We start from the raw sequence: 288,358 nt of genomic DNA, 5'->3' as shown, positions 1-288,358 counted from the left end.
TCCCATTCTTCCAGAACCAGCTCCAGGATTGCTGGTCCGAGGTGCCCAAGGTGGCCAAGAGAACTACCTTGCCATTTGAGGAATCTTCTCAGTTAAAGGATCCTCTAGAGCGCAAAATGGAGGGCCTCCTCAGAAAAACCTGGGAAACATTAACGGAATTACTGAATACAAATGCAGTCTCTACATGGGTTGCCAGATCAATGTCTCGCTGGTTGGGGCAGCTGGAGGAAGGACCCCCAGAGAAGAGATCCTCAACTCACTACCCCTTCTCCAAAATGCTGCAGTCTTCTTGGCAGATGCCTCGGCGCAATCCCTCAGAGTAGTAGCTAGATCAGCAGCCCTATCCAACTCAGTGAGATGAGCCTTGTGGTTAAAATCATGGAGTGAGGACGTAGAATCTAAGGACTAGATCATGTTCCATTCCCTTTAATGGGAAATATATGTTCGGAGCAGCCCTGGATGACTTATTGGAGAAGGTTTTGGACAAGAAAAAGTCGCTGCCCAATCCAAAGAGTGCCAACAAAAGGTCCTTTCGGCCCACTCAGGAACAGTCTTCCCAGTACAGAGATAAGGGAAAGATAAGAAGGTGGGGAGATACCCCTAAGGAGGCCGGGGTAGAAATGTATTTCCCTCCCAAGGCCAGCATCAGAGTAAACCATGATGCTCAAAGAAGAGTTGGAGCTCGCATTTCTTATTTCCTTCCACAATGGCAGGAGAGATATCAGCGCTTCCATGGGTCCTAAAGGGCCCGTTACACACAGCGATCTCGCTGGCGAGATCGCTGATTTTGTGACACATCAGCGATCTCTCCAGCGAGACCGCGGTGTGTGACATCCAGCAGCGATCGCTCCCCCCGCGGGGTATCGCTGATCGTGCTGGATCGTGCTGGCCCGTTTTTTCATCGCTGGTCTCCCGCTGGTCAGTGCACATCGCTGTGTGTGGCAGCGGGAGCCAGCGATGAGTGACGCTGCACGCTGGTTACCAACGTAATCATCGGGTTTCTAAGGGCCATGGGGACCTTAGGCCTGTTTCACACTTCAGTTTTTGTCCATCAGTCAAGATCCGCCGTTTTGCAAAAAAAATGGATCCGCCATTTTGTTTGGCGGATCCGTTTTTCCCATTGAGTTGCATTACCGGCAGATCTTGTCGGATGGCCATCTGTTGGATCCGTTTTTTTGTGGATCCGCCAAAATTTTGCGGTCCGCCGACATGCCCGAACGGAGCATGTAACATTTTTTCGGGCGGCAGGATCCGCACTTCACACTGCGCATGCTTCACTCAGCCTGAAATTTAACCCTAAAGTCTGATCTGGCGGCTGGAAAAATCTCTCTCTCTCTCTCTCTCTCTCTCTCTCTCTGTCCTCCCCGGGCTGCGGTTCCTTTAAAATGCTGGAAGGGGCTGTCTATGTGACAGCTCACCAGCGATCAGCTAACAATGTCCCAGCGATCCCTTCCACGTCGGATCGTTGGTGGGATCGCTAGGACATCGTTATGTTTAACGGTACCCTTAGATCCATCCAGGAAGGGGTGAAGATAGAATTTACCTCCTACCCTCCACAGAGAGTAAGAATTACACAACTCTCTGCACAAACACTCCAAGACGCCCTGGAGTCAGGCCTCAGAAACTTATTGGCCTCGGGCAATTTCACCCGAAGATGGAAAAAATAGGGGTCACTACTAGAGTTGAGCGAACCTGTTCGGATTTGGTTCTGAATATGATAGGCAGCGAATGCAGTATATTGTTTTTGCAATATTCGTTGAACACAGCCGAACATCATTAGAGTCAATGGGAGTAGAAATTTCCGAATATGTTCAGAATTGATCATACATTCGCTGACTCTTGGCATGTCTGTGGTTTTTGACTAACGTCGCGTCCCACTAATGCCGCAAAGTAAAAATTGAACATGAGGTTCTTAGTTTAACATTCTGATCAAGCTGTATGAAGACTACCATATCACAGTAAACCTTTCTGTTGGGCCCTAGCCTAAAAGATGCAGCTCCATTTGCCAAAGTAAAAGAGTACAAGTACTAGCAGAGGGAAATACCCAGTGCCTCACAGCATCCACTTTGCAAGGAAAATCCCCCATGGGTCCAGGTCACACCACCCCACAGGCACACCATCACAGAAGCAATGGCCGCCACATTGCACCAACACCAAGTGAATAGATCTAAAAATCTAACCTTCCACATGTTCTCAGACTGTGAGCAAAAATATGCGAAACCCCTCTGGCAGTCAGGGCCGACGTTAGGGGCAGGCAGACCAGGCAACTGCCTAGGGCCCCCCGCTCCCCCAGTGGCCCCCAGCTAGCGGCACATCACGCAGCCGCTATGGGTCCCCTGTGAGGCAGGGGGGCCTGCCTGCCCCCAGCACCGACTCCCCCCCGCCATCGCATTGAAGGAGGCAATGATGGAGGAGATAGCATCAGCTGACGCTCCCTCTCCCATCATTCCCCGCGCTGCCTCTGACACAGCTGGTGCGCGATGACGTCATCGCGCACTCACTGTGTGCCAGGCAGTGCATGAGACAGGAGCCGGGAGCAGTGCGGGCACGAGGAGAAGGTGAGGAGTGTATGTTTTTTTTATATATATCAGTGTGAGTACTGGACTGTGGGGCCATTCTGGAGGGGCTGTATACCATGCTGGGCTGTATACCATGGTGGGCTGTGCTATATACCATGGTGGGCTGGGCTATAATACATGTGGTGCTGTGCTATATACCATGTGGGGCTGTGCTATATACCATGCGGTGCTGGGCTATATACCATGTGATGCTGGGCTATATACTATGCAGCTGTGTTATATACCATGGGGGTACATTTTACATTATATTCTATGGGGGAGTGTTATGAATGAGTCACCGTAGGAAGCAAAAACAGAAATACTAGTTAAGTCCAGAAAACCAGAGAAGTTGGCAGCTATCGGATTGCAGACCCCTGAACCTATCAACAACAACTAGCAGTAGCCATGGGGGGTTCCTACGGTGCCCTAGACCCCTCGATCACAGCCGGAGAACTAAATAGCCTAAAGACAGAAAGGGAAATCTAAACTGCCCCAGAGCAGACCCCAAAGCAATAGGCAGCCCCCAACATATAATGACAGTGAAGCAAGATGAAAAAACACTCACACAGATAGAAAGATAGGCTGAGCAAATGATGGGGCCCAAGCAACTAAATATGACAGGATAGAAAAGCTGCTGTCTGCAATCCGCCAAAAACCCTATCAAAACAAGAGCCAACAGACTGATAGGGAAAAAAGCCCTGAAGATGCTAGGCTTCAAAAAGACTATATCAGTACTCAGGTATTTTCTGAAGACAGAGCAAAAAGGAATTCAGCTCACCCCAGCAGGGAATGGCAGAAATCCAGAAAAACAAGGCAAAACAAAACCAAAACACAAATGCAAAAAGCAGAGCAGAAAACTTAGCTTTTGAGGAATCAGACTGGTCTCCTAGAATCCCTCAGAGAAATCACCAGCAAGGCAGAAGGGCGTCGGCTGCCTTATATCCAGTCAGCAATTCCCGTCACCCAGTCGTCATCATCATCCAGCTCAGGTGCTTTGTAATCAGCCTCACTACCTTCCTTCACCAGAAGAGGGAGTTCATCAGACCTCAATGGTGAAGGGGAAAATGAACTCACAACAGGGGAGGTTGTGTTATATAATATGGGGGGGCTACATTATATTCTATTTGGAGGTGGGCTCTATTATATTCTATTTGGGGCTACATTATATTCTATGGGGGCTGTATTATATTTATTATATTCTATTGGGGGGTGATTGCATCATACTTTATGAGGGGGCTACATTATACTATATGAGGAGGCTACATTGTATTCTATGGGGGCTAGACTATATTGTATGGGGGCTTCATTATACTATGAGGGGGCTACATTATATTCTATGGGGGGCTGCATTATACTATATGAGGAGGGCTACATTGTATTCTATGGAGGGGCTACATTATACTATATAAGGGGCTGCATTGTATCCTATGAGGGGGTTGCCATATATTCTATGGACGGGCTGCTTTATACTATATTGGGGGCTGCATTATATTCTATGGGAGGTTACATTATATTCAGTGGAGTGGCTGCATTATACTCTGGGTTAGCTGCATTATTCTCTAAGGGGTGGCTGCATTATACTATAAGAGAAGGGCTGCATTATATTCTATGGGGGTTACATATTGTATGGCGAGGTTGCATTATACTCTGTGGGGTAGCTGCATTATACTATATGTGGGCTGCATTATACTGTATCGAGGACTATGGGGAATACATTATATGAAGAACTATGGGGTGCATTATACTATGGGAAGTGAATTGTACTACATGGATGACTGTAGCGGTGCATTATACTATACGGAGAACTATGAGGAGTGTATTATACTATACGCAGGACTGAGGAGTGCATTATACTATATAGAGGACTATGGGGCAGATTATATTATATGGAGGACTATGGGGTGTAAACTGTAGATGTGCTGCTGATAATATGATACTGTATGGTGATCTGTTAGTGATCCATTAGTGATCGTTCTGTCCCCATCATTCTTTCTCAGACGGTGGTAATTGGTAGACTTTCATCGTGCAATACTGTTTTCATTGCCGAGGCAAGGTTTGGATTCTCAATAAAGCTCCCCTGTTCTTTGTTAGGCCGGGGTCACATTGTGTTATGGCAGTCCGTTAGACTACGTTATACCGTGGCATAATGCTATGTAACGCAGTCCGTTAACGCTGCCATTGACCCCCATTGTTGGGCGCATCACGACGCATGCCGTAAAGCGGCATGCGTTCGCGATGTGCCGTCATTCAGTGACGGAGCCTCAGACGCGGGCTGCAGCGTCTGAGGCTCGGTCACCGCTAGCACAGATGAATCATCTGCGCTAGCGGGTATAGCATAATGTGATCGTGTTATGCTATACAGTTAACACAGCCCGTCAATGCTATGCGTTGAACGGTCTGGGTTAACGCAATGTGAACCTGGCCTTATGTCTGCATGACAAATACTTCAGGCTTTTCTTCCTTCACTTATATGATGTTGCTGCTCCCTCCAGATTATTGGGATGGGAAATGGCATAAATGGTCACACATGCTTTAGCCCAAATCATAAACTGACTAGCACAAGATATGCAACATAAAGTATATTAGTAATTCATGCTATATGCTGGTCAGTGGTCACTAAGTTTGACCCTAAAGTATAACTGGTATGCCTTCTTCACAGCTCCAGACATGTTCCTTTTCTAGGTTTTAGGGGTATAGTTATCACATATGTAACAAAATGTGTCACTATTATTGCGACATTGGTGCTACATTCTACAGCTTGTTAATTCATTCTATTTATTAGATGGTTTTCCACCATATGAAATAGTCATTAAAATGGACATCACCAAGAAGGAATGATACATCATTATTGCAGCTATATATTGGGCTACATTACCATGGAAACAGGCAAACCCTTGTCATGCATAATCAGTATGTTGCATGGTTAGATAAGACATCAGTGCAGTACATTCTAACAAGCCAAGTCTATTATGCGTCATTATTACTAATTACAATTATTGCTGTCAAAAGAAAGATGTGTACATTTTTTTTGCATTTCATATAATCCCTATTAGTAATGCTAAATGAAAATTTAATGTAAATCCTAGAGAAAATCTGATACAGGAAAGATATATATCTTTGTACCATGTTAGCCAGTAGATAGAAGAATATTTAGAATTGAGAGTCCTCATAGGTTGACACCTTTTAATGGCTAACTGAAAAGGTGGTAACAAATTGCAAGCTTTCGAGACTACGCAGGGCTTTCTAGCCTGATAAAGAGACCTGAGTAGTCTCGAAAGCGTGCAGTTTCTTACCATCTTTTCAGTTAGCCATTAAAAGGTATCAACCACTGAGGCTGTGTGCGCATGTAGCGTTTTTTTAAGCGTTTCCGCAGCTCTTTTAGACAAGCGTTTCCGCTGCGGAAACGTTTAAGAAAAGCATCCAATTAATTATAATGGAAAACACATGTTGTGCTAATGGTGCGTTTTTTTTCCGCTGCGGAAATGCTAAGCGGGAAAAAACGCAGCATGTTTATTAATTTTGCGAAAACGCATGCGTTTCCGCATACATTCAATTGTATTGCGAAAATGCATAGGAAAACGCATGCAAAAACGCTTAACAAAAGCGTCAAAAGCGCTTCATAAAACGCGTGTGTTTTCCCAGGAAGAGGGTGTGCTTTTCCTCTCAGGAATATTCTGCATCAAAAACGCTACGTGGGCACATAGCCTAAATATTCAGAGAAAATCTGATAACCTATTTGAAATCAGCAGCTCAAACTGCATAAATAAAATGTTTGTAAACAGGAAACATTTGTTGATCTGAATACTGTTATCTGCAATCAGCCTCCAGGCCTTTACTAGCTACTCTAATAGCATGGGGATGATGAATTTATATCGATTACTAAATTTTATTTGTACTATATCAGCTGTTTAACTCCTTCATGACCAAGCCTATTTTGACCTTAAAGGGAATCTGTCAACCTTTCTTTCCCCTATTAGCTGCCGGCAAAGACATCGGGGGCTTATCTACGGCATTCTGTAATGCTGTAGATAAGCCTCCGATGTTACCTGAAAGAGAAGAAAAACACGTTATATTATACTCACGGAGGTGGGCGGTCCGGTCCGATGGGTGTTGCGGTCTGGTCCGGCGCCTCCCTTCTTCATGCGATGACATCCTCTTCTCCCATCCTGAAATGGCGCAGGCGCATTGCTCTGCCCTGTTGAGGGTAGAGCAGAATTCTGCAGTGCGCAGGTGCCAGACCTCTCCTGACGACTGCGCACTGCAGGACTCTGCTCTGCCCTCAACAGGGCAGAGCAGTGCGCCTGCGCCGGAGCCATTACAGGACGGGAGAAGAGGACGTCATCGCATGAAGTAGGGAGGCGCCGGACGGGACGGCGACACCCATCGGACTGGACCTCCCACCTCCGTAAGTATAATATAACGTGTTTTTCTTCTTTCAGATTACATCGGAGGCTTATCTACAGCATTACAGAATGCTGTAGATAAGCCCCCTATGTCTATGCCGGCAGGTGAAAGGCCAAAAAAAGGGTGACAGATTCTCTTTAATGACCAGGCCATTTTTTGCAATTCTAACCAGTGTCCCTTTATGAGGTAATAACTCAGGAACGCTTCAACGCATCCTAGCGATTCTGAGATTGTTTTTTCGTAACATATTGGGCATCATGTTCGTGGTAAATTTAGGTCTTTAATTTTGGATTTTATTTGTGAAAAAATCAGAAATTTGGGGAAAATTTTGCAATTTTCAAATTTTGAATTTTTATTCTGTTAAACCAGAAATCTATGTGACACAAAATAGTTACTAAATAACATTTACCACATGTCTACTTTACATCAGCACAATTTTGGAAACAAAATTTTTTTTTTGTTAGGAAGTTATAGGGGTTAAAAGCTGACCAGTGATTTCTCATTTTTACAACAAAATGTACAAAACCACTTTTTTTAGGGACCACATCACATTTGAAGTCACTTTGAGGGGTCTATGTGGCAGAAAATACTCAAAAGTGACACCATTCTAAAAATTGCACCCGTCAAGCTACTGAAAACTACATTCAAGAAGATTATTAACCCTTCAGGTGCTTCACAGGAACTAAAGCAACGTGGAAGGAAAAAATGGACATTTTAATTTTTCCAACAAAAATTTTCTTTTATCATCAATTTTTTCATTTTCACATGGGCAACAGGATAAAATAGATCCTAAAATTTGTTGGGCAATTTCTCTTGAGTACACCAATACCTCATATGTGGTTATAAACCACTGTTTGGGCGCACGACAGGGCTCAGAAGGGAAGGAGCGCTATTTGACTTTTTGAATGGAAAATATGCTGGAATATTTAGCAGTTGCTATGTCGCGTTTGGAGAGTCCCTGTGTGCCTAAACATTGGAGCTCCCCCACAATTGACCCCATTTTGGAAACTAGACCCTAAGGAACTTATCTAGATGCATAATGATCACTTTGAACTCCCAGGTGCTTCACAAATTGATCCGTAGTAAAAAAAAGTATGGTTTTTTTTCCCAAAAATTTTCTTTTAGCCTCAGTTTTTTCATTTTCACATGGGCAACAGGATAAAATGGATCCTAAAATTTCTGGGGCAATTTCTCCTGAGTACACCGATACCTCATATGTGGTCATAAACCACTGTTTGGGCGCACGGCAGGGACCGGAAGGGAAGGAGCGCCAATTGACTTTTTGAATGGAGAATTAGCTCCAATCGTTATCGGACACCATGTCGCGTTTGGAGAGCCCCGTGTGCCTAACCCCCCACAAGTGACACCATTTTGGAAACTAGACCCCTTAAGGAACTTATCTAGATGTGTAGTGAGCACTTTGAACCTCCAAGTGCTTCACAAAAGTTTATAACGCAGAGCATTGAAAATAAAAAATCATTTTTTTCCCTCAAAAATGATTTTTTAGCACACTATTTTTTATTTTCACATGGCTAACATGAGAAATTGGACCACAAAAGTTGTCTAGTTTGCACTGAGTATGCTGGTACCCCATATGTGGGGGGAACCACTGTTTGGGCGCACGGCAAGGCTCAGAAGGGAAGGAGCGCCATTTGACTTTTTGAAATTAAAATTCGCTCCAATCGTAAGCGGACACCATGTCGTGTTTGGAGAGCCACTGTGTGCCTAAACTTTGGATCTCCCCAAAAAATGACCCCATTTTGGAAACTAGACCCCCTAAGGAACTTATCTAGATGCATAGTGAGCACTTTGAACCCCCAGGTGTTTCACAGAAGTTTATAACGCAGAGCCGTGAAAATAAAAAACTTTTTTTCCTCAAAAAATTATTTTTTAGCCCGCACTTTTTTTTTTCACAAGGGTAACAGGATAAATTGGACCCCAAAAGTTGTTGTCCAGTTTGTCCTGAGTACACTGGTACCCCATACTGTGTTGGGGGGACCACTGTTTGGGCACACGTCGAGGCTTGGAAGGGAAGTAGTGACGTTTTGAAATGCCGACTTTGATGGAATGGTCTGCGGTCGTCGTCACGTTTGCAGAGCCCCTGATGTGCCTAAACAGTAGAAACCCCCCACAAGTGACCTCATTTTGGAAACTAGACCTTCCAAGGAACTTATCTAGATGTCTGGTGAGCACTTTGAACCCCCAAGTGCTTCACAGATGTTTATAACGCAGAGACGTGAAAATAAAAAAATCATTTTTTTTCTGCAAAAATAATTTTTAGCCCCCAATTTTTTATTTTCCCAAGGGTAACAGGAGAAATTAGACCCCCAAAGTTGTTGTGCAATTGTGCAATTTGTCCTGAGTACGCGGATACCCCATTTGTTGGGGTAAACCACTGTTTGGGCACACGTCGGGGCTTGAAAGTGAGGGAGCACCGCTTTACTTTTTGAACGCAAAATTGGCTGGAATCAATGGTGGCACCATGTCACGCTTGGAGACCCCCTAATGTGCCTAAACAGTGGAAACCCCTCAATTCTAACTCCAACCTTAACCCGAACACACCCCTAACCACAACCCTAACTCCAACACACCCCTAACCCTAACCCCAACCCTAACCCCAACACACCCCTAACCCTAATCTTAACCCTAATTCCTACCCTAACCTTAATTCCAACCCTAATTCTAACCCTAACTCCACCCTAACCCTAATTCCAACCCTAACCCTAATTCCACCCTAACACTAACCCTAATTGCACCCTAGCCCTAACCCTAATGGAGAAATAAAAATACTTTCTTTATTTTAGTATTTGTTCCCACCTATGTGGGTGATAAAGGGGGGTTTATTTACATTTTATTTCATTTTGATCACTGTGAGAGCTTATCACAGTGATCAAAATGAATGAATTGAATCTGCAGCCGGCAGATTCGAGCGGGCACACTGCGCATGCGCCCACCATTTTCCAAGATGGCGGCGCCCACCGGGAGCGACAGCGGGCACTCGGAAGGTACCGGGGGGTGATCGGAAGCTGGGGGGGAGTGGAGGGAAGGCGTGGGGAGCAGATGATGACAGCGGCGGCACATCGCCGCAGTCATTCAGTGGCGGGGGGGCAGATCGCCGGTGGGGGGGTCCGATAACGGTCTCCAGCCATGTCCGATGCTACTGCAGCATCGGCCATGGCTGGTTTGTAATATTTCATCAAATTTCATTGATGAAATATTACTATCGCTTTGATTGGCTGTTTCACTTTTAACAGCCAATCAGAGCGATCGTAGCCACGTGGGGGCGATGCCACACCCCCTGTGGTGAAGTACAAAGCCCCCTGTATCTGCGGGTCGGGTGACCTTTCATTGACCCCGATCACCCGACCCGCAGGGGGGCTTTAAAGTCATGACACAGCATATGCGTCATTCGTCTGATTGGCACCGACTTTCATGACACATACGCTGTGTCACTGGTCGGGAAGGGGTTAATGGACAAATAACAATTCACAATAGATAGAAAACAAAGGCCGACACCAAATGTAAAAGGTGAGGGTTCAGTTGCAAAAGTTTCTAGTCTTCTTCATTTCCTTATTGTTTAGACATGCAGGTTTTTTTTAGTCTCTGATATAGCTCCAGAATTGTCCAGGTAATGACTCATATCTCTGAAAATATGATGTTCAATAAAAACAACTAAACTGGAATGTTACTTTAAATACATAGTTTGACTGATACACTTGTCTCATTTTTATCTTGTAACTTTGTCCCACATGTTAGGAGAATAGTTGTGTGGGTTGGACTTTTCTAAAAGTTCAGTTTCTCTTAAAATCTTCATAGTCTGCCAACAAGCATAATCTGTTACTTTCTAAAAGCTTTAATTTAACTTCAAGTCATTTGCATCACAGCATTTTGTCCAGATAACTGTTTTTTGTCTCACTGTTTCTTTTTATTTGCTATGACTGATATTACAAAATATTTTTTTCTGGCTAAGTAATACAACTTCAATGCTACACTTGGCTGTTTCATGCAGTAAAGAAAATAATTTCCAATAAAAATCTGATATTGTAGCTTTGCATCAAAGTAACAGCGAATGTATTTGTCCTGGTTGCTATGGCTATGTCCTTAGTTGCTGCAAGTATGTAATAATGTTGTTCTGCCCTCTGATATAGGGCAGTCTGTTTGTGTTATGTGCTCTGAACAAAGCAATATGTTTGTATTATTGCTGGGTTAATTATAGCACCATCTAGTGGTGGCTGAAATATAGCTACGGCCTAAGTAGCATTTAAAGCCTGTGACTTTAACAGAAGCAATGCACTGTAGGATTGAAGCAATGCTTTGTGGGAACGAAGCAGTGTATTCTGGGAGGAGGGGACTCCATTTTCCTTTTGTGGATCTCATAGGATGCACATGTTATTTTGTCCTCCTGTGTAACCTTTGTTTTTCCTGCAACTTCTCTACTTGAGTCACTACCCGGCTAAAGCATATCTGGTAAGAGTCAGTGTTTTCTTGCAATGCAGTGATTCAGAGAGGTGTTATTTACTGTCTAGCAGCCAAGAGATGTAATTAACCCTTTAGTTGCCAGTTCTCAGTAAATGTAATCATAAACTAATGTATTCCTATGTAATGTTTGCATCACAATGTACACTTCCTGTGATTGTGTTAGCTGTGATCATCTGCCCAATACTTATGCGTGTTATTTGCATTCCTTGTAGTTTTACCGCGCATGTTCTATACTCTTCACAAATAAACAAGTTAGATTACAGAGAACAGTCTGCTTATTTTGGAAGACATATCTGTGGTTTATACTGTATGCTGGATTGCACATCGTGTCAGCGTGCCTGAAGGCAGAATAGTAAAACAGATCGCCATATGCCTGCGACAGTGAATTCAAGCTGTAAGGGACCACTATCACTCAGACTGCTCCGCATACGGGTACTACAGCAGCCGCCATACAGCCGCAGGAGGCAAGCCCTGGGCTCAGTAAATGACCGCCGGTCGCACGTGGTGATTGCATAGACTGTACGGGACCGCTAACACCCACACTGCTCTGCATACGGGTATCACAGCAGCCGCCATACAGCCGCAGAACGCCACTGCAGCCCACCAAGAAGTGCTACATCTTTCCCGCCACGCGGAAGCCCGGCATACACAGAAGGTTTCCCTCCAATATACTCAGCAGTACTCAGCCAAGCGCCCAATGTCTCGGAAAAGCACATCCTCACTCAAAACGAGGTCACAAGCAAGCTCCAGCAGATTGTCATTAGCAGAGCTAGCTGCTGTCGCTCGCGCCGAGGCTGAGGCAGCCAAAGCAAGATCTTCCTTTGCCGAACAAGAGATGCATCTAAAGCTCAGACAAGCAGAGCATGAGGCAGAGAGAGAGGCTGAAACCGTACGTTTGCGGGCAGAGAGAGAATCGGAAACCGCACGTTTGCAGGCAAAGAGAGAAGTGGAAACTGCACGTTTGCAAGCAGAGCTAGAGAAACTTGTGGCAGACAAAGAGACAGCCGCTGCAATAGCTAAAGCAGAGTATTTGGAAGCTATGAAAGATCCTGATTCTGAGAGACACAGCAGCATTCTCGGACCAGATCTTGAGCAGCAAGATCCAGCGCAACGTTTCGCAGAGTACGTCCGTCAACATTCCAGCGTACATGACAGCCCTGGCGCATCATATCGATCAGCCCATGCCGATTACCAACGATCCAACCCCGAGCTTCACTACCATAGGCGAGGAGACATCCAGCACAGAGATGTCGACTACAGCTACCGTTCCACTGAAAGGAAGGTACAGCTTCCATCCCGCTTTAAAGAGACACCTTCACCAACAAGGTACCGCACAGGCTATCCGGAGTCACAAGCGTCTTACAGGTATGGTGATGCACCACACACTAGACATGACTATTACACACCGGCTCGTGCCAGCACTGACAGAGCCATCAAAGACCTTGCAAAGTTCCTTGCCCACCAAGAACTGGTTACAAAGGGACTTGAAAAGTTCACTGACTAACCCGAGAACTATCGTCATGGTGAGCCTCGTTCCGGAATACCATTCGTGGTCTAGACCTTTCTTGTGGTGAGGAGTTAGATCTCCTGGTAAAGTGGCTCCGAAGTGAGTCAGTCGAGCATGCCAAAAGACTGAGAGACATTATTGTAAAACATCCTCGCACAGCCCTACATAAAGTGTGGGAAAGACTTGATGAATGCTATGGGTCAGTAGAAGTCATAGAGAATGCTTTATATAAAAGAATTGAAGATTTTCCTAAGATAGGACCTAACGGTTATCTAAAGCATAGAGAGCTGAGAGATTTATTGAATGAGTTGCAGGTTGCTCAGCAGGAAAGAGACTTGCCCGGATTGGCATTCTTGGGTACCGCTAGGGCTGTCAATCTGATAGTACAGAAACTTCCTTACAACCTACAAGAAAAGTGGATTACATGTGGTTCAGAGTATAAACACAATCATAATGTATCATTTCCTTCTTTCACTGTATTTGTTGATTTTGTCACCAAACAATCTAGGATTAGAAATGATTAGTTTTGATTTTACTCTGTCGTGTTCCACTGCCACTGGTGTCAAATCTGGTAAGACACCCGTGGCAGTCCACAAAACTAACATTGATTCCACAGGCCCTCCTCACAAGGTGAATAAAACCCCTCCAGACGAGAGCAAACCTCAGGATGTCAGTAAATATTATCCTCTACACAAGAAACCACATCCTCTACTAAAATGCAGAGCCTTCAGGGAGAAGTCTTTAGAGGACCGTAAAGGTTTCCTCAAGGAAAACAACATCTGCTTCAAATGTTGTGCCGCAACCTCTCACTTCGCCAGGAACTGTGAAGCTTGCGTGAAATGTGCAGAATGCAGCAGCACGGATCACAATACAGCCTTGCATCCTGGATCACCTCCACGAGTGTTGTCACAAGCAGAGGAGCACGATGGAAAGCAGAAGGAAACTGACGAAGACACCCCAGGTGTCAGCTCTAAATGTACTGAGATCTGTAGAGGACTCACAAGAGGAAGGTCCTGATCAAAAATCTGCCTTGTCCGAGTTTATCCCGCGGGCCGCAAGGACAAAGCCTTCAAGATTTATGCAATCCTGGATGACCAAAGTAACAGGTCTCTAGCCAGGTCCATCTTCTTTGACAACTTCAGCATTGTAGGCCCTGGTTCTCCCTACACCCTGAGAACATGTTCAGGTACCGTTGAGACGGCGGGGAGAAAAGCAACTGGATACAAAGTGTAGTCCATAGATGGCCAAACCTGCCTATCACTACCGACCATCCTGGAGTGCAACCAGATTCCTGATAACAGGTCAGAAATACCTTCATGGGAGGTGGCGACATATCATCCCCATCTAAAGCGTATAGCCCACCTGATACCTGAACTAGATCCAGGAACCCCAATAGCTCTACTTCTGGGAAGAGATATACTACAAGTCCACAAGGCTAGAGAATGTATAAACGGCTCCAGGAATGCGCCGTACGCACAGAGGCACGACCATAGATGGGTCATCATAGGGGACGTCTGCCTAGGAGGAGCACACAAGCTTGCCTTAGTTGACAGCATGCTTACCAATACTCTTGAAAATGGATGTCCGTCCCTCTTCCAGCCATGTAAGAGTAGCTTCCTGGTAAGAGTTGCCACACAATGCTCCTCTACTTTCTCCATTAGCTGATCCTTCCTGTGAAGACCACTCATGTGACGGCGACCAAGATCACATAGGGTGCACAGTTTTCCACAGAACAAAAGAGGACAAGGTAGCAATGTCCATAGAAGACAGACTGTTTTTGGACATCATGGATCGAGAGATGGTAAGAGATGAGTCAAAGAGTTGGATGGCCCCTCTACCATTTAAACCCCAGAGGCAACGTTTACCCACCAGTCAGAAGTCTTGTAAGGGTTGGCACCATTGCAAACACGCATTTACCGCTCCGAACCTGGAAAATGCCAAAAACACGATAATTTGTACCATACAACGCGAGTGTTATGCCAAAGAAATAGACAACCTCAACAAAGGTCAACCCATTTCTAGAGACAGCGTCTTGAAAAAGCTTGATCCAATAATTGACCAAAACGAGCTGATACGAATTGGAGGTCGTCTTCAGGAAGCCAAGGTGGAATTTGTGGAAAAACACCCTGTAATAATTCCTGGCCATCATCATGTGACTACTCTGCTCTCGTACAACACCATCATGTTTTGGTGAAACATCAGGGCCGATTGTTTACCGAAGGGAAACTATGAACTGCTGGACTATGGATGGTCGGAGCAAAGAGATGTGTGAGTAAACTCATCTTCAACTGTGTGACTTGACGCAAACTCCGCGGCGCGACTCAAAGCCCAAAGATGGCCAATCTCCCATCAGACAGACTTAGTATGGATCCTCCCTTTACCAACGTTGGACTGGATGTATTTGGGCCGCGGTCTGTGGTTGCACGGCATACTAGAAGAGTCCAAGCCAACGCAAAATGCTGGACAGTTATGTTTACCTGCATGTCCATCAGAGCGGTCCACATCGAAGTGATTGAATCCATGGACACATCAAGTTTCGTAAATGCACTCCGACGCTTCATTGCCATCAGAGGCACATTCACTCTGACAGAGGCACAAATTTCATAGGAGCAGTGAAAGAACTCCAAATTCCTTCCAACCTAGACATTACCAGTGTGGAAAGATACCTGAGTGAACAGGGATGTACCTGGACCTTCAATTTACCACACTTTTCTCACATGGGAAGTGCTTGGGAGAGGATGATAGGAATAGCACACAGAATCTTAGACTCTATCTTCTTGCAAGAAGGTAGCACAAGACTCACACACGAAGGTTTGACTACATTCTTGGCAGAAGTTTCAGCCATCATAAATGCCAGACCATTGACTGCACTCTCCAGTGATGCTGAAGATCCAGCCATTCTCACTCCCGCCATGTTACTCACTCAGAAAACCGACACTCCTAGCGCTCCACTGGGAGAATTCAGCAACAAGGACCTCTACAGACGTCAATGGAGACAAGTTCAATGCCTCTCCAATACTTTCTGGGACAGATGGAGGAAGCAATATCTCTCCACCTTACAGCCTAGAAAGAAGTGGCAGATCGATAGGACTAACATCAAACCCGGTGATATCGTGCTCATGAAAGACAGCCAGTCACACCGAAATGAGTGGCCACTAGGCCTCATCACCAAGGTGTTCTCAAGCAAAGATGAGAAGGTGCGCAAGGTTGAGGTCAAAGTGTGGAAGGCTGGGGAGAGTAAACTATTCCTCAGACCAGTTGCAGAGCTAATTCTATTGCTTTCGCCTAAAGAGCCTGTAAGTGGCATCAGTTGATGCCAAGCGGGGAGTGTTTTGCCCTCTGATATAGGGCAGTCTGTTTGTGTTATGTGCTCTGAATAAAGCAATATGTTTGTAGTATGGCTGGGTTAATTATAGCACCATCTAGTGGTGGCTGAATTTATAGCTACGTCCTAAGTAGCATGTAAAGCCTGTGAATTTAATAGAAGCAATGCGCTGTGGGATTGAAGCAATGCTTTGTGGGAATGAAGCAGTGTATTCTGGGAGGGGACTCCATTTTCCTTTTGTGGATCTCATAGGATGCACATGTTATTTTGTCCTCCTGTATAACCTTTGTTTTTCCTGCAACCTCTCTACTTGAGTCACTACCCAAAAGCAAAACACAAAACAAATATCCTGGAATAAAAAAGTAAAAAAACATATTGCAAAAATTGCATGAAGGTAGTAATAATAGTAATAATAAGGGTATTTAGTTAAACAATCCTGTCTGGCCTATACTATTACTGGTGGTTCAGTCCCTCTGTCCTTGTTCACATTTACGTCACTTGACAAGTGGAAAGGTTTTAAATACAAGAGTTAGGACTGTCCCACAAGGGTTGCCGTGACGTGGCGGGATGGCTTCTACATTATTTTGATCAAAATTATGTTAACTAAATACCCTTATTATTACTATCATTACTACCTTCATGCAATTTTTGCAATATGTTTTTTTACTTTTTTATTCCAGGATATTTGTTTTGTGTTTTGCTTTTGGTTTTCTCTGTGTAAAGGTCATGTGTTCATATGCAATTACATTTTGCATGCACATTAATTTACTTTTTCTGTTCAGACCCAGTTTCTCAATTGTTTCATTGTGCATTCTGTGCATATAAGGGTGTGACCACCCTGTTTCTGAGTTGGAAAATCAATCCTGTCTGGCCTATACTATTACTGGTGGTTCAGTCCCTCTGTCCTTGTTCACATTTACGTCACTTGACAAGTGGAAAGCTTTTAAATACAAGAGTTAGGACTGTCCCACAAGGGTTGCCGTGACGTGGCGGGATGGCTTCTACATTATTTTGATCAAAATTATTTAACTAAATACCCTTATTATTACTATTATTACTACCTTCATGCAATTTTTGCAATATGTTTTTTTACTTTTTTATTCCAGGATATTTGTTTTGTGTTTTGCTTTTGGTTTTCTCTGTGTAAAGGTCATGTGTTCATATGCAATTACATTTTGCATGCACATTAATTTACTTTTTCTGTTCAGACCCAGTTTCTCAATTGAGTCACTACCCGGCTAAAGCATAATCTGGTAACAGTGTTTTCTTGCAATGCAGTGATTCAGAGAGGTGTTATTTACTGTCTAGCAGCCAAGAGATGTAATTAACCCTTTAGTTGCCAGTTCTCAGTAAATGTAATCATAAACTAATGTATTCCTATGTAATGTTTGTATCACAATGTACACTTCGTTAAAACTTAATGGAATAAAAATTCATGGACTTAAGTGCGCTGCTGATCAAATAATGAATCCAAATTAAATGAAGGGATTAACCATTTATTTCCCTACGCGTTTCGAAGTAAACCATTTATGTATCCCCTGAGGAAGAAGTATTATCTACTTCGAAACGCGTTGGGAAATAAATGGTTAATCCCTTCATTTAATCTGGATTCATTATTTGATCAGCAGCGCACTTAAGTCCATGAATTTTTATTCCATTAAGTTTTAATGTATGACGGTCACGGAGCGGACCTTTGGACGTGCAGCAAGCTGATAACTGATCCTATGTGTCTAAATCTCTCCTGGAAAAGGTGAGTGTATTCCTTTATTTCTTTCAAAAAGTAACTCGGATAAGACCCTATTGCGCTCTCTTTTTCCTATAGTTTTTATATAATGTACACTTCGTGTGATTGCGTTAGCTGTGATCATCTGCCCAATACTTATGCATGTTATTTGTATTCCTTGTAGTTTTACTGCGCATGTTCTATACTCTTCACAAATAAACAAGTTAGACTACAGAGAACAGTCTGCTTATTTTGGAAGACAGAGCTGTGGTTTATACTGTATGCTGGATTGCACATCGTGTCAGCATGCCTGAAGGCAGAATAAATGTAATTACTACTTCTCAAAAGGGCTATACTAAACAATAAATAACATCACCTCACAACAATGATTTTGCTATTGAGAGAAAAACATGTGAGTTATACTAAACTAGCTGAAGAGCCCGGCGTTGCCTGGGCATAGTAACCAATTGTGGTTAGTTATAACAAATTATAATGATTATATTGCACATAAAAACATTTCACATCATATATTCAACACTACAGATTTGCAACACAAATTAACTAAACGATTACCCAAGTATTGATAGTATTTTATTTTCAACTCATTCAAGATTTTTGATTTTTCCTTTCAGTGCAAAGATGAACAGATTTTTGTCAGTTCCAACTCTTGAACAGACCACATAAAGTTGACCATGAGAAAAGCATGGAGATTGCAAATCGATCCCTACTACTTTCAATGACTGTCCCTGAGCATTGTTAATGGACATTGCAAATAGCAGTTTAACTGGAAACTGGAGGGGTTTAAAATAAAAAAAAATCAGATGGAATGAGTGGAATTCTTGGAATGAAAATGTTCTTTCCTTTGGCACATCCTGTTTCTGAGCTGTGTATCTAACCCTATCCTGTGTGATAATGTCTGCTGAGCTGTGCACCTAATCCTCTCCTGTGTGATACTTTCTGCTGAGCTGTATATCTAATCCTATCGTGTGTTATTGACTGCTCATCCGTGTATCTAATCCTATCCTGTGTGATACTGCCTGCTGAGCAGTGTATCTAATCCTATCCTGTGTGATACCGTCTGCTGAGCCGTGTATCTAACCCTATCCTGTGTGATACTGACTTCTGAGCCGTGTACCTAATCCTATCATTTGTGTTACTGACTGCTCAGCCGTGTATCTAATCCTATCCTGTGTGATACTGACTGCTGAGCCGTGTATCTAATCCTATCCTGTGTGATACTGACTGCAGAGCCGTGTATCTAATCCTATTCTGTGTGATACTGTCTGCTGAGCTGTGTATCTAATACTAGTCTGTGTGATACTTTGTGGTGAGCTGTGTATCTAATCCTATCCTGTGTGATACTGACTGCTGAGCCGTGTAGCTATTCCTCTCCTGTGTGATACTGACTGCTGAGCTGTGTATCTAATCCTATCCTGTGTGATACTGAAACTGAGCAGTGTATCTAATCCTATCCTGTGTGATACCGTCTGCTGACCCGTGTATCTAACCCTATCGTGTGATACTGACTGCTTAGCCGTGTACGTAATCCTATCATGTGTGTTACTGACTGCTCAGCCGTGTATCTAATCCTATCCTGTGTGATACTGACTGCTGAGCCGTGTATCTAATCCTATTCTGTATGATACTGTCTGCTGAGCCGTGTATCTAATACTATTCTATGTGATACTGTGTGGTAAGCTGTGTATGTAATCCTATCCTGTGCAATACTGTCTGCTGAGCCGTGTATCTATTCCTATCTTGTGTGATACTGACTGCTGAGCTGTGTATCTAATCCTATCCTGTGTGATACTGACTGCTGAGCCGTGTATCTAATCCTATCCTGTGTGATACTGGGCTCCCCCTGCAGTCTGTGTCAGAGGGTGGTCTGTGTTGGCACGGTAATAAATTGTGTTATTTCCAGCTTTACAGAAGGACGATAACACCATAGAAATGATAAGAATAATAGGCCAAATTGTTTGGTGAATTGGAACGTGCGGGGTTAAAATTTCGCCTCACAACATAGCCTATGACGCTCTTGGGGTCCAGATGTGTGACTTTGCAAAATTTTGTGGCTGTAGCTGTGATGGTGCAGATGCCAATCCCAGACATACACACATACAGTTGTGGCCAAAAGTATTGACACCCCTGCAATTCTGTCAGATAATACTCAGTTTCTTCCTGAAAATGATTGCATACACAAATTCTTTGGTTTTATTATCTTCATTTAATTTGTCTTAAATGAAAAAACACAAAAGAGAATGAAGCAAAAAGCAAAACATTGATCATTTCACATAAAACTCCCACAATGGGCCAGGCAAAAGTATTGGCACCCTCAGCCTAATACTTGGTTGCACAACCTTTAGCCAAAATAACTGCGACCAACCGCTTCCGGTAACCATCAATGAGTTTCTTACAATGCTCTGCTGGAATTTTAGACCATTCTTCTTTGGCAAACTGCTCCAGGTCCCTAATATTTGAAGGGTGCCTTCTCAAAACTGCCATTTTTAGATCTCTCCACAGGTGTTCCATGGGATTCAAGTCTGGACTCATTGCTGGCCACCTTAGAAGTCTCCAGTGCTTTCTCTCAATACATTTTCTAGTGCTTTTTGAAGTGTGTTTTGGGTCATTGTCCTGCTGGAAGACCCATGACCTCTGAGGGAGACCCAGCTTTCTCACACTGGGCCCTACATTATGCTGCAAAATTTGTTGGTAGTCTTCAGACTTCATATGCCATGCACACGGTCAAGCAGTCCAGTGCCAGAGGCAGCAAAGCAACCCCAAAACATCAGGGAACCTACGCCATGTTTGACTGTAGAGACCGTGTTCTTTTCTTTGAATGCCTCTTTTTTTTTCTCCTGTAAACTCTATGTTGATGCCTTTGCCCAAAAAGCTCTACTTTTGTCTCATCTGACCAGAGAACATTCTTCCAAAACGTTTTAGGCTTTTTCAGGTAAGTTTTGGCAAACTCCAGCCTGGCTTTTTTATGTCTCTGGGTAAGAAGTGGGGTCTTCCTGGGTCTCCTACAATACAGTCCCTTTTATTCAGACGCCGACGGATAGTACAGGTTGACACTCTTGTACCCTCGGACTGCAGGGCAGCTTGAACTTGTTTGGATGTTAGTCGAGGTTCATTATCCAACATCCGCACAATCTTGCGTTGAAATCTCTTGTCAATTTTTCTTTTCCGTCCACATCTAGGGAGGTTAGCCACAGTGCCATGGGCTTTAAACTTCTTGATGACACTGCGCACGGTAGACACAGGAGCATTCAGGTCTTTGGAGATGGACTTGTAGCCTTGAGATTGCTCATGCTTCCTCACAATTTGGTTTCTCAAGTCCTCAGACAGTTCTTTGGTCTTCTTTCTTTTCTCCATGCTCAATGTGGTACACACAAGGACACAGGACAGAGGTTGAGTCAACTTTAATCCATGTCAACTGGCTGCAAGTGTGATTTAGTTATTGCCAACACCTGTTAGGTGCCACAGGTAAGTTACAGGTGCTGTTACTTACACAAATTAGAGAAGCATCACATGGTTTTTCGAACAGTGCCAATACTTTTGTCCACCCTCTTTTTTATGTTTGGTGTGGAATTATATCCAATTTGGCTTTAGGACATTTCTTTTTGTGTTTTTTCATTTAAGACAAATTAAATGAAGATAATAATAACAAAGAATTTGTGTTTGCAATCATTTTCAGGAAGAAACTGAGTATTATCTGACAGAATTGCAGGGGTGACAATACTTTTGGCCACAACTCTACATATATACATACACTTTTTCCCCATTATGTACCTAGGGGCAAAATTGTCTGGTGAATTGGAACGCGCGGGGTTAAAATTTCACATCACAACTTAGCCTATGACGCTCTTGGGGTCCAGACGTGTGAGCGTGCAAAATTTTGTGGCTGTAGCTGCGACGGTGCAGATGCCAATCCCGGACATACACACACACATACATGCAAACATACACACACACATTGAGCTTTATATATTAGATTGAAAGTGCCGATTCCAAATATGAACTCTGACTTTGGTTGATACGTCTAGATTTTAAGTCATACATGCAAAGCTTATTCACTTATAATACAATATGTTATATATTGAAAATATTTTAACGGATATGCCTGGACCTGTCCACATGCTCTCAGACAGGTATATTGGCTGATGTCAGCAGTAAGTATATAATGCAAGCTTGACAAAGTTCAGTAAAGTGATCTGTTATTGTGCTATCAATTTTTAAACTTAGGATGGTTAGCTGCAAATGTGTTAACAATCCGGATAATTTCTGCCATATGTGTGGCAAATACACTACTTATGATAAGCGCAAGAATCTGACAAAGTGATTGCGTCTTGCTTACAAGTATTACTTTAACTGTTAAATTGGAGATCAAGAGAGAAACTAGGCTCCTCATGTTTGTTGCACTGTGTGTTACTCTGGGCTAACGCAGTGGTTCAAATGTGAAAGGAAAGGAATGGCTTTTGCAGAGCCCATGGTTTGGCACGAGCAGAAAAATCACCATTCAGACTGTTATTTTTACATCAATAAGATCGCTGGATGTTCAAAGAGAAGCAAGTCACAAATTGTGCATCCTGACTGTGAGTCTGCTCTTAAATCAGTACCACACCATGTAGAGGTAGAGGAGCTAGGCCCTGCCCCTCCCACAGCAGGAATAGCCGTTGAAACTGACAGTTCTGATCCTGATGAAGAAAAAGATGTTGATTGGCATGTTTTCCTGATCCAATCCAATTTAGATGATCTGGTAAGAGATTTGTCATTATCTAAACAAAAGTCAGAACTTCTAGCTTCTAGATTTTGGGACTGGAATTTGACATAACAAGGTAGGTACCACAACTTCAAACTTTTGTTATTGACACACCAAGTTAGCTGCATACTATGCAATGGAAAGTGATGTCTGTTTCTGTACCGATGCCAGAAAGATGTATATCTTTGTACCGTGTTAGCCAGTAGAGAGAAAAATCATTGAAATTGAGAGTCCTCAGTGGTTGATTGCTTTTTATGGCTAAATGAAAAGGTGGTAACAAATTGCAAGCTTTCGAGACTACTCAGATCTCTTCATCAGGCATATAGACTAACACAAAATCTGTCTATATGATGAAGAGACCTGAGTAGTCTCGAAAGCTTTCAATTTGTTACCATCTTTTCAGTTAGCCATTAAAAGGTATCAACCACTGAGGACTCTCAATTCCAAATATTTTTCTGTACCGATGTAAATGGTCCTATGATGGAGTTAGATGATACAAATGTTCCCAATGAAAGGAGGCTATTCATAGACTCTAGCAAAACGAGTTTGAAAGCTATTTAGTTGCACAAAGGTTACAGAAAACTACCTGTTCCATTGGCTCATGCAGAAAATTTGTACTGAAGTGAAAGTGGTAGCACTGCTGCTGAGCCTACAGTTAAGAGTACACAAAGCATATGTGTTTCTCGTGCCTATGGAACAGTCGTGATGACGGCAATCATTGCAAAATGAGACAGTGGCCTCTCATTCAAGCACACAGTTCGTCGGTACAATGTACAACACAAATCACTGGTCAATCCACTTCAAGTTCATCTTCCAACACTTCACATTAAACTTAGTTTAATAAAAAAAGTTGTAGTTGCAATTGATCATGATGGAAATAGTTTACAGCATTTGAAGGAGAAGTTTAGCATACTGAAAACTGAGGTTAAAATAAAGGCCGGAAATTTTATTGTACCAAAAATCAACAAACCAATGCATGATGACACAATTAGAACAAAACTCAACCCTCTGGAACTTGTAGCTTGGGATGCATTGGTGCTAGTAGCGCAGAACTTTCTTTTGAACAGACAATCTGAAAATTATGCTGAACTAGTAGATAACATGCTTAAAACATATGAACAACTTGGCTGCCAAATGTCATTGAAAATGTATCCATGAAGATATTTCTACAATGGAGAAAAATATCAAGGCCACTGGAATCCCAACATGATGGGGGATTACTACTGGGTTTTTTTTTTTGCAGCGGGCAGATATGATCCCTCACAAGTGCAAAAGCAGATACCTGAAGCACTTATAGGGTATGTTTCCATGGTGCGTAGTAGCAGCGCTTTGGACGCAGCGGAAACCACGCTCCGCCCAAAGCGCTGCCCCCTTTTTTACGCGTGGTGATAATGCATGTGTTTATTGAACACATGCAGAATCACCACATCCTATCCATAGACTGGGCTATTTATCTTGCGGAGACGGAGCTTACTGTAGCGCTTTTTCCCTGGCGGCCGTCCGTGTGGTACTGATGCAACATACGGGTGGCACACGGTTGCCACACGTGTGCCGGACATATTACACACACAGACACACGACACGGATATCTTCGGTACCGTTTTTTTCTGGTACCGGAAATAAACGGACGTGGAAAAGAGGCCTAACAGAACGGTACCTGATCTCCATTCCCTTGAATGTGGGTCTGAACATCCAGTGTTTGCCACTCTGTCAAGTGCATGACAGCGCGGCAAACACTACTTCTGAGCGGCAGTAAAATCATTACTGCCATTCAGACAACTGCGGTTCCCACGCTGTCAAATGACAGCGTGAACCTGGAGCTGTGATTGGAAGTATAAAGTTTACCTCCGGTCACTGGTGTCGGCTGATGGGACAACTGCTGCCAATGCCTGCTGTCACTAATAACAGTGAGAGCAGGAGGTGGCTCATGTGAGTATTCATCAGCTGGTGCATGCGCTCTGAAATAATAATATAATAATTTAAAAAAATGGCATTGGTTCCCCTATATTTTTGATAACCAGCCAGGTAAAACTGATAGCTTGGGACTGTAACCCTCAGTTTTAAGCTTCAGCAAGGCTGAAGAATAGAGGGGAAATAAATAATTTAAAAAACAGCGTTGGATATCCCCATTTTTTTTACAACCAGCCTTGCTAAAGCAGACAGCTGGAGGCTGGTATTCTCAGGCTGGTAAGGGGCCATGTATATTGCCCCCAAGCCTAAAAATAGGAGCTTGCAGCCGCCCAGAAAAAGCACATCTATTAGATGCCTCAATTCTGGCGCTTTGCTCTTCCCACTTGCCCTGTAGTGGTGCCGTGTGGTTCATATTTGTGAGGTTGATGTCATTTTTGTATTGCCCTGTGACATAAAGCCTATGGCTTAGTAATGGAGAGGTGTCTATAAGACTTATATCCATTACTAATCCTATAGTTATATTGTAAATAAACACACAGTCATACAGTCTTTTGTTTGAAATTAAAACAAACCACACTTTTCCTTTTTTATTTAAAAATAACAAACACAGTTGTACTCACCTAATGTACATTTCATTGAATCCCTTGTCTCCTGTAATAAAACAAAAATAAAAAACAATATCCCTCAGCTGTCCGTCGTTCTGTCCCACGCCTTAATCCATGTCTGTAGATAAATAGTTTTCAACCTGGATGGTGCCAAGATGCGATCGTCCAGGCTGAGAACCACTGAGAAATGAGCTGCTGCGAACGCAGCATCAGTGACCAGCAGTGACCTCATTTAGGTTACTGCAGGTCACTGAGACTGCGTTCCCAGCCAAGCTGAACTGCGGTGACCTCCCGCCTGGGAGATCACCGCTAGCACAGAGAGAAAGTCTCACGGTGGAAAAGATGAATTCACTGCAGTTCAAATTCACCGCAGAGACCTCACCTCTGCACCGTGAGTCTTTTTTTCACTGTGCTAGTGGTGATCTCACCGGAGGGAGGTCACCGCAGTTCATTGGCCCTACTTACACAGGGAGCCCCACAGACAACCCACCAGATGGAGTCCCAACTTGGAGTCTTCACATCTAAAAAAAAAAAAATTGTCATACACTATTAAAGCGGCATCAAATTCCATAGAGTAGAAACAGTATAATAGGCCTCGGACACACCTTCCACCAAAGGCGACGCACCGAATGGAGACCCAACATGGAGTCTCCACATTTCAAAAAATTTATTGTTACCACGAAAGTGGCATCATTGGCTACCGGGGGCAGAGGGGGCGGTCGCCCAGGCCCCACACTCTAAGAGGTCCACCCGGAGCTACGCCACTGTATCTATATCGGCAAGAACAGAGCGCCCATACAGTTGCACTCTTCAGAAGAGCAGGGAGAAGAGATCTCCCTGCACTGCCACCTGGCCGCGATGAGGCCCCTGAGCAGGAGGTGGGACCAGGTGTTAGAGCCCCGTCACACATAGCGACGCACCAGCGATCCCGACAACGATATTACCTTGTCAGGATTGCTGGTGTGTCGCTACATGATCGCTGGTGAGCTGCCAAACAGGCAGCTTCACCAGCAATCAGCACCAGCGACACGTGGGTAACAAGCGACGCATGTCGCTTAGTTACCCACTGTGTACCTTAGTTACCAGCGCACTGGTGCATGGAGCTGGTAACCAAGGTACACATCGGGTTTCTAAGTGGCGCGCGGCACTTAGAAACCCGATGTGTAACTTGGTTACCAGCTCCCTGCACCAGCGCACTGGTAACTAAGGCACACATCGGGTTTCTAAGCGCTGCGCGCCGCTATGAAACCCGATGTTTACCTTAGTTACCAGCGGCAGCTCGCTGATCGCTGGTCTCCCGCCTGTCACACGCAGCGATGCGTGCTGGCCAGCGGGAGACCAGCGATCAAAAAAATGTCCTGGCCATTCCAGGACAATCAGCGATACCCGGCAGGGGGGCCGGTCGCTGAGAAGTGTCACACACAGCGATCTCGCTGGTGAGATCGCTGTTGCGTCACAAAACTTGTGACTCAGCAGCGATCTTGCTAGTGAGATCGCTTTGTGTGACGGGGGCTTTATCAGTGGGCTCCCCCCGACCATCATCGCAAGTTCAACTGTATCGGCTAGATGCCGATACAGTTGACCGCATTGATGAGAGTGGATGAGTCATGCTCCCTCTCTCATTATTCCCCCTCTCAGCATCTGACATCACTGATGCAGACACTGACAGCGGGTGCGATGACATCATTACCCGGTGCTCGCTGTCCGAAGTTGTGCGTGTTCTCAGAGCAGTGGGGGGAACGAGGAGCAGAGGTTTTATTTGTTATGGGGGTTCATTATACAATATAGAGTCTGCCTATGGGGGGGTATTATACTATACTGTAATGCACCCCCATAGGGAGATTTTAAAGTATGATGCACCCCCATAGGCAGACTCTATAGTATAGAGTCTGCCTATGGGGGGTGCATTATTCTATAGAATCTGCCTATGATGAGTACATTATACTACAGTGTCTGCTTATGGGGGGTGCATTATACTACAGAGTCTGCCTATGGGGAGTGCATTATACTACAGAGTCTGCCTATGAGGAGTGCATTATACTACAGAGTCTGCCTATGGGGAGTGCATTATACTATAGAGTCTGCCTATGCGGAGTGCATTATACAACAGAGTCTGCCTATGGAGAGTGCATTATACTATAATAATAATCTTTATTTATAAAGCGCCAACATATTCCGCAGCGCTTTACAGTTTAACAGTATCAAAACACAAGTCATAAGTAACAACGTTAAAAATACAATAATTAAAGCACAATAAGATGACCCTGCTCGTGAGAGCTTACAATCTACAATGTGGTGGAGGAGATACAAAGTACAGGTGTGTATTTACAAGGATGTATTTACAATGATAGTCCAGCCATCTTGAGGGAGTGGGGGATAGATATAGTGAATGGGCTACACACGCACATTTACACATAAAATGACATTGATTAGTGAAAGTGATAGGCCGCTCTGAACAGATGCATTTTGAGGGAGCGCCTAAAACTGTGAAAATTGTGGATAGTCCTAATTTCTTGGGGTAGAGCATTTCAGAGGATTGGTGCAGCACGGGAGAAGTCTTGGAGTCGGGAGTGGGAGGTGCGGATTAGTGCAGAGGTTAGTCGAAAGTCGTTTGTATAGCGCAGCGGTCGATTAGGCCGATAGACAGAAATGAGGGAGGAGATGTATATTGAGGACTATCTGGTGCATTATACTATATGGAGGCTCTGTAGGGGGCCATCATACAGTGTTGGAGCCATCATACAGTTTAGGGGCTACTAATGGGTCACTATACTGTGTGGGTGGTACTATACAGTGAGGGGGCATTATACTGTGTATAGGAGAGCTATAAGGGGGAACTCGGGACATTATTAGATGTAAAGTGGGCACTTATTGTTATAGAAGAATGCAGGTTACTGTGACTGTCAAAGGGGCACACAGGGCATTATTACTTTCTAGGTTTCTAAGGGGCAAAATGTGGGCAGTGGGCAGTATTTCTAGGCGACTTGCACATGGCATTACTATATTCCAGAGGTTTTTTTTTTACCAGCTAGATGCACACTGTTCTACATGAAACAGACAGGAAAAGTTAACAATTCCATCAGAAAGAACTTCAGCTGTAAGTTACTATATATAACTGTGCTGTAATCAATTATATGTTCTGTAGGTATGGTATCTACCACTGTCCATATAACGGTAATATCAATTTTGATCTTTGTAAAGAGATTATTTTCAGCAACAGCACTGTTATCTGCTGAGGTTCTCCTACATCATCTATTAAGGTACATCACCCAGTTGTAATCAAGGATACCTGGTTAGGGGCCCACTTAGAAGTTTTGCCCCCCCAAAACCAAAACCCTAGCTACGCCTCTGATTTAAACAGAGTAGGAACAGTATAATAGACCTCTGACAAACCTTCTAGAATAGGCAATCCATCAGAGTGAGACCCAACTTGGAGTCTCCACATTTCATAAAATTGTCTGTAATATCAGCTGCAGTAGCAACAGCAGCAGGCACAGAAGACACCACAAAGATGTCAGACTACAATAACTCGAGATCAATGCATAACAATAAAAATGACTCCATCGCCTAGTCTGCCCAGTCTGTAACTGGGGTTCAAAAGTTATTGGAGATCCATGACTTGTTCATTTTGATGCAAGTTAGGCGATCTACACATTCAGGGGACAGCCAAGTGTGCTTGTCCATCAGGACACCACCAGCAGCGCTGAAGACACGTTCTGAGAGAACGGTGGCTGCCAGGCATGACAAAATCTCCAAGGCATGACAAACGACCTCAGGCCACTCTTCCATTTTTAACCCCTTTCTGCCATTAGACGTACTATCCCGTACATGTGCCCTGGGACTTAATTCCCAAGGACGGGATAGTACGTCTAATGCGATCAGCGGCGCCCACGTGGTGAGCGCCGCTGATCGCGGCTGGGTGTCAGCTGATTATCACAGCTGACACCGGCACAATGTGTCAGGGGCGGTCACGGACTGCCCGCGACACGTTAACCCCTTGTACACCGCGATCAAACACGATCGCGGTGTACCGGGGGTTAAAGGGAAGCATCGGCAGGGAGGGGGCTCCCTCCGTGCTTCCCTGAGCCCCCCACGGCAGCGCAATGTGCAGCGCTGCTGCGGGGGACTCCTTCCCTACAGGCCCCCAGATCCAAGACGGCGACGAGGGCCTTCGGGGGCCTGTAGGGAGCTGACTTCCTCACTGCCTGCAAAGCGCAGGCATGAGGAAATCTGCAGAACTGCCTGTGACAGATTGCTGATATGTCACAGTGATCTGTGATGTGACAGATCAGCGATCTGTCACAGGACAGTGATGTCCCACCTGGGACTATGTAATAAAGTTTAAAAAAAAAAAAAAAAAAGTGTAAAAATAATTTTTAAAAAATCGCTAAATAAATTAGAAAAAAAATATTCCCCAATAAATTCATTTTTTGAAAATAAAAAACCCCAAAACAATAAAAGTACACATATTTGGTATCGCCGCGTCCGTAGCGACCCGCCCTATAAAACTGTCCCAATAGTTAACCCCTTTAGCGAACCCCTTAAAAAATAAAAATAAAAAACGAAGCAAAAAATAATGATTTATTATCATACCACCGAACAAAAAGTGCAATAACGCGCGATCAAAAAGACGCATATAAATATCCATGGTACCGATGAAAACGTCATCTTGTCCCGCAAAAAATGAGCCACCATACAGCATCATCTGCAAAAAAATTAAAAAGTTATAGCTCGCAGAATAAAGCAATGCAAAAATAATTATTTTTTATATAAAATTGTTTTCATTGCAAAAAACCGACAAAACATAAAAAAAGACCTAAATGAGGTATCGCTGTAACCGTACCAACACGAAGAATAAAACCGCTTTATCAATTTTACCGCACGTGGAACGGTGTAAACGCACCCCCCCAAAAGAAATTCATGAAACACTGGTTTTTGCTCATTCTGCGTCCCAAAAATCTGAATAAAAAGCGATGAAAAAATGTCACATGCCCGAAAATGGTATCAATAAAAACGTCAACTTGTCCCGCAAAGAATAAGACCTCACATGACTCGGTGGGTCAAAATAGGGAAAAATTATAGCTCTCAATATGTGGTGATGCAAAAACTATTTTTACAATAAAAAGCGTCTTTTAGCATGCGACAGCCGCCAAACATAAAAACCGCCATAAATAGTAAATCAAACCCCCCATTATCAACCCCTTAGTTAGGGAAAAATAATAAAATTAAAAAAAAGGATTTATTTCCATTTTCCCATTAGGGTTAGGGCTAGGGTTAGGGCTAGGGCTAGGGTTAGGACTAGGGTTAGGGCTAGGGTTAGGGCTCAGATTAGGGTTAGGGGTGTGTTGGGGTTAGGGTTGGAGTTATAATTGGGGGTTTCCACTGTTTGGGCACATCAGGTGCTCTCCAAATGCAACATGGCATCTGATCTCAATTCCAGCCAATTCTGCGTTGAAAAAGTCAAATGGTGCTCCTTCCCTTCCAAGCTCTGCCATGCGCCCAAACAGTGTTTTACCCCCACATATAGGGTATCAGCATACTCAGGACAAATTGCAAAACAACTTTTGGGGTCCAATTTCTTCTGTTACCCTTTGGAAAATAAAAAATTGGGGGCAAAAATATCATTTTTGTGGAAAAAAATGATTTTTTTATTTTCACGCCCAGGCGTTATAAACTTCTGTGAAGCACTTGGGGGTTCAAAGTGCTCACCACACATCTAGATACGTTCCGTGGGGGGTCTAGTTTCCAAAATGGGGTCACTTGTGGGGAGTTTCAATAGTTTAGGTACATCAGGGGCTCTCCAAACGCACATGACACCCGCAGACCAATCCATCAAAGTCTGCATTCCAAAACATCACTACTTCCCTTCCGAGCCCCGACGTGTGCCCATACAGTAGTTTTCTCCCACATATGAGGTATCAGCATACTCAGGACAAATTGGACAACAACTTTTGGGGTCCAATTTCTCCTGTTACCCTTTGGAAAATAAAAAAATTGGAGACTAATTGATCATGTTTGTGAAAAAAATACGATTTTTTTATTTTCATGCCTGGGCATTATAAACTTCTGTGAAGCCCTTGGGGGTTCAAAGTGCTCACCTCACATCTAGATAAGTTCCTTAGGGGGTCTAGTTTCCAAAATGGGGTCATTTGTGGGGGGTTTCCACTGTTTAGGTACATTAGGGGCTCTCCAAAGGCAACATGACACCCGCAGACCATTCCATCAAAGTCTGCATTCCAAAACGTCACTACTTCCCTTCCGAGCCCCGACGTGTGCCCATACAGTAGTTTTCTCCAACATATGGGGTGTCAGTGTACTCAGGACAAATTGGACAACAACTTTTGGGGTCCAATTTCTCCTGTTACCCTTTGGAAAATAAAAAAAATGGGGACTAAAAGATGATGTTTGTTGAAAAAATATGATAATTTTTATTTTCACGCCGGGTCGTTATAAACTTCTGTGAAGCACTGGGGGGTTCAAAGTGCTCACCACACATCTAGATAAGTTCCTTAGGGGGTCTAGTTTCCAAAATGGGGTCACTTGTGGGGGGTTTCCACTGTTTAGGTACATCAGGGGCTCTCCAAAAGCAACATGACACCCGCAGACCATTCCATCAAAGTCTGCATTCCAAAACGTCACTACTTCCCTTCCGAGCCCCGACGTGTGCCCATACAGTAGTTTTCTCTCACAAATGAGGTATCAGCGTACTCAGGACAAATTGGACAACAACTTTTGGGGTCCAATTTCTCCTTGTACCCTTGGGAAAATGAAAAAATTGGTGACTAAAAGATCATGTGGAAAAAATACGATTTTTTAATCTTCACGCCCAGGCGTTATAAACTTCTGTGAAGCACTGGGGGGTTCAAAGTGCTCACCACACATCTAGATAAGTTCCTTGGGGGGGTCTAGATTCCAAAATGGTGTCATTTGTGGGGAGTTTCTACTGTTTTGGTACATCAGGGGCTTTCCAAACGCGACATGGTGTCCGATCTCAATTCCAGCCAAAAACGTCAAATGGCGCTGCTTCCCTTCCGAGCTCTGCCATGCGCCCAAATAGTCATTTACACCCACATATGGGGTATCAGCATACTCAGGACAAATTGCACAATAACTTTTAGGGACCTGTTACCCTTGGAAAAATAAAAATTGGGGGTGAAAAGATCATTTTTGTGGAAAAAATATGATTTTTTAATTGTACCGCTGTACGTTATAAACTTCTGTGAAGCTCTTGTGAGTTCAAAGTTCTCACCACATATCTAGATAAGTTCCTTGGGGGGTCTAGTTTCCAAAATGGGGTCACTTGGGGGGTTTCCACTGTTTAGGTACATCAGGGGCTCTCCAAGCGCGACATGGCGTCCGATCTGAATTCCAGCCAATTTTGCATTGAAAAAGTCAAACGGCGCTCCTTCCCTGCTGAGGTCTGCCATGTGCCGAAACAGTTGTTCCCCCCCCACATATCAGGTATCAGCGTACTCAGGAGAAATTGCACAATAACTTTTGCAGTCCAGTTTCTCCTGTTACCCTTGTTAAATTTAAAAAAATTGAACCTGAATTATTTTTTTAGTGAAAAAAAGTTAAATGTTCATTTTTTTTTAAATATTCAAAAAATTCCTGTGACGCACCTAAAGGGTTAATAAACTTCTTGAATGTGGTTTTGAGCACCTTAAGGGGTGCAGTTTTTAGAATGGTGTCACTTTTGGGTATTTTCTATCATATAGACCCCTCAAAGTGGCTTCAAATGTGATGTGGTCCGTAAAAATAAAATGGTGTTGCAAAAATGAGAAATCGCTGGTCAATTTTTAACCCTTATAACTTCCTAGCAAAAAAAAATTTTGGTTTCAAAATTGTGCTGATGTAAAGTAAACGTGCGAAATGTTACTTATGAAGTTTTTTGTGTGCCGTATCTCTGTGATTTAAGGGCATAAAAATTCAAAGTTGGAAAATTGCGAAATTTTCGCCTAATGTCCATTTTTTTCACAAATAAACACAAGTTATTTGAATGAAATTTTACCACTAACATGAAGTACAATATGTCACGAGAAAACAGTGCCAGAATCACCGGGATCCATGGAAGCGTTTCAGAGTTATTACCTCATAAAGGGACAGTGGTCAGAATTGTAAAAATTGGCCTGGTCATTAACGTGCAAACCACCCTTGGGGCGTAAGGGGTTAAAGACCAAAATGCAAATGGGTACAACCCCTCCGATGGCATTAATATTAAGCTCTAGATACTCCAGCAGCATCCTCTCCAGTCATTCACAACATGTCAGACTTTTTACTCTAAAAAATGTGTGAAACGATTCACAGAAATTGCTTTAGCCACTTACACTGCTGCTGCTAATGTTTTTGCTATGATGCTTTGACGTTCCTGGGGTTGGACGTCTAGAACTGGGATGCATACGGTGTGCCTCACTGGGGTCTTGGGCAAAACCACTCTTAACATTGTCTACAAGCATGTTTTGATACTACAGCATGTGTGCATCCCTTTCCGGGGTGGGGGGGGAGCATCTAGCTAAATTTACTCTTATACCGTGGATCTAACAGAGTGGCAGCCCTGTAGTTACCACTATTTCTAACTCTAAGAATACGGGCATCATATTGAAGATAGTGTAGCAAGAAGGTGCTCTTGTGTCATCATTATCGCCTTCATGTCCTGACTGTTGCCCGTCCATCACCTCGTCCTCTTCTATTTGTTCCACCGCGGCTACTACACCTTCACTAACAGTTTGTCTGGCACCATGAGTGCCCCCTCAATTGCTGCAAGACACCCTCCCATGGCACCAGCCTTTGCAATGACAGTCAGAAAATTTGAGATATTGTTATCCCTTCTGCATCCTCCTCTGCTTCCACTTCTTCCTCTGGCACTACCACTTCCTCACGCAGACTATTCAAAGTGTGCTCCAGGATGTAGATGACCGGAATAGTGATGCTGATGACTGCATCGTTAGCGCTAACCATCTTAGTAACCATTTCAAAACTGTGTAGAGGTCCTTCATCTGTGCCCACACTGCAAGTGTGATTTGCACCACGTCCATACTGCGTTGACCCTGGCTATGCAAACTGACATACTGCACCAAGGCTGCAACAGGTTGATGACCTGTGGGGTGCGATCATCGGAAGTAAGCACACAGCGATCATACTTTCTGCAGCAGTGCATCCAGACTGGGATAGTGGCAGAGAAATTGACGTACCAACAGGTTGAGGACATAAGCCATGCAAGGCACGTGTATGATGTTGACCCGGTGTAGGGCCGCCACCAGGTTTGTGCTGTTATTGCACACAGCCTTCCCTGGCTCTAGGTTCAGTGGAGACAACCATTCTCTAACATGACCGGGATAGACGTCCACAACTCTTGTGCTGTGTAACTGCGATTCCCAAGGCATATTAGTTTGAACACTGCCTGATTGCGGTGAGCCATGGCTGTGCAGTATGGAGGTGGGAGGATTCTATCAGCACTGTTGGAATGCATGTCGGATTGAGGGAAAGGTTGAGGGCACAGCTGGAGTCCCTACAGGACGTGGAGGAGCCAGAAGAAGTGGAGGAAGTGTTATGTACAGATGTTTGTCCCACAAGCCTTGGGAATTCAGACTTGTGGAGCAGACCCTTGACCACTTGCTCCCACATCCACCAGAGTCACCCAGTGCTCAGTCAGTGAGATGTAACATCCCTGCCCATGTTTCCTCGTCCAGGTGTCAGTGGTGAAATGCACACTGGCAGACATAGATTTTTCAGGGAACGGGTGATGTTGTCGGTGACATGCACAGCTTTCTTAGAAAAGTAATGACAACTGGGCAACTGATACTGGGGGACTGCAACAACCATCAACTCTCTGAAACCGTCTGTATCCACCAGTCGGAAAGGCAGCATTTCCGTGGCCAATAGATTGGAGATGGTAGAGTTCAAGCTCTTAGCTTTGGCATGTGTAGGAGGAAACATTCTTTTACATGACCACAACTGCAGGACCGAAGAGCTGGGCTGAGAGGGTGGAGTACACAGAACAGGACAAACTGCTGGACTGTGACTGAGTTGCAGTTGGAGATGTTATGGTGGATTGAGAACGATATGTTGTGCTAGGTGGCACAAAAGCAACAGTCATGTCTACTTCTGTAACAGCTGACGGGCTCTCACTCACCTCGATTGTAGGGGGTAAACAAGTGTAGTTTCTGCGGCCAGAGAACTCTGTGAGAAGACTTGATATGATTATGGAGGAGGAATAAGCAGCAGAAAGGGGTCATGGGACGACCGGTGTTGACAAGGCCCGCTAGTCCGCATTTTAGCACAGTGAGATTCCCACACTAAGGCATGTTGATCGTGCATGTACCCGTTCATGCATGTAGTTGTCAAATTAATGCCTCCACTGAGTTTTTTTTGGGGAAATTTGACAGATAACGTGTCTTGGGTCATCCTTTGCGATCTCAAAAAAGGCCCAGGCTAGGCAACCCTTGCCGCTCTGCAAACTGCACACTCGCGACCAGTGCTGGTCACAGCCAGAGTTGAGGCTGAGGATGCAGTGCTTGTCGTGATTGCATCACTCCTTGTCTGTGTGGGAAGCCACAACGTAACTCACTCTTCTTCCTCCTTCTCCATCTCCTCTGCTGACATGTGCGTACCTCTGGGTTCACACCAAGTGGGATCTATAATCTCATTGTCATCTTCTCTGATCTCACACACCTCACCCTGAGAGGCAACCTCCTTCTCTTCCTACTCTGACACCACAGTACAGTCCGTGTGTGCCTCTGGTATCTGAGTCTCATAAGGATCACCTCCACCCTTGGTGGTTAATGTCTGGTGAAGAGGGTCTGGATTCTGCTTGGACCCTACTTCATCTGACCCTGTATCCATCCAGAAAAAATTATGGGCATTGGTGCAGATGCTTTCCTACTTTGGATTCTGTGATTCTTTGTAGCAGACCTCTGATGCCTATGGAATAGAATGTGTGAACAGATCTGCATAATGGCCCATCTGTGGTTCCCTAGAATCCCCACAGTCAGATGGGCATTTGTAAAAAAAAAGAGTAAAAAAAAAAAGTTATTGGGCTGCCACCTCTGAGGATTGTACTGTGTGTGATGGAGGAGTAGCCACTTGATGCAGCACTTGCCATCCACTGGAACACAGGCTCTTTATGAGCCTCATCTACAATGCGTACCGCTGTGCGGCTGCCAAAAAGAGGGAGTCAAGTAGCCAGTCCAGTAACAGATGTTGTCAGTAGTCTTTGGACCACTTTTTCCCACTCATGTTGTAGGTAGCCTTCCCCTCTTGTAACGTGCTGTTTCACAAGCTTAGACCCACAACTGTCAGTCACCTGTCACTAAATGAACAATCATTATTTATTTCCTTACATAGTATGCCTGAACAACACTGTTATACCTAATGATTTTTAAGTGTAAATGTGCCTTCTGATTTACCACTGACACACAGTTTTATAAAAAACGATTTGGAGTATCTAATTGGGCCTCTAGGCTGCACCCCAATATTAGCCCTAATGATTTTTTGTTTTCCAATAATCTTTATTGGTATTTTGAAAATTCTTAAATGGTATGGGTAAAATACGAGAAAAAAAGGTAGGAAAGAGGGGGAGGGAAGGGCAATAAACAAGGGAAAAAGGGGGATAGAGAAAGAAATAAAAAAATAAACCTATAAAGATAGGGGAGAGACAGGCATACATAAATGTATCATTATGAGTTACATAGAATACGACACGTTTGATACTATACATAATCTGATGAAAGTAGCTTATTACTGACGCTAACACCTGTAATAAAAAAGACAATACATAAAATATGTCGCCATCATTACGCAGTAAATATAGCTTATTACTGACGCCAACACCTATAAAAAAGAAATACTTCGCAAAATATGTTGCCAACATTAAGCAGTAAATATAAAAATTTTACTGAGATTAAAGCGATCAAACGCGTGAAGCATAACATAAAATCTAAAAAAAAGAAGAATCTATAAACGTACTTGCTTAACAAAAATATGTAGACCTGTCGCGTCCAGGTACACTTACTGTATATGTGACCCTAAGACCTTGTGGAGGCAGAGTCAGGTTCAAAGGGTTGCACTGATTCGGGGATTCAGTTATTTTTCCGCTTATAATCCTCAAAATTAGCCAAGGAATCTTTAAAAGTCGCAATGTCCTTTTGAATTTTATCCATGGAGTCTGGGGTTATGGGGAAATTCTGTGGTTGTTTTATACACAACACAAAACCTTGTGATTATTAGTAGGGACAGATATTTTTAATTTTTCCATAACGCTGTCAGAGTCTTTAATAGAAATCGGGTAGGATTCGTCGGATAATCGCATCAGAGTATCTTTAAAACATTTTTTGACAAAGACTTCAGATGCTTTGGATTCTTTATGTAGCTTAATTGAGTTTCCCTGAAGGATAGGATGCCCCGTAGATATGTTTATCGATTCCAAAAGAGCTTTAAACATCTTGGCTATAAAGCCCTCGGTTGGATAGTCCTCTGAGGCAGGTGTGGCGTCTATTAGTGAAGTGGTTGTTTCACGCCTGGCTTCCCCCTCAGAAGAAGGGTATGAAGAAAGAGTGTCATCAGAGGCCCCGGCAGTAGGAGAATCTCTGCCATGTTCTGCATATGAATCATCATCCATAATAAATTTATCTGAGCATAGGCTATTAAGATCATCCAGTGAGTTAGCGCTCACTGAATGACTCACTGCATCCTCACTGTCGAATGTACAGTCATGGCCAAAAGTATTGACACCCCTGCAATTTTGTCAGATAATACTCAGTTTCTTCCTGAAAATTATTGCAAACACAAATTCTTTGGTATTATTATCTTCATTTAATTTGTCTTAAATGAAAAAACACAACAAGAATTGTCCTAAAGCCAAATTGGATATAATTCCACACCAAACATAACAAAGAGGGTGGACAAAAGTATTGGCACTGTTCGAAAAATCATGTGATGCATCTCTAATTTGTGTAACTAACAGCACCTATAACTTACTTGTGGCACCTAACAGGTGTTGGCAATAACTAAATCACACTTGCAGCCAGTTGACATGGATTAAAGTTGACTCAACCTCTGTCCTGTGTCTTTGTGTGTACCACATTGAGCATGGAGAAAAGAAAGAAGACCAAAGAACTGTCTGAGGACTTGAGAAACCAAATTGTGAGGAAGCATGAGCAATCTCAAGGCTACAAGTCCATCTCCAAAGACCTGAATGTTCCTGTGTCTACCGTGCGCAGTGTCATCAAGAAGTTTAAAGCCCATGGCACTGTGGCTAACCTCCCTAGATGTGGCCGGAAAAGAAAAATTGACAAGAGATTTCAACGCAAGATTGTGCGGATGTTGGATAAAGAACCTCCACTAACATCCAAACAAGTTCAAGCTGCCCTGCAGTCCGAGGGTACAACGGTGTCAACCCGTACTATCCGTCGGCATCTGAATGAAAAGGGACTGTATGGTAGGAGACCCAGGAAGACTCCATTTCTTACCCCGAGACATAAAAAAGCCAGGCTGGAGTTTGCCAAAACTTACCTGAAAAAGCCTAAAACATTTTGGAAGAATGTTCTTTGGTCAGATGAGACAAAAGTAAAGCTTTTAGGGCAAAAGCATCAACATAGAGTTTACTGGAGAAAAAAGAGGCATTCAAAGAAAAGTACATGGTCCCTACAGTCAAACATGGCGGAGGTTCCCTGATGCTTTGGGGTTGCTTTGCTGCCTCTGGCACTGGACTGCTTGACCGTGTGCATGGCATTATGAAGTCAGAAGACTACCAACAAATTTTGCAGCATAATTTAGGGCCCAGTGTGAGAAAGCTGGGTCTACCTCAGAGGTCATGGGTCTTCCAGCAGGACAATAACCCAAAACACACTTCAAAAAGCACTAGAAAATGGTTTGAGAGAAAGCACTGGAGACTTCTAAGGTGGCCAGCAATGAGTCCAGACCTGAATCCCATAGAACACCTGTGGAGAGATCTAAAAATGGCAGTTTGGAGAAGGCACCCTTCAAATATCAGGGACCTGGAGTAGTTTGCCAAAGAAGAATGGTCTAAAATTCCAGCAGAGCATTGTAAGAAACTCATTGATGGTTACCGGAAGCGGTTGGTCGCAGTTATTTTGGCTAAAGGTTGTGCAACCAAGTATTAGGCTGAGGGTGCCAATACATTTGTCCGGCCCATTTTTGGAGTTTTGTGTGAAATGATCAATGTTTTGCTTTTTGCTTCATTCTCTTTTGCGTTTTTTCATTTAGGACAAATTAAATGAAGATAATAATACCAAAGAATTTGTGTTTGCAATCATTTTCAGGAAGAAACTGAATATTATCTGACAGAATTGCAGGGGTGTCAATACTTTTGGCCACGACTGTATGATGCTGTGTGGATTCCAGCATGCGTCTAAACCTTTCATCCACTCCCAGAAACAAGACTATATGGGTGCTTAAGTCTATTATTTATTGGGATGATATGGACAACAATGGGAGATGATAACAGATGGTATAGTAGAACACAGTAGTAGATGAGATCAGGGGTTGTTTTACAAATTTGTAGATGGTATCAGAGATTGTTGAACACAGTTATGGATGATTCAGGTAAAAACTATAAGAAACAGATAATGCAGCATGCCAGTACTGGTAGATAATATGCAATACACAAATAATGGCAGGTAATCACAGCAATACAAGGTACTATCACAACAGTAGTGTCGGGATCCCTCAGATATCTCTTTCATCTGAAGGACCGATGTTCTTGGGTGTAAGGCACCATATGTCTCTAATTGATTGCTCCGTCGAGAAGAATAACACAGACACAAGCTGTATAATACAACTCGGGATGCCTGCTGCGCGCCTCTGGCTTATCAGTTAGGCTTCCATCTTTTATAGCAAAGAATTTAGACATTTACAGACATGCGCAATAAAGAAAAGAAAAATAGTTACTTCTACAACAGCTTTGCTATGTAAGCAGGAAATATTTGACCTTGGTTCACAAGGGAGATGTCTGAGACATCTCCTCGAAGAAAAGATAAAGTTCAGCATAAATGAATTTAACTCATTCAGTTCTTATCATTCCCCCCTTTGACATCTTCATTTTCCACAATCTGGAACACTGGATCCTGCAACAACAGCGGATAGTGGCTCGTTCACCAGGTACTATCCCAGGCTGACGGGTTGCCCGAGGGAGACAGGTCTTCTACCTTCTCCATCCCCCAGATACTGAAGCCACGTCCATCATTGCAAGAGTACGCTCCTTCATGCCAGAAATGAGATGTCAACCTGCATCAGGGTTTCCACAAGGGGAGGTTCCCTTCTTATATTCCGAGGACTCGTTACAAGGCATATTACCAGGAATATTAATACAAGTTTCGTTAGTGTCCTGGGGAAATAAATTGGAGTACTCCCATGACATATTATGTAACTTTCTTTCTAGCAACATTGGTTTGAAGGCATCAGTAGAATGAGAAGTTACATCAAAGCTAACTTGTAAACCATACGTTGGAACTTGCCCCAAGTAGGTTAACCGAGTCCTTTTCCTGGGTACCCAAGCCCCCCCTTTATATGCCAGATATTGAAGGTGTGTATTACTTCCTGAAAGGTTACCCTGCCACCAAGGGTATCCTACCCATCCCACAATAGGTATTCCAACAGTTGTGTTCCATAACTTCACATTATTTGTGGCATTATTAGCAAGTGTATCAGAACAACTGGTCCAGGCAAATAATTCCTCGGGTGGCACAGGAATAACAAGGAACGGAATACTAGTGGCTGATACTGGTGAATGTGTGCAGATCCAGCAATCTGCTGGAGACTGAGTGTCATTTGACCAATCATTCAGTAATTTTTCATGATGTTGTATAAACTTATTATTCAAGGACATTGGAGAATTTAGACTGTCCCACGCAGCTACCATTATTACAGATAATGCAACAAAACCAAACCAAAACATTATGCACTCTTATGCTTTGTTAATTCCTGTGGCTAGTTTGCAATGCGATGCGTGGATCCAGGTTGGTCGTCCTTCCAACTTAACAGAAGTAGGCGTTGTTAGGAGTACTTGGTAAGGTCCTTGATATCGGGGTTCAAGGATCTTTCTGGAGTGTTTCTTGACATATACGTAATCACCAGGTTGTAGACAGTGAGTTCCTTCCACACTATCTGGATCTGGAATGGAAGAGAAAACTAGAGAATGCATTTGAGTTAAATGCTTTTGCAACTGGATTACATAACTTGTCAAATTATCCACATTAAGTGTTAAGACCTGTGGGTAGTACAACCCTGTGTTTGGTGGTCTTCCAAACAATATCTCGAAGGGTGACAGTTTAGTTTTCCCCGTGGGTGTGTACCTTACTGAGAATAATGCTAATGGGAGACACTCTGGCCATGGTGTATGGGTCTGCTCCATGGTTTTCTGTATTTTTAATTTTAGTGTCCCGTTCATTCTTTCTACCTTCCCTGAACTCTGTGGGTGGTAGGGTGTATGAAATGCTTGTTCTACACCTATCATTTGCATTACATTTTGCATTACCTCAGCAGTAAAGTGTGTACCTCTGTCTGATTCAATTGTTTCAGGGACACCGAATCGTGGTACTAGTTCCATCACTAGTTTCTTTGCAGTGGCTCGAGCTGTAGCCGTTTTCACCGGGTAGGCCTCTGGCCATCCAGAGAACATGTCAACACACACCAGAACATATTCATATGGTCCACTTCTGGGGAGTTGAATGTAGTCGATCTGTAGTCTCTGGAAGGGATATAACGGCCTAGGACTGTGTTTCCGTGGAGTTTTCACTACCTGTCCGGGGTTGTGTGCTAGGCATATGGGACAGGAGGTACAGTGTAGCTGCGCCACCTTCCCAAACCCAGGAGCAATCCAAACCTTCGTGACTAGGCGCGTCATTCCATTGGCGGACATGTGAGTTGGAAGGTGAACTGCTTCTGCCATCCTTGGGTACAAAACCCTAGGCAAGCAGTACTTCTGATCTTTCTTCCATATTCCGTTCGTCTTCTCAGCTCCCATCTTTTCCCAAGTTTCCTTGTCCGTCTGAGCGGAGTCTTCTTGGAACTTTTGTAAGTCTGTAAACAATTCTGATGCATCCTTGTGCACTATGTTTACTTTTTCTGGAGTCCCCAAGGCAGCTTGCTTCGCCGCCTGGTCTGCTTTTTCCTTGCCTTTTGCTTCCATGTTGTCTTTTCTGGTGTGTGCTGGCACCCTCATAACGGCCACCCCCTGTGTCTGGGCCACATTCTCGAGGATTTCTCTGATCAGTGTGGCATGTTTTATGGGTGTTCCTGCTGCTGTCATGAAACCCCTTGTGCGCCACAAAACCCCAAAATCATGTACTATCCCAAAGGCATATCTTGAGTCAGTGTAGATATTTGCTGTTTTTCCTTTGGAAAGTTTTAATGCCTCATTCAGAGCTGTCAGCTCAGCCTCTTGTGCGGACATGTGGGGTGGAAGTGCCTTTGCTACAATAGTCTCATGTGGTGACACTACCGCATATCCTGTGTGGAATTTTCCACTTTCATCGGCATATCTGCTGCCATCCACAAAAAGTACAAAGTCTGGATTTGACAATGGTGTGTCTGTGACATTGGGCAAGCCAACAACTTCTTGCTGCATCAGTTCTATGCAATCATGTTCAACCTCGTGTGGGGACTCAAAAGAAAGCGATAATGTGTTCTCATCTATATCCCCCCCTTCAGAATTTGCAATTGGCAACAATGTAGCCAGATTCAGATTCTGAGTTTTGGTAAACGTAACATTAGGAGGCATAAGCAAGGCACATTGCAATCTGAGTTGTCTTGCCATAGAAATATGTTTAGAAGAAACCTGATTCAGGATACCGTATATATCATGTGTGGTACAGACAGTTAGTGGGTTATCCAGTACAATATCAGAAACTTTGTCAAGTAGCAATGCGATTGCAGAGACTGCTCTAACACAGGATGGTGTTCCCTGTGCTACAGAGTCTAATTTGGCAGAATAGTATGCAAGGGGTCTATTCTTTTTGTCATGTTTCTGTGTCAAAATGCCAGTAGCATGCCCTCTAATTTCAGCGGCCATCAGTTGAAAGGGTATATCATAGTTAGGTATACCTAATGCTGGGGCTGACACTATGGCCTTCTTCAGATACTGAAATGAGTCTCGTGCAATGTCAGTCAGTTGGACAGGTATTGTGTTGATGCAATCATACAGTGGCTGCATGTGTTCACTAGCATGTATGACCCATTGGCGGCAAGACGAAACTAAACCCAAAAATGCTCTCAACTGCTTGTGGGTTGTCGGTTCCTTCATTTGTTGTACAATTGTGATTCTGTCATTGGTTAAGTGTCGGGTACCATGTGATAGACAATGTCCTAAGAATATGACTTTTGGTTGGCAAAACTGTAATTTTTCTCTGTTGACCTTACATCCATTGTCTGATAAAAACATCAGTAGTAAAAGTGTATGGATTCTACAGTTAGCCTCATCAGGTGCACAAAGCAACAGGTCATCCACATATTGTAAGAGCACAATATCAGGTGGGTGTGGCCAGCCGGCCAACACAGACTGCAATGCTTGCGTGTACAATGTGGGTGAATGCTGCATGCCCTGTGGCAGTCTGGTCCAGGCATATTGTTTGCCCTTAAATGTAAAAGCGAACAGATGCCAACAGCTTTTGTGGAGGGGCACTGAGAAAAATGCGTTTGACAAATCAATCACTGAAAAACATTTCGATTGACTAGGAATTTTTGCCAATAGCGTGTGTGGGTTAGGTACTACTGGTGTCAAAGGAACAAGGACCTTATTTATCTCTCTCAGATCATGTACCATGCGATATTTCGGGACATCACCTGGTCCTCCTTTCTTTTTGACAGGAAACAATGGCGTATTAGCTTGTGATTTAATTGACACCAATGCTCCATTGTTTACAAGATCAGTGACTTGTGCCTCAATAGCAGCCTCTTGTTGGGCACTGATAGGGTACTGCCGCAGCTGTGGCAACCTTGTGTCTGCGGGCACCTCCACCACAACTGGGGATACGGGAAGTAAGCCAATATCCGCATTCCCTTTTGCCCATAAGGTATCAGGTAATTTGTCTAGGGCTGGGTCCCATGGTTGTGATGTGGTGTCATCAGGATTTTGTGACTCGAGAGCTTGAATTATCATGCAAGCCTCAAGAGCATCCTCATCCTCATCTGGGATAGTAAGATGTACTGTACCATCTTCAGCAAATTTGATATCTGCCTGCAGTTTCTTTAGTACATCTACTCCCAATAGGCAAATTGGTGCTCTTTTGACAAACAAAAATTTATTCAGGAACATTTTAGGTCCTATCTTAACTGGTAAAGGTTTGCTAAAAGGAATTAGGCTAGATTGTCCACTGAATCCTGAGACAAAAGTCGAATACTCTGAAAGGAGGTCTGGAGTTATTACTTTGTCATTGACCACCGAAGAGGTTGCTCCGGTATCTAATAGAAAGGGTACCTTTTTACCATTCACCTGAATTTTAATTACTGGCTCCCTAGAATCAAGTGTCATTCTAGTGGCATTTAGTCAGTCGGTTGTGTCCTCCTTTCTAGATTGATGTTCCCTATCTGCTTTTCTCTTTCGGCAATCTCTTTGAAAGTGACCAGGTTTCTTACAGTAATGGCAAGTAAAAGTCTTTCTCCTTGGTCTCCCTACCGGGTCTTCCAAATCTAGAGTAAGAAACACTTTCCCTTTTTCTCTTTTGTTTTCCCTTAAGTCCATCTCAATTCCCATGGCTCTCTGCTTTAGACCATGGGCATTGTCTGCTGACCTCCAATCGGGAGTACAATTTTTCAACTTCAATTTCATTTCTGGCGTTAACCCATCTATGAAGGACTTAGCAAGCAGTCTCTGTACCCCCGGGTTGGTAAGGTCTAGTCCCTCATCGCTAAATCCCATCTCTAATGTCTGGTAAAAATCAGCTACTGTTTGTCCAGGTTGTTGTGAAACAGCTGTCTGTGAACCTCGCTGTCTCTGTTTGTCTCCCATGAACGTGTCAAGGACTTCTAGGAATATTCCTGCTGATGCCTGTGTGCGAGGGTTGTCTGCTGCATCCTCCGCTGGCTTTCTAATTGTCAAAGCCTGCCAGAGCTCGTGTTGGAGTGGCAGAGGTAGTTTTAATCTGAGCATATCTTCCCCGTCATTCCAGGTACCTCTGTGTACCATCAACACCTGTCTTAAGTAAGCAGCAAATCGGGCTGGATTGATAATCGGGTCAGGGGCGTTAGACAACAAAGCCATACATTCAGTTGCAGTCCAAGGCTGGTAATGATTAGTAATTATATGTCTAGTGACGTAATCCCCCTGTGCTGTAATCTCCCTGAAGGGTCTGCTTTGTGATCTGACAGGGGCTAATAGGTTGGGCGCATGGTATCGGGGTGCACCACAGGCAAGACAATTCTCCCTCCAATTGGGGTTTTGTTGACCACAATTACTGCAGACCCATCCAGGTTCATCACTGCCACTAGGTGGCTTAACAGCTATTTGCGTCTCTGGGTACAGCTTAGCCGGTGGTGGAGGTGAACTGGGAGTTGTGGCAGGAGCCATAGGTACTGGTGGTGGCACTGACAAAGGGGTTGGATAGGGTGGAGGCTCATGCATTTTCTCCACTGGGTCATCTGTCATTCTGACCTTCTTTGGACGTATCCATTTCCCTGTCTTCTCGTTATATGCCCACTTTTCCCTCTGAGCAACTTGTGAACATTTTAAACATGCTTCAACCTGTTCTCCCCATCCCGCATCTGCAATTTTTCCTGACTTCGTGTCTTTTATTTCTTTCCATTTATCCTCATTCAAAGCCTCTTTCCCTTCTACCTTGAATTTTTTTAATACCTTTTCTAGGTCTCTTGCTGCACTTTTTCCATATCTATCTTCAATTATATCACATAACCAATTTCCCTCCTCAGGTGTCTTTCCCTGACTGTTCCCCATTTCTTTATCCTGTTTCTCTTGTTCCTTCCTGTTAATCCTCCCTTCCTTAGGTGGTGTATTGGGTAAGCTCAAGACTAGGCTCTACTATACCTCGTTACCTTCTTCCTAAGGTGCTAACAGGCTAAATGGGGTGTCTGTTCCTCGTTGTACTACGTGTTTCGTGTACTTATATGCTATGTAACATCCGAACAGAAGCACTCCCACAACACACAGGATTGTAAACAAAGTATCCATCTATCGGGGTTCTTCAGTCATATCTTGTCACAGGCTCATTTCACGGTCCTGTGCTCATTCGATCACACTCTTATCTGTCACAAGGTTTATTCGTAAAGGGTGTTGATTTAAGCTTAGGCGGTGACCTCCCCGAAAGGACGCTGTCACATAACCCAGTTAGGCAATATCACCACTCTTTGAACGAATACCTACTGTGCAGCTTATTTTTCTACTTTCCACAACCCTTTCAAATCAAAGTAGCCATTCAACAACCTCCCTGATTCCTAACACGGAATCTTCTATTGTGGAGAACTTGTCCGTCGGGGCTTTGCAGCATAAACTGTTCACCCAGCCTTATATTCCGTAATGTCAGACCTCTCCCATTTCGATTTGCATCAGCTCTTTTTCTAAAAATAGCTGTGCACAGACAGAACCTACAGTAACCTCTCATTCGAGCAGAAATTACATATGTGTGTCACACCCGATTTCCTCAGAGTTCTTATATGGACCTGATCTTACGGCCCCCTCCTCTACTAGATTCCCCTTTATACGGACCTTAGTTATAATGATACATTATGAAGAGCAGAGAAGAGAAAAATTGATCTCTTACCTGGCCAGGTGTTTAGGTCTGCTGTTCACAATTTCATCAGTAACTGGAGTGGTCTGTAGATCGGGTAGTCTTGGAGAGGTGCCTATATCAGGTCCCTGTTTCGGGCGCCAGGAAACTGTCGGGATCCCTCAGATATCTCTTTCATCTGAAGGACCGATGTTCTTGGGTGTAAGGCACCATATGTCTCTAATTGATTGCTCCGTCGAGAAGAATAACACAGACACAAGCTGTATAATACAACTCGGGATGCCTGCTGCGCGCCTCTGGCTTATCAGTTAGGCTTCCATCTTTTATAGCAAAGAATTTAGACATTTACAGACATGCGCAATAAAGAAAAGAAAAATAGTTACTTCTACAAAAGCTTTGCCATGTAAGCAGGAAATATTTGACCTTGGTTCACAAGGGAGATGTCTGAGACATCTCCTCGAAGAAAAGATAAAGTTCAGCATAAATGAATTTAACTCATTCAGTTCTTATCAGTAGCAATGATACAGGATGCTGTTATATCATTATATAGAAGCTGAGCAATACAACATACACAGCAGTAAAAGAGAAAGATATCTAAAACAACTAATGGCTGCCAGCTTTGCACTCACTGAACAGAGGATGCATATAGCTATCATGCAGTGTACTAGCATTACAGGAGCTGAACATGCATTGCAAACATCATGAGGCATGCATTATGGCCAGGTAACACAGATGCATAGCATAGTTTACATCAATGCATTGAACCTTACTGGAATCCAATTGTTATAAGTGGTTTTGCATGGAGCTGAGCACATGTGGGCTACTCAGGAGTTCAGCAGGAATGGTTACATGCTGCAAAACCCGGGCAGGAAGAAGGGGCTGTTCTGAACAGTTAACCATTTGGGGAAACTGAAGATTCCAAACACATGAATAAGAAAGAGAAAGGCACTATGACACCCAATGGCCATAGCTGGAACAGCACTTAAATATCTTGCTGCACAGAATGGGGAGAACATGGGGCCTCAGGAGACTGCCACACATTTTTTGCTGGAAAATTGATTTCAAACAGGACAGGATCATATCTAGTTAACTGACAAGTTCACTTTCAGCAGCAGTACTATTACAGGAGTGATCTCTCTGCACTGTGACACTGAGACAATGGCGCCAGCAAAACAAGATGTCCGCATTTTATATGGCAAGGGACATGTGACGTCTGCAGTCAATCACAGAAGACCATGTGTCATGACGCTGTGTGGATGGTTTCTGAGCCTTGATTGGCTGCAGGAATCAACACACATAAAGTAAAAAGAAAAAAAAGAGCGCCGCTCCTCTAACTTCTCCATACTCCCCTCCTCCCATCAACACGTTGACCATCCCCACACTCATCATACAGCACCACTATCAGCCAAAGTAATAACAAAAACATTAGTGGAAATGCGATGATTTACCCAACTGTGACCGAATTTTGCCTACTTTGAGTAAAAATGCTCGTAATAGTGAACACTAGAGATGAGCGACTTTGCCTTTTTTAGGGTCGAGTCGGGTTTCATTACGCTTTTTTAAAGTGCGCGAAATCTCTCTTTCTCTCCCCGGGCGCTGCACATGTCATCTTGTTGACCACAGTGTACGTCCTTGCTCAGTGGTTGAAAAAAGTCACGTACAAGCATTCTGGGAAATCCGACTTTGGCGCTCGTTTTGCTGACCGCATGGCCGACTTCACGCTGTGGTCGTGTTTCGGTCGGCGAAACGAGACTTTGCCATAAGTCGGCGACTTATGAATCTGGCCGACCTGTTTCGCTCAACTCTAGTGAACACGAATCCGAATGTGCTATGTTTGTGCTGAATTTGAGATTGGAGAACGTTTTCCGAACAAGTTCGCTCATCTCTACTCATTATCTGTATTAATTGTACCTGTTTGAACTCGTTACTTGTATCAAAGATCCTTGTCCACATACGCAATCAATCACCTCTCCACCATGGCCATGACCAAAAAGCTGTCTAAGGACACCAGGGACAAAATTGTAGACCTGCACAAGGCTGGCATGGGCTACAGGACAATAGGCAAGTAGCTTAGTGAGAAACAATTATTAGAAAATGTAAGAAACACTAGATGACTGTCAATCTTCCTCGCTTTGGGGCTCCATGCAAGATCTCACCTCGTGAGGTAAGTATGATTCTGAGAAAGGTCAAGAATCCACCCAGAACTACATTGTCACGTGCCCCGTCCTGTGTAACGCGGCCAACAGGCCTGTAACTAATACAAAAGGACACGGCACGTGTAATTGTCCAGGGTGACACGGCCCGCAGGCCAGTAACTAATACAACAAGACAAAGGGGAATGGGGAAACATTTACAATGGTGGGCCCTGCAATAGGGAACAGGGAACGTGGAGACCTCCTGCACTCCCCTGAGTCAGTGTCCCTAACGCTCCTAACGTTCCCTATGCCGGTTCCACACCGGGCGCCGCTCAGGAACCTGTAGCCCTGGCACACCCTACACCTATCCCTTGCTAGGGAGCTGGGTGGTGCAGGCACTGGCCCCACTGCTGCATTAACACCAACATGAGGAAAAGTGACAAACAGGGAAACACTTAGCTTTGCTCTGATGCACTTGCTCCTGGCAACAGAGACCAACACCTGAGCGCATCTTCCTCCACCGTGTCCAACACCTGGGTGCAGCTTTACAGCAACAGCGTCCAGCACTGAGTGCAGCTGTCCAGCAACTGAGTCCAGCAACCTGAGTGCAGCTCTCAGTAATAGAGTCCAGCAAACTGAGTGCAGCTCTACACCATAGCTGCCACTCCACCAAGCTTTGCAGGAATTCTTCACTGACACCATAGCTGCCACTCCACCATGCTTTACACGAACTCCTCGCTGACACCATGGCTGCCACTCCAGAACTCTGAATGAGCCGCCCTGGACTCTCCTCCAGCTCCCCATCCAGCTCCTTCCTTCACCAAGGATGGTTGGAAAGCCCAACAATAATAATATCACCCACCGTGAGTGAGCACTACTGACACACCTTTATAGAGCAAACACACCTGTTAGTGATTCCTGTGCAATTACTCTAACCACCACCGGGGGCAAACTATCTCTAAAAACACCAGTGCAGTGACCTTACTGGCCACCGGGGACAAAACCAACCCTGAGCAAAACATGGTAGAACTATCTCTAAGCACAAGTGCAATGACCATACTGGCCACCGGGGACAAAACCAACCCTGAGCAAAACAGCTCACAGGAAAAAAAAAAGGTTACTTGTGCATTTAATCTGTCAGATCCACCCTGGATCATGACAGTACCCTCCCCTTAATGAGGGGCCTCTGGACCCTCAAGATCACTCCTCATCAGGAAACCACCTACAGCAGGGACGCCCAGATCCAGAGTTCACCTCAACCACTACCTGACACTTCAGATGAATGACAAATGCACTGCTGGTATAGGCAATGTATGTTCTGGAGGCACCACACATCTCCAAAGCACCAACCTGGGGGATGAGTTATGTATGTGTATGTTCGGTATGAGCTGGTAAGACTCCGCAACACACTTCCACTAGATGTTTTTTGGTGGGACCTATACACACTCGTTCACACACAGGTCCGGACCTGAACGTTTATTGCCACACATTGTCATAATTCGGTGAACTCATTCTGGGATCGACAACAGAGGTGTCCCCCTGTGTCACCACACTCACACCCCCGCTATTCACCAAGGGAACACCACCCTCCAACCCTTTACACCACGAGGTCTGCGCCTCCCAGGGTTGGCTAATAGAGAGGGTTGAGATTTGCCCCTACTCCCCCGCAGCGCACCTGCTGCTCACACTCGAGAGGAAGGGGCCTGGGATATGGAGGAAAAATACACTCCCTGGTCGCCTTCCTCCACACGACCAGGAGGAGGCAGCTTCTTCGGTGGCATGGAAGATTTGGCGTGAGCCCCACGGACTATAACACCAGTCTGCTCACTACCGGGACGTACCCCTTCACCTCGGGGAACCCCAGACAGCACCATGGGGACACCAACTCCACCCACCTGTCTGGGTGCGTCTGCCAGTATGAGCAAGTCCCACTCCCCAGCAGCGACTCTAGGGGGCTTCATTGCCAGCCGCTATTTGATTTTCCGGTTGAGTCAGAGGGAAGGCCCCAGACCCTGATTACTGCTGCTGGAACTGCTTACACACCATGCAGCTCCTCACTCATCTCAGTGAGGCCCAGCAGCAAATGCTCACAGGTATGAACATGGCCCAAGGCTCACCAGAAAAAAAAAAAAGTAAGGTTGGTGATAATGTCACGTGCCCCGTCCTGTGTGACTCAGCCAGCAGGCCGGTAACTAATACAACAGGACACGGCACGTGTAATTGTCCAGTGTGACGCGGCCCGCAGGCCGGTAACTAATACAACAAGACAAAGGGGAATAGGGAAACATTTACAACGGTGGGCCCTGCAATAGGGTACGGGGAACTTGGAGACCTCCTGCACTCCCCTGAGTCAGTGTCCCTAACGCTCCTAACGTTCCCTATGCTGGTTCCGCACAGGGCACCGCTCAGGAACCAGTAGCCCTGGCACACCCTACACCTATCCCTTGCTAGGGAGCTGGGTGGCGCAGGCACTGGCCCCACCGCTGCACTAACACCAACATGAGGAAAAGTGACAAACAGGGAAACACATAGCTTTGCTCTGATGCACTTGCTCCTGGCAACAGAGACCAACACCTGAGTGCATCTTCCTCCACCGTGTCCAACACCTGGGTGCAGCTTTACAGCAACAGCGTCCATCACCTGAGTGCAGCTGTCCAGCAACCGAGTCCAGCAACCTGAGTGCAGCTCTCAGTAACAGAGTCCAGCAAACTGAGTGCAGCTCTACACCATAGCTGCCACTCCACCAAGCTTTGCAGGAATTCTTCACTGACACCATAGCTGCCACTCCACCATGCTTTACACGAACTCCTCGCTGACACCATGGCTGCCACTCCAGGACTCTGAATGAGCCACCCTGGACTCTCCTCCAGCTCCCCATCCAGCTCCTTCCTTCACCCAGGATGGTTGGAAAGCCCAACAATAATAATATCACCCACCGTGAGTGAGCACTACTGACACACCTTTATAGAGCAAACACACCTGTTAGTGATTCCTGTGCAATTACTCTAACCACCACCGGGGGCAAACTATCTCTAAAAACACCAGTGCAATGACCATACTGGCCACCGGGGTAAAACTATCTCTAAGCACAAGTGCAATGACCATACTGGCCACCGGTGCCAAAACCAACCCTGTGCAAAACAGCTCACAGGAAAAAAAAAGGTTACTTGTGCATTTAATCTGTCAGATCAACCCTGGATCATGACATACATGGGAAGACCTGGTCAATGACCTGAAGAGAGGTCCACAGTGTCAAACATTACCAACACACTATGCCATCATGTAATAAAATCCTGAAGGGCACGCAATGTCCCCCTGTTTACGCCAGCACATATCCAGGTCTATTATTTAAAGTTCAACAATGACCGTCTGGATTATCCAGAGTAGGCATGGGAGAGGGTTATGTGGTCAGATGAGACCAAAATAGTATTGTAGGTAGGATAGGTGGGGTAATGTATCATGACATTTTGGTCAACAACCTCCTACCCTTAGTAAGAGAATTGAAGATAGGTCATAGCTGAGTCTTTCTGCATTACAATGACCCGAAACACACAGCCAGGGCAACTAAATGGCTCCATCAGAAGCATTTCAAGGTTCTGGGGTGGCCTAGTCATTTAGTGCTTGAAGCATTCCGTTACCGCCCAGACTATGGCGAGGAACTCCAGCTTAAAGGAACTGTAGTTGTCGGGGTTCCTTTCAGTGGGACGAAGCTTCCTGCTGGCGTAGGCAATCACTCTCTCTCTCTGCCTTTCTGCACCTGTGACAACACTGCTCCCAGTCTCACGTTGCAGTGTCAGTGTAAAGTACAAATGGTTGGTCATAGTCAGGATAGGCCAGGACTTCGTCTCCCATGAGAGCCAGTTTCAATCGTGTGAAGGATTCTTCTAGCTTGTTGTTCCACTCGGACTGAAGATTCTTGTTCTTGGCCTTCTTGGATTGGCCCACTAGAAGGTCTTGCAGGGGTGCAGCTATTTTCGTGAAGCCGTTGATGAATCTCCGGTAGTAGCCTGCCAACCCGAGGAACTGCCATACTTCATGAATGTTGCTGTTTTTTTAGCCAGTCCCGGATAACGGTGACTTTGTCGGGGTCTGGTGCCATGCCTTTAGCACTTACCATATGGCCTAGGTACTGCACCTTGGGTTTCAAAAGGTGTCATTTGGACGGATTTTCTTTCAAGACAAAGTTGAACAGGGCTTTGAACACCTCGACTAGGTGCTTCAAGTGGTCTTCATAGGTTTTGGAGAAGACGATAATGTCATCCAGGTACAGCAGAACGGTTTCAAAGTTTTTATGTTCTAGGCAGCATTCCGTTAACCATTGAAACGTCCCCGGTGCACTGCTGAGCCCGAATGGCATGTAGTTAAACTCGCAGAAGCCCATTGGTGTCGTAAACGCTGTCTTCTCTCTGTCTGTTCTGCCACGGGAACCTGCCAATACCCACTGGTGAGATCTAAAGTCAAGAAATAGTTAGCGGTTTTCAATGCAGCTAATGATTCCTCAATTCTAGGTAGCGGGTAGGCATCCTTATGTGTAATTTTGTTAATCCACCTGTAGTCAACACACATTCTCATGGTACCATCTTTCTTTTTAACAAGGACTAATTGAGCTGTCCAGGGGCTACAACTATCTCTGATTACCCCAGCCTCCTTCATCTCCCATAACATTTCCATGGCATGTTGATAGTGAGTTGGGGGTACAGGCCGGTACCTCTCCTTAATGGGTGGATGATCTCCGGTGGGGACATGGTGTTGGAACCCTTTTGCCTGCCCAAAGTCTAGAGGATGTTTGCTGAAGACCCGCTCATACTCTCGAGCCACCCGGTAAGCCCCATGCTTTTGGTGCGAAGGGGTGATCGGTGCCTACATGTAACTGCTGACACCAATCCTCCAGCTGCCCCTCAGAGCCATTGTTCTCCACCTGGTTGGATGGAAGCAAGGGGTCTGCTGCCATTGTTACTGACAGTGAACAGTTTAGCAAGGGTGGCATACTAGGGTAAATTAACCTCCTTCTCACCACAGTTATACCCCTCTGGCTGTCAGGATGGTGGGTCCACTATCAGAGTACACTGGTTCTACCAGGGCTTGGTAATCTTGACCCCTGAGGCCTATTGCTGCCGGACATGAAATTAACATTTCACTCCTTGGGGGTACTGCAATGGGGAATGGATCACTTACTCTGACACTGCTGACTTCTCCACCAGACAGCTTTACCTTTTGTCTCTGCATCAGTGCTCCGATCTCCTCTTGCAGGACCCGCTGCTGACTGGAACTGGTGGTCTCGGCTACCTGTTGCAACAAAACAATAACTTCTCCAAGACAATTTTCTATTACATTAGTGCCTAGAGTAATCATTAGATTGCATTCTCATTTGTCAATATCAACGATAAACCTTGTGACTGCAATTCAACTCAGCCAATCTTAATGGTCACCTCTTTATACCCCATCTGAGGCAAGGGCTGACCATTACTGGCCAAGATGGCAAGGTGTTCATCTGGGCTGCGAGTAATGTCTGAATCAGCCAAATACCACTTAAAGAGGACATATGGCATCGTTGTCACCTGGGAGCCGTTGTCCAGTAAGGCGTTCATCGGGAAGTCATTGATCACGACGAGCAGGACCGGCCGTCCTCCCACGTACTTGTCTCGCCAACTTTGTGGGCTTCGAGGAAATGCCAGCGGAGCCGCCGCCCCTGCACAGGAGCACAGCCCACCGCCACCCTCACCCCACAGAGCCCACCTGCTCCAGCTGCCCCAGCCCAGCTGCCCCAGCCCAGCCCACCTGCCCCAGCACAGCCGCCCCAGCCCAGCACAGCCCTCCTGCCCCAGCACAGCCTACCTAGCCCAGCACAGCTGCCCCAGCCTAGCACAGCTGCCCCAGCACAGCCCACCTGCCCCAGCACAGCCCACCTGCCCCAGCCCAGCACAGCTGCCCCAGCACAGCCCAGCTGCCCAAGCACAGCCCAGCTGCCCCAGCACAGCCCAGCCAAGCTGCCCCAGCACAGCCCAGCCAAGCTGCCCCAGCACAGCCCAGCTGCCCCAGCACAGCCCAGCTGCCCCAGCACAACCAACCTGCCCCAGCACAGCCCACCTGCCCCAGCACAGAGCCGCCGCCACCGCACCAGCCTGGACCACTGAATGACCCCTGTGACCACTCCTCCACCTGTGCCGAATCCCTTCCCAGGTAAGCTGAATTCAGACTTTAAGACGGACCCCCATTTGACACATTATTATTTTTTTCCCTATTTTCCTTCTGAAAATTGGGGTGCGTCTTATAGTCCGAAAAATACGGTAGGTCTGCAGAAGAGTCATTATCTTTGGTTGGCGTGTCGGCCTCAACAGGGGCCCTGGAAAAGGATGCTGCCTCCTGCTGATAAGTGATGGCTGGGCACCTAGGGGGCACTGTTCCGCTAGGATTTGGTTCACGCAGCACCCGGATGGCCCTATCCTTAAAGTGTGCAATGTCCAGGTCAGGATTTTGTAGGACCATTATGCGCAGCTGTGTCCCTTGATTGTTAGACAGGAGTCCCTCTATAAACTGCTCCGTTAGCAACTTATCCTCATCTTCCACGCTGTCTGGGTCAACCTGCTTTACATCCCATAGTGCCTCCTGTAGGTTAAGGGCATAGTCCCGTATACTGTCCTGCACCCTTTGTTTACACCCAAAGATTTTCTGACAGTTCTCTTATCAGTGTCCATCCAGAACTTTACTTCCATCTGGGCTGCACCAGTTAACTGGCCAGGGAGGATGCTGACTTTTTGACTCTCAGACAGGGGGTACAAACTACATAGTCTCTCCTTGAAATCGCTCAGAATGTGTGACTCCCCTGAGTACTGCGGTAACCATGCCGCTCCCGGTATGTATGGCATTGGTAGTGGCATTATAGAGGCTGAAGCTGTGGCCGCCGCTGGATCTGGCAGTCTTATGGGGGCTGAATCTGGTTGCATCACGGGAGCTGTGGCTGCGGCCGCTGCTGAATCTCCACTCGAATTGGAAATTTCCTCCTCCCCCCAGTGAACCTCAGACAGGCCCTGTGTTTGATTACTGGAGTGAGCGGCTGCTCCGTAGGCAGTCCGGATGGTGCTCCTTCCGGTTTTCCCAGATGGGGCTTCCTGCTTCTTGCCGCTGATGACAGAGCGTAGCCCGCGCTTTACTTCGCGCCTCTTCTTTTGGTTCCGCCCACAACGACACGCCCCTTTCTTCCCGCACGCTGTGCGATACAGTAATGAAGGCAATTTCACAGTTCTCTTAAGTCACTGGCACACAGTACCCAGCTATGCCGGGCTTGGAAATCCTGTTCGTGACACCAAAATGGAGTGCCCGCCAGGGCCGTGGGGATACTTGGAACCAGGCCGGTTCTTAGGAGAATGTGTCACGGCAGCAGTGACCCGGTCCGTGGTCCTGGGTGTCCAATGAAAATGAATATAAAAGGGGAAATAAAGTTTATAAGGGGTTAATTTGTGGCACCACATGTGGTACTCGGCAATAAGGTGTTGGCCGACGCTGCTTGAAGAGACAGCTGGGGCTGATGGTGATGCAGCAGAGTTGGTACAGCTCTCCACAGGTAGAACTAAGTCCCAGGGCAATTATATTATAAAAGATGGTGATGATGGATGTAATGCAGGGCAGGTGACAACAGTTTCCTTTACATTTACTGGATGTTCTGAGGTGCAGACCGGAGCACTGGTACAGGTGGAAATGGAGATCCGGGCAGCCTGGAAGCAATTTAGGATCCTCTAAGCCAAATGGTGTTGGAGGTCTCCTTCCTGTGCTTTTCTCTGAGGTCCTTGCTGCCTGAAGCTACACTCAGTCCTCTGTTCCTTACTGTTCTTTAGTCCTTGCCTGTATGGCAGGCAGCTTGAGCCTTTTAGAGGTGTCACTCCTTCATAGTGGCTCCGGCTCTGGTATGCTGCTGTGCATTTAGGTGTGTGATGGGGCCTGGAGGCCTGCAGTCTCCTGCCCTTAGGATTTGGCTGCTGGGACTGTTGCATCCGTGCAGCCATAGACTCCGGCGTACAATGTCAAGCGCTCTTCCCTGGGGTGAGCTTGGTCACAGCTCCAATCCCCAGGTTTTCCTAAACTTTCACTTTCCTCTTTCTTCACTCTGCTCTTCAGACACGCTTCTCACAGCTCCTGTCCCCGTACAGACTCTCCCAGACTGCAACTAACTAACTCCACCTCCAGCCCAGAACTTATAGGAACGCTCCCCTGAAACTGGGTTTAGAGCTCCCCCTTCTGGTCTGGAGTAGGAAAAGTGCTGGATGTTGGTATTACCTGGCTAAGTAAACCCTCCTTACTTCCAGGCATGACATCACCCCCTGTGAGGGAGGCAACGCCACTGTGGCAACCGGACTCCTGGAGTGCCACACTCTCTTACATAGTGTATTCTTGTTAATTTTGTTATTCACAGCATCCACTTTTATTACATAGTCCCCTCTCGTTTTAGATATAAAATGACTGCTGATAGAGGAGCCGGTGACCAGACGACCAGTCCATCAGCTCCTCCATTAGAAAAGAAGCTTTCCCATGCTCCATCAGCCATCATTGCGATATACAGCTAACAAGACAGGACGGTATGTAATAAAAAACAGGGCTCTATATAATCCAAGTAAGGAATGGTGCTGTACATAACAAGAGAGGGCACTGTATAATAGGAGACTATGTAATATATATACATGTATGTGTGTGTGGCTATATATATATATGCAGATTTGTTGTCATAAAAAGAAGGGGGCCCAGACACATTTCTTGCACAGGGGCCCCAAGCTGTCAGTGTCCGCCCCTGGGTTAAATAACCATTTAATTTCTCTGGACAAGAGACACATGGATGAAGACCAGTGTCGGGCCCACCAGTAACATTGACTTTGGGGGGCCCACTTTTCACCTGCATACAAATATTACACTACCCTCAGTCACAAATTTACCTATATCTATCTAATATGTGTGTATGTATGTGTGTATGTATGTGTGTATGTCTGGGATAGGCATCCGCACCGTCGCAGCTACAGCCATAACATTTGGCACAGTCACATGTCTGGACCCCAGGAGCGTCCTAAGCTATGTTGTGAGGCAAAATTTTAACCCCGCGCGTTCCAATTCACCAAACAATTTTGCCCCTATCTACATACTAGGGAAAAAGTGTGTGTGCGTCAAGCCCCGCCCCTCATTATGATGTCATAATGCCCCTATTTGCATACTGGGGAAGCAGTGTGTGCGTATCAAGCCCCGCCCCTCAGTATGATGTCACAATGGTTGCCATGGCGACGCTGATGTCATCATAGGTTGCAAGCCCTGCCGCCGCTCATTATGATGTCATAATGGTTGACTATGGGATGGAGGATGTGTGATGGGTATATGGGCACTGGACTATGGGATGGAGGATATGTATGACGGGTATATGGACACTGGACTATGGGATGGCGGATATGAATATGGGCACGGGACTATGGGATGGAGGATGAGTGATGGGTATATGGGCACTTGACTATGGGATGGAGGATATGTATGATGGGTATATGGGCACGGGACTATGAGATGTCGGATATGTATGATGGGTATATGGGCACGGGACTATGGGATGGAGGATATGTATGATGGGTATATGGGCATGGGACTATGAGATGAAGGATGTGTGATGGGTATATGGGCACTCGACTATGGGATGGCGAATATGTATGATGGGTATATGGGCATGGGACTATGGGATGGAGGATGTGTGATGGGTATATGGGCATGGGACTATGGGATGGAGGATGTGTGATGGGTATATGGGCACTCGACTATGGGATGGAGGATATGTATGATGGGTATATGGGCACGGGCCTATGGGATGGAGGATGTGTGATGGGTATATGGGCACGGGACTATGGGATGGAGGATAATTATAAGTTGTTATAACTAACCACAGTTAGTTACTATGCCCGGGCAGCTAGTATAATAATAAACTAGGTGTTAGGAGTCGGATTTCTGTGTTTACTCATCAGGGATCCAGATCCTCGCATTCTGCACTCTCCTCCTATTTTTCCACTGCAGAGGAGATTGCCTTGCAGCAAATCTCTCCTGAGGCTAAGTCCTTCTGTCCTCTTACTGGGCATGCTCATGGGACGGTCTCCTATTGGAGATCGGGAGTCATGTGCTCAGGTCCCACTCCAGTTCTCATTGGTCCATCTCAGAGATCTGGAAGCGTGCAGAAGGTCCCGGCTGCTATTAAAGGCGCGCATGGCTGTTCCGCCATGCGCTAGTATAGACTATACGTGCTATGTGTGAATGGTGACGGATGTATGTCTCTGGTGACTGACTCATTTGAAACCCCTTCCCTCTGATATTACGCATGGTGATAGGGTATTAGGGTAGTCAGCGCCAGTCAGTGGCAAGCCTTAAGCCACTGTGCTCACCTCACCGCTACGCTAGCGTCCGACATCGCGCTTGCTATCTGGCTTTGTCGTCGAGCGGCAGAGTCCTACGCCGCGCTGCAGTTGCAGCCCTTCTAGGCGTTCGCAGCAGCGACGTTGCACACACAGTAGGTCTAGAGGGACGCAGCTCCTCTGTCTTGGGTCCTACTCCTGTGACCAGATACCGTGTGTGCATCTACCTGAATCCTGTGTCACTAACAGGTTCAGCGTTTTGTGTGTTTTTTGTTGCGGCACCTCTGTGTGTGAACAGAGGCCGCTCTGCGCACTCCGGGTGAAGTTTAACCCATGTGCATCATACCGCCATATTGCTTGTCTGCCACCACTTAGCAGCAGTTATACCACCTACTGCACGGTGGACCCCGAGCGGTGAACGCACTTTATTATTATTTTATTTAGTGCGTTCCGCCGTTCCTAACACTAGGTAGTTTGGTTAATGACTGATGAGATGCTGCTTTTTTCTGTACAGAGTAAATCATGTGAATTATGCCAAGTACTATCCATATAGTGGGGCTGGGGGCCTAGATCTGCACAGTGGCCCACCGAAGGATTCCCCTGTTCCCCTCTGGGGCAGTCCGAGTGTGGCGCCCCTGAGGCTTCAGTCGCCACAGAGGTACTGCACCTTCTCCTATGGTGTGGTACCCCACCATCCAGGTAGGCTGGGAACTTCCTTTCGCATTCCAACATCTGCACCCCACACACAGGATAGTTCAGCAGGGACCCATCCATGCTTTATGCTGGAAAGGTCATAGGGTGCCTTTTGTGGTCCCTGGCCTCGTAACACGAGAGGTGCTGGGGAGGAGGGTGGAGTTAGCTATAAAAGAGAGGGAAGGTGTAGGATTTCAGGTCAGTATGACAGAAGGTCAGTGGAGAGAGGAAGCCACTCGGTGAGGAGTGGGGATCCCTGGAAGAAGAGATGGAGGAAGGAGTGACCTGAGCCAGCTGGCACGGGAAGGAAGAGAAGGAAGGAGACGTAGACTGGAGACTACAGATTCCATAAGAGAGATAGAACAGATCGGAACGAAGGAGAATAGAAGGACTGCGGGAAGCAGGTTGAGAAAGAGAGAGAATCCTTCCAGTCCAGAGCGCAAAGGCCGGGGCCCGGTCCCCGAGGTTGATTGGATCTTTATGTCCGGCAACAGACACCGGAGGAGTAGTGAGCCACTAACGCCTTACTCCCATTATAGACTTGGGACACAACAGCAACTGAATAGAGAGCCGGGATGCAGAGAGGAGTCCCCGAAGCAGGCTACAGCTGTCTGTCATACAAGTAGAGACTAGGAACACCTAGAGAGAGGCATTCCATTGTCACTAAGTACTGGAGTGCTTCGCACTTAAAGGCGCATTGGCGGAGTGTGGAGGGGAGAATCCTATCCTGCCTGGAGGTTGACTGGGGCCCTGACCTGAAGAACACAGTGCGGAGGCAGGCAGTTGTGTGAACTGAAAACAGTGAGTAAAGCTTTTGAACAACTTACTCTGTTGTCTTCCAGTTATTCCAGCACCGCTACACCTGGGAACCAGCATCTATACCATTCTGCGCCTCTCCTCATCCATTGCACCTACACTGCCCTGGGACTACAGCTCCAACTGTGGGGAGCTACACCATCTTTGCTGCACCACACCATCAGTCCCAGTGGATCTGCATGCAGCGTTGGCTCAACATCTTACTTGCCAAACACCACGGGTGGCGTCACGAACTATCCAAATAAACTATTACACCATTAACATCACCGCCATTGATATTGGGCGCCCAGGGCCACGGACCGGGTCGCCGCTGCTGTGACACACATTCCCCCTTTGACACCGGCCCGGTACCGAGTACCCCGCTGCCCTGGGTGTGAGGGGCGACCCACGAGCCTGATGAAGACCCAGCACACCCTGGTCGTGATTGGACGGCTGAACTGTCATTACGGACACTGACAGCTCAGCACATCACAGCGTTCGATTGGACGTCTGAACTGTCCATCACCATACAGACAGCTAAGCATGCTGCATTCCTACATTGCACCGCAGAACTGTCATTCACTGTATCCAGACACTTGAGAAGAATCCTGACAGGTAACTTGTTTAGAGTGTTCTATAGACTTCTAGATGCACATTTTTATATCTTGCCACTTGTATATTCATTTTATGTAGTTGCTCATACTATTGTACATAATACTCACCTTTTAATGGATTTGTTTGCTATCACTTAGGTTACCCGTCATTTTGTTGTTGGCATCACTGCAGTATCCACTAGGTGTCACTTTCTAGCAGCAGTTACTACATTTACCTTTTAGTAAAAGTTTTGCTAAAACTTTGTTTTGAACTTCTACTTCTTAGGATAGTTTAATATGTGATAAATTTGTAATATGAACACAATTACTGTACAATTATTTGTGTACATTAAAGCATTAAAGACATGCATTTGTGTATAAATATAATTATAGTATTTTTTGTAAATACAATTAATTGCAAGATCGATTTTCTGCATCCTCTGCTAATGACAAGCAGATGCCTGTTTACACAAGAGGATATAATGCTGATAAACAAATTTTTAGCCCATCATGAAAAAGTTATCTTAACAAATGAGCAAATTCTCACTGACTTTCTCTTCCCTGCAATATTTTATGCTTGTCATATTAGGCTATGTGCACACGTGTGGAATTCCATTCCGTGGGAAATATGCAAGAAATTCGCATTTTAAATTCCCGTGTATTTCCCGCGGAAAAACTAGCGATTTGCAAGCCTAATTAGCTTGCAGAATGCTAGCGTTTTCCAAGCGATCTGTAGCATCGCTTGGAAAACTGATTGACAGGTTGGTCACACTCGTCAAACATAGTGTTTGACGAGAGTGACCAACTTTTTAATATTGAGGCTGCCTATGAAGCATCAGTAGTAAAAAGATATAAAGTTTAAAATAATTAAAAAAATTAAAAATCGTGTTTTTCTCACCTTCCGGTGTCCCGCGCAGCGTTCCGATCATCGCGATGCTCCCGGCAACTCCCGTTCCCAGGGATGCCTTGCGACAATGACCTTTGATGATGTCGCGGTCTCGCGAGACCGCTACGGTGTCGCGAGACCGTGACGTCATCAAAGGTCATTGTCGCAAGGCATCCCTGGAAAAGGGAGTTGCCGGGTGCATCGCTGAGGCCTGCTGACGCTTCGAGGACCGCCGGAAGGTGAGAATAACATGATTTTTTATTTTAATTCTTTTTTAAACAGGATATGGTACCCAGAGCCTTTTTTTTGCGTTTTCGCGGCAAAATCGCGCATTTAAAAATGCCGCGAAAAACGCAAAAAAGAAAACGCTACGTGTGAACTCAGCCTTACTCTATTGGCTCACTGAAAGACATTAAAAAAAAAACAAAAAAAAAACAGCATAACAGAAAAAAAAACAGCCTTACCAACACACCAGGTCAGATTACCAATTCACCAGCATGATGCAGCAGACCCCATGATAAAGGCGGGGGCAGCACAAGTGTAAATACTAGAGTTGAGCGACTTTTGGTTTTTTAGGGTCGCGTTTCGTTTCGTGAAACCCGACTTTTCCAAAAGTCGGGTCGAGCAAGATCGTCCGATTATAGGGAAAAGTCGGGGTCGTCCCGAAACACGAAACCCAATGTAAGTCAATGGGGAATAAAAGTCGGCAGTGAGAGGAGGACAGGAAACACACCTACAGTGCCCATTTGAATGCCAAAAGCATCAATTCTTCTTACTTAAGCTTGTCAACCTTAATTAACTTCATAATACAAGTTACACACTGAAAAATGGGGGTTATTTGGCTAAATTTGTGGGGGGGGGAGGGCTGGCTGCAGGTTTTCATGTGCCGTGGGCGAAAGAGCGCCCCTTTAACACATACCACAACTCATCATGCTCCGATATGGCAGAGAAATAGCGGTATAGTACAATGAAAAATACCTCACTTTTTACATCTCATGACGAGGCCCATCTATTTCTCCATACAAAATCATTGGTCCCATATAATGTTTGAAACAGTATATGATGAGCTCCACATAATGCTACAGTATATGTTGGTCCCCATGGATGAAGCTCCACTGTCTTATGGGCCCAAATAATGCTCCAAACATAATGGGCCCCATTTCTAATGCTCTAGTGTATAATGAGCCCTGTAAATGCTGCTCCAGTGTCTGATGTCCACCTTTGGAATGTTCCAGTGTATGGTGGGCCCCATCTATCATTCTCCAGAGTATAGTGCTCCCCAAAAATTGCTGTCCCAACATAGAAAACAATCAAATAAGTCTCCTCGCTAGGGAATCCCTGTACTTGTCTGGACAGGTGCTGTAGCTTGCTTAACAGCTCGCCAGCCATTCTCACGCCCAGTATGGATTGCACGTGATTGCACAAAGGTTAGAAAGGGTACCGTATCCCTGGATAACATGTATGGATAGCGTACACATTCAAAATATATGTCTATACAGCATGAGGCAGGCTCAGACGGTGTTAGGCCCAGTATGGATTGCACGTCATTGCACAAAGGTTAGAAGGGGTACCGTATCCCCGGATAACATGTATGGATAGCGTACACATTCAAAATATATGTCTATACAGCATGAGGCAGGCTCAGACGGTGTTAGGCCCAGTATGGATTGCACGTCATTGCACAAAGGTTAGAAAGGGTACCGTATCCCCGGATAACATGTATGGATAGCGTACACATTCAAAATATATGTCTATACAGCATGAGGCAGGCTCAGACGGTGTTAGGCCCAGTATGGATTGCACGTCATTGCACAAAGGTTAGAAGGGGTACCGTATCCCCGGATAACATGTATGGATAGCGTACACATTCAAAATATATGTCTATACAGCATGAGGCAGGCTCAGACGGTGTTAGGCCCAGTATGGATTGCACGTGATTGCACAAAGGTTAGAAGGGGTACCGTATCCCCGGATAACATGTATGGATAGCGTACACATTCAAAATATATGTCTATACAGCATGAGGCAGGCTCAGACGGTGTTAGGCCCAGTATGGATTGCACGTCATTGCACAAAGGTTAGAAGGGGTACCGTATCCCCGGATAACATGTATGGATAGTGTACACATTCAAAATATATGTCTATACAGCATGAGGCAGGCTCAGACGGTGTTAGGCCCAGTATGGATTGCACGTCATTGCACAAAGGTTAGAAGGGGTACCGTATCCCCGGATAACATGTATGGATAGCGTACACATTCAAAATATATGTCTATACAGCATGAGGCAGGCTCAGACGGTGTTAGGCCCAGTATGGATTGCACGTCATTGCACAAAGGTTAGAAGGGGTACCGTATCCCCGGATAACATGTATGGATAGCATACACATTCAAAATATATGTCTATACAGCATGAGGCAGGCTCAGACGGTGTTAGGCCCAGTATGGATTGCACGTGATTGCACAAAGGTTAGAAAGGGTACCGTATCCCTGGATAACATGTATGGATAGCGTACACATTCAAAATATATGTCTATACAGCATGAGGCAGGCTCAGACGGTGTTAGGCCCAGTATGGATTGCACGTCATTGCACAAAGGTTAGAAGGGGTACCGTATCCCCGGATAACATGTATGGATAGCGTACACATTCAAAATATATGTCTATACAGCATGAGGCAGGCTCAGACGGTGTTAGGCCCAGTATGGATTGCACGTCATTGCACAAAGGTTAGAAGGGGTACCGTATCCACAGATAACATGTATGGATAGCGTACACATTCAAAATATATGTCTATACAGCATGAGGCAGGCTCAGACGGTGTTAGGCCCAGTATGGATTGCACATCATTGCACAAAGGTTAGAAGGTGTACCGTATCCCCGGATAACATGTATGGATAGCGTACACATTCAAAATATATGTCTATACAGCATGAGGCAGGCTCAGACGGTGTTAGGCCCAGTATGGATTGCACGTCATTGCACAAAGGTTAGAAAGGGTACCGTATCCCCGGATAACATGTATGGATAGCGTACACATTCAAAATATATGTCTATACAGCATGAGGCAGGCTCAGACGGTGTTAGGCCCAGTATGGATTGCACGTCATTGCACAAAGGTTAGAAGGGGTACCGTATCCCCGGATAACATGTATGGATAGCGTACACATTCAAAATATATGTCTATACAGCATGAGGCAGGCTCAGACGGTGTTAGGCCCAGTATGGATTGCACGTCATTGCACAAAGGTTAGAAGGGGTACCGTATCCCCGGATAACATGTATGGATAGCGTACACATTCAAAATATATGTCTATACAGCATGAGGCAGGCTCAGACGGTGTTAGGCCCAGTATGGATTGCACGTCATTGCACAAAGATTAGAAGGGGTACCGTATCCCCGGATAACATGTATGGATAGCGTACACATTCAAAATATATGTCTATACAGCATGAGGCAGGCTCAGACGGTGTTAGGCCCAGTATGGATTGCACGTCATTGCACAAAGGTTAGAAGGGGTACCGTATCCCCGGATAACATGTATGGATAGCGTACACATTCAAAATATATGTCTATACAGCATGAGGCAGGCTCAGACGGTGTTAGGCCCAGTATGGATTGCACGTCATTGCACAAAGGTTAGAAGGGGTACCGTATCCCCGGATAACATGTATGGATAGCGTACACATTCAAAATATATGTCTATACAGCATGAGGCAGGCTCAGACGGTGTTAGGCCCAGTATGGATTGCACGTCATTGCACAAAGGTTAGAAGGGGTACCGTATCCCCGGATAACATGTATGGATAGCGTACACATTCAAAATATATGTCTATACAGCATGAGGCAGGCTCAGACGGTGTTAGGCCCAGTATGGATTGCACGTCATTGCACAAAGGTTAGAAGGGGTACCGTATCCCCGGATAACATGTATGGATAGCGTACACATTCAAAATATATGTCTATACAGCATGAGGCAGGCTCAGACGGTGTTAGGCCCAGTATGGATTGCACGTCATTGCACAAAGATTAGAAGGGGTACCGTATCCCCGGATAACATGTATGGATAGCGTACACATTCAAAATATATGTCTATACAGCATGAGGCAGGCTCAGACGGTGTTAGGCCCAGTATGGATTGCACGTCATTGCACAAAGGTTAGAAGGGGTACCGTATCCCCGGATAACATGTATGGATAGCGTACACATTCAAAATATATGTCTATACAGCATGAGGCAGGCTCAGACGGTGTTAGGCCCAGTATGGATTGCACGTCATTGCACAAAGGTTAGAAGGGGTACCGTATCCCCGGATAACATGTATGGATAGCGTACACATTCAAAATATATGTCTATACAGCATGAGGCAGGCTCAGACGGTGTTAGGCCCAGTATGGATTGCACGTCATTGCACAAAGGTTAGAAGGGGTACCGTATCCCCGGATAACATGTATGGATAGCGTACACATTCAAAATATATGTCTATACAGCATGAGGCAGGCTCAGACGGTGTTAGGCCCAGTATGGATTGCACGTCATTGCACAAAGGTTAGAAGGGGTACCGTATCCCCGGATAACATGTATGGATAGCGTACACATTCAAAATATATGTCTATACAGCATGAGGCAGGCTCAGACGGTGTTAGGCCCAGTATGGATTGCACGTCATTGCACAAAGGTTAGAAGGGGTACCGTATCCCCGGATAACATGTATGGATAGCGTACACATTCAAAATATATGTCTATACAGCATGAGGCAGGCTCAGACGGTGTTAGGCCCAGTATGGATTGCACGTCATTGCACAAAGGTTAGAAGGGGTACCGTATCCCCGGATAACATGTATGGATAGCGTACACATTCAAAATATATGTCTATACAGCATGAGGCAGGCTCAGACGGTGTTAGGCCCAGTATGGATTGCACGTCATTGCACAAAGGTTAGAAAGGGTACCGTATCCCTGGATAACATATATGGATAGCGTACACATTCAAAATATATGTCTATACAGCATGAGGCAGGCTCAGACGGTGTTAGGCCCAGTATGGATTGCACGTCATTGCACAAAGGTTAGAAGGGGTACCGTATCCCCGGATAACATGTATGGATAGCGTACACATTCAAAATATATGTCTATACAGCATGAGGCAGGCTCAGACGGTGTTAGGCCCAGTATGGATTGCACGTCATTGCACAAAGGTTAGAAGGGGTACCGTATCCCCGGATAACATGTATGGATAGCGTACACATTCAAAATATATGTCTATACAGCATGAGGCAGGCTCAGACGGTGTTAGGCCCAGTATGGATTGCACGTCATTGCACAAAGGTTAGAAGGGGTACCGTATCCCCGGATAACATGTATGGATAGCGTACACATTCAAAATATATGTCTATACAGCATGAGGCAGGCTCAGACGGTGTTAGGCCCAGTATGGATTGCACGTCATTGCACAAACGTTAGAAGGGGTACCGTATCCCCGGATAACATGTATGGATAGCGTACACATTCAAAATATATGTCTATACAGCATGAGGCAGGCTCAGACGGTGTTAGGCCCAGTATGGACTGCACGTCATTGCACAAAGGTTAGAAAGGGTACCGTATCCCTGGATAACATGTATGGATAGCGTACACATTCAAAATATATGTCTATACAGCATGAGGCAGGCTCAGACGGTGTTAGGCCCAGTATGGATTGCACGTCATTGCACAAAGGTTAGAAGGGGTACCGTATCCCCGGATAACATGTATGGATAGCGTACACATTCAAAATATATGTCTATACAGCATGAGGCAGGCTCAGACGGTGTTAGGCCCAGTATGGATTGCACGTCATTGCACAAAGGTTAGAAGGGGTACCGTATCCACAGATAACATGTATGGATAGCGTACACATTCAAAATATATGTCTATACAGCATGAGGCAGGCTCAGACGGTGTTAGGCCCAGTATGGATTGCACATCATTGCACAAAGGTTAGAAGGTGTACCGTATCCCCGGATAACATGTATGGATAGCGTACACATTCAAAATATATGTCTATACAGCATGAGGCAGGCTCAGACGGTGTTAGGCCCAGTATGGATTGCACGTCATTGCACAAAGGTTAGAAAGGGTACCGTATCCCCGGATAACATGTATGGATAGCGTACACATTCAAAATATATGTCTATACAGCATGAGGCAGGCTCAGACGGTGTTAGGCCCAGTATGGATTGCACGTCATTGCACAAAGGTTAGAAGGGGTACCGTATCCCCGGATAACATGTATGGATAGCGTACACATTCAAAATATATGTCTATACAGCATGAGGCAGGCTCAGACGGTGTTAGGCCCAGTATGGATTGCACGTCATTGCACAAAGGTTAGAAGGGGTACCGTATCCCCGGATAACATGTATGGATAGCGTACACATTCAAAATATATGTCTATACAGCATGAGGCAGGCTCAGACGGTGTTAGGCCCAGTATGGATTGCACGTCATTGCACAAAGATTAGAAGGGGTACCGTATCCCCGGATAACATGTATGGATAGCGTACACATTCAAAATATATGTCTATACAGCATGAGGCAGGCTCAGACGGTGTTAGGCCCAGTATGGATTGCACGTCATTGCACAAAGGTTAGAAGGGGTACCGTATCCCCGGATAACATGTATGGATAGCGTACACATTCAAAATATATGTCTATACAGCATGAGGCAGGCTCAGACGGTGTTAGGCCCAGTATGGATTGCACGTCATTGCACAAAGGTTAGAAGGGGTACCGTATCCCCGGATAACATGTATGGATAGCGTACACATTCAAAATATATGTCTATACAGCATGAGGCAGGCTCAGACGGTGTTAGGCCCAGTATGGATTGCACGTCATTGCACAAAGGTTAGAAGGGGTACCGTATCCCCGGATAACATGTATGGATAGCGTACACATTCAAAATATATGTCTATACAGCATGAGGCAGGCTCAGACGGTGTTAGGCCCAGTATGGATTGCACGTCATTGCACAAAGGTTAGAAGGGGTACCGTATCCCCGGATAACATGTATGGATAGCGTACACATTCAAAATATATGTCTATACAGCATGAGGCAGGCTCAGACGGTGTTAGGCCCAGTATGGATTGCACGTCATTGCACAAAGGTTAGAAGGGGTACCGTATCCCCGGATAACATGTATGGATAGCGTACACATTCAAAATATATGTCTATACAGCATGAGGCAGGCTCAGACGGTGTTAGGCCCAGTATGGATTGCACGTCATTGCACAAAGGTTAGAAGGGGTACCGTATCCCCGGATAACATGTATGGATAGCGTACACATTCAAAATATATGTCTATACAGCATGAGGCAGGCTCAGACGGTGTTAGGCCCAGTATGGATTGCACGTCATTGCACAAAGGTTAGAAAGGGTACCGTATCCCTGGATAACATATATGGATAGCGTACACATTCAAAATATATGTCTATACAGCATGAGGCAGGCTCAGACGGTGTTAGGCCCAGTATGGATTGCACGTCATTGCACAAAGGTTAGAAGGGGTACCGTATCCCCGGATAACATGTATGGATAGCGTACACATTCAAAATATATGTCTATACAGCATGAGGCAGGCTCAGACGGTGTTAGGCCCAGTATGGATTGCACGTCATTGCACAAAGGTTAGAAGGGGTACCGTATCCCCGGATAACATGTATGGATAGCGTACACATTCAAAATATATGTCTATACAGCATGAGGCAGGCTCAGACGGTGTTAGGCCCAGTATGGATTGCACGTCATTGCACAAAGGTTAGAAGGGGTACCGTATCCCCGGATAACATGTATGGATAGCGTACACATTCAAAATATATGTCTATACAGCATGAGGCAGGCTCAGACGGTGTTAGGCCCAGTATGGATTGCACGTCATTGCACAAACGTTAGAAGGGGTACCGTATCCCCGGATAACATGTATGGATAGCGTACACATTCAAAATATATGTCTATACAGCATGAGGCAGGCTCAGACGGTGTTAGGCCCAGTATGGACTGCACGTCATTGCACAAAGGTTAGAAAGGGTACCGTATCCCTGGATAACATGTATGGATAGCGTACACATTCAAAATATATGTCTCAGGAGGCAGGCTCAGACGGTGTCAGGCACAGTATGGATTTGACGGCCCAGATTACACAGCGGAGGAGCAGGGAGAGGTAAAGATTGCAAATGCTGGGGCCCTGGCCAAGCAAGGGGGGCCCACTCGTGGGCGTCGGTACTGGCACTGGGCCCCTCATAGTACAGCGGTGTGTCTGACGGCGGGTGTGCACCACCACCGTCAGAGACACTTGATTGCACTATGAGGGACCCTGTGCCAGTGCCCGCGCCCAAGAGTCGGCCTACCCACCTGTCCAGGGCAACGGCACTCGCACGGTGTCGTGCGCTAGGTGGTGACCCCGGCCATGGGGGGGGAGGCAGCACAGTTAGGGAGTTTTAGAAAGTGGCATATGTTGATGTTGGACATTCAACTGATGCAAAAGGCGAAATAGGTGAAGTACCAGGAAGAGGTGGACCAAAGCAAGCCATTTTTCTGTCACCCTATGTGTCATCAGGGGAAGGTGGGACAAAATCCTTGGAAACCCATGCGTGGTTCATTTTAATGAAGGTTAGATCATCCACATTTTGGGTTGACAGACGGGTCCTTTTTTCTGTCAGGATTGATCCAGCTGCACTGAAGACTCTTTCCGATAGCACACTTGCAGCTGGGCAAGCAAGCTCCTGTAAGGCATATTGTGCCAATTCAGGCCAGGTGTCCAGTTTAGCGGCCCAATAGTCAAAGGGGAATGACCTGTGTGGGAGAACATCGATATGGGAGGAAAAGTAGTTTGTAACCATAGTTGACAACTGCTGTCTCCTGTCACTTTCCATCGATGCAGTATTACCAGTTGTGTGAGCGGTATTTGAAAAATCAGTCCACAACATTGTCATGAAACCCCTGTCTCCAACGCCAATTCTGCTGTGTGCACCACGAACACCTCTGCCAAGCTGCCCCCGGCCCGCACCGCTGCTGTGTGCTGGGAATGCCTCAAGCAACCGATTTACCAGAGTTGCTTGTTTATTAGCCAATATTAGGTCAAGGTTCTCCTGTGGCATGATGTTTTGTAATTTGCCTTTATAGCGTGGATCCAGGATGCTGGCCAACCAGTAGTCGTCATCGTTCATCATTTTGGCAATGCGGGGGTCCCTTTTTAGGATCCGCAAGGCATAATCTGACATGTGGGCCAATGTTCCCGGTGTCAATGATGCACTGCGAGTGCTGGGTGGAGGAGCACTTTCTGGCAAATCCACATCCCTCCAGTCACGCACAAACCCTGTATCAGACCTTGCCACGCCAACATTTTCACTTGCCCCACGAGATGCATCCTCCTCCCTGTGACACCGGCGGCTATGCCCGCCGATACCCCTTCTGCAGCAGCGCGCACCGCAGCGTTTCCTTACCTGCGCGCTCCCGTCCGGGCGTGCGCCCGTCGTCCACTCGCCCTCACCGCGGCTCCTGGCCCCCGCCCCCTGTCTCGCGCACGCCTCCTCCCGCTCTCTCTCTCCAGCGGTGGGCGGCACTGAGGGGCTGGACTGGGGGACGCACTTCCGGGGGTTGGTGTATTTCAGGCGTCCTCGCTGTTAGGAGGACGCCTGATGATTGTGTAGTTTTCTGCACCCTCTGGCCTCTACAGTTCTCCTGTAGCTTTACTTTTCTCTGCCTTATACTCCCTGCCGTCCTCAGTCTCGTTCCCCTCGTCCTCCCCAGTCTGCCCAGGCGCTGCTTCCTTTCCATCCCCTGTGCCCGTCCTCTGTCTCCAGTTCGCCCTGGTTCTTCCTCTTGCCATTTCCCGTATTGTGTCTTTCCCTGTGCTACCTGTCCCTGCTCGTATCTCGGTCCGCTGCCTCCCCAGCCCTTTTGTCCGTGGAGCCGTCCCTCTTGGTTCTGGCTGTCGCGCCTCCGTCCTCTGTGGTCCTGCCCCAAACGATCCCTGTATAGGGGTCGGTCTTCACCTGGCGTGCTCGGCCCAGGGGCTCCGGATCCGCGATCCAGAGGGTCCACTCTCTGACGTAGTTTCTCCTCAGCGTTACAGTATCATCAGGCCATGGACCCTGCCGGTGTCGCGGCTGCCACTCAAAAGGAACTGCTTTTCCTAAGAGAGAATCAGACCCGTATCATGTCATTCATGAAGTCCATGGACACCCGGCTCTCCGCCTTGCAAACCGCTGACCCAGCGCATGCACCTCTCTTAGTCAGTCTCCAGCAGGAGCTCGCACAGCAGCGCGATGCGCAATCTCACATTATGGGGTATATGGCGTCCGTGGATGATCGGCTGCTTTCTTTGCAGTCCTCTGCGGCCGCTTCTACCCAAGCCCGGGACGCTGTCTCTTTCCCTCCTCCCCGTCTTGGTAAGCCGCCTAGGTACTGTGGGGACCCAAAATTGTGTAGGGGATTTTTAAACCAGTGCAGATTGCACTTTGATCTTCTGCCCCAACAATACCCCACGGACCGTGCTAAGGTGGCCTTTATAATCTCCCATCTAGAGGGGGAGGCGTTGGCTTGGGTGAATCCGTTGTGGGAGAGGGATGACCCGGTGGTGACTAACATCCAGAGTTTTTTGGAAACATTCCGTAAGGTGTTTGATGAACTCGGACGCCTTGCTTCCTCTACAGAGGCCCTTTTTAACCTCTGCCAGGGGTCCCTTACGGTAGGGCAATACGCCATCCGTTTCCGGACCTTGTCCTCGGAGCTGGGGTGGAATAACAAAGCCCTGGTTGGTGCCTTTTGGAGAGGCCTTTCTAGTAAAATCAAAGACGAGTTGGCCGGGCGTGACCTTCCTACCACCCTGGAAGATCTCATCTCCCTGGCTACTCGTATTGACCTGCGTTTTCAGGAACGCGCTAGAGAGTCAGCCAGGGAGAAGAGGCCCTTTAGATTATACCAAGCTCCCATTCCGCGCACCGTTGCTCTCCCTAGTAACACTGCCCCCGAGCCTATGCAGGTGGATCGCATCAAGCTGTCCGAACAACGGCGTAAGGAGAGGATGACTAAGGGACTCTGTCTATATTGTGGAGGGGCCAATCACTTCGTACGCACTTGTCCTGAGAGACCGGGAAACGCATCCGCCTAGGCCAGGTAGGAGAGGGCCCCCTAGGTGATCAGACCCCCTCTCTCCCACTTACTCTTTCAGCTCTGCTTATTACAGGTCGGGGGCGTGGCTCTGTGGAGGCGTATGTGGACTCGGGCGCAGCAGGCAACTTCATCCGCCAGGAGGAGGTTGACAAACTCCAGATTCCCATGGTCGTCTTAAGTAACCCTCGAGCAATCACCTCCGTCGATGGCAAACCTCTTCCTGGGCTCATCACCACGGTTACCACTGAAGTAAAACTACAAATTGGCGCACTTCATTCTGAGAAGATTGCCTTTTATGTCCTGCCTCAATTATCCCACGCCATTCTCTTGGGACTACCTTGGCTTAGGCGGCATGAGCCAGTTGTCGACTGGCGCTCCGGAGAGATCCTGCGCTGGGGGCACACCTGCCATGCAAGCTGTTTACGTACCCTGGTTCGTTCCCATTCTCAGCTTAGGCCAACGGACCTCCCCGGCCTTCCTGTTCCATACCACGCCTACGCTGATGTTTTCTGCAAGAAGGAGGCGGACTCCCTGCCCCCGCACCGGTCCTATGACTGCCCCATCGACCTGATTCCTGGAGCGGTTCCTCCCAGAGGTAGAACATACCCTCTTTCTCCGGCCGAGACCTCTGCCATGACGGAATATATCCATGAAAATCTGTCCAAGGGGTTTATCCGGAAGTCCTCCTCTCCTGCGGGCGCGGGTTTCTTCTTCGTCCGGAAGAAAGACGGATCACTGCGGCCTTGCATTGATTACCGGGGTCTAAACAATATCACCGTTAAAAATCGTTACCCCCTTCCGTTGATTCCGGAGCTCTTTGACCGGCTGAGAGGAGCCCGGATCTTCACGAAGTTAGATCTGCGGGGAGCCTACAATTTGGTCCGGATCCGTGCTGGGGATGAGTGGAAAACGGCCTTCAATACCCGTGACGGGCATTATGAATACCTAGTCATGCCATTCGGCCTTTGCAATGCCCCCGCTGTGTTTCAAGAATTTATCAACGAGGTATTCCGGGATCTACTCTATTCCTGTGTGGTCATCTATCTGGACGACATTCTCGTTTTCTCGCCCGATCTGTCCTCCCATCGCAAAAGCGTACGCTTGGTCTTGCACCGCCTTCGAGAGAACCAACTCTACGCCAAGATTGAGAAATGCCTTTTTGAGCAGTCGTCACTGCCCTTCTTGGGATATGTCGTCACCGATTCCGGTCTAAAGATGGATCCCGAAAAACTCAGTGCAGTACTCAAGTGGCCCCGTCCAGTGGGGATTAAGGCCATCCAGCGGTTTCTTGGGTTCGCAAATTATTACCGTCAGTTTGTGCCTCATTTTTCCACGGTTACCAAACCCATCACGGTCTTGACCCGTAAGGGAACGAAGCCCAACAGCTGGTCCCCTGAAGCTGAAAACGCTTTCCAAGCTCTGAAACGTTCTTTTGCGTCAGCACCCATTTTGCATCGGCCTGTGACCAGCAGGCCCTTCGTCCTGGAAGTGGATGCCTCCTCCACTGGAGCGGGGGCGGTCCTGTCCCAGCAGGCTTCATCCGGACGGCTGGTTCCTTGCGGCTTCTTTTCTAAAGTCTTTTCACCTGCGGAGTGCAACTACTCCATTGGAGACCGAGAATTACTGGCCATTAAGATGGCCTTGGCTGAATGGCGGTATTTACTCGAGGGGGCTGTACATCCCTTTACCATCCTCACGGACCACAAGAACCTGGCTTACCTGCAGTCTGCCCAAAGACTCAATGCCCGGCAAGCCAGGTGGGCCCTGTATTTCTCCCGCTTTGACTTCCAACTTCACTTTCGACCTGGTAATAGGAACATCAAGGCCGATGCCCTTTCCAGGTCGTTACAGTCATCGGAGAGCGATGAAGTCCCATCCTATATTATCGAGCCTACTAAGATGATCACCGTGGCCCCTGTGAATTTTGCTATTCCTCCGCCCGGTAAGACTTTCGTCCCTCAAAGCAGACGTACAGAGGTGTTGGGCTGGGGGCATTCCTCCAAAATTGCTGGACACGTTGGGACTAAAAAGACTCTCTTGCTGCTGTCCTGGTATTACTGGTGGCCCACGCTTCGCCAGGATGTGATGGACTATGTTGCCTCGTGCACAATCTGTGCCCAGAACAAGGTGGCTAGGACTTTGCCCGCCGGTCTTCTTCACCCATTGCCAGTTCCTGAGGTCCCCTGGCAGCAGATCGCCATGGATTTTGTGACTGATTTACCCCGCTAAGCCGGATGTACCACCATCTATCGTGGCAGATCGTTTTTCCAAAATGGTCCACTTCATTCCCTTACCGGGACTACCGTCCGCCCCGAAGTTGGCCGAGATCTTCATCCACCAGGTCTTCAGGCTGCATGGTCTTCCTCAGCGGATTCTGTCGGATCGGGGGGTCCAATTCACCTCCTGCTTCTGGAGGGCTCTCTGCCGGCTTATGGGTACATCTCTCGACTTCTCCTCCGCACACCATCCTCAGACCAACGGGCAAGTGGAGCGAATTAATCAGGTGTTAACCACCTTCCTACGTCACTTCACCAACGCCCATCAGGACAATTGGGTCGCGCTCTTACCTTGGGCTGAATTCTCGCACAATAATCATCCCAGTGAATCTACCACCAAGTCACTTTTTTTTGTGGTAACCGGTCAAAACCCAGGTATTCCGTTGCCTTTCTCCACGTCTACAGGAGTACCCGCAGCCGATTCTCTTGCTAAAGAATTCTCGCAGATTTGGAGAGAGACCAGGGACGCGCTCAAGGGTGCCAACAACCGAATCAAGAAACATGCAGACAAAAGACGGAAGGACGTGCCTCCGTACCATCCAGGTGACAAAGTCTGGCTTTCAACTCGACATATCCGTCTGAGAGTTCCCTCTTATAAGCTGAGTCCTCGGTACATTGGGCCGTTTGAAGTGATTGGACGTATTAATGAAGTGGCTTACAAACTGAGGTTGCCTGCTTCGCTCCGGGTTCCCAACGCTTTCCATGTCTCGCTCTTGAAACCCGTAGTCCTGAATCGGTTCCAACCAGTTTCCATCGTCCCTCCTTCACCTGTTATCTCGGACAACGTCTTCGAGGTCAAGGACATCTTGGCTATGAAAAGAGTCCGGGGCAAGACCCTTTTTCTTATCGATTGGGTGGGTTTTGGTCCCGAGGAAAGGTCCTGGGAGCCTCGGGAAAATATCAACGCTCCCCGGATTCTGAAAAAGTTTTTGGCCAATCTCAGTAAGGGAGGATGTAAGGAGAGGGGTACTGTGACACCGGCGGCTATGCCCGCCGATGCCCCTTCTGCAGCAGCGCGCACCGCAGCGTTTCCTTACCTGCGCGCTCCCGTCCGGGCGCGCGCCCGTCGTCCACTCGCCCTCACGGCGGCTCCTGGCCCCCGCCCCCTGTCTCGCGCACGCCTCCTCCCGCTCTCTCTCTCCAGCGGTGGGCGGCGCTGAGGGGCTGGACTGGGGGACGCACTTCCGGGGGTTGGTGTATTTCAGGCGTCCTCTCTGTTAGGAGGACGCCTGATGATTGTGTAGTTTTCTGCACCCTCTGGCCTCTACAGTTCTCCTGTAGCTTTACTTTTCTCTGCCTTATACTCCCTGCCGTCCTCAGTCTCGTTACCCTCGTCCTCCCCAGTCTGCCCAGGCGCTGCTTCCTTTCCATCCCCTGTGCCCGTCCTCTGTCTCCAGTTCGCCCTGGTTCTTCCTCTTGCCATTTCCCGTATTGTGTCTTTCCCTGTGCTACCTGTCCCTGCTCGTATCTCGGTCCGCTGCCTCCCCAGCCCTTTTGTCCGTGGAGCCGTCCCTCTTGGTTCTGGCTGTCGCGCCTCCGTCCTCTGTGGTCCTGCCCCAAACGATCCCTGTATAGGGGTCGGTCTTCACCTGGCGTGCTCGGCCCAGGGGCTCCGGATCCGCGATCCAGAGGGTCCACTCTCTGACGTAGTTTCTCCTCAGCGTTACACTCCCCTAAGTAATCATCCCCATCATCCTCCTCCTCTTCTTCCTCCACCTCGTCCAGGAGAGGTCCCTGAGCAGACAATGGCTGAATGTCATCAAGGATTCCCTCCTCCTCTTCCTCCTCATCAACATTGGCTGCAGACGCCTGCTCCTTAAGGTGCGTCAAAGTTTGCATGAGCAGACGCATAAGTGGGATGCTCATGCTTAGGATGGCGTCGTCTGCGCTTACCAGCCATGTGCATTCCTCAAAACACTGAAGGACTTTACAAAGGTCTTTCAGCTTCGACCACTGCACGCCTGTCAACTCCATGTCTGCTCTCAAAGTGCCTGGCCGTGTATCCTCCCACAAATGCATTATGGCCTGCCTCTGCTCGCACAGCCGCTCCACCATGTGCAGGGTGGAGTTCCACCTTGTTGCAATGTCGATAATGAGGCGGTGGTTGGGAAGGTGGAGCAATCGCTGCAGCTTCTGCATACGAACGGAGTGTACAGGCGACCGGCGGATGTGCGCGCACAGCCTTCGCACCTTCTGGAGCAGGGCTGTTAACTCCGGATAATTTTTGAGGAAGCACTGCACCACCAGGTTCAAGGTGTGAGCCAAGCAAGGTATGTGGCTGAGTTTTGAAAGGGCTATGGCTGCCACAAAATTACGGCCGTTATCACTAACTACCTTGCCTGCCTCAAGATGTACACTGCCCAGCCATGACTCAGTTTGTTGCTTCAAGTACTCGGCCAGCACCTCGGCGGTGTGTCTGTCGCCCAAACACATCATCTGCAACACAGCCTGCTGACGCTTTCCACTAGCTGCTCGATAGGGGGACACATCGTGTGCAACAGTGGCAGCTGCAGATGGAGTGCTCGTACGACTGCGCTCTGTGGACGAGCTGTCGCTTCTGGAGGAGGAGGAGGAGGAGGAGGGTCGAACGCCTACAGCCAACTGTTTCCTATACCGTGGGCTAGGCAGCACTGTCCCACCACCGCTGTCCCCTGTGGACCCTGCATCCACCACATTAACCCAGTGCGCAGTGATGGACACGTAACGGCCCTGGCCATGCCGACTGGACCATGCATCAGTTGTGAGGTGCACCTTTCCGCTCACTGACTGCTTGAGTGCATGGACAATGCGGTCTTTCACATGATGGTGGAGGGCTGGGATGGCATTGCGAGAGAAGAAGTGGCGACTGGGTAGGTCATAGCGTGGTACTGCATAGGCCATGAGTTCGCAGAAAGCTGTGCTTTCCACCAACCGAAAGGGCATCATCTCAAACGAGATTAGTTTGGCAATGTGGGCGTTCAAACCCAGTGTACGCGGATGAGAGACTGAGTACTTTCTTGACCTACTCATTGTGTCTGGGAGGGTGAGCTGGACTTGAGAGCTGCATATGGTGGAAGTAGCGGTGGACAGGGCGGACTGAGAGAGGGTTGATGATGATGATGGAGTTGTTGTTCTTTCTGATGGCCTAGAATCAGTCTTTCGTTGATATAACAGTGGGATTCCCTGACTGCTGTGGCCTTGCAACGACACCTCAACATTTGCTGCTGTGCTAACCGGTGGGCTTACAGTGGGGGAAACAATGTAGCGTTGCTGACTACCTTCGTTGTGATCAGTTGCACATGTGGCACTTGAGGTTTGGTGTTGTGTCCACGCTTGCAAGTGCATGCTGGTTAAATGTCTAAGCATGCAACTGGTATTCAAATTTTTCAGATTTTTCCCTCGGCTAAAGGTCTTTGCGCACTTCTTACAGATAACCTTGGCCTGATCATGAGGATTTTGTTCAAAAAACTGCCACACTGCACTTTTCCTACTTTGGCAGACATTTTGCGGCCTAGCACGCTGTGATCTTTTGACCCTCTGGACAAGCTGTCGAGCAACTCTTTTGATGTTTGGAACCTGTCTTTGGAGTGCTCCGGGCCTGCCAGATAACAGCTGTTGCGATGTCGATGTCTGCTGTGGATGCTCCTCATCTGAGCTATTGGAAGCAGCACCCTCTTCCCCCAATGGATGCCAATCTGGGTCATCCATCACCTCCTCTTCTATGTCATGTGCACCTTTCTCTGTGTCACCGTGTATGGTGGTATAGTGTGCGGGAAGGGGCACCTGAGTCTCATCAGGGTCAAAATCTGGCTCTGTACACTGCGAGGACAATGTAGTGCTCTGAGTGAATGTACCAGCAGAATCATCCATCAGCGGCTGTGCATCAGTGCACTCCATGTCAGATTCATCTTGGCCTGGGTAATTCACCATTTGACTTGATAATCCAGGCATGGTATGTGAAAACAGCTCCATGGAGTAATCAGTACTATGGCCTGCGTCATCCTTCAATCTTGGTTGGGGTGAAGGACACAAGAAAAGGTGTGGTTCATGAACATGAGCCTCCAATGACGACTCAGTGCTTTTACTTTTTACAACTGAAGAAGAGGAGGCGATAGAGCTGGAGGCTGAGTCAGCAATGTAAGACAAAACTTTTTCCTGATGCTCTGCCTTTAAAAGCGGTTTGCCAACTCCTAGAAAACTAAGCGTTCGACTCCTTATGTAGCCAGACGATGACGCAGGGTCAGCACCTCCTGCATTCAGTCCTATTTTGCTCTTGCCACTACCATCAGATCCACCACCAACACCATCATTACCAGCTGCCAACCCCCGCCCAATTCCACGGCCTCTTCCACCAGCCTTCCTCATTTTTGGTAGAAATGTAGACAAAATCCAACAAACTATATAGTAATGTAAAACAAGGTACAAGGTGTCTATAGGACAGGGGAGTTTTAGAATTTCTGCACACACTTGTGGACAGTGGACACTTGTGGATTGTGTGCGGCCCACTGATATCTGAGCGCTATGTGACACGCTCGATGGCACAGCTGCCTGTGACCAAAGTGACGAGAGGATAATGGAGATTTTGAATCTCTGCGTACACTTGTGGACAGTGGACACTTGTGGATTGTGTGCGGCCCACTGATATCTGAGCGCTATGTGACACGCTAGATGGCACAGCTGCCTGTGACCAAAGTGACGAGAGGATAATGGAGATTTTGAATCTCTGCGTACACTTTTGGACACTGGACACTTGTGGATTGTGTGCGGCCCACTGATATCTGAGCGCTATGTGACACGCTCGATGGCACAGCTGCCTGTGACCAAAGTGACGAGAGGATAATGGAGATTTTGAATCTCTGCGTACACTTGTGGACAGTGGACACTTGTGGATTGTGTGCGGCCCACTGATATCTGAGCGCTATGTGACACGCTCGATGGCACAGCTGCCTGTGACCAAAGTGACGAGAGGATAATGGAGATTTTGAATCTCTGCGTACACTTGTGGACAGTGGACACTTGTGGATTGTGTGCGGCTCACTGATATCTGAGCGCTATGTGACACGCTCGATGGCACAGCTGCCTGTGACCAAAGTGACGAGAGGATAATGGAGATTTTGAATCTCTGCGTACACTTTTGGACACTGGACACTTGTGGATTGTGTGCGGCCCACTGATATCTGAGCGCTATGTGACACGCTCGATGGCACAGCTGCCTGTGACCAAAGTGACGAGAGGATAATGGAGATTTTGAATCTCTGCGTACACTTTTTGACACTGGACACTTGTGGATTGTGTGCGGCCCACTGATATCTGAGCGCTATGTGACACGCTCGATGGCACAGCTGCCTGTGACCAAAGTGACGAGAGGATAATGGAGATTTTGAATCTCTGCGTACACTTTTGGACACTGGACACTTGTGGATTGTGTGCGGCCCACTGATATCTGAGCGCTATGTGACACGCTCGATGGCACAGCTGCCTGTGACCAAAGTGACGAGAGGATAATGGAGATTTTGAATCTCTGCGTACACTTTTTGACACTGGACACTTGTGGATTGTGTGCGGCCCACTGATATCTGAGCGCTATGTGACACGCTCGATGGCACAGCTGCCTGTGACCAAAGTGACGAGAGGATAATGGAGATTTTGAATCTCTGCGTACACTTGTGGACAGTGGACACTTGTGGATTGTGTGCGGCCCACTGATATCTGAGCGCTATGTGACACGCTCGATGGCACAGCTGCCTGTGACCAAAGTGACGAGAGGATAATGGAGATTTTGAATCTCTGCGTACACTTGTGGACAGTGGACACTTGTGGATTGTGTGCGGCCCACTGATATCTGAGCGCTATGTGACACGCTCGATGGCACAGCTGCCTGTGACCAAAGTGACGAGAGGATAATGGAGATTTTGAATCTCTGCGTACACTTTTGGACACTGGACACTTGTGGATTGTGTGCGGCCCACTGATATCTGAGCGCTATGTGACACGCTTGATGGCACAGCTGCCTGTGACCAAAGTGACGAGAGGATAATGGAGATTTTGAATCTCTGCGTACACTTGTGGACAGTGGACACTTGTGGATTGTGTGCGGCCCACTGATATCTGAGCGCTATGTGACACGCTCGATGGCACAGCTGCCTGTGACCAAAATGACGAGAGGATAATGGAGATTTTGAATCTCTGCGTACACTTTTGGACACTGGACACTTGTGGATTGTGTGCGGCCCACTGATATCTGAGCGCTATGTGACACGCTCGATGGCACAGCTGCCTGTGACCAAAGTGACGAGAGGATAATGGAGATTTTGAATCTCTGCGTACACTTGTGGACAGTGGACACTTGTGGATTGTGTGCGGCCCACTGATATCTGAGCGCTATGTGACACGCTCGATGGCACAGCTGCCTGTGACCAAAGTGACGAGAGGATAATGGAGATTTTGAATCTCTGCGTACACTTTTGGACACTGGACACTTGTGGATTGTGTGCGGCCCACTGATATCTGAGCGCTATGTGACACGCTCGATGGCACAGCTGCCTGTGACCAAAGTGACGAGAGGATAATGGAGATTTTGAATCTCTGCGTACACTTGTGGACAGTGGACACTTGTGGATTGTGTGCGGCCCACTGATATCTGAGCGCTATGTGACACACTCGATGGCACAGCTGCCTGTGACCAAAGTGACGAGAGGATAATGGAGATTTTGAATCTCTGCGTACACTTGTGGACAGTGGACACTTGTGGATTGTGTGCGGCCCACTGATATCTGAGCGCTATGTGACACGCTCGATGGCACAGCTGCCTGTGACCAAAGTGACGAGAGGATAATGGAGATTTTGAATCTCTGCGTACACTTTTGGACAGTGGACACTTGTGGATTGTGTGCGGCCCACTGATATCTGAGCGCTATGTGACACGCTCGATGGCACAGCTGCCTGTGACCAAAGTGACGAGAGGATAATGGAGATTTTGAATCTCTGCGTACACTTTTGGACACTGGACACTTGTGGATTGTGTGCGGCCCACTGATATCTGAGCGCTATGTGACACGCTTGATGGCACAGCTGCCTGTGACCAAAGTGACGAGAGGATAATGGAGATTTTGAATCTCTGCGTACACTTGTGGACAGTGGACACTTGTGGATTGTGTGCGGCCCACTGATATCTGAGCGCTATGTGACACGCTCGATGGCACAGCTGCCTGTGACCAAAGTGACGAGAGGATAATGGAGATTTTGAATCTCTGCGTACACTTTTGGACACTGGACACTTGTGGATTGTGTGCGGCCCACTGATATCTGAGCGCTATGTGACACGCTCGATGGCACAGCTGCCTGTGACCAAAGTGACGAGAGGATAATGGAGATTTTGAATCTCTGCGTACACTTTTGGACACTGGACACTTGTGGATTGTGTGCGGCCCACTGATATCTGAGCGCTATGTGACACGCTCGATGGCACAGCTGCCTGTGACCAAAGTGACGAGAGGATAATGGAGATTTTGAATCTCTGCGTACACTTGTGGACAGTGGACACTTGTGGATTGTGTGCGGCCCACTGATATCTGAGCGCTATGTGACACGCACGATGGCACAGCTGCCTGTGACCAAAGTGATGAGAGGATAATGGAGATTTTGAATCTCTGCGTACACTTGTGGACAGTGGACACTTGTGGATTGTGTGCGGCCCACTGATATCTGAGCGCTATGTGACACGCTCGATGGCACAGCTGCCTGTGACCAAAGTGACGAGAGGATAATGGAGATTTTGAATCTCTGCGTACACTTTTGGACACTGGACACTTGTGGATTGTGTGCGGCCCACTGATATCTGAGCGCTATGTGACACGCTCGATGGCACAGCTGCCTGTGACCAAAGTGACGAGAGGATAATGGAGATTTTGAATCTCTGCGTACACTTGTGGACAGTGGACACTTGTGGATTGTGTGCGGCCCACTGATATCTGAGCGCTATGTGACACGCTCGATGGCACAGCTGCCTGTGACCAAAGTGACGAGAGGATAATGGAGATTTTGAATCTCTGCGTACACTTGTGGACAGTGGACACTTGTGGATTGTGTGCGGCCCACTGATATCTGAGCGCTATGTGACACGCTCGATGGCACAGCTGCCTGTGACCAAAGTGACGAGAGGATAATGGAGATTTTGAATCTCTGCGTACACTTTTGGACACTGGACACTTGTGGATTGTGTGCGGCCCACTGATATCTGAGCGCTATGTGACACGCTCGATGGCACAGCTGCCTGTGACCAAAGTGACGAGAGGATAAGGGAGATTGGATTGCTTTTAAAAAAGCAGTTTGCGGAGCAGTGGGTAAACAGCAATGCCAGCGTGTCAGGAAGCCTTAAAAGGCAGCCCAACAACCAACACCACTGATACACCACAATATAGCCTCCCCTTGCACTGCACACACAGTGACTTGTGTGTTGTGCAGGCCAAATCGCTAGCAGCAGAAGCAGTTTTTTTGTCTTCTTCCCTGCCTAACGCTCTCCCTACAGAATCAGCAGCAACCTCTCCTTATACTAAGATCGGCAGAAGTAAGATGGCGGTCGGCGTGCACGCCCTTTTATACCCCCTGTGACGCCCACCAAAGCAAGCCAATCACTTGCATGCCCTTCTGAAAGATGGTGGTGACCCGTGCCTATGTCATCACGTTGCCCGCAGTGTCCGTGGATCCTGATTGGCTGAAAAAGAGCGCAAAACAAACTTTTGAAACGCGACTTTGGCGCGTAAGTCGCCGACCTCGTGGCCGACCTCATCCTAGGGTCGGGTTTCGTTTCATGAAACCCGACTTTGCCAAAAGTCGGCGACTTTTGAATTTTTTCGACCCGTTTCGCTCAACTCTAGTAAATACTGATGGAGCAACCATTCACAAACCTACTAATTCATGGAGGGGGTGGTTGCTTAGCATTAAAAATGCACACAGATTAGGCTTGGAGAGGGCACAAGTCACACAGGTATGTGTGACACACAGTGTCTGGAAAATTAAAATCCATAAGACATCTCCAGGGAGGGGGCATTCACCTCCTTCCCCTTCTCACACAGAACATCAGGGACAAAAAGCTGACACTTTGGACATATGGGAAGAGAGAGAATGACATATAGCTAGGAAGTGAGAAATCTATTTAAAGGGGTACTCTGACAAGATAAAAAAAGTTGCATTTTCCCTGCCTTCACTGGTCTCCCCTCTTGTCTTGGACCTTCCGTCACACACCAGGGTTCGGACCCCGCTGGGAGTAACAGGCAACTTGAGAAACAGCGATTAACAGAAAACTAGCTGATAACAGCATGGAGCTACACACTGCTGTAATGTTAACATTAGCAACATCCTGGGTTGAAAGGGTTTTTTATGAGAAGGGTCAATCTGTGGAAATCATAGTTCTATTTTGGGTACTGTCCATGTTTCCAATCGAAGTGCTTCCCTGAATTAAGCTCTGTGCCATTTCTGTGACTAGATTTAGTAAGTTTATTTTATTATTGCTTTTATTTTTTTGCGTAATTGTATATATCATATTGTTTTATTAATAATAATAATAAAAATAATAATAATAATAATAATAATAATCTTTATTTATATAGCCCCAACATATTCTACAGTGCTTTACAATTCAACAGTTCATATACAAGTCATAAGTAGCAACGTTAAAGATGATACAATAATTAAAACAAAACAATGATGACCCTGCTCGTAAGTGCTTATAAGCTACAACCTACAATTCCCATTTGATATCATATTGTATAATTATTATAAACAATGGCTATGTTTCTGAATTAAATATAAAATGTAATAGTTATCTTCCTTTTGCTCAGTAAACCGCACTCCTGAAAGCCACACATTTCTTGTAACGGGTGTGCAATCAACCGCCAAAATGATTGCCGGTGGCAGCTGATAATCCTTCTTTGGTTATTGTGGAATTGGCAGTGATCGTACCGAGGTGTGTATATATATATGTATATATATTCCATGCATTGGAATTGGAGGCATATATATCATACGCTCACTGTTAGCTCTCCAATAACTGACCTAGTAGTGGAAACAGCTGTGTACTCCTCCGATAACCATTGGTCAATTGCATAATTATCCTGACGATAGGGGGCAGCTGAGGGCTGTTTGTGACAAAAAAACAGCAGGTGGCTCTGCACATCTCCATCCTCTGTGGTGGTGTATATGGCTACATGTTCTTGTCTAAAGAACTATATAAGGAAGACCAAGAGAGAACTATGAAAATGGATCAGTGAATACCTGGGTGAGTTTAGAAATGAGAGGGACACCACTGTGGCGCGCTGTGTGTGGATGTTCTTCAGGGAAACGTGGAAATCCTTTCTTTCTGCATTTTAGAGGTAACTAGGCAAAGAGATTGGGACAGGCTGATCTTGCAGAAAGAGAGTCAGGGGATTTTCAGGATGGTATCAGTGGCCCTCAAGGACTAAATGATCGTCTAATGTATGGTTATTTCCTTTGAGAATATCTATTTTCTCATATCAAAAATATCCTTTTCTCTACCCATGGATAATTTAGAAACGGTCTCATGTTAAAGCACAGACCTGCGAGATGGTTTGTGCCAGTTACATATAGGCCCTGTTCGGTGAGGGTTTGTGTATGGCATCAATGTAAGCATCATAACCATAAAACATTTTTTGTTGTACTCCATGCGTCAGGTGTAAGTGTTGCTGTGTACAAAAAGCTATATAGTGTAAAATCAATGGGTCTGTATAGGTCTAATAGCAGCCCTGAATGAGGTGGACAATTTATCCACATCTGCGCAGGCGCCACAAGCTCCGGATGAGATATACATTAAGATGGAGTGCACAGGCGCTGCTGGCCGCTATTCATCATGGGGCAAACATTCCTGATGCATCTGTGAGCAGGTTGTGGGATGCAGTGACAGACGAAAGGCAGAGCAAGAGTTAATAACTTTACTTAAACAGGGAATACTCCACGCAGGGAGGTAAATGGTTAACAGTGGTATAAGCAGTTCAAAGGATAAACAATATGCAGGGTTAAAGAACAGCAGAAAGGGTTTCACAGTTTTTGTTGGGTCACTTATCCTGTCAGACATTCCCCAGGATGGGATGAATCACAGAGCAGGAGATGATGTCCACAACGGCAGGCGTGGTGCTTGTCCAGTGGGGGTCTGGGAGATAACGCGGATCCGTCTTCTGGCAACAGCGGTTGGTCTCCGAGACCTCCCGCTGCCCCTAGTCCATTTACTGATGTAGCCAGAAAGGTGTGGGCCACCACACTGTCTGCACGGATATACACTGGGGATATATCTCTCTTAGGCGGCACGCACACGGTACTCACAGGCCCGGATCGTTTGGCACCTCGTTTCGTGGCCACCAGCGGGCACACTGCATGTCTTTCTTCACAGTCTCTGCCAGTGGTGGCGGTGGTGCTCGAGCGTGGACCTGCGTTGTACAGATGCTCCAGGGCCGAAGCACTCACTGGTCCCTGCTGCGCGCTGTCTGTTCCCGCCAAATCTGCTTGTTTCTGCATGTGCTGAAGCTGTACCCCCATTACCACGCCCCCTGCTTCTTCATGCAAGGATTGGATTGGTCCAGTCCCTTCAGCTTTCCCTCGGATAACAGAGGAGACAGCCCCGACAGTTCTGGAACCGGCACAGAACAGTAACAGCAGTACGGTCCTTCTTCTTACACATCCACGCAGGCGTAGCCATTTCTGTGGAGACTCGTGTGCAGTCAGACTCACATTGAGATGCCTTGGACACATCGGCGGGCACTGCGCAGGCACCGTTGTCTTTCGATGGCGCGTGCGCCGTTCGGCACACACCATGTCCGGAAGATACACTAGATATCATGGACACGGGTGTGCTGTTGTGCATGCCCTGCCGGTGTTTACCCTGAAAGGCCTCTAGTGTCTTAATTACGACATGTGCAGTATCCGACACACAAACTTGTAACAAAGGGTATGTGACCAACCCCTGTAATTGTCCTCCTAGATCTCTAATGGCTGGTATTCAGAGCTGTTTAAAGGCAACACTGCCCCCTATTCACTCACACTGCAACCAGGTGCTATATACATTTCTGATGTCTTGAAAGAACACAGAAATTACCATCTGCCTCCTGACGAACTCTTATCATGGGAGGGAAATGTGTCAGACTCAAGGCTGAATACATATGTTTATGAATTTCAGACAAGTTTATCATTATCTTTTGTTTTTAAGTTTATTTGCTGATCCACTTTGGGTATGGTGCAATAGTTGAGTATTCTGGGTACATTACCTCTTGTAGGATTTCTGTTATGGCATACTCTGTGGGGTACGGTTAGTGACATGGTAATTGTTCTGCCTTCTTCCAAGTATGACGCTGTGTGGATTCCAGCATATGGCTAAACCCTTCATCCACTCCCAGTAACAAGAGTGTATGGATGCTTAAGTCTATATTTATTGGGATGATATGGACAACAATGGGAGATGATAGTATAGTAGATGAGATTGGTGAACACAGTAGTAGATGAAATAGGAGGTCGTTGAACACAATTGTGGATGAATCAGAGATTGTTGTACACAGTTGTGGATGATTTCGGAGATTGTTATACACAATGTGGATGACATCAGGTAAAAACTATAAGAAACAGACAATACAGTATGTCAGTGCTAGCAGATAATATCACAGCAATACACAAGGTGCTATCATGACAGTAAAACAATGATACAGAGTGCTGTTTCAGTAACATGCATTGTACAGAGCAATACAACATACAATGCAGTGAAACAAACTTAGGCTGAGTGCAGACGGAGTTTTGAGCCCTGCGGATTTTTCCGTGCAGAATGGAAGAAAACCGCAGGTCAAATGACCTGCATTTTTCCTGCGGATTTCTTCCATTTTTCACGCGGTTTTCATGCGGTTTTTGTGCGGTTTTCCATTGCGGTCTTCCCCATGCGGATTTGGTAACAGGGGAGATAGAAAACCGCACAAAAGAAGTAACATGCTGCGGATTTTGTACTGCAGGAAAACCGCGCGGAAAAATCCGCAGCGTCTGCACAGCGTTTTTTTTTTTTTCATTCATTTTAAAGGTACTGTACATCACAATGCGGATATGCAACGTTTCTGCGTGGTAAAATCCGCTGCGGAAACGCTGCAAATCTGCATCGTGTGCACATGGCCTTAGGCTGCTACCATTATGCCATCTGAACAGAAATTGCATATAACTATATGCAGAGCAAGAGCATTACAGGGAACTGAGAATGCATTGCAAATATCATGGGGCATGCACTATGGCCAGCTAAGGCTACTTTCACACATCAGTTTTTGTGCATCAGGCGCGATGCGGCAAAAAGTGTAAAAACCGTATCCGGCGCCTGTTGCCACCGGAGCCGTTTTTTTCCCCATAGAGTTTCATTATCGCCGCATCGCGCCTGATGCTTATGCGGCGTATCCGGTTTTTGCCAGATCCGGCAAAAACAGCCGGTCCGGCGTCTGGAAAAAACGTTCTCTGCAACGTTTTTTCTCAGCGCCGGACCGGCTTTTTCCACAGCGCATGCCCGGACTCTGTGAATGTTAACCCCACAAGTGCCCGGTGAGAGAGATCTCTCTCTGTCACCCAGACACTTGTGAGAGATCTCTCTCGCCGGGCACTTGTGGGGTTAACACTCACAGTGTCTGGGTGAGAGAGAGAGATCTCTCTGTGGGGTTAACCCCACAAGTGCCCGGCAAGAGAGAGAGATTCTCTCGCCCGGACACTGAGTGTTAACCCCACATGTCTCTCTCTCTCTCCAACCCCCTCTCCTCTCCCCTCCCCTCTCCTCTCCTACCCTCCCCTCACCTCCCTTTCAGCAGCTGTCTCTCTCAGCGACTGTCTCTGTCCACCTCCTGCTGCGGCTCCTTTAAATCACGTCCGAGCCGTATCAGACGCCGCACACACATCCGGTGTCACGGCTGCAGGCCGGATCCGGCGGCCCGGCTTTTCGCCGCACACCGCCGGACCCCACACACCGGATGTGTGAAAGTAGCCTTACAGAGATGCATAACATATATTACATAAATGCATTAAAAACCGTACCGGAATACGCTTGATATAAGCAGCAGTCTTGCAGGGAGCTGAGCACATGTGAGCTACTCAGAGAGCACATGTGAGCTACTCAGGCATCCTCAGAAATGCTTACAATTTGTTGTCCAGGGAAGGAAGAAGGGGCGGTTCTGAACCGATTAACCATTAGGCTGTGTGCACATGCTGCGGATTCATCCGCGCGGATTTTGCAAAATCCGCAGATAAATCCGCTGGTCAAAAGACCTGTGGTTTATCTGCGGATTAGCCTGCGGTTTTGCCCTGCGGTTTCACCATCTCCACAACGGTGGAGATAGGAAACCGCTGCGAATTCCGCAGAAAGAATTGACATGTCAATTCTTTCTGCGGTTTCAAAACCGCAGGAAAACCGCGTGGAAAAATCCGCACCGTCTACACAGCATTTTTTTTTCCATTCATTTGAATGGTACTGTACACCGCAGCTAAAACTGCTGCGGGTCCGCAGCAGCCAAATCCGCTGCGGAACCGCAGCAGAATCCGCAGCGTGTGCACACAGCCTTAAGGAGAAAGGATTCTAAATCCATGAACAGGAAAGAGAAGGGCAACTATGACATCTAATGGTCATAGCTGGAACAGCACTTAAGAAATTTCTTGCTGCACATGAATGGGCAGATCAGTAATGTGTTAGAATGGTACCTTAAAGATATATACAAATTAATTCAAAAGCAAGGGCTGCTATACTCATGTATGATTTTCTGCTGAAAAGTAATTACAGTGTGAACATATGTTGAGCCTCTTAGGGCATGCATTTAGTTTAATTAATTTGCATCTTGCACCTTGAAGCTGACTAAATGAGGCTGTTTATATAGGTATGAGAATAATGCAATAGATGATTAGTTTATACTGCCTTTATGTAGGAATTTTTGCCAAGGCACATCCCTTGGGCTACGAATGAATGATCTGATAATGTATATTGGAACCGAGCCTTAAAGATCTATACACACTGGTATATCATTATATCATTGTCTTTTGAAAAATCATGGTTGCTGTACCTTTTGTTTGCTTTTTTGTTCAATTGCGGTTATAGTGTTTAACCACTTTCTGACATGAGACGTACTATCCCGTCCATGGGACCTGGGCCCCTATGCCCATGGACGGGATAGTATGTCTACCGCGATCAGCGGCGCCCACTTGGTGAGCGCCGCTGATCGCTGCCGGGTGTTAGCTAATTATCATAGCTGACACCCGGCACAATGTGTCAGGGGTGGTCACGGACCACCCCCGACACGTTAACCCCTTGCACACTGCGATCAAACATGATCGCGGTGTACCGGGGGTTAAAGGGAAGCATCGGCAGGGAGGAGGCTCCCTCCGTGCTTCCCTGAGCCCCCCACGGCAGCGCAATGTGCAGCGCTGCTGCGGGGGTCTCTTTCCCTACAGGCCCCCGAATCCAAGATGGCGACGGGGGCCTTCGGGGGCCTGTAGGGAGCTGACTTCCTCAGTGCCTGCAAAGCGCAGGCATGAGGAATTCTGCAGCACTGCCTGTGACAGATTGCTGATCTGTCACAGTGATCTGTGATGTGACAGATCAGCGATCTGTCACAGGACAGTGATGTCCCACCTGGGACTATGTAATAAAGTAAAAAAAAAAAAAAAAAGTGTTAAAATAATTTTTAAAAAATCGCCAAATAAATTAGAAAAAAAAAAAAAATTCCGCCAATAAATTCATTTTTTGGAAATAAAAAAACCCCAAAAGTACACATATTAGGTATCGCCGCATCCGTAACGACCTGCCCTATAAAACTGTCCCATTAGTTAACACCTTTAGCGAACCCCTTAAAAAATAAAAATAAAAAACGAAGCAAAAAATAATGATTTATTATCATACTGCCAAACAAAAAGTGCAATAACGCGCGATCAAAAAGGCGCATATAAATATCCATGGTACCGCTGAAAACGTAATCTTATCCCGCAAAAAAAGAGCTGCCATACAGCATCATCAGCAAAAAAATAAAAAAGTTATAACTCGCAGAATAAAGCGATACAAAAATAATTATTTTTTATATAAAATAGTTTTCATTGCATAAAACCGACAAAACATAAAAAAAGACCTAAGTGAGGTATCGCTGTAACCGTACCGACCCAAAAAATTTTACCGCACGCAGAACGGTGTAAACGCACCCCCCCAAAAGAAATTCATGAAACGCTGGTTTTTGTTCATTCAGCGTCCCAAAAATCAGAATAAAAGCGATCAAAAAATGTCACGTGCCCGAAAATGGTACCAATAAAAACGTCAACTCGTCCCGCAAAAAATAAGACCTCACATGACTCGTTGGGTCAAAATCCGGAAAAATTATAGCTCTCAATATGTGGTGATGCAAAAACTATTTTTACAATAAAAAGCATCTTTTAGCGTGCAACAGCCGCCAAACATAAAAACCGCCATAAATAGTAAATCAACCCCCCCTTAATCACCCCCTTAGTTAGGGAAAAATAATAAAATTAAAAGAAAACGTATTTATTTCCATTTTCCCACTAGGGTTAGGGCTAGCATTAGGGCCAGGGCTAGGGTTAGGGCTAGGGTTACGGTTAGGGCTAGGGCTAGGGTTAGGGCTAGGGTTAGGGCTGAGATTAGGGTTAGGGGTGTGTTGGGGTTAGGGTTGGAGTTAGAATTGGGGGGTTTCCACTGTTTGGGCACATCAGGTGCTCTCCAAATGCAACATGGCGTCTGATCTCAATTCCAGCCAATTCTGAGTTGAAAAAGTCAAATGGTGCTCCTTCCCTTTCAAGCTCTGCCATGTGCCCAAACAGTGTTTTACCCCCACATATAGGGTATCAGCCTACTCAGGACAAATTGCAAAACAACTTTTGGGGTCCAATTTCTCCTGTTACCCTTAGGAAAATAAAAAATTGGGGGCAAAAATTTCATTTTTGTGGAAAAAAATTATTTTTTTATTTTCACGCCCGGGTGTTATAAACTTCTGTGAAGCACTTGGGGGTTTAAAGTGCTCACCACATATCTAGATAAGTTCCGTGGGGGGTCTAGTGTCCAAAATGGGGACACTTGTGGGGAGTTTCAATAGTTTAGGTACATCAGGGGCTCTCCAAACGCACATGACACCCACAGACCATTCCTTCAAAGTCTGCATTCCAAAACGTCACTACTTCCCTTCCGAGCCCCGACGTGTGTCTATGCAGTAGTTTTCTCCCACATATGGGGTGTCAGCATACTCAGGACAAATTGCACAACATCTTTTGGGGTCCAATTTCTCCTGTTACCCTTGGGAAAATAAAAAAAATTGGGGACTAATTGATCATGTTTGTGGAAAAAATACGATTTTTTTATTTTCATGCCCGGGCATTATAAACTTCTGTGAAGCCCTTGGGGGTTGAAAGTGCTGACCACACATCTAGATAAGTTCCTTAGGAGGTCTAGTTTCCAAAATGGGGTCATTTGTGGGGGGTTTCCATTGTTTAGGTACATTAGGGGCTCTCCAAAAGCAACATGACAACCGCAGACCATTCCATCAAAGTCTGCATTCCAAAACGTCACTACTTCCCTTCCGAGCCCCGACATGTGCCCATACAGTAGTTTTCTCCCACATATGGGGTATCAGCGTACTCAGAACAAATTGGACAACAACTTTTGGGGTCCGATTTCTCCTGGTACCCTTGGGAAAATAAAAAAATTGGTGACTAAAAGATCATGTTTGTGAAAAAAATACGAATTTTTTATTTTCACGCCCGGGCGTTATAAACTTCTGTGAAGCATTGGGGCGTTCAAAGTGCTCACCACACATCTAGATAAGTTCCTTGGGGGTCTAGTTTCCAAAATGGTGTCATTTGTGGGGGGTTTCCACTGTTTTGGTATATCAGGTGTTTTCCAATCGCTACATGGTGTCCGATCTCAAATCCAGCCAAAAACGTCAAATGGCGCTGCTTCCCTTCCGAGCTCTGCCATGCGCCCAAATAATGGTTTACCCCCACATGTGGGGTATCAGCATACTCAGGACAAATTGCACAATAACTTTTAGGGTCCTGTTACCCTTGGGAAAATAAAAATTGGGGGTGAAAAGATCATTTTTGTGGAAAAAATATGATTTTTTAATTGTACCGCTGTACGTTATAAACTTCTGTGAAGCCCTTGTGGGTTCAAAGTTCTCACCACATATATAGGTAAGTTCCTTGGGGGGGTCTAGTTTCCAAAATGGGGTCACTTGTCGGGGGTTTCCACTGTTTTGGTACATCAGGGGCTCTCCAAACGTGACATGACGTCCGATCTGAATTCCAGCCAATTTTGCATTGAAAAAGTCAAACGGCGCTCCTTCCCTTCTGAGCTCTGCCATGCGCCGAAACAGTGGTTCCCCCCCACATATCAGGTATCAGCGTACTCAGGACAAATTGCACAATAACTTTTGCAGTCCAATTTCTCCTGTTACCCTTGGTAAAATAAAAAAATTGAACCTGAAGTATTTTTTTTGTGAAAAAAAGTTAGATGTTCATTTTTTTTAAATATTCAAAAAATTCCTGTGACGCACCTAAAGGGTTAATAAACTTCTTGAATGTGGTTTTGAGCACCTTAAGGGGTGCAGTTTTTGAATTGTGTCACTTTTGGGTATTTTCTATCATATAGACCCCTCAAAGTGGCTTCAAATGTGATGTGGTCCGTAAAAATAAAATGGTGTTGCAAAAATGAGAAATCGCTTGTCAATTTTTAACCCTTATAACTTCCTAACAAAAAAAAATTTGGTTCCAAAATTGTGCGGATGTAAAGTAAACATGTGGGAAATGTTACTTATCAAGTTTTTTGTGTACCGTATCTCTGTGATTTAAGGGCATAAAAATTCAAAGTTGGAAAATTGCGAAATTTTCAAAATTTTTGCCAAATTTCCTTTTTTTTCACAAATAAACGCAAGTTATTTGAATGAAATTTTACCACTGTCATGAAGTACAATATGTCACGAGAAAACAATGTCAGAATCACCAGGATCCATAGAAGCGTTCCAGAGTTATGACCTCATAAATGGACAGTGGTCAGAATTGTAAAAATTGGCCGGTCATTAACGTGCAAACCACCCTTGGGGGTGAAGGGGTTAACGGCATGGAGCCTCTTAGGACTGCTAACTTCTCATGTATGTCTATATAGCCCACATTTGTTAAGCCTCTTAGGGCAGCTATTTCCTTATACATACAGTATATACACAGCCCAATCACTTTTGCACCTTGTACCTTTAAGATGTTTAAACTCTGGAGTTTATTTACAATCTTACTCCAAATTCCCTGTTTGTTTTTTGAGGTATTTATTTTTTTGAGCAGTTCCAACAAGGTACAGCCTAGTATTACCGCTCAATACACCCCTTCCTCCACCTCCCAATTTTTTGTTAGCACTTTTTTGTATAGGCACTTTGTGGAGGGAAAGTTTGAGGGGTCAGTCAGGGACAGACTGTGTTGAGCAGGGGTGCCATTTGCATCTTAATCGAGGGTGCCAACCTCCGCAGGTAGGGACTTCTCTAATAGGGATTTCAAAGGGTGAGTTGTAGTTAACACATCTTTAACATCTCCCCCTCTCTTCCCTGACTTATATCTAAAGACAATTTAATTGGTTACTGACTGTCTATCCTTTTTACATACAGGTGCATCTCACAGAATTAGAATATCATCAAAAAGTTAATTTATTTCAGTTCTTCAATATAAAAAGTGAAACTCATATTCTATAGAGTCATTACAAACAGAGTGATCTATTTCAAGTGTTTATTTCTGTTAATGTTGATGATTATGGCTTATAGCAAATGAAAACCCAAAAGTCATTATCTCAGTAAATTAGAAAACTTTATATCACCAGCTTGAATAATAATGATTTTAAAATCTGAAATGTTGGCCTACTAAAATGTATGTTCAGTAAATGCACTCACTACCTGGTCGGGGCTCCTTTTTCATCAATTACTGCATCAATGTGGCATGGCATGGAGGTGATCAGCCTGTGGCACTGCTGAGGTGCTATGGAAGCCCAGGTTGCTTTGATAGCAGCCTTCAGCTTGTCTGCATTGTTTGGTCTAGTGTCTCTCATCTTCCTCTTGACAATACTCCATAGATTCTCTATGGGGTTAAGGTCAGGTGAATTTGCTGGCCAATCAAGCATAGTGATACTGTTGTTTTTAAACCAGGTATTGGTAATTTTGGCAGTGTAGACAGGTGCCAATTCCTGCTGGAGAATGAAATTGCCATCTCCAAAAAGCTTGTCGGCAGAGGGAAGCATGAAGTGCTCTAAAATTTCCTGGTAGACGGCTGCGCTGACTTTGGTCATTATAAAATACAGTGGATTTACACCAACAGATGACATGGCTCCCCAAACCATCACTGATTGTGGACAGTTCACACTATACTTTAGAAATCAAGGTCCCAGAGTCTGAAGGAAGAGTGGAGAGGCCACAATCCAAGCTGCTTGAAGTCTAGTGTGAAGTATATACTGCAAATGTCAGGAAGGAGTTAAAATAAATGTTTCTATGCTGAGATAGTCGTATAAGGGTATGTTTCCACGTTCCGTTTAGGTAGCGCTTTGGACTCAGCTCCTTCCAAAGTGCTGCTGGATTTTGTATGCGCGGTGATTCCGCATGTGTTCATTGAACCATGCAGAATCACCTCATCCTATCCATAGACTGAGCGTCTCCGCAAGATAAGTAGACATGCTGCGGTCTATAAAAACGCGCCGCATGTGCGTATACGCAGGTCTGTCACCTGCGTCTTTGAATGCATAGTGGGGATGGGATTTCATAAAATCCCCTCCACCATGCTGTAATATCTGGCCGCTGCGGATTGGATACTGTGGCTATATGTAGCGTCCAATCCGCAGCAAATACTGAACGTGGAAACATACCCTAAATGTGTCTGTGCTATGTACTGTGTAATGGCGGTGTCTGACAGTGCAGGAACACGGTCTGAACATTCCACATCTTCTGGTCAGGAGAGAAAGCAAAAGAGTATACAAATAGTACAGCACTGGATTACAGATGATTTTTTTCTGGGAAGCAAAACATTTCTCTGCTTGTTTTTAAACATGTTTTGCCTAAAAAAACATAATATGCAATTCCATTCTTCATTATCTGTATACTTTCTTTTGCTTCCTCCCCTGCCCAGGAGCTGTGGTATGATCAGACCATGTCCCTGCACGGTCAGACACAGCCATTACACAGTACACAGCAGGGGCACAGTTATATGATTATCTCAGCACAGGAGCATTTTATTTAAACACATCCAGTTGTGGAACTTATTATTATTCCAAGATCTACTGATTAAAATGTACTATGTTCGTGGGTGAACCTCTTTAATCTGTGTGTGAATAGTGTGAATCTAAATGAAAATCTTCTGTTACAATCGCAACTAAATACAGTAATGAGAAACAGCCTGTAGCCATTTTCAGATATACTGTAATTCTGCTGCACTATATTGTATGAATGACACTCACTGCTCTAAAAATAAATGAGTGCCCCAGCCAATAAAAGGATTATATTGCACCAAACCTAAAACAGATTCTAACAAGGAAAATGGCTCTTTCATGCTTACTGGCCCAGTTATTGGAATGTGATTATGGAGTCTGAAAATGAACAGTAAATCATGCATTTTGGAGCAACTCAATTACCTAAACAAGATAAAATTGTTTCCTTAAGGTGAGAAAATAAGAAAAGCAATTAATTATTTTGGTTCAATTTAAGTGTTCTTGTACATGGCAGAGGCTTCTGGGGATGTAATAATTTTAGAGATATTATCGAAAAGCAGTGTTGCTAAGGGAATACATCTCGATCCATACAAAACTGATGCTGCAGACCACTTTTTATCTGAAGCACTTGTAGTAATAATAATAATAATAATCTCTTTACCTCTGTAACATCTTGATGTGTCTTAAAGAGGTTGTCAATTACTTTATCATTGATGACCTATCCTTAGGATAGGTTATCAAAGTCTGATCAGTCAGAATCCAACACCCCCCGGCAATCAGCTGATCCTGGTGTCGGAGGCTGTCGCTGACCTGAAGTGATCAGTCTTCTGATAGTGGCTGTGGCAGGGTACTGTACATCTGCCTCCTATTGATTTGAATTGATTTGCCCACTATGCGTGCACAGATGCCCTTGGCTCACCTGCGGAGACAGATATGCGGACGTGTCTTTCCAGACCACAGCATATCTGGTCATGGGAGAGTGGCACTACAGGTCCGGTGAGATGGGCAAGAGACATATGTGATATAACGGTTAGCGACATTTTGGTAGCCACTAACATTCAGAGACGGGTTCTCTCACCTAGTTGTTATACGGACATGGCCCTATTACTCCTCCATAGATGTCACGTCCGCCATGTCTGCCATGTCTGTTTGTCTCAAGAACTCCTGGAGCGATGTGCATGCGCATGTTTTGTCTGGTGTCCTGCATGTTCCCTAGAGCAGTGTGCAGACTCACCTCATGTCTGAGCTGCAGGATGCCTGCGTTTCTGCTCTGCCTTCTGTGATCTTCTCGTCATGTCTGGAGTCCTTGATCATGTGACGTTTCTTAAGATCCTGCACTGTCTGGTTCTGCAATCATCTCGTCATGTCTAGAGTCCCGGATCATGTGTTCTTCCTAGGATCCTGCACTGGTTGGTTCGGTGATCATCTCATCATGTCTGAAACCCTGATCATGTGACGTTTCCTAAGATCCTGCACTGTCTGGTTCTGCTATCATCTCGTCATGTCTAGAATCCTGGAAGTGCTCCCCTGGTCCTGACCTGGAGGAGGAGGTGCTATGCCCTATATCAGGCCGCCTCTTCCTATGCTCAGGGCCTGATTATTGTGTTGCTTCCCTGCAAGGCTCTGGGTCTGTGGGGTTGCTCCCTCTATTCTGTGCCCTTGCACTTTGCTCTGTAGTGCGTCTCTGCACACGCTCCGTGCTCGTATTCCGCCTCTTGTCTTGTGCCATGTCTTGTGTTGTCTCTCATGCCATGTTTGTCTTTGCCTTGCTTTGCCTTGTAGTCCTTCTGCTGTTCTTTGTCTTAGTCTGTTTTGCTATGTCTCGCCTTAGCTATGCTTTGACTTGTAGTCCTTCTGCTGTTCTCTGCCTCGCCTGTTTTGCTATGTCTCGCCTTAGCTATGCTTTGACTTGTAGTCCTTCTGCTGTTCTCTGCCTCGCCTGTTTTGCTATGTCTCGCCTTAGCTATACTTTGACTTGTAGTCCTTCCTGTGTTCTCTGCCTCGCCTGTTTTGCCATGTCTTGCTTTTGCTATGCTTTGACTTGTAGTCCTCCCTGTGTTCTCTGCCTTGCTATTCCTCACTTTGTGTTCCTCCCTATGGTCTCAGACTTTGCTTGCTCTGCCTCGCTCTCTCCTGTAGTGCTCCCTGGCACACGCACCATTTCTCCTCTCCTTAGTGCTCGTTTCTATGTCTAGTCCCAAGGTCTTCCCTTGGCCCGGCTCTGGGCTTCAGCCTACGCTCCGCTGCTAGACTCTGTCCTCGCTCTGACTTGGCTCTGTTTCTGCTTGTTCCTTGCCTTGTTCCCTGCCTTGTCCTTGCATTGAACCCCGGCGTGGGTTCCCCTTGGCCGTCTCCTGTGCCGTGGTAAGTGCCACGTGTTTATGTACAGACGTGTGCACTGGCCAGTGTGGCGTGCCCCCTGCGTGGCTCCTAGCACGCAGCCCTTCCTTGAACCCTGGCGTCGCTCCTAGCACGCACCCTGCCTTGAACCCTGGCGTCGCTCCTAGCACGCACCCTGCCCTGAACCTGGCGTGGCTCCTAGCACGAAGGTTCCTTTGCCCCCTCCTGTGCCTTAGTCGTGCCTCGTGCTGGCGTTACAGCCGTGTGCATTGGCCAGTGAGGTGTGCGTCCCTGCGTGGCTCCTAGCACGCAGCCCTGCTCTGAACCCTGGCGTGTCTCTACACGCACCCTGTCTTGTGCCTTGGCGTGTCTCTACACGCACTCTGTCTTGTACCTTGTACCTTGGCGTGTCTCTACACGCACTCTGTCTTACCTTGTGCCTTGGCGTGTCTCTACACGCACTCTGTCTTATCCTATGCTTTGGTGTGGCTCTACACACGCACCCTGTCTCATTTGTGAACCTTGGCGTGTCCCCTACACACGCACCTCGCTTTGAACCCTGGCGTGTCCCCTACACACGCACCTTGCCTTGAACCCTGGCGTGTCCCATACACACGCACTTAGCCTTGAACCCTGGCGTGTCCCCTACACACGCACCTAGCCTTGGAGCTTGGCGTATTCCCTAAACACGCACCCTGCTTGGATATCTGTCGTGCCTCCTTGCCTGAACCCTGGTTTGCCTGCCGGATGCCCGGAACCTGCTGACCGTTGCCAGAGGTCCGGAACCAGATGACTACGGCCTGATGTCCGGAGCTGACGTCCGCAGCCTGATCCCTGGACCCTGTCGGTTTGCCAGCAGTCCGGAGTCCGATGCCATCATGCCATTACCTGTGCCTAGGCGTGCCACCTGGCACGTACCATGTTATGGACCTTGGCGTGCCCACGCGCGCACCTTGCACGTTTTGCTTGTTTACACTGTATGTGATCCTGAGTTATTCTAATGAAGATACCTTGCACCTACGTCTTGTCTCGTCTTGCTTCCTGCTCGTCCTTGTCGTCAGACACTCGTCTAGTGTCCCCTGAGCCGGCCGTCTGGTCCCAGCAGTCGTGGTGACTCACCCCCTTGGTCTTGCCCCTGACACTCCCTGTATAGGGGGTGGATTCTCACAAGGTTAGCTCGCCCTCCGTGGGTGGGTGCCACGACCCAGAGGGTCCACTCAAAAAATGGGCTCAGCAGGAGCTGAGTCCGTCACAATAGAGCCTATATTACATCCTGCACCATATGTGGGGTTGCACAAAAATCCGCAAACTCTGGGAAGGTATTCATGCAGAAATCCAACATAAATGCGGAATAACATTCGAGCTCACTCCCCAATGGGCACTCTTTTACTTGATCAGGCTTCAAATAAGTTCCCAAAACATATAAGAGCCACATTAACATTATGGGCTTCTGCAACTAAGAAAAGCATATTACAACATTGGCTGAGCTCAATACCGCCACCTAAGACGCTCATACAATCTAAGATAATGTTTCTTTTCATCATGGCTTGGCGAATATAGGGAAGCGATATGCTGCAGTATTGAACGTGAGTATAGAGAACTTGTTTAGTAAGTCAAGTGCCATCGTGCACCCCTGTTCGGCCAAAGCAGCATAAAGTGAGGACGGTTTGCCATGCATGAATTTAGGATTACCCAAAATGGCATGCAGGGTGAAGAGTCAGAGTGCATATGGCAAATTTTTCTGCATTTTCGCCATACCCGTATGGTTTGCCATAGAGTAGGGTGTTGTTCTACATCAATGGGAAGGTTGTTGTTACTTAAGTGTAGCAACGCAGGGAGCGCGATGTGGGGGTAATATTGCTGGTCTAAGTCCACGTTGGCAAAATGGGAAGTTCCCCGCAACCAATCAATAGCATATCGTAAATTTGCAGCCAAATTATATCGCCCAATATCTGGAAAGTTAATACCTCCTGCCTCTTTTGGGGCTTGTAATTTTGGCAGACCAATTCTAGTCCTCTTCCCTGTTCCCCAGATAAATTAACGGAATGCTTTGTTTAGTAGATGTACGTCCGTTTTAGATAATAGTAGGGGAAGAGTCTGAAATAAATGCATGAGTTTTGGAAAATGACCATTTTGATCAGATGGCATCGTCCGGAGAAGGACAGGGTATAATGTTTCCAAGAGTTTAAATGCCTCGATACTTCGCCTATCAGTGGCTTTATGTTTATTTGATATAGGTTGGTTAGATCTGCCTGAATGTGAATGCCGAGGTATTTTATAGAAGAATTGCACCATCTAAAGGGAAATGATGGGATCCCTCTTCCCTGTTTGAATAAAGCTAATGCTTCGGATTTAGTAAAGTTTATTTTAAAACCAGAACAGTGACCAAAGTTATTTAGTGCATCCATTATTATGGGGAGTGCCTTGGTTGCGTTGGAAATGAATAATAGGATGTCAACGGCAAACGCCGCAATTTTGAGTGTAGTGCTCCCCACGGTTATTCCTTTATACTCTGACATATTTTGTAAAGTCCTGATTAGTGGGTCTAGGGCTATGTTGAACAATAGGTGTGATAAGGGGCAGCCCTGACGGGTGCCTCTCTGAATTTTGAAAGCTGATGATAGAGCCCCATTTATGGCCAGCCTGGACACTGGTTCATGATATATCATAGTAATGGCTTTACAGAACCACAATCCAAAGCCTCTGAGTGTTAGGACATCATGAAGATAGTCCTAAGCGACCCTATCAAATGCTTTGTCGGTGTCCAGGTTGACCACAATAGCCCCCAGATCTCCACTCGCCCTCCCATGGGAAATAGCTCCCAGAGCTGTGCGGATGTTATACGTTATTGATTTCCCATGAATAAAGCCAATCTGTTGAGGTGAGATTAATTGAGGAATTAGTTTTTGGACTCTGCTAATAATTTTGTAAAAATTTTGAAATCTGAGTTCAGCAACGAGATCGTTTTGTATCCATCTACTCGTAGTGGGTCTTTGCCCGATTTGGGGAGTACAATTTTGTCTGCATCAGTAAACCCATCAGGCAAGCGTCCCATCTGGATAATTTGGTTGAAGACCGCACACAGATGAGGGCCCAGTGCACCTCCCAAAATTCTGTAGTACTCATTACTATATCCGTCAGGTCTGGGGGGTTTAGATATTTTTAAGGTGCTGATGGTTTGAACAACTTCTGCTACAGATATCGGGGAATCAAGGGCCTATCTGTGCTCCTCAGTCAATTTAGGTAGCACTTCTGGTTTCAGGAAATCAGGGTTAACAGTCCCTGTTTTTGGCGCTGCGCTATAAAGAGACTCAAAAAATTCTTCCACGATTTCCTTGTTACTAGTCCGGATAATGCCATGATAATTTTTAATTTTATGAATTCTTGTGGCTTTGCGATATAGTCTAGTTAGTGATGCAAGCAATTTGCCCGGTTTATTGCCCCACTTGTTTTTGGTAGTCTAGATTAAAGACAGCTCTCTCATGGGCCAAAATGTCCTCTACTCTCTTCGCTTCTAGATACTGACTCTTCGTATTATTAGCTTTAAATCTTTTGTATGCCAGGGTCAATGCTGTTTGTGATTCTAAAGTTAGACGTGATAGATTTTTTTTTTTTTGTTGCTCACAAAGGATATTATTTGCCCACGCATAACTGCTTTAGAGGTATCCCAAAACAGATGTGGCGTTTCAATGTGTTCTGAATTATCTGATTTAAATGTGCTCCATGCAAAATTTAGGTGCTTCTTAAAGTCATCAGACTGGTATAAGTATGAGGGGAATCTCCATCTCCTATTACAGTGAGTAGTCTGCTTTAATTTGAGATGAAAAGTGACTGGTGCATGGTCTGAGATGTAGATATCTAATATTTTCGTCTGTTGAGCAAGAGGTAAAAGTGCAGTACTCAGCAGCCAATAGTCAATTCTAGTGTGTGAGTCCTGTGCGGGCGAGTAATGAGAAAAATCATTTTCCAGCGGGTGCTGTATTCTCCACACATCCACCAAATCTAGGTGGTCAGAGAGGGATTGCAGAAATCTCCCTGAAGCCCGTGTGTGTGGCGATTGGTAATTAAATTTATCTAATTCTACATCATATACCTTGTTAAAATCCCCGCTCACTATTAGAGAATTCGTGTCCCAGCCTGCAATATGTTCTAGCATGGAGGCCTGGAAATGAGGGTCGGACGTATTTGGTGCATAAATGTTAGCTACATTATAAATCGTCCCCTCAATATTGAGTTTAGCACAGATAAACCTGCCCGCAGGGTCCTCTATCGTGTCTATTACCTCATATTTAACGTGGTTATTAATCAAAATGGCTACCCCTCGTTGCTTTTTGGAGTATGAGGCCTCCGCACAGAGAGAGAGAATTTTTTGCTTCTAAGCATTGGGTGTTTACCTTTTTTCCAATGGGTCTCCTGGAGAAGAACCACATGGAAGTTTTTCTGATGTAAATAGTTCAGCATTTTTTTCCTTTTTACCGGAGAGTTTAATCCGTTAATATTCCATGAACACCAGTGAAGAGACACCAGGTCCAATCTTTCAATATTAGATTTTGCTGCCATTTAACCTATTCCCTTACAAGGTATCCAGATGAAAAAGATAAGTGAAAATGAATGGGACCCCCACCCATCCCAGTGAGTAGGTCCCGGAGTCCCGACAGAGTGAAATTCTTCAAAATGAATGCAGAGATTTTCCCCAACCAACCCCCCCCACAAACCCCCTGTTGTCAACGGGAAGAGATATCCTAACTCCACGATTCCCTCCCGTGGCAATAAACCTTGTACGGCACGTGCGCCGTAAGACCACATAAACAAAAAGAACAGTTGCAACATATACATGTTAATGCAGAACCTTATTCAACATCACCTCAATCGGTATACTAAAGTGTCATCAACTAAGCTATATGCAATTGCCATCATGGCTGCTTGATGGCTTTCTGAACGCATTTCAGAGCCTTCACTGGGTCGTCGAAGATGTAATTTTTCCCCAACAATGTAAAACGAAGTAATGCAGGGTACTGCAAGCCAAATCTCACGTTGTTATCTATCAACATTCGGCATGTCGGCTGAAATGCTCTGCGTTTGGCTGCCACCACCGCCGAGTAATCCTGGAACATCAAGATTTTGTGGTTTTCATAAAGAAGTTGAGGTTTTTTCCTGTATGCACACAATAGACGGATTTTATCCTGGTAGTCCAGAACCTTAAACAAAACAGGTCTCGGACCGTCTTTCTTCCCCCCCTTGGCGGGCCCACTCTATGCGCTCTCTCAATAGCAATCTGTCCGGACTCCAGGGGAATTCCCAGAGACTGCGGTAGCCACTGGGATGTCAGCTTCAGTATCTCTGCAGGGTGGATTGACTCTGGCAGTCCCACCAATTTCAGGTTGTTGCATCTGGATCTGTTCTCCAGGTCGTCCATTTTATTTTGCAAATCGGTGATGATCCTCTCTTTACCCTCCAAGCGCACCTCCATTGCTTTAGCGGCATCTTCCAGGTCTGAAATGCGCTGCTCCGCTTCCGCTATTCTGGTACCCTGAGCCGCCACTTGTGAGAGTGCGGTGTCAATTGAGGCTTGGAAGTTGGTAAGTCTGGAGTCAAATTCAGGCATCAGGCATTCTATTATTATGTCTGCTATAGCGTGTGGATTGTCACCACTCGTATACTGAATCAAATTAGGTGATGTGGGGCCTGGCTGATTTCGGGAGGATATGCGCCCCCCTTTATTTTGTTTGCCCATGAATTTATCCATTATGATGAACACTAATGATGCTGCTGGAGAGTTTGGTGATGTTTACATTAACAGGCGACTACATCAATGATTGTCGCCTATCCGTATTCAGCACAAGATAGTTATATGTTCGTTGTACCCCAAAAGGCTGCTCCCCAAGGGCCATTCCAGATATATTGGCTCGTTATAATATCAGTAAGGGGCCCTTAGTGCACTGAAAGTAGAAATCAGTCACTTAATGACAGTTCTGTGGGGTTTACTTAGCTCTTCGACGCCTATGTGGAAAGTCTGACAGGCTCTGCTGGCAATGTGTGGAGTATAAGTAGTGGCGCTTACACAGCGTAGAGGGGGTTGCTATGTTGCCTTGCTCCTTGGCCCAAGATGGTGCTGAAGCCAGTGAGCCCGCCCCCTTCACACTCCCCGCCACCCGACCGCTGTAATCACGGCCCGGTTCTCCGGTAGCTGTCCTCTTTCACACACCAATTGTGTGCCGTCTTCAGGTCTCCCGTGTCTCTCACCGCCGGCGCCCGTCAGGGCTGCTCAGAGGCTGCCGCGTTTCTCCTCCACCGCTGGACATGCGGCGCCTGCTATAAACGGCTCCGACTGCACACCGGGACCTCCGGGGGTACTGGGGCGGCCAGATCACACCCGCTGGTCGTGCCCTGTTGGCCTCTTCATTTTGTTTAGGCGACAGTGGCCCGCCGCCGTCATGATGGCCCTGGATGGAGCTAGGCTGCTGAGGAGCTCAGAAAGAAGAGGCCATTCCCGAGGTCCGCCTCCCGGAAGTCCTCCAGCATGTCTATTTATCTTGCAGAGACGCAAGCCTCCGCAAGGTAAATTTCACCCGTACAATCTATTGGACGCAGTGAATCCACATGGTTCAATGAACTCACGTGAATTCACCTGCGTTCAATAGCCCGCAGCACTTTGGACGCATTGGACATGTTCTGCGTCCAAAGCGCTGCCAATTCCTGAACGTGTGCTCATACCCTCAGACATTGATGATCTATCCTTAGAATAGGTCATCAATGATAAAATAGTGAACAACATCTTTAATGAGAAACATACAGAGATTAGAGGAAACCTTGGGGACCTCAATGACAAAACAAAGTAATAATATTCATGTGTGTATAAGCACGAAAGAAAAAAACCCTTTGATTTACTGGTAACCTGGTAATTTTATTATTGAACAACTACAGTGCTGTTGGTTAATCTAACATGTTCATAAACCTGAAACATTAATATTTAAGAAAGTAAAAGGGAGGTTTTCTCTTTCTTAGGAGAATACAGTATATGTGCTGTATTAGTGTGCTGAATTGTTATGCAACTAAATGAAAAACTTAGATTTTTCCTTCTTAGGCTAGTTTCACACTAGCGTTCAGGAGGGCAGCGTATGGCAGCCTACTTCCTCCTTTCTTCCTATGTGAAGTTCCGCCCACGCACCACCTACTGCCGAATGCGTCCAGCGTTTCCCTGCGTACCTATCTTTAACATTGGAAACGTAGGGACATGCGTTGTGTGCTGTGGTGCTAATAAAAATATGGATATCTTATAGCCTACATACTGTAATATATTGTTTATATGCTTTGATATAGTGTGGTCACTAGACCAAGGGTGGAATGTATTGCAAATATGAAATATGGTTGTTTGAATCTAAACACTATATATTGCAATATACTATGGTGTAATATCATTCATGTTGAACTTTGATACTGAGCCACAAAGCGTTTGCTCTGTGTTAATACCGTAAGACAAGGTTAATTGTTCTATGGTCTTTGAAGCTGTGTGTTTCAAAGATTCATTATCCTGATTTGCACACAAGTGACCACTGTGATATTTGCTTTGACAAACAGTGGTACTGAATTGAATACTTTCACTTGGGGGGGTTGTTGATGGGAATTCTACAAGGAGCTTTCCAACTAATTCTGTGTGGTATTTTAATATATATAGGGTTAAGAGTTGTGTGGTGTATTCTTACACATGTGCTGAGAAAAATTACAAAGACAATAGGAAAAATAACAACTGTACAGATAATGAATATTTATGCTGCTTGAACAAGGAAGTCTTGTGTTCAATAACAGTATGATGCTCGGAGACAAGGGAGACCAAAATGTTTTGATGGTCTCATGTAGCAATGGTCATGCATGACATCAATAATCGAGGACCGATTGTGATACAAATGAGATGAGTATGAGTGTGTGACTGGGTTACGATAGGTATCCAGTTTTCAGAATAGGTGATTATGGAAGTCATGCTGCCCATATGCTACCATCTTAGTGCGTTATGCTATGATCATGAAGAGTTAACTTTGTGACAAGCAACATATGTTGAACTTTGAACAGTGACAGACAACCTTAATTGTTAGAGGACATGCCAGTGGCAAACAGATCTTGGGTTTCTAATCAGTAGTAAACAACCTTCAAGCATTGTGCTATTGTTAAGAGACATGCCAATGGCAAATAAATCTTGGGTTGGTGCAAACAAACTTTAAGATTGTAGTAGTCTATAACAAACAGACCTTGAAATCTTGTGCTGTTATCAAGACAACTAACCTGTGTATTTTCATGTTTACACGATATCATATCGTGTAAACCTTTGTTTAAAGCGTATAAAAGCTGGTGAAGCAGTCACTGAAAACAGAAGCTTTTGTGGACCTGTGTAAGGGGACGCTCTTCGCAGTGTAGATCCTAGGAAGCATTCTCTGTCTTCGCTGACCGCTTCTCCAGCTGAAGTATTTCCGGACAGATGACGTAAATGCCCCTAGTGAAGACTCTTTCTCTTCTTCTTTCTGATGTGAGTATATGTACCAAAACCTTTGTAGTTTGAATATATAAGTATAGCAATATCATACTATTTTCTATTTCCCGTAATTGCTATATCATTGTCATATATTCCATTAATTTGGTGTTTTATCATTTAAATTAATCATTGTATAATAAAATTGTGTCATATCCAAGTGGTGCCTTCTTTAAAGCCGTATCCGAACCTTATTGCTAAACAGTTGGCAATACATATGCGCATGCATCCGCATGCGGCGATTTGACGTGTGCGGCGACCACACGGAAATGCAAATATTGTGATCAAACAAGATCGCAGCATTCCAGAAGCTGGCGCAGGGCTAACAGCCCCTCTGCCTTTGGATTGAAGACCTGTGGCATGACGCAGGGTCCCGTTCGTTGCTATGGTGAGCATGACGACATCTGGCTCTCCAGAGCGAGGAAACTTGCTGATCATGTGCAATGCATGATCAGCAAGTCTCCTTGTGTCAGTGCATTCAGATGCTGCTTCATCTGCATACTATAGAGGCGATCAGCCTGCAAAAAATGATTGTGGACAAAGTTAAAAAGTTAGAAAAAGATTACATTTTTTTTTAAATAATAGTAAAAATATTTAAGATATCAAAAATAATAATCAAAAAATCAATATATATATATCTCTAAATAAATATTTGAGTGAAAAAAAATCTAGACAGTGAAAGTACACGTATTTGGTATCGCCACATCCGCAACTAGTTAACCCCTTTAGTGCCTCATTAATAGAGCAGTTTTATTCTTCGGGTCAGTACGATTACAGCGATACCTCATTTATATTTTTTTATGTTTTGGCACTTTTATGTAATAAAAACTATTTTGTAGAAAAAATAATTCTTTTTGCATCACTTTATTGTGAGAGCTATAACTTTTTTATTTTTCCACTGATGGAGCTGGATGGTGGCTCGCTTTTTGCTGGACAAGATGATATTTTCAGCGGTACCATGTTTATATCTGTCTTTTTGATCAGGTGTTATTCAACTTTTTGTTCGGCGGTATGATAATAAAGCATTGTTTTTTGCCTTGCTTTTTTATGGTGTTCACTAACACCATATCAGCGTACTCAGGACAAATTGCACAATAACTTTTGGGGTCCAATTTCTCCTGTGACCTTTGGTAAAATAAAAAAAATTGGATCTGAAGTAAATTTTTTGTGAAAAAAAGTTAAATGTTAATTTTTTTTAAACATTCCAAAAATTCATATAGACCCCTCAAATTGACTTCAAATGTGATGTGGTTCCTAAAAAAATGGTGTTGTAAAAATGGGAAATCGCTGTTTAAATTTTAACCCTTATAATTTCCTAACAAAAAAAAATTTGGTTCCAAAATTGTGCTGATGTAAAGGAGACAAGTGGTAAATGTTACTTATTAAGTATTTTTTGTTGCAAATGTCTGTGATTTAAGGGCATGAAAATTCAAAGTTGGAAATTTGCAAAATTTTCACCAAATTTCCATTTTGTTTCACAAATAAACGCAAGTCATATCAAAGAAATTTTACCAGTATCATGAAGTACAATATGTGACGAGAAAACACTGTCGGAATCACCGGGATCCATGGAAGCGTTCCAGAGATATTGCCTCATAAAGAGACAGTCGTCTGAATTGTAAAAATTGGCCCGGTCATTAACATACAAACCACCCTTGGGGGTAAAGGGGTTAAGTGGGTAGAAAGGCAAAATGAGCAATTGTAAGGAAAAAATGCTAAATAATTTGATGAATACACTATATTAACCCCTTTACAACCTTAGATGTATAGGTACGTCCAAGGTCACCTCCATCTGTTTTCTGCGGGCTCCGGCAATGAGCTTGCAACTTTTCTGGAACATACCAGCTGTGGGCGATTTCACCAGCTGATATGTGCCTCTAACAGCCACAGGTGGATTCGCCATCCACCAGCGGCTGTTAACATGTGAAATGCCGCTGTCAATCTCTGACAGCGACATTTAACATGATCGTTCAGGAAGTGTGTCACAAATCCAGCCCATCGACGCCTATGTCACATGACTGCAGGTCGCATTACAACCCGAGGTCTGCAAGTGTCATTGCTGTATAGCTATGAATGCCGCCTAGTGGCCGGTGGTCATAACAGATGAGCATTTTAGCTACACAGTAGGGTTGAAGCCTTACTATGTGTAGCACACGTGATCAGATGATAGCAGCTTCTACTCTATCATAGGGACTATTGAAGCTAGTGAAAAGTAAAAAAATGTTTTTAAAAATCTAAAAATAAAATATGTATAAAAGTTTAAATCACCCTCCATTTGCCCTATTGAAAATAAAACAATTAAAAAAATTAAATGAAAATACACATATTTAGTATCGCCATGTTCACAATCGCCTGATCTATCAATATATAAAAAGAATTAATCGATCATAATCGGCGTAATGATAAATAAAAACGCCAGCATTTCAGTTTTTTGCTCGACGCAAACATTGCTTTAAAATGCAGCAACAGGCGATCAAAAGATTGTATCTACACCAAAATAGTATCAATAAACATGTCAGATTGGTACGCAAAGAAATAAGCTCTCACCCAGCCCCAGATTACAAAAAATGGAGACGATAGAGGTCTCAGAAACTGTTGACTTTTTTACAAACTTTGGATTTTTTTTCATCACCTAACCTTTTAACCCCCAAGTGTGGTTTGCACGTTAATGACCGGGCCAATTTTTACAATTCTGACCACTGTCCCTTTATGAGGTAATAACTCTGGAAAGCTTCGATGGATCCTTGTGATTTTGACAATGTTTTCTCGTGACATATTGTACTGCATGGTAGTGGTAAAATTTCTTTGATATAACTTGAGTTTATTTGTGGATAAAAATGAAAATATGGTGAAAATTTAGCAATTTTCCAACTTTGAATTTTCATGCCCTTAAATCACAGAGACATGGCACACTAAATACTTAATAAGTAACATTTCCCACATATTTACTTTACATCAGCACAATTTTGGAAACAAAATTTTCTCTTTCCCCCAAAACGGCACCACGGAGAGAGAGGGATCCGCCCTCAGGGACAGGAAACCTATAGAAGAAAAAGGCGCTACCTCTCTCCCACATCAGTTGGTTTCCTGTCCCTGACGGGGAAACTACAGCACGTACCTGCAGATCGATGCGGGATGCCGGGGACCGATCCAGTGTGGTAACAGGCAGTGGGGCTCCCTGCCTCGGCTGGGTCGGGGCCATGTGTTGACTTTCCCCGAAGCACCACCACCGGGGTCGGTGGGCCTTGAGGGTGAGTGGGGCGAGGCAGTGAAGATGGGAGAAGTCTGCCGATCCCCCCACAAAAAAGGGGGTGCTGCCTCCTCCAAGAATAGTGGCGGCGGTCACTAATGGAGAGCCTCCCGCTGAGCACCGGGCCTCAGAGCGGCCAGTGGAGGGTGGTGGCGGCCACCAGGAGCCGCGGGATTCAGGGCCTCTGGCAAGCATCAAGCGCCGTGCCTTGGAGCGGCCAGTGGAGGATGGCGGCAGCCGCCGGAGGCCGCGGTATACAGGACCTCTGCAGCAGGATGCCGACATCGGGCGCGCGTAGGACGCCGGCATTGGGCACGTGCACGAGCACAGCTCCCTTAAGAAAGGGAGGCACAGTGCACTGCTGGGAAATTTGCAGTGCGCATGCACGGGCGGCCACTTCCGGCGGAGGCGCAAAGCACCACTGGGAAGGGGAAACACGTGGCGCCGTGATCCAAAGAGAAAAAAAGGGGGCCCATATTTAAAACCCCACTAAAGGGGAGAGGAGCGATCACCATGGGTGAAAAGCCAGAGAAAGAGAAGGAGACGCGGCGGCAATCCCCGAAGCAGGGGCAGCGGCAAATGCAAGAGCAGCGCCAGCATTCACAGCGCCAGTGCACCTCTTCCCAGCAACGCAGCAGCAGCGGTCATGCAGGATCGTGGCGCAGCCAAAGCTCCACCATGGCGGCACAGCCAGAAGTGGATTCAGCGGTGGAAATAATCCCTACGCCCGACGCGGTATCTCTCGTTCCACAAGGAGGGTGAGTGATCTCCATGAAAGCCCACTCGCTAATGTGCGATTATTAATTTCTTTCAGGGGCATAAATGCACAGCCAAATCCAAACACACTATATACACGGAGGAGCTACCCCCTACATGGGAGAAAAGCTCTGTGCGGCATGCATAGAACAGACAATCCAGCAGGAATCCCTGAGGTTTGCTTCAGACCTCAAAACACTGATAAGGACCCTGGTTGAAGATGCCCTTAAGGGCGTGAGAACCTCAAAGAAAAAACGTAGATCCAGGCATAGATCTCCAGAGTCCAGTGTTAGTGAGTCAGGAAGTGAACTATCTGACTCAAGTAATTCATCATCCTCCCAGTCCTCTTCATCATCCTAAGAAGTGGGACGCAGCTGCTTCCCTATTGAAGAAACGGACGCCCTGGTAAAAGCCGTGAGGACAACTATGGGGCTGGTAGATGAACACCCTAAGATAACGGCCCAAGATTTAATGTTCAGTGGGCTAGAGCAAAAAAAAACGGAGGGCTTTTCCGGTCAATGAGAAAATCCACTCCCTAACTAAACGAGAATGGAAAAAGCCAGACAAGAAAGTCCTCCTAACACCCAAGAGAAAATACCCCTTTGACGACCCAGCCCGCTCCCTATGGAGTAAAGCACCTAAATTAGACGTAGCTGTGGCAAAAGCTTCTCAAAAATTTGCCCTGCCTTTCGAAGACATGGGTACCCTGAAGGACCCAATGGATTAAAAAGCAGAAACTTTTTAAAAAAATGCTTGGGAGGCGGCAGGAGGTGGACTAAAGCCAGCCATAGCAGCCACGTGCACGGCACGCGCCCTAATGGTCTGGCTGGATCATTTAGATTCCCAAATAAAGGAAATAGTCCCTAGAGAAACAATGCAAAGATCAGTTTCTGTAATGAATGGAGGAGCAGCAGCTTTCCTGGCGGATGCGTCAGTAGGCTCGACTAGGTTGGCAGCCAGAGCAGTCTCCTCAAATGCAGTGAGACGCGCCTTATGGCTGAAATGCTGGCCGGGACACTTTCAGACTAAAACCAAATTGTGTGAGGGGGAATTTTTATTTGAGCCAACGCTAGATGACATCTTGGACAAGGCAGGGGACAAGAAAAAATCCTTTCCCAGGTTCCCTAGTCAGTCATACAAACGGCCTTTTCGAAACAGAAGATTTATGCGACGAAGACCCCCAAAAGGGAACAAAGAAGGATGGGAGGATAAAAGAAATAAAAACAAAGGCTTTATGTTTAACAATCCCCCCCGACAACAAAAAGCCACAGTGAAGGTGCTCCCCGGGTCGGGGGAAGATTGTCCTATTTTCTCCAGGCCTGGGAAAAAATATCTGTGAGTTCGTGGATACTGAGTATAATAAAGGAAGGTCTGAGGCTAAAATTCAATATCCTCCCAAACAATTCTTTTGTGATAACGCCCCAAAAGACATCGCACGAGCAGCTGGCTCTGCAACAAGAAATCACGAATCTAAGGGAGAAGGACGTATTACAAGAAGTCGCCTACCAGGACAGAGGCAAAGGCTTCTACTCCCCTCTCTTCCTTCGCAGAAAGCCAGACAGGACGTACAGGGCCATCATAAATCTAAAAAGACTGAACAAGTTCCTGGAAGTTCAGCATTTCAAAATGGAGACAATAAAATCTTGTGTAAAAATGCTTCCCCCATCGTGCTTCATGGCCGAATTAGACTTGAGAAATGCATATTACCATGTACCTATTCACAGAGACCACAGGAAATACCTTAGGGTGGCGGTAACGATCCAGGGGGAAATAAAATATTATCAGTTCAGAGCTCTACCTTTCGGGCTAGCTATTGCTCCAAGAGTATTTACAAAGATAATGTCAGAAATAATGGCCCACATAAGAGAGCAAAACATCCTGATAGTCCCATACCTGGACGATCTCTTAGTAGTAGGCGTCACCTTTCACCACTGCAGACAACAATTGGACATAGTCATGAGATCTCTACTGTCTAGGATGGATGTTGAATTTGCCCAAATCCAGATTTGTACCAAGTCAGGTACAGGAGTACTTGGGGATAATACTGGACTCAACCGAACAGAAATGTTATCTTCCGCAGACGAAGATTCAAAAGATGACACTAATGGTGTCACAAATGATAACTTCCCCAGTCACTACCATGAGAAAGCAATGTCTCTATTGGGGTCAATGACAGCCTGCATGCCAGCAGTATATTGGGCACAAAGCCATACTCGAGACTTACAGTGGGAAATATTAGACGCAGACGTTTCCCTACACAGGAATTTAGACAGGCAATTAGACTTCTCACCAAACACAATACACTCCTTAAAATGGTGGACAGATCCAGCCAATCTAACCAAGGGGGTTCCTTGGGTGCTACCAGCGACAAAGATCCTAACTACGGAGCAAGTCCCAGGGGGTGGGGTGCACATCTAGGCAGCCAGGTGGCGCAAGGACCCTGGACTCAGGGAAGAGAGTCAGCTTCCTCAAACATGAAGGAGTTGCTGGCAGTAAAGCTAGCACTCATTCATTTTCTGGATTCACTTTGCTCACAACACACAAGGGTCTTTTCAGACAACCGGGTAGTGGTAGCATATCTAAACCACCAGGGGGCACCAGATCTCGAGCGCTGATGGAGGTAACAAAATCCATCTTTTACCTAGCAGAACACAATCTAGAATCCCTGACAGCCCTCCACATAAAAGGTTCAGAAAACCGAATAGCGGACTTCCTAAGCCGAACACGTCTAAAGCAGGGGGAGTGGGAATTAAGTCAGTTAGTCTTCGACCGGATTGTGAAACTCTGGGGCCGGCCAGAAATAGACTTATTTGTGAACAGTCAGAACTGGAAATTGGAAACTTTCTGCTCGATCAATCCCCGGGGGGGGCACAGTAGCTCTAGACGCCTTCACGATACTCTGGGATTATCATCTGGCTTACGCTTTCCCACCAATATCTCTCATCCCCTTAGTACTGAGGAAAATACGGGGGGACAAAGCGATGGTAGTGGTAATAGCGCCCTTCTGGCCCCGGCTGAGAAGAATGTCCGTTACAGACCCCTGGGTTCTACCAGAAACTCCAGACCGTCTATCCCAGGGACCAGTGTATCACCCCATATAAAAAACTTACACATGACAGCTTGGCTTTTGAGAGGGAACTCCTAAGCAATAGGGGCTTCTCGTCAAACTTGGTAACCACGCTACTACAAAGTAGAAAGCCAGTAACCACTAAGGCATATGGGAAAGTATGGAAAAAATTCATGTCAGTATCAGGTTCTGACCCAACGGGAGAAATCCCAATAAACAAAAATCTGGAATTCCTACAGGGGGGGCTGGAAAAGGGGTTAGCTACCAGCACCTTGAAAGTACAGGTGGCGGCCTTAGGAGCTTTGTATAACCATGACTTAGCCAGAAATCGGTGGGTTAGGAGATTCATGAGAGCCTCAAGTAGATCCAGGCCAATCCCTCTATGCACCGCCCCCCGGGATCTAAACCTAGTGTTAAACGCACTGACCAACTCTCCCTTTGAACCCCTAGAGGAAGCTCCCCTAAAAATATTGTCCCTTAAGACCTCGCTCCTCGTAGCCTTAACTTCTGCCCGTCGCATTAGTGATATGCAAGCTTTATCTGCCCATTCACCCTTCACTCAAGTACTGGATGATAGGGTAATTCTCAAAACCGACCCGGCCTATCTCCCCAAAGTTCCATCTCAATTTCATAAGACCCAGGAGATCTCCTTACCCTCCTTCTGTCCCAATCCCAAGAACAAAACAGAAGAGGTACTGCACACTTTAGATGTAAAGAGGTGACTGGTCCAATACTTGTTAACCACAAGGGAGTTTAGGAAGGATAGGGCTGTGTTTGTCTGTGTTCAGGGTCCACGGAAGGGTCAAAAAGCATCGAAGGCCACACTGGCGAGATGGATAAGAGAGGCCATCACCCTATCCTACTCCTCTTGTGGGGCGGCCATCCCGGAGGACGTAAGAGCCCATTCAACCAGGGCAGTGGCGTCATCCTGGGCGGAGAAAGCTGGCGCTTCAATAGACCAGATATGTAGAGCTGCCACTTGGTCTTCCCCCTCTACATTTTTCAAAACATTACCATCTAGACTTGACCTCCTCTTCAGATCTCACCTTTAGGAAAAGGGTTCTGGAGGCAGTGGTCCCTCCCTAGATGTACAATCTTTGCAATTCTCTCCGTGGTGCTGTCATGGGGGAAAGAGAAAATCGTAGTTACTTACCGATAACGGTATTTCTCTGATCCCATGACGGCACCCGTACATCCCCTCCCTTTCACACACAGGTGTGCACATTGGAGTGAGTTAATTAGCCTTAGTATTTAGCCACGTAGTGCCTCTATTAAGCTTAATTTGATTAATTTTGGATTTTTATAACCATTTGAGTTGCAGCTGGAAGTTCTGTGTAATGCTCTGTAAACCAACTGATGTGGGAGAGAGGTACCGCCTTTTTCATCTGTAGGTTTCCTGTCCCTGAGGGCAGATCCCTCTCTCTCCGTGGTGCCGTCATGGGATCAGAGAAATACCGTTATCGGTATGATTTTTTTTGTTAGGAAGTTATAAGGGTTAAAAGCTGACCAGCGATTTCTCATTTTTACAATACCACTTTTTTTTAGGGACCACATCACATTTGAAGTCACTTTGAGGGATCTATATGATAGAAAATACACAAAAATGACACCATTATAACGACTGCATCCCTCAAGGTGCTCAAAACCACATTCAAGAAGTTTATTGACCCTTCAGGTGCTTCACGGGAATTTTTTGATTGTTTAAAAAAAATTAACATTCAACTTTTTTTCACAAAAAAATTACTTCAGGTCCAATTTTTTTTATTTTACCAAGGGGAGAAATTGGACCCCAAAAGTTTTTGTGCAATTTGTCCTGAATACGCTGACACCCCATATGTGTGGGGGGGGGAAACCACTGTTTCAGCGCATGGCAGAGCTCGGAAGAGAAGGAGCGCCGTTTGACTTTTTCAACGCAAAACTGACTGGAATTGAGATCGGACGCCATGTTGCATTTGAAGAGCCCCTGAACAGTGGTAACGCCTCACAAGTGACCCCCTTTTGGAAACTAGACCCCCCACTGAACTTATCTAGATGTGTGGTGAGAATTTTGAACACCCAAGTGCTTCACAGAAGTTTATAATATACAGCTGTAAAATTAACAAATCATATTTTTTCCACAAAAATGATCTTTTCACCTCCAATTTTTATTTTCCCAAGGGAAACAGGACCCCAAAAGTTATTGTGCAATTTGTTCTGCGTATGCTGATACCCCATATGTGGGGGTAAACCACTGTTTGGGTGCATGGCAGAGCTCGGAAGGGAATGAGTCCCGTTTGACTTTTTCAACGCAGAATTGGCTGGACGCCATGTCGCGTTTGGAGAGCCCCTGATGTGCCTGAACAGTGGAAACCCCCCACTAGTGACCCCATTTTGGAAACGAGACCCCCCATGGAACTAATCTAGATGTGTGGTGAGTACTTTGAACCCCCAAGTGCTTCACAGAAGTTTATAACGCCCGGGCATGAAAATAAAAAAATCATATTTTTTTCACAAACATGATCTTTTAGTCCCCAATTTTTTATTTTCTCAAGGGTAACAGGAGAAAATGGACCCCAAAAGTTGTGCAATTTGTCCTGAGTAGGCTGATACCCCTTATGTGGGGGTAAACCACTGTTTGGGCACATGGCAGAGCTTGGAAGGGAAGGAGCACTGTTTGAATTTTTCAATGCAGAATTGGCTGGAATTGAGATCAGACGCCATGTTGCATTTGGAGAGCCCCTGATGTGCCTGAAAAGTGGAAACACCCCAATTCTAACTCCACCCATAACTCCAACACACCCCTAACCCTAATCCCAACTCTAACCCTATCCTTAACCCTAGCCCTAATCCTATCCCTAACCCTAACCCTAGCACTAACCCTAACTCTATCCTTAACCCTAACCCTAGCCCTAATCCTAACCCTAACCCTAACCCTATTTGTAAAATGGAAATAAGTACATTTTTTTAATTTTATTATTTTTCCCTAACTAAGGACATGGTGATAAAGGTGGGTTTGATTTACTATTTATAGTGGGTTTTTATGTTTGGCAGCTGTCACATGCTAAAAGACGCTTTTTATTGAAAAAAATAGTTTTTGCATCGCCACATTTTGAGAGCTATAATTTTTCCATATTTTGGCCCACAGAGTCATATGAGGTCTTATTTTTTACGACACGAGTTGACATTTTTATGGGTACCTTTTTCGGGCACATGACATTTTTTGATTGTTTTTTATTCCAATTTTTGGAACGCAGAATGAACAAAAACCAGCAATTCATGAATTTCTTTTGGGGAGCGTTTACACCATTCCATGTGTGGAAAAACTGATAAAGCAGTTTTATTCTTCGGGTCAGTACGATGACAGCGATACCTCATTTATATAATTTTTTATGTTTTGGCCCTTTTATACAATAAAAACAAGTTTATATAAAAAATAATTATTTTTGCAGCGCTTTATTCTGTGAGCTATAACTTTTTTAATTTTTTAATTGATGATGCTGTATGGCAGCTCATTTTTTGCGGGACAAGATGACGTTTTCAGTGGTACCATGTTTATTTATATCCGTCTTTTTGATCGAGTGTTATTGCACTTTTTGTTGGCGGTATGATGATAAAGCATTGTTTTTTGCCTTGTTTTTCTTTTAAAGGGGTTCATTAAAGGGGTTAACTAGTGGGACAGTTTTATAGGTCAGGTTGTTAAGGACGTGACAATACTAAATATGTGAACTTTTATTGTTTTTGTTTATTCACATAAAGAAATGAATTTATTGGGGAATATTTTTTTTTTTATTTAGGAAACTTTTTAAAATTATTTCTACACATTTTTTTTTATACTTTTCTATATTGTCCAAGGGAGGGACATCACTGTGTAAAGTCAGATTGCTCATCTGACACTTTGCACTGCACTATGTCAGATCAGCGATCTGACAGGCAGTGAAGGAGGCTTCTCAGTGCCTGCTCTGCACCTGCGGCCTTGCGAGACCGCTACATCATCAGAGGTCATTTGCACAATGCATCCCTGGGAACGGAAGATGCTGGCAGCGTGGCTGAGAGGTGGGAGGATTCCGGGGGCCGACAGAAGGTAAGTATATCTGTATTTTTTATTGTAATTTATTTTTTACAGGAATATGGTACCCAGGGCATGTAGGACAGCCTCCTCTCCTCCAGGCCCTGGGTACCATCCGCACATGAAGCGCTCACTTTACGCATGGTGGGCATAACAATCCTATCGCGGTGGAATTGCCGCGATTCCGCAGAAATAATGAACATGCTGCGTATTTTACAGCTATGCAATTACGCAGTGGGAAAATCCGCAGCATGGGCACAGCAACTGCAAAATCCCATAGCATTGCATGGGGATGCGTTTTTTTAAGCGTTTCCGCAGCCGCAAAAACGCAGCGGAAGCGCTAAAAAAGGTAATGTGGGCACATAGCCTAAGGCTTTTACTGTCTAGCCAAGCAATTGAGTATTTTAATGCATGCAATGGAGCTTTATACTGGATACAAATTCATGGTTTTGTTGACAGATGTTTATTTTTTCCTGTACCACTGCTTGAAGAAAGACTCCTATTAACCCCTTAATGACCACCAACCAATTCATCTTTTTAATGACCTGAGATATAAGAAAATAGCATCACCAGACAGATAACAATCCAGTCGCTGTAAGCTGTACACTATAGCTGGCCACGTGCTGCATCAGCCATGATCAGTGTTGACACCGACCATGCCATTTAACCCATTAGATCATATATGTCAAACTCTGGCCTGCAGGCCAAATCTGGCTCACTGGGTGAGTATATTTGGCGCACGATGCTGGGAGGGCACTTTCAACTATATTAGCATCCTGGATGGCGAGTTGAAAGCAATGATGCTGTGCTGCTTTGGAGGACTACAAATTCAGGTGAGTAAGTGAGACAGCAGAGCGGATCAGAGGCTGCAATAAAGTTTGGAGGTGGTAGATAAGTTCATAGTTAAACACAATATCATAGATTAACACAAGAGCATAGTTTGGTGTTTTCCTTAGTAGCTGTCCATTGTTTTTTTCTGCTTTTATCTGTACTGTTTAACCCCATTTAATAAATGCTCCATGGATAATGCTACCAGGTATGTGTCTTGTGTGATGTATGCATGCCTTGAACAGCCGCTTGAGGGTGAATATGTCTGCTCTCGATGTCAGTGAGTTACCTGTTTAGAATGCTAGGTACTAGATCTAAATCTGCAGCTAGCAACACTCTTGAGTATTGCAGACCTGGGAGGAGTTTAAAGTTCACTGAGCATGCGTTGACTGGGGCCAGTGATATGAAGAAGAGTGGAGGTGAGGAATATCAGGACCCAGAGGTAGGTAGCCAGGTGACAGATAGAAGAGGGGAGAGGGGTAAAAGTGCCAGGGAGCACAGTGATGATCTGGCAGAGCATAGTAAATATAACTGTTTGGCTGATATTAGGAATGCAAGCCCAGGACTAGGATCACTACAGCAGGATGTTGACTCAGCAACCATGGAAATGACTGCTGTAGGAAGGAGTGCAGCAAAGGCCAGACATATGGTGGTAGGGGACTCTATAATTAGGAGAACAGAAATGGTCATCTGCCACCGAGACCATGAATGCCAAACAGTGTGTTGTCTGCCGGGTGCTCAGGTTTGGCATATTGCGGATGGGATAAACAGATTGCTGGGTGGGAATGGGGGAAACCCAGCAGTCATGATACACATGGCCACCAATTACAAAGTTAGAAAATGATTACAGGGAACTAAAAGTGAAGCTGAAGGCCAGGACCTCCAAGGTGGTATTTTCAGAAATATTGCCAGTGCCACGAACATCACTAGAAAGGCAGAGGGAGCTGAGGGAGATAAATAAGTAGCTTAGAAATGGGTGCAAGAAGGAAGGGTTTGGGTTCATGGAGAACTGGGCTGACTTCTCTGTAGGTTACAGGCTCTAAGGTAGAGATAGGCTGCACCTGAATGGGGAGGGTGCAGCTGTGCTTGGGGAAAAAATGGTCACACAGATGGAGGAGCTTTTAAACTAGGGTCTAGTGGAGGGAGGGTAGTTGTGCTTATAGATAGAGTAGACAGAGTGAGACTGTAGGGGTTAATGAAGATTCTGGATGTGCTGGAATATTCAAGGAAAGTAGGGAGCTGATTAGGAGTAACAAATTTGCTAATAGTATTAAATGTTTACTGGCAAATGCAAGAAGTCTTGCAAATAAAATGAATGAGCTGGAGACTCTTATTTTGGTCACAGAATACGATGTGGTGGCTGTTACGGAAACCTGGCTGGATGAAAGCCATGACGGTAACAAACATAGAGGGTTATACTACATTTAGAAAGGACAGGAAACAGAATCCATAGACCTCCTTCTCTCCCATCGGATATAGCCAGGGACGTCATAGTCTCATTTTATCCCTATTGGATTAAAAATGTGCTTTTGGGAATCTCAAAAGAGCCATAATTTCTTTCATCTCCCTATGGTCACCTATCTTTTTACAAAGTCTTGTCTAAGGAAACTTGGATAAAGAGGAAATCATTCCGCAGTACAACAAAAGAGCTCCTTTGTGCTGGGATCCCCTACAACTGGACTCTAATCTGCAGGTCAAGTTCGCATCAAAAATAATTGTTATTTCTCTACCTGAAGAAGGAGTGGAATTCTTGAAAGGAGCTGGAATACTACCCTTCACAACCTCTCCTAGAAAGTACTGAAAATTGAAAGACTGGGACTATAATAATAACCTTTTCTTCTAGGGGTTAAATATTGGAGTATATAATAATTGATTCACTGGTTAAGTGCTAGTAGTGCTGCTTATAACTGTGTGGGCTTGAGGAATCTTATTCCATTTTCGAGCTGTAGAAGGAACCAAACTTTTTCCCCCAATTGATCTTAGGGCCACCTATAGTGTCCCGGACGGGACAGGTCTTCATACATTTTAAAGATATTGGTAATACTTTCTAACATTTGAGATATAAGATGTTAATTTTATGTATAGGGGTAGGCAATAAGATATATTCGTTTTCCGTAAAAGTTACTGCTAGATAATATGTGCATTGTTTTTATATAATGTAAAGCTTATGTATACTATGCAATATCGGAGATTTTCCTGTGTACCGATTCTTTATTATGGGTATTGTTGCGGATATTAAGCAACTTTTGTTTCTTTTGAAAAATTCTTGACCTATCCGATACATTTTATTTGTATAGATTTTCTTTTCTCTGAATATTGTATGACGCTACACTTGTTTTACTGTGGGTAACTATGTTTGTATGTATGCCTGTCTAAATCCCCTATTTTTATAGGGGTTCTTATCTCCCTTATCCCTTTTCCCTTGTTTTGTATGTTTTTCCTTATCCCTTTTCCATTTTTTTTCCATTCTGTACCCTTTCCCTTCCCTTAAAATTTTTTTTTTAAATTAATAAAAAAATACTGGAAAAGAAAGGGCAGGAAAGACAAAAAAGGTGGATGAGTGTTTATTTTAGTAAAATCCAACATAATTCGTGTGCTCAATGACGATATAGGTAGGAGCTGCAACAATGTACAGTCAGTATGGGTGCTGAGTAGGAGTACATGGGGATGGCAATAATAGAAAGCTGATAATTGGAGTTTGCTAAATCCTCCTAATATAGCTGAACAGGTAGAGGATAAAATGCTTATTATGGAGGATTTTACCTATCCAGACATTCAATGGGACATAGAAACTTCTGGTTGTGCTAAAAGGTGCCAGTTCTTATCTGCAATTCAAGACAATTACTTCTCTCAGCTGGTAGATGAACCAACCTGCTTGATCTGGTTCTGTGCAAATAAAGTCCGTGGAGCCTCATTTAAGAGTCTCAAATACGGGACTAGCCAGATCTTCCTCCTGGGAAGGACCCAGCCAAGGGGTGGCTCCTTTCGGAAACCACCATTACCACCATATTAAGTGGCCCTTTAACCCCTTTCTGACATCAGACGTACTATCCCGTCCATGGGACCCGGGCCCCTATGCCCATGGACGGGATAGTACATCTAGCGCGATCAGCGGCGCCCACGTGGTGAGCGCCGCTGATCGCTGATTATCACAGCTGACACCCGGCACAATGTGTCAGGGGCGGTCACAGACCGCCCCCGACACGTTAACCCCTTGCACACCGCGATCAAACATGATCGCGGTGTACCGGGGGTTAAAGGGAAGCATCGGCAGGGAGGGGGCTCTGCTGGGGGCTCCTTCCCTGCAGGCCCCCGAATCCAAGATGACGACGGGGGCCTTCGGGGGCCTGCAGTGAGCTGACTTCCTCAGTGCCTGCAAAGCGCAGGTATGAGGAAGTCTGCAGCAGTGCCTGTGACAGATCGCTGATCTGTCACAGTGATTTGTGATGTGACAGATCAGCGATCTGTCACAGGACAGTGATGTCCCACCTGGGACTATGTAATAAAGTAAAAAAAAAAAAAGTGTTAAAATAATTTTTAAAAAATCGTCAAATTAGAAAAAAAAAAAAAATTCCCCCAATAAATCCATTCTTTGGAAATAAAAAAACAAACAAACAATAAAAGTACACATATTTGGTATCACCGCGTCCGTAATGACCCGCCCTATAAAACTGTCCCATTAGTTAACCACTTTAGAGAACCCCTTAAAAAATAAAAATAAAAAACGAAGCAAAAAATAATGATTTATTATCATACCACCGAACAAAAAGTGCAATAACGCGCAATCAAAAAGACGCATATAAATATCCATGGTACCGCTGAAAACGTCAGCTTGTCCCGCAAAAAACAAACCAACAAACAGCATCATCCGCAAAAAACTAAAAAAGTTATAGATCGCAGAATAAAGTGATGCAAAAATAATTATTTTTTATATAAAATAGTTTTCATTGCATAAAACCGACAAAACATAAAAAAAGACCTAAATGAGGTATCGCTGTAACCGTACTGACCCGAAGAATAAAACCGCTTTATCAATTTTACCGCACGTGGAACGGTGTAAACGCACCCCCCCAAAAGAAATTCATGAAACGCTGGTTTTTGTTCATTCTGCGTCCCAAAAATCGGAATAAAAAGTGATAAAAAAAGTCACGTGACCGAAAATGGTACCAATAAAAACGTCAACTCGTCCCGCAAAAAATAAGACCTCACATGACTCGGTGGGTCAAAATCCGGAAAAATTATAGCTCTCAATATGTGGTGATGCAAAAATTATTTTTACAATAAAAAGCGTCTTTTAGCCTATGACAACTGCCAAACATAAAAACCCGGCATAAATAGTAAATCAAACCCCCCGTTATCACCCCCTTAGTAAGGGAAAAATAATAAAAGTAAAAGACAATGTATTTATTTCCATTTTCCCATTAGGGTTAGGGCCAGGGCTAGGGTTAGGGTTAGGGCTAGGGTTAGGGCTAGGGCTAGGGTTAGGGCTAGGGTTAGGGCTGAGATTAGGGTTAGGGGTGTGTTGGGGTTAGCGTTGGAGTTAGAATTGGGGGTTTCCACTGTTTGGGCACATCAGGTGCTCTCCAAATGCAACATGGTGTCTGATCTCAATTCCAGCCAAAAAGTCAAATGGTGCTCCTTCCCTTCCAAGCTCTACCATGCGCCCAAACAGTGTTTTACCCCCACATGTAGGGTATCAGCCTACTCAGGACAAATTGCAAAACAACTTTTGGGGTCCAATTTCTCCTGTTACCCTTAGGAAAATAAAAAATTGGGGGCAAAAATATCATTTTTGTGTAAAAAAATGATTTTTTTATTTTCACGCCCGGGCGTTATAAACTTCTGTGAAGCACTTGGGGGTTCAAAGTGCTCACCACACATCTAGATAAGTTCCGTGGGGGGTCTAGTGTCCAAAATGGGGTCACTTGTGGGGAGTTTCAATAGTTTAGGTACATCAGGGGCTCTCCAAACGCACATGACACCCGCAGACCATTCCATCAAAGTCTGCATTCCAAAACGTCACTACTCCCCTTCCGAGCCCCGACGTGTGCCCATACAATAGTTTTCTCCCACATATCGGGTGTCAGCGTACTCAGGACAAATTGCACAATAACTTTTAGGGTCCTTTTACCCTTGGGAAAATAAAAATTGGGGGTGAAAAGATCATTTTTGTGGAAAAAATATGATTTTTTAATTGTACCGCTGTACGTTATAAACTTCTGTGAAGCCCTTGTGGGTTCAAAGTTCTCACCACATATCTAGATAAGTTCCTTATGGGGTCTAGTTTCCAAAATGGTGACATTTGTGGGGGGTTTCCACTGTTTTGGTACATCAGGGGTTTTCCAATCGCGACATGGTGTCCGATCTCAATTCCAGCCAAAAACGTCAAATGGCGCTGCTTCCCTTCCGAGCTCTCCCATGCGCCCAAATAGTGGTTTACCCCCACATGTGGATTATCAGCGTACTCAGGACAAATTGCACAATAACTTTTAGGGTCCTATTACCCTTGGGAAAATAAAAATTGGGGGTGAAAAGATCATTTTTGTGGAAAAAATATGATTTTTTAATTGTACCGCATAAACTTCTGTGAAGCCCTTGTGCGTTCAAAGTTCTCACCACATATCTAGATAAGTTCCTTGGGGGTCTAGTTTCCAAAATGGGGTCACTTGTGGGGGGTTTCCACTGTTAAGGTACATCAGGGGCTCTCCAAACGTGACATGGCGTCCGATCTGAATTCCAACCAATTTTGCATTGAAATGTCAAACGGCACTCCTTCCCTTCTGAGCTCTGCCATGCGCCGAAACAGTGGTTCCCCCCCACATATCAGGTATCAGCATACTCAGGACAAATTGCACAATAACTTTTGCACTCCAATTTCTCCTGTTACCCTTAGTAAAATAAAAAAAATTGAACCTGAAGTATTTTTTTGTGAAAAAAATTTAGATGTTCATTTTTTTAAATATTCAAAAAATTCCTGTGACGCACCTAAAGGGTTAATAAACTTCTTGAATGTGGTATTGAGTACCTTAAGGGGTGCAGTTTTTAGAATGGTGTCACTTTTGGGTATTTTATGTCATATAGACCTCTCAAAGTGGCTTCAAATGTGATGTGGTCCGTAAAAATAAAATGGTGTTGCAAAAATGAGAAATCGCTGGTCAATTTTTAACCCTTATAACTTCCTAACAAAAAAATTTTGGTTCCAAAATTGTGCTGATGTAAAGTAAACATGTGGGAAATGTTACTTATCAAGTTTTTTGTGTGCCGTATCTCTGTGATTTAAGGGCATAAAAATTCAAAGTTGGAAAATTGCGAAATTTTCAAAATTTTCGGCAAATTTCCATTTTTTCACAAATAAACGCAAGTCATTTGAATGAAATTTTACCACTATCATGAAGTACAATATGTCACGAGAAAACATTGTCAGAATCACCGGAATCCATAGAAGCGTTTCAGAGTTATGACCTCATAAAGGGACAGTGGTCAGAATTGTAAAAATTGGCTCGGTCATGAACGTGCAAACCACCCTTGGGGGTGAAGGGGTTAAGTCAATATCCAGCTCTTTATGAGTTTACAGATATGACAAGGGAAATACCAAGGCCAGGTATCCATCCACAGACAGCTGTTTTGGGGTGTTTTCCCTCATCAGTGTGGAGTAGGATTCTGGCTAGGTGGGAGCAATGCCTAGTAGACCAACGTCACGAAACAATCACTGACCTCAGGGAGACCAGTCAAAGAAACCACTGCGGCAGCCGGCAAAGGCACTCAATCAGTGAAATCCTAGGTGCAATGCTCCCTGGGAAATACTAATATGCAAATAAAGTCCGTGGAGCCTCATTTAAGAGTCTCAAACACGGGACTAGCCAGATCTTCCTCCTGGTCTCACTGAGGTCAGTGATTGTTTCGTGATCTGGTTCTGTCAAATAGACCAGATACAATTACAGATCTACAGGTCGGGAAGCATTTGGAATGCAGTGACCATAATATACTAAGTTACAATGTAATTTTTAATCAAAAATTCAAAAGAAGAAATTCAAAAACATGGAACTTTAGGAAAGCTAATTTCAACAAATTAAAGGAAGAGCTTAATTGGGTTGACTGGGACTATGTCATGGTAACTGGGGATGCCGAACATAAATGGGACATGTTTAAGTAAATACTAAAAGACTCATGTAGAAAGCTTATACTCTCTACTAATAAAATGTGAAGGAATAAAAAGAAACCATTATGGATAAATAAGACAGAACAAAGTTTAATAAAACAAAAACAAAGTGCTAAGGCCATAAATACATAAGTAAAATTTCCAGGAGTATAAAGTATAAAGATCTAAATAAGAAATGTAAAATAGAAATCAAGCTAGCAAAGTTATCTACAGAGAAACAAATCGCCAGCGACATTAAAATAAACACCTAGGATGGAGTAATCCTATTGCTGCAAATACAGTGGGGAAAAAAAGTATTTAGTCAGTCAGCAATAGTGCAAGTTCCACCACTTAAAAAGATGAGAGGCGTCTGTAATTTACATCATAGGTAGATCTCAACTATGGGAGACAAACTGAGGAAAAAAAAATCCAGAAAATCACATTGTCTGTTTTTTTTTTCATTTTATTTGCATATTATGGTGGAAAATAAGTATTTGGTCAGAAACAAAATTTCATCTCAATACTTTGTGATATATCTTTTGTTGGCAATGACAGAGGTCAAACGTTTTCTGTAAGTCTTCACAAGGTTGCCACACACTGTTGTTGGTATGTTGGCCCATTCCTCCATGCAGATCTCCTCTAGAGCAGTGATGTTTTTGGCTTTTCGCTTGGCAACACGGACTTTCAACTCCCTCCAAAGGTTTTCTATAGGGTTCAGATCTGGAGACTGGCTAGGCCACTCCAGGACCTTGAAATGCTTCTTACGAAGCCACTCCTTCGTTGCCCTGGTGGTGTGCTTTGGATCATTGTCATGTTGAAAGACCCAGCCACGTTTCATCTTCAATGCCCTTGCTGATGGAAGGAGGTTTGCACTCAAAATCTCACGATACATGGCCCCATTCATTCTTTCATGTACCCGGATCAGTCGTCCTGGCCCCTTTGCAGAGAAACAGCCCCAAAGCATGATGTTTCCACCACCATGCTTTACAGTAGGTATGGTGTTTGATGGATGCAACTCAGTATTCTTTTTCCTCCAAACACGACAAGTTGTGTTTCTACCAAACAGTTCCAGTTTGGTTTCATCAGACCATAGGACATTCTCCCAAAACTCCTCTGGATCATCCAAATGCTCTCTAGCAAACTTCAGACGGGCCCGGACATGTACAGGCTTAAGCAGTGGGACACGTCTGGCACTGCAGGATCTGAGTCCATGGTGGCGTAGTGTGTTACTTATGGTAGGCCTTGTTACATTGGTCCCAGCTCTCTGCAGTTCATTCACTAGGTCCCCCCGCGTGGTTCTGGGATTTTTGCTCACCGTTCTTGTGATCATTCTGACCCCACGGGGTGGGATTTTGCGTGGAGCACCAGATCGAGGGAGATTATCAGTGGTCTTGTATGTCTTCCATTTTCTAATTATTGCTCCCACAGTTGATTTCTTCACTCCAAGCTGGTTGGCTATTGCAGATTCAGTCTTCCCAGCCTGGTGCAGGGCTACAATTTTGTTTCTGGTGTCCTTTGACAGCTCTTTGGTCTTCACCATAGTGGAGTTTGGAGTCAGACTGTTTGAGGGTGTGCACAGGTGTCTTTTTATACTGATAACAAGTTTAAACAGGTGCCATTACTACAGGTAATGAGTGGAGGAAAGAGGAGACTCTTAAAGAAGAAGTTACAGGTCTGTGAGAGCCAGAAATCTTGATTGCTTGTTTCTGACCAAATACTTATTTTCCACCATAATATGCAAATAAAATGAAAAAAAAACAGACAATGTGATGTTCTGGATTTTTTTTTTCTCAGTTTGTCTCCCATAGTTGAGGTCTACCTATGATGTAAATTACAGACGCCTCTCATCTTTTTAAGTGGTGGAACTTGCACTATTGCTGACTGACTAAATACTTAAATACTAAAGGTCAAGTTCGCATCAAAAATAATTGTTATTTCTCTACCTGAAGAAGGAGTGGAATTCTTGAAAGGAGCTGGAATACTACCCTTCACAACCTCTCCTAGAAAGTACTGAAAATTGAAAGACTGGGACTATAATAATAACCTTTTCTTCTAGGGGTTAAATATTGGAGTATATAATAATTGATTCACTGGTTAAGTGCTAGTAGTGCTGCTTATAACTGTGTGGGCTTGAGGAATCTTATTCCATTTTCGAGCTGTAGAAGGAACCAAACTTTTTCCCCCAATTGATCTTAGGGCCACCTATAGTGTCCCGGACGGGACAGGTCTTCATACATTTTAAAGATATTGGTAATACTTTCTAACATTTGAGATATAAGATGTTAATTTTATGTATAGGGGTAGGCAATAAGATATATTCGTTTTCCGTAAAAGTTACTGCTAGATAATATGTGCATTGTTTTTATATAATGTAAAGCTTATGTATACTATGCAATATCGGAGATTTTCCTGTGTACCGATTCTTTATTATGGGTATTGTTGCGGATATTAAGCAACTTTTGTTTCTTTTGAAAAATTCTTGACCTATCCGATACATTTTATTTGTATAGATTTTCTTTTCTCTGAATATTGCATGACGCTACACTTGTTTTACTGTGGGTAACTATGTTTGTATGTATGCCTGTCTAAATCCCCTATTTTTATAGGGGTTCTTATCTCCCTTATCCCTTTTCCCTTGTTTTGTATGTTTTTCCTTATCCCTTTTCCATTTTTTTTCCATTCTGTACCCTTTCCCTTCCCTTAAAATTTTTTTTTTAAATTAATAAAAAAATACTGGAAAAGAAAGGGCAGGAAAGACAAAAAAGGTGGATGAGTGTTTATTTTAGTAAAATCCAACATAATTCGTGTGCTCAAAGACGATATAGGTAGGAGCTGCAACAATGTACAGTCAGTATGGGTGCTGAGTAGGAGTACATGGGGATGGCAATAATAGAAAGCTGATAATTGGAGTTTGCTAAATCCTCCTAATATAGCTGAACAGGTAGAGGATAAAATGCTTCAACAAATTAATAAGGCAGTAAATAATAATAGTGTCCTTATTATGGAGGATTTTACCTATCCAGACATTCAATGGGACATAGAATCTTCTGGTTGTGCTAAAAGGTGCCAGTTCTTATCTGCAATTCAAGACAATTACTTCTCTCAGCTGGTAGATGAACCAACCTGCTTGATCTGGTTCTGTGCAAATAAAGTCCGTGGAGCCTCATTTAAGAGTCTCAAATACGGGACTAGCCAGATCTTCCTCCTGGGAAGGACCCAGCCAAGGGGTGGCTCCTTTCGGAAACCACCATTACCACCATATTAAGTGGCCCTTTAACCCCTTTCTGACATCAGACGTACTATCCCGTCCATGGGACCCGGGCCCCTATGCCCATGGACGGGATAGTACATCTAGCGCGATCAGCGGCGCCCACGTGGTGAGCGCCGCTGATCGCTGATTATCACAGCTGACACCCAGCACAATGTGTCAGGGGCGGTCACAGACCGCCCCCGACACGTTAACCCCTTGCACACCGCGATCAAACATGATCGCGGTGTACCGGGGGTTAAAGGGAAGCATCGGCATGGAGGGGGCTCTGCTGGGGGCTCCTTCCCTGCAGGCCCCCGAATCCAAGATGATGACGGGGGCCTTCGGGGGCCTGCAGTGAGCTGACTTCCTCAGTGCCTGCAAAGCGCAGGTATGAGGAAGTCTGCAGCAGTGCCTGTGACAGATCGCTGATCTGTCACAGTGATTTGTGATGTGACAGATCAGCGATCTGTCACAGGACAGTGATGTCCCACCTGGGACTATGTAATAAAGTAAAAAAAAAAAAAGTGTTAAAATAATTTTTAAAAAATCGTCAAATTAGAAAAAAAAAAAAAATTCCCCCAATAAATCCATTCTTTGGAAATAAAAAACAAACAAACAATAAAAGTACACATATTTGGTATCACCGCGTCCGTAATGACCCGCCCTATAAAACTGTCCCATTAGTTAACCACTTTAGAGAACCCCTTAAAAAATAAAAATAAAAAACGAAGCAAAAAATAATGATTTATTATCATACCACCGAACAAAAAGTGCAATAACGCGCAATCAAAAAGACGCATATAAATATCCATGGTACCGCTGAAAACGTCAGCTTGTCCCGCAAAAAACAAACCAACAAACAGCGTCATCCGCAAAAAACTAAAAAAGTTATAGATCGCAGAATAAAGTGATGCAAAAATAATTATTTTTTATATAAAATAGTTTTCATTGCATAAAACCGACAAAACATAAAAAAAGACCTAAATGAGGTATCGCTGTAACCGTACTGACCCGAAGAATAAAACCGCTTTATCAATTTTACCGCACGTGGAACGGTGTAAACGCACCCCCCCAAAAGAAATTCATGAAACGCTGGTTTTTGTTCATTCTGCGTCCCAAAAATCGGAATAAAAAGTGATAAAAAAAGTCACGTGACCGAAAATGGTACCAATAAAAACGTCAACTCGTCCCGCAAAAAATAAGACCTCACATGACTCGGTGGGTCAAAATCCGGAAAAATTATAGCTCTCAATATGTGGTGATGCAAAAATTATTTTTACAATAAAAAGCGTCTTTTAGCCTATGACAACTGCCAAACATAAAAACCCGGCATAAATAGTAAATCAAACCCCCCGTTATCACCCCCTTAGTAAGGGAAAAATAATAAAAGTAAAAGACAATGTATTTATTTCCATTTTCCCATTAGGGTTAGGGCCAGGGCTAGGGTTAGGGTTAGGGCTAGGGTTAGGGCTAGGGCTAGGGTTAGGGCTAGGGTTAGGGCTGAGATTAGGGTTAGGGGTGTGTTGGGGTTAGCGTTGGAGTTAGAATTGGGGGTTTCCACTGTTTGGGCACATCAGGTGCTCTCCAAATGCAACATGGTGTCTGATCTCAATTCCAGCCAAAAAGTCAAATGGTGCTCCTTCCCTTCCAAGCTCTGCCATGCGCCCAAACAGTGTTTTACCCCCACATGTAGGGTATCAGCCTACTCAGGACAAATTGCAAAACAACTTTTGGGGTCCAATTTCTCCTGTTACCCTTAGGAAAATAAAAAATTGGGGGCAAAAATATCATTTTTGTGTAAAAAAATAATTTTTTTATTTTCACGCCCGGGCGTTATAAACTTCTGTGAAGCACTTGGGGGTTCAAAGTGCTCACCACACATCTAGATAAGTTCCGTGGGGGGTCTAGTGTCCAAAATGGGGTCACTTGTGGGGAGTTTCAATAGTTTAGGTACATCAGGGGCTCTCCAAACGCACATGACACCCGCAGACCATTCCATCAAAGTCTGCATTCCAAAACGTCACTACTCCCCTTCCGAGCCCCGACGTGTGCCCATACAATAGTTTTCTCCCACATATCGGGTGTCAGCGTACTCAGGACAAATTGTACAACAACTTTTGGGGTCCAATTTCTCCTGTTACCCTTGGGAAAATAAAATAATTGGTGACTAAAAGATCATGTTTGTGGAAAAAATACAAATTTTTTATTTTCTTGCCCGGGCGTTATAAACTTCTGTGAAGCACTGGAGGGGTCAAAGTGCTCACCACACATCTAGATAAGTTCCTTGGGGGGTCTAGTTTCCAAAATGGTGTCATTTGTGGGGGGTTTCCACTGTTTTGGTACATCAGGGGTTTTCCAATCGCGACATGGTGTCCGATCTCAATTCCAGCCAAAAACGTCAAATGGTGCTGCTTCCCTTTCGAGCTCTGCCATGCGCCCAAATAGTGGTTTAACCCCACATGTGGGGTATCAGCGTACTCAGGACAAATTGCACAATAACTTTTAGGGTCCTTTTACCCTTGGGAAAATAAAAATTGGGGGTGAAAAGATCATTTTTGTGGAAAAAATATGATTTTTTAATTGTACCGCTGTACGTTATAAACTTCTGTGAAGCCCTTGTGGGTTCAAAGTTCTCACCACATGTCTAGATAAGTTCCTTATGGGGTCTAGTTTCCAAAATGGTGACATTTGTGGGGGGTTTCCACTGTTTTGGTACATCAGGGGTTTTCCAATCGCGACATGGTGTCCGATCTCAATTCCAGCCAAAAACGTCAAATGGCGCTGCTTCCCTTCCGAGCTCTCCCATGCGCCCAAATAGTGGTTTACCCCCACATGTGGATTATCAGCGTACTCAGGACAAATTGCACAATAACTTTTAGGGTCCTATTACCCTTGGGAAAATAAAAATTGGGGGTGAAAAGATCATTTTTGTGGAAAAAATATGATTTTTTAATTGTACCGCATAAACTTCTGTGAAGCCCTTGTGCGTTCAAAGTTCTCACCACATATCTAGATAAGTTCCTTGGGGGTCTAGTTTCCAAAATGGGGTCACTTGTGGGGGGTTTCCACTGTTAAGGTACATCAGGGGCTCTCCAAACGTGACATGGCGTCCGATCTGAATTCCAACCAATTTTGCATTGAAATGTCAAACGGCACTCCTTCCCTTCTGAGCTCTGCCATGCGCCGAAACAGTGGTTCCCCCCCACATATCAGGTATCAGCATACTCAGGACAAATTGCACAATAACTTTTGCAGTCCAATTTCTCCTGTTACCCTTAGTAAAATAAAAAAATTGAACCTGAAGTATTTTTTTGTGAAAAAAATTTAGATGTTCATTTTTTTAAATATTCAAAAAATTCCTGTGACGCACCTAAAGGGTTAATAAACTTCTTGAATGTGGTATTGAGTACCTTAAGGGGTGCAGTTTTTAGAATGGTGTCACTTTTGGGTATTTTATGTCATATAGACCTCTCAAAGTGGCTTCAAATGTGATGTGGTCCGTAAAAATAAAATGGTGTTGCAAAAATGAGAAATCGCTGGTCAATTTTTAACCCTTATAACTTCCTAACAAAAAAATTTTGGTTCCAAAATTGTGCTGATGTAAAGTAAACATGTGGGAAATGTTACTTATCAAGTTTTTTGTGTGCCGTATCTCTGTGATTTAAGGGCATAAAAATTCAAAGTTGGAAAATTGCGAAATTTTCAAAATTTTCGGCAAATTTCCATTTTTTCACAAATAAACGCAAGTCATTTGAATGAAATTTTACCACTATCATGAAGTACAATATGTCACGAGAAAACATTGTCAGAATCACCGGAATCCATAGAAGCGTTTCAGAGTTATGACCTCATAAAGGGACAGTGGTCAGAATTGTAAAAATTGGCTCGGTCATGAACGTGCAAACCACCCTTGGGGGTGAAGGGGTTAAGTCAATATCCAGCTCTTTATGAGTTTACAGATATGACAAGGGAAATACCAAGGCCAGGTATCCATCCACAGACAGCTGTTTTGGGGTGTTTTCCCTCATCAGTGTGGAGTAGGATTCTGGCTAGGTGGGAGCAATGCCTAGTAGACCAACGTCACGAAACAATCACTGACCTCAGGGAGACCAGTCAAAGAAACCACTGCGGCAGCCGGCAAAGGCACTCAATCAGTGAAATCCTAGGTGCAATGCTCCCTGGGAAATACTAATATGCAAATAAAGTCCGTGGAGCCTCATTTAAGAGTCTCAAACACGGGACTAGCCAGATCTTCCTCCTGGTCTCACTGAGGTCAGTGATTGTTTCGTGATCTGGTTCTGTCAAATAGACCAGATACAATTACAGATCTACAGGTCAGGAAGCATTTGGAATGCAGTGACCATAATATACTAAGTTACAATGTAATTTTTAATCAAAAATTCAAAAGAAGAAATTCAAAAACATGGAACTTTAGGAAAGCTAATTTCAACAAATTAAAGGAAGAGCTTAATTGGGTTGACTGGGACTATGTCATGGTAACTGGGGATGCCGAACATAAATGGGACATGTTTAAGTAAATACTAAAAGACTCATGTAGAAAGCTTATACTCTCTACTAATAAAATGTGAAGGAATAAAAAGAAACCATTATGGATAAATAAGACAGAACAAAGTTTAATAAAACAAAAACAAAGTGCTAAGGCCATAAATACATAAGTAAAATTTCCAGGAGTATAAAGTATAAAGATCTAAATAAGAAATGTAAAATAGAAATCAAGCTAGCAAAGTTATCTACAGAGAAACAAATCGCCAGCGACATTAAAATAAACACCTAGGATGGAGTAATCCTATTGCTGCAAATACAGTGGGGAAAAAAAGTATTTAGTCAGTCAGCAATAGTGCAAGTTCCACCACTTAAAAAGATGAGAGGCGTCTGTAATTTACATCATAGGTAGATCTCAACTATGGGAGACAAACTGAGGAAAAAAAAATCCAGAAAATCACATTGTCTGTTTTTTTTTTCATTTTATTTGCATATTATGGTGGAAAATAAGTATTTGGTCAGAAACAAAATTTCATCTCAATACTTTGTGATATATCTTTTGTTGGCAATGACAGAGGTCAAACGTTTTCTGTAAGTCTTCACAAGGTTGCCACACACTGTTGTTGGTATGTTGGCCCATTCCTCCATGCAGATCTCCTCTAGAGCAGTGATGTTTTTGGCTTTTCGCTTGGCAACACGGACTTTCAACTCCCTCCAAAGGTTTTCTATAGGGTTGAGATCTGGAGACTGGCTAGGCCACTCCAGGACCTTGAAATGCTTCTTACGAAGCCACTCCTTCGTTGCCCTGGTGGTGTGCTTTGGATCATTGTCATGTTGAAAGACCCAGCCACGTTTCATCTTCAATGCCCTTGCTGATGGAAGGAGGTTTGCACTCAAAATCTCACGATACATGGCCCCATTCATTCTTTCATGTACCCGGATCAGTCGTCCTGGCCCCTTTGCAGAGAAACAGCCCCAAAGCATGATGCTTCCACCACCATGCTTTACAGTAGGTATGGTGTTTGATGGATGCAACTCAGTATTCTTTTTCCTCCAAACACGACAAGTTGTGTTTCTACCAAACAGTTCCAGTTTGGTTTCATCAGACCATAGGACATTCTCCCAAAACTCCTCTGGATCATCCAAATGCTCTCTAGCAAACTTCAGACGGGCCCGGACATGTACAGGCTTAAGCAGTGGGACACGTCTGGCACTGCAGGATCTGAGTCCATGGTGGCGTAGTGTGTTACTTATGGTAGGCCTTGTTACATTGGTCCCAGCTCTCTGCAGTTCATTCACTAGGTCCCCCCGTGTGGTTCTGGGATTTTTGCTCACCGTTCTTGTGATCATTCTGACCCCACGGGGTGGGATTTTGCATGGAGCACCAGATCGAGGGAGATTATCAGTGGTCTTGTATGTCTTCCATTTTCTAATTATTGCTCCCACAGTTGATTTCTTCACTCCAAGCTGGTTGGCTATTGCAGATTCAGTCTTCCCAGCCTGGTGCAGGGCTACAATTTTGTTTCTGGTGTCCTTTGACAGCTCTTTGGTCTTCACCATAGTGGAGTTTGGAGTCAGACTGTTTGAGGGTGTGCACAGGTGTCTTTTTATACTGATAACAAGTTTAAACAGGTGCCATTACTACAGGTAATGAGTGGAGGAAAGAGGAGACTCTTAAAGAAGAAGTTACAGGTCTGTGAGAGCCAGAAATCTTGATTGCTTGTTTCTGACCAAATACTTATTTTCCACCATAATATGCAAATAAAATGAAAAAAAAACAGACAATGTGATTTTCTGGATTTTTTTTTTCTCAGTTTGTCTCCCATAGTTGAGGTCTACCTATGATGTAAATTACAGACGCCTCTCATCTTTTTAAGTGGTGGAACTTGCACTATTGCTGACTGACTAAATACTTAAATACTAAAGGTCAAGTTCGCATCAAAAATAATTGTTATTTCTCTACCTGAAGAAGGAGTGGAATTCTTGAAAGGAGCTGGAATACTACCCTTCACAACCTCTCCTAGAAAGTACTGAAAATTGAAAGACTGGGACTATAATAATAACCTTTTCTTCTAGGGGTTAAATATTGGAGTATATAATAATTGATTCACTGGTTAAGTGCTAGTAGTGCTGCTTATAACTGTGTGGGCTTGAGGAATCTTATTCCATTTTCGAGCTGTAGAAGGAACCAAACTTTTTCCCCCAATTGATCTTAGGGCCACCTATAGTGTCCCGGACGGGACAGGTCTTCATACATTTTAAAGATATTGGTAATACTTTCTAACATTTGAGATATAAGATGTTAATTTTATGTATAGGGGTAGGCAATAAGATATATTCGTTTTCCGTAAAAGTTACTGCTAGATAATATGTGCATTGTTTTTATATAATGTAAAGCTTATGTATACTATGCAATATCGGAGATTTTCCTGTGTACCGATTCTTTATTATGGGTATTGTTGCGGATATTAAGCAACTTTTGTTTCTTTTGAAAAATTCTTGACCTATCCGATACATTTTATTTGTATAGATTTTCTTTTCTCTGAATATTGTATGACGCTACACTTGTTTTACTGTGGGTAACTATGTTTGTATGTATGCCTGTCTAAATCCCCTATTTTTATAGGGGTTCTTATCTCCCTTATCCCTTTTCCCTTGTTTTGTATGTTTTTCCTTATCCCTTTTCCATTTTTTTTCCATTCTGTACCCTTTCCCTTCCCTTAAAATTTTTTTTTTAAATTAATAAAAAAATACTGGAAAAGAAAGGGCAGGAAAGACAAAAAAGGTGGATGAGTGTTTATTTTAGTAAAATCCAACATAATTCGTGTGCTCAAAGACGATATAGGTAGGAGCTGCAACAATGTACAGTCAGTATGGGTGCTGAGTAGGAGTACATGGGGATGGCAATAATAGAAAGCTGATAATTGGAGTTTGCTAAATCCTCCTAATATAGCTGAACAGGTAGAGGATAAAATGCTTCAACAAATTAATAAGGCAGTAAATAATAATAGTGTCCTTATTATGGAGGATTTTACCTATCCAGACATTCAATGGGACATAGAATCTTCTGGTTGTGCTAAAAGGTGCCAGTTCTTATCTGCAATTCAAGACAATTACTTCTCTCAGCTGGTAGATGAACCAACCTGCTTGATCTGGTTCTGTGCAAATAAAGTCCGTGGAGCCTCATTTAAGAGTCTCAAATACGGGACTAGCCAGATCTTCCTCCTGGGAAGGACCCAGCCAAGGGGTGGCTCCTTTCGGAAACCACCATTACCACCATATTAAGTGGCCCTTTAACCCCTTTCTGACATCAGACGTACTATCCCGTCCATGGGACCCGGGCCCCTATGCCCATGGACGGGATAGTACATCTAGCGCGATCAGCGGCGCCCACGTGGTGAGCGCCGCTGATCGCTGATTATCACAGCTGACACCCGGCACAATGTGTCAGGGGCGGTCACAGACCGCCCCCGACACGTTAACCCCTTGCACACCGCGATCAAACATGATCGCGGTGTACCGGGGGTTAAAGGGAAGCATCGGCAGGGAGGGGGCTCTGCTGGGGGCTCCTTCCCTGCAGGCCCCCGAATCCAAGATGACGACGGGGGCCTTCGGGGGCCTGCAGTGAGCTGACTTCCTCAGTGCCTGCAAAGCGCAGGTATGAGGAAGTCTGCAGCAGTGCCTGTGACAGATCGCTGATCTGTCACAGTGATTTGTGATGTGACAGATCAGCGATCTGTCACAGGACAGTGATGTCCCACCTGGGACTATGTAATAAAGTAAAAAAAAAAAAAGTGTTAAAATAATTTTTAAAAAATCGTCAAATTAGAAAAAAAAAAATTCCCCCAATAAATCCATTCTTTGGAAATAAAAAAACAAACAAACAATAAAAGTACACATATTTGGTATCACCGCGTCCGTAATGACCCGCCCTATAAAACTGTCCCATTAGTTAACCACTTTAGAGAACCCCTTAAAAAATAAAAATAAAAAACGAAGCAAAAAATAATGATTTATTATCATACCACCGAACAAAAAGTGCAATAACGCGCAATCAAAAAGACGCATATAAATATCCATGGTACCGCTGAAAACGTCAGCTTGTCCCGCAAAAAACAAACCAACAAACAGCATCATCCGCAAAAAACTAAAAAAGTTATAGATCGCAGAATAAAGTGATGCAAAAATAATTATTTTTTATATAAAATAGTTTTCATTGCATAAAACCGACAAAACATAAAAAAAGACCTAAATGAGGTATCGCTGTAACCGTACTGACCCGAAGAATAAAACCGCTTTATCAATTTTACCGCACGTGGAACGGTGTAAACGCACCCCCCCAAAAGAAATTCATGAAACGCTGGTTTTTGTTCATTCTGCGTCCCAAAAATCGGAATAAAAAGTGATAAAAAAAGTCACGTGACCGAAAATGGTACCAATAAAAACGTCAACTCGTCCCGCAAAAAATAAGACCTCACATGACTCGGTGGGTCAAAATCCGGAAAAATTATAGCTCTCAATATGTGGTGATGCAAAAATTATTTTTACAATAAAAAGCGTCTTTTAGCCTATGACAACTGCCAAACATAAAAACCCGGCATAAATAGTAAATCAAACCCCCCGTTATCACCCCCTTAGTAAGGGAAAAATAATAAAAGTAAAAGACAATGTATTTATTTCCATTTTCCCATTAGGGTTAGGGCCAGGGCTAGGGTTAGGGTTAGGGCTAGGGCTAGGGTTAGGGCTAGGGTTAGGGCTGAGATTAGGGTTAGGGGTGTGTTGGGGTTAGCGTTGGAGTTAGAATTGGGGGTTTCCACTGTTTGGGCACATCAGGTGCTCTCCAAATGCAACATGGTGTCTGATCTCAATTCCAGCCAAAAAGTCAAATGGTGCTCCTTCCCTTCCAAGCTCTGCCATGCGCCCAAACAGTGTTTTACCCCCACATGTAGGGTATCAGCCTACTCAGGACAAATTGCAAAACAACTTTTGGGGTCCAATTTCTCCTGTTACCCTTAGGAAAATAAAAAATTGGGGGCAAAAATATCATTTTTGTGTAAAAAAATGATTTTTTTATTTTCACGCCCGGGCGTTATAAACTTCTGTGAAGCACTTGGGGGTTCAAAGTGCTCACCACACATCTAGATAAGTTCCGTGGGGGGTCTAGTGTCCAAAATGGGGTCACTTGTGGGGAGTTTCAATAGTTTAGGTACATCAGGGGCTCTCCAAACGCACATGACACCCGCAGACCATTCCATCAAAGTCTGCATTCCAAAACGTCACTACTCCCCTTCCGAGCCCCGACGTGTGCCCATACAATAGTTTTCTCCCACATATCGGGTGTCAGCGTACTCAGGACAAATTGTACAACAACTTTTGGGGTCCAATTTCTCCTGTTACCCTTGGGAAAATAAAATAATTGGTGACTAAAAGATCATGTTTGTGGAAAAAATACAAATTTTTTATTTTCTTGCCCGGGCGTTATAAACTTCTGTGAAGCACTGGAGGGGTCAAAGTGCTCACCACACATCTAGATAAGTTCCTTGGGGGGTCTAGTTTCCAAAATGGTGTCATTTGTGGGGGGTTTCCACTGTTTTGGTACATCAGGGGTTTCCAATCGCGACATGGTGTCCGATCTCAATTCCAGCCAAAAACGTCAAATGGTGCTGCTTCCCTTTCGAGCTCTGCCATGCGCCCAAATAGTGGTTTACCCCCACATGTGGGGTATCAGCGTACTCAGGACAAATTGCACAATAACTTTTAGGGTCCTTTTACCCTTGGGAAAATAAAAATTGGGGGTGAAAAGATCATTTTTGTGGAAAAAATATGATTTTTTAATTGTACCGCTGTACGTTATAAACTTCTGTGAAGCCCTTGTGGGTTCAAAGTTCTCACCACATATCTAGATAAGTTCCTTATGGGGTCTAGTTTCCAAAATGGTGACATTTGTGGGGGGTTTCCACTGTTTTGGTACATCAGGGGTTTTCCAATCGTGACATGGTGTCCGATCTCAATTCCAGCCAAAAACGTCAAATGGCGCTGCTTCCCTTCCGAGCTCTCCCATGCGCCCAAATAGTGGTTTACCCCCACATGTGGATTATCAGCGTACTCAGGACAAATTGCACAATAACTTTTAGGGTCCTATTACCCTTGGGAAAATAAAAATTGGGAGTGAAAAGATCATTTTTGTGGAAAAAATATGATTTTTTAATTGTACCGCATAAACTTCTGTGAAGCCCTTGTGCGTTCAAAGTTCTCACCACATATCTAGATAAGTTCCTTGGGGGTCTAGTTTCCAAAATGGGGTCACTTGTGGGGAGTTTCCACTGTTAAGGTACATCAGGGGCTCTCCAAACGTGACATGGCGTCCGATCTGAATTCCAACCAATTTTGCATTGAAATGTCAAACGGCACTCCTTCCCTTCTGAGCTCTGCCATGCGCCGAAACAGTGGTTCCCCCCCACATATCAGGTATCAGCATTCTCAGGACAAATTGCACAATAACTCTTGCAGTCCAATTTCTCCTGTTACCCTTAGTAAAATAAAAAAAATTGAACCTGAAGTATTTTTTTTGTGAAAAAAATTTAGATGTTCATTTTTTTAAATATTCAAAAAATTCCTGTGACGCACCTAAAGGGTTAATAAACTTCTTGAATGTGGTATTGAGTACCTTAAGGGGTGCAGTTTTTAGAATGGTGTCACTTTTGGGTATTTTATGTCATATAGACCTCTCAAAGTGGCTTCAAATGTGATGTGGTCCGTAAAAATAAAATGGTGTTGCAAAAATGAGAAATCGCTGGTCAATTTTTAACCCTTATAACTTCCTAACAAAAAAATTTTGGTTCCAAAATTGTGCTGATGTAAAGTAAACATGTGGGAAATGTTACTTATCAAGTTTTTTGTGTGCCGTATCTCTGTGATTTAAGGGCATAAAAATTCAAAGTTGGAAAATTGCGAAATTTTCAAAATTTTCGGCAAATTTCCATTTTTTCACAAATAAACGCAAGTCATTTGAATGAAATTTTACCACTATCATGAAGTACAATATGTCACGAGAAAACATTGTCAGAATCACCAGAATCCATAGAAGCGTTTCAGAGTTATGACCTCATAAAGGGACAGTGGTCAGAATTGTAAAAATTGGCTCGGTCATGAACGTGCAAACCACCCTTGGGGGTGAAGGGGTTAAGTCAATATCCAGCTCTTTATGAGTTTACAGATATGACAAGGGAAATACCAAGGCCAGGTATCCATCCACAGACAGCTGTTTTGGGGTGTTTTCCCTCATCAGTGTGGAGTAGGATTCTGGCTAGGTGGGAGCAATGCCTAGTAGACCAACGTCACGAAACAATCACTGACCTCAGGGAGACCAGTCAAAGAAACCACTGCGGCAGCCGGCAAAGGCACTCAATCAGTGAAATCCTAGGTGCAATGCTCCCTGGGAAATACTAATATGCAAATAAAGTCCGTGGAGCCTCATTTAAGAGTCTCAAACACGGGACTAGCCAGATCTTCCTCCTGGTCTCACTGAGGTCAGTGATTGTTTCGTGATCTGGTTCTGTCAAATAGACCAGATACAATTACAGATCTACAGGTCAGGAAGCATTTGGAATGCAGTGACCATAATATACTAAGTTACAATGTAATTTTTAATCAAAAATTCAAAAGAAGAAATTCAAAAACATGGAACTTTAGGAAAGCTAATTTCAACAAATTAAAGGAAGAGCTTAATTGGGTTGACTGGGACTATGTCATGGTAACTGGGGATGCCGAACATAAATGGGACATGTTTAAGTAAATACTAAAAGACTCATGTAGAAAGCTTATACTCTCTACTAATAAAATGTGAAGGAATAAAAAGAAACCATTATGGATAAATAAGACAGAACAAAGTTTAATAAAACAAAAACAAAGTGCTAAGGCCATAAATACATAAGTAAAATTTCCAGGAGTATAAAGTATAAAGATCTAAATAAGAAATGTAAAATAGAAATCAAGCTAGCAAAGTTATCTACAGAGAAACAAATCGCCAGCGACATTAAAATAAACACCTAGGATGGAGTAATCCTATTGCTGCAAATACAGTGGGGAAAAAAAGTATTTAGTCAGTCAGCAATAGTGCAAGTTCCACCACTTAAAAAGATGAGAGGCGTCTGTAATTTACATCATAGGTAGATCTCAACTATGGGAGACAAACTGAGGAAAAAAAAATCCAGAAAATCACATTGTCTGTTTTTTTTTTTTCATTTTATTTGCATATTATGGTGGAAAATAAGTATTTGGTCAGAAACAAAATTTCATCTCAATACTTTGTGATATATCTTTTGTTGGCAATGACAGAGGTCAAACGTTTTCTGTAAGTCTTCACAAGGTTGCCACACACTGTTGTTGGTATGTTGGCCCATTCCTCTATGCAGATCTCCTCTAGAGCAGTGATGTTTTTGGCTTTTCGCTTGGCAACACGGACTTTCAACTCCCTCCAAAGGTTTTCTATAGGGTTGAGATCTGGAGACTGGCTAGGCCACTCCAGGACCTTGAAATGCTTCTTACGAAGCCACTCCTTCGTTGCCCTGGTGGTGTGCTTTGGATCATTGTCATGTTGAAAGACCCAGCCACGTTTCATCTTCAATGCTCTTGCTGATGGAAGGAGGTTTGCACTCAAAATCTCACGATACATGGCCCCATTCATTCTTTCATGTACCCGGATCAGTCGTCCTGGCCCCTTTGCAGAGAAACAGCCCCAAAGCATGATGTTTCCACCACCATGCTTTACAGTAGGTATGGTGTTTGATGGATGCAACTCAGTATTCTTTTTCCTCCAAACACGACAAGTTGTGTTTCTACCAAACAGTTCCAGTTTGGTTTAATCAGACCATAGGACATTCTCCCAAAACTCCTCTGGATCATCCAAATGCTCTCTAGCAAACTTCAGACGGGCCCGGACATGTACAGGCTTAAGCAGTGGGACACGTCTGGCACTGCAGGATCTGAGTCCATGGTGGCGTAGTGTGTTACTTATGGTAGGCCTTGTTACATTGGTCCCAGCTCTCTGCAGTTCATTCACTAGGTCCCCCCGCGTGGTTCTGGGATTTTTGCTCACCGTTCTTGTGATCATTCTGACCCCACGGGGTGGGATTTTGCGTGGAGCACCAGATCGAGGGAGATTATCAATGGTCTTGTATGTCTTCCATTTTCTAATTATTGCTCCCACAGTTGATTTCTTCACTCCAAGCTGGTTGGCTATTGCAGATTCAGTCTTCCCAGCCTGGTGCAGGGCTACAATTTTGTTTCTGGTGTCCTTTGACAGCTCTTTGGTCTTCACCATAGTGGAGTTTGGAGTCAGACTGTTTGAGGGTGTGCACAGGTGTCTTTTTATACTGATAACAAGTTTAAACAGGTGCCATTACTACAGGTAATGAGTGGAGGAAAGAGGAGACTCTTAAAGAAGAAGTTACAGGTCTGTGAGAGCCAGAAATCTTGATTGCTTGTTTCTGACCAAATACTTATTTTCCACCATAATATGCAAATAAAATGAAAAAAAAACAGACAATGTGATTTTCTGGATTTTTTTTTTCTCAGTTTGTCTCCCATAGTTGAGGTCTACCTATGATGTAAATTACAGACGCCTCTCATCTTTTTAAGTGGTGGAACTTGCACTATTGCTGACTGACTAAATACTTTTTTTCCCCACTGTACATTATATAGGAATGTACTCAGGACTACAGAACAGGAGAAGGACTTGGGTATTCTGGCTACAAGTAAGCTGAGCAGCAGTACTCAATGTCAAGCAGCAGCCGCAAACACAAACAAGATTTTAGGATGCATAAAAAGAGAGATAAAATCCTGCGATACCAATATATTGCTGCCCTTTTTTCAGTTGTGAAGCCGCATTTAGATTATGGGATCCAGTTTTGGGCTTCACATTTTAAAAAGGATATTTGGAAGTTAGAGTCAGTTCAAAGGTGGGAAACTACGTTATTATAAGGGATGGAAGGCCTCTCATATGATGAGAGGTTGGGAAAGTTGGACTTGTTTAGCTTAGAAAAAGACACCTCACAGAAGATCTCATTTATATGTATAAATATATATGTGTGGTCAGTACAAAGGACTGGCACATGACTTATTCCTTTCAAAGACCATACTAAGGACCAGGGGGCACTTACTAAGGGTGGAAGATAGACGATTCCAGCAGCTAAATCGGAAAGGGTTCTTTACAGTTAGAGCAGTCAGTCTGTGGAATGCCCTACCACAAGAGGTAGTAATGGAAGATAATGTAACAGCTTTTAAAAAAGGACTGGATGATTTTCTCAATACACATAAAACTGTGGGTTATAGTTAAATTAGTGACAAAATGTACAAATAGTGGAGGAAGGTTGAATTTGAGGGACCTAGGTCTTTTTTCAAGGTTAAACTATGTATTGAGGGAGCGTCAGCTGATACTCCCTCTCCTATCAGTCCCGCTCTGTGTCTGACATCTCAGTGCAGCGGAAGTGATTACATCATTGCTGTACCGAGATATGCAAAGGATCAATATGTTCAAATGTGTTTGACTATTCTGTCTGATAGATCCACCTACCAGGTGCTCAAAGGGGATCCAACTAATGACTATAATCTCAAATTGTCTGTGTTATTAAAGAGTGCACTGGAGTCTAAATTGATTTAAAAAAATGAATACAACTATCTGTTACCGAAATGGCCGGTGACGGCGACATTCTACTCCCTGCCCAAAATACATAAGGGCATTGACCCTTTAAAAGGGTGACCAATCATATCAGGGATTGATGCCCTTTGTCAGAACTCGAGCGTATACTTGGATAAATTGTTAAGACCTTTTGTGCTATCCCTCCCCTCCTATCTTAGGGACACAATGGACCTTCTTAACAAACTTGAAGGAATAACTGTGGACCCAGGCACTATACTGACTTCCATTGATGTTGAAGCATTGTATAGCAGCATTAGACATGCTGAAGGCCTGAAAGCGGTCAAATACTTCCTTAAAGGGAGGGGAGTACATTTTGGAGCACACAATACTTTTATACTAGAACTTCTCAAGTTCGTTTTATGCCATAATTACTTTCTGTTTAATGGCAAGTGCTACCACCAACTCAGGGGCATAGCGATGGGGAGCCCTTGTGCCCCCATTTATGCTAACTTGATCCTGGGTTGGTGGGAGGATACAATGGTCTTCGGGGACGAGAATGTCATCTGGTCCCCAAGTATTTTATTCTGGGGACGCTACATTGACGACATCCTTGTCCTGTGGGCAGGCAGTGGGGAATCGTTTGGATCTTTTGTGGATGCTCTTAATAAGAATGAGATGGGTCTTTTTTTCACACATGAGGTGGGGAGAGACCAGATTAATTTTCTTGATAGGAGCATCTCTATCTCTACAGATGGCTCTTTGAAAACCTGGTTATATCGGAAACCGACTTCGTCTAATAGCCTTTTAAAATGGGAGAGTCACCACCCCCCTCTTAAACGTGGAATCCCAAGGGGGCAGTTCCTAAGAGTACAAAGGAACTGCTCAGATTGGGGAGATTTTGAATCACAATCTAGAGACTTGTAGGGAAGATTCAGAGATAGGGGGTATCCCGCAAGAATCATGGAACCTGCTTATAAGCATGCTAAACAAGTTAATAGGACATCCCTTTTGATTCCTAAAGAGAAGGAGGACCCAAACAATCTGACCAGGCTGATAGGCACTTTTGATGACCAGTCCGATAAAGTTTTGGATATACTCAAAAGACACTGGGCGATTTTAAAAACTGATCGAGACATATGCAATCATATTTCCCCAAAACCTTCAGTGATGTTTAGGAAGGGTAAATCGATCAAGGACCGGGTGGTAAGGAGCCACCTGGAACCTTGTAAGAAAGAGGGCACATGGCTACAAAATAGAGCCATTGGTACATTCAGATGTGGACACTACAGTTTTTGTAAATATATATGTCCATCACAGACATTTTGCAGTGTGTATACTAAAAGAACATATAATATGAAATCGTTTGCTAATTGCAAAACTGCAGGAGTCATATACCTGTGCACCAGCTCTTGTCCCCTTGACTATGTAGGGAAAACTAAACGTGAGCTGAGAGTCCGAATAGGTGAACATTTGGGGGATATCAGACATTGTAGAGACACGCCCCTTGCACGCCATGTTAATCTTGTACATAGTGGTGATATTAAGCAGATCTCTTTTCGTGTGATTGAGAGAGTTCAGCCCGCAGGGAGACAGGGAGACTGGGATAGGAAAATCCTACAGCGAGAAACACGCTAGATTTTCTGGATTGAATCACAGAGCCCTAAAGGTTTAAATGAACAGTTAAATTTTACTAGCTTCTTGTGATCAATGTTGCCTAGTATGGTTTCAGTATATCTCTTTAGGCTCTTTTGAGAGCTTTATGATGATTGTGTCAGTTTAACATTATGCATTATTACTATTTCTATATTTTGTTGGATACAAATATTTTGCTCTGTCTCTTTATGGGAAATGCAATCTGATTTGGGGCGTGATAACCTAAATGATATAGCGCTAAAATACACTAAAGGTGGGCTAAATTGCTAACCACAGTCTGCATTTGGGGCATGGTAACTGAAATGATATAGTGCTTTCATAGATTTTTCAAAATACACTAAATGTGGGTTAAAATTGTTATCCACAGTGTGCTGGATTTAAGTGTGGGATAGAATGACGCTTCTTAGCAACCTGGATATACTCCTGGAAGTGGGCGGTCTATTTCGGCGCTGAACCTTTAAATAATGGCGCCGGACGCGGCCGGAGCAGGCCGCACATTGCATTTGCCTCTCGGCCAGGGGGTGATTGGACCCCGATCTCTTGACCCCTGATGAACCCTCGCTGCCTGAGAGGGGGAAATGCGTCGGGTTTTGCCATCATCAATGGCTTTTAAGTATTTTTCTTTTTCACATTGCACTTGACAGACCACATGATTGAGCCTGATTTGAGAAACTTGGGCAGCCTTATAAGATGGCACTCTATTGAGAATTAATTGTGGTGTATGGGGTAGTGTACATTGTAACCTCTGTGAGCAGCTTTTCTGTGCCAGGCATTTTCTGATGAGGCGAATTTAGCCCTTTGCTACATGAGGACTGCTCCTTCACCTGTATTGTATGTCATATACTGCATACTACATGTGGAATTTTCTGTCCATCAATTTATGTGCAGTGTGTCTTTTTAGGGTGTCCTGATTTATTGGACACTGTCTATAGGTGCTGTGTATTATATTTAATTCTGTGTGGGATACTGTCTTACCGATTAGCAGCTTTCATCATTTGTTTTGACTACGAGATAGGTGTCATTAAGCTGCATTTGTTATATACCCTTATTTTGATTTCGAGATAAGATTCTATTATGGGGGTGTTTATATTATGTGATAATTGTTGTTCATCTATTTTTTGGTAAGACGCTTTTTGAAAGGGATACTTACCCCTCATCTCTATTCTAACAGCTGTCAGCATCATTTTTTTGACTACGAGATAAGTCCTAATAAGCTGCATTTTTTATTCTTACCTGACTTCGAGATAAAATTTACTCTACGAGATAAGTTTACAGCACTATAGCACTTTTTAATTATTGTTTTCGGTATCATAGGTGTGAGTGTGGTTTTTTTTTGTGTCCTTTTTTGTATACGCTGGGTGGTCTAGGGCGGTACTAGGGACGCCGACGTTGAGCGGGGGCGCCATGTCGTCTACAACTAGGGTGCCAACCTCCGCAGTCAGGAAGGGCTGTGCTAGGGTATATTAGGGAATTTTAGCCTATTGCCCTCTGATATATATTGATTTTGAAAATGGACGCTGTTTGATTGATATTGGACCCCCTGGTATTTTGTGACTTCACATATATGTCTTTTTTAATCATTGAATTAAAAGTTATATTTTAGGGGTTCTTCCCTTGGTGCTTTCCGGTACACTACTTGATTTTTTGAACCCTAAATTATTCTTTTTGAGGTTTATAATGAGACACCGTAAAGAGACCAGAGCAGCAGGGGAATGGGCAGAGGTAAATATATATTTTTTTAAGTGGGGCCTATTATGCTGTATGGAGCACTATGTGGGGCCCATTTTACTGTATGGAGCACTAAGCACTATGCGGGGCCATTATTCTGTATGAAGCACTATGTGGATGAAGCACTATGTGGACCCATTATACTGTATGGAGCACTATGTAGGTTGCATTATACTGTATGGGAGATGACATGGGCAAGTCAGGTGCTCTTCTTTTACAGAATATGAAATGGGCCTCACCTCTGTATTTTCTGGAGTCTGGGTGTCATGATCCCAGTGCAGATTTTGACCTGCACGTCAGGGGTTAATGTCTTGGGCTCAGTGCAGTCTTGACCTGCACGCCGTTGGTTAATTATTGTAGCCTCTCTTTGGCTCAAGGAGGGCTTCTTATAACCCTGGGAGACTCCAATCCCTGTTAGTTATACTTTTGCCTTTGGCCGAGTGTGGTGACCCCTGTGTGCCTGTGCCTTCTGATTGTCTTCTAGCTTGCTTATATGGTTCTGACCAGGTTCTGTCCCCTGTTGTGAGTTTGTCTCTTGATTCTGTATTGTTTATCTGCTTCTCTGGTTTCTGACTCATTGCCTATGTCCTGATTGCCCCTCTTGTACTTTGTTGCTATCGCCATGTATGACTCATTGCTTACGTTCTGACTACTCTTTGCTTGTCCCTCTGGTACCGCACTGCCCTCTCTGTGTATGACCCCCATTTGTCTGATTTGAGGATCCCTGTAGTAGAATGCTGCACTTATCTCCAGCAGCAGGACGCTAAGCCCCGCCCCTGCAGTCACATGATCGTAGGTCCTTCACTGCTTTCTACCACGATGCGTGGTCCTGTGAGCCTGGAGTACGCATCATCACCACTGCTGCCCCGCTCCACAGGTATCTTTGGGCACAGGTTTGTACTCAGGACATGCGCACTGGCTCAGTGAGCAAGTGCAGCGCGGTGTTCCTGACACTGGTATTTCTTCAACAGGGAATCCTCTTAGGGCCGGCGTTATGGGCAAGCAGACCAGGCAGCTGCCTAGGGCCCCCGCTCCTCCAGGCAGGGGGGCCCGCCTGACCCCAGCGCTGACTCCCGCCGCCGCCGCACTGGAGGAGGCAGTGATGGAGGAGAGAGCGTCAGCTGACGCTCCCTCTCCCATCATTCCCCGCTCTGCCTCTGACACAGCGGGGGCGCGATGGCGTCATCGCGCTGTCACTGTGTGCCAGACAGTGCAGGAGGAGACAGGAGCAGCCAGCAGTGCGGGCACGAGGAGAAGGTGAGGAGTGTTTTTTTTTTTAAATCAGTGTGAGTACTGGACTGTGGGGCCACTCTGAGGGGGACTATATACCATGCTCGGCTGTATCATACCATGCTGGGGGGGCTATATACCATGCTGGAGTGTATTACACCATTCTGGGGGGGCTGTTATGAATGAGTCACCGGAAGAGGAAAAAACAAAAATGCAAGCTAAGTCCAGAAAACCGGAGAGGTTGGTAGCTAGCGGATTGCAGACCCCTGATCCTATTCACAACAACAGTAGCCGTGGAGCATGCCTACGGTGGTCCTAGACGCCTCGTAACAGCCGGAGAGCTAAATAAGCCTAAAGAAAGAAAGGGGAAATCTAAACTGCCCCAGAGCAGGCCCCAAAGCAATAGACAGCCCCCAACATGTATTGTCGGTGAAAAAAGATGAAAGATGAAAACACAAACACAGACAGAAAGACAGGCTGAGCAAACGATGGGGCCCTCACTAACTAGATAGGACAGGAAAGAAAAGCAACTGTCTGCAATCACGCAAAAACCCTGCCAAAAATAATGTCCAACACGTCTGATAGAAAAGGCCCTAAAGTAGCTAGACTTCAAAATCACTATATCAGCACTCAGGTATATTCTGAAAACAGAGCAAAGCGATCAACTGATCAGAGACAAAAATGGAATTCAGCCAGTCCCAGCCAGGGCTGGCTGAACACAAAAACTAAGTAATCCAGACAAAATCACATGGAACAATAGCAGAGCAAAAACTTAGCTTTGGAAGACAGGCACTGAACTGGAGGCCAGAACTCAGAGCAGGAGAAATCACCAGCAACCCTACAGGGCGTCAGCTGCCTTATATCCACTCAGAGATTCCTGATGTCCAATCGCAATCCACCAGTTCAGGTGACAGGTCTCTCCCATCCAAATCAGTTTCACCACCTCCTTTCACCAGCAGAGGGAGATCATCGGACACCAAAGGTGAACGAGAAAATGAGCTCACAACAGGGGGCTATATACCGTGCTGGGCTGGATTATACCATGCTGGGGGGCTATATACCATGCTGGGCCGTATTATACCATTCTGGGGGGCTATATACCATGCTGGGCTGTAATATACCATGCTGGGCTGTATTATTCCATTATTATTCCACTCTGGGGTGCTATATACCATACTGGACTGTATTATACCATTCTGGGGGGATATATACCATGCTGGGCTGTATTATACCGTGCTGGGCTGTATTATACCATTCTGGGGGGGCTATATACCATGCTGGGCTGTATTATACCATGCTGGGTTGTATTATACCATTCTGGGGGGCTATATACCATGCTGGGCTGTATTATACCATTCTGGGGGGCTATATACCATGCTGGGCTGTATTATACCATTCTGGGGGGGCTATATACCATGCTGGGCTGTATTATACCATGCTGGGCTGTATTATACCATGCTGGGGGGGCTATATACCATGCTGGGCTGTATTATACCATGCTGGGGGGCTATATACCATGCTGGGCTGTATTATACCATGCTGGGGGGGCTATATACCATGCTGGGGGGCTATATACCATGCTGGGGGGCTATATACCATGCTGGGCTGTATTATACCGTGCTGGGCTGTATTATACCATTCTGGGGGGCTATATAACTTGCTGGGATATATTATACCATGCTGGGCTGTATTATGCCATTCTGGGGGCTATATACCATGCTGGGCTGTATTATACAATTCTGGGGGGCTATATACCATGCTGGGCTGTATTATACTGTGCTGGGCTGTATTATTCCATTCTGGGGGGGCTATATACCATGCTGGGTTGTATTATACCATGCTGGGCTGTATTATACCATTCTGGGGGGCTATATACCATGCTGGGCTGTATTATACCATGCTGGGCTGTATTATACCATTCTGGGGGGGCTATATACCATGCTGGGCTGTATTATACCATTCTGGGGGGCTATATACCATGCTGGGCTGTATTATACCATGCTGGGCTGCATTATACCTTACTGGGGGGCTATATACCATGCTGGGCTGTATTATACAATACTGGGCTGTATTATACCATTCTGGGGGGCTATATACCATGCTGGGCTGTATTACACCATTCTAGGGGGCTATATACCATGCTGGGCTGTATTATTCCATTCTGGGGTGCTATATACCATGCTGGGCTGTATTATACCATGCTGGGCTGTATTATACCATGGTGGGCTATATACTATGCTGTGCTGTATACCATGGTGGGCTGTGCTGTATACCATGGTGGGCTGTGCTGTATACCATGGTGGGCTGGGCTGTATACCATGTGGTGCTGGGCTATATACTATGCGGCTGTGTTATATACTATGGGGGGTACATTTTACATTATATTCTATAGGGGGAGGCTGTGTTATATAATATGGGGGGCTACATTATTTTCTATGGGGAGGTGCGCTGTATTATATTCTATTTGGGGCTACATTATATTCTATGGGGGGCTGTATTATATTTATTATATTTGATGGGGGCTGTATTATACTATATGAGGAGGGCTACATTGTATTCTATGGAGGGGCTACATTATACTATATAAGGGGCCGCATTATATCTTATGAGGGGGTTGCAATATATTCTATGGAGGGGCTGCATTATACTATATGGGGGGTGGGGCTGCACTATATTCTATGGGGGTTACATTATATTCTGTGGAGTGGCTGCATTAAACTCTGGGGTAGCTGCATTATTCTCTAAGGGGTGGCTGCATTATACTATAAGAGGGGGGCTGCATTATATTCTATGAGGGTTACATTATATTGTATGGCGGGGCTGCATTATACTCTGTGGGGTGGCTGCATTATGCTCTATTGGGTGTCTGCATTATACTATATGGGGGCTGCATTATACTGTATCGAGGACTATGGGGAATACATTATATGAAGAACTATGGGGTGCATTATGCTATGGGCAGTGAATTGTACTACATGGGTGACTATGGCAGTGCATTATACTATATGGAGAACTATGAGGAGTGTATTATACTATATGGAGGACTGAGCAGTGTATTTTAATATATGGAGGGCTATGAGGAGTGTATTATACTACATGGAGGACTGAGGAGTGTATTATACTATATGGAGCACTATGGGGAGTGTATTATACTATATGGAGGACTGAGCAGTGTATTTTAATATATGGAGGGCTATAAGGAGTGTATTATACTATATGGAGAACTTAGGCGTGTATTATACTATATGAAGGACTATGGGGCAGATTATATTATATGGAGGACTATGGGGTGTAAACTGTAGATGTGCTGCTGATAACATGATACTGTATGGTGATCTGTTAGGGTGTGTGCACGTGTTGCGGATTAATCTGCGGCTTTTTCTGCAGAGAATCCATATCTCTTGGCAGAAACCGCAGGGTAAAACACATGCATTTTTCCTGCAGATTCCTAGCATGTGTACAGCAGATTTGATGTAGGTTCTAGTGAGGTTTGGCAGTGCGGATGAGAGAGATATTGATTGATTTGTATGTCCCGGAACGTACACTGCAGCTGTGGTTCCGCAAAAAAAGAAGTAACATGCTGCAGAAAATAAACCGCAGCAAATCTGCGCGGAATTTTCCGCAGCATGTGCACGGTGGATTTGGTTTTCCATAGGATTACATAGTACTGTAAACCGCATGGAAACTGCTGCGGATCCGCAGCAAAAACCGCAATGTGTGCACACACCCTTAGTGATCCATTAGTGATCGTTCTGTCCCCATCATTCTTTCTCAGGCGGTGGAAAGAGGCCGGGAAACAAGTATTGAATGACTTCTTCAATTTTGTCGATCATTTAGCGGCCTGAACTCAGCGCATGTAAATACAATCGAAATGCTTCTGTGTGATGTGCAATATGTTAGCTTTTGGGGCCCCATTTTAAACTTTGCCAAGGGCCCCATTTTGCGTAAAACCGGCCCTGCTCTTTCTCCCATATTGGCACTACTGTATAAAATGTAGGACAGAGGAAATAAACTTTTGGGTTTTAAGGGATTCACCATATACACACCCATATGCCGTCCTTGTGTCTACGTTTGCTGTCTGTGTGTCAGTGTGTCTGTGTGTCCGTTTGTTACATCTGTGTGTGTCCGTGTGACACGTACCGGCGCTTGGGAAAAGCAGTAAAGTTTGCGCTGATCCCAGGTGCCTGTTGCTGAAGGCAGCTGTCATCATTGTTGCCTGGTCGCGCTGAGATGGGAGTACAGTTCGCACTGTTCCCAGGTACCGGCTGGCTGCTGAATTCAGCTCTAATCATTCTCTCCTGGTAGCGCTGATCTCAGCGTAACCAGGAGACACTGATGGGAGTTGTATTCAGCAGCAGCTGGGTAACTCCAGTGTAAAATAAATAATTATTAAAACGGCGTGATCTCCTGCACAATTTTCATAACCAGGAGAGGGAAAGCCCACAGCTGTAGGCTGATTTTAACAACCTGGGACAAGGGACAATACTTCATAAGTTTCCCAGGCTACTAAGAACAGCTCACAACTGTTTGCTTAGCCTTTCCTGATGAATTTATGGGGGACCCCAGAAAAAAAGTGATGTAGGGTCTCCCTATTACTGTAATTCAAAACAGCAAAGGCTAAACAGACAGCTGTGGGTTGATATTAATAGCCTGGGAAGGGGTCAGAGATATTGCCCACCCCTTACTTGACTGTAAGCCAGAACGATGAACTGCAGTGACTTCACTGATATCACCACGATGGGGTCTCACGGTGACCTCATTAAGGTCAAGGCAGTTCATCGTCCCAGCTCACAGTGAAGTGCCGTTGGGAATTCAGCCTCAGTGACCTGCGTTAACCTCGATGACATCACTGAAACTGCACTCGCAGCATCTCAGTCTGCCATGGTTTTCAGTCTGGAATGTTGCATCATGCCACCGGTCAATTTATAAACCACAAATTGCAGACATAGATTACGGCATGATACAATAATGCTAATCATCACTTCAAACAGGTAAGGGATATGCTTAAAATAGTAATTACACCGCGCTATACTGGGAAAGACAAGGGTTAATATTAGACTACTCACTTGATAATGTATAGAAAAAACAAGATGTCCTGGAGGCTGGTTGCCTGGTCTTGGAAATAAGGATAGCTGGCACAAAAAGTGGGATGAATAGATGAATGAATAAATAAATCCTATTTTTTATTTTTTTTAATTTTTTTTAGAAAATAAGCTACTCACTTGTTAGTGTATAGAATAAAAAACGCAATGTCCTTAAGGCTGATCGCTTTGTCTTGAAAATGTAAGTAGCTGCCAATAAAGTGAATGAATAAATAAACAAGTAGAATACGCTTATCTTACAAAAAGGGGGGGGGGGCGGGGGGGCAACCCCTTAAGGGTTAAAAGAGATTCTGCTAGACTTACTTATTAATGAATCCGACCATAAGTGCATCCAACCTTGGAACTGTTACTGGGATATTGCCTGGCACATGTCCCCTAATCCTGGTTTAAATATAATTACTAATAAAAAAAAAATTTGAATATCAGAAAAAAAAGCCAAAAGGTACCAAGGAATAATGATAGATGGTTCGGGTGGAGGCTGAGGCTAACCTTGCCGAATGCTTGTGGCTGAATATCCTTAGATAAATCAAGAGCACCTGGTACTAGACTGTTATATGCAGAGGCAGACCTGTGACATAGATGAGGGTTAGAGGAGGCTTGTGCTCGCTGGTATAGTGCAGGGAGGGGTGGCACTTACTTGGAAGCTGGTGGTCGGTGGTGCAGTCAAGCGTGCTAGATGGGGTGGGTGATGACCGCTGCTGCTGGGCAGTGAAGCAGTGCGGATCGCCGTTACCTCGCGTGCTCCGGTCGTGAGCGACGCTGAGGAGGTCGGCGTGTGGTGAGGGCAGGGTGTAGCGTGACGTCACACTGGGAAAGGACGGTGGCTGGCTAGTGGCACAAAACCAACGCGTTTCGAGAGAACGTCTCTCTTCATCAGGGTCATCACCCACCCCAGCAGCAGCGGTCATCACCCACCCCATCTAGCACGCTTGAGTGCACCACCGACCACCAGCTTCCAAGTAAGTGCCACCCCTCCCAGCACTATACCAGCGAGCACAAGCCTCCTCTAACCCTCATCTATGTCACAGGTCTGCCTCTGCATTTAACAGTCTAGTACCAGGTGCTCTTGATTTATCTAAGGATATTCAGCCACAAGCATTCGGCAAGGTTAGCCTCAGCCTCCACCCGAACCATCTATCATTATTCCTTGGTACCTTTTGGCTTTTCTTTCTGATATTCAAATTTTTTTTTTATTAGTAATTATATTTAAACCAGGATTAGGGGACATGTGCCAGCCAATATCCCAGTAACAGTTCCAAGGTTGGATGCACTTATGGTTGGATTCATTAATAAGTAAGTCTAGCAGAATCTCTTTTAATCCTTAAGGGGTTGCCCCCCGCCCCCCCTTTTTGTAAGATAAGCGTACTCTACTTGTTTATTTATTCATTCACTTTATTGGCAGCTACTTACATTTTCAAGACAAAGCGATCAGCCTTAAGGACATTGCATTTTTTCTATACACTAACAAGTGAGTAGCTTACTTTCTAAAAAAAAAAAAAATAGGATTTATTTATTCATTCATTCATCTATTCATCCCACTTTTTGTGCCAGCTATCCTTATTTCCAAGACCAGGCAACCAGCCTCCAGGACATCTTGTTTTTTCTATACATTATCAAGTGAGTAGTCTAATATTAACCCTTGTCTTTCCCAGTATAGCGCGGTGTAATTACTATTTTAAGCTTGTCTCTTTTTAGCAGGTATTAGCACAGAACCTGTCAATCACCAGCAGCATCTGGGAACACCCAATTTTTTCTTCTGGGCCAAGTGGACTAGCGCCAGTGTGTCACTCTATTAGGTAAGGGATATGGTTGTTTTTTATCTTATTTTTTTCAGGAGAAAAGGGCTACGATGGACTGGGCATAAGGTGAGTATATCTTTGTTTCTAATTTTTAAATACATTCGTAAAACAGGACGTGGATTTTTGTTTAAAAAAATGACTTTTTTTCTGAGTGTTTATTTACAATATGACTATGGGGTTATTAATGGGGTGTCTTCTAGACGCCTTTCTATTACTAAACCCTCGGTGTGTCATCAGAGTGCGGTACGCATTTTGTTCATGCTGCACACAAAAAACTGACATCTCTGCTGGTTTTTCACATGGACCGTGTGCAAGATTAGAGACCAAATGTAGTCCAGGACCAGGGTTTTGTCTGAATACTATTTTTCAGTGACTTAGATAAAAACCCTTACATAGGTACTTAAGAGCACAGGATAAATGTTAATCTAGCCTTATTGCAATTTTTTGGAGGCAGAATGAATAAATCAATATCAATTCAAAAATTGTTGTTTTTTACGCGGCTTACCATTATAAGTGATAATACAGACAGCTTCATTCTTAGTGTCGGTCCAATTGCAGAAATCATCGATTTATATCAGTTTGTTATGTTTTGCTACAGTTACACACTAAAAGACACTTTTTCTAAACAATTTTTTTTTGCATTGCCATACTTTGAGGACTATATCGTTTCTATTTTTCAGCTGAATGAGCTGCATGAGGACTTGCTTTTATTTTCTTTTGTTCACCGTGGAGTAAAAGTGATAGCAGTGATTTCAGCTTTATATTATTTTTATGTTTTTTCTACTTTTGCACACAAAAGAACAATTTTGTAGATTGTAAAGATGATTTATGCAATGCCATATTTTGAGAGCTATAATTTCTTTATTTCTCTGCCAAAAGAGCTGTGAGAGTGTGCGCTCATTGCCGGCTGAGATTAAGTTTTTTGTAGAGATGAGCGACTTTGCCTTTTTTTAGGGTCGAGTCGGGTTTCTTGAAACCCGACTATCTCAAAAGTCGAGTCGATCGAAATCGGATGACTATCGGGAAAAGTCGGAGGTCCGACTGAAACACGAAACCCAATGCAAGTCAATGGGGAAGCAAAGTCAGCAGGGAGTGGAGGACATAAACACACCTACATGCCAGACCGCTTTTTTAAGGTGCGTGAAATCTCTCTCTCTCCCACCGGACGCTGCACATGTCATCTCGTTGAACAAAGTGTATGTCCTTGCTCAGTGGCTGAAAAAAGTCACATGCAAGCATTCTGGGAAATCCGACTTTGGCGCTCTTTTTGCCGACCGCATGGCCGACTTCACGCTGTAGTCGTGTTTCGGTCGGCGAAACACGACTTTGCCATAAGTCGGCGACTTATGAATCTGGCCGACCTGTTTCGCTCAACTCTAGTTTTTAGTAATACTAATATCTTTCTTTACACATGATTTTTGTTTAATATTACGATGAAAAAAGAATGTTTTTGATGTGTTTTTTTTTTTTTTTTACAATGCTCACTTTAGGGGTTAATTAATGTGACCGTTTTATAGCTCACGCCATTCATACCAAATATATACTATTTTGTTTTTCCATGAAAAATGCTATATTTTTATCAAAGGATTTTTCTGTTATTTTTTTTTTCATTTTGAATTTGTATATCTATCTATCTATCTATCTATCTATCTTTACATTTTTTTTCCTATTCTTAGTTCCTTTTTGAGACTGCTTGACTACTTGTTTAACACCCTGCAACACCTACGAATTGCAGGGTATGATGAATGAAACTGGAGATTGTTACACTGGCAGGAGGCCTGTTAGTTTTTTAATAGGAAACAATTACACATATATGCAAATATATAGAGCACTTTGTCTCAAAGAAATATAATCAGTCCGTAGTGTCCGATAAATGCTGTGATCTGTCAGTTCACATTCTAATCTAATAGCTTGGGTTGATGAATCAGTTCACAGTCGAGTTTAAAGTTAGTCATCCCTAGGTTGCGGTCTGTCATTCCGCAGCCTAATGTATACATTGCGGTCAGTCAGTCTAAAGTTCAGTGTAAACACTATGGTCTATCAGTTTTGAGTCTAGTATAAATGTTGAAAACAGTCACTCAGTCCTATGTCTTGTATACTTGTTGCAGGCTTCCAATACACAGTCCAATGTAAACTTTGACATCAATCATTCCATTACCGAGTGCAGCAGTCTTTCTGTCCACTGTAAAATGTGAGTTTTTTTGTCAGTACGCAATGCAGCGTAAATGTTGTGGTTAGTTCACACACAATTATGTTATCAGTCCACAGTGTAAATGCTAAAGTCGGACAGTGTAAATGCTTTGGCCAGTTAGTCCACGATCTAATGTAAATGCTATGGCCAGTTAATCCACGATCTAATGTAAATGCTTTGGCCAGTTAGTCCTCAATCTAATGTAAATGCTATGGCCAGTTAGTCCACGATCTAATGTAAATGCTTTGTCCAGTTAATCCACGATCTAATGTAAATGCTATGGCCAGTTAATCCACGATCTAATGTAAATGCTTTGGCCAGTTAGTCCACGATCTAATGTAAATGCTATGGCCAGTTAGTCCACGATCTAATGTAAATGCTTTGGCCAGTTATTCCACGATCTAATGTAAATGCTTTGGCCAGTTAGTCCACGATCTAATGTAAATGCTTTGGCCAGTTAGTTCACGATCTAATGTAAATGCTATGGCCAGTTAGTCCACGATCTAATGTAAATGCTATGGCCAGTTAGTCCACAATCTAATGTAAATACTTTGGCTAGTTAGTCCTCAATCTAATGTAAATGCTTTGGCCAGTTAGTCCACGATCTAATGTAAATGCTATAGGCAGTTAGTCCACGATCTAATGTAAATGCTATGGCCAGTTAGTCCACAATCTAATGTAAATGCTTTGGCCAGTTAGTCCTCAATCTAATGTAAATGCTTTGGCCAGTTAGTCCTCAATCTAATGTAAATGCTTTGGCCAGTTAGCCCACGATCTAATGTACCGTATATACTCGAATATAAGCCGAGATTTTCAGCCCAATTTTTTGGGCTGAAAGTCTCCCTCTCGGCTTATATTCGAGTCATATACAAAGGAGGGTCGGAGGGGGAGGGGGAGCGGGGGTGTCAGGTCAGGTCATACTTACCCGTCCTGACGCTGTCTCTTGAGCCCCCAGCTTCTCCCCGCGCTCTCTCTTCCTGCCTTCAGGGGTCACGTGGTGCCACTCATTAAAACTCATGAATATGCGCATATTCATGAGTTTTAATGAGCGGTATCACGTGACCGCTGAACGCAGGAAGAGAGAGCGCGGAGAAGCTGGGGGCTCAAGAGACAGCGTCAGGACGGGTAAGTATAGCGATACTCACCTGTCCTGCGTCCATGGCTGCTTGCTGCTGTCTGCCATCGGTCAGTGACTTCAGACAGCAGAGGGTGCGGTGACGTGGTTAGTGTGCGCCGCGCCCCCTGCAGTCTGAACGTCACTGACTGATGACGTGGCAGATAGCGGTGAGCAGCCATGGACGCAGGAGAGGTGAGAATCTGACACCCAGCGACGGAGAGGTGAGTATGTCTTTTTTTTATTTTTACATGCAGCAGCAGCGGCAGCACATGGGGGAATCATCTATGGAGCTTCTTATGGGGGCAGCATATGGGGGCATAATCTAAGGAGCTTCTTATGGGGGAATAATCTAAGGAGCTTCTTATGGGGGCAGCATAAAGGGGAATAATCTAAGGAGCTTCTTATGGGGGCAGCATATGGGGGAACAATCTATGGAGCTTCTTATGGTGTCAGCATATGGGGAAACAATCTATGGAGCTTCTTATGGGGGCAGCATATGGGGGAATAATCTATGGAGCATTTCCCACCCTAGGCTTATACTCGAGTCAATAAGTTTTCCCAGTTTTTTGTGGCAAAATTAGGGGGGTCGGCTTATACTCGGGTCGGCTTATACTCGAGTATATACGGTAAATGCATTTACTATTTAACATGTTCAAATGGTGATTTTTAATTTTGGTGATTTAAGTTTTATAGGCATGGTCCCGGATTTACAGATTGTAAGGGTGCAAGAAAAGATTTTCTAAATAAGTAAAATTAGAAAACAACTGAATAGTTTCTGTGCGTTTTTGGGAATTGTTGATTCTCTAATATTAGTTTCCCTGAGATGAAACAAATTCTACAGACTAAAGAAATGAAAGTACAATTTCAGTAGAAAAGGTGGTGTAAAATTTTGTCCTGTGTAATATATAATAGGGAAACTAAGTTTCGTTCGTCATAGTGGTGTGATAAAAGACAATGTGGTGTGATGATAGGAAGATGACACCTAAAGCTCCTTTTCACAGTACTAGGGAATCTCCCAGCATTGGCCTTCTCCTAGCCCACACACTCTCCTCCCAAGTTTACTATTTCATAAACTACAGTGGAATGTGAACACATTAACTCTTGCTATAATATAGAATAAGAAACTAAGAAACTAGGAAAAGACATTATACAATGAACATTTTAAAATAATCATGCTATTATACAAGTAGAGGGTTTCTTAAACATGTGACATGTATCACAGATGCAAGTAAGGATGAAAAAAAAATCATTGCATTAATATTAGTACTAATATTATAAGTGAAAAAGCTACAGTATTTTAAATATCAGGCTAAATACAGGGTGGACCGTTTATATGGATACATCTAAATAAAATGGGAATGGTTGGTGATATCAACTTCCTGCTTGTGGCACATTAGTATATGGGAGGGGGAAACTTTTCAAGATGGGTGGTGACCATGGTGGCCATTTTGAAGTTGGTCATTTTGGATCCAACTTTATTTTTTTCAATGGGAAGAGTGTCATGTGACACATCAAACTCATTGAGAATTTCACAAGAAAAACAATGGTGTGCTTGCTTTTAGCGTAACTTTATTCTTTCATGAGTTATTTACAAGTTTATGACCACTTATAATAAGTGTTCAAAGTCCTGCCCATTGTGTTAGATTGTCAATGCAACCCTCTTCTCCCACACTTTACACACTGATAGCAACACCATTTCCTTATCATCCAATATGGAAACAAACGTCAAAGGGCTTGTCCTACAAGCAAAGTACATTTCTTGAGACAGCTCACATGAGGGTATTTCCTCACGGGCGGGGCATACAAAGAAATCATGGCATCGTATAGCAGAAGTTCTAATTGGACCCCGGCTCCTCCAACAATCAAGTTAACATTCGGTGGGGTCACAGAAGAGCATATCTTACAACTTTGCAGCCCTTACAAAGTACTTGTCCTCTTAGAAGCCCCTGCACTGCCCCCATAAAGTATTATGCCAACTAAAGTGTCCCCAAACACAGTATGATCCACCCAGAGTGAATTCCTCCACAGTACACTCCAAACGTACGGTATGATGACCCTACTGTACCCCTCCAACTCCCCTGGCAAAGTATGGTGATCCCAACACGTACAGTATGATGACCCTACTGTACCCCTCCAACTCCCCTGGCAAAGTATGGTGATCCCAACACAGTGTGATGCCCCAACTGTGATCCCCATACAGCCCTACACACTGTATAATGGGCCCCACATAGTCCTCCATACAGTATAATGAGCTCCACAGTCCTTCATTCAGAATAATAGCCCTACATAGTCCTTCACATGGTGTGGCCAAATATAATAACCCTGAGAGCCAGATTTGAATTTTGGGATTGGACAATATTTAGATTTGGACAATATTTTTGGATTGTAATTTTGTTCTTTGACAATGAGTTGCTCTGTCTCAATCTCTGCTGCCTTAACCTTAATTTTTTTCACACAATTTATTTTTTCCTTTATAATTTTTTTACTACTCTTTTGCTTTGGTTCTGTAAATGGTTTATTTTTGTAATTTATTGTGCCCCTTACAGTTCTATTTATCCATAGTAGTTTCCTTCTTTTTTTATCTTTCTTATTCCCATAGGGCATATATTGTACACAGCACCTATTCAGAATGCTAATAATAGTTTTCCATTTCCTTTGTGTACTTTTATTTTTAAGGCTATTGTCCCATTTTAAGGCAATAAGATCATCTCTTAGCTAATGGAAATAAAAGTTTCCTGAAGTTTAGTGTCCTTGTAGCCCGCTGCTAAACATCCTATTAAAGGATAAGATATCAAAATGTATTATTTTGTGATCATTATTACCCAATTGACACATTTAATAATTTGGCCTATTGGTTAAAATTAGCTCTAGAAGAGTTCCCCAACACCCCATCTATTGTTGGATATTGCACCATTGTAAAAGATAATTGTCTTTTCTTTTCCTTTCCTGGGTCTGTGCAAGTTTCTGGTACCCAGTTTATATCAGGGTAGTTGAAGTCTCCTATAATAAAAACTTCTCACTAATTGGCTGCCTCATTTGTTTAGTTTATGAGAATATGTTCTGCTGCATCTATTATACTTGGAGACTTATAACAAATGGTAGCTCAATGGTTAACACTGTAGCCATGCAGCTCTGGGGTCCTGGGTTCAAATCCCACCAAGGACAACATCTGCAAGGAGTTTGTATGTTCTCCCCGTGTTTGCGTTGGTTTCCTCCGGCTTCCCCGGTTTCCTCGCACATTCCAAAGACATACTAATAGGAATTCTAGATTGTGAGCCCCATCAGGGACAGTGATTATAATGTATGTAAAGCACTGTGGAATTAATGGTGCTATATAAATGAGTAAAATAAAAATAAACTGCTGTAAGTATTTCATTATCTTCCCCTTCGATTTCCACCTATAGAGTGTCACGTGGAGAGCCTGGAGGGCGTGACTAAGCGAACACCTGACTGTTCACTAGAGCCTTTGATGGTGAGGCTAGACTTTTCTCCCGATGAATGCCAGGACAGACCAATGGGCGCATAGCAGCTGGACCCAGAGGACAGACTGGAGAGAGCAGCTGGCAGGGTTTGTATTAGAATGCAGCAGACAGTTTGCATCCGAGTGCAGTAGACAGAGTTCACATCAGAGTGCAGCAGATGGCGTTCGCACCTGAGTGCAGCAGAAAGGGTTTGTATCAGAGTGCAGGAGGCAGGATCTGCATTAGAGTGCAGCAGGCAGGGTCTGCATTTGAGTGCAGCAGGCAGGGTCTGCAGTAGAGTGCAACGGGGACTGGTATGCAACCTTACACAACTTAATAAACATAATATCCCACAGCCATTGGCTGGGGAGGAAATAGCAAGTGCACGCTCTGACCCTTTAAGAGGTTGGGAGTGGCCCTAAGGACATGGCCAGAGGACTGGCTGGAAGCATGCAGAGCATGGGGAAGGGAAGAACTGACCACAGCACAGGTGAGCAAAGAGACACGCTGGGGACCCTGCCTGTCAGAACAGGGCTTTGGCGTGGTGCTAATATAGGGGTACCTACATTTTCATGCAAGATGGGTTTTGGTGACGATCTTTCATATAAACCAACTCCTCCACCTCACTTATTCACTAGTCATCCCTGAACAGACTATTGCTCTGTAAATTTTCAGCCTAGTCATAATTTTCATCCAGTTATGTCTCTGTTATGCATATATAGGGGCAAGCACAACCAAAATAATTTAGAGCTCAGAAGGAAAATCGTATATGTAGTATTGTAACACCTTCAGCACAAGTCAAGAGCAATAGACGAGTTCTTTTAAAGACCTCTATTTATTAGAGTGACAAATGAAAACAATTATAATGCAAACGTTTTGGCCAATTCAGCATTTATCAAGGTGATCTGTAAAGACAGAATATAAAATACGAAACATATATAAAAATCAAAAGGAATAACAGAACAATAATCTGTATAGAGATTTCACTAGGTAAGCATAAAGTAAATCCATGACAAAATAATGATAATAGATAGTTCATTCTATCAGCGCTGTTCAATAGAGATGCAACTTAGTAAGGTTGTCAAGTGGCTGCTGCTTCAGTCAATTGAATGAAATTTTGTAATGTAAAAGGAATAACTGATAAAACGGCCTATTTAATTCTGGGCAATCAGATAGAGGTGAATACTGATATTCAAGGAGTAAGATTGAGAGGATTGAGAGGAAGTGAGGAGTGCAATCACAATCATATATGTGGAAGTGGTATTGTGATAGAAGAAACCTTTCATAGACAGAAAACGGAGAGATAGTATCATATTACATTGTTATCTGTCCAGGTATCCATATCCATTGGACTCTGCTGGGAAATGCTTTCTAGGTGAAAATGACGTGTGCAAGCACGCTAGTTATGTGTGCCTCTGGAGTGGAGATGACGTCTATATGTGGAAGAAGTGGATGTGGAATGTGATGCAGCCTCCCGGTGTCAGGTGGGAGTTGGTGATGTTCGCGCTCCTTAGTTCGCTTGAGTGAGTGGTTATACGAGCAGCAGGAGAATTCTGAAGACAGCCTAAAGCAGAAGTGAATAAGGTGATGAAGGGATGGTATATGACCGTAAATTTTACTCTAGGGTGTTTTTTTTTTATTACAGCCTAAAGGTTGGTTGTGAGAAAACAGTTTAATAGGATATCCCTTGTTTCTGAACTTACTGTGAATCTCCAATCTAAAATTTGGTAGGTTTGTCTGTTACTATGCTGCTCACTTGGTAAAATTGAGATTTAGGAAATGCTCTTTTAATATGCTTGGGATGATAACTCAAGTTGGTTTAATGTATAGATCAGCTGACAAAGAACCACCATTGTCCAAGAAGGCATTAGGTTCTAAAAAAATTAATCTATTAATAATTAAGTATCATGGTACATGGTAAAAGTCAAATTAGGGACATTCCCATTTATGTGATTGACGAAGGTTTTAAGTGTACTGATGTGACCTTGCCAAATTATGATGATATCGTCTATGTATCTCTTCCAGAACATAGAATATTTCTGGAATAGTTCATTGTGTGGTAGAGCAGCTCACTTGGCTGCACATGGAGGTAGACATGGATACACTGCAGCTTTAAGAACATCCTTGGGTTTATTGTAGGAGCATAAACCCAGGTGTGGTAAAGGAAATACAACCCTCTGGACAAAACAGGAAAACAAAACAAAATGGTGGCACAACAAACACAGTCCTTTTGTGAGCGGGTTCCTCATGCTCACGGCTGCCAGAACATACACAGTTCACGTTTACAAGTCCATGCAGCACTCTCCTGCAGTGCTCCTTCTCCAGGCTGATCACACTGAACACTGAAAGTTCATTCCTTCAACCATTGAAGCACAGACCAGGTGACTCCGCAACCACATGACTGATCACATGACTATGACCTCACCCAGGTCCTGTCAGCACACAGTGGTGCTAGTTCTGTAGGGGGAGATATGGGGGGACACTTTCCCACCCGTTCTATTAATGCCCCCCTAAAAACCAGCCCATAACATAACTTAACCCTCGCAACACTTACTGTGCTGGAGGAAATACAACTCTGGATTTTATAACACTGATGCCGGTAGGCGTAATGAAAGATATCTCCCCTCTATTACATTACTAGTGACTCTGTCTCATGCAGGAAATGTACAGTGGCAGGGACAGAGCAAAGCATGCACTGGGAAGTGCACAGTGACAGGGACAGAGCAAAGCACGCACTGGGAAGTGCACTGTAACAGGGACAGAGCAAAGCACTCACTGGGACCTGAGGGAACGCCTGCACAGGGCAAGTGCAGGAAATAATCAGGCGCTGAGGAACGGCCAAAGCCTCCTGATATACCTGACATGGACGCCGGTAAGATCATTTCCGGGTCAGGACACAGACTTTAGCCTAAAGCACCCGGCAAGCGTGTGGCAGAGGCCTAAGAGTGTGCACTGCGCATACGCGAACAGCGGGAGACCCGGGGAGGCCGCAAGGCTGGGAGCACAGTGACAGCGCAGTGCGCCCCAATCTCACCAGCCCGTTGGGATACCAGAGCAAGGGGAGAGCGGGCGGACATGGCGGTAATACTCAAGCCACATGCATCTTCATGGCACCACAGATCCCAGCAAGGCTCTGAGATGTTGAATCTCGAATATGACCTATAGTAACCGAATGCAATATCTCTGAACCTAGCAGAGCACATAATCAGAAATCGGCATTCCTTTCCCCACACGCCAATACCATGCAGCCACCTCCAGAACCTTGGGTTATGGAGTTATGGACAAGAATGATGGCTGCGGAGCTATCCTGTAATGTAGAGAATAACTGCACTGGTTCCGTCGAAGGAGGGAACAGGGGGGGTCCCACCCGGGGGGTCCCACCCGGGCTCCCCAAATGTCTCGCCGCCAGTGCACTACTCTGCCACAGGAGAACGCCCTCCTACTGCCCTTCTGCCCAGACAGCTCAGGTTGGAGGCCCTCTTTCAAGCTGGCCTGGCCAGTCTCGGGGTGGGGCATGAGAAAGTCTCCGCAGCCCTCCTGAAAGCGGCAGATCGCCAGGCAGAGTGAGAGGCAGCACAGGCAGATTGGGAGGCGGCAGAACACCAGGCAGAGCAAGAGGCAGCATGGGCAGAGTGGGAGCGCGAGGCGGTGGAACGCCGTGAAGCTGCAGAGCGACATCAGCTGAAGTTGGCTCGACAGGGTCTCCTACCGCCACCACTACCGCCCACCACAGCACCTCCAGAGCCCAACTCAGCCAAGGTCCGAGCCGAGGACTTACCCTTGTTGGAGAAGGATGGAGACCTGGACTCCTTTCTTTGGGCCTTTGAGCGGACCTGCTGACAACACCATCTGGCCTCGGATCAGTGGGACAAGTACATGACCCTCTGAGAGGTAAGTCCCTGGACATCCCGTGGAACTTACCTCCTGGGGTGGAGCAGGACTATCAGAGCATCAAACAGGCTCTGATCCAGCAGTTCAACCTCACCCCGGAGTCTTACCGCAGGAAGTTCCAAAGCCTGCAAAAAGGCCCCAAGGACACCAGGGCCGACCACATTCGGGCCCTCCTGCAAGCTGCAGAGCATTGGACCAAGGGTCTGGAGCTTACCACCGGCCAGGAGATCCAGGAGGTGTTTGTCAAGGAGAAATTCTTGTGGAACTGCCTCATGGACCTCCATCAGTATCTCAGTGACCGGAAACCAAATGGGGCCGCTGCTACAGCCGCCCTGGCAGATGACTATACCAATAACCAGGCCCCTGAAGCCAAGCAGGCCAGCCACCCACAGCACCTAGAGAGGGGGTAAGACTCCTCTTGCCCCTGTTTCTCCAGCCCCTAGAATGCAAGGGGCGCCCCACCTCTGCTCCCCTCTCTAAGCCAGGGGTAGAACCCAGGAGGTGTCACCTCTGAAACCAACCCTAAGACTTCAGTGCCATGTGTTCCCAGTGCCACAAGGCCCTGTCCTCATCCCCAAAACTATCCCCTGTCATGTGTGTGGGTGGGTGTGGTGGGAGGTCCAGTGACAATTTCCAGCCCGTCACCATAAATCACACCACATCTATGGGACTGCAGGACACCGGCGCCGAGATGACCCTCATGCGGCCTGAGATGGTGTCCCCCCTGGACTTGATACCCATACAAACCCTCGCTGTCTCCAGGATTGGAGACGTCGAACTGGCGCTGCCTGTCGCCAGGGTCTTTTTGAACTGGGGCTCCGGGAGGGGAATGAGGGAGGTGGGAATGTTGGGGATTGTAGGGCCCCTTCATAAGTCTAGACTGCTGGGTAATGTGCAGCTACAGGAAGGGGAATGCGCCAATGGGGTTGGGGCTGTCATAGGAGAGGTGGAGCTTCCAGGTAAGGCCACAGGGCAGGAGGTTCCCACACCCGGGATGCCATGGGACCAGGTTGTCCACCTGACTCAGCGACTTGTGTGGAAGCCGAGGGGAGGCAGGCACTACCCGGGGTTACAGCGGTTGTGGCTGTTGACACCAGGAGTGGGAGTGCTGGAGCCCAAGGAGCCTCATGGAGGTCCGATGGCCTTCCCCCTTCTGACCAAGTGGTGGCTGAGCCAGAGGGAGGCCTAGAGATGGATCCCGGGGAACTGACAGAAGACATGGCAGTTTCGTCCATTCTGGCCACATCTAGTCAGGGTTTTCAGGCAGCGTGGGAAGCCAACGACAGCCTGAAGACACTTAAGAATCTGGTGGCACAGCCTTTCACGGACTCAGACCTCAAGTGGGTGGCCTGGGACCAGTGATGGCTGTACTGGGTGTCTGTTCAACAAGAGTCACCAGAGACATGGCCTAGGGACCGACAGTTAGTGGTACTCTATCCGTTCTGGGCGAAGTTATTGCGGATCTCACATGAGGTTTCGATGGTCAGACACTTAGGGATCGCTAAGACCAAGGCCAGGCTAGCCCAGAATTTCTACTGGCCTAAAATGGGGACCAATGTGGCTGTCTTCTGCTGTTCATGTGACACCTGTAAGAGAGTGGGGAAAGCGGAGTGGCACCACAGAGCCCCACTGGTGCCATTGCCCATCATTGAAGAGCCTTTTCAGAGGATGGCTGTGGATCTCATCGGACCACTGTCCGTTCCCAGGTGCTCTGGGAAACGCTACATACTAACGGTAGTGGATTATGCCACCCGGTACCCGGAAGCGGTAGACCTGTCGTCCACTCGGGCCGACAAGGTAGCCACAGCTTTACTGGAGATTTTTTCCCAAGTGGGATTTCCCCAGGAAATGCTCACTGACCGAGGGACCCATGTTGTAGCTTCAAATACAAGTGCAACATCTGGTGGCCAGCATGTACCATCCGAATACTAATGGTCTGTGCGAGCGGTTCAATGGCATCCTCAAGCAGATGCTTAAGATGTTGGTTGACTCCCACGGGAGCGACTGGGAGCTGTACCTCTCACACATACTATTTGCCTACTGGGAGGCTCCGCAGGCCTCAGCGGAGTTCGCCCCCTTCAAACACCTGTATGGGCGGCGTGTACGAGGGCCTCTTGCTCTGGTAAAAGAAGCATGGGAAGGAGACTTGGCCACCCCTGGAGTGTCGGTCGTTGAGTACGTTGTGCGCTTCTGGGACAAAATCACGTCCTTGTCTCGGCTGGTCCAGAACAAAATGGCCCAGGGCCAGGCTGACCAGAAGCGCTGATATGACCAGAAAGATTGTGAAAGGACCTACCAGGTGGGTCAGAAAGTGTGGGTACTGGTCCCCATACCACAGGACAAGCTTCAGGCAGCCTGGTAGGGCCCAAACCTCGTGCACTAGCAGCTCAATGACGTCATGTACCTGTTCACCCTAGACCACACCAGTGGAAGGAGGAAGGCCTTCCACGTGAACATGATGAAGGCCCATCATGAGCGGGAGGCCTGCGCCCTCCCTGTGTGCAACCTTCCCGAGGAAGGAGAGGCAGAAACCTTCCTGGATCTGCTCACCCAAGCCAAGGTGGGTGAATCCATTGATGACATAAAGGTTGGCCACCAGCTCTCCGAAGACCAACAGTCCCAGCTGGTGGTTAGTCTACACCCCTTCCAGGAGCTGTTCAGCAGCCTTCCTGGAAGGACCAAGTTAGCTGTCCATCACGTGGACACTGGGGATCACCACCCGATCCGGCGGTCAGCATATCGAGTCTCTTTCGAGGTGCAGCAGATGCGCCAGGAGATTGACAAGATGCTAAAGATAGGGGTGATCCAGGCATCCACAGGCATCCACAATTGTCCTCCTCAATCTTCAATCCCTGGTTTGGTGATGCATTCCAAGCAGCTGGTCCCGGCTGTACCCAACAATCGCTTCACGTACGCTTGCATTTTATACAGTCTTGCTTTTAATACATTTAGGAGGCTGTAATGGAACAGCAAATATAAAAAACAAAGTGTAGGACTGCCCCATGTGAGAATGCCTTGGCGTGGCGGGGTGGCTCAAAGAATTGATCAATTGTTTGTTAAATGTCTCATTTTAAAGTTCAGTTAGAAACTAATATGTGCATGTGCACTTTATCCATTGTGTGCTGACCATTGGCAGTGCTGGCTTCTTGGCTTTTTTGTTTGTTACTGGTTTGTAGCTGACCCCCACTTTTTGCCGTGCGCACCTGGTTATGCACGCCATTCTGTCTGTCTTTATTGTGATTGATCTAGGCTGCTGTACACACATACAGCAGCCCTACCCTGCTCCAGGCTCTATTTGATTATGCACCTGTGTCTGGGCCTGTTTCACCCTTCATCTATAGTTGCTGGTCTGGCAGTGTGGAGGTCAGACCTGTCCGGACCTGGTCGGCCTTTATCTGCGCTCGCCCTCCTGGCGCCATGGGAGTGTCTCAGAAACGCTTCAGGTACGCTTGCATTTTACACAGCCTTGCTTTTAATACATTTAGGAGGCCGTAATGGCACAGCAAATATAAAAAAATGAAAAGTAGGACTGCCCCATGTGAGAATGCCTTGGCGTGGCGGGGTGGCTCAAATAATTGATCAATTGTTTGCTAAATGTCTCATTTTAAAGTTCAGTTAGAAACTAATATGTGCGTGTGCACTTTATCCATTGTGTGCTGACCATTGGCAGTACTGGCTTCTTGGCTTTTTTGTTTGTTACTGGTTTGTGGCTATAATAACAGAATGCAATATCTCTGAACCTAGCCGAGCACATAATCGGAATTGGCATTCCATTCCCCACACGCCCATACCATGTAGCTACCGCCAGAACCTTGCTTTATGGTGTTATAAAACATAGCTACCAGGAATTACATACATTAGCCGTATTTGGTCTCCCAGCACAGATACAATCCAGTGGAAACCAGTGGCACCGTCTTATTTGCACCTTTGGGTGAAAAGTTATGGGCTAAACACAGTTCTGCCTGGAAATCATACTCTCAGACATGGGAGGAGGGAGGTGGCACAGCCCAGGGGTGGGCGCAGCATGTGGAAGGGAGCAGCCTAGGAGATAATAGGCAGCTTCTCATTTTAAACTCAGTTTTTTTACTGGCAGGAGGCCCATTACCAGGGAAACACGTAACAAAGATTTGGACCTGTGGTCCTTCAGCGCCTCCCTGTGGTTATATGCAACATAACACGGTATTTGCAATCTATCTCTGCCCAACCCTTGCACTGCACTCTTGACTGTATACTTGTATATTGTTCTGTATATATACCTGTACTTATTTAGTGCGCCTTTTCGGCGATTAAATATAAAATTAATCTTGGGCTGCTCTTTTATCTTGAGTCACGAATCCCCACGTCCGCACGCTCAGTTGGTTATAGTATATGCTACCCCAGGGTTGGTTTCTGATGCGATATAAGCCTGTTGTCGGACGGGGCTCATATATCGAACGAGGAACTGGTGGCAGCATACCATACTGTGTTAGTGAGGAACTCTGACAGTGACGGTCTGGAGGTTTGTATATATCACCACCCTGGACTGGCGATATATATCCCCCCTTACTGGGAGCGCCTCGTACCCACAAGGGAAGCCTTTCCGGCGACTATTTGCCCTCGGTGCAGTTCCCTGACTGAAGTGGTGGTGCCAGTGAGCCGATCCCTGCTAGGTCCTTCTCTCCCCTCCCCAGGAATGAGTGAAGTCGGCACACCCCTTCCCCTATGTGATCCATCACATAGTCCATTTCTACAATAGGTAAAATATTAGATCCCACAATTTATTATGTGATTTCTACCAAACGTGGCAATACCTCATGTTTGGTTGGAAGCTACTGCTTGGCAAAAGGTCTGGTTAAAAAGGAAAAGATCGCTATATGATTCTTGGAAATCAAATTTGTCTGTAATAGATTCAACCAGCTATAGAAGAAAACCCCAGGTGTGAAAATTGCTGAAACCCCCCACAAGTGACATCATTTTGGGAAATACACCACTCAAAGAATTCATCTAGGAGTGTGGTGAGTATTTTGAATCTATACGTGCTTCACAGAATTTGATAACATTGTGCTGTGAAAATAAAAACTTAGGTTTTTTTCCAATAAAATGGTGCTATAGTCCCAAGTTTTATATTTTCACTAGAGATAAGAGGAGAAAGTTTACTCCACAATTTGCTATATAATTTGTACCAAACCATGTATGGTCAGAAACTACTGTTTGGGCACTAGAGATAAGTAAACCTTTCAAGGTGTGGTTTGGTTTAATTTGCCAAACGTTTAGACCTTGGTCTAACATGTTCATCGAACAGTTAGAAGAACGTATCTGAACCCCATTAAATTCAATGGGAGGCCAAACCAAATGTATGCACAATACCTTAAGGGGAGACAAAAAGTTTCCCAAACAGCTAAAATTAGGGGCAGACACCATAAAATTTGGCATCAATTGACCCACAGTAGAAATTTGAAAATAGCTCAGCAGCAGTCAGCCATGGGCCATGCATGAGGTATTAGGGTCTGTGCCAGCATTTGCAGCTTTGAATTAAAGTTTCAATGGGACTTGGTGGTTACGGAGTGGTGTAAGCCTTCTTAGCTGGGATCCCTGATACCTCATGCAACACCTCCAATTTTTTTTTCCAATCACACTCAGATGGTATAAACATCAGTTTCATACAGTACTATTGGAACAAAAATGTAAGGAACGTAACACAGGTAATTGACTAATCAATTGACCCACAGTAGAACCTTTTATAATGGCACAGAAGCAGTCAGTCGGTTAGAAAAACGTACCTGAAACCCATTAAATTCAATGGGAGGCCAAACCAAACGTATGCCCCTTAAGCGGTCGCAAAAAGTTTCCCAAACAGCTAAAATTAGGGGCAGACACCATAAAATTTGGCATCAATTGACCCACAGTAGAAATTTGCAAATGGCACAGCAGCAGTCAGCAATGGGTCATGCATGAGTTATCAGAGTGTGTGCCAGCATTTACAGCTTTGAATTGAAGCTTCAATGACAACCTGGTGGTAAAGGGAGCCGTGTAAGCCTTCTTAGCTGGGAGCCCTCCTCATGCAACACCTCCAAATATTTTTTTTCCAGCCACGCTGAGATGGCACAAAAGTCAGTTTCATACAGTACTATTAAAGAAAAATGTAAGGAAAGTAACACAGGTAATTGAGTGAAAGTAAGTGCAGGCCTGTCTTTCTTACTTCTCCAGGCAACATACATGAAGGAGACACAACTTGAATTCTCCACATTTCAAAAAATTATTGTCACACACCGCTAAAGTGGCATCAATTGCCACAGTGTAGAAACAGTATAATAGGCCTCTGACACACCTTCCCCTACAAGCAAGCCACCAGATGGAGACCCAACTTGGAGTCTCTACATTTCAAAAAATTGTTTATAACATCATCAGCAGCAACAGCACAGAGGCCATGACAAAAATGTCACAGACTGCAGTAAGGCGAGATCAATGTTTGACACTAAAAACAACACCATTGGAGATCAACGACATGTTCATCTTAATGAAAGATAGGTGGTCTACACTTTCAGGGGACATCTAGATGCACTAATCCATCAGGACACCACCAACAGCGCTGAAGGCACGTTCTGAGAGAACTACCAGACATGACAAAACCTCAAAGGCGTGACAGGCAAGCTCAGGCAACTCTTTCATTTTTGAAGACCAAAATGCAAAAGGTCCTAACCTCCCACCAATGGCATTGAAATTGACCTCCTGATACACCTGCACCATCCTCACCAGTGATTCACAACGTGTCAGACTAGTACTCTGTTCTGTTGGTGCATGGGCTGGTCTAAAAAAAGTGTGAAACGACTCACAGAAATAACTTATGCCACTTACACTTCTAACTATCTTACTAGCCATTTGAAAACTGTGCAGAAGGGTGCAGAGGTCCTTCATCTATGCTCACTTCGCAAGCATGATTTGCACCATGACCGTACTATGTTGAAAAAGGACAGTCACTGCATGTGCAGAGCGGAATTCCACCGTGTCAAAACATCGCAAATTATGTATTTTGAGATAGGGGCGCACTACTATCAATAAATAATGAACTAGAATAATTTGGAAAAGGTGTGCAAAACCTAGTCTGTAAAACGATACATGAACAAAGATGAGAAAAAAGACTAGAATAAATATGGTATGCACAACCACAAGTAAAAGATGAAAAAACCTTTATTACACCTCAAAACAAACAACCATAAAAACAAATCCTGGCTTCCCCTGACGAAGCTGCCAAGTGCAGCGATACGCGTGGTGCCTTGCCTCTCCACACCCCCTCTTTTTCTCTGTAGCAGCGCAACAACATGGCTTTATTTTAAGCCATTATAGCTGGCATTCTGACTGGGTTTGTCTGCATTCCTCCTGGGCGTCCATGCCCCTTTTGGTTCATTTGGTTCAGATCGCCATTCATCAGGTTGTATGGTCATTTTCTCCTTGTGATTATCAGGAACTTCTCCAGTTTCTTATAGTTTCTAGTGACCTAATTTATGCTCACTATATAACTTATAGGGACTAGATCTCTTTTCACGTTTAGCTGATTTCTGTTATGGAGTTTGAGACCTACTGTACCTGGACCCGTAGAAGCGAGTAATCGTGAAACGGCCGTTGTCCGGCACCTCCCTCCCCTAGCATTCCTCTACCATCCTACATGTCCACATAACTATTGATGGAATTCATGTGAAATAAAGACGCATAGTTTTTCAGCTATATTGGTGAGTGCTGCATATTTCTCCTTTTTTCGCTTCACATTGCAATATTCATGTTTTTCATGCAAGCACCTCCATTTTTTGACTGAAATATATACCGCAATACTTCAGATAAATAGCTCCGTCTGTTAATGTGGTGATTTGTGTGCCCTAGTATGCCGTTCATCTGTTTGCTCTTTGCTGGGAGTTTTCATGTTTATGTGTTTCTTATTAGCCCGCATAAACTGCTACTTAGGGTGGATTTCCACACATTGATTGTCTACATATGGGTGTTGGTTTACCATCACGCATTGTTTTTAATTGTTTTTATGGTTGTTTGTTTTGAGGTGTAATAAAGGTTTTTTCAACTTTTACTTGTGGTTGTGCATACCATATTTAGTCTAGTCTTTTTTCTCCTCTTTGTTCACAAAACATCACAAACTAAGCAGTTAACCGGTAGGCTGAAAGACCTCTGCAGTGATGCAAGCCAATGACCTGACCTGCGGGGTGCGATCATTGGAAGTGAGTACACAGCGACCATGCTTTCTGCAGCAGTGCATCAAGGCCAGGATAATGGTGGAGAAAATTGCTGTACCACCAGATTGAGGATATGAGCTATGCACGTTGCCCCAGAGTAGGGACGCCACCAGGTTTGCACCGTTATCACACACGGCCTTCCCTGCCTCCAGGTTCAGTGGAGACAGCCATTGTTATAAGTTGACTTGGATAGTTGCCCACAACTCTTGAGCTGTGTGACTGTGATCTCCAAGGCACATTAATTTGAACAATGCCTAATTGCGGTTAACCATGGCTGCACAGTACAGAGGTGGGGGGAATTCTATCTGCACTTTTGGAACTCGTGTCTGATTAAGGGAGAGGTTGAGGGCACAGGTGGAGGCCCTAGAGAAGGTGGAGGAGCCAGAAGCAGTGGAGGAAGTGTTAGCTATAGAGGTTTATCCCCCAAGCCTTGGGGATTCAAAGTCTTGTGGAGCAGCCCCTTGACTGTCTACTCCCACGGCCACCAGAGTCACCCAGTGCCCAGTCAGTGATATATGATGCCCCTGCCCATGTTTGCTCCCCTTGCCCATGTTTGCTCGTCCAAGTGTCAGTGGTGAAATGCACCCTGGCAGACATAGATTTTTTTCAGGAATCATAGAATCATAGCATCATAGAATCGTAGAGTTGGAAGGGACCTCCTGGGCCATCTGGTCCAACCCCCTGCTCAAAGCAGGATTCGCTAAATCATCCCAGTCAGATGTCTGTCCAGCCTCTGTTTGAAGACTTCCATTGAAGGAGAACTCACCACTTCTCGTGGCAGCTTGTTCCACTCATTGATCAATCTAACTGTCAAAAAGTTTTTTCTAATATCTAATCTGTGTCTCCTCTCATTCAGTTTCATCCCATTGCTTCTAGTCTTTCCTTGTGCAAATGAGAATAAAGTTGATCCTTCTACAATGTGACAGCCCTTTAGATATTTGTAGACAGCTATTAAGTCTCCTCTCAGTCTTCTCTTTTGCAAACTAAACAATCCCAAATCATGCAACCTTTCCTCATAAGACAGGGTTTGCAGACCGGTCACCATTCTGGTTGCTCTTTTCTGAACTTGCTCCAGTTTGTTGATGTCTTTTTTAAAATGTGGTGCCCAAAACTGGACACAATATTCCAGATGAGGTCTGACCAAAGAGGAGTAGAGGGAAATAATGACTTCACGTGATCTAGACTGTATGCTTCTGTTAATACATCCTAGAATTGCATTTGCCTTTTTTGCTGCTGCATCACACTGTTGACTCATATTCAGTCTGTGATCTATTAGTATACCCAAGTCTTTTTCACATGTGCTGTTGCTTAGGCCTATTCCTCCCATTCTGTATATGCTTTTTTCATTTTTATTGCCCAGATGTAGTACTTTGCATTTGTCCCTGTTAAAAACCATTCTGTTAGTTGTTGCCCACTTCTCCAGTTTATTTATATCTTTTTGAATCCTCTCTCTCTCTTCTCTAGTATTAGCTATCCCTCCTAGCTTTGTGTCATCAGCAAATTTAATCAGTTTACCCTCAATTCCTTCATCTAAATCATTGATAAAGATGTTGAACAATACAGGGCCCAGGACAGAGCCCTGTGGTACCCCACTTGAGACATTCTTCCAACTGGATGTGCAGTCATTTACGACCACTCTCTGGGTCCGATCACTAAGCCAGTTATGAATCCACCTAACAGTTGCCTTGTCCATTCCATACTTAGTCATTTTTTCAATAAGGATTGTATGAGATACTTTGTCAAATGCTTTGCTGAAGTCAAGATATACTATATCTACAGCATTTCCTTGATCCACCCAATCAGTGATTCCGTCATAGAAGGAAATTAAGTTAGTCTGACATGACTTATTAGTTACAAACCCATGCTGACTCTGTTTAATCACTTCATTCTTATCCAGGTACTGACATACATGTTGTTTAATAATTTGTTCAAAGATCTTTCCTGGTATAGAAGTCAGACTCACCGGCCTATTGTTGCCTGGGTCCACCTTCTTCCCCTTTTTGAAGATAGGAACAACATTTGCTCTTCTCCAGTCTTCTGGGACTTCTCCTGTTCTCCAAGAATTTTCAAAGATTATGGAGAGGGGTTCAAAAATTTCTTCTGCTATCTCCTTCAGTACTCTGAAACGGTGATGTTGTCTGTGACATGCTGGTATAGTGCAGACACAGCTTTCTTAGAGAAGTAATGGCTAATAAGCAACTGGTACTGGGGGACTGCAACAGCCTTAAACTTTCAGAAACCATCTGTATCCAACAGGCAGAAAGGCAGCATTTCCGTGGCCAACAGATTAGAGATGGTGGAGTTCAAGCTCTTAGCTTTGACATCTGTAGTAAGAAACATTATTTTACGTGACCACAACTGCAGTACTGAGGGCTGGCTGTTGTGCTGAGAGAGAGTGAAGTATGGAGAACAGGACAAACTGCTGAACTGTTAGAGAGGTGCAGGCGGAGATGTTATGGTGGAATGAGAAAGATGTGTTGTGTTAGGTGTCACAAAAACAGCAGGCATCTCCACTTTTGTAACATCTGACAGGTTGTGACTCACCCTGACTGTAGGGGAAAAACCTGTGTGAGAACACTTGGCACAGTGACGGAGGAGGAAGAAGCAACTGATGTGGCTGATGGGACGGCCAGGGGTTGGCGAGGCCCGCTAGTCTGCATTTTAGCATAGTGAGATTCCCAGATTAAGGCATGTTGATCTTGCATGTGCCACGTCATGCATGTAGTTGTCAAATTATTGCAATTTTTGCCCCTGCTGAGTTTTTTTGTGTGTGCAAATTTGGCAGTTAATGTGAGTTGGGTCATCCTTTGAGGTCTCAAAAAAGACCCAGGCTAGGCAACCCTTGACACCCCTGCGAACTGTACACTCACGACCGATGCAGGCCACAGTCAGAGTTGTGGCTGAGGATGCAGTGGTTGTCATGGTTGCATCACTTCATGTCTGTGCAGGAAGCCACAACGTAACCTCCTCGTCTTCCTCCTCCTCCATCTTTTCTGCTGAGCTATTCAATTGCGTACCTCTGGGTTCACACCAAGTGGGATCTACAGCCTCATTATCATCCTCTCTGTTCTCATGCTCCTCACCCTGAGTCTCCCTCCTCCTCTTCCTGTCTTGACACCACTGTACAGTCCGCATCACCTCCACCCCTGGTGGTTAACGTCTAGTGCCGAGGGTCTGAATTCTGCTCAGACTCTACTTAGTCTGGCCCCAGATAGAAAATGAAGAAATTTGGGGCATCGGTGCAGATGCTTTCCTCCTCTGGATTCTGTGAATCTTTGGTGCAGACCTCTGATGCCTATGGAATAGAATGTGTGAACAGCTCTGCAGAATCACCCACCTGTGGTTCTCCATAGTCAGTTGGGAGTTTGGAAATGTGTGATGTGAGTGTAAGCAAGGGTGTTTGCTGTGTCACCTCTAAGAATTGTACTGTGTGTGATATTAAGGTGGACGAAAAGGAGGAGAGGCCATTTGATGCTGCTCTTGCCATCCACTGGAGCACATGTTCTGTTTGGCTCTCATCTACAAGGCATACCAATGTGCAGTTGCCAAAGAAAGGGAGAGTGGAGAAGCCAGTCCAGTAACAGATGTTGTCAGTGGTCTTTGGATAGTATGAGATAGTGATTGTTCATTTGAGCTTTCATTAACATCAACATCTAACCCACGTACACGTCAAAAACCAAACCTATTCCCCCTTCCACCACGACCTTGCTTTTTCCCACTCATGTTGCATGTAACCTTCCCCTCTTGTAAGATGCTGCTTCACAGCCTTAGGCCCAAACCTGTCAGTCACCTGTCACTAAAAGAACAATCACTATTTATTTTCTTAGTGTGCCTGAACAACACTGTTATACCTAATGATTTTTAAGAGGAAATGTGGCCTTCCGATTTCTCACTGCAACACAGTTTTATCACAAATGATTTGGATTAGCAAATTGGACCTCCTGACTGTACCCCAATATTAGCCTCATCTAATTTTAAGTGGAAATCAGGTATATTGTACCCCCTCATCACACTCCCCCCTCCTTGGCATACTGTCCCATCCTGGCTGTGCCCTTATACTGTCCCCCATGCTACGACCCCACTATTCAGTCTCTATTCTGTGTCAACTCACTTTTCTCCCCCCATACTGTCACCTCATAATATTCCCCTCAATAGTCTCCTGACACATTTTTCCCTCCTTCCTCATACGGTCTCCTCTCGCATTTCCCTGTTCACCACAATCTCCTCATATATTTACCCCCTCACTCTTTATACTGCTTGCTTACACATGCCCCCAACTCTCCATACTGTGTCGGCACACATCACATCGCCCTCATTCCCCATACTGGGTCTCCACACATATCATCACCCTCACTCCCCACACTGTGTCCGCATACATTTTCCCTTTTGCTCCCCATACTGTGATCTCACCCAACCCCCCACTCACCATGCTGGGTCTGCACCCATGACCACCTTCACTCCTCATTTTGTGTCCACACCCATCCGCCCACTCACCATACTGGGTCTGCACACATACCCCATACTATTTCCTCGTACATGCCCCTCATCTCCTTCCTTGCTCCTCATTTTGTGTATTCAAATTTTTCCTGCTCCCCATATTGTGTCTGCACCTGTCCCTTCCTTGCTCCCCAAACTTGTCCTCAAATCATTCCTATCTGGTTAAACTAAATCTCCCCCACACTAAATCTCTCCACACACTAAACACCTCCATCTCCACACTAAATACCTCCACTCACATTAAATACCCCATTCCCACACCAAATCTCCCCACACACATTAAATGCCCGCATCCCCACATTAAATGTCCCCACACACACTGAAAACTCCCATACCCACACAAAATCTTCTCACACACTTTAAATACTTCCATCCTCACATTAAATACTAGAATCATAGAATCATAGAATCGTAGAGTTGGAAGGGACCTCCTGGGCCATCTGGTCCAACCCCCTGCTCAAAGCAGGATTCGCTAAATCATCCCAGTCAGATGTCTGTCCAGCCTCTGTTTGAAGACATCCATTGAAGGAGAACTCACCACTTCTCGTGGCAGCTTGTTCCACTCATTGATCACTCTAACTGTCAAAAAGTTTTTTCTAATATCTAATCTGTGTCTCCTCCCATTCAGTTTCATCCCATTGCTTCTAGTCTTTCCTTGTGCAAATGAGAATAAAGATGATCCTTCTACAATGTGACAGCCCTTGAGATATTTGTAGACAGCTATTAAGTCTCCTCTCAGTCTTCTCTTTTGCAAACTAAACAATCCCAAATCCTGCAACCTTTCCTCATAAGACAGGGTTTGCAGACCGGTCACCATTCTGGTTGCTCTTTTCTGAACTTGCTCCAGTTTGTTGATGTCTTTTTTAAAATGTGGTGCCCAAAACTGGACACAATATTCCAGATGAGGTCTGACCAAAGAGGAGTAGAGGGAAATAATGACTTCACGTGATCTAGACTGTATGCTTCTGTTAATACATCCTAGAATTGCATTTGCTTTTTTTGCTGCTGCATCACACTGTTGACTCATATTCAGTTTGTGATCTATTAGTATACCCAAGTCTTTTTCACATGTGCTGTTGCTTAGGCCTATTCCTCCCATTCTGTATATGCTTTTTTCATTTTTATTGCCCAGATGTAGTACTTTGCATTTGTCCCTGTTAAAAACCATTCTGTTAGTTGCTGCCCACTTCTCCAGTTTATTTATATCTTTTTGAATCCTCTCTCTCTCTTCTCTAGTATTAGCTATCCCTCCTAGCTTTGTGTCATCAGCAAATTTAATCAGTTTACCCTCAATTCCTTCATCTAAATCGTTGATAAAGATGTTGAACAATACAGGGCCCAGGACAGAGCCCTGTGGTACCCCACTTGAGACATTCTTCCAACTGGATGTGCAGCCATTTACGACCACTCTTTGGGTCCGATCACTAAGCCAGTTATGAATCCACCTAACAGTTGCCTTGTCCATTCCATACTTAGTCATTTTTTCAATAAGGATTGTATGAGATACTTTGTCAAATGCTTTGCTGAAGTCAAGATATACTATATCTACAGCATTTCCTTGATCCACCCAATCAGTGATTCCGTCATAGAAGGAAATTAAGTTAGTCTGACATGACTTATTAGTTACAAACCCATGCTGACTCTGTTTAATCACTTCATTCTTATCCAGGTACTGACATACATGTTGTTTAATAATTTGTTCAAAGATCTTTCCTGGTATAGAAGTCAGACTCACCGGCCTATAGTTGCCTGGGTCCACCTTCTTCCCCTTTTTGAAGATAGGAACAACATTTGCTCTTCTCCAGTCTTCTGGGACTTCTCCTGTTCTCCAAGAATTTTCAAATATTATGGAGAGGGGTTCAAAAATTTCTTCTGCTATCTCCTTCAGTACTCTGGGTGTAATTCATCTGGACCTGGAGACTTGAATTCATTTAGGTTAGCTAAGTGTTTCCTCACTATCTTTCTGTTTATAGATATCCTGGATTCTTCTATACCCTTAATAGGACAGTGAAGAACAGTTGATGTCACATTTCCTTTCTGAGAGAAAACAGATGCAAAATAGGAATTTAAAAGTTCGGCCTTCTCAACATCCTGTCTTACCATTTCATCATTTTCATCCTGTAAAAATCCTATAGCATCTTTGACTTTTCTTTTACTTTTGACATATCCCCAAAATCCTTTATTATTGCTTTTGACATCTCTTGCAAGCCTCAATTCATTGTCAGCTTTAGATAATCTGATTTGTGCCCTGCAGGTTCTACAGACAGCATTATATTCTTCTTTAGATATGCCTCCCTCTTTCCATTTTATAAACATTTTTTTCTTCCTTTTTAGCATGTGCTTAAGTTCTGTGTTCATCCATCCTGGCTTCCTTAAATGCTTCCTATTCTTCCCTCTTTTCGGAATTGTTAACAATTGTGCTTTGAGAATTTCATTTTTCAAGATTTCCCATCCTTCCTGGACATTTTTGTCTTTAAGGATATCCAGCCATTGGATCCCTCCAATTCTCTTTCTGAATCCCTTAAAATCTGCCTTTCTGAAATCTAACCTTGACGTCTGAGTCTTCACAGGTCTTCCTCCTCTAGTTATCCAAAATTCTAAAATAGCATGGTCGCTACCTCCTAGGGTCCCAGCCACTTTTACCTCCTCAACCATTTCCTCCATTCCCTCATCCCCATGCCAAATATCCCCACACACATTAAAAACCCGTATCCCCACACAAAATCTCCCTACACGCACTTAGTCTTTGGTGTTTTTGCTCCACTGGGAGCACTTACCACAATGTGCGCCTCTGCAGCGCTGGCGAGTGATGTCAGCAGCATGATCACATGACCTGATTCCTCAGGATCCTTTTCCTCAAATTATCCCTAGACAGCAGCGCTATTCCAATATAGCGGCGTCATCAGGGGATGGGACATAGGCTTAATCAATTAAGCCTATGTCCCATTCCCTGATGACACTGCCAGCGCGGTGAAACATGTTGGGGGGATGCTGGTGCTAAAATTTGTTGTCCTAATCTGCCACTATGCATTAGCATACCGAGTGCTTTACAATTTATAAATATAAATTACCAGGAATACTGCATAAAATAACTGCGGACTTCTGAAACAGATCAGGGATGAAACATTTATATCGTTTGTATATATTTTATTTTAATCAATAGAAATAAAAGTTTAATTTTGTGGTCTTCTAGTGAGGGTTTATTTGGGGTTCTCCTCAATTTAGAAATTATGTTTAGATTAAGTCAAAATCTTTATTAGAAGAAGTATATGTTGAATGATAGCTGGAAATTCCCTGCTAAATGGACTTTCTCAATTATATTATAACTACACTTTCTCTATTATGACTCTTTCAGTCTGAGTAAACTTGTGGCCACGAAGACCTTTGGCATGGATCTTGCTTTTGCAATGTATTGAGTCATGTAAAGTATTATTTGAAATCATGCATCCTTTTTTGTGTCTGTTTTAAGCTGTTTAAAATGATAGACAGGAAGTATTATTGTGGGCATCTTTCCTTTCTATAGAAAAGGAAATGATGTTTGGTTGCGGTTAAGCAACATCAATTGGAAACCAAATATGTTTGCAGATTATATATTCAAATTGCCTCTTCAGAGAGGAAGAAGACTTGAAATCTAGTGCCATCTATTGAATGTAGCCATTTTAAAAGTAAATGCCCAATGGTATAAAATTCTGTGACACACATGTAGTGTCAATATTATTACTGAACCCCTAGATGAATTCATAGAAAGGTGTAGTTTGTAAATTGGAGTCACTTATGGGGGGGTTTGCTGTTCTGGCACTCATGGCCTCTCCCAGTGGGTCATGGCACCTGCAAACCATAACAGTAAAATCTGGCACTCCTTGCCTTCTGAGCTTTGCACTGTGCCTGAAAAATATTTCCTGATTACATGTAGGGTATCGGCACACTCAGGAAAAAGTGGACCTCAATTTGTTATAGAAAAAATCCTATTAGCCCTTAGAAAAATTAAAAACTTGGGGCTAAAACAACATTTTAGTGGTAAATATATCATTTATTCTTTCTTCACCACTCAAAGGTATAAAATTCTGTGAGGCACATGTGGTGTCAATATGATCACTGCACACCTAGATGAATTAATTGGGGAGTGTAGTCTGTAAAATTAGTTCACATATAAGGGGTTTCTGTTGTTCTGGTACCTTAGGGTCTCTGCAAATGTGATATGGCACCCTCAAACAATTCCTGCAAAATCTGGCACCTGTTCCCTTCTGAGCTTTGCATTGTGTCTCAAAAGTAGTATTCCCCCACATATGGGGGTATCGGCGTACCCAGGAAATTTTACATTCAAAAAGTCAAATGACGCTCCTTCCCTTCCAAGTGCCCAAACAGTAGTTTTCTCCTTCATATGGGGCATCGGTGTACTCAGGAGAAATTGCACTACTAATTGTATGGTGCAATTTCAACTGTTACCCTTTTGAAAATGCAACATCTGGGGCTAAAATAACATTTTTGTGAGGAAAATGTGATTTTATAATTCCACGGCTTAACGTTTTAAACTTCTGTGAAGCACCTAAGGGGTCAAGGCGCTCATCACACATCTAAATACATTCCTTAAGGAGTCTAGTTTTTAAAATGGATCACTTGTGGGGGGTTTCCACTGTTTAGGTACATCAGGGGCTCTCCAAATAGGACATGACGTCCGCTAATGATTCAAGGAAATTTTACATTCAAAATGTCAAATGACGCTCCTTCCCTTCTGAGCCCTGCTGTGTGCCCAAACAGTAGTTTTCTCCCTCATATTCGGTATCGGCGTACTCAAGAGAAATTGCACAACAAATTTTATGGTGCAATTTCTCCTGTTACTCGTATGAAAATTTAACATTTTGGGCTAAAACATATTTGTGGGGAATTTTTATTTTTTATTTTTATGGCTCAACATTATAAACTTCTGTAAAGCACCTGATGGTTTAATGTACTCACCACACAGCTAGATCAGTTCCCTGAGGGGTCTAGTTTCCAAAATGGTGTCACTTGTAGTGGGATATTCACTGTTTAGACACATCAAAGGCTCTCCAAACGCGACATAGGGTACACCAATTGTTCCAGCAAATTTTGCACTCAAAAAGTCAAATGGTGCTTCTAACCATCCGAACTCTGCCATGTGTCCAAACATGTAAAAAATACACGAACACCAGATATAGTATTATATATGATATGTAATATATTTGTCTGTATATAGAAAAATATATAATAGTGATAAATTAGTAGAATTATTATATATACTACCACCAGTGTTCAGTGAAATTAGTGGTTTGCCCACTGATTTAAGAGACCAAATCCCAATTCACCGAAGGACCCATTGACCAGGAAAGACCAAACCGGATATAGTTAATCAATAATCTTTATTATTATATTGGTAGTAAAAAATATATTAAAAACCAATTTAAAAAAGAATGTGCACGTATGGGGACAACTTTACCACAATTGTAAAACAATAATATGGACCCAATTATATATACTATATTCACATATGTATTCCTCAAATATTAAAAAATGATGAAAAAAACTTTTTGTGCAAGCAATAATTTAATAATAAACAAATTATTTTTCAAAAAAATTGTGAGATGAAAAAAATCAGATAATTTTCATCTCAATATTAAATCCATTATTTACTGAAATATAAAGTGCAATGTGCATGTGCAGGAAAACTATATTAATGTTGAAACCAGTTCCTACTGCAATGTAATGTGCAGTGTGCATGTGGAAAAAAACAACAACCATAGATCATTAGGCTCTCATTGCCATACAAAGAGTCATAGTGACTTTTACATAAAGTGCAGTGCTAGAGAGGAATACAGGAAAATAGTTCATATACCTTTAAGGGTCACCATGTCCCTTTAGCGTGCACCCTGACGCACGTTTCGGAGTATGAAGGAAATGAAGGAAATACTGATGAAGGAAATACTCCCAAACATGCGTCGAAACTGTGACTCTTTTTGTATGGCAATGAGAGACTAATGATCTATGGTTGTTCTTTTTTGCACTTGCACACTGCACCTTATATTGCAGTAGTTACTGGTTTCAACATTAGTATAGTTTTCCTGCACATGCACATTGCACTTTATATTGCAGTAAATAATTGATTTAATATTGAGATACAAATTATCTGATTTTTTCATCTCACAATTTTTTTGAAAAATAATTTGTTTATTATTTAATTATTGCTTGCACAAAAAGTTTTTTTCATCATTTTTTAATATTTGAGGAATACATATGTGAATATAGTATATATAATTGGGTCCATATTATTGTTTTACAATTGTGGTAAAGTTGTCCCCATACGTGCACATTGTTTTTTAAATTGGATTTTATATATTTTTTTACTACCAATCTAATAATAAAAATTATTGATTAACTATATCCTGTTTGGTCTTTCCTGGTCAATGGGTCCTTCGGTGGATTGGGATTTCGTGTGTCCAAACATATGGGGTAACTGCATGCTCAGGAGAAATTACACAATATATTTTGGGGTCTGTTTTTTCCTTTTACCTTTGTCAAAATAAAAAAAAATTGTATCTGAAGTAAATTTTTTGTGAAAAAAGTTAAATGTTCATTTGTTTTTTCCACATTCCAAAACTTCCTGTGAAGCACCAGAAGTGTTAATAAACTTCGTGAATGTAGTTTTGAGCACCTTGAGGGGCGCAGTTCTTAGAATGGTGTCACTTTTGAGTATCTTCTATCCTATAGATCCCTCAAAGTGACTTCAAATGTGAGGTGGTCCCTAAAAAAATGGTTTTGTCAATTTTGTTGGAAAAAGGAAAAATCACTGGTCAATTTTTAACCCTTATAACTTCCTAACAAAAAAAATCTTGGTTCCAAAATTGTGCTGATGTCAAGTGGACATGTGGGAAATGTTACTTATTAACAATTTTGTGTGACATATCTCTGTGATTTAAGGGCATGAAAATTCAAAGTTGGAAAATTGCTAAATTTTCCAAATTTTCGCCAAATTTCAGTTTTTTTTTCACAAATAAATGCAATTCATACTTTCCAAATATCATGAAGTACAATATGTTACTAAAACCAGGCTCAGAATCTCTGTAATCTGTTGAAGCGTTCCAGAATTATTACCTCATAAAGTGACAGTGGTTAGAATTGTAAAAACTGGCCTGGTCATTAACGTGCAAACCACCTTGGGGGGTATAGGGGTTAAACAAATAGTCCACTACATAACATGGACTGCAATTCAGTTTAAATCACTAAAATGAGCACTTCTTTAAATCCCTTCTACTGTGATCTGTGCCACTGTGGGGCTCTATCCCTACACCATAGTGCTAATCAGATGACCAGATGACCTTGGATGCCTCTTGTGCTGATATTCTGTAATGTCATGTCAACTTCCGAGCTCTGGAAGTTGACGTTGCATCACAAACTTTTGACTCAGCCTCCCTCAGACTCTGAAACACGTCTACCACTTCAGCTCCTTCATGGATTTGTCATTTAAAAGATTTCAAATAAATGAACTGTTTTAACTGCAGCTGGAAACATCCTCATCTCCCTTTGAGTATTTCTATTATACTTTTTCTCTGACTGTTCCACTCCTTATTTTTGCTTTCACATACTGATCTAAAATACTGACCAAATAGTGAAGGTCTGAATGTGGCTTTAGAAATATTAAAAAAAAACCTGTAGAGAGGTGTAGAGCCTGTCCCTTTAAGTCTGCTAATGTATATATTTTATATTTATCGTGAATACGTGTTATCGTGATTCGAATTGTTTATACTTTATTATGCCATGTATATATTAGGGAGAGTGCAGTTAGTTATTAGGTCACTAGATGGAGATGGAAGCATAGACATGATAGAAACTTAGGATAGTGTGGATAGTGTAAATGGTTAATGATAGGAGGGGTCACTTTATGTAGAGGAAGGGAACTTCCTGTGGAGAGGGCAGAAAGCAGAAGGGCGAGGACACCCACAGAGCTCGGGTGGCTTTATGGCACAGGCGGAGTAGATACCCCTCAACACTGAAGCATGTGCCCAGCTATCCAGGGCTTAGGGGGAAAAGATCTTATGGTGGCAGCTCCCACAGACAGAGCAACATCACAAAGGAAGGAAGCAGAGGTCACAGCAAAAGTGTGCGGTCAGGTCGTTCCTAATGTGGCCTCTCCTGGCCGGGGCGAAACGGGCAAAGGAGTGCTTTTTTGAGATGACGCTGAATGAGGAGGATGCTGAGTGGCTGTCTGCGACATGCCATCCTGTGCAATCGCTAAGTGACTCAGGGAAGAGAGAAGAGTAAGACAAAGGGATGTGCTGCATGAACTGTGCATGAAATGCAGTGTCAGAACTGGATGTTCTGTGTCCTGAAGCAATAAAAGTTGTTCAGTTAAGATTTGCGCTGGACTGTATGTTTATTCAACCGAAACCTGTGGCTACAGGACACCAGCGAGACGGGGAGGACTCTACCAGCCCTTGTGAGTACAGATCGTGAGTACAGATTGTGTTATGCAGAATAAGAGGCAACCTATTTATATAGGAGGAGGCTAGGGCAAACAAAGCCAGTTAAGTTCAGCCATGACTACTGTCCTGGCTGACTCCAACAAACCCTTATCAGTACACAGCATATAAATACTAATTCAGACACAGCAATTGAAGTGATGCTGTTGTCACACCGCCTTGTGGGATGCAAGCCTAGTATCTCAGAGAGTGGTTCAGTCATGGTGACTCCGTTGGCTCTAACAATCCCTAGGTTAGGTGGCAATTATAAAAGGGGGAGTTTACGGATATATGAGACTGAGGGTTATGTTGATGCCTGCATGGTATGAGGCCGTGGAGGAAAGAAGCATTCACTGGAGGTCCCATGCAAACTTGAAAGATGAATTTTACTGAAGGCTTGAAACAATTGTTTTTCCATAAAACAGTCATGGATAACAGATACAATTTTCCTTAAACATTGTGTTAGTCAACGCCTTTTCTCGGTCCCGGCCTTGGCAGTAACTTTTCATATAACTCACTGTGCTGCGTGAAGGGGGAGGATTAGCTGACCTTAATCAGATCGGACTATCCGGATAATCTGCTGCGCAGCTTTGCAGCTCCTTCACTTGTCTCAGCACTTTGTTGCTGTAAATGCGTGGAGTGGCTTCAGAGCAACTCTATGACCATTCTTGACTGTCACAGCCAGAGCCCTGGCCTAAACTCAATTGATCATCTCTGGAGAGACCTGAAAATGGATGTCCACCAACGTTCACCATCCAACCTGATGGAACTGGAGAGGCTCTGCAAGGAAGAATGGCAGAGGTTCCCCAAATCCAGGTGTGAAAAACTTGTTGCATCATTCACAAGAAAACTTATGGATGTGCTAGCTCAAAAGCGTGCTTCTACTGAATGCTGAGCAAAGGGTCTGAATACTTATGACATTGTGATATTTCAGTTTTTCATTTTTAATAAATTTGCAAAAAATTTCTACATTTCTGTTTTTTTCAGTCAAGATGGGGTGCAGAGGGTACATCAATGAGAAAAAAAAAGAACTTTTTTGAATTTACCAAATGGCTGCAATGAAATAAAAAATGAAAACTTTAAAGGGGTCTGAATACTTTCCGTATCCATTGTATATGGTGTGATGATCATGCTGGCTCATGCGATTAAATACGGGTGTCAACTCTAGAGCTCAGAACAGTAGCTGACACGCTTCCACCCTGTGTGAGAGAGGCTGATCAAATGCCCTGGAATGCAAAAGCATTGCAGAGTGTTAGATCAGCGACCAGAGCAGGGAAAGTTGATGTCTCATCCTGTGACAATGTAACAAAATAAAAAATTTTTTTTTTAAAAATTGTAAAAAAATTTTTTTTTTTAAAATCACAGAATAAAGACACTGCAATGGCTTGGGATGTGCCTATGTAACCCTCTACTATTCCCCAGAAGAATGGGGAATATAACAAGCTCATGCCTTCATATACTGCACTTCAGTGATTCAGATATACTGCCATCTTGTGATTAGAGATGAGCGCACTTGTTCAGAAGACGTTTGCCAGTTTCAAATTTGGCACGATCGTTGCACATTCGGATTCCGAAGAACTTTTCCTAAAAGTCATCAAACTTTGGACAAAGTTTGTTAAACTATTTAATTTCCACTAATGCTTTTGTTAGGACTTTGGCTAGGATAGTGGGGCTGTATGATGAGCGGGGGGACGTGTTTGATGATAGGAGGGGGTGGGGAGTTGTCAGAGTAGCGGCAGACTGTATGTTCTTTAATCTAATTGGTGGAGATTTCACCAGCCAATCAGGGCACAGAAACAATCCACAACGTCCAGACACAAGGGCATTTCATTAGCTGTCAATGTCACATGTCCCTCGCCATATAAAAAGCAGACATGTTGTTTTTGTACCATTTTTGTTAGTGTAACAGCGCAGAGAGGCTGCTCCTACTGCTGCTCCAAGTAGTCAGATAGTTAGTTAGGCAGTTCATTGTCTGCTAGTTCAGCTAGATAGCATCCTGTGTCAAATCGACATTCCAGCATCTAAATCGTTTGTACTAATAGTGTGGTGCAGGCAGGTGTCTACATTTCAGAATCTAAATTATTTGTGCTAATACTGTGGTGCAGGAAGGAGTCCACATTTCAGAATGTAAATCATTTATGCTAATACTCTGGTGCAGACAGGAGTCCACATTTTAGAATCTAAATTGTTTGTGCTAATACTGTGGTGCAGGAAGGAGTCCACAGTTCAGAATCTCAATAATTTGTGCTAATAGTGTGCTTCAAACACACTATCTCAGCAAATAAATATTGTTTGTTAATTTATTAACTGGTGACTGACAGGTAGGGACCAAAGGTTGTGAAACAGCTGGTTAAAAGAGGGGAAGAGTACATCCAACATGAGTGGGGAAAAAGCGAGGTCGTGTTGGAAGGAGGAATAGGCTTGGTGTTCAAGGTGTACGTGGGTTTGGTGGTAATGTTACTGAAAGCTCCACTGAACAAACATCTCATGCTAGCCAAAGCCAACTGAAAACATCTGTTACTTGATGGGCTACTCCACTCATTTCTTTGGCAGCTACACAGCAGTACGCCTTGTAGATGGGCCAGAAAGAGCAGATGGTAAGCACTGCATCAAGTGGCCTCTGCTCCTCTTCCCCCACCTTAACATCACACACAGTACAATCCTCAGAGGTGGCACCTCAAATAGCCTTATTTCCCCCCGTGTTACAACCCTCCAATCACCCAACTGACTGTAGGGAACCACAGATGGGTGAGTCTGCAGAGTTGTTCATACATTCTATTCCATGGACATCAGAGGCCTGCTGAAAGATTAATAGTATCAAAAGGATGAAAATATCACTGATGAACAAAATTTTTTTCAGTTGGATTCCTGGCTGGATGAAGTAGGGTCTGAGCAGGGTTCGCATGCATGGCCCATAGCTGACTGCTGCTGGTTATTCTAAAATTTGTACTGTGGGTGAATAGATCCCCCACTATCCTTACATTTTTCTAACACTAGTGGTCTGCCAAGCTGATATTTATGCCACTTGAGAATAGCAGAGCAAAAAACAGTTTGAACTGTTGCATGAGGTATCAGGGCTCCCAGCAACAGCAGGCTTACACTGGTTCATCACCCACCTTATCTTAATTTAAACTTAAATTCAATAAATAGATTTTACCTTATTTCAGCCTTACATGAGTGTGAGCAGGTTGCGGGATGCAGTGACAAACAGAAGGCAGAGCAAGAGTTAAGAATTTTACTTTTACAGGGTGTGGTGTGACTGCTGGTCGTGTGGTTAATGGGAGGTATATGTCACATGGATGGATGCTTCCTGCGATGCAACCCGGAGTATTTTGTTGTTAGTGCACATGAGCACTAATATGGCGTTTAGTGCACTGCGTCCGGGTTGCGGGTAGCTATGAGAGATGGGAGGGTCTGGCTACCCATATTGCCTCACCTCTGGGTGAGGGTGTTGACTGTACCCCTGTTTTTTTTCAGGACCTGCAGGTGTCAGGACCTGTGATGAGGTCATGAGCATGTGACTAGCCATGTGTTAGGTAACTGGGAGTGGTTACAACCCACCTAATGGTTGCTGTGTTTAGCACATGGGCAGAGAGTGTTTTGGGAGTCTGAGAGTGTGCACAGACTTCCATGTGTCCAGGTGGAACATTACAGAGTGGTCTCTGTGCAGGAAGGAGAAGCCCTCCTATGTGTACGGCTCAAGACGGAGCCTCTGGGCTGGACATTGCCCTGGCCTGTGCGTGCACAGGGCCTGAGGGAACAAAGCCCAGCTAAGGACTGTTTATGTTCCTTTCAACTGCTGTGAAGGCTGGAAATCTTGTTTTGTTGCTGTGAGGTTTATGGAGCAAATAAACCAAATGGACTCGTTTTAACCCTGGGTGTGCCAGTGTTTTACCTCCAAGACCGGCAACGTGAGTAATCCCCGTCCACTCACATGGTGGAACGTTACAATTGGTGCTAGACTGCGGGCAACGGACCAAGAAGCACATGTGGCAATGCTGGCGATTCTGAGCAAGGAGAGCGTATGGTCTGACAACCTCAGCTTGCTGTGACTCAGTAGGGTCACGAAGGTGACAAGCGTCTGGCTGTAACTCGGCGGAGTTACGAAGCTTGCGGTGGATCGGCGGGTCAACAAAGTCTGCAGTGCAGAGCCGTGCAGAGACTTGCAGGAGCTGCAGTTGCAAGTTGCAGCAAGAGGTTCTGCAGCAGCAGGAGCTACAGTGGCAGCAGCAGTGGCTTGTGAGCATCAGCCGGAGGTGCCGACGGTTTGTGGCTACAGCCGGAGCTGTGGCAGTGCCAGTAGGAGCTGGTGAGGTGCCATAAGGACATCAGAGGGCCAGAGCGGGCGACCTCTTAAAGGGCCAGTACAAACCCAGAAAGACCTAAGTGTGCGGTGGTACTGTTGGGGCAGATAGACTGCTGTGTACAGGCCTCTAGAGGGGACATGGGGAAATCCCGAAAGGGTGTGGTGACCCAAAAAGGGGTGGAGTCCCAGAGGGAAGCAGAGTCCCAAAAGGGGATAGTGGCCCAAAAAGGGGCGGAGCTTTCAAAAGGCGTGGTACTGGTTACCTCAGTGGACATGTCTGGAGAACAGTGGTGTTTGTGTCTGACTTATTCTGAGAGCAGCATAAACTTTACTTTTGATGACAAGCCGCAGGTGTGTACCGTGATGCTACACAGTGAAGGAGTCTCTGGACGGCTGGACTCAAAGAATCAGGTGACTCTGACAGGAACTGCTCTCGTTTTCTATCTGACTGAGAAAAAGGTCAAGGTTCGCTGCAACCATGGGGTCACTGAGGACTATACTGTGGACAGAGTGATGATTGAGATGTCCAAAAATGTTGAGTGCCAATGTGGCAGTATACCACCTAACTTATTGTATCCCTTTGAGAGGGGCCAGGGCTTTGTGTTGTTTGAAGATGCATGGGAAGTTGATGAAGTGTGGGGTGGCTCAAGGGTGGAGGTAGCACCCCCTAAGGTCGATAGTCCAGAGTTCCGGGTGACCGAGAGAAAGTTTGGGTGTGACCAGCTTGGGGACGTAGCTGGGGTGACCAAACGTGTGACCGTGGAAAACGGGGTACCTCCAGGAAAGGGGTCCTACACCTGTGTGAGTGGGGACTTGCTGTTCCAGGATGACAGGGTGAGAGGGGGTGACTCCAATTCAGACTGTGACTCGAACACAAGAGAGAGTGTGTAGTAAGGAGGTCACTTTATCTCGGACAAACCCCAGCACAGAGGGACTTAGTGATGGGCTGGAATTAAAATAGACCTGTAGTAGACCCGCAGAGACCATAGAGGCGGATGCAGGAACAGGTGGAACTCTGACGAGGCAGAGTATGGTTGGGCAAGAGCGCCCATCTGAAAATCTGACTAAAGAACTGATGGTGCGACACGTGCTGGCCAAAAGAGAGCAGGACCATGACATAGAGCTGTTTAAAGAGACTGTAAAAGAGCATGTTGAACGAGAAAGGGTCCTAAGACAAGCAGCTGAGCACAGAGTGGATGAGCTGGAGAATGAAGTCTCTGAGCTCAGAGATCACCTGTCAACATGTCAAACTATAAGCAAAGCTATAGCGATAGATATGGAGGTGCTCAGAGAGGCCCAAGAGAAGCATCAGCAGGAGCTTCTCTGGAGAGAGGATGAGCGTTGCTGCCTGGCAGAGGAGCGAGGAAAAGTTCTTAGAGAGCTCATGATAGAGAAGGAGACTAATGCCCAGCTCTAGAAATCCATGGATGACCGGGAAATCGAACTGTCATGCTCTCCCGATATGATCACTATGAAGGAGAGTGAACTGGAGAGGCTGACCAAAGAAGGGGCCTCCACGGAGGAAGAAATCCAGCAGGGGAAGTGCCATGCAGATGGCCATACAAGGGACGTCGATGTCTTGGAAAACTGCGCTGACGCTCAGGAAGAGGAGGTCCAACAGTATGTCCAAGAAGGGGGGACTTCACTTTTCAAGTGTATAATAGAGGTACCCAAAGACATGCGAGAAGCGTGTGCCATTGAGGATGTGCATGAGGCCATTAGAAAGGCTATAGAAGCATGTAGTGTGAACTGGGCACCAGAAACTAACCAGTTGGTCATACTGTCAACTAGGGAAGTCACAGTGAAGCGAGTGGCTGTCCTGAGGGATATGCATCTACAATGCCTCCGAACGAAGCAGATGATCCTTTTGAGGAATAAGGAAGCCGCTCGATGTCTAGGAGCGTGTAAGGAAAGTCCACAGTCAGCGGGGCATTGCAGAAGACATCATTCAAGTGCCCAGAGGTCTGGTGAGGAAGGTTATCGGAAGGTTTGGGAAAGTGATGCAGGAGATGGTGAATAGGTCCGGTGTGATGAGAGTGAGGATTCCAGCTGATGACAAAGCCCAGGACATGGGTGAAGAAGGGATGGTTCCATTCCTCATTGTCGGATCCATGGAGAGCCTTGGGAATATCCGGATGCTTCTGGAGTATCGCGTGGCCTATCTGAAAGAAGTAGAGCAGCTAAGACTTGAGAGGGAGCAGATCAACAGAGAGCTGCAGGAAATGGAAAGAAGATGGCCGCCACCTTCAACTCGCGGTATAGAGAGGCGAAGAGGTTCGCTTAAGACCGGAAGTCCTCAAGCTGGAGATAACAGAGTACATAGAGATAAATGGAAGGGCTGCTCTCAGGACCATATAAACCATAGGAGAAATGGCCAGCAGAGAGATGACAGTAGGTGGCCTGATTGGAAGAGGAAGTCGAGATGCCCCAGTTAGCTCAGGGCTGAGTGACCTAGGCGGGAGACCCAGTAGCAGACGTGGTGACAAAAAGTCAGTCCAGACAAGATGTATGGGTGCAAGGGAGTCGCAACAGCATACTGACTGCCGGGGATGTGGGTGGTCTGACAAGGGGGCATCTTTACCAAAGAATGAGACCGAGTCGGGTAATGGACGCCTACAGAAGGGTTCAGTAGCAGGGCCCGACTTTGATAGACGATTTGACTGGCAGAGACGACCGAGAAGGATCTCTGGTCGAGTAATAGAAAGTGCCAAGCCCCACGGCTTTAGGCAGAGGGGGGGGATATGTGGTGTGACTGGTGGTAGTGTGGTTAATGGGAGGTATATGTCACATGGATGTATGCTTCCTGCGATGCAACCCGGAGTATTTTGTTGTTAGTGCACATGAGCACTAATATGGCGTTTAGTGCACTGGGTCCGGGCTTCGGGTAGCTCTGAGAGATGGGAGGGTCTGGCTACCCATATTGCCTCACCTCTGGGTGAGGGTGTTCACTGTACCCCTGTTTTTCTTCAGGACCTGCAGGTGTCAGGACCTGTGATGAGGTCATGATCATGTGACTAGCCATGTGTTAGGTAACTGGGAGTGGTTACAACCCACCAAATGGAGGCTGTGTTTAGCACATGGGCAGAGAGTGTTTTGGGAGTCTGAGAGTGTGCACAGACTTCCATGTGGAACATTACAGAGTGGTCTCTGTGCAGGAAGGAGAAGCCCTCCTATGTGTATGGCTCAAGACGGAGCCTCCGTGCTGGACATTGCCCTGGCCTGTGTGTGCACAGGGCCTGAGGGAACAAAGCCCAGCTAAGGACTGTTTATGTTGCATTTGACTGCTGTGAAGGCTGAAAACCTTGTTTTGTTGCTGTGAGGTTTATGGAGCAAATAAACCGAATGGACTTGTTTTAACCCTGAGTGTGCCAGTGTTTTACCTCCAAGACCGGCAACGTGAGTAATCCCCATCCACTCACATGGTGGAACGTTACAAGGGAGACTGTTGTGAATTCATTTTCCGGTCCACCATTTGTGAGTTCTCCTTCCATGCTTTCTCTGGTGGTAACTGGAGGTAGTGAGGCTGATTTAATCAGTAGAGATCTGCCACCTGATAATGAGGATGACGATTAGACCTCAGGAATCTCAGACTGGATTTAAGACAGCCGACGCCCTATTCTGGTGCTGGTGATTCCTTCTGCTTGTCAGGTCTTGGTCTTCAGTTCTGTTCCAGTCATTTCAAGCTAAGTTTTCTGCTAATGTTCACACTTGATTTTGTTGGTCTATTCAGTTTTTTGTGTGGTCAGCCAGCCCCGGCTGGGGCTGTGCTGAATTTCCACTCTTATTTATCTGTATTTGCCAATTTGTTTTTTTGTCCTTTATTAGATTGGCCTCTTTTTGCTCTGTCTCAGAATATTTCAGAGTGATGATATAGTGGGAGAAGTCTAGTTACTTCAGGGTTAATTTGCTATCAGACGTGTTGGACATTATTTTTGTAGAGTTTTTGGCAGATTGTAGACAATGTCTTTCCTTTCCTATTCTGTCTAGTTAGTTTGGGCCCCATCGTTTGCTCAGCCTATTTTCCTGCCTGTGTTTGTGCTTTCATCTTGTTTCACCGTCAATACATGTGTGGGGGCTGTCTTTCCTTTGGGGTCTGACCTGGGGCAGTTAGTTTTCCCCTTCTCTTGCTTTAGACTTATTTAGTCCTCCAGCCATGACAAAGCGTCTAGGAACATCGTAGGCACGCTCCACGGCTGCTGCTAGTTGTGTGGTTAAGATCAGGGATCTGCAATCTGCATAGTTACCAACCTCTCTGGTTTTCTGTGACTTAGCTTGTTTAATCTTTTTCTCCTCGGTGACCCATTCATAACAGGAGATACTCCATACAGGGAGGTAAACAGTTAAATGGGAAAATAGGCAGTTAAATGGTAGAATGAACAGTTCAAGGTAAAAGGATATGCAGTGTTGAAGAACAATGAATTCAGTAATGGCAGTTCCTTTAAGTAAACTTATCCTGTCAGTCGTTTCTCAGGCCGTGGGTGTTGCTGAACGGACGATGGTGCCAACAACGGCTGGCGCGATGCTTGTCTGATGAGGTCCCATTGGAAACTATGATCTGTCTTCTGGCAGCAGTGGTTGGTCTCTGGTACCTTCCGCTGAGCCCCTAGTGCATATACTGGTGTGGCCAGGGGAATGTGGGTCGCTGCACTGTCTGAGCCCACTGTGGTCTGGCAGATGGTGGTCCTGCACCCGGTCTCTCTTTGGCGGCACGCGCACAGTACTCACAGGCCCGGCGTGTTTGGCACCCTGCTTCATGGTGAACAATGGGCACACTGCTTCCACCTGCAAGGATAGGTCAAGTCCCCTAAGCTTTCCCCTGGACAACAGATGAGACAGCCCTGACATTTCCAGAACCGACACAAAACAGGTGCCTTCTTACATCCGCACCATTTGTGAAATACCATTTTATTTTATTACTGTGTTAGAAGTCTTTAAAATTTAGCAGCAATTATTCATTTTTTCAAGGAAATTTATAAAACTTCTCCTTTAGGGACCAATTCACTTTTGCAGTGACTTTTGGGGATCTATGTATTGGAAAACTGTGATTTTAAAAACATCATCTGACCATTTTAAAAACATCACCTCTCAACATATTCAAAACTGCTATCAGGTAGTTTATTAACCCTTCAGGTGCTTTCCAGGAATCATAAAAATTGTAATGAAAATTTTATTTTTACCCCTAAAAGGTTGCTAAAATCTGAACAGGCTGACTGGCAGAATCTAAGGCCGTTACTTGTCTGGCAATCATCAGGACCATAATAGAATGAAGAATAGTTCCAGCTCCAGTATTTAAAAATTCAAACATCTTTATTTGAGAAAACTAAAATAGCATGTCACTAAGCCTAATGCTGTTGTACAAAAAATTGAGAGAAGGATCAACGCATTTCAACCGCTATATCGGTCTTTATCCAAGCTAGACTCACAATGCACATATCTATGTTATATACACTGGTGAACCAATCATGACAAACTCTGACTATCACATGACAAGCAAAAATCAGGTCCTCCAAGACAAAGACTCATTTAAAAATAATAACAATGCAAAAAAGAGGGTTCATTTGTTTCCAGATCATGGACATAATATACAGCTCTGGCAAAAATTAAGAGACCACTGCACAGTTTTATAAAAAATCAGCTTCACTACATGTCTGACAGTCATTCGATTCCAGTTTCAGTTGAATTCCAACCAGAGTACACCTCATTCTACTTAATGTGCTCCTGATTAGGTGATCACCTTAACCAAATCTTATTTCACGAAGGAAGGTATAAAAAACCCTGCTGTGGTGTTCACAATTCTCTTGCAGTAGGATGAGCTGGATGGCAAAACAAGTGCTAGTAATATTCCAAAAGTAATAGGAATGAAAAAATAACTTTTAACCATGCCAAAGGAGTTGAAAAGAAAAGTCTAGAGTGAGGAAAAGAAAGGCTCAATTCTGGCTTTACTAGCAGAGGGTTACAGTGAGCGTCACCATGCCTCCATCCTTAAAATTTCTAAGACTGCAGTCCATTACAACAAGGTAAAGCAGCAGGCATTGGGGACAACAAAGCTACAGACCGGCATAGAGCGAAAACGACCATCCACTGACCGGGATGACGATCATCTTATTTGAATGTCACTTAGCAACCGCAGGATGACATCAAGAGACCTACAAAAGGAATGGCAAATGACAGCTGCGGTGAAGTGCATGGCAAGAACAGTTCGTAACAGGCTCCTAGAGCCAGGGCTCAAGTCATGTAAGTCTAGAAAAAAGCCTTTAATCAATGAGAAGCAAAGGAGAGCTAGGCTGAAGTTTGCCAAAAACCATAAGGATTGGACCATAGAGGACTGGAGTCAGGTAATCTTCCAGCTTTGCCCAACACCTGGTCGTCTAATAGTTAGATGGAGACCTGGAGAGGCGTACAAGCCACAGTGTCTTGCACCCACTGTGAAATTTGGTGGAGGATCGGTGATGATCTGGGGATGCTTCAGCAAGGCTGAAATTGGGCAGGTTAATCTTTGTGATGGACGTATGAATCAAGCCGCATACAAGGTTATCCTGGAAAAACAGTTGATTACTTCTGCTCAAGCAATGTTCACCAACTCAGAGGACTGGTTTTTCCAGCAGGACAATGTGCCATGCCACAAAGCTAGGTCAATCAATGTGTGGATGAAGGACCACCACATCAAAACCCTGTCATGGCCATCCCAATCTCCAGACCAGAACCCCATTGAAAACCTCTGGAATGTAATCAAGAGGAAGATGGATAGTCACAAGCTATCAACAAAGAAGAACTGCTTAAATTTTTGTACCAGGAGTGGCATAAGGTCACCCAAAAGCAGTGTGAAAGACTGGTGGAAAGCATGCCAAGACGCTTGAAAGCTGTGATTAAAAATCATGGTTATTACATAAAATATTGATTTCTGAACTCTTCCTGAGTTAAAACATTAGTATTGTTATTTCTAAATGATTATGAACTTGTTTTCTTAGCATTATTTGAGGTCTACAAGCACTGCATTTTTTTGTTCTTTTGACTATTTCTCATTTTCTGAAAATAAATACAAAATTTAGTGCTTGGAAATTCGAAGACATGTTGTCAGTAGTTTATAGAATAAAAGAGCAATTTACATTTTACTCAAAAATATACCTATAAAGAGAAAAATCAGACAAACTGAAAATTTTGCAGTGGTCTCTTAATTTTTGCCAGAGCTGTATAATTTAGTAGAAACAACTGTACAAATATTATACATTTACTAATGGAACTTGATATCATTCCATCTATTCAGACCATCAGGGAACCTAGTTCGCAATTTGTAAATCAAAAATGTCTTACTAGTAAGGAGGCATCTCCTACACAGAAAGATTGGTTAACCTTCTCACTGCCAAAGGCATGAAAAGAAACAACATCGCATTGATAACAAGTAATAAAAAGTTTTGCCGCCGCTTACAAGTTATGGTAAGTATTCTTAATATTAGAAATGTAAGTGTTCTGATACACAAACCTTCAATTTGCAGGAAGTGCATCGAATGTAGGCTTTAAGACATATTGTACATTGCATAGCATATATTACATTCTGTGAATTACAGTTAATAAAATGTTTCACATTGAAATTACTGGAATTATCACAGTTAGAGATCATGCCTAATTGCGATGAAATCGAACAAATTCAATCCGATAAAAAATTGGATTGAATTCGGACTAATTCTTAATCTATGATTGTGTGCTCATCTGCATTTTTTTTCCAGCTCAGATCGGATCATGATCGGGCTGGAAAAAAATCACAGCTTGTTGTGATTGTAATCAGAAAACGGATCGTATCACACAATAGAAGTCAATGGGTACGATAAAAAAATCGCACAGCACTCGCACCATCTTGTAAAAGTAATTGGTACTAATGAAAAACAGCTTAAGGCTGTGTGCACATGTTGCGTTTTTGCTATGTCTTTTCCTCACGGATTTGTTAACAAAACCTGAAGCAAAACCTGAGGCCAGTAAAGTGAATGAGAAACCTGAAGTGTCATGCACATGTAGAAATCGCAGGTAACACGGGATGCAGTGTTGGACCGGAGGCAGAGCAAGGGTTAGTGTGGTTTTTTTTTAACAGAGGATACTCCACACAGGGAGAAGAACAGGTAGGGTTGAAGGAGGGAATTTGGAACTTGGGAAAAACAGGTGACGGTAAATAAGGCAAAGAGTTCAGGGGTAATAGTCTTATCAGTCAGACGACGCCAGAAATTGAATCCAGGATGCAGGCACCACCAACGCAGTGGCGCATAAGGGGGTCCACTATAGTCCTGGAGAAGATGGCGTCCTGGATCCTGGCGGCGGTGGTGTTTCCTCGTGGTCCTGACGGGGGGTACTGGGTACGGAAGGCGAAAAGCAGGCAAGGTTAAAGTCTTTTACCCTGGCAGAGTCTAGGGATACTTGGCAGTTAAATGAGGGCTTATTAGGAAACAGCTCACAGCGGGTCACCCGGCTTCCCTGCCGGTATGTACACGTGCCCGTGCTGTGACCGCGGACCTTGACACATTGTCAACGTTGTCTGCAGTATCAGTGGTGTCAGCGGACATGGGGCACGTCTCTGTCAACAGTCTTTAGTCGTGGATCTGCAGCTCCTCAGACTTAGGCCTGCTCCGTCTCTGTGCTCAGAGGTCAGAGCGCTGACATTGTCCTCCTGCGCGCTGTACTTTCCCACCGAGACTGCCTGGTTTCCCGTGCACCGTGGCTTTTTTAGCTTAGCCACGCCCCCTACCTCAGAGTGTAAAAGTTGATCGGGGCCTTAAGTTTTCCCCCCTGCAACATAGGTGACAACCCCGACAGTTCCGGATGTCACGGGAAAGGGGCGCCCGATCCGGTCCTTCTCCTTACACACATGTTGAGTATTTTTGACTTGCAGATTTGGAGCAGAAAATAATCTGCAGTATGTCAGCTCTGTGTGTTTTTGCTTTGCACTTTTCACCATTGACTTCACTCAAATCATTCAATAATGCAGGGAAAAAAAAAACAACCAAAAACGTGGCAAAAACGCACGATTTTACAGCCGCGTTTTTCCTGCCAAGAGTTGCAGAAATCGTGCAGAAATTTTGCTCAAAGTGTGCACATAGTCTCAGGGTCGATTTTCAACTAAGTCACATGACTGTGTATAAAAAGCATGTTAGAGAGGCAGAGTCTCTGAGAGGCAAAGATGGTCAGAGATTCACCAATCTGTGAACGACTGCGACTAAAATTGTGGAGCAATTTCAGAAAAATGTTCCTCAATGTAAATTTGCAAAGACTTTGAATATCCCACCATCTACAATACCTAATATTAAAAGATTACATTCATGTTTTCTTTACATTTTAGACAGAGTTCCATCATGTTTGGAATGTGGATTTTATATTATTGGAATGTAATTTGGAGAAAAATACAGTTAAGGGAAATTCCGTGACTTTGATACCATTTGTGGTGAATTTAAGGTGCTAACTTTGCTGGGAAATACAGTGTGCTTCATTTCTCTAGTGAAAGTGATTTACTGAGAAGCATCCTACGTGGTGAAATGGGCATAGTAATCAGGTTAAGAAATGACCACATCCTGTTTTTGACATCTTTTGTGTGATCAAACACATTACTGACCATTCTTTCTTAACGTATAGCTCCAGTTTTGCACTATCTGGCAGATAATATTAATAAATGTATTAAAGGTGTTGTGCACCCCTTTTTCAGTTTTAAAAGTGGCGCACCATGTTAAAAAAAAATTAAAGAAAACTCATCTATGGATTCCACCCTGTTGATCTCCTAGAGGTGCCATTATCCTTCACCTGTCTTCTTTTTTTATCTTCTAGCAAACACATAAATGTGACCCCTGCAGCGGTGATGAACTGGTCACCGCTCTGACCAGCGATTGGCTGCAGCAATTACACATCCATATAACTAAAACAGAATATACAGTGAATGTGCTCATCCTGTTCTTGTCATACATTTCAATCATCTTACATTTCAGGCTAACATAAAAATATAGAGTATGCTTAAAAATCCTGACCCATTATCTTATTTGGGTTGTTGTTTAGGAGAAGCACTTTTGAAGTGATGACAATTACTTTCTAGGACTTGTTTTTACCACATCATCTGAAATGTTAGACTAAAATAATATAAACACCTTTACAATATGAAGTAATTTTAAAGTTTTCCATGATTTTTCTGATAAATTTTTATTAATAGCCTCATGTAATTGATTACTTCACTTTAGTTGCCATTGACTACGTCTTGTAGTTGATTGCTTACTGTGGCTTTGCATGCACTGATCCAATCCTACTCTTTATTTGTAGGCCAAATAATTCCTGAACCCAAATGTCTTCAGTCTTGACCAAACAGGACAAACACATTTATCTGTTTTTCCTACTGTTTGTAAGTATTAATGCAACATACTGTCTAAAATACTGGTGTGAAAGTAGCCTTAGGCTGTATTCACACATTCTTGTGTCTTGGTCCATAATGCATGAATCAGCCATGTGTCTGCCAGCTTGAACTCAACAGCTTTAAAGACATATAGGAGGCTCTAAGGTTCAGTTAAGGAAACTCATGGCCTGTCCATGTGGACAGGAACGATTCTATTTTTCCAGCTACCTAATATGAAAACTTAAGTTGAATTAAATGATATCTGTGATTTGATGTCTTATTCCAGAGAAATTCACATGTTTCTTAATATGTAAATGAGCTGTTAAGATCTATGGGCCGGACATATATCTTCCTAAAAATCTGCATCTAGAGCTTAATTTTTGTATTATTATTATTATTATTATTATTATTATTAATAATAATTTTTATAGCACCATTTATTCCATGGCGCTTTACATGTGAAAAAGGGGCATACAAAGACAAGTACAATTAAACATTAGCAATACAAGACACACACAAGTATAAAAGGAGAGAGGACCCTGCTCGTGAGGGCTCACAGTCTGCAAGGGATGGGTGAGGATACACTAGGAGAGGGTAGAGCTGGTCATGTGGCTGTTCAGTAGACTGAGGGTCACTACAGGATGTAGGCTTTCCGGAAGAGGTGGGTCTTCAGGTTCCTTTTGAAGGTTTTTGTGGTGGGCGAAAGTCTGACTCTGATGTGTAAGGGTAGAGAATTCCAGAGTTTGGGGAAGCACGGGAGAAGTCTTGTATGAGGTTCTGGAAAGAAGAGATAAGAGGGGAGTAGAGAAGGATCCTCGAGAGGATCGAAGGTTGCGTGTAGGTAAATACCAGGAGACCATATCACAGATGTATGGAGGAGACAGGTTGTGGATGGCTTTGTGTGTCATAGTTAAGGTTTTGAACTTGACCCTCTTTTAAACTGTAAATTTTTTACTAAATTTTACATGTAACCAATTACAAACAAAAGATCCAGATGAGCCAAATGTTACAATCTAGGCATCAATCCGAATACAATGAAAATACCAAAATAGGATATAATCATTTAAAAGAGCTTCAAATACAAAGTATAATTACTTAGAATATAATATGAGGGAACAACCCCCTAGTGGAAACTAAACTGAAGTGGTTGTTGATGGACTCAAACAACAGTTCAGGGATTAATACTTATAAAGTTACTTTATTCCACCATATGCTAGCTCTATCTTTTAATCAGCTGGCTAATACTGTACCTAAGCAAATATAGACAAAATCAGACCATCTTTCAAGTCCACAAATCTGAACAACCCTGCCTGAATCCATGGATGGACCATTGGAGGATCCATGCTATTTGGTATCAGAGGTTGATAAATAAATGATATCATTGGCGAGCTGCTAGAGGCCAATTCAAACTTCCTCATACATGTCAGCCAAACCTCTCTCATAAACTGCATAGGTCCCAAAAGCGGAATTGAGAATCTGATGGGCTTATTTGTCCATAATAAGGCATTCGGATGGATAGAGGCTAGCCATAGCTTTTCTATCTCCGTCCATTTGTTAAATACTCACAAAGAGGCCCAGGAGGGGATCCTACGCAAATGGGCCGCCCAATAATATCCAATGATTTCAGGGACAGAAAGACTCCCCTGTGTCCTGTGGGAGACAAGGACACACTTAGAGACACAATGACGTTTACCATTCCAGATGAATTTCATTATAGAAGCCTGTAAGGACTTAAGTTCCTCCATGGGAACCTTAACTGGGAGAGTCTCAAATAATAGAGCACCTTAGGAAGAAGAGACTTTCAGGACTAAGGTCAGGGGCCGGGTAACAGCCCAGCAATCCGGGTGACAAGCACACAAATGACAGGTTATAAGACAGCTTCTTACCTACAGCGGTGAGAGGCAGGAGCCCAACGTGGATGTAGGAAAACCAGCTCCAGGACCTGCGGGGAGGGGGGAGCGGCAGAGAAGTGCTCGGTGCCCGCAGGACCTGCGGTCACATGGCCGCGCGTCAGAGGGAGGGACGGGGCTACTGCCAGGCTCTAACAGCGCTGATGGAAACAGTGGTAAGGAAGCGTCACAGAGAAGTAACTATAGTCAGGCAAACAATAATGTCATACACGGGGCCGGCGGCGAGGTACCGTAGGGATGCTCAGGAGGGAGGTCAAATGTAGCCAGGGGTCATACACAGAACGGGCAGCACGGTACAGGAGGGGTACTCAGGAGGGAGGTCAAACGTAGCCAGGGGTCATACACAGAACGGGCAGAGAAAGTACAGAATCAGCAAACCAGGGACGTAAACCGTAACAGGACAGGATCAAACACCAGGCAGACGAACAACAATTGGCGTGATGCACAAACAGGACAGGGTCAGGCACAGTCAGCAATGAGTATAAATGACAGGGGACGTCTCTCCCCTGATGCTATAAGAACCACCAGATCCACAGAGAGGCTTTCATTATTAACTCCTGCACCACCTACACTGGATGCTCAATAAACCATGACAGTACCCCCCCTTCAACGGGGTGCCTCTGGACCCCCAGGTCTCTCCGGATATCGAGCATGGTACGCTCTAACCAGGCGATCCGCGTGCACCAATCTAACTGGTACCCACGACCGATCCTCCGGACCGTACCCCTTCCAATGTAAAAGATATTGCAAGGAACCGCGAACCCATCGGGACTGTACAATGTTTTAAAGTTCAAACTCCATATGACCGTCCACCAACACCGGAGTTGGGAGAGAACCAGGTTCCTCTACCACCGAGCCTACTGGTTTGAGTAAGGACATATGGAAAACATTGTGAAGTTTCAAGGATGAAGGGAGGAGTAAGCGATATGCCACTGGGTTAATCACCTCAGTTATCACATAAGGGCCAATAAATTTAGGCCCCAGCTTGGTGGAGGGTAACTTTAAGCTTATGTTTCGCGTAGAAAGCCGTACCTTATCCCCACACTGTAGTATCTAACCTGGGTCCCTCTTATTATCTGCGAAACGTTTATATTTCTCTTGTGCTTTGGAAATGTTCGCATGAACCTTAGACCATAGATCACTTATCCTGCTGACAGAGTCCTCAGCCCCTGGACAGTTCGAATCTAGGAGTGAGAATTCACCAAAATGGGGGTTCAATCCATAATTAATAAAAAGCGGTCACCTACCAGTGGATTGGTTTATTCGATTGTTGAAAGCTAACTCCGCCAATGGCAAGGCATCGCACCAGTCATCCTGCAACGTGGACGTCAAGCACCAGAGGATCTGTTCCAGCGACTGATTGGTGCGTTCCGTTTGTCCATTGCTCTCTGGGTGGTAAGCTGAGGAGAAAGAGAGAGATATCCCCAACTTCCTGCAAAAAGCCTGCCAAAACTTAGCTACAAATTGTGTCCCCCTATCGGACACAATGTTAGTAGGCACACCATGAAGGCGAACAATTTGGGAAAGGAAATGTCTCGAAAGAACCTCTGCTGATTCTCCCTCGCACCCACCACTGGTTGTGGTGGATGGCTACACCGAGTATGAGGTTGAACAGGTTATGGATTCTCGTATGCTCCGCTGGTCACTTCAGTATTTGGTCCATTGGAAGGGGTAAGGTCCTGATGATAGGTCTTGGGTACCAGTGCGTTTGGTTCATGTGGATTGGTTGGCCCGGGCCTTTCACACTCAGTATCCAGGGAAACCTGGGGGCCCAGTGGCCCCCCATTGAGAGAGGGGTACTGTCATGATCCAGGCCAGGGTTTCTGTCTTGCTATTCTGTCCCCGGGCTGGTCATGCGGGGGTTAATTTTCTCTGCCTTGCTTTGGGATCTGTTTGGCTATTTCAGCCCATGGCTGCATGCAGGCAGTGTCAGCTATAGTTCCTGCCCTTGGCTTGAGCGACTGACCCTGTTACACCCTGATTTGTACTTTGCCCGTTTACTCAGTTCCCGTGCCTTCCCATTCCTGGAACGCCTGGTCCACTCCCGTCTAATCCGCTATCTCTCAGATAACTCTCTTCTCGACCCCTTACAATCTGGTTTCCGCTCTTTACACTCTACTGAAACTGCCCTCACTAAAGTCTCTAATGATTTAATAACAGCTAAATCGAAAGGTCATTGCTCCCTGCTGATTCTCCTGGATCTCTCTGCCGCATTTGACACTGTGGATCACCAGCTCCTCCTCACTATGCTCCGCTCTATAGGCCTCAAGGACACAGCCCTCTCCTGGTTCTCCTCCTACCTCTCTGACCGCTCCTTCACTGTATCTTTTTCCGGCTCCTCTTCCTCTTTTCGTCCCCTTACTATCGGGGTCCCGCAGGGCTCAGTCCTAGGCCCTCTCCTCTTCTCTTTATACACTGCCCCTATTGGACAAACAATCAGCAGATTTGGGTTCCAGTATCATCTCTATGCTGATGACACCCAATTATACACTTCTTCCCCTTACATCACCCCTACCCTAATTCAAAATACCAAGGATTGTCTGTCTGCTGTCTCTAGCATCATGTCCTCCCTCTATCTGAAACTAAATCTCTCTAAAACTGAACTTCTTGTGTTTCTCCCCTCTACTAACCTCACTCTACCTAACATCGAAATAACCCTGGAGGGTTCAACCATAACTCCCAAGCAGCATGCCCGCTGTCTTGGGGTCATATTCGACACTGAACTTTCCTTTACTCCGTACATCCGATCACTCAGTCGCTCTTGTCACCTGCATCTTAAAAACATCTCCAGAATCCGACCTTTTCTCACCTTTGAAACTGCTAAGACTCTTACTGTCGCTCTTATTCATTCTCGTCTGGACTACTGCAACTCTCTTCTGATCGGTCTCCCTCTTACCAAACTTTCTCCTCTCCAATCCATCTTGAATGCGGCAGCCAGGGTCATATTTCTGTCCAGCCGCTTCACCGATGCCTCCATCTTATGCCAGTCATTACACTGGCTACCTATTCGCTACAGGGTCCAGTATAAACTCATCTCTCTCACCCATAAAGCTCTCCACTGTTCTGCACCGCCTTATATCTCCTCTCTCATCTCTGTCTATCGCCCTACACGTGCCCTCCGTTCTACAAATGACCTAAGACTAACATCCCCCGTAATCCGAACCTCGCACCTCCGTCTCCAAGACTTCTCTCGTGCTGCTCCAGCTCTCTGGAATGCACTTCCCCAGACGATCAGACTGATACCTAGCCCTGACCTATTCAAGCGCGCTTTGAAAACCCATCTCTTCAAAGAAGCCTATCACATCAACTACTCAGCAAGCTAACTTTGCCCTGTTCCCTCCTTCCAAATATTATTCTGAATCTGCACCCTACTATTCATCTGTCTCCACACCCTTCATGCACATAACTGCACTTGATACTTGTCTATTGCACTTAAACACACGGGCTGATGACCGGATCATGCAGCTTTATATGAAAATCCCTATTATAATTGCCAGACCTGAATTAACAAGCATTTCTCACCTACTGTGTCCCCCCATTTCCTTGTAGATTGTAAGCTTGCGAGCAGGGACCTCACTCCTAATGTCATTGTTTGAATTGTCTTAACTTGTATTGAATTTATTGTCTGTACATGTCCCCGCTTAATTGTAAAGTGCTGCGGAATATGTTGGCGCTATATAAATAAAAATTATTATTATTATTATTATTATTCCTGCTACCCCGCTTGTCTTGGTGTTATCTCCCTGTGCTGTGAGCTTGCCCTCTGACCTGTTTTACTGTCTCACGTCTCTGGCATCTCTGCTCCCGACTGGCTCTGACTTCTCTGGCTTGTATCTGACTAGGTTTATTGCTGTTTCCTCTAGTAATGCATTTCCTGTCTATTCCTGACCCGGCTTGTCTAGTGGCGCCAGTGCTGCCGTACGTTGGTGTTATGCTGTGAATGCAACCTTTTTTCTCTCACCAGCACTCCCTAGTGAAGGTTGCGTGATACTACGCTGCAGAAGCTTTACAAGATCTCTGTCGGTCCCAGAGATCGTAACAGCTCATTTACATATTAAGAAAAAATGGATTTATCTGGAGTAATACTTCGTATTGTAAATATCATGGTATTATTTTATTCAACTTTCTATAACCTACATGCCCATATAGATGGCTTAGGAGGGTTGAGCCTACTGACAGACTCCCTTAAATTGGAAACAATCTAATGAATAGCATTGATTTTCCTCATTCATACATATTTTATCAGTATTTGCAAGGCAAAATCACGAGTGGGTCAAAAACATTAAGGAAATAAAGATTTCTAGTGGTTTTGGAATATAAATGATGATACAATATGCACAAATATGAATTAGGCAGCAACCAAATCCTATGAGCCATTGAGAAATCAGAAATATTAAGTCAGCTAGTCAGTTCACAATCCTAAAAGCAAAGCAGGAAATTACTGTTAAGTACTTTTTACTTTATATGTTTGGCTGCTGTAATGAATAATTAGTGAAATTCCATTTCGGATTAAGGTGGTGCAGGTTCAGGTGATCCACTGTGTTGATACAAGATTTTTTTTTAACAGGAAAGTGCACGCATTCATTCTTCTAAGTAGGATTGATGCAATAACTCTATTTATGTATTGCTGATGAAGCCATTAAGAAACCATTACTGTGTAATCTGGGAATTTTTTGTTTGTTTCCCTATCTACTTCCATTACCAGATTAAACCTTTTGTTATAAGTATGAAAAGAGAGATTTTCATGACACCTCCAGTCACAGGAGATTGAATGCCATACCAATCCTTATGGTATATTCGCACGTAGCGTAAATGCAGCGGATTGTGGATGGAGAACTTGCGGTATTTTACAATACTAGAATTGTGCATTAGATTTTAAGAAATGTTATACACACTCTGAAAAATATCTGTAGCTTAAATTTATATTGCTACAGGCAGCGACATTATAACATCCAGTAGCACCTCTCTAAAGTCTACATTCCAATGCAAGGGGTGTGACAACTGGCTGTCCACTAGATAGTTTGCTCCCCTAGATAAAGTAATTGACCTGCTTGTCTCTTTGGTTTTGTGCACACCTTTTTTAAACAGATCCGCTTGTGGCTCCACTGAAAAAAAGTGTTCAATTAATGTTAAAAACAATGAACAAATGCACAGCTATATCAAAACGACTTGCTGTGCATAGGTTCCGTGTTTTGTTACTTTTTTTTAACAGCTTCAGGCGTTTAAAAGAAGGGAACTAAGATGGTGCAAAGTAACTCATGAAGGGGACCAGAATGGAGCACATTAGCCCATGAAAGGGACCAGGACAGGACACATTAACCCATGAAGGGGACCAGGATGGAGATCATTAACCCATGAAGGGGACCAGGATGGGGCACATTAACTCATGAAGGGGACCAGGATGGGGTCTAATAACCCAAGAAGGGGACAGGGATGGGGCACATTAACCCATGAAGGGGACCGAGATGAGGCACGTTAGCCCATGAAGGAGACCGAGATGAGGCACATTAACTCATGAAGGGAACTAGGGTGGGGCACATTAAACCATGAAGGGGACTAAGATAGAATCATAGAATCGTAGAGTTGGAAGGGACCTCCTGGACCATCTGGTCCAACCCCCTGCTCAAAGCAGGATTCGCTAAATTATCCCAGGCAGATATCTGTCCAGCCTCTGTTTGAAGACTTCTATTGAAGGAGAACTCACCACCTCTCGTGGCAGCCTGTTCCACTCATTAATCACTCTAACTGTCAAAAAGTTTTTCCTAATATCTAATCTGTGTCTCCTCCCATTCAGTTTCTTGCCATTGCTTCTAGTCTTTCCTTGTGAAGCACATTAACCCAAGAAGAGGACCAGGATCGGGTTCATTATACCAGGAATAGGACCAGGCTGGGGCACATTATACCCAGAAGGGGAACAGGGTGGTGAACATTATAACTGGATGGGAAACATTATACCAAGAAGGAACTCAGATTGGGAGACATCCCAGGAAAGGACCCAGTATGGAGGACATTATTCCAGGAAAGGGACCAGGATGGGATACATTATACCAAGAAGGAGGCTAGGTTGGGAGATACAGTTGTGGCCAAAAGTATTGACACCCCTGCAATTTTGTCAGATAATACTCAGTTTCTTCCTGAAAATGATTGCAATCACAAATTCTTTGGTATTATCTTCATTTAATTTGTCTTAAATGAAAAAACACAAAAGAGAATGAAGCAAAAAGCAAAACATTGATCATTTCACGCAAAACTCCAAAAATGGGCCAGACAAAAGTATTGGCTCCCTCGGCCAAATACTTGGTTGCACAACCTTTAGCCAAAATAACTGCGACCAACCGCTTCCAGTAACCATCAATGAGTTTCTTACAATGCTCTGCTGGAATTTTAGACCATTCTTCTTTGGCAAACTGCTCCAGGTCCCTGATATTAGAAGGGTGCTTTCTCCAAACTGCCATTTTTAGATCTCTCCACAGGTGTTCTATGGGATTCAGGTCTGGACTCATTGCTGGCCACCTTAGAAGTCTCCAGTGCTTTGTCTCAAACCATTTTCTAGTGCTTTTTGAAGTGTGTTTTGGGTCATTGTCCTGCTGGAAGACCCATGACCTCTGAGGGAGACCCAGCTTTCTCACACTGGGCCCTACATTATGCTGCAAAATTTGTTGGTAGTCTTCAGACTTCATAATGCCATGCACACGGTCAAGCAGTCCAGTGCCAGAGGCAGCAAAGCACCCCCAAAACATCAGGGAACCTCTGCCATGTTTGACTGTAGGGACCGTGTTTTTTTCTTTGAATGCCCCTTTTTTTCTCCTGTAAACTCTATGTTGATGCCTTTGCCCAAAAAGCTCTACTTTTGTCTCATCTGACCAGAGAACATTCTTCCAAAATCTTTGCAATTTATGTATTGATTTTGTCATGATCCCAGTGCAGGTTTTGAGCTGCACGTCAGGGGTTAATATCTTGAGCCCAGTGCAGGTTTTGACCTGCACGCCTGGGGTTAATTATTGTGGCCTCTCTTTGGTTCAAGGAGTGCATCTTATAGCCCTGGGAAACTCCAATACTTTTGCCTTTGGCTGAGTGTGGTTACCCCTGTGTGCCTGTGCCTTCTGATTGTCTTCTAGCTTGCCTATATGGTTCTGACCCAGTTCTGTCCCCTGTTGTGAGTTTGTCTCTTGATTCTGTACTGTGTATCTGCTTCTCTGGTTTCTGACTGCTGCTATGTCCTGACTATCCGTTCTGTCTAATCATTTGGTACTGTCATGCTATCTCGTGTTTTGACCCCGGCCTGATCTGTTTACCTCTCTGTCTATGCCCCTTGGTAACTTCATCCCGTAGTTCCCATTCTAGGAGGTTTCCTGCAGCTCCTAGCTCTCTGGAGTTTAGGCCATGCCCCCAGCAGTCACGTGCTTCAGGTCCTGTTGGTCTAGCACGCATCTTCACCACTGCTGTCCTGCTCCACAGGTATCTTAGAGCACAGTTTCTCTCACTCAGGACACGCGCACTGGCTCAGTAAGCAAGTGCAGTGCGGTGTTCCTGACAGATTTTTTTTATACTTGAAAATCACACAGCTTACTAATGGCACTTCTTTTAGCTTAGGATCTTAGCATCTTGTCTGTCAGCTTGCAAAGAGAAAGTAAAAATGTGCTCCAGCTACACACACAGAGAGTGAGCAGAAACTTCTTGTTTTCTTTTTGTTTGTTTGTTTTCAACAGTGCTTTACTGGCAATATAACACTATTGCTGGAGACAAAAACTCAGTCACTATGAAACAGTTGTAAATAGTAGTTGATGTAATATATACAATAATAGGCAATATTCCAACACCCCCACTCAACAACTACTTATCCTGTTAGTCCTATAGTGGTTCTGAACTCTTCAAATTTGTCTCCTAGAAGTGGCTTTACATCAGCTATCATATGGTCAGTCTCGCAATAAACTCAATTATGCCACGTTCTATCAAATCACGTAAGTGATTATGTTTAACGTCAATGTGTTTGGTTCTCACATTGATCTTCTCACTGCATTCAAGTGTTTTTTTATCATCTGGACTATCCAGCCAGGGTGCCCATATATCTGCAAATTTCTGATATGTCTACCTTTTCTGGTAAACATATTTCTCAAGTCGTATAGTGTTTTTCAACCCTGTTATTACCTGTCCAATGACAGGAGAGTTAGTTTCCAATATGAAGCTATATTTGTTCGGGCCTGATATAGTATACGTGCAATAGCTAGTTGGTGGTTCTCACTCACAGAAATTTCAGCTGTGTAGCCAAGAACACAAATTAAGGGTTACAAAGTTATATGACAATCATGCACCGAATTTTTAAGATCTTTTACGTCTCTCCAATACCTCCCAAGACATGGGCAATTCCACATTAGATGTTCTAAATCTGCATCCGGCATATTGCATTTCCAACATCGTGAGTCTGATTTTACCCACATTTTAAATAACAGAAGAGGTGAACTATGTACCCTATGAAATAGGAATAACAGACACTCTAGGAATATCCTGCTCTATATGTTCCCATGTCTCATCATTTAGCGGGGAAACATCTTTCTGCCATCTCTCTTTTATGGGATAGGCTTCCCTTCTCAGTCTAGATTCCAATAAACAATTACAAAATAGAGAGATCTCCCCTTTTGTGTCTTCCACAGACACCACTATATCCAGGAAAGGGGCAGACACCATTGGGGGTCATTAAATTTGGCTTGAACTGCCACAAGTGTGTCTGAGCTGTAAATGTTGTAAAAACCTATTGCTTGGTAAATCAAATTTTTGCCTTAGTATTTCAAATGTTTTAGGCTGTGTGCACACGTAAGCGTTTTTTTTTCCGTTTTTAAGCGTTTTTACCAGCAAAAACACTTAAAAACGCTTACAAGAAGCATTCCATTCATTTTAATGCATTCTGCACTTTTTGTGCATATTGATGTGTTTTTTTTCCGCAAAAAAAGCGCATCGTGGTAAAAAAAAGCAGCATGCTCATTAATTTTGCGGAAAAATCCGCGTTTCTAGCTATTTTCTATGAGACTGGGGATGCGCGGAAAAAAACGCATAAAAAACGCACGTTTTCTGGGAAGGAGTCCGGTTTCCATGGAGAAATTTTCTGCATACGTGGGCACATAGCCTTAAAATACCCCTCAATACACAATTGGGTTATTGTGCAGATACCCTTTTTTCCCAAAGATCAAACTCTGTTTTTGGAGTTCTAAGTAGTTTGAATTTTTTCAAATTAATGAGTATTTAGTGACACCTATTTAAAGTATTTTAACCCCTCAACGACCAAGCCATTTTGTAGGTTAATGACCAGGCTTTAAGTTTTAAATCAGACCACTGTCACTTTATGTGCTTATAACTCTGGAACGCTTCAACAGATCCTGCTGATTCTGACATTGTTTTTTCGTGACATATTGTACTTCATGTTAGTGGTAAAATTTCTTCGATATAACCTGCGTTTATTTATGAAAAAAACGGAAATATGGCGAAAATTTTTAAAATTTTGCAATTTTCAAAATGTAATTTTTTTGCCCTTAAATCAGAGAGATGCTGTATGTCACAAATTGTTAATAAGTAACATTTCCCACATGTCTACTTTACATCAGCACAATTTTGGAGCCAAAATTTTTTTTGTTAGGAAGTTATAAGGGTTAAAAGTTGACCAGCGATTTCTCATTTTTACAACAAAATTTGCAGAACCATTTTTTTTAGGGACCACCTCATATTTGAAATCACTTTGAGGGGTCAATATGACAGAAAATACCCAAAAGTGACACCATTCTAAAAACTGCACCCCTCAAGGTGTTCAAAACCACATTCAGCATACTCAGGACAAATTGGACAACAACTTTTGGGGTCCAATTTCCACTGTTTAGGCACATCAGGGGGTCTCCAAATGTGACATGGCGTCACCATTGATTCCAGTCAATTTTGCGTTCAAAAAGTCAAATGGTGCTCCCTCTCATCTGAGCCCCGACGTGTGCCCAAACAATGGTTTACCCCAACATATGGGGCATCACCGTACTCAGGACAAATTGCATACCAACTTTGGGGGTCTAATTTTTCCTGATACCCTTGTGAAAATAAAAAAAGATCATTTTTGTGGAAAAATGATTTTTTATTTTCACGGCTCTACATTATAAACTTCTGTGAAACACTTGGGGTTCAAAGTTTTAACCACACATCTATATAAGTTCCTTGGGTGGTCTAGTTTCCAAAATGGCATCACTTGTTGGGGGTTTCTACTGTTTAGGCACATCAGGGGCTCTCCAAACACGACATGGCATCTGATCTCAATTCCAGCCAATTTTGCATTGAAAAAGTCAAACGGTGCTCCTTCCCTTCCAAGCTGTGCCATGCAACCAAACAGTGGTTTACCACCACATATGGGGCACCGGCATATTCAGGAGAAATTGCACAATAAATGTTGTGGTTCGTTTTCTCTTTTTACACTTGTGAAAATAAAAAAAACTCGTTCTGAATTAAAATGTTTGTGAAAAAAGTTAAATGTTCATTTTTTCTTTCCACATTGCCTCAGTTCCTGTGAAGCACGTAAAGAGTTAATTGGTGGTCTAGTTTCCAAAATGGCATCACTTGTTGGGGGTTTCTACTGTTTAGGCACATCAGGGGCTCTCCAAACACGACATGGCGTCTGATCTCAATTCCAGCCAATTCTGCATTGAAAAAGTCAAACGGTGCTCCTTCCCTTCCAAGCTGTGCCGTGCACCCAAACAGTGGTTTACCACCACATATGGGGCACCGGTATTTTCAGGAGAAATTGCACAATAAATATGGTTTATTTTCTCTTTTTACACTTGTGAAAATAAAAAAAATTCATTCTTAATTAAAATGTTTGTGAAAAAAGTTAAATGTTCATTTTTTCTTTCCACATTGCCTCAGTTCCTGTGAAGCACGTAAAGAGTTAATTGGTGGTCTAGTTTCCAAAATGGCATCACTTGTTGGGGGTTTCTACTGTTTAGGCACATCAGGGGCTCTCCAAACACAACATGGCCTCTGATCTCAATTCCAGCCAATTCTGCATTGAAAAAGTCAAACGGCGCTCCTTCCCTTCCGAGCTCTGCCGTGCGCCCAAACAGTGGTTTACCCCCACATATGGGGTATTGGCGTTGTCAGGACGAATTGCACAACAACTTTGGTGTCTAATTTCTCCAGTGACTCTTGGGAAAATAAAAATTTGGGGGGGGAAAAGATCATTTTTGTAGAAAAAATATGATTTTTTTATTTTCACAGCTCTACATTATAAACTGCTGTGAAGCACTTGAGGGTTCAAAGTGCTCACCACACATCTAGATAAGTTCCTTGGGTGGTCTAGTTTCCAAAATGGTGTCACTTCTTGGGGGTTTCCACTGTTTAAGCACATCAGGGGTTCTCCAAATGCGGAGGTGGAATAAGATTCTGCAGGTGAACAACTGGCTATGTCGATGGTGCCGTCAGCAAGGATTTGGATTTCTGGACCATGGAGTGAATTATCTATAGGATGGACTACTTGCTAGAGATGGGGTGCACCTTACGAAGACTGGAAAACATGTATTTGGAAGTCGCCTTGCTACACTCATCAGGAGAGCTTTAAACTAGAACAATGTGGGAAGGGAAGCAAAAGGCCAGAAAAAGCCATACACCTGGCAAATGCTATTGATAACTTTGGTATTAGAAGTGGGAGGAAAGAACAAAGACAAAAAAAATCTAAATAATAAAAATATTGGAGAAAGAGAAACCAATCACAAACTAAAATGTTTCTATACTAATACACAAAGCATGGGCAACAAACAAGGAGAATTGGAACTACTAACACAGGAAAAGAAATATGATGTCATTGGAATCACTGAAACTTGGTGGGACGATACACATGATTGGAATACAAGGCTAGAAGGATGCAACTTATTTGCAGGAAACAGACTTGATAAACGAGGAGGAGGTGTTGCATTGTATGTTAGAAACACGTATATCTGCACAGAGATTGAAGTTTCAGAGACTGGGAGTTCTGTGGAAACTGTTTGGGTAAGAATACAAGGACAGAACAATGGAAAGGACACCATTGTAGGAATTTACTACAGGCCTCCTGTGCAAGCTGAAGATATGGATGAACTCTTTATGCATCAAATGGCCAAGTTTTTCAAAAATATGACAAAGTTATGGGAGATTTCAACTTTCCAGACATTTGTTGGGAATCTCTCTCAGGCAAAACTAACAGGTCAAGGAAATTTTTATCCTCTCTTGCTGACAAATTTATGTTCCCAAAGGTAGGGGAGAAAACAAGGGGATCTGCTACCTTGGATCTAATCCTTATAAACAGGGAGGAAATGGTTGAGGAGGTAAAAGTGGCTGGGACCCTAGGAGGTAGCGACAATGCTATTTTAGAATTTTGGATAACTAGAGGAGGAAGACCTGTGAAGACTCACACGTCAAGGTTAGATTTCAGAAAGGCAGATTTTAAGGGATTCAGAAAGAGAATTGGAGGAATCCAATGGCTGGATATCCTTAAAGACAAAAATGTCCAGGAAGGATGGGAAATCTTGAAAAATGAAATTCTCAAAGCCCAATTGTTAACAATTCCGAAAAGAGGGAAGAATAGGAAGCATTTAAGGAAACCAGGATGGATGAACACAGAACTTAAGCACATGCTAAAATGGAAGAAAGAAATGTTTATAAAATGGAAAGAAGGAGGCATATCTAAAGAAGAATATAATGCTGTCTGCAGAACCTGCAGGGCACAAATCAGATTATCTAAAGCTGACAATGAATTGAGGCTTGCAAGAGACGTCAAAAGCAATAATAAAGGATTTGGGGGATATGCCAAAAGTAAAATAAAAGTCAAAGATGCTATAGGATTTTTACAGGATGAAAATGATGAAATGGTAATAGAGGATGTTGAGAAGGCCAAACTTTTAAATTCCTATTTTGCATCTGTTTTCTCTCAGAAAGGAAATGTAACATCAACTGTCCTATTAAGGGAATAGAAGAATCCAGGATATCTATAAACAGAAAGATAGTGAGGAAACACTTAGCTAACCTAAATGAATTCAAGTCTCGAGGTCCAGATGAATTACACCCCAGAATACTGAAGGAGATAGCAGAAGAAATTTTTGAACCCCTCTCCATAATCTTTGAAAATTCTTGGAGAACAGGAGAAGTCCCAGAAGACTGGAGAAGAGCAAATGTTGTTCCTATCTTCAAAAAGGGGAAGAAGGTGGACCCAGGCAACTATAGGCCGGTGAGTCTGACTTCTATACCAGGAAAGATCTTTGAACAAATTATTAAACAACATGTATGTCAGTACCTGGATAAGAATGAAGTGATTAAACAGAGTCAGCATGGGTTTGTAACTAATAAGTCATGTCAGACTAACTTAATTTCCTTCTATGACGGAATCACTGATTGGGTGGATCAGGGAAATGCTGTAAATATAGTATATCTTGACTTCAGCAAAGCATTTGACAAAATATCTCACACAATCCTTATTGAAAAAATGACTAGGTATGGAATGGACAAGGCAACTGTTAGGTGGATTCATAACTGGCTTAGTGATCGGACCCAAAGAGTGGTCGTAAATGGCTGCACATCCAGTTGGAAGAATGTCTCAATTGGGGTACCACAGGGCTCTGTCCTGGGCCCTGTATTGTTCAACATCTTTATCAATGATTTAGATGACGGAATTGAGGGTAAACTGATTAAATTTGCTGATGACACAAAGCTAGGAGGGATAGCTAATACTAGAGAAGAGAGAGAGGATTCAAAAAGATATAAATACACTGGAGCAGTGGGCAGCAACTAACAGAATGGTTTTTAACAGGGAAAAATGCAAAGTACTACATCTGGGCAATAAAAATGAAAAAGCATATACAGAATGGGAGGAATATGGCTAAGCAACAGCACATATGAAAAAGACTTGGGTATACTAATAGATCACAGACTGAATATGAGTCAACAGTGTGATGCAGCAGCAAAAAGGCAAATGCATTTCTAGGATGTATTAACAGAAGCATACAGTCTAGATCACGTGAAGTCATTATTGCCCTCTACTCCTCTTTGGTCAGACCTCATCTGGAATACTGTGTCCAGTTTTGGGCACCACATTTTAAAAAAGATATCAACAAACTGGAGCAAGTTCAGAAAAGAGCGACCAGAATGGTGACCGGTCTGCAAACCCTCTCTTATGAGGAAAGGTTGCATGATTTGGGAATGTTTAGCTTGCAGAAGAGAAGACTGAGAGGAGACTTAATAGCTGTCTACAAATATCTCAAGGGCTGTCACATTGTAGAAGGATCATCTTTATTCTCATTTGCACAAGGAAAGACTAGAATCATTGGGATGAAACTGAATGGGAGGAGACACAAATTAGATATTAGAAAAAACTTTTTGACAGTTAGAGTGATCAATGAGTGGAACAGGCTGCCACGAGAAGTGGTGAGTTCTCCTTCAATGGAAGTCTTCAAATAGAGGCTGGACAGACATCTGTCTGGGATAATTTAGCGAATCCTGCTTTGAGCAGGGGGTTGGACCAGATGGCCCAGAAGGTCCCTTCCAACTTTACGATTCTATGATTCTATGACACGGCGTCCGATCTCAATTCCAGCCAATTCTGGACTGAAAAAGTCAAATGGCATTCCTTCTCTTCCAAGCTCTTCTGTGCAACCAAATAGTGGTTTACCCCCACATATGGGGTATCGGCGTATTCAGGATAAATTACACAAATAATTTTGTGGTGAATTTTCTCTTTTTACACTTTTTTAACAAAAATAAATTGGTTCTGAAGTAAAATGTTGTTGAAAAAAGTTAAATGTTCATTTTTTCCTTTCACATTGCTTCAGTTCCTGTGAAGCACGTAAAGGGTTAATTAACTTTTTGAATGTGGTTTTGAGCACCCTCAGGGGTGCAGTTTTTAGAACAGTGTCACTTTTGGGTATTTTTTGTCATATTGACCCCCCCAAACTCACTTCAAATGTGAGGTGGTCCCTTACAAAATGGTTTTGCAAATTTGGTTGGAAAAATGAGAAATTGCTGATCAACTTTTAACCCTTATAAATTCCTTTCCAAAAAAATTATGTTTCAAAAAGTGTGCTGATGTAAAGTAGACATATGTGAAATGTCATTTATTAACTATTTTATGTAATATGATTTATGATTTAAGGGTATAAAAATTAAAAGTTTGAAAATTGCAAAATTTTCAAAATTTTCACCAAATTTCCATTTTTTTAACAAATAAACTCAAGTCATATCAAATAAATTTTACCACTATCATAAAGTACAATATGTCAGAACAAACCAGTCTCAGAATCACCCAGATCCGTTGAAGCATTCTAGAGTTATGACCTCATAAAATTACACTGGTCAGAATTGAAAAAATGGCCCGATCACGAAGGAAAAAACAGGCGTGAAAGGCTTAAACTTAAGCAACAGAAAGTCTCATCAATCATTACATCTCTACTTATTGTGACCTTGTTTGTTTATGGCTGCAGGATTCTATATTCTTTCTGGGCTTCACTGTAGCCCACCAGGATAACTTCTTTTGCACTAGATTCCCACTTGGTATGTTGTTCTTTGGGAATATGTACAAATACTTTACTTCGGAATATTTTTATGTGTTCTAGTTCAGGCTTCTTGTTGTTCCATTACTCAGATGGAGTTTTCTCAGTAACTTTATCTGATAATTTCTTGTGACGATAACAAGCTGTCATCTTCTTGTTGTTCCATTACTCATATGGAGTTTTTCAGTAACGTTATCTGATAATGTGTTTTGAAGATAGCAAGCTGTCATGATTGCTTTGCACCAATATATTGTTGACAAATCTGTGTCAAATAGCATACTTCTTTAACTTTCACAAAATGTCAGGTTTCTTCTTTCCGCTACACCGTTTTGTTCGGGTTTGCATGGTACAGTGGTCTGAAACATGATTTAATTTTTCCTTAAAACGCTTTTGTTTCTCATTACTTGGAAATTCAGTTCCATTATCAGAAGGAAGATTTTTTGGCATTCTCCCAACTTTGTTATATACTTCAGAGAGATATATTTCACGTTTCTCTAGAACTTCATCTCTGCTGTGAAGCAGATAGACAACGGCATAACTTCAATACTCATCTATAAACATGAGAAAACATCTCTTCTTTCCAGGAGTTTGAGTACTCATTAGAGCACAAACATCTATGGGTATTAAGTCCAGAACCTGTTGTTATTTTCTAGTACTACTAAGAAAGGATTTTCTTGACATTTTCCCTTTAAGACAGCCAGTACATTTCATTGTCTGAGTACAGAGATCAACTGTAATACCAACAGCAAGTTGTTTTTGAACTAACTTTCGTATTGCTTTTGGGTCTCTATGTGCAAGATGCCTATGTCATACATGGATACAATTCTTCTGCTGTTCATGTTTAGCAGTGTATACACTTTCCTTGCATTTTAGCTGGTACAAATCATATTTGATTTTTCTTCATGCTAGTGTGTGACCTTTTGAAATGATACAGCTGTCATCTTTAAATTAACTTAATTTCCTTGTCTAGTGAGTTTCTTCACCAATAACAGATTGCTTTCAAGACTGACTAGGGACATACAGCATGTCCTTTAGGCTAGTTTCACACCTGCGCTGTTTTGCGCAGCGTTTTGAGCGCACATAAAACGCATGCAAAAAACGCTTGCAAGCGCTTGTAAACACTGCGATATTTTGTCGCATCAGCGTGCGCATTACGACAAAAAACGCAGCGTTTGTATGTGTTTTCAAGCGTTTTTCCATGCGTTTACGTTTTTTATGCGCATGGGTTGTCTAGGTGTCACATTTCACAGGAGGAAAATCCTTGAAAAATTCTTGCAACAGACTCCACCAATGGGACATCAGTGGTCAGCGTGTGTTATGGGAATTCTTTATATAGACCCTGTTTACAGCCGAATTCTTCACATTTGCTTGCTTTTTCTTTTGTCAACATGGATCTGCGCTGGAAGAGTTTTCACTTCAACTTGGATCTGGACATCGCGATGGCTCAGGCTTATGCAGTTGCTTGCCATCAACAAAGGGAGAGAGAGACAGCGAAGACGGCAGCGGCGGCGTTTGTGGATACATCCGATTATTGAACTCCGGGAAAGCCGTGGAGCTTACCACACCCTCTACAGCGAGCTCCAGGCAAATCCGGAGAAATTTACAGACTATACCCAGATGTCCCAACAAAGCTTTAGGGATTTACTTGCTCATGTTCAACAATCCATCCGGAGACAGGACACACAGCTCCGTCATGCGATTCCTCCGGAGGAACGGCTCCTGGTCACATTACGGTATGTATTGCAAAACCAATGCCTGCATAATTTTCTTTGTTCTGACATGTACTATTCCAAAGCTGGCAGAATTATTGTTCTGCCATGTAGCAAACAAAAGGCTGCAGAATTATTGTTATGCCATGTACTTATTTATTTTTTTTATTTAAAAAACCATATACATAAATATTAATTTTTGTTCTTTCTCTGTTTCGCAGATTCCTGGCTACTGGAGAGAACCTATCTTCACTCCACTTCCAGTACCGGATTGGAATCTCCACCTTGTCGGGAATTGTTGCGGACACCTGCAGGGCTTTGTGGAACGTTCTTTGTCCAGAATTTATGCCCCTGCCCACTGCTGAAAAGTGGATGGAAATAGCAGAAAAATTCTGGACAGTCTGCAATTTCCCCAACTGTTTGGGAGCGGTTGATGGGAAACACATCCGGATAATCAAACCCAAAATAACAGGCTCTGAGTACTATAACTACAAAAAGTACTTTTCTACAGTACTCATGGCCATTGCGGATGCAGACTGTATGCTTATAGCAGTGGACATTGGGGCATTTGGCCATGGGAATGACTCCCAGGCTTTTAAGAACTGTGACATGGGCCAGAAGTTGTATGGAAACCATTTCAATTTCCCCATGCCATGGCCTCTTCCACACACCGAAGGTCCACCACAGCGATTTGTAATGGTTGGGGATGAGGCCTTTCAAATGTGCGCAAACCTGCTGAAACCCTACTCCAGCCGGGACTTGGACCACACAAAAAAAATCTTTAATTACAGGCTGACCAGGGACAAAAGAACTGTAGAGTGTGCCTTTGGTATACTTGTCTCCAGATGGCGCATTCTTGCCACAGCCATTAATGTGAAACTGGAAACAGTGGATGAGGTTTTGAAGGCGTGTGTGGTTCTACATAATTTTGTGATGGCTAAAGAGCACCCGACCTTTGAACTCGATGATGCAGCGCCAAACCCATTGCCTGAATTCACTCAGCACCCTCTCAGGTCATCCGTTGAAGTTGGCCAAATGAGGGACCAATTTGCGGCCTACTTCATCTCAGATGTAGGACGGGTGGAATGGCAAGATCAAATGGTGTAAAAATGTTTTCTTGTGTGTATGTTAATAAAAAACCTGTTTTGAAACCTGTACCAAGTGCGCTCTGTCTTCTTACACTCCAATGCAATAATCAACTGGCCAGGTGTACCAGTGAATTCATGATGCTGTGTTTTGTGCATCATGAATTTGCTAGCACTCCTGACCAAGTGACTAAACACACACATAATTTGTATGACCTTTATCATCTCTACAGTTTGTGCTCAGTTTGCAGCGACGGTGGAGATAATACAACTAATATTTGTGTCACCTGGCCTGATGTTACAAATAGTGATTTGGGGATGCAATAGCATCCGTCACTCTTTATGACACCTAACCATGTGACTATAAATGTTATTTGTAGGATCACCACTGTGGCTTGAGTTTGAACGGCTACTGGAGAGATAATAAAGTTTATACAACTTCTACAATCCCCAGGCCTAGTGTCATGCTGAAGTGAGGACGCCCAAAATAACGCTTCCTGACTTCAGAATGTTATCACACATGGGTGTTGTGAGTTCATTTTCCCCTTCATTACTGAGGCCCGAGGAACTCCCTCTTCTGGTAAAGAAAGGTAGTGAGCCTGATTGTCAAACACCTGAGGCTGATGATTGTGACTGGCTGAGTGGAGTTACGGACTGGATATAATGCTGCCGACGCCCTTCTGCCCTGCGGGTGATTTCTCTGTGGGATCCTTGGAGACCAGTCTGAATTCCTGCACCTCCAAAGCTAAGTTTGCTGCTCGGCCTTTTGCTTTTGTGCTTTGACTTTGTTTTTTGCTTTGTTTTTCTGGATTTCTGCCATTCCCTGCTGGGGTGTGCTGAATTCATTTAGCTCTGTCTTCTGAAAATACCTGAGTGCTGATTCAGTTTTTGAAGCCTAGCTGCTTCAGGGCATTTTTTATATCAGCTGGTTGGCTTATGTCTTTGATAGGGTTTTGGCAGATTGCAGACAGCAGCCTTCCTGTCCGTTCCTATCTAGGTAGTTTTTGGGGCCCCGTCTTTGCTCAGTCTATCTTTCTGTCTGTGTTAGTATTTTCATCTTGCTTCACCGTCATTATATGTTGGGGGCTGCCTATTGCTTTGGGGTCTGCTCTGGGGCAGTTTAGATTTCCCCTTTCTTTCTTTAGGCCTATGTATTTCTCCGGCTGTGATTGAGGGGTCTAGGGCATCATAGGAACCCCCCACGGCTACTGCTAGTTGTGTTGATAGGTTCAGGGGTCTGCAATCTGATAGTTGCCAACTTCTCTGGTTTTCTGGACTTAGCTTGCATTTCTGCTTTTGCCTCCTACAGTGACTCATTCATAACAGAATCACCCGCCATACCGCAGATTCTAGGGTACTCAATAGCAGGAAAGAATTGTAAAAAAAAAGAAAAAAAAGAAGGTGTGTATATATTTTCCTCTATATCTCTGAGGCCGTAGGGGGAAATTTTTTTCTCTCAATGGAGATAAAGCAATTGTCTGATCGTGTGGAGCAGCTCGCTGCGGAAGTGCGGGGAATTTCCGCCTACCTTGCTCATTCACTTACTGCTGAACCAAAGATTCCTACACCTGATGTATTTTTTGGGGATCGGTCTAAATTTTTGAATTTCAAAAATAATTGTAAATTATTTTTTGCCTTGAAGCCTAACTCGTCAGGGAGCTCCATGCAGCAGGTTAAAATTGTCATCTCTTTGCTGCGTGGTGATCCCCAGGATTGGGCATTTTCTTTGAAACCAGATGATCCTATTCTGACTAATGTGAACGCATTCTTTCAAGCTTTGGGGTTGTTGTATGACGAACCTAATGCCATTGATCAGGCTGAAAAGACCCTGCTGGCATTGAACCAGGGTCGTGATTCTGCAGAATTGTACTGTCAAAAATTCCGAAAGTGGGCAGTACTTACTACCTGGAATGATAATGCCTTGGCTGCTCTCTTTCGGAAGGGGTTGTCAGAAGCCGTAAAAGATACTATGGTGGGATTTCCTGTTCCCTCTGGTCTTGATGATTCTATGTCATTAGCCATTCAGGTTGATCGGCGTTTGCGCGAACGCAAAGCTGCACGAGAGGTGTTGCCACCTGTTGAACAAATGTCTGAACCTATGCAATATGATAGAGTTTTTTCCAGAGAGCAGCGTCAGGAGTTCAGAAGGCGTAATAAGTTGTGTTTTTTCTGTGGAGATGCCTCGCATATTATTTCTGTCTGTCCCAAACGAGAGAAACGCTTTGCACACACGTTTTCTGTTGGGGGTGTTCAACCTAAGTTTCTTCTGGCTATTACTCTGATCTGCTCCCTGTCCACATTTTCCGCCAAGTCGTTTGTGGATTCGGGAGCAGCCCTAAACCTAATGGACTTGGATTTTGCTAAACGTTGTGGATTTCCGATGACACCTCTGCAGACGCCTATCCCTTTGAGGGGAATTGATGCTACTCCTTTGGCTAAAAATAAACCCCAGTTTTGGACCCAGGTGGTAATGCGGGTCGCCCCAGACCATCAAGAAAATTGCAGATTTCTGGTGTTGCATAATCTGCATGATACTGTTGTTCTGGGGTTTCCCTGGTTACAGATTCATAATCCAGTTTTGGATTGGAAATCTGTGTCTGTGGTGAGTTGGGGTTGTCGGTGTGCCTTTAGTGAGGCTCCGGTGTTTTCCACCTCTCCTCAGTCGCATGATGTTCCTGATTATTTGGCGGACTTTTATGATGTATTTCGTGAGAATGAGTCTGCGTCTCTGCCTCCTCATAGGAGTTATGACTGTGCAATTGAACTGAGCCCGGGGTGTAAATTTTCCAAGGGTCGGCTCTTCAATTTATCTGTACCCGAGCACGAGGCTATGCGATCCTATATTAAGGAGGCGTTGGAGAAGGGTCATATTAGACCATCCTCGTCACCCTTGGGTGCCGTTTTTTTTTTTGTAGCCAAAAAGGATGGATCATTAAGACCTTGTATTGATTATCGTGCCCTCAACAAAATTACTGTTAAATATCAGTATCCGTTACCCCTGATTTCTGATCTATTCTCCAGAGTTAAAGGTGCTTGCTGGTTTACTAAGCTTGACCTCAGGGGGGCGTATAATCTTATTCGCATTAAGCATGGGGATGAATGGAAGATGGCGTTTAATACTCCGGAGGGACATTTTGAGTACCTGGTGATGCCTTTTGGGCTCACTAATGCCCCTTCTGTCTTCCAGTGCTTCATGAACGATATTTTCCGAGATTTTGTCGATAAATTTTTGATTATCTATCTGGATGATATTTTGATCTTCTCCAAGGATTGGGATTCTCATGTGGAACATATTCGGACTGTGTTCCGGATCTTGAGGGAGAATTCCCTGTATGTCAAGGGATCTAAATGCCTTTTTGGAGTACAGAGGATTTCTTTTTTGGGATTTATTTTGTCCCTGTCAACTATTGAAATGGACCCGGCCAAGGTACAGGCCATTCACGATTGGGTTCTTCCCACTTCTTTGAAGGCCCTCCAGAAGTTTTTGGGTTTTGCTAATTTTTATCGGAAATTTATAGCAAAATTTTCTAGTATTGCCAAGCCATTGACTGATTTGACTAAAAAGGGTGCTGATGTGTTAAATTGGTCTCCGGAGGATGTTTCTTCCTTTCAGGAGTTGAAGAGAAGATTCACCTCCGCCCCGGTTTTGCGGCAACCTGATGTCTCACTTCCATTCCAGGTAGAGGTGGATGCTTCTGAGATTGGTGCAGGAGCTGTTTTGTCCCAAAAGGATCCTGTAACATCTAAAATGAATCCCTGTGCTTTCTTTTCCCGAAAGTTCTCTCCATCTGAACGTAACTATGATGTGGGGAATATGGAACTGTTGGCCATGAAATGGGCATTTGAGGAGTGGAGACATTGGTTGGAGGGAGCTAAGCATCAAGTCGTGGTCCTCACTGACCACAAGAATTTGGTTTACCTAGAGTCGGCTAAGCGCTTGAACCCTAGACAGGCTAGGTGGGCCTTGTTTTTTACACATTTTGATTTTGTGGTTTCTTTTCTTCCTGGAACAAAGAATGTCAAGGCAGACGCCCTCTCTAGGAGCTTCCTTGCTGATTCTCCTGTGGTGACCAAGCCTGCTACCATCTTAGGCGAAGGGGTAGTTCTTTCTGCCATCTCGCCCGATTTGAGACGTGCTCTGGAAGAGTTCCAGGAGGACAAACCTGAGCGTTGTCCCAGTGGAAAGTTGTATGTTCCTGACCAGTGGAAGAAGAGAGTGATGTCTGAAGTTCATTGCTCTGCTTTGGCTGGTCATCCAGGTATTTTTGGTACTAGAGATCTGGTGAGTCGGTTTTTTTGGTGGCCCTCCTTGTCTCGTGATGTCAGGAATTTTGTGCAGTCCTGTGGGACGTGCTCCCGGTCTAAATCGTGTTCTCACTCTAGTGGGTTGTTGATGCCTTTGCCTGTCCCCAAGAGGCCATGGACCCATATTTCAATGGATTTCATCTCTGATATGCCTGTCTCTCAGAGGATGACTGTTATTTGGGTGATTTGTGATAGGTTCTCTAAGATGGTTCATCTTGTACCACTCCCTAAGTTGCCGTCTTCCTCTGAGTTGGTGCCCCTGTTTTTACAACAGGTGGTTCGTTTGCACGGGATTCCTGAGAACATTGTATCTGACAGAGTTGTGCAGTTTGTGTCTAGATTTTGGAGAACTTTCTGGTCCAGGCTGGGAATTCAGTTGTCCTTCTCCTCTGCTTTTCACCCTCAGACCAATGGGCAGACAGAGAGAACAAACCAGACCTTGGAGTCATATTTGAGATGTTTTATTTCTGCTGATCAGGATGATTGGGTTTCATTTTTGCCCTTGGCCGAATTTGCTTTGAATAATAGAGCTAGTTCTGCCACTTTGATGTCACCTTTTTTTTGTAACGTTGGGTTTCATCCTCGATTTTCTTCAGGGCAGGTGGAGCCCTCTGCCTGCCCAGGTGTTGACACTGTGGTGGAGAGAATGCACCAGATCTGGGACCAAGTGGTGGATAAGTTATCTCTCTCCCAGGAGAAGGCCCAGCGGTTTTCCAACCGACATAGGACCATTGGTCCCCAGTTTAAGGTTGGTGATATGGTGTGGTTATCATCAAAAAATATTGCTATGAAGGTGGCTTCTCCTAAGTTTAAGCCTAGATTTATTGGACCTTACAAGATTGTGGAGATTATTAATCCGGTCTCTTTTCATTTGGCTCTTCCTGTCACATTTAAAATCCATAATGTGTTCCATAAATCTTTGTTGAAGAGGTTTGTTGAACCTGTTGTTCCGGGGGGGTGGCACCTCCAGTCCCTGTATTGGTTGAAGGTAACATGGAGTATGAGGTAGAGAAAGTACTGGATTCCCGTCTGGCTAGAGGGAGACTCCAGTATTTGGTTAAGTGGAAGGGTTATGGTCAGGAGGATAATTCCTGGGTCTCCGCCTCTGATATTCATGCCAAACGATTGGTGCATGCCTTTCATCGGGCTCACCCTGATCGCCCTGGTGACATAGTTGAGGGTTCGGTGACCCCTCCTCAAGGGGGAGGTACTGTTGTGAGTTCTTTTTCCCCTTCATTACTGAGGCCTGAGGAACTCCCTCTTCTGGTAAAGAAAGGTAGTGAGCCTGATTGTCAAACACCTGAGGCTGATGATTGTGACTGGCTGAGTGGAGTTACGGACTGGATATAATGCTGCCGACGCCCTTCTGCCCTGCGGGTGATTTCTCTGTTGGATCCTTGGAGACCAGTCTGAATTCCTGCTCCTCCAAAGCTAAGTTTGCTGCTCGGCCTTTTGCTTTTGTGCTCTGACTTTGTTTTTTGCTTTGTTTTTCTGGATTTCTGCCATTCCCTGCTGGGGTGTGCTGAATTCATTTAGCTCTGTCTTCTGAAAATACCTGAGTGCTGATTCAGTTTTTGAAGCCTAGCTGCTTCAGGGCCTTTTTTATATCAGCTGGTTGGCTTATGTCTTTGATAGGGTTTTGGCAGATTGCAGACAGCAGCCTTCCTGTCCGTTCCTATCTAGGTAGTTTTTGGGGCCCCGTCTTTGCTCAGTCTATCTTTCTGTCTGTTAGTATTTTCATCTTGCTTCACCGTCATTATATGTTGGGGGCTGCCTATTGCTTTGGGGTCTGCTCTGGGGCAGTTTAGATTTCCCCTTTCTTTCTTTAGGCCTATGTATTTCTCCGGCTGTGATCGAGGGGTCTAGGGCATCGTAGGAACCCCCCATGGCTACTGCTAGTTGTGTTGATAGGTTCAGGGGTCTGCAATCTGATAGTTGCCAACGTCTCTGGTTTTCTGGACTTAGCTTGTATTTCTGCTTTTCCCTCCTACGGTGACTCATTCATAACACATGGGCAGGTGAATACACATATGAGTTAAACTGCAGCATTGCTACAGTCTGCATGAAATATATGCATACTGAAGCAACCCTGCAGGTTAAAACTCATATGTGTATTCACCTGCCAGGTGTGATAAAGAGTTATGATACAAGGCCAGGGTATTGTACATATGACGTGTATTTTTCCCATCATCTCCTCAGTTTATTCACTGCACACTGAATAAAGGATGTGGTTAATTACAAGGTATATCTAGAATCCCCTGGCCTTGTCTCACAATAAGTGAATTGATGATGGTAAAAGCACACCATCCTCAATTAACTTTTTATGATGCCTGGCAAAGTAGATATGCCTTGCACTCAACACCATCCTCTAGTCAGTCTGTGCAATATTAGCATACTGAAGACACTGGTGGGGAAAATACAAGTCATATATTTGTGTTTTTGACTACACATATCTCCAGGAATGACACAAGAAACGTGCCACTAATGGAGGTATGTGTGGGCAAAAACGCAAAGTGTACGGCGCAGTGTGTGTAGGTGGCGAAAGACACATTAATCAAACCGTATTAGGTGAAAGCAGAAATTCACATTTATTTAAAAAGGTGTTCCGCCATGCCCCGTTCAATTTTACTGAAAAAATGGTGCGCTGGTCTGTTGAGGTCGTCCTCCAGACGGTCAAGGCGACTGTCGACAGAGTGGAAGTGGTGTTCTATGTGGTTAAAACCACGTTGCATGAGGGAAAAACCGCTTTCCACTCTGTCTGACAGCGCCTTGAGGCTGGCATGAAAGGCCTCGCTGATGTGCATGAACTCAGGAAGACAGGCCTGTCCGAGGCCCTCTGTCGCTGGCGGGAAGTGCCCGCATAACCAGTGACAGAGAACTGGGACAGGGGAACACCTGATTGACCAGCTTCCTGATCACCAGCTGTCCGTGTTTCTGACCTGCAAGCTGCTTCCTGGCTGTCGGATGACTGGGATGGGTCCGAGGTCGTTCAATGAAGGACCGCTCCAGGGACAGGTTGCAGGGTGCTGCTCCAGGTGCTGTGGAAAGAAAAGAAAAACATTAGTCTCCTGCATTTACAAGTGCCAACTGCTGTGGAATAGAAAAGCACAGATTAAAAAAAAATAAAATAATAAAAAAAAATTAAATACTTACTCTCTGGTGGCAAGGACCGGTCTTAGGAACACCAATTCGGAATGGTAACGGTATTTGGTTCTGGCCCTTGCCGCTGAACCACTGCAAATCTGTCCCTCAGCACGAACATCAGTGATGAAGCGGTCCTTCATCGAGCGCCAACGTGTTCGGACTTTGTTCACTGTTGGAAAAACAAAGAAAAAACTTTATACAATGCACTGATGGCAAAATCTGTATCATCACACACACCTGAGTGAACATGGCAAACAGTCAATGCGGCATCACAAAACAATTCAATAGACTATGCACTGATTGTTCGCCATGATAACACAATTGTGTTTCATGCTACTGTAGATATATTCTAGCAGGAAACACAACAGTGTCATCAGGAACAATAGTCAATGCAGCCCAATACAGCAATACAATACACAATGCAGTCACTGTTGATCCTGATAACACTGTTGTGTCTGCTGCTAGAATATATCTAGCAGGAAACACAACAGTGTCATCAGGAACAATAGCACAGGTCAACGAAAAAAAATTTTTTTTCTGGTGTCCAAAATATTTTAATGAATTTGGGGTATTTTTGGGGTGCTGATTCTGAATATGTCATCAGTTTTGCCAGATTGGCTCAAGTTTTTGAGATTTTTGGTATCTTATTTATAGCACTTGTTGGTAAATGCGACGCATCATCTCATTAATTTCTTTGGATTAGTACTTGAACTGAGCAGTTCTCAATATAGTTTTGTGTTAATTAGTGTTCTAAAAGTTTGTTCATAGCTTGATTTTTGCACTAACTTTATGTTGTTGTCTGTTTTCCAGTGAAAAGCATGAACTCATCATGAAGAAGTTGTCTTAACGATCCAGACTCATTCTGTTACATTTGTGGTGAATATACACTGCCAAAACATAGAAGAAACATAACACACTTCGTAAAAAAAGTGTATTTTGCCTATTTTGGGGTTATGCTTGGGGACCAAGACAAGTTTTGGGCACCACACATAGTGTGCAAAGCATGTATCGAATTATTACGAAAATGGAGCAAAGGACAAAGAAAAAGCTTCAAATTTGGTGTTCCAATGGTGTGGAGAGAGCCAAAAAATCATCATGATGACTGTTATTTCTGTGCAGTGCAAGTGCAAGGATTCAATAAGCATAAGAAACAAAAATGGGAGTAACATGGAATCTGCAAGAAGGCCTGTCCCTCATTGTGAAGATGTGCCTGTACCTGTGTTTACCATAAATAACAGTCATCATGATGATTTTTTGGCTCTCTCCACACCATTGGAACACCAAATTTGAAGCTTTTTCTTTGTCCTTTGCTCCATTTTCGTAATAATTCGATACATGCTTTGCACACTATGTGTGGTGCCCAAAACTTGTCTTGGTCCCCAAGCATAACCCCAAAATAGGCAAAATACACTTTTTTTACGAAGTCTGTTATGTTTCTTCTATGTTTTGGCAGTGTATATTCACCACAAATGTAACAGAATGAGTCTGGATCGTTAAGACAACTTCTTCATGATGAGTTCATGCTTTTCACTGGAAAACAGACAACAACATAAAGTTAGTGCAAAAATCAAGCTATGAACAAACTTTTAGAACACTAATTAACACAAAACTATATTGAGAACTGCTCAGTTCAAGTACTAATCCAAAGAAATTAATGAGATGATGCGTCGCATTTACCAACAAGTGCTATAAATAAGATACCAAAAATCTCAAAAACTTGAGCCAATCTGGCAAAACTGATGACATATTCAGAATCAGCACCCCAAAAATACCCTAAATTCGATGAAATATCTTTGGCACCAAAAATGCTGTTGACCAGTGTAGTCAATGTGGCACAATACAGCAATACAATACACAATGCAGTCACTGTTGATCCTGATAACACTGTTGTGTTTCCTGCTAGCAGGAAACACAACAGTGTCATCAGGGACACTAGTCACTGCGGAATCACAGAGCAGGGAAATACTTACTAAACGCCTTTTTGAAATTTGGAGAGGCGCTGTCCCAGCCATCCATGAACGCTGTGGCCACCTCATTCCATAGCCACCGGGTCACCACAGTGTCCTTGTACTGCTGGTCACGGCTGTCCCACAACGGGACACGCTCCTCAACCAGGCAGATCAGGTGCTCGTCGAGATAGATGTCTTCTACATCCTGTTGTGGAACCTAGAAAAAAAATACATTATAATCTTGGAAATTTTTGTGAATGAAAAAGTTAGAAAAAGATACAGAAAAGAAACAAAATAGAAGATGAAAAACAGGTAAGAAAAAAAGGAAGAGAAAAAATAAATTTCAACAAAAAAAGGGACATTCAAAGTCATTTTATACTTACATTCCGTCTCACCACCGGGACTTGTCTTGGCTGCTCCCACTGTTCGGCCTCACTTGCCGGGTCCGATGATGATGTCTGGAAAAAGAACAAAAATTATTACACATTTGTAGATACAGCAGCTATACTTACCCAAAGGCAGGAAGATACTCACCTCATTGCTTGGGCCAGTTCTTGCCGGGATGGTGAGTATTCCGATCCAGAAGACATGCTGCAATTAAAAAAAATACAAAGCATTAGTACATAATACATTTGAAAGGACAGGCAGACATTAGGTTTAAGAATACTCACATTTTGGTAGCTGCAGCTTGGATCCAAAGGGCTCTGTAATTTGAAGGCTGTCTGGTCTCTTCCAGGCTGTCTGTAGAGTAGTGGTCTGACAGTGCAGACACCTTCTTTTATGTACACTCCTAACAAACAATGTTGCTTGTGTAGGGGGTGGTTTAAACAAGTGTCACATCCATGTGCACGCAAGCGACCACATGGACTGTAATGTGATTTTTTTTGCGCATTCCGTGCGCACTTGTGCCCATGCACTTTTTTGATGAAGTTGGGCGGAGGAAAAAATACAACATGTAGTGTATGGCGCGTCTGGGCGCACACCTGGAAAAAGCACAGCACACGAAAACACTGATGAATGCTTGCAAGTGCTAGACCATGCGCCCGCCATGTTAAAGATAGGGGAGCATTGCGTATGCGCCCGATAGCGCACGGTGCGCCGCGCGATAAAACGCTAATGTGAAACCAGCCTTACTGGGCTCTTTCTGCTTTGTGTTGGGGAGACTTCATAATTAATGTAACCATCTCCTATTCCCTCTGAATTCACATATTGATCATTAGCTAAGATTGCACTCTCTGACTTACTTTGGTCAAGATTAGAGAAAAAGCTTCTGTTATGAGTCATATGACTAGTTTGCCCCAGAGTCAATACACCATGCATGCTTTGATGTACTTACATTAACAATAAATGCTGTTTCAGTACTTGAAGTGTCATATTCTTTTGTAATGGCATTTTTAACACTTTGATGATTATTTTGCTTTTTCAGCTGATTCATTCTAGCTTTACAGACTCTGCATTCAGCCTTTAGATGCCCTGATTTCTTGCAGACAAAACACGTGGAGCCGTGGAGCGTACCTACGATGATCCTAGATGCCTCGCCTGCTGGCTGACCACAAAAACTGAGTAAACCAGACCAAATCTCATGTGAAAAATAGCAGAGCACACTTAGCTTGAGAAGGCAGGAACAGAACTGGAAACCAGAACCTCAGGGCAGGAAAAAATCAGAGACTCCTGATGTCCACTCACAGTCCTCCTCCTCAGGTGGCAGGTCTCTGCAATTTAGATCAGCTTCATTACCTACTGTCACCACCAGAGGGAGCCCGGACGGAGAACGCATGACTCCTCTGTCAACACAGCCAGCTCCACCACCCTCACCAGAAGCCAGAGGTAAACCAGAAAATGAGTTCACAACAGACTACTAGCATAGTAGTTGCAGTGCCCAGTGTCCAGGCATAGCCATAGTGTCTCCAAAAATTAGCCCAAGGGGCATGATACCATGGTTGATGAAGGAAGAAGGGTCATCACAAATGCCTCCGGTAGGAAATATTAAATAACGTAACATTGTTTTTAGCTTATTGACCATGAGGTACATGTGGCAGAAGCAGGATTTGAAAACATGTGTACGAAGAAGAAAAGGGGCTTGCATGGGAAGGGATGGAAGTGATCACCAATTTTAAAAAACATAATGTTTTGGGTGACTTTAGGTTGGGATACTGTCATCTGGAGGGCTTAAATACTGTTGCGAAATCCAGTCCTTGTTAAATTTTATCAGAGTCAGCCTGTCTGCATTCTCTGCAGTCAACCGTGTGCTAGTATCTGTGATGATTGCCCCAGCAGCACTGAAAACACGCTCTGACTTCACACTAGCAGCAGGGCAGGCCAGCACCTCCAAGGCATAGAAGGAGAGGTCTGGCCAACTATGCAGCTTGGATACCCAGGAACTAAACGGTACAGACGCGTCAGGAAGGACGCAGGTATGGTCACTTAGATAGTCGTTGACCATCTTGTTCAACTTCTCCCTCCTTGACATTGCTACTGTTCCAGCTAGTCCTTGGTGATGAGCCGGTTTATTGAAGATGGCCCAGTTTGTGGACATTTTACCACCACCTCTTTTGGACCTGCTTGGTGTATCTCCCCATTAATGCATGCTGTTGCACAGAGCTGGTACCTCTGCTAGCAGTGATGTCTGAGGGTGCTGTTGCCATCAAATGATCAACAACGGCCTTCTGGAAGGATTCCATTGTGAAACCCCTTGGTGACTGCAACAGTAGCGAAGGAAATTTGTCCTTGGATCGTGGGTCTAGAAAGGTGGACAACCAGTATAGGTTGCTATTGAAAATGTGGATTATGCGAGGGTCTTGGCAAAGACAGTCAGATATGAAGTGTGCCAAGCTGCAAAGAGGCAAATCTTCTGTGACTCCAGAAGGAGGAACAATACTCATCCTCTCCTCACACTGACTCTCCTCCTCCACCTCCTTCTCTCCAGCCCGCCCATGCTGGACAGACATGAAACTGGGGTTGGTATTCCCCTCTGTAGCATGAGGTGTCCCCTCAGTACCACTGAAAAAGAAGTCCTCTCCCTTCTCATTTTCATCATCATCATCATCATGCCCCAATGTTACCTGATAATACTGGCTGGGCTGGGTACGATCACCCATTGTGAAATCTTGCTCCATACCAAGCTGCTGGGCACGCAACAATGCTATTTTTTGATTCTCCAGCGATTTTTTTTCAGCAGACATAGCATAGGGATGGTTACGCTGATAATGATGATCACCACTCACAAGCTTGGTGCAGTACTCAAAGTTATCAAGCACCTCACAAATATCAGCGATCCACACCCACTCGACAGTTATGTGTCTTGGCTGAGTCTCAGTGTGACGGGCATGTTTAAGCTGGTGTTCAGCAAGTGCCCTCTGCTGCTCACTTACCCTTGCCAACATATGATATGTTGAGTTCCACCGTGTTGGCAGGTCGTAAATAAGTCTGTGGTTTGGCAAATTAAATTGCTTTTGAAGCGCTGTAAGATCGGCAACAGCGGTTGAGGAATGGCGGAAATGGGCGCAAATACGGCGCACCTTCTCAAGTAGGTATGGCAAGTCAGGGTATGTTTTATAAATTTCTGCACCACTAGTTTCAGCATGTGAGCCATGCATGGCACGTGTACCAGCTTCCCAAGCTTTAAAGCCAAAACCAAGTTACGCCCATTGTCAGAGACAACCAGACCAGGTTGGAGTTGCAGTGGGGAGAGCCACTGATCGGCCTGTTGTTTTAGTCCGTGCCACAGCTCTGCTGTAGTGTGTCGTATTTCACCTAAGCAGATCAGCTTCAGCAGAGCGTGTTGCCCCTTTGCCGATGTGCTGCTGCACAGCTCCCAACTTGGGAGTGATGTGGAGGGTAATTCAGCATAGGATTACGAAGGAGAGGAGGAGGAGGAAGAGGGGAGACTGGGCGTATATGATGAGGCGGAAACCCTGATTGAGGTTGGGCCGCTATTCTTGGCGTGGGTAGGATATGTGTTGATGGTCCAGTTTGAGACTTTGTCCCACCCTCCACCAGGTTGAGCCAGTGTGCCATGACAGAGATGTATCGTCCCTGGCCACAAGTACTTGTCCACGTGTCTGTTGTAAGATGGACCTTCCCGGTTACGATGTTGGTGAGAGCATACTTAAGATTGTTTAAGACGTGCTGGTGTAACGCGGGGATGGTACACCGGGAAAAATAGTGCCGACTGGGAACCGAGTATCGTGGGGCAGCCACAGCCAAAAGATCACGGAAAGACTGTGTCCCCACAAGCCTAAACAGCAACATCTCCACGGCTAACAACTTGGCAATGTGCGCGTTCAGTATTTGTGCTTGTGGGTGCATGGCTTTGTATTTACGCCTCCTTTCATACATCTGGGGCACAGACAATTGAACGCTTTCCTGGGACAAACAAGTGGATGAACTTAGAATCATAGAATCATAGAATCATAGAATCGTAGAGTTGGAAGGGACCTCCTGGGCCATCTGGTCCAACCCCCTGCTCAAAGCAGGATTCGCTAAATTATCCCAGTCAGATGTCTGTCCAGCCTCTGTTTGAAGACTTCCATTGAAGGAGAACTCACCACTTCTCGTGGCAGCCTGTTCCACTCATTGATCACTCTAACTGTCAAAAAGTTTTTTCTAATATCTAATCTGTGTCTCCTCCCATTCAGTTTCATCCCATTGCTTCTAGTCTTTCCTTGTGAAAATGAGAATAAAGTTGATCCTTCTACAATGTGACAGCCCTTTAGATATTTGTAGACAGCTATTAAGTCTCCTCTCAGTCTTCTCTTTTGCAAACTAAACATTCCCAAATCCTGCAACCTTTCCTCATAAGACAGGGTTTGCAGACCGGTCACCATTCTGGTCGCTCTTTTCTGAACTTGCTCCAGTTTGTTGATGTCTTTTTTAAAATGTGGTGCCCAAAACTGGACACAATATTCCAGATGAGGTCTGACCAAAGAGGAGTAGAGGGAAATAATGACTTCACGTGATCTAGACTGTATGCTTCTGTTAATACATCCTAGAATTGCATTTGCCTTTTTTGCTGCTGCATCACACTGTTGACTCATATTCAGTCTGTGATCTATTAGTATACCCAAGTCTTTTTCACATGTGCTGTCACTTAGCCCTATTCCTCCCATTTTATATATGTTTTTTTCATTTTTATTGCCCAGATGTAGTACTTTGCATTTCTCCCTGTTAAAAACCATTCTGTTAGTTGCTGCCCACTTCTCCAGTTTATTTAAATCTTTTTGAATCCTCTCTCTCTCTTCTCTAGTATTAGCTATCCCTCCTAGCTTTGTGTCATCAGCAAATTTAATCAGTTTACCCTCAATTCCTTCATCTAAATCGTTGATAAAGATGTTGAACAATACAGGGCCCAGGACAGAGCCCTGTGGTACCCCACTTGAGACATAACTTGTTGTGGCCTGTGTCTGTGCAACCGCAGCTTGTGAGCTTGAGGTATGATGATCACCTGCTTCCTGCCCAGCAGATTGGAAATGATGTATCACAGGTGACATGGCAGTGGTTTGACCCGCAGTTGCACACACTGATTTAGCACCCTGTTGTTCAGCCCAATGACTAGGGTGCTTGGCTGCCATGTGTTTCCGCATACTGGTGGTGCTTGGGTTGCCTTTGCCCTTGCCTCTGTTCATCTTCATATGGCAGATGGTACAGATGACAACATTTGGTTCAGAAGTTCTATCGGAAAAAATTTCCAGACAGCGGCCGAACGCACCCTTGCCTTGACCGTTATCAAACAAGAGGAATATATTTCCTCCTCTTGGACTGCAGATGACAAACCAGAAAAATTTCAAAAAAACTGGACGAAAACCCCCAAAACAAAAAAAAGTGAGGTACTGGTAGCAGTAGAGATGCGGTTTTTGAGGGCAAACTCAGCCAGAGGAACAAAATCCACCAAAGCATCATAAATATTGTTCTAATTTTTGGTTCAGTGTCTCCATCTGACCATTAGTCTCAGGATGATTACCTGAGGAGGAGAACAAAAGCATAATTCCTAATCTGGAGCAAAAGCTACGCCAAAAATCTAGCCACAAACTGAACCTCTCTATTGGAAAATCTTAGTTACTTACTGCAAATGGGATTTTCCAGAGCCCATGACAGCACCACTTACTGAATAAAAGGGCAGTACCTCTCCTCCGCATCAGTTGGGTTTAAGAGCATGAGAGGACCCTCAGACAGTTATTTGCTCAATCATCACCAAACATCAGAATTTATAACTATACACCCAAACTTAAGTAGTACACACCAACCAGTGAAAAAAGGGGAGGGAATATAAAGGTGTGAGTGCCTGTTCAAAGCTGTTAAAACTGGTTTGAATCGCTGACTGGTAACCAACTTACGATTTTACTTTAAAAATGCTTTGTCCCAATTAATTTGCACAGCACTGTAAAATTTTTCCCCTTCTCTCATGACAACATCACCTGAGAGATTTATATAGATCAAATCCACCTTAGGGAGGGATCACTGCTTGTAACACCTTCTTCCCAAATGACAGATCAGCAAAGGAACACAGATTAAGTCTATAATGTTTATACAAGGTGAAAGGAGAGGATCACCTTGCTGCCTTACATATCCGGTCGATAGACACTTCTTTGCCCAGGAGACCGCTATGGCCCGACCAGAATGAGTCTTCAAGTTCTCTGGAACTGACACATTACTAGAGGAGCAGGCAAACCTAATGGCCTCCCTAGTCCATCTGGCTGGGGTTCCCCTTGTCACCTTGAGGCGTTTCCTAACCCCCTGGAAAGAAACAAACAACACCTCAGTGTAGGTTTAACCATTTCATCACAGCCAAGTACTCTACCAGGGCCCGTCTAACATTTAGCGTGTGAAGTCTCTGCTCCTCTACAATTTTAGAACCATTAACCCCTTCACTACCAAGGGTGGTTTGCACGTTGCCCGGGCCAATTTTTACAATTATGACCACTGTCCCTTTATGAGGTAATAACTCTGAAACGCTTCCATGGATCTTGGTGATTCTTGTTTTCTCGTGACATATTGTACTTCATGTTAGTGGTAAAATTTCATTCAAATAACTTGTGTTTATTTGTGAAAAAAACAGAAATTTGGCAAAAATTTTGAAAATTTCGCAATTTTCCAACTTTGAATTTTTATGCTCTTAGATTCGGCACACAAAAAACTTAATAAGTAACATTTCCCACATGTTTACTTTACATCAGTACAATTTTGGAACCAAAATTTTTTTTTGTTAGGAAGTTATAAGGGTTAAAAGTTGACCAGCGATTTCTCATTTTTGCAACACCATTTTATTTTTACGGACCACATCGCATTTGAAGCCACTTTGAGGGTCTATATGATAGAAAATACCCAAAAGTGACACCATTCTAAAAACTGTACCCCTTAAGGTGCTCAAAACCACATTCAAGAAGTTTATTAACCCTTCAGGTGCTTCACAGAAATTTTTTGAATATTTAAAAAAAATGAACATTTAACTTTTTTTCACAAAAAAAAACAGTGGAAACCCCCCACAAGTGACCCCATTTTAGAAAACTAGACCCCCCAAGGAACTTATCTAGATGTGTGGTGAGAACTTTGAACCCCCAAGGGCTTCACAGAAGTTTATAACATACAGCCGTACAATTAAAAAATCATAATTTTTCCACAAAAATGATCTTTTCACCCTCAATTCTTATTTTTCCAAGGGTAACAGGACCCTAAAAGTTATTGTCCAATTTGTCCTGAGTATGCTGATACCCCATATGTAGGTGTAAACGACTATTTTATCACTATTTGTGATAATCAGCTGACACCCAGCCGCGATCAGCGGCGCTCACCACGTGAGCGCCGCTGATCGCACTAGACGTACTATTCCGTCCTTGGGACTTAGGTCCCAGGTCACATGGACGGAAAAGTACGTCCATTGTAGGAAAGGGGTTAAAAAATAAGGGTACAATAATTTTGTGGCCACTTTCGGGAGATAGATTGGGTCTGGTCTGTCTTAAGACAATCCTATCCTCAAAAATCTGAGTAAACAGATGATTAACCAACAAGACTTGTATGTCACTGACTCTACACACTGAAGTTAACCCCTTCACCCCCAAGCCTGCTTTCACCTTCATAACTAGGCCAAATTTTTAAATTCTGACCAGTGTCAATTTATGTGGTAATAACTCTGTAAGGCTTCAATGGATCACACTGATTCTGAGATTTGTTTTTTTCGTGATATATTGTATAGTGATAACATTTCTTCGATATGACTTGCGTTTATTTGTGAAAAAATCTGAAATTTGGTGAACATTTTGCAATTTGCAATCTTTGAATTTTTATGTCTTCAAATCAGAAATTCTTCAAACAAAATAGTTAATAAATAACATTTCCCACATGTCTACTTTACATAAGCACAATTTTTGAAAACATTTTTTGTTAGGAAGTGAGAAGAGTTAAAAGTTGACCAGCAATTTCTCATGTTCCCAACAAAATTTACAAAAACATTTTTTTTAGGAGCCACATCACATTTGAAGTGACTTTGAGTTTCCTATATGACAGAAAATATCCAAAAGTGACACCATTCTAAAAACTGCACCACTCACAGTGTTTAAAACCACATTCAATAAGTTTATTAACCCTTTAGGTGCTTCACAGAAATTAATGAAAGGAAAAAAATTACATTTTTACTTTTTTCACAAAAATTTTAGTTTAGACCCATGTTTTTTGTTTTTGCAAGGATAACAGGAAAAAACCCTAAAATGTGTTGTGCAATTGCTCCTTAGCATACTGATACTCCATATGTGGGGAAAAACCACTGTTTGGGCACACGGAAGAGCTCGAAAGGGAAGGAGTGCTATTTTACTTTTGAATGTAAAATTTGCTGGAATAAATTAATAGACGTCATGTCGCATTTGGAGAGCCCCTGATGTGCCTAAAAAGTGGAAACTGCCCACAAATGACACCATTTTGGAAACTAGATCCTTCAGGCAACTTACCTAGATGTATGGTGAGTACCTTAAAGCTCCAGTTGCTTCACAGAAGCTTATAACATTGAGCTATGAAAATAAAAAAAATCACATTATTCCACAAAAAATGTTTTTAACCCCATATTTTACATTTTCATAATGGTAGCAGGAGAAATTGCATAGTACAATTTGATTTGTAATTTCTCCTGAGTATGCCGATAGCCAATATGTGGAGGAAAAACTACTCTTTGGGTGCACAGCAGGGTTTGGAAGGGAAGGAGCGCCATTTGACTTTTTGAACACAAAATTTCCTGGAATAATTAGCGGATGCCATGTCGCACCGATGTGCCTAAACAGTGGAAAGCCCCCACAAGGGAATGTATTTAGATGTGTGGTGAGCACCTTGAATCCCCAGGTGCTTCACAAAACTTTATAACTTAAAGCCTTAAAAATTAAAAAAAATCAAATTTTTCCCACAGAAAATATTTTTTTAGCACCATATTTTATGTTTTCACAAAAAGAGCAGGAGAAAACGGAACCCAAAATTGGCTGTGCTATTTCTCCTGAATACACAGATAGCCCATATGTGGGGGTAATTTAATGTTTAGGCATACATCAGGGCTCAGAAAAGAGTGAGCGATGTTTTGGAAAGCAGACTTTGATGGATTGTGTTCATGTCACGTTTGGAGAGCTGCTGATGTGCCTAAACAGTGGAAAACCTCCACAAGTGACCCCATTTTGGAAACCAGATTCCTCAAGGAATTTATGTAGATGTGTGGTGAGGACTTTGAACCTCCAGGTGCTTTACAGAAATTTATAATGCTGAACTGTGAAAATAAAAAAAAATCACATTTTTCCCACAAAAATGCTGTTTTAGCCCCAAATTTTCACCAGGATAGCAGGAAAAAATGGACCACAAAATTTAATGTGCAATTTCAACTGAGTATGTCTATACCCCATGTGTGGTTGAAAACTATTTTGAGGCTCAGTACAAATCTCAGAAGTGAAGAAGTGTCATATATATACTGTACATTCTGATTTTGAGGGACTGATTTGAAGGTGCCAAGTCACATCAGCAGAGCCTCTGATGTGTCAGAACAGAAGAAACCCTATAAGAGACCGCATTTTAAAAACTACACTGCTCAATTAATTAATCAATTGATCATATTGACAACACAGGTGGGTCACAGAGTTTTGTACCATGAGGCAGTGAAGAAAAAAAGGATTACAATTTTACCACAAAAAAATTGTTTTTTCAAAAGATTTTACATTTTCAAACTGGGAAATGGGTAAAAATGGCACCAAAATTTGTCCCACAATTTCTGCTGAATGTGGAAATATCCCATATTTGGCTGTACATTACTGCTTAGCCACACGGCGAGATTCGGGAAGGACGGAACGCTATATACCTTCTGGAGTGCAAATTTTACTAGAGTAGTTTGCAGATTCCATATACAGAGGCCCTAAGTGCAAGAAGAGCAGAATCTCCCTTCAAGTGACCCCATTTTAAAATTTTTACCTATTTGGGAATTTATCTACAGGTGTAGTGTTGATTTTGACTCACTGGTTGTTTTCCAGAAACAAGCAGCAGTTGATGTTGCTGAGTGAAAAATGCAAACTGCCGTTGTAGTGACCAACATGTTGTAGTCACCAGTATGTTGTAGTCACCAGTATGTTGTAGTGACCAGTACGCTATAGTGCACAGATCATGCTTCTGGAGACACATACCCGTAAATTTGACAGGTTCTAATTGCTACAGAAATGACAAATGTGGTTTTGGCAAACTGGGGCTGAGAAGGGAGGGGTCATTTTGATTTGGAATCGCAGATTTCGCTTGATTTCTTTTGGGGGTTGGTGAGGTGCGATTTAGCTTTTCCAGAGCATTTGCCCTAACAGTAGCATGGACGCTCCCATGACATATTTCCATTGACAGATCGGGGAAATGAGTGGGCACTTGTTTTTTTTTGTAGATTCATTTGAAGCTTTTATTGCGAACATTTAACATAACATTTGACATTATCACGTTGCTGCAATGCAGGTAGAAGCTAGCTCCGCTAGGTGGCGAAAGAGTGAAGAGAGGTCCATCACACAGGTGAAGCAGACCTGCCGTACAGCAGCGAAGCTACCACCAGGTGGCAGCCGAGAAGTCAAACAGGCCAGGCCAAATCCTAGACTGTAGCGCAGTACCAAAGGAATAAGAAAACTCAGGGTCAGAGACAAGCCAGGGGATCAGTAACGGTCAGGAGCGGATATGCCAAAGACAAGAGACAAAAGCAGGTCAGGGTCTAAGCCGAGTTCAAGTACCAAGAAGTCCAGACACAAAGGGAAAACACAGAGTCGGGACAGGGAGCAGGGAATAACACAGACATGGGTTGAGTCTTGAATAACAGCAGGATAAATAAGGGTGTAACAGAGTCAGCTACTTATGCCGTAGGCAGAACTATAACTGACATCGCCTGCAGGAAGCAGTGGTGATAAATAGAAAACCTCAACCCAGACAGAGGCTGAGAAAGGTTAACCCCTGGGATGACCAGACTGGGAACATGGAAAGACAGGACTCAAAACCCGGTGTGGATCATGACAATCATCACATTTATCCTGTACTCTATGCTAAGCACTTTGGGGCATCAATCTAAATGTCCTAGTGACTTGTTTCAGATGAAACCCCTGAGGCATCCATTCACTATAATGAGGCAGCAGAGTTACTCTGGAATTCATCTAGCCTCTGTTAAGTGGTGTTCTTTTCAGAGGTGCACAAAACTGTGGCACACGGCACTTTTTTGCACGCCTAAAAAGACAGACACCACTGGATCATAGGCAAGACAACATTCCAGTGGCTCTATCTGCCTCATTATAGGGAATCATCCTCCAGAGATTTACACAGAAACTCCAGAGTAAGGGTTCAGTGTAGATTGCAGGATAAATGTGATCTGAGCCATACTGCCATCTTTGGGAGGCAGAATGAAAAAATCAACAGCAGGAGAAGAATTGATTTTATTTATGTTTTACTCTATTCCTCGTGCGGTATAAGTTATTAAGACAAATTTAGTCTTCTGGTCGGTGCTATTGCAGTTACCAGATTTTTAGCATTTTTTTACGTTTGGCTGCTGTCACAAATTAAAAGAAGCTTTTTTTGTGCATCGCCTTATTTTGAAAGCAATAATTTTTCCATATTTCTGTCAACAGTCATATAAGGGCTTGTTTTTTGTGGGACAAGTTGATGTTTTTATTGCTACCATTTTCAGGCACATGACATTTTTTGATCACTTTCTATTCTGATTTTTTGAAAGCAGAATGAACAAAAATCCAGCAATTTAAGGAATAGTTTTTTTAATGCCATTCCAAGTGTGCTTAAACTGATAAGGCAGCTTTATGCTTCGGCTCAGTAAGATTACAGTGATACGATATTCATGTAGTTTTTTGTGTTTTGGCGCTATTTATGCAACAAAAACTATTTGATATAAAAAAATTATTTTTCCATTGCTTTATTCTGAGAGCTCTAACTTTTGCATTTCTCTGTTGATGGAGCTGTGTTGTGGCTTGTGTTTTGCGAGACAAGATGACGTTTTCAGCGACACCATGTTTATTTACATTCGTGTTTTTTTAATGCATTTTATTCCACTTGTTGTATGTGGTATGATGAAAAAAGCATAATTTGCTGCCTCTTTTTTATTTTTAGTTTTTTATGCTGTTCACTGAAGTTGTTAACTGGTGGTACAGTTTTATAGGCACAAGCTTTGCAGGGCATTAGTACTAACAGTCTGCTCTCACACATACTTGTTAGATCATGCACTCAGCATGATCTAACAAGTTTGCTAGAGGCTGGTAACTTGAATGTTATTATGACAACATTGGGTCACCATGACAACGATCAGTCCCCCACGATGAACTCACAGGGGCACCGATCCATTGGAGGGCAGAGGGGTCTCCTTCTCGCTGCCTGTCTTCTAAATTCTGCGATTCAGGAGGTTAAACTGACGGGAGTGGTGTGGGCAGTGAGTGCCGGGTGTCAGCTTTCAGAATCAGCTGACACCCAGCCTCTTGTGCACGGGTGATCACCATGACGTATTTATATTGCATTGGTCGGGAAGTCGTTCCCAACCATGATGTATATTTACTGCAAATGTTGTGAAGGGGCTAATGGCACCAAAATTACAGTTTTTAAGGTGAAATTATTGATTGGCAACCCTTCTATTGGCTCAAGGGGGGTATTTAACGCTTCTAGAGCCAAATTTACATCCCTGGGAGGTATCTTTGGGCTAGGTATCGGCCTGGGTCAATCACATGCTTTGATAAATTTAACAATCCATCAGCCGCTAGGTTATAGTTGTAAACAATTTTTTTTCTGTTAGAAACTTATAAGGCTTAAACGATGACCAGTGATTTCTCATTTTTACAAAAAAATTTACAAAACCATTTGTTTTAGGTACCACCTCACATTTGAAGTCACTTTGAGGGGTGTACATGATAGAAAATACCCAAAAGTGACCCCATTCTAAAAACTCCACCCTTCAAGGTTCTCAAAACCACATTCAAGAAGTTAATTAATGCTTTACATGCTTCACAGGAACTGAGGTAATGTGGAAAGAAAAAATGAACATTTAACTTTTTTCACAAACATTTTAATTGAGAACGAAATTTTTTATTTTCGCAAGTGTAAAAAGAGAAAACGAACCACAACATTTATTATACAATTTCTCCTGAATATGCCGGTGCCCCATATGTGGTGGTAAACCACTGTTTGGGTGCACGGTACAGCTTGGAAGGGAAGGAGCACTGTTTGACTTTTTCAATGCAGAATTGGCTGGAAATGAGATCGGACGCCATGCCACGTTTGGAGAGCCCCTGATGTGCCTAAACAGTGGAAACCCCCCACAAGTGACACCACTTTGGAAACAAGACCACCCAAGGAACTTATCTAGATGTGTGGTGAGCACTTTGAACCTCTAAGTGTTTTACTAAAGTTTATAACGCAGAGCCGTGAAAATAAAAAATATTTTTTTCCACAAAAATTATTTTTTAGCCCCCAATTTTTTATTTTCACAGGGGTAACAGGAGAAATTGGACCCCAAAAGTTGTTGTCCAATTTGCCCTGAGTACGCTTAAACTACATATGTGGGGGGGAACCACTGTTTGGGTGCATGGCAGAGCTCGGAAGGGAAGGAGCGCCGATTTGGAATGCAGACTTTGATTAAATGGTCTGCGGGCGTCATGTTGCGTTTGCAGAGTCCCTGATGTGCCTAAACAGTAGAAACCCCCCACAAGTGACTAGGAAACTAGACTCCCCCAAAGAACTTATCTATATGTGTGGTGAGAACTTTGAACACCCAAGTGTTTCACTAAAGTTTATAATGCAGAGCCATGAAAATAAAAATCATTTTTTTTCCACAAAAATAATTTTTTAGCTCCCAGTTTTTTATTTTCACAGGGGTAACAGGAGAAATTGGACCCCAAAAGTTGTTGTCCAATTTGTCCTGAGTATGCTGGTACACCATTTGTGGGAGAAAACTACTGTTTGGGCACATGTCAGGTCTCGGAAGGGAAGTAGTGATGTTTTGGAATGCAGATTTGATGGGATGGTCTGCGAGCATCATGTTGCGTTTGCAGAGCCACTGATGTGCTTAAATAGAAGAAACCCCCACAAGTGACCCCATTTTGGAAACTAGACCCCCCAAGAAACTTGTCTAGATGTGTGGTGAGCAGGTGAGCACTTTGAACCCTCAAGTGTTTCACAGAAGTTTATAATGTAGAGCCGTGAAAATAAAAAATTATATTTTTATTTTTCCAAGGGTAACAGGAGAAATTAGACCCCAAAGTTTTGCAATTTGTCCTGAGTATGCCAATACCCCATATGTGGGGGTAAACCACTGTTTGGGCGCACAGCAGAGCTTGGAAGGGAAGGAGTACAGTTTGACTTTTTCAATGCAGAATTGGCTGGAATTGAGATTGGATGCCATGTCGTGTTTGGAGAGCACCTGGTGTGCCTAAACAGTGGAAACCCCCCAATTCTAATTCCAACCCTAAACCCAACAATCCCCTAACCCTAATCCAAACCCTAGCCATAACCCTAACCACAATCCTAACCCTAACACACCCCTAACCCTAATCCCAATCCTAACCATAACCCTAACCACAAACCTAACTCTAACACACCCCTAACCCTAATCCCAACCCTATCCCTAATCCCAACCCTAACCCTAATCCCAAGCCTAACCGTAATCCCAACCCTATCCCTAACTTTAGTCCCAACCCTATCCCTATCTTTAGCCCTAACCCTAACTTTAGCTCCAACCCTATCCCTAACTGTAGCCCCAACCCTAACCCTAACTTTAGCCCAACTCAATTTAGCCCAACTCCAACCCTAATGGGAAAATGGAAATACTTTTTTATTTTACTATTTTTCCTTAGCTAAGGGGGGGATAAAGGGGAGGTGGATTTACTTTTTTTTATTTTGATCACTGTGATAGGGTCTATCACAGTGATCAAAATGAACCAATAGGAAAAATCTCCTATTTTTGCTGGGTGCCTGCCGGCAGATCTCAGTGTGGACACTGCGCATGCGCCTGCCATTTTCTTCCCAGAAGAAGATGCCGGCGCCCGTGGAGGGAAGCAGGAGGATCTAGGGACACCGGGAGGTACTGGGGGGATTGCGGACCCTATTTCTCTCTTCTCTGATGTGCGATCACATCAGAGGAGAGAGAAATTAAGTGGCAAATTGAAATTTTTTTTGCGGTGGCCGTTATAAGGTAAAAAAAAGTAACAAGTCCATACATTAGTGCTGGTCAGCCTACCTGACTTATAGTCCAGCTTCTTAGTCCTTTTAGCAAAGACATTAAAATCCAGGAGATCTGCATTCTCCACACACACAGCTCTGGAGTTCACAACTCCAGGCCCACCCACCATTGAATGACTCAGAAGGCTAACTATGTACTTTTTAAACCATCTCTGGGGAGTAGATAAACTCAACAGTCTCCAACCTGCTCTTCAGTGGTTCACTTAAAAACCTAGCCCTTAAAATGGCCGATTAACCCTTCTCAGCACTTAGTGTGCTGGAGCATTTATCCTACATTCATATCACTGAAGCTAATAACTTTAGTGATACATATCTCACATCCAGTACTTTACCAGTGACTTTGTCACATTAGTTTTCTGCTTTTAAGCAGAGTAGATACCAAACTCAGGGAAGAGCCCCTCTGAATTAATAATGCTTTCTCAAATTACAGGCCATCTAATGTGAATGGAAAACTGGACCCTGTTTGAGGAGGTACGGAATTTCTGGAAGGATCCATGGATCTGATATGGACATCATTCCTATCCATGAAAATCAGGGTCTCTTGGGCCAGAAGAAGGCAATCAGAATGATTCTTGCTTGTTCCTTCCTGATTTTCATCAAAACTGCCGGAATCAACATCAACAGAGAAAAGGCATAAGTCAGGTCAAAGCCCCAGTGAATCTCCAAAGCATCTACTGCATGGGGTTTCTCTTTTGGATTTAGAGAACATAATCTTTTTACCTTCCTGTTTTATTTGTTTGCGAACAGGTCTACGTTTGGCTGACCCCATCAATCCACACCTTGCTGAAATTTTGTCTGGTTTAGCTCCTATTTTACTTGTCTTAGTTGCATTTGACTTAGGAAATCTGCTCTTTCATTTCCTTTTCATTTACAGTATATGCAACACTCTTAGTATCAAAATGTTGTTCTGCGATCTGAAAGATCTTCGCTACCACCATCAAAGAGCAGGATCTCGTGCACCCTTGATGGTTGAGGTAGGCTACTGCTGTCTGATTATCGTGACAGGATACAATTATGATGCCCTTGCAGGGAGGAAAGGAACTTTGCTATCACATATTTTACTGCCAGCAGCTCTTTCTTGTTTGATGAATATCTCTTTTCATTTTCTGACCAGATTCCCTGGACCACACAGTCCCTCAGATGCGCTCCCCATCCATCCAAGCCTGCGTTGTTATTATATGTTCGATGTGATATAACCATGGGACCCCTAGTGACAGATTCCCCACTTCCAGCCACCATGCCAGGGAATCGATAGTCACCAGAAAAAGAGTTATTTTTCCCTCTAAACAACCTCTAAGTCTTTTTCTGCCACTCAGAATGTCCTGTTGCAATTGTATGGAGATTAACTGAGCCCACTGGACTGCTGTAATGCATGAGGTCATCGTCCCTAGTAGTGACATTGCCCTCCTTTGAGTCATGGTCAGCTTGGTTCTGCCGTTGACACTAAGGCCATTACCTTGACCCTATTTTCCTCTTGCAGCAGACCAGTTTGATTTATTGAGTCCAAAACGAGCCCTAAGGCCTCTTTCACACATCAGGTTTTCGGCGTCAGGCGCGATCCGGCGCTTTTGACTAAAACCGGATCCGGCGAAATGCAATGCCGGATCCGGTTTCCCCCCCATTGACTTGCATTAGAGCCGGATCGAGCCGGATGGCCATGCGTTTCATCCGATTTTCGCCGGATCCGGCAATGTGACGCGATCCGGCGTCTGGAAAAAACAGAGACTGTAACGTTTTTTGTCTCCGGCGAAAAAGCCGGACACGCCGGATCCGGCGTGTCCGGCTTTTTCATACAATGAAAGCCTATGAGCGCCGCAATGCGCCGGATCCGGTTTCTTTGGTCTGAGCATGCTCAGTAGCTCTGCCCACAGGACATATATAAAAGCAAGACAATGGGACCCTCAGCCACACCCAACATGCCACCCAAGCCAAGAACCAGGAGCAGGAGAAGGCAGCAGACATCTGCAGCAGCAGCACCATCAGCACCACCCCAAATGGAGCAGCATGCTGAACAACGGGAGGGGAGTCCAGCAGCAGATGAGAGACGGTAATTATCAAATCCCCCATTCCTCCAAACTAGGGCTATGGAATATCAAGATATTCATTGGCCCTTTGTTTCTCTTTATTCAACAGCTGCCCAATAGATGCAGCAGCAGCAGCAGCAGCAATGGCAGCAGCAGAAACACCACCCACAGCCATGGAGTCTGGCCATGAGGAAGACAGCACATCTTCTGGGAGCCCTCCCTCGCATCGTCAGCGTTTGACGGTAAGTTTTTATTTCCAAAATCCATCATCTCTGTAATATATGTGTATTCATTGCCTTTTATTTCAAAACAGGAATCACAAGATGAAGAGGAGCTCCAAGAAGAAGAAGGAAGGGGTGGACAGACACTTGGAGTGGGCTCACAATTGGTAAGTTTTTTGCATCAAACGCAGAAACACAACATCACACTACACACAACACATAGAAAACAATGTTCTGCAGACCACACACAGCAAACAAATGCCTACATCCAAAGACATAACATTTTTTGTTTTCTTCTCTAGTCTTCCCAATCTGGTGCTCAGCCAAGAGGTCCTCGCAGTGCCTCCCAGGGTCGTCGGCGACAGCAACGCGGCGGTCACCAGCGTGTAAGTATAAATATTTTTGCTTTGTTTTTTTTGCACTTTTTATTTCATTTCTTTTGTGGAGGCTAATTATGTTATTTTTGTCTTTTTCTTTAACAGCCTTCACAGCGTGCTCCCGACTCTGACGGTGAGGATGGAGGGATTGATGTGGACCGCCTCATCGATCTCGTCAGAGAAAGGGAGCCGCTCTGGAATATGGCTGACCGCCGCCACGCTGACCTGATCGTTACCCGACGACTCTGGGAGGAAATCTGTTCGCTCCTTGTGGACCGCTGGGAGGACCTCGAAGCTCGGGCCCAGATTAAAGAGCGTAAGTATATACAGTACCGGTTGCTTGATTTAAACCAGTGTTTCCCGAACTCCAGTCCTCGTGGTCCCCACGGATCATGTGTTCAGGATTTCTATTTACTTTGGAAATCCTGAAAACATGACCCCTGGGGACCATGAGGACTGGAGTTTGGGAAACACTGATGTTGTATACTAACCACTTTGTCCTTTCTCGTTTCAGGGGAGAGAATTGTGAAGCGGTGGCGGTCTGTGAGGGATCGTTTCAAGAAGGAGTTCAATAAAGAGATGCGGGCCCCGAGTGGATCTGGAGGACGCAGGAGCAAGTACAAGTACGCACGAGCCCTGTCGTTCCTCCGGGAGACAATGCTCACCAGAAGGTAAATATTACACACCACATGTGACAAAAAAATGTTTAGATGTAACTTTTTTTTTTCAGCCAGGGCCATACCATGTCACTATTTTAATTGTTTTTTTTTCTCTTTATTCCACAGCACGGTGAGCAGCACTCGGGAGCCTGCACGATTGGACCCTTCTGAGGCGATCCCTGAGGAGACCGGCACCGAGGGACACTTCGACCGCCCCGGTACATCTGCACCTTCCCAGCCTTCCCACACATTCGACCCATCTGTCCCATCCACCAGCACAGGAGCATCGTGGCCGCCTACATTACATGAAGCTGCTGGTGAGGAAATCGCTTTCCCTTTACCCCACCCTTCTGCCCCTGCCACCTCTAGTACACCTGCGGGTACTGGGCGGCAGCGGCAGAGGGGTCAGGAAAAGACTTATGCGCCAGAGTTCTTGCATTTGAATGCATCTTTCCAGAACTGTCTAAAAGTCTTGTCAGAGCAAATCTCCGCAGGCTATCAGCAGATCAACTCCAGCATTCTGGAGGTGAAGACACTTCTGCAAACCATGCATTCAGAAGCAAGATCTTCGCCAAACCACACCTTTTTCAGGTCTGTTGTGGAGCGCATGGAAACGCTCTCTCCTGCCCAGCAGATGCATGTAATGCATTCATGCCACGCTGCTCTCCAGCAAGTTACCTCCCAACCTCCTCCTCCCACCACAGTAGTTCCTCCACCTGCACCCCCTCCAGCCACTTTCCATCCTCCCCCTCCTATTACATCTACACCCCCTCCTGCCACTTTCCATCCTCCCCCTCCTATTACATCTACACCCCCTCCAGCCACTTTCCATCCTCCCCCTCCTATTACATACCATCCACCTCCCCAGCACCATCCACCTCCCCAGCACCAGCAACCTCCCCAGCACCAGCAACCTCCCCAGTACCAGCAACCTCCCCAGTACCAGCAACCTCCCCAGTACCAGCAACCTCCCCAGTACCAGCAACCTCCCCAGTACCAGCAACCTCCCCAGTACCTGCAAACTCCCCAGTACCAGCAACCTCCCCAGTACCAGACATCTCCCCACTTCCAGCAACCTGCCCCGTACCAGACATCTCCCCACTTCCAGCAACCTGCCCCGTACCAGACATCTCCCCACTTCCAGCAACCTGCCCCGTACCAAACTCCTTCCCCATACAACTTGCCATCAACATCATCTGCTCCTACAGTCCCTGCCCAACCCTCCACTCCACCACCCACCACCTCTTCTGCTTCCCACATGTCCACCCATTCTGTAGTTTTTTCCACACCTTCACCTCTAACTGTTCCTTCCCCACCACGATCCCAGTCCTCTCTCCACACTCCCAGTGTCGAAGTGTCCCGCAGCCCCTCCAGAAGTATTTCCACCACACACTACACAGATTTATAATGTGTGTATTTAAATAAAAATGACCAGTTTTATGGTTTCAAAGCTTTATTAAACAAGTTTATTAAAATTTTAAAAAAGTTTACTAAAAAAAACATTTTTCAATAAAAGTTAAATTATTTTACACTGGTTGTCTGTCATTTCTTTCTGCGGCGAAAAAGGTTAAATACAGGGTATTTAAAAGGTGAAATGGTATTCAAAACTAGGTATATAACTGTGGGTAAATTTTAGCTTTTTGCCACAGTTGTGTTCCTGGTTGTGTTTGAAGCAAAGTATTTCACCTAAAAAGTTGTGTTTATTGTTGGTGATTTCCTAACAATGTACACAACTTTTGTTAAAAGGTGAAATACTTTGCATAAAACACAACCAGGTACACACCTGTGGCCTAAAGCTAAAAATAGAGACCATGACAAGATAGCCAACTTTGGTTGGCAAAGGTATATACTGTTGGTACAGAAGGTACACAAGTTTGGTTAGGGCACAAATCTTTCACACTCTGTCATCCTGCCAGTGTACTCTGCCTTGAGGTGACATAAAGTATAGTGCAAAATTGTCCCTCATTACTGAAACCGTCACAGAACTTCTAGTGGTAATGTCATGGTAATCTTGCAAGGTGGTTTCTTCAGAGGTGTCCTCAATGGAAATGGGTTCCTTGCAGATAACAAAATTGTGGAGTACCACGCACGCTTTGATCACCTCATCCACAGTTTCTGTCTTGAGGTTGATCGCAGTCAATAGGACCCGCCATTTGGCTGTCAGAATACCAAAGGTACATTCAACCATTCTTCTTGCTCTTGTGAGGCGGTAATTAAAAATGCGTTTTGGTCTTGTCAATCCTCTGCTAGAGTACGGTTTCAAAAGGTGTTCTGACAGCTGGAAGGCTTCATCCCCTACACAGACAAATGGCATAGGTGGACCAGATGTTTGCGGCAGCGGTCTAGGTGGTGGGAACTGGAAGGTGTTTCCATACAGTTTACGCCCCATGGCAGACAGTTTGAAAACTTGAGAGTCATTGGAGCGGCCATAGGCCCCAATATCAACCGCAATAAATTTGTATTCCGCGTCAGCGATGGCCATGAGGACAATTGAAAAATATTTCTTGTAATTGAAATATTCCGATCCCGATCCAGCTGGCTTTACAATGCGGATATGTTTCCCATCCACAGCGCCCAAGCAGTTGGGAAACTGACATATCTGTTGAAACTTGTCAGCAATTTCAATCCACCTCTCTGTTGTGGGCTCTGGTAAAAACTCTTCAGCTAAGGAGTCCCACAGTGCACGGCATGTGTACTTCACAATTCCAGATATGGTGGAAATCCCGAGTCTGTACTGGAAATGCAGTGACGAAAGGGATTCTCCAGTTGCAAGAAATCTGTGGGGAATTACAAAACAATAAATTAGTTTTAAATCACAGCATTACATACCAAAACTGAGCTATAACACTTGGAGATACAAACTACCACCAACAAGATTGCAGTGAAAGTGTGCTCTGATGCGATCACATCCAATAAATGTGGCTTACCTTAAAGTCACCATCAGACGCTCTGCGGGTGAAACAGAGAAGCGGCAATAGGTGTCCGCTTTTCTTATGAGGTGTGCAATGCGCTCCACCAAGTAATCAAAATTCTCCATTTTCATCCTAACATATCCAAAAAATTTATCCGGGTTTCGTCGAAGGTCCATGCAGAGTGTAGAATAGACCCCACGCGTCATTCTCTTGGCTGTGATGGGGTGGATCCACAAACGTCGTCTACGATGCCTGATGCGCTGCTGTCTCGCTCTCTCCTTCTCCAGAACAATCACCCTCAAACGATTCGCCTCCGCTATAAAATCCGCCAAATTCTTCAAAATATTTCCAATGACAACATCCATCTTCGCCAGTAACTTGCTCTTCTCTCCAACCTGCACTTTCTCCTCTACAACCTGTCAAAGAAGGGCTGTAGGAACATGCTATATATAGTTTTCCAGTAGCCAATCCCGTTCGGAAGGCCACAAGGGTCAATTTTAAAAACCGGATCCGGCGTAATCCGTCGAAAAACGGATAGAAAAACGGATGAACCGGATGAGACGGATCCGGTTTTGTCTGTCAAGAAAAAGACGGATCCGGCAGAAAACCGGATCCGTCACATCCGGTTTTACAAAACATTTGCCGGATCCGGCGTTCCGGCACGACGCCGGATCGCGCCTGACGCCGAAAACCTGATGTGTGAAAGTAGCCTTAGAAAGATTGAACTCTCAGTAATTACAGTTTTGATTCCTCTAGGTTTTAGAAGCAACCCCAGCCTGACCAGGAAGGTCTTGACTTGTATCAGCTGGCAATTGCAGTGTTCTATTTACCCACCAACCACTAGAAAATCATCCATGTATGTGCTTCCAGTATGATTTTTGGAAATACCCTTGGAGCCATGGACAGGCCAAATGGTAAGGCTCTTAACTGGAAATGCCTGACTTCTTTGTTTGTAGATCAGACCACCCTCAGAAACTTCTGATCTTCTGCATGGATTGGGACATGGTTAAAAACACATGTGACATGTACACATATGAACAAGTCGGTAGGACACTGTTCATACCACCCACTGACTCAAACACAAACAGAGAGCACAGAATGACAATTGTGCAGAAATATCCTGCAGTAAAACATATAACAGTAGTCAGCAAGTGCTGATGAAAAGATGATAACAAATACAGGGTATTTAGTCGATACTTTTTTTGCAAAAAAATGTATATCAAGCTGCTTCACCGCGTTAAGGTAATCCTATTGAAGCAGTCCCTATCTAATGTATTTAAAACCTGAACATGTGAACAGTGTCTAAATGAACAGGATGAAGATAGGCTGCTTCCTAGTATGGGCACGTGGTGTAAGCCAGCTCTTTATGTGCATGTCACACAAGAGAGGGGTGGGGTCTCTCAAATCATGCATAGGCACAGAAAAAACTGGATTAAAAACACATGTGACATGCACACATATGAACAAGTCGGTAGGGACATGGTAATAAGCATCTTTCAATTCTAGCACACTCATGTAGCACTCTGGGAACAGCATTTTTATGGACTCCATCTTGAAGGGTCTGTAGTCTAGAAATTTGTTTAACCCCTTCAGATTCACTATGGTCCTGAAGGTGCCATCTCTTTTTTTGTTATTAAGAAGAGAGGGGGAATAAAATCCCTTCTCTTGTTCCTCCAATGGAACCACTTTTGCACTAGATTTAAAACTTCTGCTTCCAGGGCTAATTGTTCCCTGCCAGAACCCCTGGGAGATGTTATCCTGCAGGTCTGCCGGCGGAACAGTCCTGTATTCCAGTCTTAACCCTGTCTCCATTGTCCCAAGGATCCCGGTACTGGATGATTCCTTTTCCCAGGCAAGAAGGAAGCAGGAAAGCCTGCCTCCTACCAGGGGAAACCCATCACTGGGAAGACTTTCTTGTCTCTGAGAAAGGGCCAAACATGAAACCTTTATTTTTCGGTCTCTTATCCTTCCACTCTCCCTGGTCTCTAGGAGGTCTACCCGGGTTGTATCTCCTCTTTCAAAAGGACCCTCCTATACTGTGGAATAGACAAGATGGGAAATGCTTTCTTTTTATCTCCCGCTTTGTCCAGAATACCATTCAGAGCTTGACCAAAGAGAAATTCTCCCTCACATGGAATTAAGCACAGTTTAGTCTTGGATTGAAGTCTCCCGGCCAGCTTTTGACCATAGCGCACTACGGGTGGAATTAGAGAGGTCTGCTGATCTGACCACCAACCTCACTGAGTCCGCTGAGGCATCCACAAGAAAGACAGATGCTCCATGCATTAATGGGAGATTGGCCAGAATCTTCTCTCTCTATGATCATTTTTAATTTGATCCCTTAGCTATTGTAACCAAATCATCATTGATCTGGCTGTACAGGTTGCCGAAACTGATGATTTTAATGACCTCGCCAAAGACTCCCATGTTTGCTTCAAATATACATCCACTTTTTTATCCAGGCGGTATTTAAAAGTGACCAAATCTTCAAAGCTCAAGGTAGACTCCCTGCATCATTTCACCACCACATCTATTTTAGGGGTTCTATTACATATGGCCGATTCTTCCTCATCAAACAGATATCTTCTTTTAGATGACAAGGGTAGTTGACCTTTCCTCTCTGTTTTTTTTCCAGTGCTTATCAATGAACATCTTGATTTTTTCATTAATGGGAAATGTGTGTCTTTTCTTTTGTTCCAATCCACCGAACATGATGTCCTGGACTGATCTGGGGGCTCTAGTATCCAAGATACCCATGGTGGCCTTTACGGCTTTAACTAGCTTGTCCGTGTCTTCTATGGGAAAACAGGGCCAAAGTATCACTATCAGAAGATGAGGAAGAGGAGAAAGAAGAGAGCAATTCATTTCTATCTTTAGATATTATGGAATCATCTGAATCAGTTATCTGCTATTTAGATTTTTTTCTCCCTTTTACCCCCTTCCTTTTGAATAAGTGATTTGATGGAATCCTTGACATAATTACAGATTTTAAATCAATGGCGAAGGTGGAAAATTCTTCAGAGATAGTTATCTGAATTCATCCTGGGCAGAGTCTCTTCTGGTATGTGGTAGGCAACGTATCCCTGCACAGTGCACATTCTTAATTTTTAAGCTTGGCGCTACACTTCTTGGGCCTTTCCTAGTAAAAATACAGAAAAAGGGACTTATTTAACATAGTGAACTTTCACAAAGATTATTCACCACTCTTCTGTTCAGTCTCAGCTACCGAAATCAAAGGCTGGATCAGCTCGCTTGATTTCTCTTCTCTGGAGGTGGTGGACTCGCAACCTGCCCTGTTATGATTGAGTCACCGAGGAGGAAAAAACAAAAATGCAAGCTCAGCCCAGAAAATCAGAGAGGTTGGAAACTAGAGGATTGCAGACCCCTAATCCTATCACACAACTAGCAGTAGCCGTGGAGTGTTCCTACGGTGATCCTAGACACCTCGTCACAGCCGGAGATCTAAATAAGCCTGAAGAGAGAAAAGTGAAAAACTGACTGCCGCAGAGCAGACCCCAAAGCAATAGGCAGCCCCCAACATATAATGACGGTAAAGCAAGATGAAAACACTAACACAGATAGAAAGATAGGATGAGCAAACGATGGGGCCCAAGCTAACTAAAAAGGACAGGACAGAAAAGCTGCTGTCTGCAATCCGAGAAAACCCTGCTAAAAATATTACCAACACCACTGATGAGCAAAAAGGACCCTGAAGTCACTAGACTTCAAACCCTATATCAGCACTCAGGCCTAAGTGGAGCACGGTTACAATCAGTAGTAGTGTACAACCGATATGAAACTTGCTTCAAGTAGGCCTCAGCCTGCTCCATGATTGATCCTGGGCTTCAACACAGCCAGTTGTTACTCGGAAGTGCCATCAGCACAGAGAAAAACAGATGCTCCAGTGTTAGTGGGGTTCAGTAGCGCCAGCTGCTCCCCTGCTGTGTGGACAACAAAGTCTCCTGCTGCCTCCAAAATCACACTATATCTTATTTTCTACTCGCTCCAAGTAGGCCTCAGCCTGCTCCATGATTGATCCTGGGCTTCAACACAGCCAGTTGTTGCTTGGAAGTGCCGTCCGCACAGAGAGAAACACTAGCTCCTGTGTCAGTGGGGTTCAGTAACGCCAGCTGCTCCCCTGCTGTGTGGATGCCTACACAGTCACACTACTACTGATTGTAACCGTGCTCCACTATGGCCTCTGGCTCCACTGTCTCTAGTATTTCCCCTGGCCTCCAACCCTGCCAGTTACTGCTCTGAAGTGGCGTTTGCACAATCCACACTTGTTACTGAGTTACTGGGGCTCAGTCACGTCAGTTGATCCCCTGATGTGTGTCCGGCAAGGTCTCCTGCTCTGTCCACATTCCCACTACTAGAGATGGGAATGTGGACAGAGCAGGAGACATTGCCGGACCCACATCAGGGGATCAACTGATGTGACTGAGCCCCAGTAACACAGGAACAAGTGTGGATTGTGCAGATGCCACTTCAGAGCAGCAACTGGCGGGGTTGGAGGCCAGGGAAAATACTAGAGACAATGGAGCCAGAAGCCTAAGTGGAGCACGGTTAAAAATCAGTAGTAGTTCGATTGTGGAGGGAGCAGGAGACTTTGCCGTCCACACAGCAGGGGAGCAGATGGCGTTACTGAACCCCACTAACACAGGAGCTAGTGTTTTTTTCTGTGCAGACGGCACTTCTGAGCGACAACTGGCTGTGTTGAAGCCCAGGGATTACAGTTCAGGTGGTAGAAACATGAACACAACAGGAGACCTGGATACTGTTGCCAACCAATTATTTATTCTGGTAGAGGACTGGCAAATTCTGGCGAGATCCAGGCCTTGTTCATTTTCAGAAAAGTAAGCCGGTCAACGTTATCGGAGGATAGTCGCGTGTGACGGTCTGTTAGTACACCACCTGCGGCACTAAAGACGCATTCCGATAATACAGTGGCAGCAGGGCAAGCCAGCACCTCCAATGCATACTGGCTAAGCTCTGGCCATGTATCCAGCTTTGAGACCCAACACTTGAAGGGGAAAGAGCCATCTGGGAGTACACTGACAGGGCAAGACATGTAGTCTGTCACCATCTGACGGAAACGTTGCCTCCTGCTGACTGGAGCCATCTGTGATGGTGTAGACATTTGTGGCGGACACACAAAACTTTGCCACATTTGGGCCATAGTGGTCTTGCCTTGTGCTGAGGCGCTGCCTCTGCTCCCTCTTTGTGCCGAGCTTCCTCCACTGCCTCGACGCACAGAGCTGCTTTGTAAAGCACTAGCAGCACTGATGTCTGGTGGAATGGAGAACATGATGGACTGCACCAGTGTGTCTTGGTACTCCCGCAGTTTACGCTCCCGATTCAACGGTGGTATGAGGCTTTGTAAGTTGTCCCGGTAGCGAGGATCTAGGAGGGTGTACACCCAATAATCAGTCGTGTTGAGAATGTGGGCAATGCGGCGGTCATTTCTCAGACACTGCAGCATGAAATCAACCATGTGCTGCAGGCTCCCACATGCCAAAGAAACGCTGTCCCCTGCTTGAGTCGTCATCTCTGCCTGCTCTGCATCACCCCACTCTCGCTGTACATACTGACTAGAGCATTGTGTACCTCCCTCCTCTGGAGAGATGTCTTCCTCCTCCATTGACTCCTCCTCATCCTCCTCACAAAGTGTCCCCTGCCTAGGCCTTTGTGAGGAACCACGTAGCGCAGACTGTCCAGAAGCAGATGGCATTTGTGACTCCTCATCCTCCACCTCTTCCAAAACCTCCTCCCTTAGTGCTTGCAGTGTTTTTAGAAGCAGGCAGATAAGGGGGACAGTCATGCTGATTAGTGCATCATGTGCACTCGCCATTCACGTGGAATCATCGAAGGCACGCAAAACGAGGCAGATGTCCTTCATAGAGGCCCACTCAGTGGTGCTGAAGTGTGACCGGCGCACAGTGCGACTTGTTTGCGCCTGATGCAGCTGGTACTCCATGACTGCTGCCTGCTGCTCACACAACCGCTCCAACATATGTAACGTTGAATTCCACCTGGTGGGTAGGTCACATATGATGCGATGTTCCTGAAGGCGTAATCGGCGCTGCAGAGCAGCAAGGCGCGATCTTGCCGTGCTGGAACGCCGCAAGTGAGCGCACTCTATGCGGACCTTGTGCAGCAGTGCATCAAGATCCGGATAGTCCCTCAGAAAGCTCTGCACGACCAAGTTCAGCACATGTGCCAGACATGGGATGTGAGTGAGGTTGCCTAGGCCCAGAGCTGCCACCAGATTTCGGCCATTGTCACACACTACCAAGCCCGGCTGGAGATTCGCTGGCACAAACCACACGTCGCTCTCCTGCTTGATGGCATTCCAGAGCTCCTGCGCTGTGTGGCTTCGATTCCCCAAAGAAATTAATTTGAGTACGGCCTGTTGACGTTTGGCCATGGCTGTGTTCATATCGGTCGTAACAGGCTCCTGCAGCGCTGTTTCTGAGGAACTTGAGTAGGAGGAGGAGACAATGTGTAGAGACTGGATTCCTGCAATCCGTGGAGTTGGCAGAACACGTACAGCGCCACTCTCCAGATCTGTACCCGGCTCCACAACATTGACCCAATGGGCAGTGAGGGAAAGGTATCGTCCCTGTCCATGGTTACTGGTCCACGCATCGGTGGTCAGGTGGACCTTGCTACTGACGGCGTTTAGTAGCGCATGTTTTATTTTTCCCTCCACATGCTTTTGCAGGGCAGGGACGGCTTGCCTGCTGAAATAAAAGCGGCTGGGCACGGTGTATTGTGGGACTGCCAATGCCATGAAGTTCTGGAAGGTGTCAGTCTCCACCAGCCTAAATGAAAGCATTTCAAGGGCCAGTAGTTTGGCAATGCCAGCATTCAGAGCCTGTGCTCGGGGATGGTTTGCCGAGTATGGCCGCCTTTTATCCCATGCCTGTGCTACCGATGGCTGTAGAGTGGCCTGGGAGTGTGAGGATGACTGGGAACGTGGTGCTGTGGGTGGAATGTCTCTGGGTCTCCGGACAACAGTGCCAGAGGTTCTTCCTTGGCGATCCTGTGAGGAAGCCGAACCAGCTGTGTGTGAGCTGGAGGAAGAGGCCCCAACACGAGCTGAAGAGGTGGTAGGTGGTGCTGTACGTTGGCCTACGTCTTCAGTGTGTCTGTGTAACTCCACCTTGTGCTTGGTCCGCACATGTTTCCACATATTTGTGGTATTGAGGTTGCTGACATTTTTCCCTCTTTTGACTTTCTGATGACACAGTTTGCATTTGACAAAGCAAATGTCATCTGCAACTGTGTCAAAAAAGGACCACGCACTGCAAGTCTTGAGAGCGCCCGTTTTGGCTTTTGAAAGAGGAATGCTCCTAACGGGTGCCGAAGTGGAGGCTACAGGCAACCAAGTCTACCCCCTCCCTCTCCCTCCTGTTTTGGCCATTCGGGGAATCTCTTCCTCAGAGCTGCTCCCACCACCTTCCTGTTCCTCACGCCATGATGGGTCAAGGACCTCATCATCTACACTCCCCTCTTCAAACACCTGCTTCTCCTGGGTTGTCTCGCCAGCACCGTACGCACCAGAAAGTGGCACCTGAGTCTCGTATTCATCTGATGCGTACTGAGGTGTGTTGACCATAGGCACTGGCCCACCCGCCTCTTCAGATTCCGATGGACAAAGAAGTTGCGCATCACTGCCTACTCCCTCTTCTTCACATTCTTGAATGCTGCTTGGCTGTCCCCCTCTTTCCAAGCCAACAGATTAAGAGAACAGAAGTAGAGACTGCGATGGCTCCTGTCCAGGGCTCTCTGACTGCCTGGGCACTTTGGCAGGTGGTGAAGAGACAGATGGTTGCTCTTCAGTGCTCTGGCCCTGAGAGGACGTGGAAGTCATTGAAGTCGATGCGTTAGCTGCCATCCATCCGACAATGGCTTCAATTTGTTCCTCCCGCAGCAGTGGGGTACGGCGAGGTCCTACAAAGCTGCGCATAAAGGACTGTTGCCTGCTAAAACTGGGGGATGCTGACTCACTGGTGCCTGCAGCAGGCACAGAATCCCCACGTCCTCTTCCTGCAGAATCCCCACGTCCTCTCCCTGCAGAATCCCCACATCCTCTCCCTGCTGAAACTCCAAGCCCACGCCCACGTGCCTTACTCCCTGCCTTCTTCATCTTGGTAGACTGATAAAGATAGGCAGAAAAGTACAAAGGGGGGGCTTAGTGTGCTTATTCCTGAAAAGCTGGTAACAGGTATAAGAAACACTAATTTTATGAAGTGTGTGTGTGGACTACACTTTAATAGGAGCTAATGTGGCCTACACAACTGTCAAATGGAGTGTTCAAATGGTGAACTTTTTTTTTTTTTTTTTTTTTTAAACTAAAAGGATGTGACCAAAGATTTGAAAGCGATAGTATCACAAACTTTTCGAGCTATTACAATGCAGGAAGGTAACCTACAATGCAAAAGATGAGGCTCCAAAAAATAGGGTAATACTAATCTGGCTGCAGTTGAAGGGCACAAGCCAGAAAAAAGGCTCCTCTATCTACTCCTATATAGTGTTTGCAACCAACCAATGTAGATGGATACGGATGGATGCACACTAATAGAAGAATAAAAAATGAGCTGCAATAAAAGAAAAATATGTGCGAGGCAGTGACGCACGCTGAGCGGCCTACAACCAGACGTAGCTGCAGGACACACTACTCAGCGTGAGCTGCACTCACACACAGTCAGAGACCTCTCAGACAGCCATGAACAGTGCAGATAAGTGGGCACTAGCACTGAAAGGCTGCAGAGAGGGTCCGCTGTCTACTCCTATAGTGTTTGCAACCACTGTATATGGATACGGATGGATGCACACTAATAGGAGAATAAAAAATGAGCTGCAATAAAAGAAAAATATGTGTGAGGCAGTGACGCATGCTGAGCGGCCTACAACCAGATGTAGCTGAAGTACACACTACTCAGCGTGAGCTGCACTCACACACAGAGACCTCTCAGACAGCCATGAACAGTGCAGCAAACTGGGCACTAGCACTGAAAGGCTGCAGAGAGGCTCTGCTGTCTACTCCTATAGTGTTTGCAACCAACGTATATGGATACGGATGGATGTACAGTGCACACTAATAGGAGAATGAAAAATGAGCAGCAAAAAAAGAAAAATATGTATGAGGCAGTGACACACGCTGAGCGGCCTACAACCAGACGTGGCTGCAGGACACACTACTCAGCGTGAGCTGCACTCACACAGACCTTGCAGACAGCTGTGATCACTGCTGCAAGGCAAAAGAAAGCTACAGTGGTGGATTATGTAGTCTGGGTAAAGCACACTATGATTGTGAAAATCGCTATCTCTAACTGTCCCTCACAGTCTTGAACAGCAGCCTGTCCCTAACTGAATTCACAGCAGAGTGAACCCAAAATGGCGGCGGCTTTTACACTGCATCATGATATCATTTCAGCAGCCAATCACAGCCATGCCATTAGTTAACATGCCTACATGCCTAACAGGATGTGCCCACACTTCTGAGGATTGTCATTGGCTGAATCAAATCAAACTGGCTCATAGCATTATGGGAACTTCCGATTCCGTTATTCGATATGCTAAAAGTATCGGAACTGAGTATCGGAATTCTGATACAGTGAATATCGGCCGATACCCGATACTTGCGGTATCGGAATGCTCAACACTAGTCTCCGCCTGAACGCGACTGCAAACCATCAATCCCTTGGAATGGCTGAGATCAATCAGGCTGTATGGTCTCAGCCAGCATAGAAAGAGTCCTTAACCCTCTCAGCACCGAAGTGAAGGCAATCCATTTAAAATAGGATATGAATCACACCATTTCTAAAACATTTGTTGGGAATCTCTCTCAGGCAAAACTAACAGGTCAAGGAAATTCTTATCCTCTCTTGCTGACAACTATATCTTCCAAAAGGTAAGGGAGAAAACAAGGGGAACTGCTACCTTGGATCTAATCCTTATAAACAGGGAGGAAATGGTTGAGGAGGTAAAAGTGGCTGGGACCCTAGGAGGTAGCGACCATGCTATTTTAGAATTTTGGATAACTAGAGGCGGAAGATCTGTGAAGACTCAGACGTCAAGGTTAGATTTCAGAAAGGCAGATTTTAAGGGATTCAGAAAGAGAATTGGAGGGATCCAATGGCTGGATATCCTTAAAGACAAAAATGTCCAGGAAGGATGGGAAATCTTGAAAAATGAAATTCTCAAAGCACAGTTGTTAACAATTCCGAAAAGAGGGAAGAATAGGAAGCATTTAAGGAAACCAGGATGGATGAACACAGAACTTAAGCACATGCTAAAAAGGAAGAAAAAAATGTTTATAAAATGGAAAGAGGGAGGCATATCTAAAGAAGAATATAATGCTGTCTGCAGAACCTGCAGGGCACAAATCAGATTAACTAAAGCTGAAAATGAATTGAGGCTTGCAAGAGATGTCAAAAGCAATAATAAAGGATTTTGGGGATATGTCAAAAGTAAAAGAAAAGTCAAAGATGCTATAGGTTTTTTACAGGATGAAAATGATGAAATGGTAAGACAGGATGTTGAGAAGGCTGAACTTTTAAATTCCTATTTTGCATCTGTTTTCTCTCAGAAAGGAAATGTAACATCAACTGTTATTCACTGTCCTATTAAGGGAATAGAAGAATCCAGGATATCTATAAACAGAAAGATAGTGAGGAAACACTTAGCTAACCTAAATGAATTCAAGTCTCCAGGTCCAGATGAATTACACCCCAGAGTACTGAAGGAGATAGCAGAAGAAATTTTTGAACCCCTCTCCATAATCTTTGAAAATTCTTGGATAACAGGAGAAGTGCCAGAAGACTGGAGAAGAGCAAATGTTGTTCCTATCTTCAAAAAGGGGAAGAAGGTGGACCCAGGCAACTATAGGCCGGTGAGTCTGACTTCTATACCAGGAAAGATCTTTGAACAAATTATTAAACAACATGTATGTCAATACCTGGATAAGAATGAAGTGACTAAACAGAGTCAGCATGGGTTTGTAACTAATAAGTCATGTCAGACAAACTTAATTTCCTTCTATGACGGTATCACTGATTGGGTGGATCAAGGAAATGCTGTAGATATAGTATATCTTGACTTCAGCAAAGCATTTGACAAAGTCTCTCATACAATCCTTATTGAAAAAATGACTAAGTATGGAATGGACAAGGCAACTGTTAGGTGGATTCATAACTGGCTTAGTGATCGGACCCAAAGAGTGGTCGTAAATGGCTGCACATCCAGTTGGAAGAATGTCTCAAGTGGGGTACCACAGGGCTCTGTCCTGGGCCCTGTATTGTTCAACATCTTTATCAACGATTTAGATGAAGGAATTGAGGGTAAACTGATTAAATTTGCTGATGACACAAAGCTAGGAGGGATAGCTAATGCTAGAGAAGAGAGAGAAAGGATTCAAAAAGATTTAAATAAACTGGAGAAGTGGGCAGCAACTAACAGAATGGTTTTTAACAGGGAGAAATGCAAAGTACTACATCTGGGCAATAAAAACGAAAAAAGCATATATAGAATGGGAGGAATAGGGCTAAGTGACAGCACATGTGAAAAAGACTTGGGTATACTAATAGATCACAGACTGAATATGAGTCAACAGTGTGATGCAGCAGCAAAAAAGGCAAATGCAATTCTAGGATGTATTAACAGAAGCATACAGTCTAGATCACGTGAAGTCATTATTTCCCTCTACTCCTCTTTGGTCAGACCTCATCTGGAATATTGTGTCCAGTTTTGGGCACCACATTTTAAAAAAGACATCAACAAACTGGAGCAAGTTCAGAAAAGAGCGACCAGAATAAAGTGACCGGTCTGCAAACCCTGTCTTATGAGGAAAGGTTGCAGGAATTGGGAATGTTTAGTTTGCAAAAGAGAAGACTGAGAGGAGACTTAATAGCTGTCTACAAATATCTAAAGGGCTGTCACATTGTAGAAGGATCAACTTTATTCTCATTTGCACAAGGAAAGACTAGAAGCAATGGGATGAAACTGAATGGGAGGAGACACAGATTAGATATTAGAAAAAACTTTTTGACAGTTAGAGTGATCAATGAGTGGAACAAGCTGCCACGAGAAGTGGTGAGTTCTCCTTCAATGGAAGTCTTCAAACAGAGGCTGGACAGACATCTGACTGGGATGATTTAGCGAATCCTGCTTTGAGCAGGGGGTTGGACCAGATGGCCCAGGAGGTCCCTTCCAACTCTATGGTTCTATGATTCTATGATTCTAAAAAAGAGTGCGATTCATTACCAGACGTAACCGTCTAACTTTGAGTCTCTCAGTGGGATGTGACACCCTTGTGACACTGTCGCTTCTTGTACAGACTAAAGATCCTGACCCCGCAATTCCTACTAGTTCCTGCATGAGCTGAGATAGCCCTAACCACTGACTAGACGATGGCAACTCGGACTTATGCTGCCTAAAAGGCTGTCAATTTCTTCATGTTACTCCTAAAGAACCGGAGGGCAGACCAGAGTGCGAATTACCTAAAGAAGGGTAAGTGTGCTGAGACAGAAATAGAACCCAGAGTGAGTAAAACACACCATTAAATACAAAATAAAAGATAAAGTATATACTGTTTGAGAATATGCCGCTTACTTCCTAAAAAGAAACAGAAGATAGGTGCAGGGTAAACAGCATAAACAACAGAGAGATAAACCCTAGATGGTCTTTCATTGACTAGCTTAAACCACAGCAGTTTGACTGGACTTCCAAATGAGACTATTACCAGCAGGAAATACCAGCACAGGGAAAGTATATAAAGCTGCACCCAAAATGTGATAAGGCAGACAAATGAGTAAATGAAAACATCCTAAAAAGACTGAAGCAAGGATAACAGAAACTAAACACCAGGACAAAAGGTGTGGCTCAATGGACAGAGATGCCGACCACAAAGCAAAGGCTCAAAGGTTCGAACCTACATGCATGACAGGATCTGCGAAGAATTACTGAAAGTTAGAGATATCATAATCTTCTAATTACCTAGCACATCCCATGACGAGTCTGCCATATGAGTTCACCAAGGGGAGGTTTGTGGGCATTACCTTGATCAAACAAAATTCAGAGTTTGGGCCTTTGACATTTGCCAGTCCTCAAAGATACAGCTTGCTGTGGTTCTGTCTGTTTTCCTTCGCAGTGCCTCCATCTGCTAAGCTCTGAGACATTTTTGTGACACAGGTTTATTACGTTCCTTTTATTATTCCTTTTATGCTTGATTGTATATGACGTATTTTTTTGTTCCCATTTTCCAACATCTTTGTATACTGCTCAAAAAAATAAAGGGAACACTTAAACAACACAATGTAACTCCAAGTTAATCACACTTTATGGGATATTAATTTTAATTTACAATAATCATTTTTATGTTTTATTGCTCTCAATGGATTACATGTGTAATGAATAAAGATTTGCACCTGGAATTTGACATTCAGTGATATCTAGGATGTGTTCCCTTTATTTTTTTGAGCAGTATATATTTATTTTAAACACTTTCTACTGTTCCGGATTAAATATATAAAATGTAATAGCTGTGTTCCTCTTGTTTTGTAAACCGCACCCCTGAAGCCATATGCTACCTTATAATGGGTGTTCAATCAGCCTGTATAAACAATTGGTAGTGGCAGCTAGTTCCTTTTGTTATTGTGGAGTTGACAGTGACCGTACCAGGGTATAAATATACACTGCTTAAAAAAATAAAGGGAACACTAACATATCACATTCACATCCTAGATATCATTAAATGAAATATTCCAGCTGCAAATCTTTATTCACTACATAGTGGAATGCGTTGTGTTATGGATGAGTCACCGAAGGAGTGAAAAACAAAAATAATAGCTAAGTCCAGAAAACCAGAGAATCATAGAATCATAGAATCATAGAATCATAGAGTTGGAAGGGACCTCCTGGGCCATCTGGTCCAACCCCCTGCTCAAAGCAGGATTCGCTAAATCATCCCAGTCAGATGTCTGTCCAGCCTCTGTTTGAAGACTTCCATTGAAGGAGAACTCACCACTTCTCGTGGCAGCTTGTTCCACTCATTGATCACTCTAACTGTCAAAAAGTTTTTTCTAATATCTAATCTGTGTCTCCTCCCATTCAGTTTCATCCCATTGCTTCTAGTCTTTCCTTGTGCAAATGAGAATAAAGTTGATCCTTCTACAATGTGACAGCCCTTTAGATATTTGTAGACAGCTATTAAGTCTCCTCTCAGTCTTCTCTTTTGCAAACTAAACATTCCCAAATCCTGCAACCTTTCCTCATAAGACAGGGTTTGCAGACCGGTCACCATTCTGGTCGCTCTTTTCTGAACTTGCTCCAGTTTGTTGATGTCTTTTTTAAAATGTGGTGCCCAAAACTGGACACAATATTCCAGATGAGGTCTGACCAAAGAGGAGTAGAGGGAAATAATGACTTCACGTGATCTAGACTGTATGCTTCTGTTAATACATCCTAGAATTGCATTTGCCTTTTTTGCTGCTGCATCACACTGTTGACTCATATTCAGTCTGTGATCTATTAGTATACCCAAGTCTTTTTCACATGTGCTGTTGCTTAGGCCTATTCCTCCCATTCTGTATATGCTTTTTTCATTTTTATTGCCCAGATGTAGTACTTTGCATTTTTCCCTGTTATAAACCATTCTGTTAGCTGCTGCCCACTTCTCCAGTTTATTTATATCTTTTTGAATCCTCTCTCTCTCTTCTCTAGTATTAGCTATCCCTCCTAGCTTTGTGTCATCAGCAAATTTAATCAGTTTACCCTCAATTCCTTCATCTAAATCATTGATAAAGATGTTGAACAATACAGGGCCCAGGACAGAGCCCTGTGGTACCCCACTTGAGACATTCTTCCGAATGGATGTGCAGCCATTTACGACCACTCTTTGGAAGCTATCGGATTGCAGACCCCTGAACCTATCCACAACAACTAGCAGTAGCCATGGGGGGTTCCTACGGTGCCCTAGACCCCTCGATCACAGCCGGAGAACTAAATTAGCCTAAAGACAGAAAGGGGAAATCTAAACTGCCCCAGAGCAGACCCCAAAGCAATAGGCAGCCCCCAACATATAATGACTGTGAAGCAAGATGAAAAAACACTAACACAGATTGAAAGATAGGTTGAGCAAATGATGGGGCCCAAGCTAACTAAATAGGACAGGATAGAAAAGCTGCTGTCTGCAATCTGCAAAAACCCTATCCAAAAATGAACCAACAGACTGATAGGAAAAACAGGCCCTGAAGTCGCTAGGCTTCAAAAAGACTATATCAGCACTCAGGTATATTCTGAAGACAGAGCCAGAGATTAACAGATCAGAGACAAAAATGGAATTCAGCTCACCCCCGGCCAGGGATGACTGAACTCCAAAAAACAAGGCAAACAAAACCAGAACTAAAGTGTACAAAAGGCAGAGCAAAACTTAGCTTTGAGAAGCAGAAATCAGACTGGTCTCCAAGAATCCAGCAGGAAAATCACCGGCAAGGCAGCAGGGCGTCGGCTGCCTTATATCCAGTCATCAGTTCCTGTGACCCAGTCATCATCTACCTGCTCAGCTGTTTGGTAATCAGCCTCACTACCCTCCTTCACCAGAAGAGGGAGTTCATCAGACCTCACTGGTGAAGGGAAAAATGAACTCACAACAGTACCTCCCCCTTGAGGAGGGGTTACCAAACCCTCATCCATGCCACCAGGGCGATCAGGGTGAGCCCGGTGAAAGGCACGCACCAATCTTTCGGCATGGATATCAGAGGCAGAGACCCAGGAATTATCCTCCTGACCATAACCCTTCCACTTAACCAAATACTGGAGTCTCCGTCTAGCCAGACGGGAATCCAGTATCTTCTCTACCTCATACTCCATGTTACCTTCAACCAATACAGGGTCAGGAGGTGCCACCCCAGGAACTACTGGTTCAACAAACCTCTTCAACAAGGACTTATGGCACACATTATGAATCTTAAACGTGACAGGAAGAGCCAACCGAAAAGAGACCGGATTAATAATCTCCAAAATCTTGTAAGGTACAATAAATCTAGGCTTAAACTTAGGAGAAGCCACCTTCATAGCGATATTTTTTATGACAACCAAACAATATCACCCACCTTAAACTGGGGACCAATGGTCCTATGCCGGTTGGAAAACCGCTGGGCCTTTTCCTGGGAGAGAGACAACTTATCCACCACTTGGTCCCAGATCTGGTGCATTCTCTCCACCACAGTGTCAACACCTGGGCAGGCAGAAGGCTCCACCTGCCCTGAAGAAAATCGAGGATGAAACCCAAAGTTACAAAAAAAAGGTGACATCAAAGTGGCAGAACTAGCTCTATTATTTAAAGCAAATTCGGCCAAGGGCAAAAATGAAACCCAATCATCCTGATCAGCCAAAATAAAACATCTCAAATACGACTCCAAAGTCTGGTTTGTTCTCTCCGTCTGCCCGTTGGTCTGAGGGTGAAACGCAGAGGAGAAGGACAACTGAATTCCCAGCTTGGAACAGAAAGTCCTCCAAAATCTAGACACAAACTGAACTCCTCTGTCAGACACAATGTTCTCAGGAATCCCGTGCAAGCGAACTACCTGTTGCAAAAACAAGGGCACCAACTCAGAGGAAGATGGCACCTTAGGGAGTGGTACAAGATGGACCACCTTAGAGAATCTATCACAAATCACCCAAATAACTGTCATTCTCTGAGAGACAGGCATATCAGAGATAAAATCCATTGAAATATGGGTCCATGGCCTCTTGGGCACCAGCAAAGGCATCAACAACCCACTAGAGCGAGAACAAGGTTTAGGCCGGGAGCAAGTCCCACAGGACTGCACAAAATTCCTGACATCACGAGACAAGGTGGGCCACCAAAAAGACCGACTCACCAGATCTCTAGTACCAAAAATACCTGGATGACCAGCCAATGCAGAGCAATGAACTTCAGACATCACTCTCTTCCTCCACTGGCCAGGAACATACAACTTTCCACTGGGACAACGCTCAGGTTTGTCCTCCTGAAACTCTTCCAGAGCACGTCTCAAATCGGGCGAGATGGCAGAAAGAACTACCCCCTCGCCTAAGATGGTAGCAGGCTTGGTCACAACAGGAGAATCAGCAAAGAAACTCCTAGAGAGGGCGTCTGCCTTGACATTCTTAGTGCCAGGAAGAAAAGAGACCACAAAATCAAAACGTGTGAAAAACAAGGCCCACCTAGCCTGTCTAGGATTCAAGCGTTTGGCCGACTCCAGGTAAATCAAATTCTTGTGGTCAGTAAGGACCACGACCTGGTGTTTAGCTCCCTCCAACCAATGTCTCCACTCCTCAAATGCCCATTTCATGGCCAACAGTTCCCGATTCCCCACATCATAGTTACGTTCGGATGGGGAGAACTTTCGGGAAAAGAAAGCACAGGGATTCATTTTAGATGTCACAGGATCTTTTTGGGACAAAACAGCTCCTGCACCAATCTCAGAGGCGTCCACCTCTACCTGAAACGGGAGTGAGACATCAGGTTGCCGCAGAACCGGAGCAGAAGTGAATCTTCGCTTCAGCTCCTGAAAGGAAGAAACAGCCTCCGGAGACCAATTCAGCACATCAGCACCCTTCTTAGTCAAATCAGTCAATGGCTTGGCAATACTAGAAAAATTAGCTATAAATTTCTGATAAAAATTAGCAAAGCCCAAAAACTTCTGGAGGGCCTTCAAAGAAGTGGGCTGAACTCAATCATAAATGGCCTGTACCTTGGCCGGGTCCATTTCAATAGTTGACGGAGACAAAATGAATCCCAAAAATGAAATCCTCTGTACCCCAAAAAGGCATTTCGATCCCTTGACATACAGGGAATTCTCCCTCAAAATCCGGAACACAGTCCGAACATGTTCCACATGAGAGTCCCAATCCTTGGAAAAGATCAAAATATCATCCAGATATCTAAAATTTATCCACAAAGTCTCGGAAAATATCGTTCATGAAGGATTGTAAGACAGAAGGGGCATTAGTGAGCCCAAAAGGCATCACCAGGTACTCAAAATGTCCCTCCGGAGTATTAAACGCCGTCTTCCATACATCCCCATGCTTAATGCGAATAAGATTATACGCCCCCTGAGGTCAAGCTTGGTAAACCAGCAAGCACCTTTAACTCTGGAGAATAGATCAGAAATCAGGGGTAACGGATACTGATATTTAACAGTAATCTTGATGAGGGCACGATAGTCAATACAAGGCCTTAATGAACCATCTTTTTTAGCCACAAAAAAACCCCCAGCACCTAAGGGTGAAGAGGATGGTCTAATATGACCCTTCTCCAACGCCTCCTTAATATAGGATCGCATAGCCTCGTGCTCGGGTACAGATAAATTGAAAAGCTGACCCTTGGGAAATTTACACCCCGGGCTCAGCTCAATTGCACAGTCATAACTCCTATGAGGAGGCAAAGACGCAGACTCATTCTCACTAAATACATCATAAAAGTCAGCCAAATAGTCAGGAACATCATGCAACTGGGGAGAGGTGGAGAAAACAGGAGCATCACTAAGGGCACACCGACAACCCCAACTCACCACAGACACAGATTTTCAATCCAAAACTGGATTATGGATTTGCAACCAGGGAAACCCCAGAACAATGGTGTCATGCAAATTATGCAACACCAAAAATCTGCAATTTCCTTGATGGTCTGGGGCGACCCGCATTACCACCTGAGTCCAAAACTGAGGTTTATTTTTCGCCAAAGGAGTCGCATCAATACCCCTCAAAGGGATAGACGTCCGCAAAGGCGTCATAGGAAATCCACAACGTTTAGCAAAATTCAAGTCCATCAGGTTCAGAGCTGCTCCCGAATCCACAAAAGCCTTGGCGGAAAATGTGGACAGGGAGCAGATCAGGGTAATTGCCAGAAGAAACTTAGGTTGAAAACCACCCACAGAAAACGTGTGAGCACAACGTTTCTCTCGTTTAGGGCAGACAGAAATAATATGTGAGGCATCTCCACAAAAAAAACACAGCTTATTATGCCTTCTGAACTCCTGATGTTGCGCCCTGGACAAAACTCTATCACATTGCATAGGTTCAGACATTTGTTCAACAGGTGGTAACACCTCTCGTGCGGTCTTGCGTTCACGCAAACGCCGATCAACCTGAATGGCTAATGACATAGAATCGTCAAGACCAGAGGGAACAGGAAATCCCACCATAGTATCTTTTACGGTTTCTGACAAACCTTTCCGAAAGAGAGCTGCCAAGGCATCATCATTCCAGGTAGTAAGGACCGCCCACTTTCGGAATTTTTGACAGTACAACTCTGCAGAATCCCGACCCTGGCTCAATGCCAACAGGGCCTTTTCAGCCTGATCAATAGCATTAGGTTCATCATACAACAACCCCAAGGCTTGAAAAAATGCATCCACATTATTTAGAATAGGATCATCAGGTTTCAAAGAAAACGCCCAATCCTGGGGATCGCCGCGCAGCAAACAGATGACAATTTTAACCCGCTGCGCGGAGCTCCCCGACGATTTAGGCTTCAAGGCAAAAATTAATTTACAATTATTCTTGAAATTCAAAAATTTAGACCGATCCCCAAAAAACACATCAGGAGTGGGGATCTTTGGTTCAGCAGCATGTGAATGAGTAAGATAGGCGGAAATTCCCCGCACTTCTGCAGCGAGCTGCTCCACACGATCAGACAATTGCTTCATCTCCATTGAGAGAAAAAAAAATTCCCCCTACGGCTTCAGAGATATAGAGGAAAAAATATACACAAAGAAATTCTGACACCTTTTTTTTTTTTTCTTACAATTCTTTCCTGCTATTGAGTACCCTAGGATCTGCGGTATGGCCGGTGATTCTGTTATGGATGAGTCACCGAAGGAGGGAAAAACAAAAATAATAGCTAAGGCTAGTTTCACACTTGCTTTTTTTTGCAGCGCGTTTTTCCCGCAAAAAAACGCATTGAAAAAACGCATACAAAAGCATACAACTGCTGCGTTTTTTTCAAGCATTTTTATGAGCATGCATGAAAAAAACGCAGCGTTTTTATGCGTTTGTATGCGTTTTTAGTGCGTTTTTACCGCGTTTGCGTTTTTTTCCAACATTAGGTGGCCCCTCACACTAACCCAAACCATGACTTTACTAACCCTAACCCTAACCCTGACCCTAACCCTAACCCTAACCCTAACCCTGACCCTAACCCTAACCCTAACCCTAACCCTAACCCTTAACCAAACCATACTTAACCCTAACCCAAACCCTAAACCCTAACTAACCCTAACCCTAACCCTAACCCTGACCCTAACCCTAACCCTAACTAACCCTAACCCTAACCCTAACCCTGACCCTAACCCTAACCCTGACCCTAACCCTAACCCTAACCCTGACCCTAACCCTTAACCAAACCATACTTAACCCTAACCCTGACCCTAACCCTAACCCTAACCCTGACCCTAACCCTTAACCAAACCATACTTGACCCTAACCCTAACCCTAACCCTGACCCTAACCCTTAACCAAACCATACTTAACCCTAACCCTGACCCTAACCCCAACCCTAACCCTGACCCTGACCCTTAACCAAACCATACTTAACCCTAACCCTGACCCTAACCCCAACCCTAACCCTGACCCTGACCCTAACCCTAACCCTAAACCCCCTTAACTAACCCTAACTCTAACCCAAACCCCTAAATTCCATGGTTAAAAAAAAGAAATGCATGTGCAAAAAAACGCATACATGAGCATGCCAGTGCGCATGTATACGCATCCATAGGCTATAATGGCCATTTTTAGCGCAAAACGTGCGCATATGTGCGCATGCGCTTTTTTGCAGGGCCAAAAAATGCAACATGCTGCTTCTGGAAAATCCAAACGCACACCCCAAAAAAACGCAGCGCATGAAAATCGCATACATGCGCTTACCAGCGCGCAGGTATGCGCACCCATGTTAAATATAGGGGAAAAAACGCATGCGCAGGTATGCGTTTTTTTCCAGCGCTAAAAAACGCAAATGTGAAACCAGCCTTAGCCCAGAAAACCAGAGAAGTTGGAAGCTATCGGATTGCAGACCCCTGAACCTATCCACAACAACTAGCAGTAGCCGTGGGGGGTTCCTACGGTGCCCTAGACCCCTCGATCACAGCCGGAGAACTAAATTAGCTTAAAGACAGAAAGGGGAAATCTAAACTGCCCCAGAGCAGACCCCAAAGCAATAGGCAGCCCCCAACATATAATGACTGTGACGCAAGATGATAAAACACTAACACAGATAGAAAGATAGGTTGAGCAAATGATGGGGCCCAAGCTAACTAAATAGGACAGGATAGAAAAGCTGCTGTCTGCAATCCGCAAAAACCCTATCCAAAAATGAACCAACAGACTGATAGGAAAAACAGGCCCTGAAGTCACTAGGCTTCAAAAAGACTATATCAGTACTCAGGTATATTCTGAAGACAGAGCCAGAGATCAACAGATCAGAGACAAAAATGGAATTCAGCTCACCCCTGGCCGGGGATGGCTGAACTCCAAAAAACAAGGCAAACAAAACCAGAACTAAAGTGTACAAAAGGCAGAGCAAAACTTAGCTTTGAGAAGCAGAAATCAGACTGGTCTCCAAGAATCCAGCAGGAAAATCACCGGCAAGGCAGCAGGGCGTCGGCTGCCTTATATCCAGTCATCAGTTCCTGTGACCCAGTCATCATCTACCTGCTCAGCTGTTTGGTAATCAGCCTCACTACCTTCCTTCGCCAGAAGAGGGAATTCATCAGACCTCACTGGTGAAGGGAAAAATGAACTCACAACAGCATTGAGAACAATAAAACATAAAAATGATCAATGTAAATCAAAATAAATATCCCACAGAAGTATTGATTTGGAATTATACTCAAAATCAAAGTGGAAAATCAAATAACAGGCTGATCCAACTTCAGTGGAAATGCCTTAAGACAAGGACATGATGTTCTGTAGTGCTTATGGCCTCCACGTGACTGTATGACCTCCACACAATGCCTGGGAATGCTCCTGATGAGGCAGCAGATATTCACCTGAGGGATCTCCTCTCAGAACTGGATTAAAGCTTCAGTAAACTCCTGGACAGTCTGTGGTGCAACATGGTGTTGGTGGATGGAAGAGACATGATGTTCCAGATATGCTCTATTGGATTCAGGTCTGGGGAACGGGCAGGCCAGCCCATGACATCAATGTGTTCATCATACAAGAACTGCTGACACACTTCAGCCACATGAGGACTAGCATTGTCATGAATCAAAAGGAGCCCAGGGCTCACTGCACCTGCATATACTGTAGTTTCACAATGGAGCTAAGGATTTCATCCCAGTACCTAAGGCATTCAGGGTACCTCTGGCTAACACATGGAGGGCTGTGCATGCGGCCCATCAAAGAAATGCTTCCCCACACCATTACTGGCCCACTGCCAAATCGGTCATGCTGGAGGATGTTTCAGGCAGCAGAATGTTCTCCATGGCGTCTCCAGACTCTGTCACATCTGTCATATGTGCTCAGTGTGAACCGGCTCTTATCTGTGAAAAACACAAGGCATCTAACAAATGCCAATCACCCTGCACAGTGTTGGGCTTTAAGCACAACATTCACTTGTGGACATTGGGCCCTCATACCACCCTCATGGAGCCTTTTTCTGACAGTTTGAGCAGACACATGGATGTTAGTGACCTGCTTTAGGTGATTTTGCACGGCTCTGGCAATGTTCCTCCTGTTTTACCTTGCACAAATCAGTAGGTAGAGGTCCTGCTGCTGGGTTGTAGCTTTCCTACAGCTACCTTCACATCTCTTGGTGCGCTGGCTTGTCTCCTGGTATATGCTTCATGCTCTGGAGATACAGCTACCCTTCTTGCCACATCTCGCATTGATGTGCCATCCTGGATGAGCTGCACTACCTGAGCAACTTCTGTGTGTTGTAGACACTGCCTCATGCTACTGTACACTAGCTCTAGGGTTTAGAGCAATGACAAAATGAAAAAGTGACCAAAACAACAACCGAAAAGGAGGAAAACAGAGAAATGATCTGTGGTTACCCCCAGCATAACCACTCCTTTATAGGGGTTGTCTTGCTAACTGCCTATCATTTCGACCTGTTGTCTGTTCCGTTTGCACAACAGCAGGATAAATTGATTCACAATTGGTGTTGCTTCATATCTGGACCGGATGATTTCACAAATGTGTGATTGACTTGGAGTTACATTGTGTCGTTTAAGTGTTCTCTTAATTTTTTTGAGCAGTGTATATCTACCATATTTTTGCACTATAAGACGCATCGGACCATAAGACGCACCCCACTTTTTCAGAAAAAAAATATTGAAAAAAGTTAATGTATCAAATGGGGGGCCGTCTTATAGTGCGAATTCAGCTTACCCGGGGGATCAGCAGTGCTGGTGGAGCGGGGTCACAGGAGATGTTCAGTCGTCCAGCGATATGACTCCCAGGCTGGTGTGGCCAGTGCGGTGGCCTCCGGGAAATCCCATCCCAGGCTGGTGCTGCAGGTTCGGCGGTGGTGCTCGGGGCTCCGCCGCATCTTGTGAAAGCCTAGAGGCACCGCATATCCATTGCTGCAATGCAGTGGCCTCAGGGAAAATGCCATTGGGGGCGGCGCATGCTCAGATTAAGATCTCAGAAACGAGCTCTCATTCCAAGATCTCAGGAGACGAGATCTCATTGCTGAGATCTCAATCTAAACATGCGCCGCCCCCGGCGGCCATTTTCCTGGAGGCCACCACATCACAGCACATTGAGATCTTGGTCAACAAATATCTCGACCCGAGATCTCGATGCCGAGATCTTAATCTAAGCATGCGCCACCCTCGGCGGCCATTTTCCCGGAGGCCACCACATCGTAGCACTGGATGTATATTCCAACTATAAGATGAACCCCCATTTTCCCCAAAATTTTTTGGGAAAAAAGTGCATCTTATAGTCTGAAAAATACGGTATATATATTTTCCACGTACTGGAGTAGGAAGGATATATAACATACGCTTACTGTGAGTTCCCCAATAACTGACCTAGTAGGGAAAACCGCTTCAACTTTGTCCATCACTCGTCAGTCAATTGCGTAATTGACCTGACGATTAGATGCAGCAATGTTGCATTCCGTCATAAAATATATTAAATAGTAGTTTAAATTATGTTATTAAATAGATATAGAATGAACATCAATTTGTGTTCTGGACCACTCTTTTAAGCACCCATTTTGAATTTTTGATGAATTGTTGATGCTGCATATTTTCACTACTCAAAAGATGCAGTATCTTAAATTTCCGACAAAGTGCATAGTATTTATAGAAATCTCATGCCCACTCATTTTTTATTTTTTTAACGCTGCGCAAACTGGCCTGTAGTGCCTTTTCAAACTCCATATTATGCCAATTTTTAGGTACACCAAGTTTTACTGTATGTGCAGATTTTCAACATAGATATGCAATAGATGTGGAAAATCCACAGGTAAAAAAAATGCATGTGAATTTTTAGTGTGTTTCCAACTGCAAAAATACATTAAAAATGCTTGCAAATTGTATATAACTGTGCTGATAAATTTTGTCAAAGATAAATACTAGGAAGTGTTAAAACCAAAGCAGCTTTGTTTAAGACATGATATACAAAAAAAACGGAGTGTTAAAAGTGCAATAAAAACTCATGAAAAAAACAAAAATAACCTAATTTACATAATAGGTGCAGAAATGCTGAAAAAAAATTCCATCAAAAGCTCACCAAATACTCTTGGTGGGATATTAGCCTAAAAATATGCAACTTATGAATCAGGCCCCTTTTATTTACCTGAATTAGTATGGTAAATGTTTTCTATTTTTACATATGGCATTAATTTTGCTTAGACATTAATTTCACTATAGAAAAGTTATTTAGCTCCAGGGAGAAGTCTCTTAAAATTGACATTCATAATGCAATATATGAACCCTGAAAGATTAATAAATTATTTATGTTCTTATTTTCCATCAAATTTCTATTCAATGATCTACTCCAGTCACATATTAAGTACAGTTTAATTGTCAAATATATATTTTTCTATTTTTGCGTAAACCTATACTTATATACAAATACTTATATGATGAACGGATGCAGTATACCCTCCAGGTGAACTAATGATAGTCTTTTAGGCCATATTCACTCGTTGCGTTTTTGTTGCAGTTTCTGTAGGCAAAACTCACTCTCTTGGCAGTAAAGTTTTGTTGAGTTTTTACTGCAGTTTTTTGCTGTGTTTTTATCGTCTTTATTGCATGTTAAGTTTAGTGCCCTAAAAAAAAACATGATGCAACTTTTCCTTAGGTTTTTACACCAAAAACACAGCAAAATCTGATACCTGAGTTTATTTGCTGGGCTTTTGCACTTACCCATTGAAAAAACATTGAAATATGCAGCAGATTTCCAAAATCAGTCAGAATAAAAACAATGTGTGTGCATGAGTCTTCTTAAAACTCCTAACTTTTGGTGGTACTGTAAAACGCAGCTTAAAATCTGCATAAAAAAGCAGCAAAAATGCAACGTGTGAACATAACCTCACAGTCACTATTATGAAACTTTAAATAGCTGAACAGAGTTTACGTCTGATCAACATTCTTTTCGTACTAGAAATCAGTATTGAGCTTGCCAGTAATATGTTTAAATGGTTTAGAAAATAATATGAAAATCTCACCAGTTCATAAAAAAAAACTGGCATTTGTTTTTAATGAGTCAAGCTGAGTCACTCATGCAGTTTTCTGCAGCAGTCATACGTAGCAGTGGATACATAAGAGAGTAGACGTATGAGTCTATACATTTAATTCTGTCTGTGTGATTTCAGCCTAAGGGTGGGTTCACAGACAGCATTTTTGGACGCTGTAGTTTTGGAGGCAGTTTTTTTTACTCAAAGCCAGCAGTGAATCCTAAAGAAATGAGAAATGTTAAGGAAATTCTTTGATTTATCCTTAGCTGATCAACTTTGACATAAAAAGCTGCATTATAAAATCTGCAATGGCAAGAAAAAAAACATTGTGAAACACGCTTGCCTGATGTTCTTCTGTCCTATCTAACATTTAGCATGAAGAGACATGGGTAGCTCTATCTGCATAAGAACAAAGCACTATAAATAACAACAGAGCCAGAAAACTCAATCTATTGATACTATAAAGATCAATCATAAATTTGTAATTTCATAAGAATATGTAAATAAAACAATTAGTTTACTTTTTCTTATAGCTTGTCTCCTGGCTAGAAATGTGAGTAACACACTTACTTGTTAAAATTGCTCTTCACCTACAATTAGAGATTGGCAGACCCATGGATGTTCAGGTTCATCGAGTTCGGCCAACATTTAAAAAGTTTGGTTTGGGTAACAGAATGGTACCCAAACTCGATCACGAACCCAGACTCCATTCAATTTAATGGGGGCCCAAACATCTGGTGTTTCCCACTCTGTTATCTGACAGCGCGAGAAACATTGGTTCTGATCGATGGTAAGTTCAATGAACTCTGGTCACCTTTTGATGTCAGGGCTCAGCATTGTGGCTGAGTTCTCACCCTCAGCTCAGTGTCTCCTGGATTCACAGCTGAGCGGTCACATCATTTCACCGCTCAGCCACGCAATCCAGATGAAGCAGAGTTGACCTCTTCGTAGGACAAATGGATTGTCTTCAGACAGTTGAGGAATATGGAGTTTTATTATTTTTAACTTTAATAAAAGGTAAAAGAGGGTGGGAAGTGTTTATTTTAAATAAGGGAATTTTTATTTGTGTTTTGTTCAATTTAAGTACTTTTTCATGTGTGTGTCATTATTTAATTTTCACAATAAAGTTAGTAATGGGGGTGACTTATAGACGCCCCTCCATTACTAACCCCTGGATGTGATCTCAGCTGACATTACAAAGCTGACAACAACCCCACAAAAATTACCCCACAAGCCACCGCAGCAGTGGGAAGAGTGAGGCCAAGCTCCAGAATTGGCGCATCTTATGGATGTGCCATTTCTGGGGTGGCTGAGGGCTGATGTTCTTAATCTGGAGGGTGCCAATATCAATGACCCCTTCCTAGGCTATTAATATCAGTCCGCAGCTGTCTGTTTAGCCTTTGCTGGTATCCCCTATCATAACTATGTCATGCTAAGCAAAAAGCTGTCAGTTGATATTAATAACCTGGAAACCTTTATGGCATAATATTAACATCAGCCCCCAGCTGTCGTCTTTTCCTCACCTGGCTATGAAAACTATGGGGACCCCATGCCATTTTTTTCATTATTTTTTTAAAATTTATTAACAAGTACAGTAAAATACACATCCAAGTTAACCTTAGTTCACAGCCTCCAGGTGTCCCAGCAGCTGGAAACACAAATAACTTTAAAGTGTTCCTCAAAGTTTCCCAAGAGGTTTCCAGGCCTTGCAGCTGCCAGGAGACCTGGTGGCTGTGAACTCTGATAAGTGACTGTGTCTCACTGTAGCTTGAGTGCTAGACTGATGAATGCCAGAGTACAGAGTGCTGAACACGCAGTTGTTCATCAGTACAGCACTAGCGATACAACATAAGAACGAACTGCTATGAACTCAGGTGCAACTCCATTATATTTAAATAAATAATTTTAAAAAACATTTTTTATAACCAAGCAAGCTAAATCAGACAGCGGGTGGCTGGTATTTTCAGATTGGGAAGGAGCCATGGATATTGGCCCTCCCCAACTTAAAAATAGGAGACTGCAGCCGCCCGAGAAAAGACGCATCTATTAGATGCGCCAATTTTGGCACTTTGTCCAACTCTTCCCACTTGCCCTGGTACGATGGCAAGTGGGGTAATGTCAGCTGACATCAAGCTCAGAGGCTAATAATGAGGCGTCTATAAGACACCACAATTACTAACCTTGTTGTGAAAATTATATAAAGATGCACACATAAAATCCTTAAATTGTACAAAACACACATAAAAAATCTTTTGTTTGAAATAAACACTCCCCACCCTCTTTTTCACATCAATTACTGTAAAATAAAATATAATAAAACACCATATTCCTCACCTGTCCAAAGACAATCCATTTGTCCCATGAAGAGGCCAACTCTGCTACATCTGGATTACATGGCTGAGTGGTGACATGATGCGACCGCTCAAACGTGAATCCTGGAGACACTGAGCTGAGCCTGAAAGCACAGCTTTGGTGACTTGCGGTGATGTCATTGAGGTTACCACTGGTCACAGGCAACTGTTCTCAGGCTCAGCTCAGTGTCTGCTGGATTCATTTCTGAGTGGTTGCATCATGCCACCGCTCAGCCATGCAATCCAGATGTAGCTGAGTTGGCCTCTTCGTGGGACAAATGGATTGTAATATACATTGTACATTTCAGCCCCCTCCAGGACTGAGCACCCTTATCCCCCCATCTTTCCTAAGTAAGGTTTTAATTACGAGTTACACCTGGTTTCCTTTTACTTCCCCAGTTGAGATGAGACCTGGTTTTGCACATGGAGTGGTAAGACATTACTGATATGAACCATCCATATTTAGGTACACATTTAGGTGTGGTTGCATGGCTTTTGCGATAAAAGATGTTAACTAAGCAGCTTACGTTTTTAACATATATAGCGGTTAGTGATGAGCAAACGTGCTCAGATAACGTCTTATCTGAGCTTGCTCAGTTGTTAGCCGAGTATTCGAGTATCTCATCAATAATAGCGATATTGAAGTTCACAAATTCATTAGGTGCAGTGTGCTTATAATGAAGAAAAGGAAAACATTCCAGCTCTTTAAAAAATGTCCAAACTTTATTGCTCCATATTAGGAAAATAGCGATAAAAACTCCATTGCCAGTGTGGAAACAAGGGGTTAAAGCGACGTGTTTCATTTGTCATAAGATCTTTTTCCAAGCAGTGTGATTATGTATATACAATGATTTATGCTGTGCAGTGAAAATATACAGACTATATATTTAACTACGTTATTTCGTTCTGATTGATCATAAGAAAATCTAAGAAGTTTATAGCAGTGCTAGACCCCTTGCATGCCAAGCACAACTGAAGCCTTATGGACCTTATTGACTATAAAGGGGTTCATTGAGTTTCAGTTATGATTTCAGTCATGTTACTGGACAAAATAACACAACGTGCAAAATTTTTCTGTCCAATATTTCCAGTGGAATCTGCAATAGAGGCTTCAGAGCAACCCTCGCACATGTGAACAGAACCATAACTACTGAATAAGACTTTTTTACAAAATTTTTCTTGCTTATATAGCGCCATTAATTTCCACAGAGCTTTGCAGATATCAGAATCTCTGTTCCCATTGGGGCTTACTATTTAAATTCACTATTAGTATGTATTTCGTGTGGAACGAAACCAGAGTACACAATGGATTGGAAACCAACACAAACACCTCAAGAACAGACAAACTCGTTGCAGATGTTGTTCTTGGTGGGATTTTAACCCAGGACTGCAGCACTGTGATGCTACAGTGCTAACCACTGAGTCAACGTGCTGCCCTTGGTGGAGAAGTCGGATTTTACTAACAAGTGTATCTTTTGAAATGTCACATCTGCACCATAAAATGTCAATAAAGGGAATTTGTTGCATGATCTACTGCTGCCATGGCATTGCCCACTTAGTTTCAAAACCAATCTTCGACTATCATTACATCCAAGACAAAAGCGGGACTCATCGCTGAAGAAGAGAACAGCCCATCATTCCAGCCTCCATTGCCATATTGCTCTGTACCATGATAACCTTTGAAAACAGTGGCATAAGTCAATGGAACACCTGTAGCTGGACGTCTAGTTCATAGTCCATTGTCGAACAAATACATTCTGATGGTTTGTAGAGACACTGTTTAATGCTATAAGCTTGGTATGTGACTGTGAGGGGTGCCTGGGCCGTAGTCGTGGCCCGCAATGATTGCTGCTTAGGCACACCCCGGCCACCCGCCACATACACACAAAGCCTGTCTGACTCACTTGACTGGCCCTCAGGGTCCTCCCTGAGAGGGTGGAGGTTCCTTGCTTCGGTTACTTAATAAAGACAAGCAGAGTCCAGGTCCAACTTCAAACAGTTAACTTTGCTCAACAATTGACACAGCTCATCCTGTTCACATACGGATACAGCACACAGTTCCTTACACAATTTGACATCCTCTGTCCCTGTGCTGTCCCTTGCCTTCATAGGAACGCTGCCAGGTCGACTGTACTTCCCAGCACTGCAGCTATCCGTCTGACCAGTCTGACCAGCTTTAGGAGTTTCCTGTCCGTTTCGCCCGAGACACTCAGGGTCTGCCTATGTAGCCAACGGTCTTCATGACGTAGCTGTCCTGCATTCCTTGTCTTTTCTGGGTTTTCACAACTCTTAAGCCCTGGACTAGCTGGGCTTCTAGAATAACGTTATGGGTTCCACCCACCCTGTCCGGGCTCTCAGGCCCTACTGACTAAAATGCCGGGAACTTTCTGGCTTACCCACGGTTGGCCCCTCATATGTTAACTATTTACTCTACCTTGTATACTAATGTGTCACCATCTAGTGGACTTACTTACATACTGCACTTTCCCTAGTTAACCATACATTATATATCTTTACAATGCGCTACCCAATAGTATACATATAAAAGACATTACAACACCAACATTAGAAAGGGGAGTGGAACATCACGTAATCTTGGTACACCCCTTACACTCTCCCTCCTTTAAGATTGGTTGTCCTCGACCAGATAAAGAATAACATTTTAATATATACATGAAAGTACTCCACGCAGGGAGGCAAATGTTCATATGAGGTAATCCATTGTTAAACCAGAGAAAAGGGAAAAAAGGAAAAAAACTATTTATGGTCAAGGCGAGTCTCTTTGCCACAGCAAAGTCTGTTTTGTCTTTAATAAAACACAGGTGTCTGGCAACAGTCCTCCAAGGATCTCCTTTAAGTCCATCAAGTTGACCTGACCGTCAGGTCCTCAGTCCTTAGTCCTTGGGGGTCTTCCCCCCTCCTTTGCGCAGAATATGGTCCCTTTCCCCTTATGTGCGCTGCCTGTACCTGAAACACAGTCTGTTGCCACAGCCGCACACGGTCCGTTCCTTAGTCCAAGGACCCGTCACTCTGCAAGGGCAAAATCCTGCCACCCAGCAGGACAGGCGTGACAGGTGCAACAAAACTGGGATGGGGAAAGAAACATTGTTCAACTACGGCCCGTACTGGCCTCCCTGCACCTGACTTTGGGGGTGCTCCAGGGCTCCATTGACAAAGGGATGAGGAACAGTCCCATACATTTTCAAATTATGCAACAAGCACTATACTTTGAAGTTCAAAGATAAGGATTTTACTAGAAATTCACAGTTCAGCGGCTTGACAGATCCTGCTTTATTCTCCTTCGGGCTCCATGCCCGTGTTTGGGCCGACCGCGACTCTGCAGCCGCAGGTGTCGTGTTCTGTAGAAACATGGCAAGAGTAGAGCTTGGCCGAGCAGTGGTCAGGGAGCAGGGGACCGAATGAGCCTGTTCTGGGCCCGCATAAAGGACCAAGTCGTCCCCCTGGCACAGTGTGACTGCCACCGCAAAATATCCCCAAGGGCTGTCCTCTTTATAGAAGGTGACCCAAGCTCCCTCCCTCAAGGGCCTGCTGAATTTTACTGATGCGTCATTTGCATAAACTTTGGCGCTTCTATCCACTTCTCAAATAAAGCCGTATCCATGGTCCACATCGGTGTATACCAGCTGCCCACTGGTGCGATGTCCGGCCATATTGGCCCCTCCTGGTCGGCGCAGCTCCACCCACACCTCCTTCTCACATTGTTTTTTACATTCCAAAAACCCCGCAATCCAAGCGGCCTGCCTGGGGGATGGAAAGGGACCCTCTGTTTCTTGATGGAAATATGACAGGCCGAGGGATGGGGTGTCGCTACGCATGGGCCTAGGTACAGTCCAGCCTTCCGGGGTCAGGGGCCGAGGATCACTCACGGCCACCTGCTCCAGTTTCCTAGCCACAACCGACCCGTGACCGTCTTATCCCTCCGCGGATGCAGCTGAGCACACCGGCTTGGACTACATTTTCGGCTAGGGCTCCTCCAGGGCAGTAACTGTTTCCAGTTCTCTGGCCTCCAACTCCTGATGATAATGCTCTGGCTCCCGGCGATGATGTTCCGGCAGCCGCCAGTACCACTCCTCCGAAGGTGTGGGGAATCGGTCGGTCCGGAATTCATCAGCAACTCCCCTCTGTCGTGTGGGTCGGGCCTAGTCTTCCTTTTGTCGCCATTTCCATTCGAAGCGGCTTATGCCTCTGCAGTGACATGTGCATGAATGGTCCATCACTGCCGGTGCCGTGTCTCGCAATGACGCCACGCAGCTGCACACGGGGTTTTCTTCTGGGCCCCACCCGTTCCAAGGTGGGGTCGCTTCCAGCCGCTCCACCCTTTTCTCTGCAATCTGTGGGAAGAGGCGAGGTCTTCTTTTTTTCAAATGCGCCCACCATGGGCGGGCACCATTCACCAGTTTAGGCCGCTGGCTCTGCCAGGCAGATTTTCGCACCATATCTGAGTCAGGACACCCATGAGGGATGGGATCAAAGTTGTCGTCCTCCATCTGTGCACCATTTTCCACCATCTTCAGAGCCGCCATTTTTTGGCATAATCCAATGATCAGTCACATCCAGAGTATAAGTCACATCCAAAGTATCTGTTACATTAACAGCATTTTCATCCTTCTTTATCGCATCCATGGCATTCCCACGTTGCAAGGCTGTGGATCCTGCTGCACTACACCAAGTGTGAGGGGTGCCAGGGCCATAGTCGTGGCCCGCAATGATGGATGCTTAGGCACACCCTGGCCACCAGCCACATGCACACAAAGTCCCTCTGACTTACTTGATTGGCCCTCAGGGTCCTCCCTTAGATGGCGGGGGTTCCTTGCTTCAGTTGCTTAATAAAGACAATCAGAGTCCAGGTCCAATTTCAAACAGTTAAGTTTACTCAACACTTTACACAGCTCGTCCAGTTCACATATGGATACAGTACACAGTTCCTTACACAGTTTAACATTCTCTGTCTCTGTGCTGTCCCTTGCCTCCATAGGAATGCTGCCGGGTCACACTGTACTTCCCAGCACCGCAGCTATTGGTCTGACCAGTCTGACTAGCTTTAGGAGTTCCCGGTCCATTTCACCCCAGACACTCAGGCGTCTGCCTATGTAGCCGACGGTCTTCATGACGTAGCTGTCCTGCATTCCTTCTTTTCCGGGATTTCACTACTCTTAAGCCCTGGACTAGCTGGGCTCCTAAATTAACATTACGGGGTCCACCTGCCCTGTCCGGGCTGCTGTGAGTTCCCTGGCTCAGACTTCTGAGCCAAAGCTCCCCCTGCTCCCTCCGGTGGTTACTGGAGGTAGTGGAGCTGGCCAGATTGACAGAAGTTTGCCACCTGATGATGATGATGACGATTGGAGATCTGGG

Source organism: Dendrobates tinctorius, unplaced genomic scaffold, assembly GCF_039654945.1.
Source record: "Dendrobates tinctorius isolate UK_male_01 unplaced genomic scaffold, ASM3965494v1 ptg000206l, whole genome shotgun sequence".
NCBI lineage: Eukaryota > Metazoa > Chordata > Amphibia > Anura > Dendrobatidae > Dendrobates > Dendrobates tinctorius.
This window is presented reverse-complemented; position numbering follows the sequence as displayed.